This window comes from Phycodurus eques, chromosome 15 (genome assembly GCF_024500275.1).
Source record: "Phycodurus eques isolate BA_2022a chromosome 15, UOR_Pequ_1.1, whole genome shotgun sequence".
NCBI classification, from domain to species: domain Eukaryota; kingdom Metazoa; phylum Chordata; class Actinopteri; order Syngnathiformes; family Syngnathidae; genus Phycodurus; species Phycodurus eques.
Window position 1 is genome coordinate 8,233,405 of NC_084539.1, and position 281,403 is coordinate 8,514,807.

Below are 281,403 nucleotides of genomic sequence, written 5' to 3' on the forward strand. Positions count from 1 at the left end.
GCTCCAGCACGCCCGCGAACCTAGTGAGGAGAAGCGGCTCAGAAAATGGATGGATGGATTTTCCTGGAATACTCTACAACAGACACTCAAACACGACACAATTGTTACCATGTACCATTTCAATTCGATATTTGCATTTGGCAACTATGCAATATGCAATAAAACTGTCGGCTATCATATCATAGTTATATAAATAAATGTAGCGTATTTAACTTATGCAAAGCAAAGCAAAATTATTTATATAGCGCATTTAGTACACAAGGTAACTCAATGTGCTTTACAATTTATGTCCAAAAACACCAGGCATAAAGAAAGCTTTGGCTAAGTTCGGTTTCAAACCGTGTCATCAGTCCTAGCTCGCTTACTAGCATTGCACAGGAGTCCAGCTATCCCGTGTTCCGGGTTGGTCACGGGACATTCAGTGTATAGCAGATTGATTCATCACGTTAAAATATCCAAAGTGCATGTGGACTCTGCACAGCAGGGGCATCCTCCCTAAACCAAGCTTACTCCTGGCCGCATACAGAGCTGTGGAATACTCCAGTTCTTTGTTGTTGTTGTTGTTGAGGAAGGCAAGACTGACTCATCACTGGGGTTGTCAGGTGGGCTCCTACTTTCATCAATGTTTCGCTGACTGGCCCACGACGTCTCCAATAGCAGCAGTGGATTCTGGCATCCCAGGACCACATCCCTCTGCAGAAGTACAACTTAGCTGGGAGACCAACAAGGATCTCTCCTCTTCAGCCATAATCACTGGCTACTCTTTTCTAACAACCTACTGAACCGGCACAGAGACTGTCCACTGATGCCAAGATTCCTCATCAGTTGCAACGAATCCCAGATATCCAGCTTCTACTGAACATACTTTTACTTTCCAGCCTTTCTGTTCAGCCCCTGTTGCAAGCTCTTAGTAACAGAGCTTTTTCCTTTCATGTCACCTGCACACCATCCTGCCAGGAAACTTTGAGCTCAACCACAGGACCAGGTCAGGCCTCAGGTTGGTTGTTGTTATCTCTGGTGGATGGCAATAATCCTGAGCTGACTCCAGTTCACCCAGTCTTGTTCTTGGTTGGAACGTACGATGGCCTTGTTCCCCACCATGAAGGAAAGCAATTGTTACACTGGAGGTTTTTCTGGGCGGTAAAGTACTGATGGTGGTCCTCTTGTCTTCCAGGGTTGCTGCCAGGCATTTCAGCTCTCAAAAACATCTAACCTTGGTCATCCCTCTGATGAGCTCATTTGTGATTTTATCCAACCTGGTCACTCCGAGAGCGAACCTCAACATCTTAATTTCCGCCATTTCCAGCTCTGCTTCCTGTTGTCTCTTCAGTGCCACTGTCTCTGATCCGTACATCATGGCTGGCCTCACCACTGTCTTGTAAACTTTGCCCTTCTTCCTAGCAGAGACTCTTCTGTCACATAACACACCTGACACCTTCCGCCACCCGTTCCAGCCTGCTTGGACTCTTTTCTTCACTTCCTGACCACACTAACCCATTTCTCTGGACTGTTGACCCCAAATATTTAAAGTCCTCCACCCTTGCTATCTCTTCTCCCTGTAGCCTCACTCTTCCCCCTCCACCCCTCTCATTCATGCACATATATTCTGTTTTACTTTGGCTATTCTTCATTCCTCTCCTTTCCAGTGCATGCCTCCATCTTTCTAACTGATCACAATGTCATCTGGGAACATCATGGTCCACGGGGATTCCAGTCTAACCTCCTCTATCAGCCTAGCCGTCACCACTGCAAACAGGAAGGGGCTTAGATCCCTGATGCAGTCCCACCTCCACCTTAAACTCCTCTGTCACACCTACAGCACACCTCACCACTGTTCTGCTGTCCTCATACATGTCCTGTACTATTCTAAAATATGTCTCTGCCACTCCAGACTTCCATATGTAGTACATCCTTCCCATCTCTATCCCTCTGTCTGACCAACCTGCACTAGATCCTTTTCTCCTTCTTTAGTGTCCAATCTGGCATACATGTCATCATACGCCTCGTTTGGCCTTTGCCACCTCTACCTTCGCCCTATGTCGAATCTCCATGTATTCCTTTCCCCTCTCCTCAGTCCTTTCAGTGGCCTACTTCTTCTTAGCTAACCTTTTTCCATGTATGATTTCCTGTACTTTGAGGTTCCACCACCAGGTCTCCTTCTCCATTTTCCAGCCAGAAGATACACCAAGTTCTCTCCCGCCTGCCTCTCTGAACACCTTGGCTGTCGTGATCCAGTCTTCTGGAAGCTCCTCCTGTCCACCGAAAGCCTGTCTCACCTCTTCCCGAAAAGCTGCACAACACTCTTCCTTTATCAGCTTCCACCACATGGTTTGCTGCTCTGCCTTTGTCTTCCTAATATTCCTCCCCACCACCAGAGTCATCTTACACACCACCATCATATGCGGTCTAGCCACACTCTCCCCTACCAATACCTTACAGTCAGTAACCTCCTTCAGATTACATTGTCTACACAAGATGTAATCCACCTGCGTGCTTCTACCACCGCTCATGGAGGTCCCTCAATTTCAAGTTTTAGCCTCATCACTCGATCTGATAACTCTTTTCACCTCCAAGACCTTCTTAGCTAACTGTTCTTTTAAAATAACCCCTACTCCATTTCTCTTCCCATCTACACCATACTAAAATAATTTGAACCCGCCCCTAAACTAGCCTTACTGCCTTTCCACGTGGTCTCCTGGACACACCATATATCAACCTTTATCCTAATCATCATGTCAACCAACTCCCAAGCTTTTCCGGTTATAGTCCCAACATTCAAAGTTCCCACATTCAATTCTCGGCTCTGTGCTTTCCTGTGCAAGAAATTACCTATAGACATTATATTGTACTAAATATACTGAAAATAAGATGAAACAAAAATTTTAATATTTCATGTTTTAAAAAAGACCTTAACGTGTATGACTAACACAGAAATAGTCTGTGTGCTTGAAATGATCAATTATTTTAGATTAAGGTCGAAGATAGATTCTTTACTGTATAAAGAAAATATTCTCTCCAAGGTAATTTTCTGTTGTGCCACAAGGGGGCGTTAAAGCATGATGAGGTGGACTGTATCCCCACTTCAACTGTGGTCTCCAGTTTACAGTTTCATTTGCATGGCTGGAATGGTCTGTGTTGTCCACGTGCTACGCTTCCTGCCCCATTGTCCATTTTAGTGCCGTACGTGATTTATCGCATGGCCTCCTCATCTGTTGTCCACTGCATTTTTTTAGCAGCGGCATTCCACGCATGACTTTTGTTGTGAAAGTCCTTGCAGAGGCCTTTTCTTGTCAAGACTTTCCGACAAGGATGCATCCTGTGTAGCCAACCTGCTTCTTCCTCCTCATCATCCCTCCAGTGTCCTTGGAGGATAATCCGGATACCTGGTGGAAGTGTGTGCTTGTTATGAATTGTTGACTTGATGGCAAAGTTGTGCCAACAAACGCAAACTATGATGTCCGACATCCTAATGTCTCTGATACTTCTGAAGTGTGAAGAGTTGATGTCCGACATCCTGTTGTGTCTCTGATATTTCTGAAGTGTGAGTCACGTGGACTCGTCGAGACAGGTGTACAACACACATGCCAATTTTTAACATCCCACCAATTTTTTTCTTTTAATGTGAGAGACCCCACACACGATACGGAAAAAATCTGGACATGAGTTTTTCATGTTCTGTCAGTGTGTGGTGTACTCCAGCTGACAAACACACCACGTAGCTCCAGGATCAGTGTTGTACCTGAAGGAGTTCAATGAACGAAAGTTCATCAAGTCATTCATATTTTGGGCGAACGTGAACTGAGCTTAGCTCATTTCTCTCTGACGAACGTTATTGTGAACGCGCTGATTCTGGCGTCAAAGAACGTTTTTTGAACGAAAGTTCATTTTCATTCAAAGAGTACCAGGTTTTGTTAGGAACTTCCAGGACAAAACCCACCTGAACACAGTATATACAAGCCTTCATACAGTTTGTCGGGGATTCAACGCAACCGATTTAGTGCGGCCGCCATTCATGTTTACATCACAGCTGGGCGAGTGTTACGAGGTGCATTCAGGGACACTGCATAAACGGGAGCGAATGTGTTCTTTGATACATAATTGTAAAAATGGATTACTCGGAAAATTCTTATTTGTCTCAGATTTCTTTAGCTAAAACACTGTACGATCACACTAACATGGAATTTATTGTTTTTTATTATAAGAGTAGGTAAGATTTAACGTGTTAATAGTCAGCCAGAGCAGCGAGAAATGCAGTCATTAATGGCCTTCCACCATCATTCCTGTCATACTGCTTTTTTTTTTTTTTTTTTTTTGCACATTAAAGACAAAAGTCCTGTTTTTCTTTTAAGCCCTCATTTAAAAAAAACAACTCAAGCAACACATTTTTCCTCATGTATTTGAAATTGTAGTGTGACAGCTGCAGCCGGCTACTAGTGTGGACTGAATGGGTGCCAACAATGGGGATATGAAATGTCAGTATTTTAAAAGGGAAATAACCTGTCAGCAACATACAATATTGAAAAATACTAATAATTTAAAAAAAAAAAGATCCATGAACTAGTTTGTTGTTGGAATGCTGACCTTAGTTCAAAATTTTAAATTATGAACTATGAACTGAACTAGTTCATTTTTGGAACAATGAACTGGACTTTGAAGTAGTTCGCGTAGAAAATGAACTTTCTCAACATTGTCCACAACCATCTTGAGTCTCCTCTGGCATACTACCAAGGCTGGCCTGTGAGAGGCAGCAAAGTACCACAGGGGATCCAGACTGCAGGAATATACAAAGAAGAAATCGAAGATGTTACGGTCGCAACATCATGGTACTCTGGCTCAGCCCAAGAGCCATCGTAAAGATGGCAACCTGCTAGTTTGTATATGTCCATTTGAGAAGTACATTTTTATACAATGGAATGACGAAGCACCCCCCCAAATTTGGAGTTCTTCCAGAAAATTACGCCTTAAAAAAATAAGTCATCATAGCCTTGCCAAACTTTAGCTCAGTGAGCATTTAGAGGATAAACTACCAGTGTGGCAAATGGGTTTGATGATAACCCTAGAAAAGGAAATACAACTCATTGCGGCCAAACAAAAGGTTTGGTACACTGTAGTTTACCAAGCGGTTGCCATCGTGAAAAACACATTGGCTAATGACGAGCATTAAAATGACAAGAGGAGAGCTTCACCTTTTTGTGACTGTCGGGCCTCAAAGGGTGAGTAGTTTGTTTATTTGTAATGACAGTGTTACGACAGAATACAGTTCAGGGTTTTATATGATGTTGACAAATTGTACACAATTAAAATATATTGCTTTCCGTATGAATATACTGTATACAAGTGAATATTCGCTTATTCATGCTGCAATATGCGGATTCATAAGTCTGTGTGAACCTTTTGTTTTCTTACTGTAGGTTTGGAGGCACATGAGTGGGAAATGCGCTATTTCTGTCATTACCTCCGCCAAGGACGTTTTCGTTGTTTGTGAGCAGGACTACTGAAGAGTCTTACGATAAATGGTTTAATTTCGTTTGAATAGCTAGCATCTTTTGATATTTTACTCAGTATCTTCGGGAATAATACAAATGTACAGTAGTAGGTGAAGTTAGAGTAATACGATTCATGTGTTTGCTTTTGTTTAAATAGCTAGCATCTTTTGGCATTTTACTCAATTTCTTCGGGAATAATACAAATATACAGTAGTAGGTGTGTGCATCTGTTGCCCCTTTCAAGCTGCCTGTAGTGTATAAACAGCATAAATGGAATCGGGGCAATTCTCCACCTTTGGAATTAATATCAGAGCTGTAACAGGCAAGACCTTGTATGCGTGTAAAGCCTCTTTCACAGCCTTTGAAAGGCATGCCTCCGCCTTTTCTTCCGTCCCACCGTTCTGGAGGAATGGTGCGACAAAATTGACATTTTCCTGCCTTCGTCGGTAATATCAGAGCCCTACCGTGCAAGAATAGACGATGCATGTGTGTGAAAGTTGGCACGTTTCTACCTTTTTTTTTGTCTACCTTGATGTTGTTCTGTGTAAACCTCACCGACACGGAATGGGAGGAATGAAGTCAGCCCGGCATTGAGTGGCAGGATGATGCTTGTGTGTGAAGTCCCTTGCACTTCCTGTAAAAACTAGCATTTTTACATCTCTTTTCTGTGTTGCTGTTCTTTACAAACTGCACTGACACAGAATGGGTGGGGCCAAGTAGACCTGCCAATTTTCCACATTCGGAGGTAGAAGAACAGGAGGGAGAACTCTTGTGTAAAAACCCCTTTACACTGCATGTACAAGCTGTCTTTTGTCTGCCTTTTTCCAGGGTTGTGTGAGGTATAAAAGGCACTGACTTGGGATGGAGGACCAAGTGGACCGGGCACTTTTACGCCTTTGGAAGTAGTACCAGAGGCGGGGGCGAGGCATGTATGTAAAGCCCCCTTGACACTGCCTGTAAAAGGTGAGGCGCTGTTCTGTACAAATGGCACAGAATTGCGGGGACGAAGAAGAGGAAGCATCAGAGCCTGTGTGAGGTTTACACCATTTTACCGGCCTGTTGTCGCTGTAAAGCAGGTATTTCATTATCACACCAAACGCTGGCGATGACGTCATCGACTCATCTGATTGTGGGATGACCGCGTCTGCGCGTGTGAGAGGCGGCGTACGCCCTGGATTGCTCACCAGCCAATCCCAGGTCCCATATAAACAAGCAAACATTCACACTCTCAGACACACTACGGACAGGGTAGAGCAGCGGTGTCCAAACTACAGCCCGCGGGCCATTTATAGACTGCCGTCTCTTTTTTAGCAGCCCGTGGCATATATTAAAATGAACAATTGACACGGCCTGTGTCGTTTGTCTGAACTGTTCTACTTTCTACACTGGGTGGCAAGGCAGGAGAAGAGGAAACCCAAAACCTAAGCTGGGCCTTGGCGGAGGTCACGGGAAACTCAAAGCAACAAACAAACAAGAGTGTTGTCATTGTGTTTTTTTTTTTTTTTATATATAAACTACAGTGCATCAATAGCTTTGGAGACCTGGCTGAAGACCTCCTCCACAGGAAGTTCAGAGTCCACCTGGGCAGGGTGATATGATGATGTCATCAGATAGATTCACAGTAATATTACAGTGGTACCTTGACTTATGAGTTTAATTCATTGTGTAACCACGCTTGTAACTCAAATTGCTCATATCAACTTTTCCCATTGAAATAAATGCAAAGGCCATCAATCTCCTCCAGACAACAGACGCACCAATGAAATTATTTTTATTAAAGAAAATTAGCACTCTTAGTATTTTACTGTATATAAAAAAAAGTAATATCATAATTAATTAAAATAAAAATAATTTTTTTTGCTGTAATTCAGTGGACATTGTGCTGCTCCTCCACCAGGGAGTAGTATAATATATACATATAGTACATGTAGGGTATAATACACAATATTTGATGATGAAACACGAAGGCCGTCACAAAAAAAACTGCAATAATATTAGTCTACAATATATGCCTGTGAGTATTGTTAAATACTTTGTATCTGTTGCTGTGCTGTTTGTGTTCCAATATCAGTTGTTTCAAGGTTTATAACGATCATCTATGGTGTTTTAACATTAAGCTACCAAACTTTAGTCAGACCAAGTTGTGTGGTTTGGTTAAATAAAAAATGTGTAATTTTCTGTTTTACAAGAAATTTTAAATGGGAGCAGTGTGAAGTACACTTGGCCTTTTTTTTTTTTTTTTTTTTTAGAAGAACTGTTTGCTATCTGCCGGAGGGCACGCTAAGGCAGGGCAGAATAGGGATCATCTCCACTCCTTCCCAGCACGTTCTAAGCAAAAATAAAGTTTATATTTTTATATATATATATATATATATATATATATATATATATATATATATATATATATATATATATTGACAGCTCGTAACTCGAGAAAAGTTGGGGCACTCATAATTCAAGGTACCAGTGCAATAATAATGATGCTCCTCACCTTCCTGACGATGCCACGCTTCTCGTAGAAGGTGATGACGGGCTCGGTGGCCTTGTAGTAGAGGTCCAGACGCTTCTTGATGGTCTCCTCGTTGTCATCCGAGCGACCGCTGGTCTCGCCGCGCTTCAGAAGCCTCTTGACCATGGTCTCGGACTTGGCGTCCACGTACAGCAGCAGGCACGGTTTACCGATCTGGGACCGCAGAGACGTCACAGAGATTGGTTTAAGTGTTGTTTTCGCATCATCAAAAAGTCTTTGAATTAACCTTCTTCTCAAACTCCTCGCCCTGCTTCAGCTCGCGGGGGTAGCCGTCGATGAGGAAGCCCTTAGACACGTCGGCCTTGGCGATCATGGCGTCCTTAATCATGTCCAGCACTGTGTCCTGAACATACAACAGCACACTCAAGTAGACTGGAACATTCAAAAGTTGTACAATTCACATGTTACTTCAGCTCAGTTAATTATACAGCAGACCCCCCAGCGCAGATTTGTTTTTTGTTTTTTTCTTTGTCTTTTCTTTTGGTGGGGTGACCAACCACAAAAATGCTTATTGGTGGATTATCACCGCACTTATTGGAATGTTTCTCATATTTTAAGAACAAACACATTTTGTATTGCGGAAAGTTTGTACATTTTTTAGAATATTTGTGAGAGTATGTTTGAGCATATCTAATAATTTAAGGGTGATAATATAATATTTTAAATATTTAAGACATTTTATATATTTAAGATTTTTTAAAAATTATTATTTTAGAATGTTTTTGTATTTTAAGGCTACAAAAATATTTCTAATATTTAAAAAAATAATTGAATATTTCTATTATTGCCATGATATTTTTGTAATATGTTTAATATTTCTAGAGTTTATAATACAGTACTTCAATTTTTGGGGGGAATGAAATAGAACCGATGTTCTCTATTCGCTAAATTGCCTGTTTGTTTTGAACAACCCTCATCTTAGACATCCATCCATCCATTTTCTGAGCCGCTTCTCCTCACTAGGGTCGCGGGGGTACTGGAGCCTATCCCAGCTATCATCGGGCAGGAGGCGGTGTACACCCTGAACTGGTTGCCAGCCAATCGCAGGGCACATACGAACAAACAACCATTCGCACGCACAGTCACACCTATGGGCAATTTAGAATCTTCAATTAATGCATGTTTTTGGGATGTGGGAGGAAACCGGAGTGCCCGGAGAAAACCCACACAGGCACGGGGAAAACATGCAAACTCCACACAGGCAGGGCCGGGGATTGAACCCAGGTCCTCAGAACTGTGAGGCTGACGCTCTAACCAGTCGGCCACCGTGCCGCTCATCTTGGACAATCAAAAGAAAAAAAAAAAGCAAGAGAGTTGTTTCATGAGTTGATCATGTGCCCGTCTCACCAGGGGCACCAGCTCTCCCTTCTGCATGATGGCGTGAAGCTGCTTGCCCCTCTCAGAGCCCGAGTCCACCTCGGCGCGGAGCAGGTCGCCGGACGACAAGTGGGTGAAGCCGTACTTTTTCACCACCATCGCGCACTGGGTGCCCTTGCCGGACCCGGGCCCGCCTGGAAATGGCAGCGTGTTCAAACATGCATGAGCGTCTTTGCTGGTGTGCCAAAATTCAGACTTGTGCTTATACTCACCGACCACAAAGATGATTTTAGCGTCTTTGATCTTGTCTGCAAACAGGAAAAAGGCTATTTAATAATGATGAGTCATGATCCGTTTAGCTTTCTAAAAAAAATAAACAAAACAAAAAAGTAAAATAAAGAATGTTAAAAAAAATTCTAAAATGTTTCAACAAAATAATAAATTGAAAAAAAGACAGTTTAAGACTGCATTAATGCAGACTTAAACTGTCTTTTTTCATCCTTGCAACCTGTTTAAAAAATCCTTGCAACCTGTTTAAAAAAAAACAGGTTGCAAGGATGAAAAAACATTTAAAAGTACACTTCACAAAATATTAAAATGTAAACAAAAATTGAGTGGTTCCATTAACTTTTAAAATTATTTGCAATATAGAAAAAAAGCAGTTTAAGACTTCATAAATGCAATAAATAAAATAAATGTCTGTTGCAATTCATGTAGAGGATACACTAATAGTAAGAGAATTTTAAAAAATCCCATTTTATATGTAAATTGAAAGAATATTGCTATCAGTAGTGTCTGTATTATATTTCTAAAACAATGACAAATTTAAAAAAAATGAAAATGGCAGTTTAAAAGTTGTATGAATGAAATTAGAACCCCATGGATGTTCTGAACCATGTCAGGAGGTTGATAATAACATATGCAAACAAATACAAAACAAAAATGTTTTAAGTTATGAAACGCTGCCTCATTAAAACAAATCAAAATGTAAAAAAAATCTCAAATATTACAAAACCTAAATAGAAAAATAAAAAAAAAGCTGTTTAAGATTGCCTAAATACAATAAATAAGAAGGACGTTACAGACCAGGTCGAGAGGAATAGTCATGCGAAGTGCATATGTTTCCCATGTCTGCAACAATCTTTTTGACTCTTACTATTGTGTTGGCTTAGTTACCATGTCAACGGCTGGTCGCCAGGTAAAACTATAAACAGCTAATAGATTTTTATTTTATTATAATTTTTTTTTTTTTTTTTTTTTTTACAATCCACAAAAATTGGGGTAGATTTTAGCTTCAGTTTACTGATTATAAATGGAGATAATTATTGATAATGAAAATCTGAGCTTTTTATACGGCGCTCTCTCGCAGTATTCTTCAAAATGTCCACACGATGGCGGTAGTTGTCAAGAATACAACCGCGGCAGCCCGTTCAGCTTCATGTAACAACGCGACCATACGTCATAAACAACATGTTGTCTTCAATTTGTCACGTTTGAGGCGTCGTTTACCTGCCATTGTGTTGCGTTCGTCGTCAGCTCCCTTTCAACTAAAACAAAGAACAAGAACATCTCGGTGACTTTTCCTCTATTGTTGTTGTGGTTTACAAAAAAAAAAAACTATAAAAGAATGAGGAGGGCCAACGTTTTGATTGACAAGTCCAATCCTGCCCAATAAGCATGTTTTAAAGACATGTACAGTATTTAAAACATGAATACAATTTGCCACCAGTAAAAACTCTTTTGTTCTTTTTTTTAAAGTCAAAATAAAAAATTTGCACAAGAAATGATTTTCTCAATAAATTGTACAAATCACCACCAGTAGTGAATATTTTTCTATTATAATGTGACTCGTTTTTTTCTAACAAAATATTTTCAAGTCCGGATACCCTAATTTTCTTTAATTGACACCAGTACCGATTCAAATCATTTTCAATAGTAATAAATAAAATTGGCACACTAGTCAGTCCATTATTTTTCTAAAATAGAATAAAAATCTATTTTCCCACCAGTAGTGACTTCCTTATATTTAATCATTTTTAAATAATAAAACAAATACAAATAAATCCATCTTTAGTGTCTTAATTTTCTAAAATAAATCAAAGAAATAATTTTGTTACCTTAATATGATTTGGTTTTGTCTGATTCAATCCATATTCATATCGTTCATATATATAGATATATATATATATAACAGGATGGCCATTATGCAAATAGGAAGGGTGTCATGTTCTAGTACAATAAAGTCAAAAGCTGAAAATAACCAAATTAGTAATATCACCGCTGCAAATTACAAGTGAAATATTGCAAAGGTTAGCGTGTCGCAAGCTATACTCGTCAGTTGTCCATTTTTTTAGCCTGTGCCCGTTGACCCCATGGTGCTGGTAAAGGTCACTCGGAGGCCCGCATCTGAGTCGGCATCGAGCCTATTTGGAAACGGAACTTTTTATGGCGCGTCACACATGTTCACATTTGATGCAGACTACCAAAAAATCCTGAAGTCATGATCAAAGTGATTGTTTGTCAAAATCTCTTTGCATGTTTAAACACGACAGGCACCTTAATGTCATCCCGTCACCTCGATGATGTCCTAATCCTATTTTTTAACGCGCTAAAAAAAGAGCACATTGCAGCTGTTAAGTGAAGGGATAGTGTGTCAGACGGGCGAGGCGTTCACTGACTCCTAAGGCGTGTAAAAGGCAAGTGGCGCATTCCCTCTCTGGTTGCTGTGGAGAGTATTGAATGAGAACAAGTGCTTGCTGGCCCTTTAAGGAAGGGAGGGTGGCAGGCAGTGGGGATAGAGGATCCTTTGACGTCAGTGCAGTGGGCGATGTTGTTTGCTGGGGGAGAGCATGTCAATGCATGCAGCCTGACTTCCACAAAACACTCGCGTCAATCAATGGGCTGCTGTTGTTAAATGGCCATTACGGACACGTTTGAATTATACAGCAGATTGCACCAAAATGGACGCTAATGGATGCAGATGGGAAACACGTTTCATAATGTTGCATAGCGCAAATAGGAAACCATACTACTCATACTGACGTTTGGCTACTACATTGTTTTTCTACAGACAAACAGTCCAGTCCACTTTGTTACAAAATAACACGTGAGGTAAATTCTGCCTTCACTTTAGTCTTTAGTCTAGGGACCTTGTCTTGAATCTGAAAATCTGAATTTTTCCTGCCTTCCTTTTCAAGTCAATCATGCATTCTTCTTGCCTCCTTAAACCCAATGACAAAGTCAACCCTGCCTTCACTTTTGTTCTTCCTGGACCTGGTCATGAATGACGGAATTCCAGGGACTGACTAGCCTTCTTTATTATGACTACCTGAGAAGGAAGTCCCACTTTCCTTTATGCCTCCACCTCCCATATGACACAAAGTCGAAGTCAACCCTGCCTTCACTTTTGTCCTTCCTGGCCCTCATCTTAAATTATAGAAGTCCATGTCTATACTTCCTGAGCAGAAGTTGACAACCCGCCTGCCTGCTTCTTGTCTGCACCTTCCGTATCACATAAAATTGAAGTCAATGCTGCCTTCACTTTATTCTTCCGGAATGTCGTCTTGATTGACACTTGATAAAGTCTACCCGAAACCTTCTTTCTCCTTCCCACACCTCATTTCTTTCACAATGTTGAAACTGTTGTAAACCCTGCCTTCACGTTTTCCCTTCCTGGACTTAATCAATGACAACAGTTGAGGTACTCTCTAACTTTCTTACTCCAGAGTAGAAATTCAGGTAGAGACTGACTTCTTCATCTTGCTGCGGTGATAAAAATGACCTCCACAATGACCTCCTTGATGACAGGTTTGTTTACCTGGGCCCTGAACCGAAGTTGAAGTCAAACCTTCAACCCTCCTGTTGCAACTGCGCTATGTGAGGTGAAGACATGGTCAACTCTAATTGGTCCTCCTGTCTGTGGGGAAGTTGAAATTAACTGCACTTTGTCACGCCTGCACCTTCTTCTTGCATGCACCACGTCTGTGACCAAATTGAAGTCAAACATCTATCGTCTAAACGTCTATCTTGCATGCATCTCCTCTCTGTCAGGATGTCAACCCTGGCTGCACCTCCTCTGAGTGACATTCAGATGAAATCAATCCTCCCCTGCCCTCTCTGACATAGATGACATCACCCACCCACCCCCCTTTTGCCTTCACTTGCTCTTCTTCATTGTGCATTCTCCGTACTAACCTTTCCTGTGGCTCCTGTCTCGAGATCTCCCGGTGCGAGGGGCTGGCCGCAGACCCTGTGGATCTCCCCACCAGCGAGCGAGTGTGCACGGTTCCTTCTGAACGGCAGCCCTCCTTCCCCCACGCTCTGCCTTTTTATAGCACAGCTGAGCCTGCGCCGTCTGCTTGCGCTGCATTCTGGGTAAGAGGGCAGCAGAGCAGATAAGGAGGGGGGGGGGGGGGGTGGGGGGAGTATGTGGGAATGGTCGGGAGGAGGAAGGGGTGAAATTACACAGTGGAGGGCTGAATGTGTCAGACCCCTTTTTACCGCCTGGAAAAGATTTTACATTACATTGTACAATTTCTCTATCAGTCTTCTGTATAAATGCTACTAATACAAAATGGGAGGACGAACTCACCTGTAACAGAGAAGCAACAACACCTGTGTCGAAAAAAAAAACCTTTACACGACCTGTAAAAGCAGACATAAGCCTGGCAAATGTTAGTAACAGAGCTGTACCACCACCGCCTGTGTGCACAGCCATTTTCACGTTGGCTGTAAAAAATAATTATTCTACCTTTTTCCGTTTCGCTGTTCTGTAATAGTGGGCACCAACACCGTATCATGGGGTTGTCTACCAGTAACAAGATCCGCTATTGGAGGAAGTATCAGAGCTGTAGAACTGGGACAACGCCAATCTGTACCACCCCTTTTTACACTGCCTGTAAAACCTGACATTTTCCGCATTTTTCCATGTCGCTATTCTGTTGTAATGGACACTCATACGGAATGTAGTCTAACTGTGATTTTTTTTTTTTTTTTTTTTAAAGCTGTAAGGCGCACCTGTACACAATACTACACTTTATACTACAGTGATGCCGTGACTTCCAGGTTTATTTCCTGATCACGCGCGTAACTCAAAACGCTCATTTTTCCCCCTATTGAAATTAACGGAAATATCAGTCTGTTCCAGCCTCCATTCAAAAGCAGAAAATATTTGTAGTTTCTTAATATAGCACTCTGTAGTATTGTACCCCATAAAAAACATAATACTAACATAATAAAATGGAAGGTTAAGAATTAAGTTTGTACATCATATTCATTAATTGTGTGGCTCCTTCTGGTGTGGCCACCTTGGCCAGTAGGGCTCAGTATAATACAGACATAGAGAGCCAGTAACAACTCCTCAGTAAGCTGCTGTAATATCAGTTGCTCTTTACAGAGAATAAAGAATGCATGTCTGTATTGGTATATTGTCTGTCTACGTGTGTTGCTGTCCCATCAGTGTTCAAACATCCATTTCACTTGTAAACAGTGCAGCAGCAATGCCATTTCATGGCGTTTTCCATCTTGTGTTAGCATTAAACTAGCTGACTAATGCAAAGTTGTGTGGGCCTAAATATGCGTTGTGGAATATTCTTTTGTTTTATTTGACACTGACAGTAAACCTCAATGGTATTTAACAGCTTAAAAGCCTCTTTCTTGAAGACGTTTTCACTATCTGCCAAACTGCCGCTTGTTTGGAAGGAAGTTTTACAGGATCCAATTTTACAGGATCTCTGTAAAAGTAAATTTTTGTTCTAGTTCGGTTTTGGACTCTACTATTATGACTGTAATCTAGTTAAGCTACAAAAAGTGACTATTAGAGGTGTTCTGTTAAGAGTAGCTGCAACCTAATACACCACAATGATGGGTGTCAAGTTATTTTGGAGGTTTTTGCCTCATGGGAAAAAAACTGAGGGAAAAGTCAGGCCGTCTAAACAAAAACCACGAGGCCGAATTAAAATGCTTGTTTGCGTGAACTGTTCACATTCCAACAGAAGGAAGCAGGTTTTAAGAGGCCTTTTGTGCTTTGTTCCAGTAAACATTGTGAAATGTCCTCGAATAAATGCAATGTCTTGATTTTTATTTTGTGTCAACAGTCGAGTTAAGCAGAAAATCAATACGTGTATTACTGGCACAGATCCACAATAAACCTCAGAAACATTTTTATTAAAAGCGCGGCAAACTTATTGGTATCCCCCAAATGGAACATAAATACAAAATATATTTATATACTGTATATAGACAAATTATGGCAATGACAAATTGAAGCGTACCCAGTAAGTTAAATCACAGAAATTGCAGCTCCCAATGTTTTTTTTTTCTTTACACTCTAGTTTTATTTTGAGGTACAAAAATGAGGTATGTGCCACCGTTGTGTGTGTATATATATATATATATATATATATATATATATATATATATATATATATATATATATATATATATATATATATATATATTAAAAAAAAATAATAATAATAAAAAAAAAGAAAATATTGTATCTGGATCATATTAACCATTTTCGTACCATTAAACTTTATGACAGCATTGAGCGCTTACAAACATCTTTAACCGACTCGTCTCTACGTCATGGCGCTTCCGCTGCAAACTTCTCACAGCCCTTCTTTGTGTAATTCACAAAAATGAATTTTTTTTTTTTCAGCATGGGTCAAGTGCAATATGACTAAAGTATTACTCTTACTGTGGACAGGGGAAGAAAAAGAAGGAATACTCCCAATACATGGAATTGCAGAGGTACAGTGCTTTCACCACATGGGGTCAGTATGTCATACGTGTCAACTGTGGCCTGGAAAACACCTTTCAAAATACCGTACTGCACTATTTGTTCAGTAATCTCACTTGTTTGTTTGCATTATTATGTTAATACTCAGCATCACAAAATTTCAAATTTCACCTCTGCATAGTATTAACTACAGTAATACCGTCAGTGAACATCAGTAACACGTCTTGTATGAATGCATAAAGAAGCAATCATTCAAGCATTTTTTTTTTTTTTTTTTGCTTAAAAATTAATAAAAACAAGATTTGGCATGTATACTTGTTTTTAACAAAACAAAAATGCAATCGCAGGGCTCATATAGACAAACAAGCGTTCACACTCACATTCACACAATTTAGAGTATTCAATGAACCTCACATGCACATGTTTTTTTGGAATCTGGGAGGAAGCCCACACATGCATGGGCAGAACATGCAAACCCCACACAGGAAGTCCAGAGCTGAGATTCATATCTCAAACCTCATAACTGTGAGGCAGACGCACTCATCCACCATGTTGCCCACAATATAAAAACTGAAAAAAATAATACTAATAATGTAATTGATCAAATGTGTTACTAATTTCCATAAAAATCAGCTCTTAGATTTCAGAGCAAAATCATGAAGCGCTGGAATTCAAATGAGTCGTAAAGAGTTGGTGTGCTTCTACAAGTACAATCTTGAGTCTAGGAAAAGAAAATGCTGATTAAGGCATCACTTCTCATGTTATATTATTAAGAGTGATGGCAGTTTAAGATTAAGAAATTCCATGATCGTGCAAAAATGCAACATGTTTCACCATTATATTTACACATATGAGTGAAATGGTACCACCTGTTGCACGTGGACATTTTTGCTAGCAAGCAGCCTGCCTTGACACGCGTTTATTATCGTCTTATGGGATGGGGGACCCTGCTTCACCCGCGTCCCTAGCTGGGGAACCCGCCGGGCGGCTCAAGATCAGGCGACTCCTCTCCCGGGCTATCCTGTTCATCGTTGGACAGGTGGACGCGCTGCTCGTCCATGCGCTTGGCCTGCACCCGTTGAATTAAACTGAAGAAGTCCTCGTCAGGCACCGTGGGGGCGTGGGGGCCTGCTTCGGGCGGGGAACACCGCTGGTCGTCGATCCGAGAGGACTGCAGTCACACACAAAATATTTAGAGCTGCCAACAAACAACAAATTCACTTCCAGAACAATTTACCTGAATTTACATATTTTTAAATTTATGTCAAGATCATTACGGCAGGACAGTTATTGTAGTACATTATATCATAGGATATGGACATAAAATGCTGTGTTCAAAATCACTCCCTATCCACTGTAGCACAAGTCATAGTGAGTTCATCATTTTGTAGTACTGTTCAAAAGTGTAGTGAGCATAAGTTACCCCCTATATGGTGCCCTTGATGTATCCAAAATGCATCTTGAAAAGTAGTAAGCATTGAGGCTCGCTAGAAACTTCAACCATTTTCAGGACATTCCAAATTGTTGTATTGGCTATGCCCAATATTTGTGCAATAGCTCTGATTGATTTTCCCTCTTCTCTCAGCTTTAAAATGGTTTGCTTTTCTCCCATAACCAGCTCTCTGGTCTTCATGTTTGCCTAACAGCAAATGCAGATTTCACAGGTGAAATCCAAAGCCAAAAACAAGCACTATCTAATGTTTAAGCAATCAATCTAAAAGGCAACACCTGAGCAACTAGAAACACCCATCAGTCACAGTTCCAATACTTTTGCTCACTGGCCAAGTCAATCACTGGACCTTAACCCAATAGAGCATGCATTTTACCACTTGAAGAGGAGACTGAAGGGAGAAACTCACAGAAACAAACAAAAACTGAAAGAGGCTGCAGTAAAGGACTGGAAAAGTCTGTTGAAGTCAATGGGTCGCAGGCTTGATGCAGTTATTGCAATTAAGGGTAATGCCATCAAATATTAAATGTTCTTCACTTTAAGTCAATGTAATGTCTGTTCCAATACTTTTGCTCACTTGAAAAGTGGGCGGGTTCAAACAAAAGGTCCTGAGTTGTTTAACACATCTCGCTGTAAAATGGAATTCTGAACTTTTGTCTCATATTCATCTTTTGATCTGAAACCCAAATGTATCCAGTTTACAACAAAAACAAAGGAATTGACCTTGCCGTTCCAATACCTTTGGAGGGAAACGTACATGTTCACTTTCTGTAAGTGTAACAGCCACCTGTCCCAATACCTTTGTTCAAAGTGTGCACACTTTCACTTCTTGTACTTGTAAATCCCAATACTTAAGTGCACAGTGTCTATTACCTGGCATTTGATGAGCATGTTGAAGAAGTCGTCGCCGGGCTCCTGCTCTCCCTCCCCCACCAGGTGTCCCAGGTTGTTCTGTGTGATCCTGAGACCCGGAAGGTTCCCCACATTGACGCGCTGGTCGTCCAGGCGGCGACTCTGAGAGCTGGCGATCAAATCAAACAGCTCCTCCGTCTGGGGGGAGGTGGTCACTGAGGCATCTTAGGAAAGGAGGGGCGGGTGGAGGTGTCAGTTTCACAGTGAATTATTGAAGGCATATCGTGCAACTGACCAATCATGTCACTCAGGGCTCCACCGTCTTGACCGTCACCGTTGTGTGGTTCATCGAGGCGACAGCGCTGGTCATCCATGCGACTGCTTTGGAACTTGCTGAGCAGGTCGAAAAAGCAGTCCTCATCGGAAGGGTCACGGCCAAGTTTCTAACACAAACACAAACACACACCAGCTTGGGTCAGCCATTTTAGGAAGCTCATAAGCTGCCCATGAGATAACTGAACAGGCTGTCCATTATAATTACGCATAATGAGGATTTTTCCATTGAGAAATATGGGGAAGTAATTTGATGGACTCACAAGAGAACTCCATTAGTGCAACACGACTAACGGTGTCCTTTCATGTGTCCATACAGCACATGGAAAATGTGTATACAAAAAAATTATAATTACCAGCATTTGTGGACATTGCCTTTATCAAACCTCAGTATGCTGCAATTCCTAGCAGTAGTCCCAGTTAAAACCAGTGACATTGCCCTGACTAACACAGCATCCCTCAATCCCAGACATCAGCATCTTGTGTACTATTGTAATACTGTTACAGCCCTGAAAAAAAAAAAGTGAAAAATGTACCTCTGCTTAGGATACTATTCTGATAGCACCTCTAAAATCACCATTTTGACTTTTCCTTCAATTTCATGTTGGTGCTGTTCCACAGCCACACATAAAAAAGGCAGCGTAAAATGGGTGTCACACAAGCAGGCACCATTCTGCATCCTAGGTCAGAAGTGGAAAATTACAAAGATCGACTTCGTCCCCCAATTTCATGTAAGTGTCGTTTGTATAGAGGCTTGACGTTGACAATGCTGATTTTTACAGGAAGTAATAGGGGTTTTACTGACAGGCAGCACCCTTCTCTGATACTCCCCCCGAAGATGAAAAATCCAGCCATCGGTTCAGTTTGTATAAAACAGCGACACAGGGAAAGGCGAGAATGTGCCAGATTTTTACAGACAGTGTCAACTGGGGTTTTACACATAGGCGCCATACTGCCACTGATACAACCTCCAAAACAAAAAAACTGGCAGGTCACCTTTGCCCTCCAATTTTGCATCACTGTCATTTGTACAGATGAGGGACAGGAAAAAGTGGGAAAATGCAGACACGGACAAGGGTCAGTTCTTGGACCCCTCCTGTTCAACCTGTATATGCTACCCTTGGGTCAAATTTTAAATTTTGACTATCATAGCTACGCAGATCACACACAGTTATATCTAGCAGTGTCTCCAGATGACAACAGTTCAATTGAGGTGTTGTGTCACTGTCTAAAACAGGATGAACAAACATTTTCTTCAATTAAACCACAACACAAATGAGATCATTGTCTTTTGGCAATAAAGAAAAGAGGATTGCTGTTAGTAAATACCTTGAGTCACTCTCTTTAAAACCAAAAGACCAAGTCCGAAACCTTGGTTTTCTGATACATTCCGACCTGACTTTCAACAGTCATACCAAATCGATTACGAAAACTGCCTTCTACCATCTGAAGAACATATCCAGAGTGAAGGCTTGCACGTGTCAAGCAGACCAGGAGAAGCTCATCCATGCTTTTTTCTCAAGTAGACTTAACTATTCTAATGGTCTTCAGACTGGACTCCCCAAAAAGAGCATTAAACAGCTGCAGCTCATTCAGAATGCTGCAGCTCGGGTTCTGACCTGAACAAAGAGGTCAGAGCATCTTACTCCAATTCTAAAGTCTTTACACTGACTTCCAGTCAGCTTTAGAATAGATTGTAAAGTTCTGCTACTGGTCTATAAATCACTAAACGGTTTACATCCTGAATACATGAAATAAATGCTAATGGGATATAAACCCAGTAGGGCTCTGAGATTGACAGACTCAGGTCAAATAATGGAGCACAGAGTCCAAAGCAAACATGGTGAAGCAGCATTTAGCTATTATGCTGCACACAAATGGAATAAGTTGCCAACAGAAGTGACACCAGCCCCAAGTGTGCATGTTTTTAAGTCCAGGTTAAAAACTCTTTTTTCCTCTTGCTTTTTAGAGCATTTCCACTTTTAAATTAGATTTCTTGCACTGTATGCCCTTTTAATTGTACTTATTTTTTCTCTTTATAATGTTTATAAGCTGTTTTTTTTTTTTTTTTTTTTTTTTAAATATTAGTATATAGTAAAGCGGCGGCACAGTGGGGGACTGGTTAGAGCGTCTGCCTCACAGTTCTGAGGACCGGGGTTCAATCCCCGGCCCCGCCTGTGTGGAGTTTGCATGTTCTCCCTGTGCCTGCGTGTGTTTTCTCCGGGCACTCCGGTTTCCTCCCACATCCCAAAAACATGCATGCTAGGTTAATTGACAACTCTAAATTGCCCGTAGGTGTGAATGTGAGTGTGAATGGTTGTGTCTGTATGTGCCCTGCGATTGGCTGGCAACCAGTTCAGGGTGTACTCCTGCCCGATGATAGCTGGGATAGGCTCCAGCACTCCCGCGACCCTAGTGAGGAGAAGCGGCTCAGAAAATGGAGGGATGGAATCATGTAAAGCACATTGAATTAACTTGTGTATAAAATGCGCTATATATACTTTGCTTACATGCAGTTTAAAAGATGCTTTGCACAAAAGCATCTTGCCACCTCTGTTGTGGCCTCGTCTTTTTGTTGACAGTTTTTAGATGCAGGGACTTTATACACAGCCACCATCCTGCCTCTGTTACACATTTGATACTACCTGTGTAGATGGACAGTTACCGGGTTGAACACTTCCCCCATGTCATCCCCCAATTTTACATGGGTGCTGTTTTTAAAGTACAGTGTCATACTACTAGATACTATCACAAAATGTGGAAAATTGCCAGGTTAACTTTGTCCCCCCAATTCCGTGTCATAGATGGAAAAAAAGATGGAAAGAAATTCTGTTTTTTTTCTTCCAGACAGTGCAAAAGATGTCACATTGCTTTAGAAACACCACCAAGAGGACTGCAGGCACTTGAATTCACTCAAATTGAGATAATTTTAGAGTCTAATCATTCAGCATAAAGGCTAACTGGAACTTCATTCCAACATGAATGAAAATATCAAGTATTGAATGGTAATTTGTTTGTTAGGGTTTACAACTCGGTAAGTGATTTCAACAAAACCTGAGGGCTGGGGCATGAGACTGGACCTAGAACCTACAAGACTTTTCTGGATAAGGTTGTGAATCAGATTTTTTTTCCCACTTCAGTTATGTAAATGGATTTTCCAGGTTGACTCTTATAACAAAAGTCAGGCATATGAAGCAGGCTGAAGATATCTGTGAAAGTGCAGGACTGTTTGGTCTTGGTGGAGGCCAGCGCTCTACTGAGCACCATTCTAGACAATTAGGATTACCGTTAAAACACAAACACGATAGTCAATTTCACCCCTAATGATGACGGGCTGTTGAAAGTTTCAAAATATCTCTGTGGTTCGCTTCTCAGAAAACAATGCAATACTCAGTATTAGTGCTTAAAATGAAAGTTGATGTCTCTACGCCTCACATCATAATGTGAAGTAGGTCAGCAGAAGTCTGCTTCGGCATTCGCAGTGCCTGGCAAAATGACACTTTGCCTATTTAGCATTACAACTTTTAACCAATATAGTGACTCGCGAGGAAGAACAACGCGTAAAGACGTGAGCATGAAGGCTAACTTTGTTCATGAAAAAAAATGACTGAAACAACTCACCGGCTGCTGTGCTTCCTCTTCTCAACTCTCCTGCTGTCATTCCTCTCCCCTTATGTCCCCTCCAACCACCTTACATCCCTCAAAGCCCCTCTACCCAATTGTGTCCTCCTATTGCAGCCAGCTCTGCTTTCATGCACACCCTCTCTCTCTCTCTCTCTCTCTCTCTCTCTCATTCTCTCACTTGCTCTCTTCTGTGCTGTTTTTGTGCCATTCAGCCACTGTGGGAAAACAAGTCATTATGGGAAGGGTTGGCAGTGGGGAGGGGGTGGGAAGCGCTTCTGTGATCAAGGTCACATTATCAGAGTGCTGGTGGGGGAAGGAAGACGGCGGGTGCGAGGGCACAGTTATGAGTAGATTGCATGCCAACTTTGTCAACACTTGGCCGACTAAAGACAACAATGTCAAGCGAGCATTGTTTCCATGCCAACGGTAATAAAATGAATTAGGCGTAATCAATACTGACAGATTTTTAATTTATGTATTTATTTTAAATACTTTTTTTAAACTCACTTACCGCCCTAAAGGGACAGTCCTAGAAGTTCACACAGATGGTCAACAAAAGTTAGTTGTTAACGTTGCAATACTGCCTATTCCACAGACACAGACAGCTGGAAACAAAATTGAATGAGGTTACACAGGCTGATAAAGTTAGCACATCAAAAGCCCCTTTTGCACTGCTTTCAAAGCTGCCATTTTTTGGTTTTTTGACACCTATAAAGAATTGGAGGTCAAAGTTGACCCAGCACTATTCCTTCCGCCTTTGGAGGTACTATCAGAGCTGTAATAGATTCTATCTATGTTTAAAGCCTCTTTTACAAAGATGGCATTTTCTAACCTTTTTCCCCCCCAGAGTTGCTGTTCTATATAAACGGCACTAACATGGAATGGAGGGGGACAAAGTCGACCTGACAAGTTTCCAGCTTCGAAGGTAGTCTCAGAGCCTTAACAGAAGTAGGACACTGCCTGTGTGCGAGGGTACTAGGACAGGTATGAGACCACTCAACTCTTACTTCTTCCACCCTGTTGTGTTGAAAGCAATTGTCACTGTACGAGTATTTTACAAGTCACACTAGATATCATTAGCTGCATGCACAAAGGTGTGTTGCTGTGTGAAAGTACACACAATTGCAGCAATATACTGCTTCTTTTGCTGGGGTACAGGTTTCTCCACCTTTTCCCCACATGCTGGTCTGTGTAAATTGAACACAAACACATGTGATGCTATGGCTAACTACACACAAGTGTGGCTAGGATATGTCTATACTGTTTAGCCACATTGGCTCAAAGGTTTCATGACCAAGTGCCAACCTTGCTTCCTGTTGTGCTGAACATATTCTATACATCATACTAGACGCCTGCACAGCACTCATCTAATTATATGACGGCAGAATCCAGAGTCACCGTGTGAAAGCGCACACAGTTGCAAAATCATGCTTCTTCCATCTGGGTCAGGGTTTTTTCACCTTCTGTCTTCGGAGGTAGTACCAGAGCTGTGATGGAGACAGGACTTGGCAGCAATTAAATCAGACCTAACTAGTTTGCAGCCTAAAAAAGCTGCCATAAAATTAAAACACAAACTAAAAGAATGGTTGCAGTAAATGTAATTTAAAAAAAAAATACAGGTGGAAAGTGAATAGCGGCTCCAAGGCTGGGCAAGTTAGCGCATCAGTAGCCCTTAGCTCTGACACTGTAAAACCAGTACAGATAAATCCCCCCCCCTCCCCCCTTGTATTTTTCCATCATTTCTCCTGTGTCGCTCCTGTACAGTATATGAACAGCACCGGCATGGAATGGGAGAACAAAGTCATCCTGGGACTATTCTGCCTTTGAAGGCAGTTTCAGACACCTGTGTATAAGGGAATGTTACAATGCTGTTTAACACCTGACACTCACTTCTACCACCCTGTTGTGTTGAAAGCAATTGTTGCTGTCCTACAAGTATTTTATACGTTACACCAGATGCTGCTGCCGCCATGTCTGTTGCTTTGTGAAAGTGCACACTGTTGCGGTAATATCCCGGCTTTGTTGGGATCTGTGTTTTAGACAAAGACAGCTATAATTTCAGTCTTGTGTGAATTTAGCTCAAAGGAAAACGAGATAAGGGATGAGGACTTGTCCAATGTGGGCGACCTATGATATCATGTTGAGCAAGCCCATGGGAAATTAAAGGAATCCCCAATTTAACCTGGCTAATTGTCTCGCTCATGTAATGAAAGGAGAGCTGAGGACACGCTGGACAGGGAGAAAAAGCAAATGTATCATTTACAGACAAGTGCAACAGAAATGCAGAGAGATTCTTTCTTGGCAGAGGTACTCCAGACAGATGCTTGCTGATTAGCTTAATGTTAAGCCACCACCTGAGGAAGAAGACTGAGTTGTCTACTAGTAGTCTAGTCGACTACTCACTGGCACCGGAGGCGGGACTTGTAGAGTGATGTCATCAGCGTCCACAGGAGAGTCCAACCAGGGTCTGTCATCAGACGACTGGCTGTCAGGATAGCCTTTTCTTTTTCCGGTCTGTGGCGTATGACTCTTAGACCTCCTGGGTATGCTTTCCGTCTCGTGGCCCTCGCCGTTCTACGGAAAGCACATCATTAATTGACGGTCATACGCCGAGGGGGACAACTTCTGACGTCGTGTAAAAGCTGTTTCACCTTATATGAGGACAATTTCCACAGCTCCACGCTGTCCATGCTGTTCCTCTTTGTGAATTTGGGCCTCGCTCCTAGAGGAAGCGTAAAGACGACATCATGAGACAACAGAGGATGTTGCCAGCAGTCAGATTGTGGTCACAGCTTCTAAGACAGCAATGAATAAGAGTCTGTTTGATTGGATGCTGCGGAAACGGGAACGTCACATCGTAGCACAGCTGTGTGTGCATGTGACCAAATTCTTGTATTTTTCAGTTTGGGTATGCCTCATGAGATTGCAAGTATAGTGGCCACAGGCCTCTTGCTTAACTGCAGACTGGACCAGGTGATAGTAAGGAGAATAACAGAGAAAATCCAAGAAAAGCAGACTGGGTGGAACTATATTTCTTCATATTCTGATTGAGGACCATAATTATCTGACCAACTGTTCAAGCTGTGGTGCGGATTTTGTTATCAACAAAATTAAAATGGGTTCATCAGGTTAACTCAATAAAGTAGACCTATTACATAAACCTGGCTGGGTCTTTCAGCATGACAATGATCCCAAACACACCGCCCGGTCAACGAAAGAGTGGCTTCGTAAGAAGCATTTCAAGTTCCTGGAGTGGCCTAGCCAGTCTCCAGATCTCAACCCCATAGAAAATCTTTGGAGGAAGTTTAAAGTCTGTGTTGCCCATTGACAGCCCCAAAAGATCACTGCTCTAGAGGAGATCTGCATGAAGGAATGGGCCAAAATACCAGCAACAGTGTGTGAAAACCTTGTGAAGACTTACTGAAAACATTTGACCTGTCATTGCCAAAAAAGAAAATGAAAAAAAAAAAATCCAGAAAATCACTCTCTCATAGGGGAGGTATACCTATGATGACAATGACAGGCCTCTCTAATATTTTGAAGTGGGAGAACTTGCACAATTGGTGGCTGCCTAAATACTTGCCCCACTGAAATACCCCCTCCATGAGCCGTCACCTTATCGTGGTGGAGGGGTTTGTGTGTCCCAATGATCGGAAGAGCTAAGTTGTCTGGGGCTTCATGCCCCTTGTAAGATCACCCATGGGAAACAGGTCCTAGTTGAGGGACCAGACAAAGCACGGCTCCAAAAACCCCTATGATGAATACAGTAAATGGACATAGGTTTCCCTTGCCCGGACGCGGCTCACCGGGGCCCCCCCTCTGAAGCCAGGCCTGGAGGTGGGGCTTGAAGGAGAGCGCCTGGTGCCCAGGCCTGCACCCAAGGGCCCTGGCCGGGCACAGCCCAAAAGGGTAACGTGGGTCCCCCTTCCCATGGCCTCACCACCTGTGGGAGGGGCCATAGGGGTCGGATGCAGTGCGAGCTGGGTGGTGGCCGAAGGAGAGGACCTTGGTGAGCCGATCCCCGGCTTCAGAAGCTGGCTCTCGGGACATGGAATATCACCTTTCTGGCAAGGAAGGAGCCCGAGCTGGTGTGTGAGGTAGAGAAGTTCCGACCAGATATAGTCGGACTCGCCTTCACGCACAGCTTGGGCTCTGGTGTCAGTCCTGAGAGGGGTTGGATTCGCTTCCACTCTGAAGTTGCCCATGGTGAGAGGCGCTGGGCAGGTGTAGTTCTACTTATTGCCCCCTGGCTCGGCACCTGCACATTGGGGTTCACCCCGGTGGACGAGACGGTAGCCTCCCTCTGACCTCGGGTGGGGGGACGGGTCCTGACTGTTGTTTGTGCCTATGCACCAAACAGCAGTCCAGCGTACCCACCCTTTTTGGAGTCCTTGGAGGGGGTGCTGGAGAGCGGTTCCGCTGCGGACTCTATTGTTCTGCTGGGGGACATCAATGCTCATGTGGGCAATGACAGTGAAACCCAAAAGGGCATGAATGGGAGGAACGCCCCCCCCCCAATCAGAACCAGAGTGGTGTTCTGTCATTGGACTTCTGTGCTCACCACGGATTGTCCATAACGAACACCATGTTCATGCATAAGGGTGTCCACACATGCACTTGTCAGCAGGACACCCTCGGTCGCAGTTCGATGATCGTGTCATCGGATTTGCGGCCGCATGTCTTGGACATGGTAGAGAGTGGCAGAGCTGTCAACCGATCACCACCTGGTGGTGAGTTGGCTCCCATGGTGGGGGAAGATGCCGGTCTGATTTGGCAGGCCTAAACGTATTGTGAAGGTCTGCTGGGAACATCTGGCAGAATCCCCTGTCAGAAGGAGTTTCAACTCCCACATCAGACAGAACTTTGCTCATGTTCCGGGGGAGGCAGTGTTCCAACTACAGGGGGAAATCACACTCCTCAGCCTCCCTGGTAAAGTCTATTCAGGGGTGCTGGAGAGGAGGGTCCGTCGGGAAGTCGAATCTCAAGATTCAGGAGGAGCAGTGTGGTTTTTGTCCTGGTCATGGAATTTTGGACTTGGAGAAGGCGTTCAACTGTGTCCCTCAGGGAGACCTGTGGGGGTGCTTTGGGAGTATGGGGTACCGAACTCCCTGATACGGGCTGTTCGGTCCCTGTACGACCAGTGTCAGAGTTTGGTCCGCATTGCTGGCAGTAAGTCAGACTAGTTTATGGTGCGGGTTGGACTCCGCCAAGGCTGCCCTTTGTCACCAATTCTGATCATAACTTTTATGGACAGAATTTCTAGGCGCAGCCGAGGCATAGTGGGGGTCCGGTTTGGTGGACTCAGTATTGCATCTCTGCTCTTTGCAGACGATGTGATTCTGTTGGCTTCATTGAGCCGTGATCTCCAACTCTCACTGGATCGGTTCACAGCAGAGTGCGAAGCGGCTGGGATGAGAATTAGCACCTCCAAATCTGAGACCATGGTCCTCAGTCAGAAAAGGGTAGAGTGCCCTCTCCAGGACGGAGATGAGATCCTGCCCCAAATGGAGGAGTTCAAGTATCTTGGGGTCTTGTGCACGAGTGAGGAAAGAATGGAACGGGAGATCGACAGGCGGATTGGTGCAGCGTCTGCAGCGATGCAGACTTTGTATCCGTCCGTTTACCGGTCGATCTACGTTCCTACCCTCACCTATGGTCACGAGCTGTGGATAGTGACCGAAAGAACAAGATCCCGGTTACAAGCGGCCGAAATGAGTTTCTTCCGCAGGGTGTCCGGACTCTCCCTTCGAAATTGGGTGAGAAGCTAAGTCACCCGGGAGAGACTCAGGGTAGAGCCTCTGACATAAAAAGCAAAATATCGGCTGATGTAGTTCATCGGATCAGTGTAAAGTCTAATATTTAATGACTTTTCCAACCCCTCAAGATGACCATTTAAAAAAAAAAAAAAACAAAAAAAAAAAAAGAAAGAAAAAAGCAACGAACGACAAATCTTGCAACATTTTAAGGCTCTGACACTCCCTCCAAAGCAGATGTTCACCCCTCACTGTATAGAATGCAAATGAATGGCACTTGCACAAAGCTACCACTGGCTAATTTAACCATATCCCACTACAGAGACCCAAATATTTGTGTACAAACAGTTAAAAAGTAAATTCCCCATAATGTATACCCTTTAATGTCCACGTGTGAATAATTGCGACTGAACTGAGGTAATTAGATGTACAATTATTTTTCTGATAGAGGTGTCTATTTGAGGGAGGGATGTGAACAATACACCCTGCAACCAATTGCGAAATTGGAACGAATAGGGCCGCTATTTGAGAAAACATACCGAATCGGATAGCTATATATGGAAATCAGGTCGCAAATCACGTGGTTAAAAATCAGATTAGAAGCAAATTAACAAAGCAAAACGAAGGAAGGTTTTTGTGACACCTTGCATCTCAAACTCTGAACTGGAAGGTGAAAGGTCACCGTCACTGACACCAATCGCCTCCATCAGCTGCTCCACATTCATCCTGGCTGTCAGCTCACCATTCCTGTCACCAATCTGTCATATAGAAACAGAGGGAGAGGTAAAAATTGAGTGAAATTAAAATGCCTTGGTTTGATGGAAAAAGTTTCACTTCTTTGGAGATCTCCAGATGTTTCCGGGCGTAGTGGAGCGCTTGTTTGTGATTGGCTAAAGACACGTAGGCGTTTCCCAGACTCCAGCAGGCTCGGCCTTCGCCAACCCTGACAGCACACATCCACACTTCTTACAATAGTCTAACTTCCACAGTCGGCTTTGTGTGAATGCGATATCATAAACGATTACTTTACCTGTCTGTGAGATCCTGAGCAATATACAGGTGCTTAAGGTGATACTCTATAGCTCTGTCGTACTGCTGCAAAAGTGTGTAGGTGTTTCCAAGGCTGTAACAGGCCTGGGCCTCCATCACCTGGTCCCTCAGCTGCCGTGACAGCTGCAGAGTTTTCCTACATAACCAATAAAAAAAAAAAAGAGAGACTGAACAAAAAGTCTAAAAAGGAGTTTTATTTTGAATATCGGATGCATCTGCCTGTGCATCTGTTGACGTATCAAATCACTTGTCTCTGTCACGTAATAAAATACATTTAATAAATAAATAAAATTAATTAATTTTAAAAAAAAAAAAAAGAAAAAAAAAAAAAAAAAAAGAAAATCAGCCCACAAGCTAGCAAAAATATGTAAAAAAACAAAACCAACACGTCTTTGGGGAGCTTCTTCAGAAAAGGCCAAATGATAAGCCAAAAGAACAACTTTCAAGAAAAAGAAAGCTGCAGTTATGAGACGATATTAGCAGTCCTACTTAACGTTTTGTTGCCTGCTTGCGAGCCGTATCGTATTAAACGTTTTATGTAGCCTAGCAAGCTAGTGGTACCACGAACCGTTGGATGTAAACATGCCGCCGTTCTGTCGAATCATGCTCTAAAGTTTTGGTGTGGGTGAAGTAAAAAAGTAATTTAATTACAGTGAGTTAACACCCATTATTTCTGTCATGTAATGTTGGTTTGACCAGAGTGATTAGAATATACGATGGGACTTGAGCAGTGATTTCCAACCTTTATGGAGCCAAGAAACATATTTTACAATTGAACAATCTCACGGAACACCAACAAACAAAAATGTCACAAAAAGTGGATACATTACTATATGTACTTCCTGCCATCTAATAGAAGACCATTCATTTGTTCTGTCTGTCACTATGCCTCACAGGCATAAATAGATGAACAAAGATACATTATTTATTGTAAAGATAATGTTTTGAGCAATTAAGTACACAAGTACATGAACAGGTCATTTAAATAGACATTCGTTCGTCTTGGATATTTCAACTCTCTGATCTGCCCCAAAACTCCTGATCGTGTAAAGCCTACTGTCTATATAAGACCTTACAGCTCACAGTGCATGTCAAAGCAAATGAGAATCATGAGGTCAAAGGAACTGCCACTGTGTACACACACACACACACACACACACGCACACACACACTGAGCTAACTGTGAAAATGTTAGTATAGAGAAGCAAGATTTTCTGCAATAACGACTACTACAACTTAATTACCGAGTAGACTGGCCATCAGAAACACACTGAGTTTCAGTGTCTCCCATTAATGTATCCAAAAATGGGACTGGCTCGTTGAAGAGAAGCCAATGTGAGGCTCCCACTACTTACAACAACTACATAGAATGTAATACTGTAGTTTATTTTTATTTATTTATTTTTATTTGTTTCTTTACCTGTCTGTCAAATTATGCTTTACGTGAAATCGGACCATGGCACAAAAAAAGGTTGTGTCTACTGCTCTATACTATTCAGCTTGTTTCACTTCCTCCGACCACCACTAGATGTCAGGCTGCCTTTTCCCTCACCTGTAGTAGTCCGTGGCTGTGTTGAACTGTCCCAGGAATATCAGAGCGTTCCCCAAATTGCTGTAGGCTCGTCGCTCGGCCGCTTTGTCACCAAACTCCTTGGCAATGGATAATCTCTGTGGATGATGAGACGTAATGTTGTGTAAATAACATGACCTAATAGACAACGTTTACATTGGTCAAAGAGTCTTTTACACATTGATCCCGCATAAATAAGTCATAACCGAGCATTGAGCTGCCTTTGCTTTTTACTGTCTGCTGTGACATAAAATACTTGATGACACTGACACCAAATTTTTACAGAACAGTGACAGAAAATAACGACAGGTTATCCTGGCTTTTCCAGAAAGGGTAAAAGAGGCTTTACATGCAGGCTCTGTTACACCTCTGATGCTACCCCTGAAGGCAGACAATTGATTGGTCGACAAGCTGGAATTCTGAACTTTTGTCTCATATTGATCTTTTGAGCTGAAACCCAAATGTCTTCAGTATACAACAAAAACAAAGGAATTGACCTTGCCGTTCCAATACTTTTGGAGGGGACTGTATAATAGGATTTACAAACAGGCACTGTCCCATCCCTGTTACAGCTCTGATGCTACCTCCGAAGGCATAAAATTGCCAGGTCAGCCTTTTCCCCTTGAGTCCATGTCAGTGCTTTTACACTGAAAAGCAACACAAAAGAAGAGTTGGAAAAATGACGTGGGTGGTATAAAAGGTGCTTTACACGCAAGCATCTTTTAGACTCTGGTCCACCTGTCTGAAAATTGTTGGGTCGACTTTTTTCCGACCACTCCTTGTCTGTATCATTTATGCAGAACAGCGACAGAAAAATTAAGCCTTTTACAGACAGTGTAAAATGGCACACTGCCAATTGTTTTCACCTCAGAGTTTGTGTAAAGCACATACAGTACTCCTGACTGATGTGTACATGACAGCAGTTAAAAGACAGTTGACCAAGACGTAAAACCAGAGAGCAGTGTACACAACCCACCGAAACACTGAACACGCAAATGTTAGTGAAAACAACAAATAAGCATTACCGGTGTATATGTGACAGATGAACATGCTCATATCTCGGGCTGACAAAGTTAAAGTACATCAATGACACCAACTAATCTGCCAAGTTACTGACTTGAGTGCTGAGGTTCTGACTCACCCTCTTCGAGCAGATTTCACTACAAATTATCATTCATACATGCAAGTTAGGAGGTAATGAAATCATTTGGGATGTCTGACCTGTCTGTGGAACTTGATGGCTTCCACAAAGTTTCCCAAAAGGTAGTGCGTGTTGCCCAGGTTTCCATACGCTCTGCCTTGAGCAGCGCGATCACCCAGTTCTTTGACCAAACACAAATTCATCCTGAAGGGATAGCACAGATAATGTTGTGTATTGATGTAGCATCGAAACCCTGGAGCAACATACTGTATGTATACAGTGAGACAATGGTGCGTTTTCTTCAAATACCCAACATTACATGATTATTTAAATCACACTATACAGTTTATTATACTTTATATGCATTTGTTTTCATTTTGCTTTATTCTGCTCTCAGCAGCCAGGTCGGTATCTGTTTTCAGTTGCCTTACCTGGATAAATAAATACATTTCCACCTTTGGCTTAACAGGAATCTCAGGCACAATAGAGTAGCTGTTTTAATTTTGTTCGGATTTTTACTTGTTTTTCTGAAAATACCGTATTTTCACAACCTTTGTTATAAGTTCCATATTAACATTCATTGGGGTCATAGGAGTGTAAAAATAAGTTACCGTATTTTCATGACCATAAAGCGCACTTAAAAGTCTTAAAATTTCTCCAAAATGGATGGGGCGCCTTATAATGCGGCGTGCCTTATGTGTACAGAGTTCCAAAATCTATAAATGTTGTGTGATGAGCGCTCCGCTTGACTGACTGGGAGCATTTCCTGCCGACACGCTGCTTATACAGAGGAAAAGCGGACATGGCTGAGGACAGCATGCGGCTGTTAAGGGTGCGCGTGAAGGAGAACGCGAAAGGCACGCCCCCAGTAGGTATATAGCGCCGGTATGTGCATTGTGCAAAACAACAGTCTCTCGTAAAGTAGCAATCAAGCCAGCCGCCCCTAATTTTGTTCATACTAGGCATTACGATAAGTCGCCAACTCAATGCGAAAGCCACCTTCAAAATAAAAGCTTCCCAATTATACGGACGTCAATGCTCTTCGGTTAAGGAATGCAACCAGCAAGGTTTATTTGATTCTTGAGATGCATCAAAAAAAATGTAGTTTATTAGTTTTCTGAGACTTTTATTTTGAAATACAATATCAGATCTTCACCTAACCTCTTTTACTGGATTTGGTGGTCTGTCACACAAATCTGGACTTGTCTTGCGATACCAATGGGATTATGTTGGGGTGGCTTTGGCTCAATAGGTAGAACAGGTCCGAATCCCTGCTATGACTGTCCGCATGTTGAAGTGTCCTTGGGTAAGACACTGAACCCTAATTTGCTCCCAGTGGGCCTGGCAGCACCTCGCATGGCAGCAGTCGCCCATTGGTTTATGAATGTGAGGCTTTGTAAAGCGCTTTAGGCACTGTGATGATGTAGATAATGATGTAGATAAAGTGCTATATAAGTGCAGTCCATTTACCATTTATTATTCCTAAAATATCAAATCATATCATTTTTTAATGCATCTCAAGATTCAAATTAACTTTGCTGGTTGCATTCCTTAACCGAAGAGCATTCACGTCTGTGTTATTGGGAAGCTTTTATTTTGAAGGTGGCTTTCGCCGCGATTTTGCGACCCATTACCGTAATGCCTAGTATGAACAAAATTAGGGGCGGCTGGCTTGACTGCTACTTTACGAGAGGAGGCTGGCTTGACCGCAGTCGAAAACGGCACCTACGAAGAGACGCGCTTACGAAGCACAGTTTAAACTGCAAGCGATCAGTTACGCGAAAGAGAATGGGAATCGAGCAGCCGCGAGAGAAGATAAACAAATCCATGGTTCGCAAGTGGAGGAAGCAGGAAAACGAGCTTCGCCAAGTCAAGAAGACAAAGCTGAGTTTCCGCGGAAACAAGGCGAGGTGGCCCGTGTTGGAAGACCAATTCGAGCTATGGATTAATGAACTCCAACCGCTGGACATCAGTGTAAACAGGGGGTTCAAAGTGAAGTTGCGATCGGCGTGGGAGCGATGGATGACAGATAGCGAACACAGATGAAGAACAGAACATGAGGACTTTGATGGATTTGTGGATGAGGATTGATAAAAAAAAAAAATAGCGTGAGTACATTGTTAAATACTTCAATAAGGTACAACCGAACTCAGTTTTGCTCCCGCTGCCTTTTAATAAACATTGTTTTAGCGTGCATGCATGCTACCATATGTTTTAAGATAGCATATGTTTTACCATGCCTGCGCCCAATAATCCGGTGCGTCTTATGTATGTGTTATACAGAAATAGACCCCATAACTGAGCCTGCGCCTTTTAATACGGTACGCCTTATGGTTGTGAAAATACGGTATTCAAATATGACATACACAATTATGCTATAGGGCTAGCGATAAGCAGTTGTGCCTCATAAATACAGGTGCATCTCATTAAATTAGTATAGTGAAAAACGTCATTTCAATAGTTCATTTCAAAAAGTGAAACTCAGATTCACCACCTGCAAGTGACATGTTTCATGATTAAAGTTTAAAGCTAATAAAAACTCAAAATGCACCATTTTAAGCAATAACACGTAATCACACAATCTAAATGTCTTTTAACCAAGAAATTAGGTAGTAACTGGCCTTTTGAAAAGTATTTTCCTGTGTTTAATGAATTTGCATGAGTTTCACTTTTAGAACTGAACTAATGGAAAGAAAACAAATTCTATCATATTCTAATGTATTGTCATGCAGTGTGAAAAGAATACATACTTACTCGTAAAAGCTCGTCGCACGTTGTAGTGTGTCTCTGACATCAGTGGGCAGGTCTCCTGGCTCCTGGGTGCAGCCCCACAACTTCTGCTTGCCTTTAGCATGGAACACGTTACCGATGTTGTAAAGCGCCCGGGCCTCACCCACCTGAAGCACAGTAAAGTAAAAAAGGACTCAGTCGGAGTTATGACAGCCAAAGAAGCTTTTCGGACCTTGTCGCCTTGCTCTTGAGAGATATCCAAATGTCTCTGACAGCAGACAGCGGCCTCGTCGAAGCGACACAGCACTTTCAGCGTGTTGCCAAGGTTACCGCTGGCTTTTCCTTCTCCAATTCGGTCTCCAATTGTCCTGGGAGAGCAAAATGTGCACGTTTTAGTGCTTGTGTTAATACAGCAATTCTCTATCAAATTAAATGGCCTTGGTTTAAATAGTGAAGTGCAGCACTAGACGATTTAATTAGAAGAGGCAGTAAAGTGCGTTTTAAAGAGCTGCTTCACCGGGACCAGCTCACCATAGCCCTGCCAGGTCTCATGCAACAACGTAAATCCTACCCCCCGGGGGTCTTTAATCGTTCCGCTCCCACCAAAATACCACCTGCACTCACAGCAGGGCGCCAGACTTCTCGTAGAGATCCTCGATCAGTTGTTGAACTGAAAGTCCACTCACTCCCCCCCCCCCCCCATCATATCATCTGTAGAAACACTACAACAAATCCTTACCTTCATGCATGCAAAAAAATAGCCGAGCAAGCAGTTCTCCAAGGATCATGTGCCCATTTTTATTACATGTGGGTTTTAACATTTAATTTACTAAAAGGAGTGTTATGTTAAACAACACTCAAAAAAAAAAAAGCTGCAGCACTCAATAAAATGTAATTATTTTCTTAAATAATTTTTTTTTTTTTTTTTAAATACAATAATTATGAAATTAAACAACAGCACTATGAATATAATGTATATTTTTTATTTTAATAATGGTATTTAATTTAGAAAATAAAAATAGGGCTGCAAAGCCAAAAATGTTTACCAAAGTAAATTCAATAAAAAATTATGAAACACACACTTTGGGAAAAAAAATAAAAAGTCATAATATTTATTTTAAAAATGAAATTCAATTTAGAAAAAACATGCTGCTTCCTTTAATGCAGATGACGCGTGTTCGTTTCCCTGCCAGTGCCCCAATACAGTGTTCCCTCGCCACTTAGCGTTTCACATTTCGCGGCTTCAGTGCTTCGCGGGTTTTTCCCAAAATATTCATCAAAAAAACAAATTTAATAAAAAAATAAAAATGAAAACATACAGCCATATTATGGAAAGACTCATTGTTTCATGTTGATGGACGAGAGAGAAGGTTTCCCTGCATGCCAAACAAAGAAATGAGTTGACTCAGAGGCTTTGTACATGCCTGTACTGTACATGCCATGGACACTCATACAAGGCGCGTGATTGGTTCCTGGCGCGACATCGACCAATGAGAGCACGAGTGGATTTGATTGCGTATCATCGCAGCCTCACCCAGCACCTTCCCTTGTTGTGTCTCGCCAGTCTCGTCCACGCTCTTGACTGTCTCGCATACATACAAATCCTACTTCTCGGTTTTTCACCGCGAAAAACGAGGGATCACTGTATCGACAATATCTACAGCCGGTCCCTAGCCAGGATAAGACAGTTGTGTGAGGAAGGGCAGCCTGCATAAAAATTGTGCCAAATAAGGGACTCACTGTGGTGACCCCTGATGGGACAAGCCGAAACAACATGGAATGATCAATGTGTTTTTCAAAAAAATTCATAAAGGAACTGCATATCAAAAATCCTGATTGATGTATCATCGCTGTCCAATAAATAGCATGAATTCGCAATGTTTTTTTACCTGAACTACTAATATGTTGGGGAGGAAACCAAAACACTTTGGAAACTATTTTGACGAATTAGACCGTTAATTTCCAAGCATCGCTGAGGGTTCAGCAATTCCATCAATTTTCTCACCTGGCCAGAGTGAGGTCATGCTTGTGGTACTCCAGGGCTTTCCCATACTCCTTCAGGTAGAAGTAGGCGTTGCCCAGCTGGCTGTAGATGGCGCTGAGGGTCTTTAGGTCCTCTGTGCCAACCTGTACGGCCGCCTCAAAGAAGGCCGTCCCACCTTTGAAGTCTCCCGCCTTGCACAGGCGCTCCCCTTCCAAGGCCAGCTCCAAGCAGGAGGCCTCCATCCTGGATGACAGTAATTTGCATATTTGTTACATTTTTTTACTCTTACAGAATTGGCATCATCTCCATGACAACAAGGGCTGTCTTACTGTTGCCTTAGCAATGACACCTTTTCACTGCACAGCTCTTGTACACAAAGACATACATACTTTATAAGATGCCTTTCAACGGGAGGCTTCTCAAACTCAATACGTACTTTGATAACCCGGGCAACCACTGGATCCCTTGCACTGTTTGGGGCAATGTACAAGGCATCTTTGTTTCCATTGACAAGAGCTTTATTGTAAACAGATCATATACCGTAATTCCATGGAAAGTGTGTGAATTGAAGCGTCATCAGCAAAGTGTAAGCACAGATTCATTGCACAATCCCGGATGAACTAAAGTGCATCATATTTGGTGGGAATGCCGAATTCCGGATAGAATGTAGGTAATCAAGGATTATCCCCCAATCTAATGTAATCTACATATGCTGCCAATATAGGAAAGATAGATGCGTGTGCCATATGTGATTCAGTAAGTAGGTTTAGTGGGGGTTAACAATCAAGGGCCATTTCATTGTACTCCTGAATCACTTCGCCTGATGGATATGTCAATTTTACTTCACCGTTTGTTTGGCTGCATGATTGCGCAAAAACTACTTCACTAATTTGCTTTACAATTCGTGGAAAGGGTTCAGAAAAATCTAAAAAAAATTTGTGCAGATATCACAAAGTAGGATTAGGGTCACACTAAAAATAAGAAAGAAAGAAAAATACAGTAAAACTGTGAGATGTTTGACATCACAATAATAAAATTGAGACAAAAAAATACATAATGCCAAGAGAATAGTTGCATATTTCTGAGAAAAACAACGTTAAGAAAATGAAGTCATAACTTTTACGACTTAACGTTAAAATTTCCCCACGTAAGCAAACACTACATTCTGAGACTACTGCTGTCTCTCTTGAGAGCAGTGATTTCCAACCTTTACGGAGCCAAGGCACATATTTTACAATTGAAAAATCTCATGGCACACCAACAAAAAAAAAAAGTCACAAAAAGCGGATACATTAATTACTGTATATACTTCCTGCCATTTAATGGAATAGAATTTATTTTATTTAATTTCTCTGTCACTATGCCTCACTGGCATAAATAGATGAACACAGATACAATATTTATTGTAAATAAATAATTTCTTGAGCAATTACGTAAAATTTGATAATTACCCATGGCACACCTGAAGAACGCTCACGGCACACTAATGTGCCCACTGGTTGAGAATCACTGCTCTAGGGACCTGACATTGTATTCATCGGTTAATATTTACACATCTTAATATCTTAAAACTTTTGTTCAAATGATCGGACAAAAAAAAAAAATCTCTCTCAAGAACACACACAAAGCTTTGCGCAGTAGTTTCAAATTGCCAATAAACTGACAGTTCTCTAGAAATTTAGACCGTCTTGTAAAATTATGACTTTTCTTGGGGTAAAATGTTTACTTTATTTACATAATTCTGTCTTTAATATCATAGTATTATTTTTGTTACAGTTCAGTGTGGCCTTAATACTATTTTGTAGGGTTACGAAAGGTGCAGCTCCGATTTTTTTTTTTCTTTAAATTCTACAATATTGTCAATAAGTTAATGAATCCTGTTGAAAACAATGGAGGTGGTGGATAGCCATGAAGATGTAAGATTCTCTACTGACTTTCAACTAACTCATTAAGGAAAGTATAAGCACAGCATTAGCAGTCTGGTTTCAGCACCTGTGTTTTTGCTTGCCAAGTGTCTTGTCCACAAACACCTGTAATTCCAAGTGCAAGGGTTTGAGCGTTGCCTGAGGTCTAGGTCCGCGGTGCACGAGCCTGCACACCGCCCGCTGTGCCCCTGTGAGAGGGCATGACTCTGATGGCATCAGGATGATGCGTTAAATTAGACACGAGACGCAGTCAGACAATATGAATGACAGAAGAAACTCCAATAGTGTCCATCAGGGTTAGTGCAGTAGAATCCAAAATGTCCAAAAGAAAACAATGACAGAATTCCAAGTGCAAGTTCAAGCCCCAAGAATCACATCTGCTTCTCAGGTTCTAAAAACAGCCAGTCTGGAAGATTCCAAGACAGAGCCACTACAGTTTTGTCTCTTGGCGGAAACAAAAAAACATGACTTAAAAGTCAACAGAAGATATATTTAAGTAATCCAGGCTAGCAGCTCTTGTGCTGCTTCTCTTTTTACTATCTGCACGTTATTCTGTTGATAATCCTCAGCCCGGGACAACCGGTTACAATTCCACACCACACATGGAGGGAAAAACAAAAACAGCTTTGCTACAAAGCAAGAGCACTTTTAAGGGTGAGCGTCCGTTTTACGAAGCCCACCTGAAGCACAGTAAAGTAAAAAAGGACTCAGTCGGAGTTATGACAGCCAAAGAAGCTTTTCGGACCTTGTCGCCTTGCTCTTGAGAGATATCCAAATGTCTCTGACAGCAGACAGCGGCCTCGTCGAAGCGACACAGCACTTTCAGCGTGTTGCCAAGGTTACCGCTGGCTTTTCCTTCTCCAATTCGGTCTCCAATTGTCCTGGGAGAGCAAAATGTGCACGTTTTAGTGCTTGTGTTAATACAGCAATTCTCTATCAAATTAAATGGCCTTGGTTTAAATAGTGAAGTGCAGCACTAGACGATTTAATTAGAAGAGGCAGTAAAGTGCGTTTTAAAGAGCTGCTTCACCGGGACCAGCTCACCATAGCCCTGCCAGGTCTCATGCAACAACGTAAATCCTACCCCCCGGGGGTCTTTAATCGTTCCGCTCCCACCAAAATACCACCTGCACTCACAGCAGGGCGCCAGACTTCTCGTAGAGATCCTCGATCAGTTGTTGAACTGAAAGTCCACTCACTCCCCCCCCCCCCCCATCATATCATCTGTAGAAACACTACAACAAATCCTTACCTTCATGCATGCAAAAAAATAGCCGAGCAAGCAGTTCTCCAAGGATCATGTGCCCATTTTTATTACATGTGGGTTTTAACATTTAATTTACTAAAAGGAGTGTTATGTTAAACAACACTCAAAAAAAAAAAAAGCTGCAGCACTCAATAAAATGTAATTATTTTCTTAAATAATTTTTTTTTTTTTTTTTAAATACAATAATTATGAAATTAAACAACAGCACTATGAATATAATGTATATTTTTTATTTTAATAATGGTATTTAATTTAGAAAATAAAAATAGGGCTGCAAAGCCAAAAATGTTTACCAAAGTAAATTCAATAAAAAATTATGAAACACACACTTTGGGAAAAAAAATAAAAAGTCATAATATTTATTTTAAAAATGAAATTCAATTTAGAAAAAACATGCTGCTTCCTTTAATGCAGATGACGCGTGTTCGTTTCCCTGCCAGTGCCCCAATACAGTGTTCCCTCGCCACTTAGCGTTTCACATTTCGCGGCTTCAGTGCTTCGCGGGTTAAAAACAAAAAAAAAAAGTCACAAAAAAAAAAAAGTCACAAAAAGCGGATACATTAATTACTGTATATACTTCCTGCCATTTAATGGAATAGAATTTATTTTATTTAATTTCTCTGTCACTATGCCTCACTGGCATAAATAGATGAACACAGATACAATATTTATTGTAAATAAATAATTTCTTGAGCAATTACGTAAAATTTGATAATTACCCATGGCACACCTGAAGAACGCTCACGGCACACTAATGTGCCCACTGGTTGAGAATCACTGCTCTAGGGACCTGACATTGTATTCATCGGTTAATATTTACACATCTTAATATCTTAAAACTTTTGTTCAAATGATCGGACAAAAAAAAAAAATCTCTCTCAAGAACACACACAAAGCTTTGCGCAGTAGTTTCAAATTGCCAATAAACTGACAGTTCTCTAGAAATTTAGACCGTCTTGTAAAATTATGACTTTTCTTGGGGTAAAATGTTTACTTTATTTACATAATTCTGTCTTTAATATCATAGTATTATTTTTGTTACAGTTCAGTGTGGCCTTAATACTATTTTGTAGGGTTACGAAAGGTGCAGCTCCGATTTTTTTTTTTCTTTAAATTCTACAATATTGTCAATAAGTTAATGAATCCTGTTGAAAACAATGGAGGTGGTGGATAGCCATGAAGATGTAAGATTCTCTACTGACTTTCAACTAACTCATTAAGGAAAGTATAAGCACAGCATTAGCAGTCTGGTTTCAGCACCTGTGTTTTTGCTTGCCAAGTGTCTTGTCCACAAACACCTGTAATTCCAAGTGCAAGGGTTTGAGCGTTGCCTGAGGTCTAGGTCCGCGGTGCACGAGCCTGCACACCGCCCGCTGTGCCCCTGTGAGAGGGCATGACTCTGATGGCATCAGGATGATGCGTTAAATTAGACACGAGACGCAGTCAGACAATATGAATGACAGAAGAAACTCCAATAGTGTCCATCAGGGTTAGTGCAGTAGAATCCAAAATGTCCAAAAGAAAACAATGACAGAATTCCAAGTGCAAGTTCAAGCCCCAAGAATCACATCTGCTTCTCAGGTTCTAAAAACAGCCAGTCTGGAAGATTCCAAGACAGAGCCACTACAGTTTTGTCTCTTGGCGGAAACAAAAAAACATGACTTAAAAGTCAACAGAAGATATATTTAAGTAATCCAGGCTAGCAGCTCTTGTGCTGCTTCTCTTTTTACTATCTGCACGTTATTCTGTTGATAATCCTCAGCCCGGGACAACCGGTTACAATTCCACACCACACATGGAGGGAAAAACAAAAACAGCTTTGCTACAAAGCAAGAGCACTTTTAAGGGTGAGCGTCCGTTTTACGAAGGCTGAGAGATGGGACGGCTAAGTAAGTGGCCCAGACTAATCCAACTATTTGCTGACTCCGGCAGGAACCTTATTAGGTCATCAGACGTACCAAAGACTTAAGAGCATAGAGATGTCGAAAAAAGACTTTGAACAGTCAATAGAGGGTCTCGTGCCTAAAAACAAGCACACCAATCACAAATCTTAATTTGCAAAGCGTTTAATTCAATGGTCAAACTGATTAAAACTGGGGAAGCAGGAGAGTAAATGACACCCGTGTCAAGGTATGAGCTTTGGCCCCCAGATAGTGTCATGGTGCCTTTGAGCAAGAAATCACCAACCCCCCACCCCGACTGCCTTTTCTAACAGTCACTTTCACTGACTGACTCACATTTTATGCATGAAGCATCATAAGAAAATGCAAGTGAAAGTGGAAGAAAATCTGGTGTTCCCCCCACTCATCAAAAACACCCTGCAAGACGAGAAGGTAAATTTGACGATCTGGTATTAAAATTGACTCTAAATTGCCCGTAGGTGTGACTGTGAGTGCGAAAGGTTGTTTGTTTGTATGTGCCCTGTGATTGGCTGGCAACCAGTTCAGGGTGTACCCCGCCTCCTGCCCGATGACAGCTGGGATAGGCTCCAGCACGCCCGCGACCCTCGTGAGGAAAAGCGGCTCAGAAAATGGATGGATGGAATTAACATTATAGATAACGTCTTCCTGACTTGTCATAATTAATTTTGAACTGGTGGAATTTTCATTCAAGATATCTGTAACGGAATTGTGACTAGTCAAACTGACAGATAGAAATCTGGAATTCTGTTTTGCCAAGTCAGAAACTGAATTACAGATATCTGCAACGTCATTTCTCCCACGACAAATCACGTCACTTTTTCCATTCATGTGTATGGGGCTTCTCATTACAGATCTTGCAGTTACAGACTGAATTGTAGACATAGGTAACTCCAGTTTGAGATATCTAAAAGGCCATTTTAACTCGTCATAGTTCCAGATACAGATATCTACAACTTCATTTTGCCTGGTTAAAAACTTGATTTAAGATATCTGAAGAGGGATATGGCAATCTCTTGAGTTGAGGTGAATTAAAGATATCCTGAAGCAACTTCATGAACATTACAAGGCCTGGTCAGAGACTGTGAATGGGCCAGATATGGCCCGCAGGCTGTACCTTAGCTGCACGGATAACATGGAAGCGCCGCAACGGACGTTGAAAAGGAGCTATCGCTGGAAGGGGCGACTGTGGCAGATTGAATGAGGGAAAGTTGATCTAACACAGCATGGCAGATGACAAGAGTGGCTAGGAAGCCAGCAGGCGAATGGATTTTTATTTTTTTATTTTTTAATACACATCTGTGGATTGACATACACATTTGGTTGTGCTACAATAATGGCCCCATAAGACAAAGGCCAGAAAGTCTTAGCGTGTTTTCCAGGGAGGGGAAAAAATTTAATCCTTAGTTTAACAATTAGACTAAACGTAGCCTAAGGCCTGACAGGAAGCCCTGAGGAAGCGAGAAATCCATCCATCCCATCGACCGATGGACTCCATGATGAGGATGAGCAGCTACATGATAGCTAGTAACTGCGAAGGTAGAACTGTTAAAAAGATGGAAAGAGACATTGAAGTGTGCATAAATTCAACTTCTCACAGCCCTGAAGGAGTTGGAAAATAGTCTCTCAAGTCAAAATATCAGAAATTACCTCGATAAATGACGAATTCTTTAGTCAAACCGATGGAAAGAATGCCAATAAAACGAGAGAAAAAGAAAAACCAACACACAAGAAAAACAGTTTCATTTCCATTTCACACACTGGCTTTCATTCTTAACATCTTTGTGGTTTACTGAAGAATGGCGCTGTGTAATACAGCTCACTATTATAATTCAATTTGGTCACCTTAGGAGAAACTCTCATTCCTCTCTTACCCTGCCTGTGGTCTGACACGGTGGACTGCAGAATTCAAATGTTGCCAAAATACAGTGGAGCCTCTTAAATTGAACACAATGCAATACGGTCATCCAACCATCCAGTTTCTATAGCACTTGGAAATAAGCTGGAGCCTATCCCCAGCTAGACGACTTTGGACATCTTGACAAATTCAAACAGTATTTTCTGGAACAATATGCCACAAAAAGCTGTAGAAAAGCCAAATCAATAAACCAAAACAAACATGCAGTTAATCCGCTGATAATGGCTAAAATTAGGTCAAGTGAGGTGCATTGAACCCTCACATGATATGCTAACGTCACATATGACAATTTCTATAACCAAAAACTGACCAGAAATTGAATTATAAAAAAAAAAAGGTTAAAAACAAAACAACTTTTCTCTTACTGTCTCAAAGGAGTTGTGACAGTCCAGCGCTTTCTGTGCAGCCAGGTCAACAACAATGTGCACGATGAACACACTACACCACAGGTGTTGCGGCAGTGTTGCAAAAGGCATGTTATGGAATGCGCACAATAGCAGTGAGTTGCAATACTGTTGGCACACAGTTGTTGTACTCACATTATTGGACAGCAATGGGGACGAAGATAGAATTTCACTGACTTTGCGCTACTTGTTTCCCTCATTCCTCTCCCTCTCTGGTGAGCAGATCCGACTAGCCGAGGGTAACGATGCACAGCCACCTGCCAAGGTAATCCACAACTGGCATGGCCAGCGCATTTTCCGTACTCCGGAAATGCACACGTACACGGACTGTGTCGCCTTGTTAGCCGGACACTTTGCTGCTCCATAGACACGTGTAGGTAGTGAAAAGTGAAAGTAAACGGTCAGATTTATAGGCAGATTACTTTCAGCCAGTGACGGCAACATGGGCGAACCGGAAGAACTAGTCCCAAGTCAAGCAGTTGGAGGAGGCTTGACGAAGAAATGCATTGTCAATATAGGTTTACGTTTTGTTAAATTAATTTAAGAAAATAATGATAATATTAACTATATTAAGTTTGGAAGCACTGTGAGCTCATGTGGCTCTACGTAGAATGGAGGAACACAGTTGAAAGGGCGTGTCGCGGTGCTGCCATTTCAGAGACGACACAGGTTTGTGTATTTGAAGTCCGCGATTTTCCGTTTCGACTTACTTGATAGTGATCAACTTATTTATACATTAGTTTAACCCTTGAAGGGATTAGAGGGAGTCTTCAGTTTATGGTTTACGTCCCGTAATGCACAAGTATCAAACTCAAGGCCCGGCCACTACATCATTTTAAGTGGCCTGCGAAAGCAAATCATATACATCAACTTCATGTTTCTTTCTATGCAAATTTTTAGCCCAAGTCACTAACCTATGCTAATGAGGCAATAAAGTCACGATCACAGTAAATACTTGTATTAAAAAATAAATAAATAAACACTCCTAGGCTATAAAAATACACTACATTTGTAACCTTGACACGTAAGTATTTACTATTTTCATCCATTTACGAAAAATTCCATACAAATTGGAGGTTAACCACCAACTGAATATTTTTTCTTCTACCAGAGATCTTTTCTTCTACCACTATACCTGTATAGTCCAGTGAATCAATCACATCATTGCTCAAGGCTATAGATAGATAGATAGATAGATATCGATATCTATCTATCTATATATATATATATATATATATATATATAGTAGCAAAGATAAATCACTTCTTCTACTGTCAGATAATTGAACGCAGTTTGTCATTTAGAGATTTTTCCTCCCTCAATCAGCTTTATTCCTTCTGCTCAGTTCAGAACGTTTGTGCTTGGAGTAGTAATGTAGCAATAATTACGGATTGCAGTGGCCGGTTGTCCGGAAAACTATCTAGGAATGTTTTTTCCCCCCTTCCCCTGTTGCAGTATGCACTTAAGGCTTTTTTATTCCTTTGTCTCATGGAAAAGTCATTTTATTTTTTAATAAGTTAGTTTTGTTTGCCACAAGGAACAAAACAAACACAGCCCGTATTGCAGGAAGGCTGCATGTTGTTTGGAAAAAGGAGCAACAACTAACAGAGGGCAGAAGCCAGAGCAGGGAGTCATTCTACATGTGTCAAACAATCATGTAGGCCTTGAAAATGTCACTTGACAGCTTTAAACATTCCTTGTCGCGCCTGTTTATAGTGTGTCACAGTGGGCCCTACTATTACATATATATTAATTGGCAATTGCTTTTTTTTCTAAACCCTGCAATTAGTTTCGTTGGAAGCATTTTCTTTCCATTGCAAATAACTGAAGTAGAAATAGGGTTAATAATAAGTTTGATGTGACGTTGACGTCACCGGCTTGTCAGCCTTTTCGTCTTTGCTATGCAAGAGGACACCTGGGAACTGTTTGAAATTGTGAAAAAGATGCATAATATGTCCCCTTTAAAACTATATTATTGTCTAACAACAGGGGGCATTGGTTGCCCCTCCCTAGTGTAGACAGTTAAGAAGTTCAGAAGCAGGTGTAGTAAATAAAGTGTCGGGTGAGTGCATTTGAGTGGCGATACCTTTCAATGGAATTTTTTATTTGTTCTTATATGGACAAATACTAGACGTCTCCCACGTCCCACAGTGTGTACGTGGGCTCCTCTCAGTCTGTACTCAAGCCGAGCCAGTGCTCTTGAGGCTTGGAACCGGCCCCTGGCTGCCCACCGTACTCGGGAGTCGAGCTGAGTCACCAACCACCGCCTGCCCGGTTTCTACTTAAACGCTCCGAGTGGCCATTTTCTATCATTTAAGAGTGTTTGCCAGCTTATTTCAATGAAACCCGCTTACCGTGAATGTAGCCGCTTGCTAGCCAGCTCCTGCCCCACGCTGTTAGCTAGCGACTGATCCATTTCGCCGCCTCGTACCTGATGCGCCCGCCCGCCTCCCTAAAAAGAGGCTCCTTCAGGGCGAACTGACTTTGGGAGCACTCCTTCCCCTTTAAGCGCTCGCCTTGTAACTCCTCTTTACTCCTCTTTCACCCCCTTGCCCCCACCCGGTCCCTTTTTTTTTTTACCACAGTAATGGCAGCGGCTATGGGCTCCAGCGTCGTTCGCCTTATTAGGATTCCCACATAGGTTTTAGGCAGGACACGCCCCACTGCAACATGATTGGCTCCTGCGTCGGTGAAGGGCAGGCTACGCAGACGTAACGAGATGACAATCCCAAACATGTATCACATTTGTACGAAATAGAAAAAAATAAATTTGTTATGGTTCGGTTTAGGGCTAAAGTTGGGGTTTAAATCGGTTTAAAATGGGTTAAGATTAGGACTGGGGTGGGTTACGGTTAGTGGGAAACGTTAACGTCTGGAAGCAGTAGGGCATGTTCTACAGGGATACAACAGCCAATCATATTGGAGCATCGCGTGTCCTCGAGCCAATAATATTCTAGTAGGGCGTGTCCTGCCTAGAAACTATGCAGGATTATATACCGCGCGTCGCCCACAAGGAGACGTCACGTACCAGGAAGTCGAGCACGTGGAGAGGAAGTGAAAGTTCCAATTATATATTATGACTGTAACTCCTCCCTAGCCATTTTTACTAGTCAAAATGTGTCATTGAACGACTAGATAATATGTAGGTATAGTATAAATAAGAACATGGCGGGAAAACCTAGCTTGATTCATGCAAACGGTAAATTGCTAAAATCGAAACTCGAGTTGAAAAAGCGACACGAAAGCAAGCAAAAGCACAACATATAAGCGTCTCTGTGTCGTTTTTACTTATTAACAGGTCTCCCCGTTACTTTTACCACTACTGTTTACACTTTCAATGATAGCAAAATGATAATAAATATATACCTTTGGGAAATCCAACAGCACCCAAACGCGTCTTAATGTAATCGTCAAACCACACATGCGAAATATAAGTAAAATATTAATAACATTTACATTTTGTTGGGAAAGTTTCACATTCCCAAATCCAAATTTCTGAAATCAACCCCATTATGGAAATTATTTTGAATTTAAATTGAAAATTATGTCAGGTCGCTTATAACAAATCAGAGATTTAGTTTGGTAATTTATATACAGTATAAAGTATTCAGAATTTTTTTTTTTTTTTTTTAAAACGTTCTCACGGATATTTTTTTCTGTGATACAAATTATTTTTGTATTTTGTAAATTATTTTTAACTGTTTTTTGTCTTTCTTTTTATATATTATAATTTAAATTCCATTCATTGTCATTGATGCTTTTATGATATTGTGAACTCTATTACTGATTATGTGTACTAATCTACGCAAATTGGAATGTCTGAAATTTTTATATCTTTAACTGTCAATAGAAAAAGTTAAATTCAGTGTTAATAATTTACATCACCTAGTTATCTCACGGGGGTTGTCTTAATATTACGAAAATAGTCTGAATTTGCCTCGCGTGACGTAAAAAGATAGTGACGCTTTTTTTGCTCAAGTGTGCAATACTTATAAAAAACCCTAGAGGTCAGCATTGCACTGGTGAATTAACTCGTCTCAGCTCAAGCGCGTACAAAAACAAATTTCCGTCTATTATAAAGTAATATAAGTGGATTTGCTACATAATTTAAAATGAATAGTCCTCATCCTGAACAAAATTCCCCTGAAGTAATATTATTGATGTAAAGTAGTAAATTCTGCATAAAGAGCTTCACACACTGACGTTACTCATTTATTTTCCACTGCATTATATTATACATGTTTAGGATTATATATGAGTATTTGTGGGCTAAATCCATCCATTTTCTCTCGTGTTTGTCCTCATTAGGGTGACGGATGAGCTGGAGCGTAGGTGAGTCTGTCTCGGCTGACTTAGGCGAGAGACGCTGTGCACACTGGACTGGTTGCCAGCCAATGCAAACAACCAGTCGCACTCACATTTACACCTATAGACCAGTGGTTCTCTTTAGACACCAAATACCACCCCCCAAAAAATGGTTATCTCTCCAAGTACCATCATCATGACCAACATTAACATACAGTAGCATAGTAGGCTTAAGTGTTCACCCCCCCCCCACCCCCCAAAAAAAAAAGCCTGTCAGAAAATGTGTCATTCCTCAAAAGTACCTTTAATATCATTGTAAGCCACTTTAACATTATGCACAGTTTGAACATTAGCGCTGTGTTTCAACATAGGGGGGAAAAAAACACATACTATATGCTAACCACTGTGCTGTGGAGGCTAAATGTTTTGGGCTTTCTATAACAGTTCCTCTGAGGCTTGATTGGTTGATTGATTGATTGAGTGATTGATTTTTGTTGAACAATCGCATTGCAGCCCAGGTAACGTGTATGGTCCATGTCGCACATGTTGCCCACAGCTGCTTTAAAATGTAGTATTAAGGGGACAAAAGTACCCTGGTAAAGATACAGCAACTAAACAACCCCCACTCACGAACATCCCTTCAAGGTTATATGATGTATTATTTCCACCGAAGCCTCTTAATTTAATGAAATGCCCTCGTGAGTAATACGCTTCTTCAAGTCTCATGCCTTACCATTTCATATTTTTGTCATAATAGCTATAATAATCCTCGTATCAGCAGCACCAGCTCATTACGGAGCGTAGCGAGGAGCAACAAAAGCAAAATGAGATTGGAGGTATAAGCTGATTTCAGATTTAAACTGAGCAACTTAAATTTGCCTCTCGCTGTTTGACAAAAACAAAACCATCTGCCTTCTTGAATGTGTGTGCGTGTGTCTGCGTGTGTGTGTGTCTGTGTGTGTTGCATGTGTGGGCTATAAAAAAAATTACATTTTTCATTCTTAACAAAAATATAAATGTGACATATGCATTGAATTTAAGTCAATAGATGCAGGTTTTCTTGCACCATCTTGAAAATGTACCATTTGTGAGCACTGTATTATTGCATTAGAATTTAATAAGTGAGCCATAGCATGATGCTACATAAAGTAACTTTATCCAATGATCCAATCCAATGTTGTATTGTTTTTTTTTACTCTTGTCAACATATTGAATAAATAAAACAAATTCAAAAAAGATTAGTAGGTACCAAATTGGAATGAAATACCCACTTTTAATAATAACAAATATTAGGTGTTTTACTCAAATTAATGAACAATGGGAGTAAAATAAAATATTTAATGGGTGTTTAATGGCAGATTTATTGCATAGGTTTATGTTCATATTTGGGGATGATTATTTTTTAAATGTTTATCTACAAGCCTTTTTCATTTTGTTTAAGAATCGTTTATAATTCTGAAGATTTAAATGGGGGGATAGAAATATAATGTCAAATGTACTACGATTAACTGAGGACCAGTCCAGGGTGAATCCTGCCTCTCTCCGAAAGTCAGCTGGGATAGTCTCCGACTCCCCCGCGACCTTACATTGCCAAGCATTACCGATATGCAAGAAATGCAACCTGTGTCGCGCGCATCTCCACTCGTCGTTGAGGCGGCGCTCGGGCATCATCAGAGGTCACCGCTTTGCTAGAAAACAAACAAACAAACAAACAAACAAACTAACAAAAAACAAATGAGCTATGCTAAGTCGTTATAAATTGTGCAAGCAGAACTCAAAGACAGTTTATTAGTTTGAAGTGCACGGTCAAAAGCAGAATGTTTGCTTTTGGGCTCTTGTTCTTTAAAGCCTAGCAATAGCTCTCAATAAATCTAATTGATCACAAGGGGCTGATGGGGAGGGACAGGAATGACAAATTAATTTGCATAATGTGAAAGTCTAATGTAATCTTTCGCTCAGCTCTCAAGCCTTTTTGCTGCAATGAAGGCAAGAGGGTGTAGGGAGGGGGGGTGGAGGATGTTAGTGGCCTGGGGCTTTTATATACTCAACTGCAGACAGTACCAGGCCTGCTTCACACAAATAGTTTGAGGAACATGCACTGCATGTTGTTTAGGCTGGCATTTTTTACCTTGATTGAAGCATTTCCATGGGCGCTCTGTATTTCATTAGCCTGTTGTTTTCATAATTTAGTGGGATTATATGTCAAAATCAATGCACATGCAGTGAATTCTTGGGGAATATAAGTGTTTTAAATTAATGCACACAACAAAGTTATGAATGAGTGTTTGGGCCACACTGAAAAGAAAAAAAAAAAAGTGAAATTATGTTTAAAAAAGTGTAGTCGTTAAAAAACATTCTACAAAAAGTTGAATATTTCTATTTTTTTTTTTTCAATAGAATATGCATCTTTTGTTACAAAGTTTATTTTTTAGGCTAACAACGTTTATAACAAATTCAGATAAAACACTCTTATCGTATGTTTTTCAAGATGTTTTCTTTTTTCATTTTTTTAAAAAAATTTAATTGAGACAAAAAAGCCAACATTTTTTACATCCTTTGTATTTCATTAGTAAAATATAATAAATAATAACATAAATGATAATGTACATAAACATTTATTTTCAAGAGCTTTAATTTATCCCCCCCCCCCAAAAAAGAAATCAAGAAACAAAATGTAATGTAACAAGAATACGGTTGCAATTTCAACAGGGAAGTAACATTTGAACAAATTATCAAAGAACTTAACCATTGTAATCATGAAACTCTCTTTAGAAACCTGGATCACAAGTGAGGATGGCTAGTACAAACCCAATTCCAATGAAGTTGGGACGTTAAACATAAATAAAAACAGAATACAATGATTTGCAAATCATCTTCAACCTATATTTAATTGAATACACTACAAAGACAAGATATTTAATGTTCAAACTGATAAACTTAATTTCTTTTTTAGAAAACAATCATGCAGTTAGAATTTTATGGCTGCAACACGTTCCAAAAAAGCTGAGAAAGTTGAGGAATGCTCATCAAACACCTGTTTGGAACATCCCACAGGTGAACAGGCTAAAACATTCCCCTTTTGTCCTCCAAACGTAACGATGCTCATTACGGCAAAACAGGTCCATTTTAGTTTCGATAGACCACAGGACAAATTAAGGTATTTGTCCCTGTGTGCATTGGTAAACTATCGTCTCTTTTTTATGTTTGTTTCGGAGTAATGGCTTCTACCTGGGAGAGTGGCCTTTCAGCCCATGTTGGTACAGTTCTCGTTTCACTGTGGATAATGACACACTCTTATCCGTTTCAGCCAGCATTTTCACAAAGTCTTGAGCTTTTGTTCTTGGGTTGATAATACACATTTTGGACCAAGGCATGCTCATTTCTGGGACACGTTGAAGCCGTCTCTTTTCTGAGCGGTATAATGGCTGGACATTCCCATGGTGTTTATACTTGCGTATATTTGTTTGAACAGAGGAACGTGGCACCTTCAGGCATCTGGAAATTACACCCAAAGATGACCCAGACTCATGCAAGTCCACAATTCTCTTCCTGATATTTTTGCTGATTTCTTTTGACTTTTCCATAATGTTACGCAAGACGCAGTGTGTTCCAGGTATCCCCTCGAATATATCCACAGGTGTGTCTCTAGTTGACTAAAATGTTGTCAATACACCTATCAGGCTTCCAAAGACATGACATCATCATCTGGGATTTCACAAATTGATTAAAGGCATAGCAATGTTACTGTATGTAAACTTCTGACTTTGAAGAAAGTCATGAAAAATTGTCACACACACACAAAAAATCCTTTGTCATTATTCTGCCGTTTACCAAATAGAAATATTTTTTGTATTCCTAATTGACCTAAAACAGGAAATGTTTAGTCTGAAAAAAAAAGCTTATGTGTCTTTTTATAGAGTGTATGTTAACTTCTGGTTTCAACTGTATGCATGGAAGCATGTTTGTCAGCATCTGGCTGTGCCTATAGTTTACTGTATATCAGTTTATACATCATCTGTCCATGCGTGTGTATGTGTTGTGGCTCCTTGTTCTTGGCCTACTTTGGCAGAGGTGAATTGGGGGCAAGTGGAGTCTATGAGTAAGGGGATTAGGTCTCCAAACATGCTCCTCTCCAGTTTGGGATTTTGCCCCAATGCCAGACACTTAAAGTCTGCCAGGGATTAAGACATGCAGAGAAGTAAGAGCGTTGTGTATTGTGACTGATGTGTCTGTGTGTGTGTGTGTGTGTGTGTGTGCGTGTGTAGGTGCGTGCGCACTTGTGAATGGGTGTGTGTGTGTTTGAGATATTTTTGACAAGGAGGGGGTCGGTGGTTAATAAACAAAATAAATAATAATATGATGATGATATGACCTATTTGTAGGCGGCTCGTGCCGTGAAGTCGGTCAGTTTGTTTTCAAGGGATAAGACACAATAATGGAGAAGCTGTTCTTTTGATTTTGTTTGTATTAGTGGCTCATCTCGGCTTAATTCGCTGCTTTAATTAGGAAATGGCTCAGGTCATCACTGTCCTCACAGCTTCCTTATTTAGCAAACAAAGGCAACCTCTTTGCATGAATAACGCTGGCACGTGGAACCAGTAATAATACTGTAGTATCACCATACTGCAATTGCACAATGATAGCTATACAAAAAAAGCTGCAATACCTGTACATGCGATATCTTCGGTACACGATACATGGCGATAGCCACAATACATGATATCTCTGAAAATTGTGGTGTTTTGACAACAATAGCATCGCGACACAGTAGTTCTTTGATTGATAAAGTATAAGCATAAGTACAATATATGACAATGTCTGTGAAAATGTGGGTATTTTTTCCAACAATAGTTTGATAATTAGGGTTCCAAAGGCGTGGGAAAATTCCAGTCAATTTCTGGAGAGTTTCCAGTAAAATTTCAGGGGCAATTTTGGAAAGATTTCAAATTGGAAATTTTCCATGAGAATTAATGGGAATTTTTCTGACTTAATTGGAAACTCCAGGTAATTGAATGGAAAAGTATCACATTCAAGCATAAATGTTAATATTTTGTTTTCCCCGAAGCAGGCATCCATCCAAAAGAGGTACACGGGCTCTGCTTGTCTGTGTGCAAGAGCATTACAGTACCTCACGGCATATCCCAAGCTTGCTCCAACCTCAGACTTTGGCTCACACCTCAAAAAAAAAAAAAAAATTACCAAGTGACAGCTCATAATTCTAAAACCTCATAAGTTGAGGCCCTCATAAGTAAAGGTATCACTGTTCTTTCATTAAATATGGCTGTTCTAGTCAGGATTATGCTCAATTATATTTTCACCAACTATATTTAAGCTCCCTATTAAGGGCCAACCTTCAATTTTGTAGAATTCCCAATTTATTCTCATAAATTTCTGTGATATCTATTTTGCAACCCTCAGGGCAATACAGCAATTGCGTGATTTTTTTTCCATCTTAAAATAAACTATGATACAAGGCGTGTATCTATGATACATGTTTCATGATGATATACATGATACAGAATGATATCTATGTTACATGCCGATATCTATGAAAATCACCAACAATAGTACCATGTTACAATAGTTTCCATGTTATTTTCAATAAAAAAAATCTGAAGCTATACAATCGTTTGTGTGGTACCCTATCAATTTGAGCATACTCTGTTTATTCTTGTAATTTAGACGATCAGATTGCATTTAATAACCAATTTATGCAGAAAGTTAAGCAATTCCAAAGGGTTCATATAATTTTTACTCCCACTGTACGTGTCAGTAGGTGCTTCTGTTTTAGTTAGCAACATACTTCCAATTACTGTACTTAGGCTGAGAAAGAGGGGAAGTCAGGAAATCTTAGGATGGCATTGTTCATTGAAGAGCATCAGCTGGAGGCAGTACGTGCCACCTGACCTCTTATTTGCCTTTAAGTTGTCTTTCCCTTTGTCTTGCTTGAGTAAGAGGGGGGTGCAAGTAGGCGGTGGCGGTGGGCAGGGGTCTTCCTCCGCCCCACCACCCTGCGTCTGGAGGCTCCTCCTGGGTTAGAGGCCGCGGCTCCTCCGTGTCGCTCCTCCAAGAAAAGTGGGTCATGAGTCTGAGACCGAAGGATTAGGAGGGCAGGCGTGTGGCAGGCCACCTCTTACTTAGCCATACTGTTTAGACGCAAAATGGGGGTGTGCGTGACCTCCACACAAACTCCTCATGTCACCATAGTATGTAAGAGGCCCAAAAGTGATGGACGTACATTGAATATGGAGCGCTTCATCTAGCAAGCAGATTCTGCAATGATGACACCTAATAGCGACAACTCAATGAAAAATGTTCATTTTTAAAGTGCTCTTGACAGGTTGGTGTGATTTTCTCTGACACTCAAAATGATTAATCAAATAAATTACTAATAATAGACACATCCATTCATGCATAGGGGTTATTAATGTCATAATAACCACAGCTTGTCAGACATTTTCGCAGTTTTATTTGGACTTCAAATAACATTGTCATGGGAAAATGTAGGAGAGAATGCAAAAGAAAAAATACCTTCACAGTCTGCAACAAAAACATATTTTAGTTGTTTGGTATTTTTTAAAACTATTTTTTGTTTCTTCTACTAATTCTACTGAAGGATGACATAACAAAAAATGTTCACTGAGCCACACAAATGTGATTTTTGAAGCAGCCGCGGTGTGTTACTTTTGTACAAAATCATACTAACTATTCTTGAAAATAATATAACAAAAACAATTGGAAATCAGCACAGTGACCGACTGGTTAGAACGTCTGCCTCACAGTTCTGAGTACCCGGGTTCAAATTCGGCCTCACCTGTGTGCAGTTTGCATGTTCTCTCCATGCCTGCATTGGTTTTCTCCCGGTACTCTGGTTTCCTCCCACTTCCTAAATACATGGCTGAACAGAAGTCTCTCTCACCTGAGAATGACAACTTCTCCTGATTGACTGAAGTACACGGATTCCATTTTGCTCAAATAAATGCTATTTTCCACTAAATGCTGTCTATTTTTGTACAAAATGATACTAAATACTCCTGTGAATGACACTGGTAAATGGACTGCACTTATATAGCACTTTGTCTACACTATCACAGTGCCCAAAGCGCTTTACAAAGTCTTACATTCACCCACCAATGAGCACCTGCTGCCATGCCCACTGGGAGCAAATTTGGATTCAGTGCTTTGCCCAAGGGCACTTTGACATGCAGATAGTCATAGCCAGGATTTGAACCAGTTACCCTTCAACCACTGGTTGACCTGCTCTACGTACTGAGCCAGAGCCATTGAACAAAATGGCAACTGAGCAGCACAAAGTGTATATTTGCTAAATATTTTCCCCCCCCCCTACTAACAGCAGTACATTACTTCTTCTTTTCCATTCGGCCTGTCCTTTTAGGGGTCGCCACAGCGCGTCATCCTTTACCATTTAAGCCTATCTCCTGCATCCTCCTCTCGAACGCCAACTGCCCTCATGTCTTCCCTCATGACATCCATCAACCTTTTCTTTGGTCTTCCTCTAGCTCTCTTGCCTGGCAGCTCCATCCTCATCATCCTTCTACCTATATACTCACTATTTCGCCTCTGTATGTGTCCAAACCATCGAAGTCTGCTCTCTCTAACTTTGTCTCCAAAACATCGAACCTTGGCTGTCCCTCCGATGACCTCATTTGGAATTTTATCCAACCTGGTCACTCCGAGAGCGAACCTCAACATCTTCATTTCCGCCACCTCCAGCTCTGCTTCCTGTTGTCTCTTCAGTGCCACTGTCTCTAATCCGTACATCATGGCTGGCTTCACCGCTGTTTTATAAACTTTGCCCTTCATCCTGGCAGAGACTCTTCTGTCACATAACACACCTGACACCTTCCTCCACCCGTTCCAACCTGCTTGGACCCGTTTCTTCACTTCCTGACCACACTCACCATTGCTCTGGACGGTTGACCCCAAGTATTTAAAGTCCTCCACCCTTGCTATCTCTTCTTCCTGTAGCCTCACTCTTCCCCCACCACCCCTCTCATTCATGCACATATATTCTGTCTTACTTCGGCTAATCTTCGTTCCTCTGCTTTCCAGTGCATGCCTCCATCTTTCTAACTGTTCCTCCACCTGCTCCCTGCTTTCACTGCAGATCACAATGTCATCTGCAAACATCATGGTCCATGGGGATTCCAGTCTAACCTCATCAGTCAGCCTATCCATCACCACTGCAAACAGGAAGGGGCTCAGGGCTGATCCCTGATGTAGTCCCACCTCCACCTTAAATTTGTCTGTCACACCAACAGCACACCTCGCCACTGTTCTGCTGCCTTCGAACATGTCCTGTATTATTCTAACATACTTCTCTGCCACTCCAGACTTCCGCATGCAGTACCACAGATCCTCTCTGGGTACTCTGTCATGGGCTTTCTCTAGATCTACAAAGACACGATGTACCTCCTTCTGACCTTCTCTGTACCTTTGCATCAACATCCTCAAGGCAAATAATTCATCTGTGGTACTCTTTCTCGACATGAAACCATACTGTTGCTCGCAAATACTCCCTTCTGTCCTGAGTCTAGCCTCCACTACTCTTTCCCATAACTTCATTGTGTGGCTCATCAACTTTATTCCTCTATAGTTCCCACAGCTCTGCACGTCACCCTTGTTCTTAAAAATGGGCACCGGCACACTTTTCCTCCATTCCTCAGGCATCTTCTCACGTGCTAGAATTCTATTGAACAAGCTGGTCAAAAACTCCACAGCCACCTCTCCTAGATGCTTCCATACCTCCACAGGAATGTCATCAGGACCCACTGCCTTTCCATTTTTCGTCCTCTTTAATGCCTTTCTAACTTCCCCCTTACTAATCATTGCCACTTCCTGGTCCACCAGAATTGCCTCTTCTACTCTCCCTTCTCTCTCATTTTCCTCATTCATCAACTCCTCAAAATATTCTTTCCATCTATCTAACACACTACTGGCACCAATCCACATATTTCCATCTCTCTCCTTAAACAACCTAACCTGCTGGACATACTTCCCATCTCTATTCCTCTGTCTGGCCAACCTGTATAGATCCTTTTCTCCTTCTTTAGTGTCCAACCTGTCATGATATGCCTCTTGTTTGGCCTTTGCCACCTCTACCTTTGCCCTATGTCGCATCTCAATGTATTCCTTTCTCCTCCTCGGTCCTCTCGGTGTCCCACTTCTTAGCTAACCATTTTCCTTGTATGATTTCCTGTACTGTGAGTTTCCACCACCAAGTCTCCTTCTCTCCTTTCCTGCCAGAAGGTACACAAAGTACTCTCCTGCCTGCCTCTCTGATCACCTTGGCTGCAGTGGTCAAGTCTTCTGGAAGCTCCTCCTGTCCACCAAGAGCCTGTCTCACCTCTTCCCGAAAAGCTGCACAACACTCGTCCTGTCTCAGCTTCCACCACATGGTTCTCTGCTCTGCCTTTGTCTTCCTAATCTTCCTCCCCTCCACCAGAGTCATCTTACACACCACCATCCTATGCTGTCTAGCCACACTCTCCCCTACCACTATCTCAGATTACATCGTCTAAACAAGATGTAATCCACCTGCGTGCTTCTACCTCCGCTCTTGTAGGTCACCCTATGTTCCTGCTTCTTCTGGAAAAAGTGTTCACTACAGCCATTTGCATCCTTTTTGACAAGTCTTCCACCATCTGTCCCTCCAAGTTCCTTTCCTGGATGCCATACTTACCCATGACTTTTTAATCACCCCAATTTCCTTCACCAACATGACAGCAACATTACAATCTGCACCAATCACGACTCTCTGTGTGTCTGGGATGCGCAGAACTACTTCGTCTAGCTCCTTCCAGAATTTCTCTTTCACCTCTAGGTCACATCCTACCTGTGGGGCATAGCCACTAATTACATTATACATAACACCCTCAATTTCAAGTTTCAGCCTCATCACTCGATCTGATACTCTTTTCTCCTCCAAGACATTCTTAGCCAACTCTTCTTTTAAAATAACCTCGACTCAATTTGTCTTCCCATCTACACCATGGTAAAATAATTTAAACCCTGCCCCTAAACATCTAGCTTACTGCCTTTCCACCTGGTCACCTGGACACACAATATATCAACCATTCTCCGAATCATCATGTCAACCAACTCCCGAGATTTTCCTGTCATAATCCCAACATTCAGTTGCTGAATTTCCACCGGCGCCCTACAGGTTGACGGCGCCAGTGGCGGACGTTGTTAACCTGGGCCGCGACCGATCCGGTATGGAATTCTTTGGCCGAACGCTCATATTTGTTTGGCAATGTTTTAAGCCGGATGCCCTTCCTGACGCAACCCTCTGCATTTGTCCGGGCTTGGGACCCGCCTTCAGTTTGCACTGGCTTGTGACCCCAATAGGGTTGAATTCAGCACTACATTACTTGTACAAAATCCTACAAAAATTCTCCTGAGGAGCTCATCAATAAAGTTGATGCTGAGCCACACGTATCATTGTTTGCTTGAATGATTGTTATTTTCTACTCACTGTGATCTATTACTTTTTGCACCAAATCCTACAGAATTCTCTTGACAATGAAATTGTTGATTCTGAGCTACAGCAGTTTAAGTTTATTAATATAAACACGATTTATGACCAAGTTCCGTTTTTTCCCCCAGTCCTACTGAAAATATCTGAGAATGACCTGGCACAAATGACATCAAGCAATATCATCACAATAATCACAGTTCCCTCTTCTTCCTCAAAATTAAAAATAATAATAAATGCTCTCTTGTACAAACCGTGGTCTGACAAAAATCTACTAAATTCTCCTGAGAATGTCAAAATGTTGACTCTGAGCCACATAAACAAACCGTTTGCTAAAATAAACAATATTTTCTACTACATATTGTAAAAGGAAAAAAAATGAACGGCCACATAAATCATAGCTTAAATAAAAGTTATTCCCCCCCTAATTAAGGTCTATCACTTTTTTTATTTTTTTATTTTTTTTATTTTTTTTTTTTTTTTACAAATCCTACTAAATTCTTCTGAGAATGACAAAATGCTGACTCGACACTAATTGCAATTGTTTGCGAATTACCTAAATTTGATTTCGTCCAATTCTATTTTATCTTACTAACTTCACATAAGAATGACCATCGGTGGATATAAAGCCCAGTTTGGACCACCACCAATGTCTCCCTTGTACCCACTGCATGGACCTCACAGCAGGTCAGCAACATCTGTAATGACAAGCGAGGTCGACCCTCAGCGCTGCCTGAAAGCTTTGAACTCTGACCTCAGCCGCTTTATGCAGAGCCTCTGGGGGCGTCTCATCATTGCCGTGTGAAGCTGATATTACCCACTCGCCGACAAAGGCCAGGCAAACACAACACAAGCAGCCGGGGTCCCCAGACGGGAGTGTCGGACCATCCTGGCACTAAATGGGACTGCGCTCTTGTTGGGCCTTTCATTGTGCGAGCGTGAAAGCGGGGACACATGTTGCCTAGTAAAAGTGTCAGGGTCACACTGAAGGGCCTTTGTGTAGCCTTCCAGTGGTCGCCGTGCACCTTTTGTCCCCCGTGTTGTTCGCCATTAGCATCTCAATATTCAAAGGGGGACAACGGCGGACAGAGGTGGCAGCCTTTTTAGCCTCGAGTGCGCCCTCGTGTATGACTCTCTGAGGACCAGCTGTTGACTCAAGATGGTCGACGATAAGACTTGACATAACTGACTCAAAAGTAGCATTAGCAAATAGCCGTGGATGTCATTTTTCTTCCTCTTTCCTTAAAATGTGTTATTTACGTCCATTTTCTACCTACGCACACTCAACAGATCACCTGTCACCCACAGGGCTCCCTCATAAAGATAACTGATCACATTCACGTTGCTTCCCGATGTCACGATAACTTTAACTTTCAACTCTGTGGTTATTGTCACCCTCGGAATGCTTGCAGCTGCCACGATGTTCCATCACCTTGAGATACAAGCAGGAAAAAGGCACGGATGGGTCTGGAACAGAGGGAATACCACCCCAGGGAGCGGCTGGCCTGGCAATTGCCAGGCTGAAGCATCAACAAGTAATCAGCAGAGTCTAGGACGGCCAAGCAGGCCAGGGTCGGTGTGAGGTCCCCATCTTCTGGTCAAAGGCCTCCAAAGGAGAGAGGAAAGGTGTTACCAGTGGTGGCAAGGGCCGAGCAGGAGGGGATGTTTGGACATCATGGGAAAGTCTCGTCTTGGCCCGACATAGGACATGGTTACCTTGTCCCCGAAACATCTACCAATGGTTTTGCTATAGAAGAAAACTGCCCCAGTGTGACACTGTCAACGCTAGCCTCTAACATAACTTGTTGGGCTGCAAGATTGGACTTACGCTATAGATGGCGACATGACACAGTGCTGCAGAAACTGGCGCAGGTCGCAAAATAATGCAGACAAAATGCAAACAGTCTACCGGCAAAAAAAAAAATCAAAAAAATCACACCATCCGGTTTGCACGAGCTGCCGACAACAGCGAGGTTCCTCTTGCCTGGTAATGAGTGGAACATGGCTGTTGACTTCAGGAAGGAGCTCCAGTTGATCTTGGAGATTGTGGGAACACTGGAAAGAAAACATGCCCTGCGGAAGTGGGTTGCAGGGGCTCCATTGGGTCTCACTTGCTCCGTGACATGGTATGTACGGTATTATGCAGCATCTCGAGGTGTCCAGGACATAAGTCCGAAACACTTATCTTTTGCACTGTGAAAGATTTATTGACAATATTTACAAAATTAGTTTATCAACAATCCACAATTTAACAAAAAGACTTCAGGGTGAACCAAGGCCAAAACAACAGACAAAACCTTTCTTTCTGGAAAAGTAAAATATGTAACCAAAGGATTAATGAAACGTTATGAAATGAAATGAAAAGTTAAGTTTATCCTTTCAAAGCTCATGGAACGAAGGTCTGATGATATGCAATGACTCTTTAAGACCCCTTTTCATAGTCATGAAAACACATTTTAAATACATTGTACTGTAATCCCTATACCTGCTCGACTAAGTACGTTTGAATTTACCTTCAACTACAGTATGTCCCAAATGACGACTGAAAAGCCTCATTAAAACAACAAAGCATGTGCACACGACTGTACTTCTGACCTATTTAATCTCCTCTTGTGGAAAACAAAGGGCCCAAGATGCCGACACCACCCGGCCAAGCGCCTTTGCCCGACTCACGCCAGATGACCATCCGGGCCGGGCCGTGCCGGGCCGAGTCGGGCCGGGCCAGGCGGTGTGTGTGTACGTGTGTGTGCGTGTGTGTTGTTGTTGTAGGAGTGTCGGTTGCTGCAAGGGCCAAGCGGAAAAGCAGTTGGGCAGTTTAGCCAGCTGCTAGGGGAGCGCCGCAGCGCCGCCCGGGCCGGTCAGCGAAACCTCGCCAGATGGAGCCGTTTTCCATACAATGAGAGCAGCGAGGAACTTCATTTACAGTAGATGACCATGTGCCATTCGTTGCTTGTTTGTTTGGATCAGAACTCGAAGAATTCCTTGGACTAAACCTGATCGCCATCTTTGAAACAATGGTATCATTTGTATGCCGGTGTTCCCCCTGCTCTGCACACACTGGCTGTCTGCTCTATGTGCAACAGGCCGAGGTGTCTTGGGACCATTTTGCTCGGGAGTAACCAAGCCAGGCTAATGAGGCGTGTGATTGGTCCCCACCCTCACGGACAAGGCCTGTCTTTTTTTTTTGGGGTGGGGGACATGATGGATCATGACAGGAGCACAATGGCGGCCTGGTGTCAGGAGGGTGGCAAGGGTGTGCTCGGGGACCCCCGTGCCCCCCCGGCCCCCACTTGCCTCTGCTCAGCTGCGCTTAAGCCTTTTTTTTTTTTTACACGCTTTCTTGAGCCACTTGTTGACGCACACACGACACATTTGGCATTCACTCGACATATTTATACTGCACATGTCGGTATCTCTATATTTGTCATTATTGTACTTTCATTGTAATTTTTTTTTTCTGTATGTTTTAGTATTATGATAAGTCATACATATTTGCTTATTTTTTTCTGTTACATATAACTTTGCATGCTCGTAAATCTCTTGAAAATTCTTTTTTCTACAATACACTAAACCGCAACAATGACAATAAAGTCCAATTCATTTAATGTAATGTTTTAAAATTTTTCATTCAATAGTCTAGGTCAGGAGTGTCAAACTTATTTGTGTCACGGGCCATATTGTAGTTATGGTTTCTCTCAGAGGGCCGTTAAGATTTTGAAATCATACACATTTTTAATCACCTCCTTATATTTGTTACATAGACAACAAATTGATAGATGAATCGTTTGGAAATCGAAATTCAAGGGTAATACTTTGTAACTATTGTTTAAGTTGCTGTATTGTAAAAAGAGGTTTGGTAACAAAAACATGGTTGGAAATATTTATTCCATATGACAATAAAAAAAAAATTCTACAGATTTTAGCAAGAATCATGGCAGCTCAAGCACATGATTTGCTTTCGCGGGACACATAATATGATGTGGTGGGCCAGATCTGGCCCCCGGGCCTTGAGTTTGACACCTGTGGTCTAGGTAATGATTTTTCATGACCTATAGGCCAAAATGATATTAATGTTCGGTGAATATAATTTGATTGAAGAGCTTTTTTAATCAATGTTTTATTTAATTGCTTTATCTTTATTTTTTCTTTTAAATAATTGTTATCAATTGATGTTTTTAAAAATATTTTCCAAATATGCTAAAGTACTTCATCATTAACTCACAAGTTAAATTCTTATTTTCTCTTTAATAGTTTCCATCCAGGTGGCACGGTGGCACGGTGGTTAGAGCGTCGGCCTCACAGTTCTGAGGACCCGGGTTCAATCCCGGCCCCGCCTGTGTGGAGTTTGCATGTTCTCCCCGTGCCTGCGTGGGTTTTCTCCGGGCACTCCGGTTTCCTCCCACATCCCAAAAACATGCATTAATTGGAGACTCTAAATTGCCCGTCGGCATGACTGTGAGTGCGAATGGTTGTTTGTTTCTATGTGCCCTGCGATTGGCTGGGAACCAGTTCAGGGTGTGCCCCGCCTCCTGCCCGATGACAGCTGGGATAGGCTCCAGCACGCCCGCGACCCTAGTGAGGAGAAGCGGCTCAGAAAATGGATGGATGGATGGATTTAACACTGAAAAATGACAAGCACTGCGAGGAATACACGCTTCGAGCTGACAATAACAACATACCCCACTGGGAATCTTTTTGTTTCTTTTATCATGCATGAATGCCCCCTTACCTTATGCCTTACGTAGTGTAGTGTGCCACCAAGCATGAATGAATACATCTGTGACATTGTTATCTTTTGCAAGACAGAATGTTTCGATAAGAAACTACGGGTGAGGATTTGTGTTGTACCTCAGCGGGGATCCAATTTTTTGTTTGTTCTTTTGAAGCAGTCCTTCACAAAAGAGGCTCGCCAGTCAAAAATCAAGCGGCGAGAGCGTTGCTGAGTGTGCGAGAAGACGAAAGCCTCTCTGGAGGGCCATCTGGGGTGGATTGGGGCCGCTTTCTCGAGTGGGACCTCAGCTGTGTGGAGATCTTCAGCAATTAGGGGCAATGATGCTTTAGGTTAGGGCAGAAGGGGGGAAAAAAGCATCATAATATTCATTAAAAAAGGCTTTTTTATACATGAGGAGGCAGCTGCAGTGTTTGTCGCTTTGCATGATGTCACAGCACAACCATAAATTAAGAAAAATACATAATATACCGTTGTGTATCTTTAGCCACAGTTTTCCATTGTTCCAGTTACCATCAGAATTGATAAAACTGTACAAACGATGCTTTTCCAAAGACACATAATATGCATTTTGTCGAATAATTAAAAACAGTTGGCAAGTGACTTAATAACATGTCTGTGAAATGCTTTTGGCAAAATACAATATGGGTTAAAAATTGCAGCAAACTTTACACACCGAAATTTGCAGTGTTTGTGCAAGTGAGCCAGCCCCTCATTCCCTCCCATATACTGCTGGGCCAATAAGGAGCACGGATTATATTACCATGACAACCAAGGGCTGAGCTTTCCAACAAAAGAGGAAACGCAGGCTGCCTCTCCTCCTATTGTGGGGGGGGGGGGAACATTCCACTGTGTGTATGTGGCGAATGGATACACCAACTGAGAACAATAATATGTCGCCTTTAAGTAGGACTTCAACATCCTTAATAGTCACAAACGATGGGAAGGAACAAAGTACAAATACTTGGTCACTGTACTTAAGTAACGTTTTCAAGTAGCTGTACTTCAAGCATTTATTTACATTTTAAAACGGATGGATGGAGTACAAAGAGTTATAAGCTTGGTTACAACAAACAACAAGTTGAACTCCTAAGGGTAAAAAGAAAATAACAGTATCATACAACTTCAAAAACAAACAGTAAATTGTGTATTTGCTCATTAGCAATGACGGATGACGCCGCATGCTTGGGAGGCGAGTCTCTTCTCACTCAATACAGCTGACTTTGCGTGAGACAGTCAACGCATCCTTTGACGTCCATGTGGTACTGAGCAGCGGCGACGCCGAATTAACTACGTGGAAATAAGTGCCACTTTGAGTTCTACGGTGAACCACATTTATTTTTCTCATGGATAACAACTGTGAACAGGAACCAACATCACAAAAACACGAGCATTCACAGTTCAACGATGAATTTAGCCTAAATCGAAATGAATTTCAAGACTGGCAAGATGTGATGAACTCTCTCAAGAGTTGCAGAAGTTTGGCACAAAGAGTTAGTGTTTCAGAGGTTATGTAAAAAAAAAAAAAAAATGTTTTTAAAAAACACTGACTTAATATATTGTAAAAAAAATTTAAAAAGTTAAAATTAGTAATGCACATACATTACATTTCATGCCTAATTTTTTTCAACATGGACTACACATGTTTTGACCTGCATCGTGGTGCAAGCTTAGAAGATGCCCCCCCATGCTCCCTGTTGTTATGCTGTGTTGTGCCTTCTAAGCTCCTTTGACACTGCGGCAGGCTTAGCCTTCCCGTTACTGTGCGCCTCCTTGCAGATTTACAAACCTTAATCTGTGCAGAGATGCACACTGACTTGTTGACTGGAGATTACCGCCAATACCGCCCAAAAAATAAAAACACCCCCCCCCCCAAAAAAAAATAAATAAAATAAAATACAAACCTGCATTGATTTCAATCCAAGGCTTTATGATAGGAGGAGACAGTTAATTTCTTTTAATGATGGAGGCTAATTGGCCAGAGGGCGATAGGTCTAATTGGAGTCAAATTGAATCAAAGCTGTATGTATAAACCAGTGTGCTGATAATTGGCACATTGTCAATGGGGACGGCGACATGGCACCCGGCCAAAAAGGGAGTGAGCCCGAGCTGCGCATGTGCACGACTCCACCGGCTTTGTGCAGCCACAGGATTACAAACACATGATATCATTGCTAGTAAAAAAAAAAAAAGAGAAATGTAATCTTTAAAACACTTAAATATAATTTGCATAATAATTTGGAGCGCAGTGTAAAGTGTAAAACAAAGGATGTACCCTAAAAACAAAGTGTTCCCTACTTCCCATAGGGAATAATGGTCATTGAATGAGTCTGTTCCACGACGTTAACTGCTTTACAGCCAACCGTTCGTTTTTCAGGTGACTTCAGGGGTACACCCTCGACTGGTCACCATCCAATCTCTGGGCACACGGAGACAAACAACCATTCACACTCACACTTTTATGACTGTTCAATTAAGCGAACGTGCACATTTTTGGAACGTGGGAAGAAGTCAGACTCCTCTGAGTAACCCACGCAATCACGGGGCGAACATGACAACAGCGCACAGGAAGGCCAAAACTCAGATTCAAACCCCCAACTTCAGAATTGTGAAGCGAATTGTGCTAACCACAGATCACTGCTCTGCTCAAATGCCGTAGGAGTGTACGCTACGCTCTACTCAACCATTGACGACACAGACTCAAAATGATGATGTCGGTCAAACTTCATCCTTTATGCTTTTTAACATTATTAAGTGGCATACAAGTGTAAAAAGAAGTTAACTCCTGCACGGTACAACTATGTAAAGCTAAAAACAAAAGTACTCACCCACTGATGTCGACGTGAGCTGGAGGCCCGCCGAAGGCAATTGACTTCATACGTCTGTCTATTTCGAATCGTTAACTGTCATACAAGTGTAAAAAGAAGTGAACTGCTACGGTATATAATACAATTAAAAAACAAAACTCCTCACCCCATTGATGATGCAGGTGCCAGATAAAGGTTTGCTGATGGCAGTCGACTTCTCGTCATCATGCTTTCTGACGTTATTACCTGACAAAAAAAGTTAATTATCCGACAGTACGACCATGTCCTTATTAGGGTCACGGGTGAGCTGGAGCCTATCTCATCTGACCTTGGGCGAGAGGCGAGTACACTCTGGACTGTGCGCTACTCAACTGCAGGGCACAGAGTAACAAACAAGCGTTCAGACCTATGAAGGATTTGTAGCTTTCATTTAACGTAGCATGCTTGTTTTGGAAAATGGATGGATATTAAAACATCAATAACAAGTTGCACTTATTTAGCACGTTAATATTTTGGGGGATTTATTTTTAATTATTTAATAGAGCGGCAACCTATCCAGTTACCTGGCCCTGCGTGAAAATGTAATGGCCTCCTACAGCTAATAACTGGTTGGGCCATCCTCAGCAGCAACAACTGAAATCAAGTGTTTTCTAGAACTGGCAATGATTCTTTTACATCTCAGTCGAGACATTTTGGCCCACTCTTCCTTGCAGAATAGTTAGAATTTTACAAAAAAATGAAGGGGTTTTGAGCATGAACGCCCTTTTTAATGATCATGCCACTGCATTTCAGTCAGATTCAAACCTGGACTTTGACTAGGCCACTCCAAAACCTTCATTCCATTCAGAATTTGTTTTGGATCTTTGTCCTGCTGGTCACAAACTGATGGCCAAACATTCTCCTTTGGGATTTTCCGGCAAAGAGCTGACTACAAGGTTCCATCACAGTAAGTCGTCCGGGTCCTGAAGGAGGGAAGCAGCCCAAGACCATCACACTACAACCATCATGTTGGACTGTTGGTATGATGTTCTTTTTCTGAAATGCTGTGTTACATTTACACCAGCTGTAACGAGAGAGACACCTTCCCAAAAAAAAAAAGTTCAACTTTCGTCTTGTCATTCCATAGAATATTCTCTCAAAAGAATCATTTAGATGTTTTTAGATGAGCTGTCGCTATAGTCTTTGGATAATTTTTGTTGGCCAGCCGGTCCTGCAAAAGTTCACCAGTGTTCCTTGTTTTCTTCATTTGTGGATAATGGCTCTCACTGTGGTTCGCTGGAGTCCTAAAGCTTGAGAAATGGCTTTTTAACTCTTTTCAGAGTGATAGATGTCGATTACTTTATTTCTCATCTCTTCTTGAATTTATTTGGATCATGTTGTTGCAGCATTTTGAGATCCTTTGGTCAAATTCATTTTGTCAACTATTTAAGTGATTTATTGATTGAACAGGTCTGGAGGTAATCAGGCTTGGGTGTGGTCAGTGAAAATGAACTCAGCTTTCCATACAAATGTGATTAACAACAGTTATTTCACAATTTAACAAGGGGGAGGGATAACTTTTTACACAGAACCGGGTAGCGATTTTCTCCCCTTAGTCAATAAAATCACCATTTATAAATGGTATTTTATATTTACTTGGGCTATCTGTCTGATATTTACATTTGTTTGATGATTTTAAACATCAAAGTGGCAAAATTGAGAAAAAATAAAATAAAATTTAAGAATTGTTTTTCATGGCACATTGACGTGACATAAGTGCACGAGTGCATCATATAGAGCGTGGTGCACAGGAAGAGCAAACAAAAGCACCAGCAACAATGTCCTCCTGCTGCATGGACGCCCAATCGGCCTATTGTGGGGCCCGACAAGACAGACACGTGCACCACAGCATCTATTTAAAAAGTGGGGGTGAGGGGAATCAATCTGGTAATACAATGCAATGTCCTCTAAAGTGAGGGGGGGGGGGGGGGGCGTGGGGTATTCAGGACCGTGGACAGTTACCTCCTACCCTGGCGGAGGTCTCCCAGTCGGATCAGCTGACGACCGCGCATGCACGAGTACCGCCCCCCTCCTCATCTATGGCCAAACGCAACTAGCACGTCCACACTTGATGGCTTCTCCCTCTTCTGGGTGACAACACGGGAAGGGACACTTTTGTTTTGGTTTTTTATTTTTTTTTGGGGGGGGGGGGATTTTTTCCTTTTTTATTTCTCCGTTAAACAAGACAAGTGCATCAGATTTTTTGGGGCGAGGAAGATACAGCAACAGAACTGCAAAATGTTGCTCGAACACCCGGGCTCAAGTTGTCAGAATAACGCCAATTTCTCCCGCTACAGCGCAGGCCAAGGTAAGAATAATACAAGGAATTATTCATATTAATACATGAAAATAATATATATTTTGTAATCTGCATTTACAAATATGATAGTGCGCGTTTTTAATGTGTGTTTAATTTTGTGGCTGTAGAACTAATGGAAGCTGCTTCTAAATGCCGCTACGGGGGTCAGTTGAAAATGTTATCTTCTTTGCGAGTGAGGAATTTTTCATGCAAATCCGAATGCATGTTGGGCCTTTTTTTTCCCCTTGAGTTTTGCAGTTCCACCACGGTTCCTTAATGCATCACAAGAAGGGCTAAACTGCTTTTCTTTTGAAACGAAAAGTGCACAAACTACCCTTTCCATGTGTTTTGTGTATTTTATGCTGCACATGCGCACTGTTGTCATATTTCGGGTGCGTTGCATGCGTGCGGGAGACGTTTGAATGCGTAATGAGCTCCCATTGTTGCACAAATGGCCGGAACAGATGTTGTGCGCGTTCTGCCATTTCACACCGCCGACCCCGCCATGTTGTCACGATAACGGATATGGTGCATGGACCGTCCCCCCGTCCCCCCCCCCCCCCACGCCGTCCCACCACTCTGACACCCACCCACAAAAAAAATTTGCACCGGAGCACCCCCTACTAAAAAAAAAAAAATAATAATAATACAATAAAGAAAAAGAAAGGAACAAAACTGCTTGGCTCACCAAGAGGAGACACAAATGAGACTGCAACAAGTGTCACGTTCCTTCTTCAGGTGGAACACCGACGTTTGTCGAAATGGACATGAATTACGCAAAATGCTACCACTAGATGTTACGTAAACACAGCACTTGCCAAAATAACAAAAAAAAAAAAATGAACGTTGACTTTTCCAAACGAAATTATCAAGTAAAAAAAAAAAATCAGTAAAACACACAAAAATAAAGAGTATACACTTTGTATGTGAACATAACAACCCTCTCCACAAAATAAATAAATACAATAAAATCTCGAGTTTTCCAAACAAGTTAAATCAGTAAAACACACACAGAAGTAGAGCATGCACTTGACACGAATTGCGTAATTTTCGATTATGCGTTGGTCAGTGAACACGTCACTCCTCCAAAATCTAGAACTTTCAAAACAAAATTCATCCGATTCATTTCGAATTCGGAAAACATACAGAGATCATAAGTATTACAATTTAACATATTCAAAAATATTGGTAGAATATGATAACTAATAATAATAGCATTATGTAAAAAAAATATTAATAAAGGTTAAAATGATCTGAACAACCACTCCCAAAACAAATACATATTTCTAAAGGACACATTTTATTGATTTTTATGAAACACAAAAACTTTTGTATTAGTCCAAAAAATCTGAAAATATAAAACCTATTTAAACATGCTTGCACAATTGCAGGTCAGGTGGAATCTTTTTTTAATACATTAAAAATATGAATTACAAGTTTAACTTATCTAACACACCAGCCCAAAATTTATTTTAAAACACTGATGATTCGTTGTTGTTGTTTTTTTGTTGTAAAACACAAAAATATAATTACAACACCCACCCCATGTTAATTTAAAAAAAAAAACTAAGGGTTACATGTATTTAAATATAAACACCATTTATGAAATCCTGTTTCTTTTGGGACCATTTTTCAACCAGTCACGCAACATACCACTGTTATTTTGTTAAAAAAAAAAAAAATTAAACATAGAAATGTTAATATTAGAAAGACACACACACACACACAATCTGACAAAACGTGTAATAAAAACAAGTAAAATAAGTTTAACTTATTTATTGTTTCTTAAGGGGTTTTTTTAATCTTCAAAGTCAGGTCGAAGAAACAGATATATTGAAACATTTTGAATTAAATGTTTAAATATATCAAATTACGAGAAAATATTTGCAGTTTATTAACATGCCATATTATTATCGCATATTATTAAACACGGCAATGCGACCCTTTTCCTTGCATTTTACATTTTTTTTTTTTTTTTTAATAAAGGGTTCCTACTAAATTCATGGACAAGTTATGGTTTGGATTTTTCGGGGTTCTTTTCATAACAGTTGCTCTGTGGTTTTATTTGTTTACTTTAAGGCAGCCCCATGGTTGCAAATTTTTTTTAAAAAATATAATAATAATAATAAATGAAGTGAATAAAACCTAAATGATGTCGTAAGTTGCCAAGTAAGAAAAGATGCACATTTCCCCGTCCTTGAAATATACCCACTGCCAAATGGCGCGATTGATTTTCGATTCCTCAGCATGCTTGCACTCCGCCTGATTTCCCCAGGCGCCATTTTGTGCCCCCAAGATCGGCGTCCATCAAATTCATCGGGGCGCCGCACGGCTCGATCGACATTGCGTTTGAACGCCACGCATCATCGGCCCTAAATAAACACACAAAGTCTCCGAGGGCTCCACGACAACCCACAGAAAATAGAAAAAGCATGTTCAAACGGAGACAGAGGAACTTTTTTATGTATTATTTTTTATATATATATGAACCATATTGGTGCGGTTCATATGCAACCCATGTAAGAAATTGAACAAGGCCGTATAAATACATTTTAGCGAACCGAATTTAACTCGTTTTACATTTAATTGACGCTTTACAAATTGATGATATAAATATTAACACCCCCCCCCCCCCCCAGTATTAACGAAATATTAAGTACACATGCTGAGAAGCTCTTACGCATGAGCATATGTGTGAATTATCGTGTTATTACATGGAAAAACGTAATAACAAATAATAAAATATAATACGGTGAGCAAAATATAAAGAAGCTATAAGCAACGTCCTTGCTCATGCGCAAAAAGTAGACATTGAATTATGGATGTGGAAATGGGTGTCGCTGTTCAATCACGAAAAAAATAAAATATAAAATAATAAAAAGTTATCCGAGAAAGCGACTTTGAAGACAAAACGGTTCACTTGCTTTAAATCGGCTTAACAGGTGGCACGTGCGCGCAAATAGGCCCAAAACTCGCCTGGTCGTCGCAAACTTAAAATGTTTCGAGTTTTTCAGTGTGTATGAATTTAGTGTGTGTATGAATGCAAATTGTTGTATTTGTAATATTCGACTTCTTCTACGATTCTACCACATGTACTTTTTGTTCTGCTCTTACATTTTCCTTCTACGTTTTGATATACAGTAGGCCAATATACACACATATGAAGTTAGTAAAAAAAACACTTTTGTTTCCGACTTTAGTTTTCAAACGATTTTCAAAGTAAAGTGACACGAAGATGCAAATAATTGACGTTCACGTTTGTTAACGATTCTCCTCTTGTCGAACTTGTTCCACCATATGCACGATTTGGACTTGGAGGGGTTCGAGTACTGCCTCTTTTGTTGTTTTAATATTCCAAGTGGCTCTCTCCGAAAGCGAGCAAATGACTTGTTGACTTATTGCTTGGATGGCCGAATGGGCACCTGTCCCGTGACGTCACCCGCCTCCGCTCCGAAGGCTTCATGCATGTTGCACGGCCTCGTGCGGCGTCCACGATGCAGGCCATTGGAGCGTTTGTTTTAATAAATAACAAGCCGGTTGGTGAAGTCTTATGTGACCTTTCTGCTGTTCTCTCTGAATGATTTAAAACTGGGCGGATATTGTTTGTATGAGCCTCATGTTAATGTGATTGCGGTGTGTAGGCTTTTATCACAAATTAGGATATTCATGACGTGTTTGTAAGGGTTAAAAACATCTGCTCCATTGTACAATACAGTATGTGTTTGTTAATTAGTTATGTCAAATATCAGTCCAATGTGCGCATTTTAATTCATAATAAAACAAATATGAAAAATACACTCATACAAATGCAGAAAAGAATGACACATGCCATTTGTCACATTTAAATCAAGTGAACAAAAACATAATTTAATTTACTATATGAGTTCTGCTGCGTAAGCACACTTTGTGCAATTATGCGCGGTGTCATATTTGAAGGCACCTTACGCAATATATATAATACGTGGTAGGGAAAACAATTTTAAGGAAGAAACTCTCTTCATATTCTGAATTATTAATTCATAGACACAATGATTGGCATTTCATATACGTCACCTTTCCATAGACTCAGTAACTGATATTTGAGATGTTTTTTAATCTTTTTATTGTAAGTCCCAAACCATTTGATATACTAGACGGCAATGGTTGTGCTTATTTGCATTTATTTTATATTTTATAACCACTAAAATCACTTAATAGAGGGAAAATCAGAAGGCAATAATGAAACTTTGAAAATTATTTTTTTAAATTACATGGTTCCCCAAAATATACAACTGCAACTTCAAAAATAACAAATAATTATTATTGCAGTAAGAATAATTCATTAAATGTGCAATATGAGGCAAGTCGGTCCTCAATTTTTTTACAGATGTATTTCATGAGTTAAATACAGTTGCATTTGTAAAACAAAAATTTAAAAAAATAAACAAATACTGTCATAAAATTAGTTGTGAGATTGTATAGCCGCGACCCTAGCGAGGATAAGCGGGTCGGAAAATGGATGGATTGTATATTAAAAAGAATGATGTATAGGTATGTATGTGTTGTACGTGACCTAAGCGGTGACCCTTTCCCACCCCCCCCCCCTCTCTCTCTCTCTCTCTCTCTCTCTCTGTCTGTCTCTCTGAGCAGACATCCCAGTGTGTGCAGGCTGCAACCAGCACATCGTGGACCGCTTCATCCTGAAAGTGCTGGAGCGCCACTGGCACAGCAAGTGCCTCAAGTGCGCCGACTGCCACACTCAGCTGGCCGACAAGTGCTTCAGCCGGGGGGATAGCGTCTACTGCAAGGATGACTTCTTTAAGTGAGCACACGCACACACACACACACACACACACAGGAAAATGACAAGACATTTGGTACACCTGAACAGTATACTGACATCCAGCTGTATCAAAATGTCTGCCTTCACCAATATAATAATGCTCAGTTTTGACTGACACGTCAAGGACGTGTTCGTTTAACAATATGTCTACGAGTTCCTAATATTTTGAACCGCCCACCAAGTTGAACTTGAAGGTACAAGAGACTGGAAAGGAAAGTGGCTGACATCGAAGAATTTCATATCAGGTCAGGATAGGTTTTTTAACGGAATTTAGTCGGATTTTGTACAGAAAGCAGGACTTACTTGTTTGGCCTCTTCACAAAATAGTTGGCTTTGGTATTATGAAGGAATGCTGCGATATAGCCACTTTAAAATGATAGCGGAATTTCATTACAACGACAGTGATGATGAATAGTATCACGCTGTTGTTGGCAGAAAGCTAAATTACTCATCGAGCTGCTTTTGGTGTAAATGAATGAATACTGGAAAGTAATCGCTTTGAAAACATTACAACATTGCGCTGAAGTAACTGATTACCGGCTGTAACCGGGTGAGAAAATTCGTAAAAGATTCACATATTTTCAATAGCCTGATGCTGAACGTAGAACAGCAAGTCTACTCTCATGACAATTTGGTACAATTTTGTACGAAAAGTAATCAGGATTATTTAGCAGAAAACAAAAGTCTAATTTCTCGCTTTTAGCTTACGTCTGTTTACTTGTTTACAATGTTCAAGCGTAGTGTCGTGGGAACATTTGTTGAATATTGACCTATTTGACTGGACTGAGTTTGTATTGTTGTTGCAGTAGTTTTACATAAGTGAGTATGAAACACACTTGTTTTTTCCTATGAATTCATTTATCGCCGTGAATATTCCCTAACAATGGCCGTGAGAGCATTTGATGCAATTCTAAAAAAAAAATAAAAAAAATGTAAAAACCCTGCTCATAATACATTATTTGTGTATACAGCTGTTGTATTAGATCTGATTCAGTCGCAGCTGTTATGGTGTCAGTATTGTATCTACAAGATGTGAACTGACCATGCACCTTGTCCACACACACCCGTGCCCCGAAAGGAGATTTGGCACCAAATGCGCGGCGTGTCAGCAGGGCATCCCACCCACGCAGGTGGTGAGGCGGGCCCAGGACTTCGTTTACCACCTGCACTGCTTCGCCTGCATCGTGTGCAAGCGGCAGCTGGCCACGGGCGACGAGTACTACCTGATGGAGGACAGCCGGCTGGTGTGCAAAGCCGACTACGAGACCGCCAAACAGAGAGGTGCGTGGGTCGTATTGTTTACTACTTCTTTTAAGAAAATGAAGCTACAAAATGCACTCAGCTACTATAAGAGGCCCAAAAGACCCACATTAAATTGTGGCGCGCTAAATTTAAAGTCCCCTTTTTATCTCCCCATCTGTTTGTTTGAACATACACCCAAGGGCTGAACTCAACTTTTTGCCCCCCCCCCCAAAACATACACGTTTATTTTACTAATGAAAGGGTGCAATTACTTAGAAGAAGGGGGCAGCCATTTGGAGGATGTTTTGCCAACAGATGTGATGCAATTAATAAGAGCCCAGGTTTTACTTAATGGGCATTCTGGGGTCATTTTAGCTGTTAAACATATCATAGTTTGAACCAACTTGTTTTTGTATCACTTAAATCTAATTGGTTGCATTTGTCAGAGCACCGTATTTCAAATAGTTTATGGCGTAAAAAGGATTTACAGCTGGGGTGATACCCTCAAAGGTACAGTGGAACCTCTAGCGACGACCACAATCTGATCCATGACTCCGGTCAACTTCCAAGTCATTCTACTGACAAAATATAGGAAACAATTTATGGTGAATTTCAATTTGCTCGCTGTCATAAAGCCTTCATTAGCTGTCCAGGCAAAGCTTTAAGTAACATTTTAACATGACTAACAGTCACACAAGTTAATTTATAGAATAATGCAAAATGACTCATCTTTTGGAGACATCTGATGTAACAGAGCGAACAAGAAACAGTTGTTGATCTTGGCGAGCTTTTTCGTTCATTTCATGCTCATATCGTACTTAGTACAAGATACAGCACAAATCAGTTTTTTCATACAAAATAAAAAGGTCAATATAGCATTCACGCTTCAATCAGTTTATTTATTTACTCAAATATGGGCCTTTGTGGGGGGGGGAAGACGGACACACCCACTCAGTCAGGATGTTGACTCATGTGCGCAGCTAGAATAGGTTGAGAAAGGCGGGTGTAGATGTCGACCTTGAGGAAAGAAACGGTGTCCTCCTGCCAGGGCTTTCCATTGTACCTACTTTACATCCAAACCATCGGGAAAAGGCACCAGGCTACTACCTGGTTGGTAGATTAGCAACCAGTGCCATATATGGACACGCTTGCACTGGGCCACCGTTGTCCCTGCACAGTTTTGCGCCCTACCCCGAGTTGAACGCCACGAAAACCAAGTGCCTTTTGCAATTACCGTTACAATTCGCCGTTACAAATTAGTGTTAGTGATTAGGGTTCGGGGTATATGATCTTTCATGTCAAGTGCATTGTTACAAAATCCTGCTTTTCTTCAAATATGCCCAAGTCTTTTTTACTTACTGTAGGAATAAGGTTAGGATTAGGTTTTGGATATTTGAGATATGGATTAGGATTTAAGGGGTTAGGGTTACAGTAATGGTTGAGCTTTATGGTTGGCCATTAGTGTTAAGATGATATGGTCTTTGAAGTTAGTTCCGTTGTTACAAAGTCTTTTTTTTTTTTCAAATATTTTCAAACCTTTGTTATATAGAAATAGTGTTAGCGGTCAGGGTCAGGGATGAATAATTTGAGATGGGGATTAGGGTTTAGGGGTTAGGGTTAGGATTATAGGGTTTTTCACATCAATCCCATTGTTAAAAAGTCCTATTTTTATTCAAATATGCCCTTTGTCTGTCCCATTGTCCTGTTCCTTCATTGATTCACATTGCGCGTCACCTACTCCACCCAGAAGCCGACTCGACCGCGAAAAGGCCCCGAACGACTATCACGGCCAAGCAGCTGGAGACCCTAAAGAACGCCTACAATAATTCTCCAAAGCCGGCCCGCCACGTCCGCGAGCAGCTCTCCTCTGAGACGGGCCTGGACATGCGGGTTGTGCAGGTAAGGTTTATTATGATCCATTAGGAAGCCGATCCATTAGTGTCCTGATTTAATTACGGCGGGACAATGGGCGGGGCGAGCTGGCACCGCAGCACTCCGCGGACCCAAACGCCAGGGTGAATTTACGGCGAGATGGAGCAAGATGAAGTCCACATCAAAGTCGGCGCGGTTTAAGTGAGAGCTCGTTAACAATGGTGAGAGCCGGCCCCCCTCAACTATTGTCGCCCGGGCCGAGGAGCCCCCATCTCGGCAGCCGTATATATTGTTTTATTTGCAAGGACAAACGTGGGGGACGGAAGCCACTAAAATTACATTATTCCGTGAAAGGGAAGGCGGCAAGGAGAGTTCACCTGGGGCGGAATATCATTAAGGCACATCTAAAACGCCTTTTTGTGCTATACGTGTGCATGGCAGATTAAACGGCTAAGAAATGGAGATGTTTTACGCTCCTTTTTCACTCTTAAAAGCACTTCAAATTTCGATTGCAATGTACCTTTTTGCTTGTGTAATGAAAAGAGCAGCAAAAGTAACAAGAGGATAAGAAGGTTTGACTGCAATAACAGTATTTAAACATCCCGTATTTTGCCAAAACAACAATATGTACATATGTAATCACAACATGTGATGTAATATTGTTATTATTATATGAATTAAAACCATCCACGCATTTCTTAGTTCCAGATGTTTTTCTGCGGCGAGGCCTGAAATCAGGTCATTCGAATTTCTCGAGCTGATCTACGTCACTAGCGAAGATCTACGTCTACCTCTTCACTCCCGAGCCAACGCTGTCAACATAACAAACACGTGTGCTCTCACAAGTGGGTCTTCTACACCGAGGCAACCAATCAGAGGAAAGGGGGCGGTCTTAGACAACACAAAACTGGGTCGAAGCCATTCGCACTCACATTCACACCTACAGGCAATTTAGAGTCTTCAAGAGGACTTGCATGGTCTTCAGTAAGAGTCCTTGAAAATGGTGGTCAGCGTAGTTCTGAGGTTAGGGGATCAAATCTGGGCTCTGGTCTTCCTGTGTGGACTTTGCATGTTCTCCCCGTGCTTGCGTGAGTTTTAAGTGGGTATTACAGCTTCCTCCCAGATTACGAAAACATGCATTTTAGGTTAAATGAAGATTCTAAACTGTCCTTCGGTGTGAATGAGACCGAGACGGTCCCATTAAACAAGGATTGACGCAATTTTTGGAGATGCTTCCGAAGGCGTCACTTCCATAGACCGTGGCCATGCATCCCATGAATTGAAACCTAATAAATGTATGCCATCTTTTTTCCTTGCAGGTTTGGTTTCAGAACCGGCGGGCCAAAGAAAAGAGGCTGAAGAAGGACGCCGGGCGCCAGAGGTGGGGCCAGTACTTCCGCAACATGAAGAGGTCACGTGGAAGCTCCAAGTCAGACAAAGACAGCATCCAGGAGGAGGGCATGGACAGCGACGCCGAGGTGTCCTTTACAGGTACGGATCATTTGCTCAGTTGTACTCCAGGGAAGACAGTCCAAGAACCAAACCTTTCTTTTCATCTCTGGAAACAGATGAACCTCCCATGTCAGACCTCGGCCACAGCAACGGCATCTACAGCAGCAACTCCCCAGCCATGGGGGGCCGCCCAGGGGGTAACAACCATGCCTCTTTCCCACTGGAGCATGCCGCCCTGCCCTCGCAAGATCAATTCCACGACATGCGCTCCAACAGCCCCTACGGCCTACCCCAGTCGCCGGGGTCTCACCCGGCGCTACCTCGGCACCAGCCGCTCATCACCAGCCTGGTCTACCCCGAGTCGGGCCTGTCCATCATGACCCAAGACGGGGGGATGAACCCCGCCGTGAGGGTTTCCATTGGTGCCGCCAACGGCCCGAGTTCGGACCTGTCCACCGGCAGTAGTGGTGGATACCCGGACTTCCCTGCCAGTCCGGCCTCCTGGTTGGACGAAGTGGACCATGGACAGTTCTGATTGCTTGGTTCTCAGAAACCGGACTTACTTTCATGATTTTGTCTCTTTTTTTCGTTTGTCTTCTGTTTGGTATTATGGACTAAATAAGACCGTGATTGTATGGCAGAGTGACGGAAACTCGAAAATCACTAGTATCCCATCGTTGGTTCCGTTTGGATGGAGGACAAACTTCTTCGTAAAAAGCACTTGGCCGAATGGTCTATGTAAGCATTCATTTCCAGACAATATGAAGACTGAGAATTAAGCATCCCTCGGCTCGTCCTACTGCTTTTTCTGTCGTCTACGGTGTGTTCAGGTGCAGAAGTCTTTAAATGTCTGGTTGTTGCCAAATGTCAATATATATATGTGTGTGTGTGTGTGTGTGTGTGTGTGTATATATATATATATACGTATATATACATATATATATATACACGTATATATATATATACATATATATACATAATGGTTTATCATTGTGGAGACTATTTTTATACGAGGACCATTAATAGGAGAATCCAGTGAGTGCAGAGTTTGTACTTTCTGCAAATGTATGGCGAGATGTCATCGTAACGACGGTTCCTACATCTATGCATTTGTGTGTCTTGTTCTACTCGAAAACAAAAAACCCGAGGAGGTGCTCGCTGTAGCAACCGGGGGCTGTGATGTATATGTTTGTTGATGTGGAAAAATGTTTTATGTCTTATTTATTCCTTTATGGTGGTGACCGCGTTGATTAGGATCATGACGATTCCTGATGAATGATGCAGGACTTTAATAAATTAATAAATTTGTCACTTGTTTGGCTTTCTTTGGTTGGATCAGATTAATATCCCTAATGGGAGACACATCGTTTTACAGAGATGTGTTTTGTCCCAGGCATCACCGTATGTTGTACGTGTAATGTTTTATAAGGTTGTGGTGGACTTTCGCAGAACTTCCTAATTATATAATAAAACACTGTCATTAGTGGTCCAGCAGTATCGACGGTATTGGTGATAATACTAAGATTCTCATCATAACGAAAGTCATCGTAAAGTGCGCGTAATTGGACATTGGAAAGCCACGATTGAAAAAAAATACATTATGCATGTGTGTTGCGCCATAAGTGAATACGACATAATTGATTGTGATATCAGCTAGGTTTTTAAAACCCTACTTTACAAGATCCGCAAAGGTCTTCATCTTAACGCAAGTATACATTTGACTTGTATTACCACTGTTTTTGCCAAATTTGAACTTTTTTACAATTTCAGTCTTCACTCACATAATTTTTTTCGTGTAAATTGTAACTTTATTCTTGTAATAACTTTCAGAAGAACTTTTTTCCAATAATGTATATATATAGAGTATCTTTACTTAATTTCTATGACTACATCCTTGTAAGCGTATGACTTTAATCTCATAGTATTCTTTTTTCCAGTGTCGTATCGATTGCGCTCGCAACATTACAACGTCATATAAACTTAATAACTGCTTTTATTCCTCTCAATATTTTGATATCATTGCCCGTAAGTAACACTTTTTTATTGTAAAATTATTGCTTTCTTCTCATAAAAAAATCACACTGATATTCTTGTAATACTACGGCTTTATTTGATCAAATTCCACATTTTTTCCTCGGAAATTTGTTGATGTAATATCATAAAATTTCTACTTTTTTCTTGGAACCTCTTTATTCTTGTAAAATTGCATGTTTTTTTTCTTTTGTAATATTATGATTTTATTCTCATAAAATTGTTTTTTTTGTCTCAAACAACTATTAATGTAGCCTCATAAAATTCCAACTTTTTTCTTGTAATACTATAACTTTATCCTTTCAAAATTCTAGTTTTTTCCTCAAACAATTATGAATATATTCTCATCAAATTCCAAAACAAAGCAAAGCAAAACTAATTTATTTATATTGCGCATTTCATACACAAGGTAATTCAATCTGCTTGACATGATTCAAATCATTTCAATACAAAGGGGGAAAAACAGCTTATAACCATTTCAAACAAAGAGAAAAATAAAAACACAAACAGCATACAGCGCAAGACAGATCATTTCAACGTGAAATGAATGTTTTTTGGGTTTTTTTTCTCTCTTTTGGGGGAGTTTTTCCAGGGTGGCTTCAGATGTAGCACCATTTGATCATTTTGCTGATTTGTGCTGATATTTAACTTGACGGATTGTATTTTTTTCACGAAAATAACAAGCAAATTCATTGTTTTCATCTGCTGTTAGGATTGCTGGAGCTATCTGATTCGAGTGCGAGTATTGTTGGGCTTCTTTCTGAGGATTTCAGGAAAGTGTTGCTGTCTAGCCCTGACGAACGCTTGGTTAAAATTACAAAGACTTTGTCTGGAGAGGTCCTAGTCAATTTGGAGTTTAGTTTTTCTCCACTTACGTTCTGCTTTCCAACACTTTGATTTAGAGGTCTTTCCCATCGTAGATGCCGCTCCACAGTGTCCAAAAGACTGTCGTGGTTTTAATAGGAGCGACAGCATTCATAACATTTTTAATTTTCCAGGTGAATTTATCCAAAGGTTCATGAACTGTCTCAGCATTCACAGTTTGTGACACAGCTACCGTCTCCATAAACTTAGTGGCGGTACTCTTGTTTATGTACCGTTTCTTAATAGACATCGAGGTTGTTCGAACTTTTGGGAGAATCTGTAATTCAAATAATACACAAAAATGGTCAGAAATAGCCATATCCTTAATGTCAACATCCTTAGAGATGACCAGGTCTAAGAAGTGACCTTGAGTGTGGGTTGGATTCTTTACATGTTGAGAGAGGTCAAATGAGTCCAGTATTGCAGAGAGTTCTTTCGATTTCTTTTTCCACGTTATCGTCAACATGAATGTGAAAGTCTCCCGTTATGACAAAATAGTTGTAGTCAGTACAAGTAACTGACAGCAGTTCTGAAAGATCCTCCATAAATTTTCCATTGTACCATGGAGGTCTATACATTATTTTACAAATAACCTTTGGAGCACCTTTTACTAAAAACAGAGCTATTCAAACGAGCTATCAACCAGTATAATTTCTTTCCACTGAAACACTAATTACCGGCACGGTGGCCCACCGGTTAGAGCGTCAGCCTCACAGTTCTGAGGACCCGGGTTCAATCCCCGGCCCCGCCTGTGTGGAGTTTGCATGTTCTCCCCGTGCCTGTGTGGGTTTTCTCCGGGCACTCCGGTTTCCTCCCACATCCCAAAAACATGCATTCATTGGAGACTCTAAATTGCCCGTAAGGTATGACTGTGAGTGCGAATGGTTGTTTGTTTGTATGTGCCCTGCGATTGGCTGGCAACCAGTTCTGGGTGTACCCCGCCTCCTGCCCGATGACAGCTGGGATAGGCTCCAGCATCAACACCGCTGCCTTTTTCTCTTCTTATTTGACACTTGTTCATAAAATGAACATTTGCTGGTGTTGCCTCAATGAAAATGCTATTACAGCTACTTTCCGCTCTGATGAGCATTCTTGGCCAGGGTCTTGTAAAAGTGGCTCAAATCTATTTGTAAGTCTGATATAAATATTTTGCATTAACTCGCATCCTCTATTTTTGCCCTTGGTTGTAGCAAACGTCCACGGCCACTCTCGCGGTTGAAGAAGCACTCAACGCAGGGTCGCCAGTTTCCTTGGTAATCTGCTGGTGTTCTGTCCTCCCCTTTCGATGCTTTAGGCTTTGCTCCCAGTAAATTCCAGGGAGGACTGGTGGATGATCCATTACCGTTTCCACAGTCCACATCCGTCCTCTTTGTGGCGCTAAGTGGCTGCCTGTTCGCATGCTCCTACTCACCATTTTGAAACGTCGGTAGAATGGTTTCATCCCCCGACTGTACATTGACATCCACATACGCTTCGAGACGGAGGATTTTGGTTTCCAGGACTGCCATCTTATGTACTAGTTTGTGATAGTCTTCAGTGGAAAAGGGAGGCATCTTCTTGTTTGTCTTGTTGCTAATTAGCAGGCCACGCTCACGTAATGGTGAGGGGGCATCTAAAAATATTGGAATATGGCAACAACTGAGTAGCTACAAAAAAGTACAGTCCCACAGGTTTAAAAATATCCAGGAGTCGCTGCTTGTGATTTCTTTGGAAGAAGAAAAACAAGCTTATCAGCAAGAAGAAATGGAAACAGATGCGACGCAAGCAGATCGAGCAAAAAAAGCGTCTGCACTGTGCGAGAGCAAAAGCTAACAAATTCCAACATTGTTCTTGTAAAATATATTTTTTTCTATCATAATATGATACATTGTGATAATAATTTTTTATCCCTCCCTACATTGTGCTAGTCTGCGACCATACATTTCTGGTCATATAGAGAACAATGCTTGAACTCAACTCTTCCGAACTAGCCCCGGTTCTATCAATTGAGTGCCTAACGAACAATCGGCACTGAATTGAGTGCTTTTAAGAGGGAATGTGATGCAGACAGCAAGTCCACTCATCAATTGGGAGATTACTCTGCCTTGTTTGCGCTCAACTGCCCTTATGGGAAAGGAATCTAAAATCCATTAGCCTGGGAGGGATCAGATACCCCCTGTGAATTCCTCCCATTTGTTTAGGTATTCAAAGTCAGGTTCAATTAAGTGGATTAAAACCAAAAGGTAGGTGTGTGTGTGTGTGCGTGTGAGGGTGGCTGTGCTGCTCACATACTGACTTGACGCACCCTCGCATATGGTGACAAATATATATATATATATATATATATATATATATATATATATAAAACACATGGTATGTTACCATAAATAATTAGCAGAGCATTGCCGCAGCAACCTGACCTGTTTAATTGCTAATGAGCCCTTCGAAATATGGAGATCCGATAACCTCCTGTATAGTCACTTGCCAAGCTTTTCAATGATGTTGAACTATAGTACATTTTTAGGGGTGGATCTCACACATTGCTGCAGTCATTAAGTGACCGTAATTTATGGGTTGTTTATTTACTCAACTGGACGGCTTTATTTACACAAACACAGTTTTGGAATCCCACTCAACAATGTTACAGAAAGGTGATGGAAAACATGTGACAAACAGAACACGCTAATGGTCCTTAAACCTCTGTGCTCTATGCTGGTCATTTGTGTTCACCTCGCTACCTTTATTTGAACCTTTTGTCTTTTTCCTTTCCTTTTCTTGTATGAGTATAACTTTATTTTTGTAATAGCCCACCTTTTCTTCTCATTAATCACTGCTTTTCCTTTTAAAATGATGATGGGTAAAAGGTAGCATTTATATGAGGGACGTTTATTGGTCTAGTCTTTTCCCTTTTTAATTGAAAATCAACTGCTATGTTAATTCTAACCTTACGTAATGTTTTGTTTCAGTGCGAAGATAAGAAAGCTGACCAGGTTCCTCTCCCTCTTTGCAGCGAGACAAAGCAAGATGTCTGTGGTTTGGGGGGGCACCAGTTGCATGCGGGAGATAATAACTGCCTGGTCATGTGTGTATACTGTATATCACCTCGCCTAAGGAGAAATGGGCACACTGCGTAGAGCTATCAGGTTGTATTTGAACTGAATTTTTTATTCAATTGGAGCCCTCATTCTCAAAGTGTTTGTCCTGTCACTTGTCTACTAAAGTGTTAATATTTTTCCTGTGACAGTTTTGCTCATATCTAGCATTAAGACACAGAATCCTGTTACTTTTAAATAACGACTATTGTATTTTCTACCTGGGAAAATTTTGAAATGCATGACTAAACAAATGAGTTCTGGGTGGCCAGCTGTCCTCCGTTCGCCGCTAATGGCCGCCTGCTTCCCCTCTCAGGTTGCCGGGACAAGAAAAGGTAGGACACGCAGGATATTGGCTGCGATCCCTCCGACCGAGCAGCAGGTTAGCGCTGTTACGGCTGAAGCGGCGGTTGCGAAATCGGACCCTGACCACGTTTGTGAATGTCGCGTTTATCTTATTCGAGAAGATGATGTCTCCAGTAATGTCACCTACATTTCTTCCATCCGGTGGGACAAACGGTCGCTCTGTTCTTTCGCCACCCTTAACTTCCCAGCAGGTGTGAGATTTTGGTGGCCAAGAGTTGAACCCTTGCTCAAATAACAGGGATTATCCCAATCTACTCTTTGGGATTGAGCTCCAAATCCCCACAGTTTTACCTGAGTAAAGAATTAGATTAACTCCGGGGACGCAATTTGTCGGATGACTTGCGACACAATGGCGGGTGGTCGCGGCAGGTGTTGCGCAGTTACATTTCCAACTCGTGGGAAGTTTAGAAAAGAAGAAAATGCAGGAGAGGGTGAAGTATTAAAATGAAGATTGAAATGCTAACAGATTTCCTCAGGGTGGTCCGTGTCAAACAATTAATTAATACTTAATTGACGTAATTTGACAAGCTGATCAACAGTCCACATTTTAACGCACTTACCCATTTATGTTCATTATATTTAGGCAAAACTACCCCAAATGATGACTTTGGTGCATAAATTATGATTTTACTCATAAAATGACAACTTGTAATCCAACTTGCAATACTGTGTTATCCTGTTTATATTACTCCTTTTTCTTGTAAAAGTAAGACTTGCGCAAAAAAAGAAGTTCTTGTGTAGTACTTGAATTCTTGTTCTTGAATATTGCTACTCATGTTTTCTCACAGAATTGTGCCGATTCGGTGTGATTATATTTTTCTCATAAATTTCTACTTTACTCATAAAATTATTACATTGCTCATAAAATTACAACTAATTTAATACTACCTATTTCTCATAAATTATAACTTAGGTGTGAAATTACTACAGCTGTTCTTGTCTTGTCTTACTACATTATCATTAATGCTCGCAAGATAGATAGATAGATAGAGACAGACAGACAGACAGACAGACAGACACCGATATAATTGTGTTTTGTTTCTTGTAGTATTATGTAAATTAAGGCTTTATAGTTAGAAATTTAAAAATGTTACGTCCGACATCATTTTTGTAAAAATGTGACTTTTTTCTCGTGACGTTTTCACTTTATTCTTTTACTTGCATGACTTGCATGTGACTTGCTTTATTTTTATTTTCGATTTCCAACTGTTTTTATCGACTAGCTTGTTTTTTATATGCAATATTTCTATATTTTAGGTGGCACGGTGTTTTAGCGGTTAGCGTGTCTGCCTCAATTGAGAGATTCCGTGTTCGAAACTTGCTGTGTGGAGTTTGCATGCTTTCCCCCTGATGTGCGGGTTGTCTCCAGGCGCTCAGACTTCCTCCCACACTCCCAAAACATGCATGGTAGGTTCATTGAACCAATTGTGCATAGGTGTGAATCAAAAAATTTTGGGGGTGAATTTTCATTTTAAAGGGTATTGTGAGATTCATTTCGAAGCATATTCTACGACTCTAACGCAGATTTTTGTATTGTGGTATAATTAAGAATCGAGTGACCACAATTGGAGTTATTATGAAGCACAAATTCATCTTCTCTTTATATGAGGCCGCAGTTAAGCATTTAACAACCTTTAATGGTGCTTTCTGTGAAGGACTCTAAGCCTGTTGTCACTCTCTCTCTCACACACACACAGACATACACACACACACACACACACACACACGCACGTGTACACACACACATCATGCTCAAGGCCCCACGACCCGTGTCAGATGGTGGCGAGTAAATCAGTTGTGACAATAACACGTCCCTCGGGTCCCACACATCACGGCTACAATTCAGACCTAATGGAGCAGTGGAGGCGGCACGATGGGCGACTGGTTAGAGCGTCTGCCTCACAGTTCTGAGGACCGGGCTTCAATCCCCGGCCCCGCCTGTGTGGAGTTTGCGTGTTCTCCCCGTGCCTGCGTGGGTTTTCTCCGGGCACTCCGGTTTCCTCCCACATCCCAAAAACATGCTTGGTGGGTTAATTGACGACTCTAAATTGCCCGTAGGTGTGCATGTGAGTGCGAATGGTTGTTTGTTCGTATGTGCTCTGCGATTGGCTGGCAACCAGTTCAGGGTGTACCCCGCCTCCTGGCCGATGTTTGCTGGGATAGGCTCCAGCACGCTCGCGACCCTGGTGAGGAGAAGCGGCTCAGAAGATGGATGGATGGATGGAGCAGTGGACGGAAGGGCCGCACGTGTGTGTGTGTGTGTTTCTGTGAAATGTTCTTTTCAATTTTCGGCTGTGGTATCGAATTAATATGCAGTTATCAAAGTCATTCATTCTTTTCGTTCAATTGTGAATTAAGCTCTGGTTCAGACGTCTCAAACAACTGTGGAGTCCACCTTTACATGCGGGGTCAGGGCTCATACTAAAATAGCCCTGAGCCCAGTGGAGCAAATCCTATGTTCTTTACCGCAGGTCAATATGCACACGGACCGACTCTACACCTAGATAAAAAAAAAATAAGGAGAATATGGTTTATGAATATGTCCAGTTATGGAGGGTATTACTCTAAAAACAGCCTTAATTTGGTGCAGAACGTCGGCTTCTAGAGGCTTTAAAAGCAGATGTTGAGGCACAGAATTGAGGCACCATTGACTGGAATACTTGCACTACAGATGCGACGGCATTTCAACATCCACACAAGCTGCCGACACAACACTGGACAACTTCAGTTTATTGTTTATGTCCAAGATTAATATGGGCGCCATTCACGCACTGCAACTAATCAACACGGTCATTAGCGTGCGTGGTCACTGACAACCTTAATCAAATCCATCACGGCTCCCCCGAGGCCTCGCCATTACACCTCCGTCTGCATAATTATCTCTTCATGCCGCCCTCGAGACGTGAATGCAATATGCGGTAATGTGTCAGCGGCGTCTGATTGAAATGCATTCTGGGACATTCATATTAGAAACAGATGAGCCATGTATCACTCGCGTCTTCCTTGCGTGGCGACGCGGTTGTCGGAGTCATTTTTTATGCAACGCTCACTGCACTTCATATGCAAGTCGGAAGTGTGTTTATGTGTGAGCTACATGCTGATTTTTAACTGGTGTCAACTACTTTCTGATAAATGTCATGCTTTACTTTTGTCAAAAGTGCCACATTTTGACATTATTACAAAATTAATACTTCATTTTTTTATCCCAAAAATTACTTTTTAGTTACTTTGATTTTCATTTTTTACATTATGAAGTTATTCAAGTAAAATACATTTTAAGTAAAATAACGTTTGTCTTAGTATTAGCAAATGTATTTAAACAGTGCATTTTCTACACGAGGTAACTCAATGTGCTTTACATGATTAAAAGCATTTAAAAGGTAAAAATAAAGATAAGAGACAGCTTGAAACATTTAAAAACAAAGATGAATATATATATATATATATATATATATATATATATATATATATATATATATATATATATATATATATATATATATATACACACACACAAACACACACACAGTGCAAGAAATATCATTTATTCCACTTTTGAATACTAGATCAAGACTCAATCAAAGTATGAGAGAAAAGAAACAGTTATTAACCTTGATTTCAAAACATTGACACTTGGTGCTGACTTGACTTCTGTTTGCACCTTATTCCATTTGTGTACAGCGTAACAGCTAAATGCTGCTTCACCATGTTTGCTTTGGTCTCTGTGCTCCACTATTTGGCCTAGGTCTGGAGATGTCAGAGCTCTAATGGGTTTATATTCTATTAGCATTTGTTTTATATTTTCACGACCTAAACCATTGAATGATTTATAGACCAGTAGCAGAACTTTAAAATCTATTCTAAAGCTGACTGAGAGCCAGTGTAGAGGTTTTAGAATTGGAGTACTATGTTCTGATGTCTTTTTTCTGGTCAGAACCTGAGCTGCATCATTCTGAGTGAGTTGCAGCCGTTTAATGCTCTTTTGGGGGAGTCCAGTCAGAAAACCATCACAGTAGTCAAGTCTACTTGAGATAAAAGCATGGATGAGCTTCTCCTGGCCTGTTTGGGACATGCAAGCCTTCACTTTGGATATGTTCTTCAGCTGGTAGAAGGCTCTTTTAGTGATTGACTTGATATGACTACTGAAAGTCAGGTCGGAATCTATCAGCAAGCAAGGTTTCGGACTTGGTCTTTGGTTTTCGATGATAGTAACACCAGGTATTTACTATCAGCAAACCTCTTTTCTTTACTGCCAAGAAAATATTATTCAGGTTTTGCTGCAGTTTAATCGGAGAAAGATTTGGTTCATCCAGTTATTTATTTGATTTAGACAGTGACAAACACCTCAATTGAACTGTAGTCATCTGGAGACAGTGCTTGATATAACTGTGAAAACTATGATAGTCAACATTAAGACTGCGAAAAATGTGACCCAATGGGTAGCATTGAGTAGTTGAACAGGAGGGGTCCAAGAACTGACACTTGAGGGACCTCATAGGTCGTTGCCATTCGATGAGGTTGAACACTTCCAATGGCTACAAAGTAACTCCTCCAGGTAGGAGCTGAACCATCGAAGGACTGTTCCATTTAGTCCTACTCACGTTTCCAACCTGTTTAGCAGTTTGTTTTGATCTACAGTAGCAAAAGCCGCACTGAGATCCAACAAGACCAGAACTGACACCTTCTCGAGAAAGTCTTCAACCTTATATAATTTAGCACTTTGATAAGAGATGATTCTGTACTGTGATGAGTTTGGAAACCTGGTTGAAATTTGTCAAAACGTCCATTTAAATTCAAGTAATGAGTCGATTAAAAACCAATTTCTCGACAATATTGGCCATGAATGGGAGATTTGAGATTATGACTACATTCACGTGAAATTACACCTTTGTTCATTTTTTATTGGAAATTACTTTTTATTCTTAATATTACCACTTCATGCCTATAAAATTGCAACTTTTGCATTACAATGTTTTTCATGTACAGTAACATCATTCTTTTTGTCTTTGACTTCATTCTTATGAAATTCCGTCCGTGTGTTTTAAATCAGAATATTACGACATAAAAACATTGTTCTGACAAAAATGATGCTCTATTTTAGTTTGTCATATGGGTGAACATTGCATATTTTGTGATTGACGGTAACGTCATAATTTGCCGATCCGTCATTGAATGGATCTACGAATGAAGACATTACAGGCAGCGCAATCTTGGTACTCCGGGGATGTTCTGCGCTCTTCATTTATTTATTTATTTATTTAATTTATGTATTTATTTATTCATTCATTGAACCAAAAATGCTTCATTCCAACACTGCAACATTTGTCTCAGAATATTACATCACTTTCATAAAATTCAGTGATTTACTGATTCTTCAAGTTTGTGTTACAGTATTTTGACATTTAAATTGTGCTATTGCATTTTAAACGACCAACAAAAAGATATCAATGTTGATGATAAAATTTTATAATAACAAATTGCTTGTTTCAGGGGAAGCAAGCCTCTGATGAATGACCACAACAAATAATTAGTGAATCACGTTTCAATTAATTCTCTGTGAATAAATTAGTAGTTTTAATGGGTAATAAATCTTCCCCCCAATATTCCGCACTCCTGCAATGTTTAACTCTGCCTCCTTGTTACTGCGTCAGGTTTCATAATGGTACACACGCTTAAACTTACAGCGTGATAATCACCCGTTTTCTCATTAGAGCTCTTGGACCTGCAAAGGGCCATCCCTGCCTGGGTGGGGGTGGGGGGTCCCTGTGTCATCTATGAGGTGTTAACTGCTCCCCACAGGAGGCTGTCTGGCTCTTGCATCACCCGCCGAACCCCCCACCCCTCCACCTCTCCCAAGCCCACCCCCGCCCACGGGGAGCGACACTCAGCAGAGGACTCAGACTCCCAGATGGTGGCAACACAAGCAGCCGGCCTGTCGTGCTTTTCAATTACCAGCGCGAGCCAGAGGGAAGGTCATCGCTCAGCTGTCAGCTGGATGGATGGGGGACGCCGAATTCCTGCATGCGCAACCGATGCTGGAAGAACCCCAGAAATCGGGCTCTAGTGTTGAGCGCCTTTTCACCACCATCCGGGAACATCTTCCTTGTAGCTGTGTTGGTTTTCTTCTGGATTCAGGAGGGCATACATCACTTTAGGGATCATTTTCTCTGGTAGCATTTCGATGCAGTCGACTTAACATTTTCCTTTACCCAATGCACGTTTTCATAGAGTGATCCAAGTGTGGTCCAACTTGTCCAGGATCTGGATCCAGGATTTTTACACCAAAGTTGACTGTTTTGCAGTATTTAACATCAATTTTAAAAAATACAGTAACTCCCTGTGTGACAGCAACTCAAATCCCATGATGCAGTGGAAACAATAGTCAATGACTGTAAAATCACTTTAAAGTATTTTACTGTATGGTATGGTAAATAACTGTAGAATTTACAGACATGTCTAACAGTGAATGCTGTGTAGCTAAATAGCAACATTTCTCAGAATATTGGTCATTCATTCATCTTCTGTACCGCTTATCTTCACTAGGGTCGTGGGCGTGCTGGCGCCTATCTCAGCTGACTGTGGGCAAGAGGTAGGGTACACCCTGAACTGGTCGCCAGCTAATCGCACGGCACACATAGACAAGCAATCATTCGCACTCACATTCATACCTTTGGACAATTTAGAGTCCTCAATCAACCTACCGTGCATGTTTTTGGGATCTGGAAAGAAAACCCACACTGGCACGGGGACAACATGCAAACTCCACACGGGCGAGGCCGGATTTGAACCTGGGTCCTCAGAACTGTGAGACAGATGTGCTAACCAGTCAGTCACCGTGCTGCCCCAGAATATCCATCCATCCATCCATCTCCTCACCAGGGTCGCGGGCATGCTGCAGCCTATCCCAGCTGTCATCGGGCAGGAGGCGGGGTCCACCCTGAAGTGGTCGCCAGCCAATCGCACAGCACATACGAACAAACAACCATTCGCACTCACATTCACACCTACGGGCAATTCGGAGTCTTCAATTAACCTACCATGCATGTTTTTGGGATGTGGGAGGAAACCAGAGTGCCTGGAGAAAACCCACGCAGGGATTGAACCCCGGTCCTCAGAACTGTGAGGCAGACGCTCTAACCAGTCGTCCGCCATGCCGCCCCCCAGAATATGTTATTTTAAAATAAAAATGTGACAATAAGAGAAAATAAATGTGAGACTTTCTCTTTTTTTAACAAAAGACTTTTTCTCAAATTGTGACTTTTTTCATTGAATATTAACAATTTATTCTCATAACAAACACATTTTTGCAATATTACAGATTTATTCTTGGAAAAAAACCAACTGTTTTTCTCATAATATGTCACATTTATTCTTACTTTATTTAACTTTTTTGTCATATTTTCGGTCTTTTATCCATCCATCCATCCATCCATCCATTTTCTCCCGCTTATCCGAGTTCGGGTTGCGGGGGCAGTAGCTTTAGCAGGGACACCTAGACTTCCCTCTCCCCAGCCACTTCATCCAGCTCTTCCGGGGGGATCCCGAGGCGTTTCCAGGCCAGCCGAAAGATGTAGTCTCTCCAGCGTGTCCTGGGTCGTCTCCGGGGTCTCCTCCCGGTGGTACGCGCCCGGAACACCTCACCAGGGAGGCGTCCGGGAGGCATCCGAATCAGAGGCCCCAGCCACCTCATCTGGCTCCTCTCAATGTGGCTTGGGCTCTGGTACCAGTCCTCTCTGTCTTTTATTTTAATTTTTATTTAAATTTGGGATAACACTGCAAAAGTATGACTTTTTACTAGTCATAATGTATTACGACTTTATTGATATAAAGTTGTGACAAAATTTCTGTTTCGTTTACACAACAACGTGTCATGCAAGTTTTCACAAAGTGTTCCAATTATTTTCAGTTTAGTTCAGTTCAGTTCGGCTCAGCAAAACTTGTCCAGTTTTGAATTTAGGCAAAATGGCAAAAATATCGTACCGCAATCTGCATTTTTCATTTCTCTTTCGTTGTGGTTATACTACTTAACTTATTTTCCATGTCTAGCTTCCACCCCGTATAAACGAACTATTACTGAGAAAAAACGGCGAGCTGAAAAGTGATACCCATTACAATGCCTAAAATGTGCATACTTAGTCAAACTGGTTGGTCCAAAGAGGTCTTTAACAACTACATGCAAATGTTATCATGGTCCAAATGTATTTCATCTTCGTACTGTGCAATTATTTTTAGTTTATAATGTATAATGTTTATTGCACCTGCTCAGTGTTTTCCAGCACTTTGGGGATGAGGGTATTGCCTGGGTGATATCGTTACAGGTAATTGATCACACCACAAGCTCGTCCCTCTTGGAGCCTGACAAACCAGGAAGTAATCAATTACACAGGTCACTGTTGACATTACGAAGTTTAAGGTTTGTGTGTTTATTCGGGAAACGAGACATGGCTTTGAACAGTGATTGTAAGACAATCGTTGAAGAAGAATATCTCAGGAGGACAACTCGTGGCATGCTGTTCTATCCTATGCAGAAAAAAATTGATTAGATTTTCTGACAAATGTTTTTTTTTTTTCATTTTGGTCCATGTGGGATAACATTGCAAAAGTATGGATGTTTTCTTTCATTATGACTTTATCCATATGAATTTGCAACTTTTGTTTCTTAATATTAAAAAAAAGGGAAAAATCAAGACTTTCACATGACATTATGGCAAATTGTGTAAAATGTAAGACTTTTTTTTATTACAATATGAGCAATTTATTTCTGTAAAAAATCCCACTTTTTCCACATATTTTCTGCTTTATTTTAGCTCATATGGGATAAAAAGTGTGACTTTTTTATTTTACTGTCAAAATTTCAAGTTGCAACTTTTAGGAATTTAATTCTTATAAAATTATGACTTCCTTGTTTTTCCTCACTATTTTACTGATTGAGTTCTGTAAAAAAAAAAAAAAAAAAAATAATAATAATATTTTTTTTGGAGACATGATATGAATTAATGGCTATTCCATTGATTAGAATGGGTAAAATTTATTTGATATACATGTCCCAATAAAAATAGTTGCGAGCTTAGTCACAGAACAAATTACTCGACTCAAAAGTCTCAAAAGCACCTTATGGTAATATTGACTCACTACTGATTTATTTTCATGAAATTCCAATGTTTTTTTTCCTACATATTAAACAGGGATATAAGACATTTTTTATTGTAAGTTGTCTATGTATTTTAACTGATTTAGGACAATTGTGCATCACTGAATCGGAAAATAACATCTGTTTCTCTTTTTCAGGTCAGGTTTTTATGCCAAGTTGTTAACAGTTTATGAAGCAAATGTTACAAACTTTGCTTGCTGTAAACTGAATAGTTGACATTGATAAAAGCAAGTACCTGCAAATTGAATGTTACGTCATCCTTGTTCAAAATTCAGGGCATGAACCTCTGTTTATTTGAAACTCCAAAGCGAAAATACCTGTTGATGTAAACACCAATATGTGGCCATAGTTCAAAAAGTTGACCTGATTAAGCAAAACCAATGTGGCATCAAAATTGTCCTGAATCAGCTAAAAAATCTTAGACAATACATTTGTTTGTATCTATCAAAAATGATTCTTTATTTTGGTCCAGGTAGGATAACATTGCAAAAACATGACTAATTTCTTTTCTTGCTTTTTTTTTTTTTTTTGAGGGGTCAATACTTGGTACCTTCTGGTCTCTAAGGCTAGACCTTAAAGTTTTTCCTGACTGAAGCACTTCTAACCTACTGAACATACTGTTGTATGGGATATTCTGACAACCTCAGTTGACTTGTTATCTGTCTTTAGCCCCGACAAGAGGAAACAATCCAGCCTCAACCTGGAGAGCAATCCCCACCGGTGCAGCCCTCCCTTACAAGGTCACCACCATCGGTCCCCCAGGCCCAATCCCCTTTGGAACATTTGTTCCAGCCTCTCTTTCTCTCCCAGCAACCCACAGATTGTTGTTTTCTTTCCCGATTTTTTGTCATAATTCATGTCAGAGCATCTCTGCAGAGATGAGTGAGGATGGCGTGTGTGTGTGTGTGTGTGTGTGTGTGTGTGTGTGTGTGTGTGGTTTGGAAGGGAGGGGGGCGTACAAGGGGTGGCGAGGGCACACACTTAATCCCTGGGTCAAGATGTATTTATTGAAGATTAATAACCCGAGCAGCAATCTCATCATGCTCTCGATGATTTTATAATTTGGTTTCTGGGGAGTGGGGAGAGGAGGGGATGGTGAGGTCGGAGGAGGGTTCAGGGACAAAAGACACAAGGCAGAACTATTGTTTACAGGGGTAGAGTCATAATCCAGTGAGTTTACACACAGGAAACACTATGCTCCTGTGGTATTCTCTTTGAAAGTGTCTGTTTCAAACACATTGTTTCTCAATCTTGCCAATGGTTTATATATTTATTTATTAATTCTGGGGATGAATTTCACTGCAGTTTTGGATTTATTTAGCCAAACAAAAGGGACATTTGCTGCACAGTTCAATGAGATCCAATACAAGAACTGCTTGGAACTTTTATGAACATGTCCAAAAAAAAAAAAAAAAAAAAAAAAAAAAAAAGTTCTTGTCCTTAAAGATGGCACTTAATCCTTAAATTTACGGTTCAAAGGTCTTAAAAAGGCCACATTGCTGTCAAATTGAGTTGAAATAAAAACATACGTCAATGTTTCATTTTTACATTTTTTAGTGTGGAGGAGGTAGATTTAGGTATTTTCCATTCATAAACGCCACAACCTGCAAGCTGCAATCACTACAAACTGTTTCATACAAAATATCAAAAATATTAAATATGTCATACATTTTTGTGCTCTAATACTGTGTCCAAATGTCTCACTTAGTGAAAGAGAAGTCTTCAAATTGAATCAAAGTGGCCTTAAATAAGAGTCTTACATTTGGCTTCCTTCGACCTGGAAATACACACAGGCAGCAAAATCAGGAGAGAACAAACCTCCGCCGCGGGACGTCACAGCTTTAGCGGAGCATTGTCCGCTGTACACAACTGGGGAACGTGGATGTGGCTCATTTATGATCTACGGCTGTTTTGCTGCAACTGACACAGTATGTCATGATGCCAGGTTACGTTGTGGGGCTGTTTTGTGGCATTCGACAAAGGCCATCTTGAATCGGTGCAGGGCACAATGAAATTTCAAGACTATCAAGGCATTCTGGAGCGAAATGTGCTGCTTAGTGTCATAAAGACCTGGAAAAAAATCATAACAAAGAACAAAACATGGGACTATGCTGAAGAGCCCTGATTTTTTTGGTGCTGGCATTGGAAACAGGAGTTCAGAACATTCAGATGGTGACTCTACCATCCCATCCATCTGTCCATTTTCCCCTCAGATCACAGGTGAGCTGGAGTTTATCCGAGCTGACTTTGTGTGAGAGGCCATTCGCACTCACAGTCACACAAATGGAAATTTTAGACTTACGTCTTCAATGAGCCTAACAAACATGTTTTTGGACACGGAAGCATGGAGAGAACACACAAACGCAACATGGGAAAACTGGAACTGAGATTTCAACCCAGAACTTCTCGGAATTGCGAGGCAGACATGCTACCATCAGGACTATAAAATATAACAATGTTAAGCATGGATAATAACAGGAGGATCAAAAGCAGAAGAGGAAAAAAAAGAACATTTAGTCAGGAAATTTTAAGAATCAAGGCAAATAATTTAGGAGATTAAATTTCGAATTATTTACAAATAAAACTGTGAAATTACGAGTTCAAAAATGGCATGCAAATTTGGGGAGAAAATGCAAACTCAACCTTATGCAGTTATAACTTGGTTCTCTTCCGACTTCATTCTTATCAAATAAAATCCCCAAATTTTCACATAGCATCATGATATACAATTTGTCACTTTTTTCTCACAATAGTAACGATTTGTTTTTGTTAAAATCCGTACATTTCTCCTTATTTTCTGATTAATCTGATACTTGATCTTATCTGGGGTAAAACGTATTTTTTTTCTTGTAACATTCCAATATTAAGTTGCAACTCAACACGGGAAAGCTGGAGCTGATGTTCAAACCCAAAACCTCAGAACTGTGAGGCAGACATGCTAACCACTAGTCCGCCATGCTGCCATCTCCCATCCCATTGAAAATGACTTCAAAAATTATTGATGATCAAGGCAATTTAGTGAAATGATGATCATGTTTGCATTCTCCGAGAGGTCTTGTTTTGGTTAAGCCATTGTTTTTTTTTTTGTTTTTTTTTGTAAACACTAGATCTCAATGCCCAGTGTAGACCTAAGTGATTTATGTGATCCAAGTCAATATTAGTGCACACACACACATCAGTATAATTTCAATGATTTCTGACGCATATCCGAATATTGCATATGTAGAGTGGCAGGATCCATCTCATTAGCTTAATGGGTGTGTTTGACGCTTGGACCACAACAACTGGCGAGACACTTTTTGGTGGGAGAGGAGGGGGGAAAAATGACAAAAAAAAAAGATGAATTTGCTCAAAGTGTACAGGTTCAAAGTTCAAGGTGCAGTCTGCCAACCGAATGTGTTTATGTCCCTAATAAGAATGAGTGGATTGAATTGATTGTTCGTCCCTGACCTTGGTGATCAGGTGAACCCGACGCCACTATATCACGGCCGAGGGGACGGGAGGACGGCGTCTGCGCCGCTGCTGACGGCTGCCTGCCACCGAAGGACCCAAGATGCAGGATGGGGGTGCGACAAAAGTGATGGGAGGTGAAGGGGCAGCGGCGGCGTGCACACTTTGCATCTTGTTTGGAATGAGGAGCAGAGCTGGAGGGTGCCTGAAGGACATATGCAAATCAGCCGTGTTACCATGACACTTATTTTGGCATGTGAGCATTTGTGTACGTGTGTGTGCATGTCTTTACATACAGTAGTTGTATGATCAGCGTCATATTTGCGCAAATAGTAGCCAGGGTGGTTTATTCACTCAACTGCAGGAGAAGGTGTCTTTTAGAGGAGAGACCTTTATTCGTACAAATGCATGCATATGTTGTCCTGATTTTTTTATTTTTTTTGATGCCTTGAATAAAAAACGGCAAATGTCTGTATGTATAGTGATTGCGACTGCATCTAGTATATTGCACATGTAGGTATACTTTTCCACACACAATTATCCATCCATCCGTGATATACGCCGCTTATTCTCATTAGGGACGCAGGTGTGCTGACTTCAGGCAGCAGGTCCACCCTGGACTTGTCAACAGCCAATTGCATAGATCTCATAAAAGTTAGACATTTTATACATTCTCAAGTCATCTTCACACTGTTCGCAAGTGGATGACCAGTGAAATGTGGTGTTAACTCTAATTATACATAATTTCAACCCCAAATTAAAAAGAATAACTTTTTTTTTTTTTTTTTTTTAAATCAACACTTATGCTAACACTAATGACAAGGGAAGACTTTTAATTAATTTCTTATTTATTCAAAATAGCCATTGATGTACAGTATTCAAATCAAGTCATTGCTTTTTGGATTATGTGTTCTTTTTTCTCCTGACGGAAAAAAAGGGAAGCATCTGCGAGAGGGAGGCCTTTATTTGTCACACCGGGCAACTATTTGGGCATTTTAAACCTTGAAAATGGTTGAAGTGCATTTTAAAGATATGTCAAACTTACATCTGCATTTTATTTTTTTTGTTTCACATCATACCAGTATAATGTATTTGTAATGTATGTATTTTTCTTTCCTTTTTATTTAACCATTATGTAGTATAGAACAGAGGTTCTCACCCTGGGGCGTGCATTTTACAATTGTTGCACAGTAACGACCCACTTAATCTGAAGTTAAGAACAATAAAGAACATGTTTGGTTTAAAAATAGCCCCTGAAAACACATGTACAACATGTTATATCATTAAACACCATTTCAAATGAGTTTGAAGTACGGCCAAAAGCCTATTGCAAGCCATTACGCTCGCTAGCCAAAGGCTGAGCTGCACTGTGTTTGTTTACGGAGTAAACTAGTGACTAGACTAAATCACAAGTGAGTAACATTTCCTGTCACCTACCTAATATGCTCTACGTGGGAACTTAGTACGCCTCTGTGCTGTCCAGAAAAAATAAAATAAAATAAAATCCAAATACATGTAATTTTTACTAGCAGTCGACGACCCACCCATGCGACCCATTTTTGGGTCCCAGCCGAACGGACTGAGAATCATTGGTATAGAAAATGGATGACTGAAACCTTACCATTACGGTCATTGTATGGTCATTATGGTCCAAGAGCAGCGACAATGCACGGCTCGCTCTTCAGCACAGAGATGTCTCATTGCGCCACATTTAAAGGCAATGAGAGGAGCCGCTTTGATTGGCGGCGACTGAAGTCGGCTGTGTTAACGCCCACAACGGCACGGATCTCTGTTTTTTTTTTTCAATAAATCGGGCTGTGCGCGTCTGCCGAATTATGAAAACCCAGTCTTACCCGCTTCCGCGCAGTTAGGCCACGCATCACGTCTGATTAAAGCTGGTCACAAACATAGAGCACCGAGTTTTTATGATTGTGTTTATTTGTTTGGGCAGACGTCACTCTCCCATTGACAGCGTATATCCGACCTGTGTGTTTAAGAAGCAGATAGCCGGTTTATCCACATTAGGAAGAGGCCGGATTCCAATCTGAAGACATCCGATTCCATGCATTTATTTTCCGTTCACACTGCCATGGCACATATTCACATTGCGCCACTTGAAAAAAACAAAAACAAAATCGGCCGTGTGACTTGATCCATGCGGCATAAATCCAGCCTCATTAGATTGTTTTGCTAAGTGAGCGTGGGACAGAATGAGATATGAAAGACTCCAAACCAAGAGGATTAGCCATCAAATGGCCATATTACAAGCCCTTGTCTAATATCTAACAAAGTGCTCCCCTCTTGACTCCATCTCTTCTTTTAAATGACTCAAGAAGCAAAACAAGGACGATTAGGAAGGAGGGTGGCGGGGGAGCGTGGGGGAGCTCAAGGGATTTACGGTGACAAAATGCCGGGGTCAGGCAGGGTGTGCGGCAGCGGTATTGATCAGCGAGGCATGCAGCTCGCACGCCGGCCCGAACCCCTGACCCTTAAATAGCGAATGAATCTCAATCCAATAGACTGGAGTGTCTGCTAAAGCGCTCGCACATAAGGGCCACACAAATATATGTGCTCGGATACACGCCACACACACAGGAGAGCTCCGTGGCGGCCCCCCGCGATCAATAACGCCAGCGCATGATTTCCACATTATAGATTGAAAAGATCAAAGAAAAGGTCCACCTGCGTTGATGTACAGTGAAACCCCTCCTATTCGTGTTTCGCTGTTCAAAAATTCATCTATTTGCATTTTTCTTTCTGTGAAACTGTGGGGTTTTTTTGGGGGGTGGGTGGGTTCTGGAACACGCCAAGATACCAGAAAATGGCAAAGCCCTGGCTAAAAGTTAATGAGTAATTGTTGTCAAGGAAGTATGTTGAAGTGATAAATCTCAACTGAGAGATGAAGTTTAGCTAGTTCACCGCATGTTTTTGCTCTGCAGAGTGGTTATCGGCAGCTCAAGCACTTGTAAGCCATTTACTTTCAAGGGTAATGTTGCTGTTGTTTAAAAACATATGTGTCATAGTTTGTGTTTATATTTGCGACGGGTATGCATGGCAATGCGAGATGCAAAGCTAAAGAGTCTTGTTGTTTTTGTTTTTAAATCTCTTTTAATGTGCTTAACTTCATTTAGCACTTCAATAACTAAATTGGGGTTGGATTTGAGCATTTAATGATCAAAGTCAGCAAAGGCCTGATTATTGTATGTCTCCCCCCCTCTTCCCGATCTGCTGGGAAAATTGGCAGTGAGTTAGCAAAGATATTAGAAACAACTCTCAATGGTTGTTTGTTTATTTGTGCCCCGTGATTGGCTGGCGACCAGTTCAGGGTGTAACCCCGCCTCTCGCCCAAAGATAGCTGGGATAGGCTCCAGCAGCCCGCGACCCTTGTGGGGATAAGCGCTACGGAAAATGAATGAATGAATGAATGTTTGCATGCACCCTGTTATAAAACATCAAATAATTTCAATTTCAATTCAAACTGCAGTCAAAGATTATCAAGCCTATGCAAGGCACCTCTAATTACACTGATTGCACAGAAGGACACAAGAATTATGGCGCTAGCGTGGCTGAAAGATATGACAAACACTAAGGGGATTCCTTTATACAAACATTTGTCATATTTATGTGAGGGTCAGATCTAAGGCATCAGCACGCTGGCAATTTCATTACGACGCAAAAGTTTGAGCCTTGCATTTCTTTTTAAAAGGCACAAAAACAGTGTCTTCATTTGAATAAAAGGGAGATTCAATTAATTGACTTATTAATAAGCTATATTTACATAGAGTAGGCCACAACAAAGAAACACCAGTAACAATGCACTACCATGGAAGATATAATTGCAAATAAAGTCATACAGGAACTGGGCAATAATCCAAACACTTACTGTATGTCATACTGTATGTCCATGAAGAAGTCTTGGAGGGGATGTGTGAGGCCGTAACTGCGTGTTCTGTAACATGGAAACAACATGGCAAGACAATTTTCCGAAACAAATGATTAGAAACAGTTTCTAATATTGAAGAATATTTTTTGAAAACATTAGAAACAGAAGGATGAATTCCATAAATACAAAATAATTAGATTAATATCACTCGGCGAGTGTCGCTGAAGGTAGGTTTCTATTTTTGAAAAACTATTTTCAGAATAAATATGAACAAATATGTTTTGCATTCTTTTCAAATATAAAATGTCTCCTTGTATAGTGCAATGTAGTTGGATATTTTTAGAAAAAAATATTGTAAACAATTTCTATTTTAAATGAATACCCCACTGATCGTGTTATAGAATTTTGCAATAATATACAATATTTTGCAATAAACATCAAAAACAATTTCAAATATTTTCCATGATTTCATTTTCTGCAAGCAGTGTCACGCAGTGCAGTTTTACGCCAATGCAAACTACAAACACAACAATAAACTTTTTGTTAAATGAACACCTCTCTGACACTGTTACAGTGTCTGGGTTTTAGAATGTCATAAATGTATCATCTGTTTATATTGCAAAGTAGGATAGCTACGGCTACACCACTAAAGACTACAAAAATAAACATACTATTAAACTATCACCCTTCTGACATCTTTATAGATTCCAAGTTTCTAATGTTTTAAACTATTTAACAGTTAATATGAAAAAGAATGTCTACCATTTTTGAATAAATATAATAAATAATAGCCAATATTTGAGAGAACATATTTGAATCGATAACTAATCATTTCAAATATTTTAGATTAAATCTTAGAAACAAAGGCTAATATTTTAGGATGTGTATTAAAAACAATGTTGAATATTTTACAATATTTGAGAATGAATATTAGAAACAATTCAGAATACTGTATTTTCCAATATTTTCAAGTATTTCTTTGACCATTATATCCAGTCCCCGTTATGATGCACTGAAACGGCCTCAAACACGCGCATGATAATAAACATATTGTTAAATCAATACCCCCTTGACAGTGTCAATCAAAAGGTAGACATCATGATCAAATGAATAGACACAAACATGTTGACAAAGGTACTTTGCAGCAGAAAAAAAACAAACACTTAAAATAATCAAGCTGCTTTCTATTCTTCATTTTGGGATTTTATCATAAGAGTTGAGCTCAGACTGTGTTTTACATCACTTAGGGCTTTACTGATAATCACATCTACTATCTTCTTAACACACACACACACACGAACACGCACGTCACTGCTGCTCTCCAACAAACACAAAACCCTTTTACATAATGAAATTACACAGAGTCATATGTTACGTCGTCAACTTGAGTTATGGGGTTTTTTACATAAAATTCACATCGGTGGTGGGGGGGGGGGGGGGGGGGATGAAGTGGATGGGGGGGGGATGCATGTGTGCATACGGATTTACATTTTATTAAAGAAATGTACGGTAAAATAGGGTAGTGGATGAGAGGGAGGGGAGGGGGGGGTTGGGAGAAGAAAAAAAGCGACCCAATTTCCTGTTCTATCAGCTCAAATCCTGGCAGCCATAAATAAAACACACATGCGTGCACAGACATGCACACACGCGCACACACATGCTCCCTTGCTAGGCCCTTTTTCTTACACACACTGCAAAAAAAAAATGTGCGCCTCCAAAGTCGAAAACCTTAAAGCGCGTTCATTTTGAGGGGGGGAGGAAAAACTTACTAGACCTCATCAACGGATGAGGAATATGCAACCGTAGTTACCTCTATTTTGCTCCCCCCCCCCCCCCCCCCACCCCCGCAATTTAAATCAGTCTCCAGGTGTCTTAATAACATGCCGCTCACATGCTTTTGTCAAAGTGTGGCGATGATCAAGAACTATAGTATACATTATGCACCATTTCTTGTTTTGCTGAAATCAGCTCCTTTCATGCAGTGAGCCAGCCCTCATTCCGCCCCATAACGACCATGAAAACTCGACGAGAGAGCGGTTTATACACTATACTGTGTGTATGTGGCACACAACAAAAATATCCTGCGCATCATCGCCAACTTCATCAAGCAAGTGTTGCATATCAGAAGGTGATGTTGCTAGCTAACATCCCACAAAGCTCAGTGCAGATCTGCTTACCTTGCGCAAAGCCACCACTGGCCAATTTAACTATATACCAACTATTACATAAGGATTGACTTGATTGTTTAATTTTACACTTGAAGGGTGGGCAGGCACAACAATTTGTACACAAACAATAGAACCATGCTCAATTTCCCAAATGAGGTCGCTTTAACGTAAAAACACTTTGCTGGTGCTTTTGTACAGTGCTCAGGCTACATTTGCACTATGTTCCCAGTGGCCACCGCAGTCCCGTTTGCCCGAAAAGTGCGCCGTGGGATTTTGACCATTTTCTTTCCGACGTATTCAAGTCTGACATGATCGGCAGTAGTGTTGGTTACTGTTTTTATTTTGGTTGGTTTCCACTTCCTGTTTTTGTTTCAATTCCTATGTGGTATTGACCGACTATTCGTGAATTTTGAGTGTCTCGGGAATGTAAATTCTCCTAACCTTGATACCACTTTTCCTTAACCTTTGGGGAAAACGTCACTGGGTCAAGGAGAGATGAAAAGATGCTCGTCCAGAGCCACAGCTGCATCATCCTCCCTTAATCCAGATTCCAACAGGTAAAATCTCATATATACGAATATGTATTTTGACAACACTGGATTACGCTTTTCTTTTATTACTGGAGCTGAAGGAACGTCGCGGCGGGGTTACAGGGGTGAGCCCTGACTGATAGGATTAGCAGAAAAACCCCCAGGACTTACAAATTTAACAAAGGAATAATATATATATTATATATATTTTTTTTTAATACATACATTTCTTCATGTAGATGATGCCAAAACACTGATCAAAAACAGGTAGAAGTAGGTCTGACACACGAGTGGTAATCCCAGGATGAGCCAGAAAGAATTCAGCAACAAGACACACTTGATTACAAGCGTGTAAAATGAGCGACAAAGAAACGGGCATGTAGGTTTAGCACCCCCCTCCCCCCCCTCCCCCCCCTCCCCCACAAAAAAAAAATCCTCAGTTTTGATTGAGGCTTTCAGAGAGCTTTTACCGTATTTCCTCAAATCGTGGTCTCCATTCAAATAGATGCCGTACCATTACTGGGTCCACATTTACCAGTCCAGTACCAAGCTAGTATGGATCATTTCATATTCTCATGCATTTCATCGACATACATCAGCAGATGTCCTATATTAATAATAGAAAATAAGTGATACATTATGATTAATGATGTTATGGGCTGAATTCTGCATTGTGTGTCATATACTGGCCCTGCAGTTCCTTTATTGGAGCCGGGAGGGCGATTTGGGTCCTCTCTCTCCCCCCTCCCCTCTCTGTTTTCACCACCTGTCTCCAATCAGCCTCATCACCGCCGGTATATAAACCTGCCTGTTCCAGGAAATCCTCGCCAAACTATTGCAGTTATTTCCTGCGGTACCACGGCCCATTTACCTCACGTCAGTCGCTCTGTTCATCGTTCCCTTTTTGGATTCCTGTGTCTCCTTGTTCTCAGCGTTTTCCCCCGTGTTCCTGATCCACGTCATTCCTGCCGCCAAGCCAGCCGGCTGTCCTCGCCACCGCCTGCCAACCCACCTCGGACCACCGCCATTACCTCCATCCATCCATTTTCAGAGCCGCTTATCCTCACTCGGGTCGCGGGCGTGCCGGAGCCTATCCCAGCTATCATCGGGCAGGAGGCGGGGTACACCCTGAACCGCTTGCCAGCCAATCGCATGGAACGTATAAACAAACAACCATTCGCACTCACAATCACACCTACGGGCAATTTAGAGTCTCCAATTAATGCATGTTTTTGGGATGTGTATTGAACTATTTTTGGTAAGATATATTATTTTGAATTTGTATCATTATTTGTGCCCGGGACCCTAGTGAGGAGAAGCAGCTCCGAAAATGGATGGATGGATCATTATTTGTGAAATGGTTTGTTCAAAAATATATGTATCCATATATACAGTACATACTATATAATATACAGTTCTTTATGATTTTATATTTATTTTTTTAAATATTTTGAAATGCAAATTGTAGTGTAATATATAATAATGTGAATTAAACTTCAACCTCAGTTATTTTTCGTAGAGCTTATTATTTGAGGATAAAAATGTATAATATATTTAAAAGACAAGAATAAAATAGAAAAATGATTATGCAATACTACATAAAAAGAAAATTCAGCGCAGTAAATGTCATATTTACTTAATTTATCTGTATGCGAAGTTTTATCATTTAGACGTTGAATATTTTTACACATAATACATTACTGTATTTTATACAACATGAAATGCAAAATGTAGCATACAATATTATTGTATTCAAATATTTATTTGTGTAAACAAAAAGAAGTACAAATATTTAAGATATACAGTAAATGTGTAATATTATTGTCATAAAATGAATTGCAGTGCAACTCTGCTAAATGCCTTCCCCGTAATAGATACTTGGCTGGTATTCTCTACACTACAGTGAATAAACGACAAAAACCTCTCAGTATGATTCCCTGTGAACAACAATAACTGTTCAATTAATTGTTAAACACACTAAAATGCAGCCCTCCGCGTGTACGCATAAAAACAACATCATGTGTCAGTGTGCGACGACGGCAAAGTGGGTGACGGCGCGGTGGCAAGCGGCAAGTGCAGGCGGCGAACGAATGACCTTGTCCGGAAATAACAACAGCGAGCCTTAATGTGTTGCATTACACGCTATGTGATAAAACACTTTTATAGGGAGGGCTGTAAATGCCGCCGCAGTGTCACCACACACACCCATGTTCCCAATCAGAGGGCCATTTTCTGGGGGTGTCCAAGAAACAGAGCGCCATGGGTTGATGGGGTTGAAAGGGAGTGGTGGGTGGTCTTAATTGTCTTTGTTGTCACCTTGATCCAGGTTAGTAAATATCACGCAAACATAAGTGTTACAGTTATAGGGATGATGCAATGCTTGTTCTCGTGAAATATAGCTTTTTTTTATCTGTTAAAAATCATAAAAACGTATACAAACTATAGTGCTGTACTACACCTGTAAATTGTATTTATCAATAGACAAATATTATGCTTACAGAATAGAAAACACAATGGGAAGCTTTGATCTGTTTGATCTTACAAAAAAAATAATATTGACCGTATTTGCCCACACAATTAATGGTCATTAAATCCACTTTGAGATAAATTTTATCTTGAAGTTACCAGACAAATGTTATTCTGAAAGTATGTTGTAACCAGTCAAAATAAAAACGCGGAATTAGCGTTAGCATTTAGCGCCAGTAATTGTCAGGTAGGGGTGCTGCTGACCTCGACTCGGACGTTGTGAGTCGGTGGGGAGAATACTTCGAAGACCTCCTCAATTCCACCGACATGCCTTCCCAGGAGGAAGCAGAGTCTGGGTTCTCTGAGGCGAGATCTCCTCTCTCCTATCTCTGGGTTGAGGGAATTTTGGAGGTCTCCTGTTGTGTTACTAAAAGTGTGCGTAGGTGAGTTGTTTGTTTGTTTTGTTTTATTTTTGCAAATAACTGTTAGTTGAGCCCCATAGACAAATATGCAAAACATGAGTTCATGAATGATGAACTGCAAATAACTGTAAGCACAGAGAGGCTATATCAAATTCCCCTGTTGCCCAGCATAACTGTTCCGGCATAAAAAGGCATACTGATCCCCCATACACGTGACCAAGCTGCCAAACCCGCCAAAAAAGACCACATTTGATACGTTATGATCTGTCTCAATTATACTGTGAAATAGATAGCAATGTTTGATATTACATATCATGACCATTTTTGTCCACTCTGAGTTCTCCCAAAGGTAAAAAACATTCCATACACGTGTGTGCGTGTGTGCGTGTGCGTGTGCCTTTTTTCTCCAGCCGTCACACATTAAATTCCCTCTTGCTTACCTTCCCGCCTTGTTTGTGCACCCCGACAGCGGTCCCGGCCCTGACATCCGAGCGGCGTGCATGTTAGGCCAGGACTTATTGATCAGCTTATAAATGACCAATGCATCACCCCTCCTCGCCTTCAGGGACCTTATAGAGACGAGAGGGGCAGTCACGAAGGAGAGAGCAAGAGTCTGCGGCAAATTGTTAATTAAATACGAATCAATCCCCCGCCATTTGTCAGGCCGGGCGTTCAGCTCACCTTTGAGGAAAGGTGGAAGGAAGGGGGAAAGGGGGAAGATGGAGAAATCGATAAGGCAGACTAAGCGGAGGGATAAGTGTTTAATCCACCAATCAAACTACATCACGGCCATTACAGACAGACAAATCAACATTACGGGGTAATGAGGACAAAGTTACATAGGCTCTTATGACATTAAACAGGATTGACTCAGAGGAGAGTGCAAGAAAAATGGACCGTACCATTTTGTTATTGTTGGCCAGGGGGAACTGTTCTATTGTGAAAGAAGAAGAGAAAAGGGGAAATGAATTCCTCCCTGAAAAAGGAAAAAATGACACAGAGTGCCATATTTGTGAGTTGCTTCTCCATGAGAACACACCTGCTCACAGAGCGCAGAGCATCGGACAGTTCCTGGCTTCCTACGACGACCACAGCGAAACTGAGTGGTGGTATTATGTAAAGTAGCCGCACTGTTGCATCACAATCCGGCAAAATTCTGAACAGACACATTTTTAGAAATATGCTGCTCACAAAAGATCTACTTGGTTGTTTAAACTCACACTTTATGTGTGGGCAAGCCCTCCAGAGACACAACAGTTTATATACAAGCAAGATAACAGTCCATCCATCCATCCATTTTCTGTAACGCTTCTCCTCACGCAGGTCGCGGGCGTGCCGGAGCCTCTCCCAGCTATCTTGGGGCGAGAGGTGGGGTTCACCCTGAACTGGTCGCCAGCCAATCGCAGGGCACATAGAAACAAACAACCATTCACACTCACATTCACACCTACGGGCAATTTAGAGTCTTCAATTAATCTACCACGCATGTTTTTTGGATGTGGGAGGAAACCGGAGTACCCGGAGAAAACCCACACAGGCAAGGGGAGAACATGCAAACTCCACACAGGCGGGGCCGGGATTTGATCCCCGGTCCTCAGAACTGTGAGGCAGATGTGCTAGCCAGTCGTTCACCGTGCCACCAATATAAACGCCCGTTTTCATAATATGTCACCCGTAACACATAACACAACGTGAATATGTAACGTTTCTTTTGTTATTTTCCACTCGAAAAGCCTTTGTTGTCTTCTTTTGCTTAGAACCCTGGCAGCTTAACCCCCAGCCAACATCTGTCTGCAGCCCCGGAGAAAGGCAAAGGCGCAGATGCTAGGGAGATTGGTCTTATGGGTAGTCAGCTTCTTGGCCCCTTCACCGGTCAAGTTAGCGGATTAAGAGTTACGACATATCCAGGAGCCAAACACAGCGGCGCTCCCGCTCAGCACCATCTTTGCTATAAAAAGCTATCGACGAGCGCTGAAATCCAGCGAGTGGCGACTTGACGGATCACGGCGATGTCGCGGGCATAAAAGACAAATTAACAAGGTGTCCCAGGTAGAGAAACGTCAGGCGGTGGAATAATGAGGCTGATTTATGAAGTGGGCACAGATAAATATTTATCACTTGCATTTATTTTCGTCCAAATATTGCTTTTGGCGCGTTGCCTCGTCGCGGCAGCCCGTCCCGAGCATACTAACTACTTTTAATGGTCGCGCAGCGCTACACGTCAGCTGCATTGTCCTCTATCAGTGTTTAATTCTGTTTCTCCTAACTTAATCCCCTTCCCCTGGAGCTTTCCTTTTACCTCCTAATCGCAGGCACAATCCCGGCTGCAACTGGCTCGCCTCCTGTAAGCACCGCCAAAGAAGTGAGCTCATCCCCATCTCATCCCTTTCCCGTTATCCCAACGTTATCCGTCAAGTTCCCTGCTTCCTTTTCTCCCCACTTTACTCCCTCATTTCTCATCCGGAGGATGTTTTTTTTCTTCTCTTTTCCTTCGTTTCCCAGAATGGCAACTTTTTGACCCTGTCAGCCTTACAATCTAGCATTCCTTTTAATTAAAAGCATCGATGAAAATGGGCCTCAACTGAAATGCTAATTCATTGTACTCAGTCCCCTAGAAGACATATAGCGTGATTAACAGCAAGACGAGGCAGAGAAGGTCCACAACTAAACTCCAGTCATAGTTGAGCCCACAGAGCAGAGATTATGCATCTGACTATTGTTGTATGCTATTTGTGTGTGTTGCTGATCCGTGTATGTTAAAGTAGCAGTTGATTGAAAGTTTATAATTATCGGAAGATCTATGCTAATTTCCATTAGCTCATCTATGGCATTTCACAATCTATGTTAGCATTAAGACAGTGGACTTTTGTGTCGGCTTAGCTTTACACTTATGCATATAGCATGATCTTGTACAAAAACATGCCTATATTAGTTGAAAAACAAGGTATTTTTGCAGTTAGTTGAAAAACCCCTTTTAAATGCATTTAATAAATGCACTTTTATAAATTGTTATTAAATTCTTTACATGATCAGAAAAGGCTACACATTTGTACTAATTTATATATATATTGTAATTACTTTTTCTAAATTATCTTTCTTAAAATAATGTTTGCCCAATTAGCCCCAACTTCTACCAGGTAGCACAATTGTGGAACCTTTTCTAACTATAACTTAAAAATGTTTATTCCATTGTATACTGTACTGAACCTATTGTATACACATAATATATAGATACAGCTCAAGAAAAAATTGAAAGAAAGATTGAGAAATGATCAACTTCTCTGATTTAGCTATTTATAGGTATACCTTTGAGTAACATCAACATGTTTGTTTTATTATGTGCACTGTTGACAAAATAACTTCCAAATTCCACTTACAAATATTGTCATTTAGAACATTTATTTGCAAAAAAAAAAAAGGAAAAAAAAGATGAAAGATAGTCTACCAAGCAAGGTCTAGTGTTTATTTATTGATTTATTTTTTGGTCTCTTTAACTTTTTTTCATTTCTGAATATGTATTAACTATTAATTATTTTCACACTCTAACCACCAAGTCCTGACAAATCAGGAAGATTCATTGATTCAGAAGTATTGCATTTGTGTGGCATTTTCCTTTTATACTAATCTACTAAATTATCATGCCCACACATAGAATCATGTAATTGTCCTTTAAATAGGATTCTTCTGCTTGTACTTGTACTGAATACTGAATACTGAATACAGCTGAGGTCAAAGGTAGCTTTTCAGGGAACATTGACTAGTATCACAGCAAGAACCCGATCAATTTTGATATTTCCAACAAAATGAAGAGGATGCTTAGTCAAAGTTTGGTCATATTGGTACAGTAAAGCAAAATTGTCCACACCATTAAAAATCAACCCCCCTCCCAAGAGGGAGGTTTACTTATCCAGCCACCCCCCACTTTCTACGGTCAAAAATCAATAGTTTTCACAAGGTAAACACTTAAAAATAAAGAACGAGCAGGGGACTGAAAACAGCCAGGGCAGGTTTCTACGGCAACAAGGACACGCGAGGCGGGGTTACGACGCGAGGCCAGAAAGTGATCGGGGTCTGTCGTGAAGGGGAGGCGGTAGGAAAAAAAGCCAGAAGAGAGATGATGAAGGGAGGTGGGGGTTAGTTGGAGTGGGGAGATGAGAGTTGCGGCACCATTTTTCACAGCAGACAAAAACATTTGCTGGGATATCAATTTGGAACTGCGGTGGCAGTCTCCCTCCTGGGGCCACCATCCATCATCTTTTCGGGCACCCAAATGAGTGGGTGACCCATTGGTACCGTGCGTGGGAAGGAAACGCAGCAGGTGCTCCAGGGCGTCGTGGGTTGCCAGGGTGGCCGCCCACCTCCCCGCCGTCGACCACCCCCCTCACCCCTTCACTCTCCACCCCCAAGTCTTCTCCCATTAGCGCCAGCGGTGGAGACCCCACCCACCGCCTGCCCTCTTATTGGCACCTTTGCCTGCACCCCATCACTCATCTCCCGGCCATCATCCATCACCCATCGCGATCAATAGGAGGCCACGCATTCATCAAGCAGGGGAAGAGGAGGAGGAGGGATTGCATGGTAGCCGGAAAAAAAACAAGGAAAAGCAAGTGAAAAAGGAAGGGACGTCAAACAGGCGACCATGTTTAGGCAGGGAGGGTGAAAATCTATAGAGTGAACCCTCGCCATTCGCTGGGGGGTTAGGGACCACGCCCAAGCTAAAATTTGAGAATACAGTGTGGACCCGTTATATTTTGGTTCATTGTTCACTGCCCGCTATGTGGCAACTTGTAAGTGACCATGGATATGGCTTTTTACAGTACACAGGCAAGTCTGCTTTTATAGTAGCGCACTTTCAGCTTTGTACCACATTGTGCCGCAACATGCATGATTTCTAGCAAAAAGAGATCCTGTGTGATTTAGCGCAAAAACAACAGGCAGAGAAGGTCTCCAACTGAGCTCCACTAATAGTCGTTCCCACAGAGCAGAGAAAATATATGCTTGTGAGTCTTGTTGTATGCTTTGTTTGTACATTATGCGTTACTGCTCCAACTTTGTCAAAGTAGCAGCAGTTTGAAGGTTTATAATTGCTGTAACATTTATGGTAGTTTCCATTAGCCCCTCTATGACTGTGAATATTCTCATGCACTTTCGGTTTGGGCGCTCAGCTTTCCTGCTCAGACGTTTTACTGTTTACCGTCTCGTTAAATTGGAACACGTGAGGCGGGGTCAAACAAAAATAGATGACTGTAGTAATTAAATATGGCACTCCTGATCATCTCTAACAGCAAAATAATGCGCCAATAGCAATGTGGAACTTTCTGTGCATCATCTTGAGATGTTTACCACTCGCCATCAACCCCACAAGACGCCATCCATCACGCTGCTGCTGATACACCCTGAACTGGTCGCCAGCCAATCACAGGGCACATATAAACAAACAACTATTCCCACTCACATTCACACCTACGGGCAATTTAGAGTCTTCAATTAACCTACCATGCATGTTTTTGGGATGTGGGAGGAAACCGGAGTGCCCGGAGAAAACCCACCCAGGCATGGGGAGAACATGCAAACTCCACACAGGCGGGGGCGGGATTTGAACCCCGCTCCCCAGTACTGTGAGGCAGATGTGCTAACCGGTCGTTCACCGTGCCGGCTCACTGTACATTAAAATGTAAAAAGAAGAGGGGGTGAGGCACATTAGGTTGTAATTCGGAGCAGTCGCATGTGGCGTTGACAGCAATGGCGCCATCACGCTGACAAGTGGCCGTGCCATGTGCATCCTTTCAGGGGAAGGGAGAAATATTACTGAGTGCAGCTTTAATCGACACAAACACACAGACACACACACACACACACACACACACACACACACACAAACACACACACAAGTGGAGCGTGTAATGGCGCAATGTCACTGTCAGTCATTCTGTGCTTGTCAGTTTCCGGCAAGGCTGCACACTTTGTGTTGACAGCCCATAAGTTGTGTTTTACGCACACACACAAAAACACACAATGGGTTTCAGCACACACACACACACACATACACACTCTCTCTTCGAAGTGGAGCCAGAGCAGAATAGATGGTGTTTTAAGATGATGGATGCCTCCTCTGGCCAGAAAGATTAAGCCCAACTCCGAGCGATAAGTTAGCTGGCGATGCGTTCGGGGTACACGGTAATTGTGATTGCTCGACAGGCGAGTGTGCAGTCGTGTGATGTGTTTGGGTGGCAAATGTGCAGAAAAGAAATAAAAGGTGCAAGACTGCATGTGTGTGAGCTCATTTATCACACAGCAATGCTGCAAATGCTGCAAACATCACTCGGCCATAGTTCAGCAGGGAATCGGAAGATTATATTACACGTTATGCTTTTTCTTTGTCTTTCCTGAATTTTCACATTTTCTATCCGCACAAAAACTCACGAGAATCATGGCAAATCACAGCAGGGCACATGTTGACCAACAAACATTCTCCCTCACATTCACACCAAAGGACAATTTACAGTTTTCAACGAACTGAAGAAACATATTTTTTATTTTTGTGAAAGGAAGCGATAGTACCTATAGAAAACCCACGAGAACGCGTCAACTCAACACAGGAAGGCCGGAGCCCGGATTTGAACCACCAAACTCAGTACTATGATTGATGGATGGATGGATGGATGGATGGATGGATTCCACACGTTTTGGTGGCGGTATGGCATACAAATCACACGAAAACTCACAAGACCTCACCATACCTCATGCAAACTCAGTTTTGCTTTTTCTTGGGTTTTTGTGTTCTCCCAATATTCGCGGGGACAGGAACTGAGCCTTGCAAAAACCACGAAAATCCGTTATCACTGTAACTCACACTTGGGCCCAACCGATATAAATTTTTTTTAGGCCTACGCCAACTCCGATATTTGGCAGAAAAATATTTGCTAACCGATGAATTGGCCGAATTTAAAAAAATATATATATGACTAAAATAACTACGTTTTTGGTCACTAACGCTTACAACACCGAAAATGAGAATTACAGGTAGAACATTTGACTGTTTTATATAACTTCGTCCTTTAGTATTTGTTTAAGTGCATTATTAACTGATTAATTTATCTCTAGCTATAGGCTATAAATGTATGCTGTATATAAGTAACATAATAAGTGAAGTTGCTTGCAAAACATTATTTATGCATGATGCCCTTTAAGGTTAAATCAAATGTCTTCTACCGCTAACCCTTATTTTCTTCGCCTTGAAGTGATGACTTCAAAATAAAAACCAGACGGCTGCTCGAATGTCAAAACATGCCAACTTTGAGATGGTTGCATTTTGCAGCCGGAGCCAGTCTTTTTCTTATTCATTTTGAAAGTTTCCCAGACACAGTTTCCCGTCAAGTGTGTGTCCACAGTCACGCAAACACTGAAACATACCCGAAATGTTCTCCTGTTATATGTGGTGGATTTAAGAACATGGATTATATGCTGTTCTCCATCTCCACTTGTTGCTGAGTAGCAGAAGATGTTGCTGTAAAAGCACTATCATGTTCAGGGGGAAATGTTTGCGCAAGGCCATGTGATAACTGGGCCAGCCACGTCATTGGTCACTGTCTCAGGAAAGATGCTGACTTGATTGAATGGGGTGAGCGTTCCATTGTGAAAAAACGGTGCAAGGACATTATTCTGAGTGACTCCAACACTGAACAACAATTAATGTTTCATGAGAAAGTAAGAATGTATCGGCGTTCGATCGGCAAAATTCCAGCCAATTCTGATTTTGAAAAGAGCTAATATTGGCCGATAAAATCGATTAATCGGTCAGGCACCTAATTCACACCGCTCCAAAAAGATTTATGATTGCTTATAGAGGCCACATGATTGTGAAAAAGCACTACTCTTATATTAGGGCCATTGCCTGTCTAAATGAAGTTCCTCCCCTAACTTACTGTGGGTCCTTGGCACCAAGATGCCACAAGATGGTACCAAAGCACTCCTTTTATATTTAACCGGGCTTTGGCCTCAAAGCACTACTTTTATGTTTAACAAGGCTTTGGCCTGAGTACTAATACACCAAATAGGTGAGTTTTTGGGTTTCCCTCCAAAAGATCTTTGAATTTCTGACTCTGCAAGTAGCGAATCATATGCAGAGAAAACTTTACAGCTTTCCACAATTTTCGCTGGCATTCAAGTCATACAAAAACTCAGCATACCGAACTAACATTCAGCGAAGCAAGAATCAAAAGATCAGTTCCACACATTTTTTCCTTTTTTTCCTTTTTTTTTTTTCTGGGCGGGTGGCTTTTTATGAAATCCATTCATGAATATCAAAGGAAATATGGCGTACAAGTTGTAATGGCATACTAGCGTTAGCTGTTGGCCATTTTTTTGCTCTTGGATGACAGCTAAGTATACAGTCTTGACAAATGACTTGTACATAACTGTACATTTGTCATGGTTCACTCACACTTTCACTTTCAAATCATTAAAATCGTACTTAAAACATCGCTCATTAGAAGCCAGGAGACCACGTTAAGAAAGAAAGAAAGAACTGATCCAGCAGAGCACTGGCCAAAAGTCACCCGGTTCCTGTCCGCATCCATCGGGTCAGGTGTCGCTCTCGGGTTTTGGACCCCCACGGGTCCCCTCTCTGCTGGGTGCTCTCATTGGATTAGTCACGAATTGCTAAATGCTCTGTGAGGAATGTTTACATGCTGAAAACAAGGACTTCTTGTTACTGAAATAGGACTCTTCCTACGTGTAAAAGAAAGTTTCATACATATCAATTAACGTTTTCTTTGAAAATATCATTTGATTAGAGATACGGTGGCGAAAGAATTGAGCTGTGACATTATTAGGTGAAGCGGCGGTGTCTGTTGTTTGTTTTTGCACGTCTACCTTCATCACAAAGCCAGTTTGCATGTCTTCATTAATATTTCCTTGTGATGAGCCCATGAATTGAGTTTAGTTCACACACATGGACAAAGTGAATGGAGAGGTGAACACCAGCTTGTATATACGTTCACGTTTGTTTAATATTAGAGAAGACCCGAAAAGTTGGCTCTGCACTACTTATTTAGGGCTATCAATTATTATGTAAAGATTATCTTGAAGAAAAAATATGCACACATTTTTAGCTTTTCTAGCTAAATTATATAGGTTTTCTACTAATTTCAGGCAATCTTCATACAAAATCTTATTATCTTATTGTATCAACTATCTTGTAAATATTAGCTTAAAAAAGAAAGAGTATCTCAGTATCTGTATCTGTACATTAATTTAAATAAAGATGGAAAATTAATGAAATTCGACAAAATGAAAAATATATTTACACAATGGCTTTATCTATACATTGGGTAGGTTTTCTACACATTTCATGCATTTTTTTTGTGTAAATCTTGCATGAATATCTTGATTTTGGACAGCAAAGCCTCCTCGTCATTCCAACCAGAAGAACCCCAACAGGACTTTTCGAAATTAACTGACTGTCATGATCACCATGTATGGGCTGGGTCCAGATTGATATCCCATTCAGTCTCAAATAAGTTTTTTTCTTTTATTACTCTGTGAAAAAACAACATGGCATATACTGTAACATTATGACCCACAGTTATCCTACCATCGTGTACTGGAATCCAAAATACAGTAAAATACTGGTAAAATAAATTACCAACAGCAACTGTTAAATTATGGTAACATACTGTAATCTATATCATGTTAATTTACAGTGAAACTACATAACAGTAGACATACTGTTAAATTACGCTGATATACTGCAATCCATCATATGTAGTCTACTGATAAAATACATTTCATCAAAATACATTATTATGCTGTCAAAATCAAATTACAGTAAATGCACTGTAAAATAGCTGTAAATTACTGGCATTCCTGCTGCCAGTAATTTAAAGGTTTTTACGGTGAAATTCTTTAGAGTTTAATGATGTTTTTATCTTATCCAAATCTTTCTTTAATTCAAATTTTATTTTTCTCCCAAATTGGTTAATATCGGAGGAGTAAGACATTGTCAATTTTTATGTAAATGTTTTGTAAATTGGCACTACACCCAAAAAATATCGATAAATAAAATATTGATCAACCAATATTGGACAAGTTTAAGGCCATTTAGGCACAAAATTCTACTAAATGCTTGGGAATAGACCACACAGCTCTGAGGTTCCAGGTTTGAATCTTGGCTCCGGCCTTCTGTGTGGAGTTTGCATGCTCTCCCCGTACTTGCCCAGATTTTCTCTGTACACTCCATCTTCCACCCACATTACAATTACTGTACATGCATGTGAGGTTAATTAAAGATCAAATTGTTTTGATGTGTGAATGTGAGTGTGAATGGTTTTGTCGAAATGTGCGCTGTGATTGACTGGCAAAGAATCCAGGGTGTACCGTACCCTGCCTCTGGCCTAAAGGCAGCTGGAATAGCCTCCAGCTCACCCATAATGACAAAGTGCGCTTTTGAAAATGGGTGAATAAATTCTCAATTTAAACTGTACCACGTAAGCTAGCCGACGTAACACATTTTAGGTCTTTGCAAGTGGAGTTGAGGCTTCTGTCACACATAAACGCCTTTAATCCTTCCATCAGCATGTTCTTAGCAATGATGTTATGGGGTTAACCTGCCTCCTTGACCCCTCATTAGCCCCATCCCCCCCCCGACATCATACACACTGCAAGATTGCCGTGTTATGGAATGTTCTTTGTTTTGAGGATGAGGAAATACTTTTGACAGACCGTCCGACCGACCGGCTGAACGACCGCCAGATAGATAGATAGATAGATAGATAGATAGATAGATAGATAGATAGATAGATAGATAGATAGATAGATAGATAGATAGATAGATAGATAGATAGAGTACATACATACTGTACATACAGGTGCATTTCTGCAAAATAATTTTATGCTATTGTTAGCTCACAATGTTAATGAGTGAGTAACGATCGGTGGCACTAAGCTAACGAGGCTAGCTGCTCGTTGTTTGTGTCGGCGTTTTGCTATTGCATGGTGGTAATTGTCAATAGAGAGCAAGCCAGCTTTACAGGAACAGCGCCACTCCTTAACGTCCTTGTTTTATTTATTATTAATTGACACGAGAGGCGGAAGATACGTTAGAATTTAAAAAGCCGTGCGACACACACATCTCGTGGGCTATTGTTTTTTTACTACCATGAGGTAATTTGCTGCATAAATCACGGCGTGTTAAAAATGTTCCATCAGGGGCCGGTCGAGAGGGTCACAGCGTAAATCAGCATAAGTGATCGGATAGATTTTTTTTTTTTTTGACCCTCTTTCTGTTTATGTATGCTATCGTCGGAACACGCAATAACTCAGGTGTGGGGGAAGGCAAAGGCGCACAGTATGGGCATCCGGTCCCATCTCCGGGTCGCGCATTCGACAAAGTGATTGACCCTTCAATTGACCGCCGCTGACCGCTCAGACCAATATGGCTCCTGGTGGCTAGCGACGCTGCGACTCCTGTCGCAAGGTTTCTAACCTCGGTTTTAACAACTTGTATTGGCAAGTTCCTTCATAGGGCACCTCTCATTAGCATCGACCGCTCTCGCACTATGGTCTTGTGAAAATAAACACATAAAAACAAAGTTGCTCAATGAGACAAGTGATGGAGAAAACCGCCAAAATGTAGTTGTTCGTTTAGGGCATCGTTACACGCTAACAGACAACAACAGAGGAGAACAAGGTTCTCTTGTATTCACTTCGCAGTATAAGGAGAGAAATTTTATCTGAGAGGAGACTGCAGGCAGCCCCCGCTGACTTTGCGGGTGATGCCACCACAGAAAGGGACCAGGAAGTCCTGAGACTTAAAGGTCAGAGTGCAAGGGTTTTTATGGCGGTTGGCTAAAATTCATATTTGTATTATTACTGTTTAGTAATACATACACGTCGTTTACAGCAAGTTGTCAACCACATAAATTGGCTAAAAATCTGGTTTTAATGAGCACTCCCGAACATTCCTGATTTTGACACATCCTGGGCGTGCGAGCCGATTTGGTTTCAACTGTAACTGCAATGGGCTTTAGTACATTTCTAATGCTCAGTGCAGAATCACCACCAATAGTATAGTCGTAGTACATGCAAAAAAAGTCCGTACCAGCAACCTGTAGTGCCACACCCATTACCATGGCAGTCGCGGGGTCTGGGTTGAACATGTGATTGTCAAAGGGAAAATCGGTCGTACTGCAGCTAGATTCAGCCTGACTCAAACTATGCCCATGTACCCAATACTTTCTATTAAATATTCCCAAAAACATTTATTAAAGCATTTAAGTATGTCCTCATCCTCGAAACGAAAGTTACTTATACTTTCTCGGCAGAGGCCACAGATGTGTGCCAACCCTCCTGGGTGTTTATTTCAAGACACCTGTGCTTTAAATGAGTTTCACTTTTGCTACCTGTGCTTACCATTATTGAACACAAGTGCATCACAGTGATAAATCTGTTTTTAGTGGGTGGAAATATGTTCGCAAGTTGTGTCATGCTAGGTGGAAAGTGTTTCAATGTTCTACCAAAGGGGTGACCAATTCAATAAATGGGTTAAGAACTATTTGTGTTTAAAAATGTATTCAGGAACACTTTTCAAAATTTGCCGTGATAATATTAAATGTACTTTTTAGAAATAAAACCGCTCTCCTTTTTGATGAACGATGAACAGGCCTTCTATGCGCCTGTATTTTAATGTTGACATGATATTGGTACATAGTGTAAAAAGTTTGAGAACCACTGGTCTAATGTGTTTCCTGATTATACTCGCAGTGGATTAGTTTATATTGATTAAATTATCTCGGTCTGAAGTTAGTCTGTTAATAAATCAAATGTTTACAGCGAAGAATGAAAACTCTGGTTTTATTTGCATTTTTAATGAGGTCCCTCCAACATATTCTTCACATCAGAAACCTATTTTTCATTTGTGTTGTAAAACTTTCATCATAAAAAAACACCTAAAGGAAAACAAAATAAACAATTAAATTATGTGAAGTAACATCAAGGCACACCGACTCGTCCCTCTGCTTCATAATGCACCACACAGGCGTTTTGATTTAAAAACTTTCCATCATTAAAGACTCCCTCATCTTATTAGCCTGAATAATTGATTTAATTTGTCTCACACCAACTCCAGGAGCTGACCTCCACTTAGTTAATGAATTAATTGATTGAGCGTTCATGTGTGTGTGGGTGTGTGTGTGTGTGTGTGTGTGTGAGAGAGAGAGAGAGAGAGAGAGAGAGAGAGAACTTTGGCTCTAATCTGGCCCACTCGTGAAGCTGTAGCGGCCGTATTAAGTGGTGGCAGAGTAATTAAAGAGCAATTTTGGGCTCCCGAGGGCAAACAAAATGCAGATTTTTAACTACAAACGCAATGATTTGTCAAGTTATACGGTTCAAGTCAAAATCAGGGTTTAGGCAACAAGGTTCCCCGTGACGCTCGTGAGGATAAACGGTGAGGAGAATGGATGGACCTTGTATTTGAGATTATTAGTTTGTGCAGGTGTACCTAATGTTGTAGCCAGTGGCTTACTGCTCTTTTCCTTCTTTAGTCAAACACTTAAGTACTGTTCTCTATTGGATAAACAGCTCTCTCTAGTGGTGAGACAAATTGACACCAGGGAGTCCATTGATGGGATAATTAAATGTGTTTCTATTGCTGAGGGCAAAATGGTGCCCTCTGTACTCTCTGTAAAACAAAAATAATAACAATTCAATGATTTCGTTAAATGTATCAAATTATATTAAATTCATATATGAAATAAAGTACATGGCCCACAAGAAGATACTAATCTGGCCCCTTTTCATAATTTTCAGAATTTGTAATAAATGTAGTACATATGAGTATTAGGGCCATGCGGAAAAGAGAGAAATAAATTACACTAAGTGATTAAAGTCGTAAATTTATGAGAATAAAGGTTGTCAGAAGTATATTCTTTCCCATCCAATTTTATTATTGTAATATTATGACTTTAATCTAACAAATATGTGAATTTTTAGCTCTGAAATATAGAAATAAATGTTCCCTGAAGATTCCTTTTTTAATATACAAGTTCATGCTAGTAAAATTCACTTTAATCTCGAAAATATGATTGTATTCTTATAATACAACCTATAAAATACATATATAACTTATAAATATAAATTAAGAATTTAATCTCAATAAATATAACACTTTTAAAATTGTTATATTACTTTTTTTTCTAGAAAATCCAACTTTTTGTAGAAAATATTCTCTCGTAATATTACTGCTTTCTGAAGTTTTCAAATATACAACTTTTCTTCTAAAAATATTACCTTTATTTTCGTAAAATTATAATTTTAATTTTAAAAATGTAGAAAATGTCCCACTTTATTTTCGTACGATTATAACCTTTTCTCTCATTAATATATGACTTTAATCTCAAAGTGTACTTTTCATTTATTTATTTATTAATTTATTTTATTTTATTTTATTTTATTTTTTCCAGTGTGGCCCTACTCCCGTGGCCCTTTCAGGACTTAACAAAACCTGAAAAGGACTCCTGGTAGGGAAAAGAAAGGTTCCTCACCCTTGTTGTCGGGTAAGAACGCCCTCTATTGGACAGAGAAAGCACACTTCCCACGCTCCTCAGTCTGTTAACTTGGCTGCTATTCAAATTGATCCTGCAGTGAATTCCATTACTAAATCCAATCATCATCCCATAGGAAACGAGGACATATATTCAGTCCACTCGGGACAGCTTTATGTGCGTTTGATTAAACATCACAGTAATGTTTGTTTTTCTAATTTTGCACTGGCCCTTAAATCCTCAGCAGCAAAATGATCCTCTTTATATGTTTAATAAGCTCTTTATTTATGGGAGTCATGTGCACCTGTTGCCACCTGGCTCTCTGACAGATATCTGACACACGCACGTAAATCTGTTATTTGATATAGCACTAGTCTACTGTGCCTTAACACATGAATAGAATGCCTGCTGTTGATTTTTCCACTATTGAGGATACTTTATTCCCAATAAAGTGTTCACGAAGAGTATTTTTTTTACAACTTAAATTATTTGTGTTTGAATCTGCACAGATAGTAAGTGTAACAAAAACTAACAAAAATCTAGCTAAGTGTGTGTGTGTGTTTTCATACCTATTTAAATGTGTTTTTAAAAGAGGAAATTTTAAAACTATGAAACTATAAACATAAAGTAGAAGTATACCTCCTCAGTGAGGGCGTACGCTTCCTTTAAATCCGCAGTGCTGTCAACCCGAACTGTCGTACATTATTTTGCGACGTCGTCCGATGATTTCTGGCAAATTCATCTCTGCTGGCGAAAACATCCACGTCTGCCTTTAATAAAAATAACACAAGTAGCGCGCGTTCAAATGAAAAATAACAGTTAATAACGTGACACAGATAAAGGTTATTTTTACATGTCACAAGCATCTTTTTCAAGGTGGAAAAGGGCGCCGGAGGTTCCCGTGTAAGTATGCTCGATAGCTAGCTCGACAGATGGGAATGCTAAGCACAGCCTACTGTTCGGGCTACGATAGACATTTTTAATATGAACAAGTTATTTCACAAACTTGTGTTTTTCTACCGTTACTATGTTCTATCTGAGGAACCAGCCTCGCCTTTTGCTAACCAAAGTGTTGGACTATGTCAGCCTCTCGACAGTAAATATTCTCTTATTTCTGTAGTCCTCCATTGAAAGCAGACATTTGGAAACATCTACTTGTAGTTTGGAAAACAATTAGCACCATTTTTTCCTTATTATAGTTTACAGTCTAAACGGTAACTGAATCATAATCAACAGATGGAAAAAAATATTAATAGTTGAATCTATTACAAAAACAATTATTTGCACCCATAGTATGAATAACCTATAATTGACGCAGTTGAGCCCGAAACAGCCTCAGAAGTGTATATCACACTAGTATAAATTTTCATTAATCAGAAAAAGTAGCTCTCAGTTTAAAAAATGTTCTTAAAGTATTCGATACTGTCAGCCCTATTTCAAGTCTACTTCCCCCATTGAAATGAATGTAATTCCATTAATCAGCCCCGGGGGGGACAGCAGCAGTTTTTGTTACATGTTCATAATAAAGGAAATTGGCAATTGTATAATATAGATATTAAAACATAATCAAAGAGAATGTTAAGAAATAGACTGGTTTTATGAAGTGTACTTAAGCCAAAAGCCACACACACATACTGTTTGCATTCATACGATTGATAAATTATGGCCCAATTCATTGACTGCACCCGTGCAGCTCGGCAACAGGCTCTCCCCGTTTTGCTATTTAGCCACAGGTACATATTAAATTATAAATAATGTAAGTATTGTTGTAAAAAAAAAAAATGTATATTGTGTTGGTAAACCTTGGCAGTGGCCGGCTGGATCTCGCTGGATACCCGGAACCGTAATTTGTGTTGTGAAAGATCATGTAGTACAACGTGGCATTTTTGATTGGCCATTACATCTGTGAGGAAAACTAGTTGCCGACGTTCGGCCACCACAACATGGTCTCACTGTATGACAGTTCAGTCATGTTGCTCAATGTGCGGACGCCATGAGTCAAATTATTGCTCGTGACACAAAGCAAACAAATCAACCGGACAACAACTCGAGTCTAACTCAGAAAAACTCGGGGCATTCGTTAGTCAAGGCACCACTGTCCCCTTTAAAGATATGATACAAATTTTTTTTAATACATACTACCAAGTTAAATAACAAACTTATGTTTTCAGACTGTGGATTCTGCTAACAACAAGACATAGGTCACCACATGATGCAAACAGCGGCAGCCGCCCTGACAGGCAAGAAGACGTTCTACGACCGGGGGCTCCTGTAGCCCACCCATGCCCGTGATCCCCATCCCTCGGCGGGTGCGCAGCTTTCATGGCCCCCACACCACCTGCATGCACTCTGCGTGTGGCGCAGCGCACGCCACCAAGCTGGTGCGCAGTAAGTACAACAACTTTGAACTTTACGTGCGCTCGCGCTGCATCTACGGTTTCCTGCGCTTCCTGCTCTACTTCGGCTGCAGCCTGCTCACCGCCCTCCTGTGGGTGGCACTGTCGGCACTCTTCTTTGCACAGTACATCGGTGTGCGCGCCCTTCTGCGCCTGCAGTACAAACTGTCCGTCATTCTCTTCCTGCTCGGCCACCGGCGCCTAGACTTTGGCGCCATCAACGACCTGATCATCTACAGCATGCAGATCACCATGTTCATGGTGGGTGGACTCGGCTGGTGCTTCATGGTTTTTGTGGACATGTAGCCAGGATGAAGGCGAGGTGGCGTGAGCTCGCAGCGGACCTTTAATGTGCGTTTCTTTGGGGGTATCTGGGAATTTTCAGCATCACAAAGCTAGGTGTTTTTTTGTGTGTTGTGTGAAGTGTTAAAGGTCCCGTATTTTGGCTATTGAGACCTCGGTAGAGTGACTCTCTAACATGGACTTAGTATAAAAGTGTCAATATCATTTCAAAAAACACCTTGGGTTTCGTCATATGCGTGTCCAGAAAAGGCCCCTCTGACAGCTACTTCTGTTTCACCCAGTTTTGTATCTGCTTTGTCCATATTTGGCTAAGACCGCCCCCTTTCCTCTGATTGGTTGCCACCGTGTAGAAGATCTATTTGTGTGAGCACATATGTTTATGATAACAACACTGGCTCGGAAGCGGAAAGGGAATAAGCTTGAGAAATTCGAATGACCTGACTTCAGGCCTCTCGGCAGATGACGACGTCTGGAACTCAGGAATGCGTGGACGATTTTAATTCGTATTTCACGTTTACTGAGGCACCACAAAGACAATATTACATCCCAAATGCTAGAAAAGGTTGGTTTGGTAAAATATGTCCACTTTTACAAAGTACAAACTGTCTTTCATGTGTTTGTGGGTTAAATGTTTTGGGGATTTTTTATAATTGTTCTCTAGGGAGGAGGGGGGTTATTGCATGGTGGACCGGGTCATTGCTCTCAAGGGCCGGAGTGGCCCACAGGCCTTAGATTGCCCACCCATGCTATCAGCACCCACTGAATGCCAAGAAGAAGAAAAAAAGATTTTATGTGCATTAAAACTCATTCTTTACTGGAATAAAACGTCTTAAGTCTCTGTCATTTGTGTGTTGTTCGACTGTAATAAGAGTAGAACAAAGTGCAAATGTGTGTACAAAGTACAATGCAACAAATGGGGGAATTTTGAGGTGAAACATTCACGATCTCTTGCTAGACTTGTCAGTGAGCATCAAAATATTTTTTTGTAATGCCCACAGAACGGGGGATGGAGTGGAAAGCTTCTGGCTGGCTGTTCAGTACAATGTGCGCAACACATTTGTATTATATTAAATTTAAATTGAAGCATAACATGTCTTGGCATCGAACCGAAACCACACTTCTACCTGTAAAACGCCACTTGTTGACAGTATCGCTCTGTATCAAATGGTGTGTAGGTTTACTTAAGTTTACTTCTTCTATGCAGCGCTTAACTTTTGTTTACACTTGTATGACTTCAAAATACAAATGCCTGATGGTGACCAAATTTTCTCAAAAAACAAACTTACTGCTAATATAAAGTATCAATTTCTAATTTACTTTGTGATCATCCACTTTTATGCATTTTTTGTTAAATATGAATGAAGGCCTACTTAATAGAAATATGCTTCTATATGTGTCTCCGGTCTGTTTAAAGATGTGAGCTTTACATGCTTTATCCTTCTCACATGTCACATGCTTTGAAAGCAAAGGCCATCTTTGAGCGGACGACTGCGTAAAGCTGCATGTGATTGATGTGTGCTGTGTCATCATGTGACCACTTTTATGCATTTTTTGTTAAATATGAATGAAGGCCTACTTAATAGAAATATGCTTCTATATGTGTCTCCGGTCTGTTTAAAGATGTGAGCTGTACATGCTTTATCCTTCTCACATGTCACATGCTTTGAAAGCAAAGGCCATCTTTGAGCGGACGACTGCGTAAAGCTGCATGTGATTGATGTGTGCTGTGTCATCATGTGATGCATGTGAGCAATCAGCCGAAGGTACAGAAAGCACCATGATAAAGACATTTCATGTCTTTAAAATGATGTGTATAACCATGTTAAAGACATTTCATGTCTTTAAAATGATGTGAAAAAGTATACAATGCCAGTTGTTGTTGAATCAATGTTTTAATGACTCCAGAAATTAAATGCACCCAATACATTTCCAAACTAAAGTGTTTGTCTGCTCAAATTGCCTGTGAAAGACAGCATTTGGTGCAAAGCCCCTTTCACGCCGTTACAATGTATTACATTTAGACAAACAGAAACAACAGCTTTCATGTAGTATTTATCTGACACTGTCTGCCCAAATGTGGATATTTCAGCTCACTTATAACTTGAGAAAACACCGTGCAGTAAATTGCAATATTTTTTTTTTTTTTAGTTTGTGCTACTTACTGATTGATGTTCCTGCTGTGGTTAAAAAAAATCACAAGTTACTATTTACTCAGTACATGGAGTAATTATTTCACTGTGTACTTTTTACACTTTTTTGGAGGACTACTATTTCCTTTTACTTTTGTCACATTATTGTCAAGTAACAGTACTCTTACTTGAGTACAATCTTTGACTACTCTACCCACCTCTCGAGCGGACGTCCTCTATTGCTACTCATATGTTTAAGCAACATTACTGCTCATCAGATCAGCCAGTGTCGTATTTGTTGCACTGGTCTTTTGTATTTTGGCATTGAGGTGCTACAGGTCGTGGCCCTGGTTGCGGTCCCAGCGGAACCGCGAAGCACATGTAACATCGCCGACAAGAGTTGATCCACTAGTACATCTTGTATTAATTAGGAAACGCAGCTACAATTATCTAATTAGTTTACAGATGTTAATGTTAAATGGATTAAGCGACAGAGCAATGTTAGGGATTATGTCACAACACAGAATGAACGAACGTCAAATTCAGAAATGGCCAATAAAAACAGAAAAATATTGTACTTAATATTTTCCTGGAGAATGCATTTGGGATTAGTCTTTGAAATTGGTAATAGTGAAACATGAAGTCAAACAGACTATTATTATCAATTATTTTCCAGAATGAGAGCGCTTAAAGAGGAGGAAGCTATTCATGTGGCACAGCTTCAAGCAGGCATCAGGCACAGGTAGAGATGGGCCTGGCTCAAATTGAAGGCCAGTACAAAAAAAAGCACAGAAATTAGGCAAATTTAATTTAAATCCTAAATTTGTACATCAACACGTACTTGAGCAGTGTAAACAAGTTTTTCTGCGTGAATTTGTAATTTTGTATAAAGCCTTATTGTACTTCAGTCTTTCAGATTCCTTAATTTATATTAAAATCGAAACAATTCTCTGCAGGGGCCCAGGGGAACCCCCCCTTCAATGTTTTTGTTTTATTTTTTTGTCACCTTTTTCATGCCTTTGGTATTTGCATGTCTGGGTGTGGTGTCGGAGCTGTAACTGAGGCAGAACAGCCTGCGAAAGCCACATTTGTCCTCAGGGTGACAAAGATGACCTGACAATTTTCTACCTTCTGAGGTAACATCAAAACTTTGGAACAGAGGCACGATGTTCCTATATACAGCGGCTGAAATAAGTATTACATTTTTCTCACTAAATATATTTCCAAAGGTGCTATTGACATGAAGATTTCACCAGATGTTGGAAACAACCCAATTAATCCATAAATATGTACCCGTCCTCGTGCTGGTGCCTCTCTACACAGCTCTGCGTTGTGTTAGATGGTGGGTTGTGATGGGGTTAGTACGGAGAGAAAGGGGCACGGTACACAGGTGTTCGGGATTGTGGTTCAGACTGAGGCAGTTTTATTCCTTCCAAACAAACGGAGAATCCTTTTCAGTTCCAAATAAAAAATAATTAACATAAAATATTAAGTAAAGTGTGACATGTAAAAAAATAGGCATTCAATATTTTGATTACATGTCAATTTCTAGAAGTCAATGATAAACACAAAATACAACATCCACAGGGTTCGGCCTCAAAACCCATTCACGCATATTAATACTTACCTAAATTGAACAATGAAATAAAGACATACTATGGATGGCTTGTAAAATTTTACGGATGGTATTAGCAGCAAAGCTCACCTTCCAAACAAACAGAGGAGAATGCCACAAGATGGCTACCTGCATCTACCTGCTACCCTACGGGAGCTTAAAAGTGTCAAAACAAAACAAATTACTGAAGTTCTCACAAAGAATAATAAATAAACAGTGACACCTTTTGGCAGCTTCTACCTACCACTTTACACATACAAAGAAAGTAGAACAAATAAGAAGAAATTAAGTTGTGTGTAATAATGTGAAATGACACAGGGAAAAAGTATTGAACACGTCAACTGGTATTTATTTAATATTTTTACAAATCCTTTGTTTGCAATGACAGCTTCAAGACCCGACCTGTATGGAGAAACTCGTTGCGTGCATTCCTCTGGTGTGATTTTGGCCCATTCCTCCACACAAGTAGTCTTCAAATCTTGAAGGTTCTGTGGGCTTCTTTTATGGACCTTGAGTTTCAGTTCTTTCCATAGATTTTCGATTGGATTCAAGTCAGGTGATTGGCTGGGGCATTCTAGCAGCTTCATTTATTTTCTTTGGAAGTAATTTCGAGTTTCCTTGGCAGTATGTTTTGCATCATTATCCTGGTGAAATGTCCATCCTCATTTAATTTTTGTCATCCTCGTAGATTTTGTCAAGAATGTCTCGGTACATTTGCCCTTCCTTCAATAATGTGAAGTTTACCAGTACCATTTGCTGGAAATCAGCCCCACACCACACCTCCGAATTTCACTGTTGGTATGGTGTTTTTAGGGTGATGTGCAGTGTCATTTCTCTTCCAAACGTGGTGTGCATTATGGCATTCAAACAGTTCAATTTTGCTCTCATCCGACCAGACTATATTCTCCCAGTATTTAACTGGCTTGTCCAAATGTTGTTCAGCAAACTTTAAGCGCACTTTGACATATTTTTTTATTACTATTTTATTTTATTTTTATTTTTTTTTCCTCCAGCAATGGGGTCTTGCGTGGTGAGCGTGCATACAGGCCACGGCAGTGCAGTGCATTACTCACCATTTTCCTTGTGACAACAGTACCTGCTAATTCCAGGTCTTTTTGAAGCTCTCCACTGTCTTTAGTTAGTGTCAACTGTTTATATCCCCTTTACACTGCCTCTAAACGCAGAAATTTTTCCAACGGAGAACAAAATCAACCCGCGAGATTTTCACCTTCAAGTGTAGTAGGTGGAACGAGACCTGTGATTAAAAGCCTTTTTATGCATTGTGTTAAAACAGTAATTTTCTCACCTTTTTCCAAATGTTGATGTTCTGTATTTAATGCCATGCACCGCCATGGGATGGGGGGCCAAAGTTCATCACTTCTGCAGCCAATGTTGTAGCTGAACGAGTTCAATGAATGAAAGTTCATGAAGTAGTTAATATTTTGGGCGAACGTGAACTGAACTTAGTTAATTTCTGCCTGATGAACGTTACTAAGACCGCGTTCTTTCTGGCGTGTGTGAAAGTTTTTTGAACGAAAGTTAAATTTCATTCATGACCTCCCGGTTTTGTAAGGGACTTCCAGGACAAAATTCGGTTGACACACTATATACGAACCTTGATATGATGGATAAAAACGCCAGATTTGGCAACTCATTCAGTGCGGTAAGCACCGATTGAGCGAGGTACGTTCAGTGACACTACGTAAATGGGAGTGAATGTGTTCTTTGGTACATAATTGTAAAAATTCATTCATTCATCTTCCGCACCGCTTATCCTCACTAGGGTTGCGGGCAATTGTAAATATTGATTAGGAAAAATATTATTTGTATTAGAATGCTTTCGTTGAAACACTGTACGGTCACATGCATATGGATTATAAGAATTGATAAGATAAAAGTATTTTGTTAATTTAGTCAGCCAGAGGCGGCATGGTGGATGACTGGTTAGCACATTTGCCTCACAGTTCTGAGAACCAGGTTTCAAATCCTGGCCTCGCCTGTGTGGAGTTTGCATGTTCCCGTGCCTGTGTGGGTTTTCTCCAGGCAGTCCGGTTTGCTCCCACATCCCTGTTTTTGTTTTACAGTAATTCCTTATTTTAAAAAAGACCATTCAAGCAACAGGTTAATGGGTGGCAACAATGGAAAAATTACATGCCAGTAGGCCTATTTTGTGGGAAATATCCCATCAGCAATATATTTAAAAAAAAAAAGAACTATGAACTTGTTAATTTTTTTAATGTGAACTTAGTTCAAAATTTTGAATTATGAACTATGTTTTGAACTGGTTCATTTTTGGAACAGTGAACTGAACTTTGAACTAGTTTGTATAGAAAATGAACTTTCCCATTGCTGTATCAGGACCTGTCTCCCGATTCTCACTAAATTCAACTTCATTGGTGTCTTCCTATTCATTGTTTACTGTATCGGATTAAACAACAGAGCTAGTGTTGGCCAGTGACATTTACACAGTTGTGTACATATAATGTCTTTTATTTTATATTTAATAAACAGATGGAAAAAGGCCGGCGGGTCTGGTGAATGGATCGACTGTACAGCTGTGTCATAAGAAACGCTCCAAATGCATCTGCACTTGCGGGTGAACCGTTCCGTCCACTGCTCTTCACGTTACCATTAGTGCCTCATGCAAATATTTCCTATGAAGGCGGTGTGAAAGGGGCTTCTGACTGACTTCTCACATACACACACACACACACACACACAGACTTCACAACCACCGGAGTTCCTGCCAAGCATAACAATGACAATGGCTGCATCCCAATCACCTTATATAGCCTCCCAGTCGGTTTACAGCGAGGCCATTTAATTCCTCTGAGGGTCAACCAAAATATTTTTTTTCTTTAATATCCATCCATCCATTTTGCATACTGCTTGTCCTTATATTTACGTGTGAATGTGAGTGCAAATGGTTGTTTGTTTATATGTGCCCTGTGATTGGCTGGCGACCAGTTCTGGGTGTACCCCACCTCTCGCCCGAAGATAGCTGGGATAGAAGATAAGTGGTACGGAAAATAGATGGATGGATGTTTATATACTGTATTTCAATATGTTAACTATTATTTCTGTTGATGGATAAAAACACCTTTACATTAAAGTTTAATTGGATTGATTTGTGATTTGCATTTTTAGATCCCCACAGTCATAGTACAGAAAGTATTCAGACCCCCTTAACATTTTCACTCTTTGTTATATTGCAGCCATTTGGTAAAATCATTTAAGTTATTTTTGTTTCCTCATTAATGTACACACAGCACCCCATATTGACAGAAAAAAATTAAATTGTTCAAATTTTTGCAGATTAAAAAAGAAAAACTGAAATGTCACACAGCCATAAGTATTCAGACACTTTGCTCAGTATTTAATAATATACTAATACAGCCATGAGTCTTGGGGAATGATGCAACAAGTTTTTCACACCTGGATTTGGGGATCCTCTGCCATTCTTGAGCCTCTCCAGTTCTGTTAGGTTGGATGGTGAACGTTGGTGGACAGCCATTTTCAGATCTCTCCAGAGATGCTCAATATGGTTTAAGTCAGGGCTCTGGCTGGGCCATTCAATAACAGTCACGGAGTTGTTCTGAGGCCACTCCTTCGTTATTTTAGCTGTGTGCTTAGGGTCATTGTCTTGTTGGAAGGTGAACCTTTGGCCCAGTCTGAGGTCCTGAGCGCTCTGGGGTAGGTTTTCATCCAGGATATCCCTTTACTTGGCCGCATTCATCTTTCTTTCAATTGCAACCGGTCGTCCTGTCCCTGCAGCTGAAAAACACCCCCACAGCATGATTCTGCCACCACCATGCTTCACTGTTGGGACTGTATTGGACAGGTGATGAGCAGTGCCTGGTTTTCTCCTCACATACCGCTGAGAATTAAGGCCAAAAAGTTCTATCTTGGTCTCATCAGACCAGAGAATCTTTTTCTTGCCATCTTGGAGTCCTTCAGGTGTTATTTTTTTAGCAAACTCCATGCGGGCTTTCATGTCTCTGGCACTGAGGAGAGGCTTCCGTCAGGCCACTCTGCCATAAAGCCCTGACTGGTGGAGGGCTGCAGTGATGGTGGACTTTCTAGAACTTTCGCCCATCTCCCGACTGGATCTTTGGAGCTCAACCACAGTGATCTTTGGGTTCTTTTTTAACTCTCTCACCAAGGCTCTTCTCCCCGATTGCTCAGTTTGGCCAGACGGCCAGCTCTAGGAAGGATTCTGGTCGTCCCAAATGTCTTCCATTTAAGGATTATGGAGGCTACTGTGCTCTTAGGAACTTGAAGTGCACCAGAATTGTTTTTGTAACCTTGGCCAGATCTGTGCCTTGCCACAATTCTATCTCTTCAGGCAGTTCCTTTGACCTCATGATTCTAATTTGCTCAGACATGCACTGTGAACTGTAAGGTCTTATATAGACAGGTGTGTGGTTTTCCTTATCAAGTCCAATCAGTATAATCAAACGCATATGGACTCCAATGAAGGTGTAGAACCATCTCAAGGATGATGAGAAGAAATGGACAGTACCCAAGTTAAATGTGAGTGCCACAGCAAAGGGTCTGAATACTTATGATTGTGTGATATTTCAGTTTTTCTTTTTTAATAAATCTGAAAAAATGTCAATTCAGTTTTTTTCTGTCAATATGGGGTGCTATGTGTACATTAATGAGGAAAAAAATAACTTAAATGAATTTAACAAATGGCTGCAATATAACAAAGAGTGACGCCGCCTTGATTCAAAACATCAGAAAATAGGCAGAAATTTTGATCAGTTTTCCTCAGTCCAACTGATGCCCGTGAAATTCTAGTTTTATTTAAAACAAAAGACAATTTGACTACTTTCATGGAGCACTAAGGACATCAACGTATTTACACGAGAGGCTGAAATCTGAAGATTTTGACTTTCTAAAATAATAATATAAACAAAAGTTGGAAAACTTGTCTTGTCTTTTCCTTTCCTTTTTGTGTTCAATAGACTTGTTGGCAAGAACGATGTCTAACTGAATTTTTGTGGTCAGAGGTGCCAATGGACATTTAATTACAGTATCTGGCGACTTATGCTTTACTGTCTTTGTGTTTCCCTCAACCAGAGTTTTACAGTTTGCTTATTTTGTTCATTGGCCACAATGGAGAGCAGCAAGGTGAATGCAAGAGGATGATCATTTGCTCATAAATGTTAGCTTACTCCTGAACAATTTGTCCCCCTACTTCTGTAATGATGGCTACGCCCCTGTTAGGCAGTCGCTAGCTAATCATGTCGTTTGACATAATAAGCTTTGTGCCGACTGTACATGAACTCAACAACAACAGTATTGGTGATCATGAAGTCATGCCTCATTCATTATCATTTCCTCTTTTTCCTGAAAAACAGAAGTTGACCTCTCAGGATAACTTGTGTTTCGTGCCATGTCATAACTATTTCACTTTTTTTTTTTTTTTTTACCCTGCTAACACGGGAATGCTGCGTAAAGGTTAGTGAATATGGCTCACTGCTTCATGAAAGTTAGAAAATATGATTGTAAAGTAAAAGTGGCAGTACCAAAAGCTTATGTCATATATTTTCATGAATGTATATCATTGTTCCAAGTGAAAAGTTCAAATATTCTTAAATAAAAAATAAAATCTAATTGACTTCAAAAAAAAAATATTGCATTCAATTAAATAAAATACAGTTAAAAGTAAACAATAGAAACTATGTGGAAAGTAAAATGAAATTAAATAGAAGTAAAATATAAGATGAAATTGGGATGTAATTAAATCAAGTATTCTTAGTGTAAAATGAAAAATAAATCAAATTAAGCTGCAATTTAAAATGTCCAATGTCATTAAAAGTTACAAAAAAATCGTTTTGATTGCTGCTCAAAAGGTTGTGCAACAAAATATAAAGTTAAGGGTGCCATCATTTTTGTCAAGGCCTGTCTCATGAGTTTGTTTTTAAAAATAATTATGTTCGACCACAATTCAAATATAATGTCTGATATTCATTTGTTATTTTTCATTAAATTGTATTTATTATTACTTTTGTCATATTCGAGTTATTTCCGTGACCACTGTGGGTTTTTCTTTTATCAGAGGGATACCAACAATTTTTACCACACGCACACACACACACACTGCCAGGACCCCCTTGTGGACCCTCCTCCATACAGTTACTGTGCAATACTGTAGTTAAGACAGCAGCATCAGCAACACTCGCTGCACAATGAAAACGAGCAAGGATTCACGACACAGAGCACAATCTACACTTTTGGTTCGACAACACGATAAAAAGAAAAACCAACAGGTGAGTAAAACACACTGACAACTATTATTATGGGGAACCAAAAACCTTCAAACACTACGATTGACACGCATTTACAGCATGTAAAACCGGGAAGTCTGCGTCCACTTCTCTTGTTGCGACAGTACGTACCGTAAATATTAAAATTGCACCGATGCAAAATGCAGAACTAATGCGTGTCTCGGATCAATATTCTAGTGGAATCATTTAGTGCGTTTTGTTGTAAACCCCAGCGCAGAGTTGCCATCCACCTGGCAAAGAAGCAATCAGAACCGAAAAACAATTACTACGAACTATAAAGGAAATACTTCTGGTCAAAAATTTTTGTTAGCGCACTTCATGAATTATGATAGCAGCCTTTTAGAGCAGTTGTTAATGTCAGTTTGAGTGGATTGCATGCTTCTAGCTAACATGAGTTAACCTTGCCGTAATACAAAAACAAGCAGTAGATGCACGGATGTCTAAAATTTGCAAATTTACAATGTGTGCGTGTGTGTGTACCTCAACAAATTCTAATAATAATTGATGTGTTACATGCACTTTTACCATTTGTCGTGAATTTAGCTTGTCCCCCCCCACCCCCCAATCAATGTGAAAAAATGGAAACATGCCAAATATACCACGACTTTTCTATGGCCATCGTACCCATCAGTATCATTGTAGATAGGAAGAAGTACACGTACGGAATTTTTGTGCTTCAATTTGAAATGCAGTGTTTATAAAAAATCTGCACACCTATGTGCAAAAAGGTAGGATTTTGTGATTTAAAAAAATCACACTAAGTTAAGTAATTTCAAACCTTTTTCCACCATTATTTTTAGTATACACTGAAATAATGTGGTAGGACAAGTGTGCACACCCTCTTAAAGCTAGGGATGTGGTTATGTTCAGAATTAACCAATCCTATTCAAACTCGTGTTAAATGGGATTCAGCACACACCATTGTCACCATTTTAATTCATCCGGTTGATCCCAAATAAAGTTGAGCTGTTCTAGTAGGCTTTTCCTGACATGAGATGTATTTATTTGTTTGCTTTCTAACAGAAACCTGAAGGTTTTGTGCTAACCCCGAGTGCCATTTGGAATTGTTCATTATTGCATCCACCTTGTCTCAGGCCTTTGGTCCAGCTTTTTTCTTTATTTTTAACGCATCCTGCAATCCAATCCTGTGCCCCTGGCTGCAGCGAGCCACGCCACCACCAGTGGACGCTGCCGGTTTTGCCGAGAAAAAAAAGAAAAGAAAAAAAAAAAAAAAAACGGCGACGCATGCGCAGAGGCTCGGCCGCGGCTGTCATCTGAGGACACGTGAGGTAACCACACATGTTCGCGTTGTTGTCGCGCACAAGGAATCCCTGTGCGGTGTCGTTTATTCGCCTTTTCACGAAAGCACCACGACACACTTGGCCCAAGCCCGCTTTTGCCGGTGCTAGTGAATGGGTTGAAAAGTGAAGTGAAGGGGATCGCTCACCGGCTTCGTTTAAAGCCCCGGAGTGCACTGAGTTCGTGTGTCCGTAAAAGGTGGACCGACGAAGACACTTCTCCCGAGTCCCGTCGCGTGAGCTAGCTTCCGTTTAAACTGAGTAGCCCTCTTACTAACTCACCCAAAAGCAAAATGTCTGCGTCGTTAAAGCCAAGCGCCGTTAGTCAAAAGCGCCGTGATGTCAAGCTGCCCCGTCATCTGCTCGCATGAGCCGACTTCCACTTCCTGCGCAGGCGGGCAGGCAGCGGGCACTCGGAGGACGAGCGTGGCCGAGGTAGGTGCGCGACGGGCGCCCACGGAGGAGTCACAAAAGACGATAGAGAGGACGGAAGGAAGGAGGAACCGGCGGGAGCTCCATTTTTCAACTTAACTTCTTTGGTCGTCGTCGCCGGCTGACAGTTCATGGACTAGCCACATATATTCGGGTAAATATATATTTAAATATGTACAGTATACACGGACTGTTGTATGTCTGTGACGCAAAGCTTGTGTCTCGTTTGAATGTGCTGACATATGACACTGCAGTGCTGTGTTCGAGTTTCAAAAGTCATTTCAAAATGGTTGCCCTATAGGTCCAGTATTTATGGTAAACTCTTGTCATACATTTAACCCCACCCGCCCACTAAAGTGGGGAAAGTGCCATTTTAGAAAAAATTAAATATCAAAGTTGCGTCACGGTGAAGTCAAAACAAAACCCAAATCTCCACCCACAATGAAGCTATTGTGGCGTGGTAGTCCTGCAATGCACTGGATAGCTAACCCCCCCACCCACTTTGTCCTACTGCAGTGAACACATCATCTCTTTGAATGTCTGCTTTTTTTTTTGTGCTACTGTAACTGAACACGTGCATTTTGGGTGAGGAGGACTTTAAATGTCATTTTGTGGCAAGGTTCATCTTCCTCGAACCCTGAGGTCATAGAGAGAGCGCGTGTGTGTGCGTGTGTGTTTCACAACCATTGACATCCAACCTCGACTGTGGAGACATTCCCGACAGGGACATTTTTTATTTTTTTTTTACAAGGAAAATGTCAGAATATTAGACTGTACATGTGGCTTCATTTCCTCCCCTGTCCGTCCTTTTAAATCACCTCATTCTTATCAGTCAGACCAATGACAAGTGGTGCGATTGTTTATGTGTCCTGCGATTGGCTGGCGACCAGTTCAGGGTGTACCCCACCTCTCGCCCGAAGATAGCTGGGATAGGCTCCAGCACACCCGTGACCCGAGTGTTTGTGTCTTGTGGTTCCATATAGTATAGTCACATGCCTGCCTTTACATTTCATTGTGTTGTTTCTGACTGGCAGAAACAAAGTCTCAAGCACAGCCAAAAATCACAGTCGAGTGTAACCTTCTTTCAAGGCCAAACAATTTGAATGTGTATCAGGCGCACCTTGTTGGAATGTTGTCTTCAATTGGTTGTGGAATTTTTTAAAATATTGCTAGAAAAATAAAACTATGATACGAGCGACTTAATGCGGCGCTCTGAAAATATCAGTGAAAAAGTATATTCCTGTACGTTGGTCGAAACTGTTGACACCATAAATTTTAATTGCAAAGGCAATGTTTTAAGTAACATTAACTGTCTTGGAAGTGGAAATAGAAGTGAACCACCAATAAATGACGTCTAAACTTTAATGACAAAGGCGTAATACAAAAGTAATTTGTGTCACATATACTCCTTACTCAATAAAATGTTGAAAAAGAAAGCTTGGAGACATGTTGAATCAGATGAATTTTTCCTTCCTTTCAAAGAGGCAGTGCAAAATAGTTAATCTTTTGATACTCGCTTAGGATTGTTACAACAACAAAAAGTGAAATAAAAGCTATAAAAAAGCCAAAGAAAAAGCAAGAATGAATAAATTGACGTTCTCGGACGGTTGGAAGTCAGAATTTTTGTATGAATTTAGCAGCATATTTTTTCCCCCCTCGGAACACCTTGTCACACAAGTCTAAAAACCGTTATAACTGTAAAACATGAACAGAACAAAACGCTATCTTTGACATTGTATTGGGTCATTTCCAATGTATTTTCGTCTTTTAACTTCAAAGCTTCTTCTAGAGTAGGTGTCGTAAAATTTCGATGTTTGCTGATCTGAGGTCTTTTGAAATCTGCTGATACAGAAGTGACAACAAAATTCCCAAAGAGCCAAACAAAAGCAATAATGAATATTTTGAGGTTTGCTTATTTAAATCTCCTGGGATTTGCTGGTTTAGTGTGAAATCACAGATGACAACAAATGTCAATTTGCAAATTAATGAGTTGCGATTCATACAATATTTGTGGGCATTTGACTTGAGAGTTTTAACTGTTGTTTTTGGTTATCAAATCTCATAATTATTTTGTTTGCGTTTAAATGTCTATTACAATCATCCTTATGCTGTACTTGTATTTCACGCACATTTATGACTAGTGGATTCACGTATTTGCAGATTTCTTTTTTTTTTGTGGAACCTATCCTCTGTTATTTGCTGAAAAACTGATTTAGTTGTTTTTGTGGCACCATCTTGTGGCATTTTGGTGCCAAGAAACTAGGTTGAAGTGAGTTAAGGAGCTTCAGTTAGAACAACAACAAAAAAACATCATTGGCAGCGGTAACAAATATGCTAAAATATAATGATCATAACAAAATGAAAACAGGATTTCTCATGCGGATTGCGTAAGGTACTCTGAAAATGGAATATTGCATGTGTAATATTTATGAAGCCCTTTGACACGTTTAAGGTGCCGTAGGAATTCTGACTTGGTGTGGTCCAGAGAAAGTTCGTTTTTTTTTGTTTTTTTTTTTATAAATTCCGTGTGGTGGACGACATGGAACGTTATATAATGAGGACCCACAGTTGTCTTTTATGTTTATGATTAACACACACACACACACACGGGCATAACTTGATTTGCTTTCTAGTCTCCTTTTTTGCTAAACCTTTCATTGGCTTGGCGCTCCTCCAGAGGGTCGTGACGGCTCTCGGCAGCTGTATTTGTGTGTGTGTGCGCGGGCGTGTGCATGCGTGCTAGCCGTGTCCCGGGATGCCCTTCCTCCATAGGCCTCACACTATACAGCATTCCACGAGGGGGCTGGGGAGAGGAGGAGGGTAGAAGGGGGGAGTGTCAAGGAGAGAGAGAACGGCAGCACTTTTCAATCCCATTTGGGGCTTGAAAATGTTGGTGAGAAGCACAGGAAAAAAACAATTTGAAAAAAATTCCAGACGGACTAGTCTCCCTGGTAACACAAAGTAACGTTCCTTTGATTTTTTTTTTTTTAAATTGATTGTTGTTGTTTTTTTTTTTTTTGGTGAGGGGGGGGGCGGGAGGAGTTTTTGACTTATTCAAGCATTCCATGGCATTGTTCCACTGCACCAAACGCCTCATGTACGCATGCCCCCATGCTTTGTTTTTACATCAGTGGGTGCGAAACCTGCAGACAGTGGGCTACATGACACCTGCCATGCATTTGTAATCACGGATGTTGATTTTGTTTTTGTACTGAGCCGCCAGGAGTCAGGACAGAGATGCGCGTACAGTGAACCCTCACTATTCATGGGGATGAGGGACCAATACAAATAGCAGCAATTAATGAACAGGAGACACCCGCCCTAAAAATGTTTAGGATCGCCTATATTAACAGTTTACACTGTAAATGTAGCTGTGTAATCTCCAAAAAGTTGAACATTTAAACACATCTTACATCCATCCATCCATTTTCTGAGCCGCTTCTCCTCACTAGGGTTGCGGGCGTGCTGGAGCCTATCCCATCTATCATCGGGCAGGAGGCGGGGTACACCCTGAACTGGTTGCCAGCCAATCGCAGGGCACATACAAACAAACAACATTCGCACTCACATTCACACCTACGGGCAATTTAGAGTCCCCAATTAATGCATGTTTTTGGGATGTGGGAGGAAACCGGAGTGCCCGGAGAAAACCCACGCAGGCACGGTGAGAACATGCAAACTCCACACAGGCGGGACCGGGGATTGAACCCCGCTCCTCAGAACTGTGAGGCTGACGCTCTAACCAGTCGTCCACCGTGCCGCCCACATCTTACATTACCCTTGAAAATAAAAGACTTATAGAGGATGTAATTAAAAAAACAAAGAGAGAGAGAAATCTGTTACTCCGTAACAACCCAGGCTAAATTTAGCTCCTCCCAGACATACTTGTCTCTCAGTTGAAATGTATCAATTCAACATACTTTGTTGAACCAAGTACTGTACAGTAGGCCTGGGCATTGTCAAAAACCTCACGATTTGATTCAATTTCAATTCTTAGGTTGCATCTCAATTCAATATTGATTCTTTAGGGTTGGAATTCGATTCAATTTGATATTGATTTAAATGTTCCGATATCAATTCAGTAAAGAGTAAAAATACACCCCAAAAAATATTTATATTTAAATATTTATTTTTGATATGTAAAAATGGCAAAAACCTTTTTTATGCAATAAAACATCTGAATAAAAAAATTGCAGTTTTGTATAAACACTGAGAAGGCAAAGTGTGTGTAAACTTAAATTGTTTATTTCCTCTGAGAAATTGTATTTAAAAAATGCACAATAATAACATATTTGTTCATATGGGGTACAAAGGTTTAAACATGATGAAAGCACTATATTGAAAAAATAAAGTGCATGTATACTTAAACAATATTTCTTTACATGTTAGGGTTATTATTATTTGGAGGGGGAATTAAGTAATACCTAATTAAGTAGCATGTTTTCGGCATGGCGAGACAAGCCAGTACAGGTACTTTCTTCGTCAAACCACATGAATTTACTGCGTCTGTCAACAAGTTTGCTGTATTGCTCCCTTCCTGTGTGGCTTCTGTGTAGGGCGCTCGACTCTGCAGAACATTTGACACGAATTCCCGCTCGTTAGAAATAAAATGAGAAGTTATAGTTACATACGTAGGGGTCAGTCGCTCTTTCTGTAGACTTCAGTCACTCCAAAACCGCAGTTTAACTCCGTGTACCGTTCTGGGACAGCGACTTCCGGCGTGTTTTCGTGTTGGAATTTCATATTATGGTTGGAGGTCTTTTGGCCATTTCTGTGTTCCAGATTTACAGGAGATCCCAAAATGTCCCCAAATGTCAAATTTAAATGTAGAAGTTGCTCACTTCACGCTGCTGTAGCAACCGCTGTTTGCTTGAGTAGCCATTGTCTTTGGCTCCCGTCGATACAAGGCGAACCACATACACGGTGCCTTACAGTGGCGAGGAGTTGAATCGATTTAGCAGATTTTCAGAATCTGCATTGAAATGGGATAATAAAAATTGCAATGCATTGATGAATCGATATTTTTACCCACCCCTACTATAGAGTACTAGTTTCCTATTTAAATGAGGCTTTTCAGCCACCTTGTGACATCTTGGTACGTTTCCGAAGGCGCACTAAAAGTGAGAATAGGTGAATTTGCAAGTAGTAAACTGCTGTTTCGCGGGGATTACTGTATACTGCTTTTCAATTATCCATTTTTTTTATTTTTAGTGATACATACTCTCATTTTTCCCAAATACATATATCGCTATTTTTAGTCAGGCACTTACTGTACCTCACACTGAGCAGTTAGTCCTTATCATCTGATCAGTTGTTAACTTCCACCACGGCCAATAGTGATCCAGACTTTTCTCTGCATCGTCTTGAGATGTTCATCACCCTGCTTTCTCCGGCTTCAAAGCCACAAGAAACCTTGCCTGCCTTTCGGACCTCGACTGGAATGTTTCAAGGCGCTGCTGTTCGCTGTCAAGCCGTCCAGCTATCGGCTGGTGGCCAACTCTAGCTACTCCTCTGCTAACATGGCGCCTTAAAAGGAACAGGATGTTTGGGCGGCATCTTTGCGCATTTGAGAGAGAGCACAAAAACATGTTAATAGGTGTTTTTCAGCGAATAGTATTAGTTATGTGCTTCAGAAAAAATTGCAAGTAGGTGAGCCTTTGCTGCACCACTTTCTGACATTGCAATACATTCTCATTGCAGCTCTTTGGCATTGACGGGTACTTTTCAAAAAGCCCAAAAGCGAAACACACATATATCGATTGCAGCAGCACATTTTCTTTATTAACTTAACGCGGGCCTTGTTGATTTATGTGTATGTTTACCCGTCAGTCATTTTTCCTTCCTGAGACGCAGCGCTGACTCACCTTGGATGGCATACCACGCTCTCATACAATGGTCTTGTATTTCCTTGCCATGTGTGTTTGTGTGTGTGTTGTTGCCAGCCTAAGGTGTGCATGCGTGCATGTATGTGTGTGTTCGGGCTTGTCGCTGGTTGTGAGTCAACTGCGAAGTCTTCCTACCCATCTTCGTTTTCAGTCAGCGTCACAGTGTACAGTATAGCTATGAATCCACAGTGTAGGTGTCTGCTGAAATGTGTTTCCACTGCATACATCTATTCTTTTCAGGTGCCCAAGGGGTTCTGTAACAATGGCATCTCATTATATTGTGCAAATGTACCCAATAAAGCCACCCGTGAGTCGGTTTAACTAAAATGTTGTTGGCTCAGTGTGGCAACGAATGATTCTAATGATTTATGAGGGAAATTACCTTAAAGTGTTTAAAATGTATACTTGTTACCTTGGATTTTTTTTCTCACAATTTAAAACAGTTCCCATGTGTCTGTGGCACCATTTTGTCAAACTATTCCATGGATGAATTTTTTCCCTTTTTTAAAAAAAGGGGGCAAACCTGTTTGTATTATGATAGGAAAAGCTAGGGAGTTGGTTGACATGATGATTAAAAGAAAGGTAGATATATTGTTTGTCCACTTGAGCACTTAGTAAGGCTGTAAGCTTAAGGGCAGGGTTCAAATTATTTTACCATGGTATAGATGGGAAAATAAATTTAGTTGTTTTAAAGGAAGAGTCAAGCCCAGTACATACACAATGATAATCGGGCTGTTTTTGTCCCTATTCTGCCTCCTCCCTACCAAGCACGTCCAACGCCAGATAATCGTATGTCATATAAGATTATCCTATAAGATTGTCCTTTGGTCTGAGGGGTTTTAAGAGTGGATTTGTCCAGATTTTAGGGTCCTGACTGTTGTTTGTTTATATGCACCAAACAGCAGTTCAGAGTACCCACCCTTTTTGGAGTCCTTGGAGGGGGATGCTGAAGAGTGCTCCCGCTGGGGACTCCATCGTTCTGCTGGGGGACTTCAATGCTCATGTGACGGTGAGACCTGGAAGGGCGTGATTGGGAGGAACGGCCCCCACGATCAGAACCCGAGTGGTGTTCTGTTATTGGACTTCTTTGCTTATCACGGATTGTCCATAACGAACACCATGTTCAAGCACAAGGGTGTCCATACGTGCACTTGGCACCAGGACACCCTAGTTCGCAGTTAGATGATCCACTTTGTGGTCGTGTCATTTGACTTGCGGACGCATGTCTTGGACACTCGGGTGAAGAGAGGTGCGGAGCTGTCAACTCATCACCAACTGGTGGTGAGTTGGTTACGATGGTGGGGGAAGATGCCGGTCTGACCTGGCAGGCCCAAACGTATCGTGAGGGTCTGCTGGGAACGTCTGGAAGAATCCCCTGTCAGAAGGAGTTTCAACTCCCACGTACCGGGGGAAACTGGGGACGGCCGACCAGCGCTGTGGCCATGAGGTGGTCGGTGCCTGTCGTGGCAGCAATCCCAGAACCCGTTGGTGGACACCAAGGGTGAGGGATGCCGTCAAGCTGAAGAAGACATCCTATCGGGTCTTTTTGGCCTGTGGGACTCCTGAGGCAGCTGACACGCCTTCCCATGAGAGTGTTGTGTGGCTTTTCGAGAAGAGGTGAGACAGGCATCTCCATGGGCAGAAGGAGCTTCCAGAAGACTGGACCACTCCAGCCAAGGTGATCAGAGAGACAGGCAGGAGAGTTCTGGCGTGTGTTTTTGTAGGAAATGGGAGAAAAAGACTTGGTGGTAGAACCTTAAAGTGCAGGAAAGCATACAAGCCAAGAGGTTACCTCAAAAGAAGTTGGACACTGAGGCGACTGAGGTGAGGAGACAGACGGTGTAGGATGAATGTAGAGGTGCCATAGGCCAAACAAAAGGCATATGATGAGATGTATGCTACGTTGGACAGTAAAGGAGGACAGAAAGATCTATACTGGTTGGTCAGACAGAGGATAGAGATGTAAAGGAGTGTGCTGGATCGAAGTAAAGAATACTTTGATGAATGAGGTTAATGAGAGAGACAGAAGAGTAAACGTGTGGTTGACCAGGAAATAACAGTGATTAGTAGGGGGAAGTTAGAAACCCTAAATAAAGTGAAAAATGGAAAGGAAGTTGGTCCTAATGACTTACCTGTGGTGGTATGGAAGCATCTAGGAGAGGTGGCAGTGTAGTTTTTGACCAGGTTGTTCAACAGAATTCGAGAGGAGAAGATGCTTTAGAAATGGAACAAAAGTAACACTGGTGCCCATTTTTAAGAACAAGGGTGATGTGCAGAGTTGTAAGAACTGTGGACGAATAAAGTTGATGAGCCACGCAATGAAGTTATGGGAAAGAGTAGTAGAAGCTAGACTCGGGACAGAAGTGAGTACTTACAAGCAACAGTATGGTTTCATGCCTAGAAAAGAGTACCACAGGTGCATTATTTGCCTTGAGGATGTTGATGGAGAAGTACAAAGAAGGTCAGAAGGAGCTGCATATTGTATCTTTGTAGATCTAGAGAAAGCCCATGACAGGGTACACAAAGAGGAACCGTGGTACTCCATGAAGGGAGAGAAATATGTTAGAATAATACAGGACATGGATGAGGGCAGCAGAAGAGTGGTGCTGTAGGTGTAACAGGGGCGTTTAAGGGACTGCATCAGGGATCAGCTCTGAGCCCCTTCCTGTTTGTAGTGGTGATGGATCAGCTAACAGATGAGGTTAGACCGGAAGCCACATGCACCATGATGTTTGCAGATGACGTGATCTGCAGGAAGCAGGTGGGAGAACATTTCAAAAGGTGGAGGCATGCACTGGAAAAGTAAGGAATAAAAATTTTCGATTGTCTGGCAACCAGTTCAGGGTGTACCCCACCTCCTGCCCGATGACAGCTGGGATTGGCTCCAGTACGCCCGCGACCCTAGTGAGGTGAAGCGGCCAGAAAATGGATGGATGGATGGATTATGGGATATTTTATGTAGATTTTTAAGAAAACTATACTCAAATCAGCTTTAGAGCAAGTCTGTAACATAGCAAAATGTGGAAAACATGAAGGGGTGTGAATACTTTCTGGTGGCACTGTATGTGCATACATAAGAACGGGGGAGAAGGAAAAGTGAGGCTACAGAGAGAAGAGAGAGTGAGTGTGGAGGACTTTAAATACAGTCCAGAGCAGTGGTGAGTGTGGTTAGGAGGTGAAGAAATTGATCCAAGCATGTTGGAACGGGTGGAGGAAAGTGTCAGGTGTGTTATGTAACGGAAGAGTCTCTGCTAGGACGAAGGGCAACGTTTATGAGACAGTGATGAGGCCAGCTATGATGTATGGATTGGAGACAGTGGCGCTGACGAGACAACAGCAGGCAGAGCTGGATGTGGACGAAATTAAGATGTTGAGGTTCTCTCTCGGAGTGACCAGGTTGGATAGCACTAGAAATGAGCTCATCAGGGGGGCGTCCTAGGTTAACTGTTCGAGAGACAAAGTTAGACAGAGCAGACTTTGATGGGTTGGACACGTCCAGAGGAGAGAGAGTGCTTGTATTGGTAGAAGAATGATGAGGATGGAGCTGCAAGCCAAGAGAGCTAGAGGAAGACCAAAGAGGAGGTTGATAGATGTCGTGAGGGAGGACATGAGGGCAGTTGATGTTACAGTGGAGGATGCAAAAGATAAGCTTATATGGAAAAGGATGACGCGCTGTGATGACCAATGGGACAAGCCGAAAGGAAAAGAAGAACCTGTCTCATGCAAATGACCCACTGGCTAACCCTGTCCCCTTTACCGTGTGGCCAATGCCAGTATGGCTTCTGTTGCCATGAGAAACATGCGCAGAGTGAAGGGGCTTGCTACTTATGTAAGTCAAGAGTCTAAAAAAAGTTAGGATTTGAATAGGTTACAAGAGTTGATGGAACAAGCACACCAAAGGATACTATACTGTAACAGGGACTCCTGTTTAAGGGCGATCTCGACATACACAGTGAACAGCATGCAATGAACTAGTTTGTGCAGCGCTGTAAGAATCTGTGGTCAAGAAGACACACTCCTTTACCGCTATACTTATTGATTTTCATTTGATTATTTTATATTGATGGCCTAGAAGTGTTTATCACAAAGTTATTCACTGTAATTATGAATTTACTACTGAATTAGCGTAGGTCAGCGTTAGCCGCCGTAGCAAAGGAACTTGAAACAGTGGACCCCCTGATAAAGCAATATATCATTTAGCATACAACAGAGTTTGGCTGTAAATTCTAGATTCCATAAAACACAGACTTTCTCCAAGGCCAAGCAATAGTAAACGTCTCTGCCTGCATTATTTCATTGGAACTGTACCCTGCCTGCTGGTGGGTTCCGTGGCCAAGATGCAAGAAGACAGTAACTACGAAAAGTGGAAAATATATGTTAGCCCTCAACAAAATGCAGTGGATTCTTGGTGCAAGTTGAGGTACCGCCTCACCTCAAACTTTCCTGGTTGTGTTTGTAGTTGTAGTATTTCTGTATTCTGTGAATACACAGTATAATATACAAAAACAGATTTCCATCTTAAAAGTGTATTAGCTAAAGACGGTAGTAGTGATAACATTAATCCTTTGTCTGAAATTTCAACAGTTTATTGGTATTAAAGGGGAATTGTGACGTAAACTTGATTTTAAAATTGCTTGTAAACAAATAGTGTTTCTGAAGTTCCCCCAAATAACCAACTATGTAAATCTTTGTCCTTTCATTTTCTGTATCATTTGACTCCATCAGGGTCGCAGGTGAGCTAGAGACTATCCCAGCAGACAACCTGGACTGGTCACTAGCCAATCCCAGGGCACATAGACAACAACCATTCACACCTGTGGCCACTTTAGTATTCGATTAACTTCACATGCATGTTTTCCAAATCTGTCAGGAAGCTGCAGTACCTGGAGGAAACCCACACAAGCTGAGCTTTGAACCCCTATCCTCAGAACTATGAGAATTGCTGTCCAGTAGGCCAAAGTGCTGCCCGTAAATCTTTTGTGAGCTGCCTGCTCACAGACAATTCTTTTGTCTGTGAGCAGGCCCTTCTGAATTTTGCCTGATTGTGATGTCACAATTTTGGCTGATTGTGATGTCACAATTGCATAAGACCAACCCATACACTGAGTTTCTTTGCCCATAACTTAGGTGGCAGCTAGACTGGGTGAAGATCAGCCATTTTCAAGCGACAGCGGGGCTACAAGAAAACAATATCATGGCCTGAGTCAAAAGCTCATCAGCGGTCATGGTAACAAAAGCTCATTTGGCGTTGGCCCCCTAGTATAGGGCTCTCTGGTGAGATGTAGCTCACTTGTATTAGTCAGGACCAAACCCTGAGATCAAGCTAGAAAAGGAGGGGGAAAACTGTGTACTATAATTCTTCATCCTTGGTGTATTTTGACAACATCATGTAACAGACATGCTAGAAAGACACCTGGGAACTGTTTTAAACTTTTGGGGGGGGAAAAAAAAAAAAAAAAAAAAAAAAAAAAAGTTGTGACCACAAGACACATTTCCCATGATAGCACTGCCTTGACCCTACTATAATCCAAGCATGGTGTGCTCAGAGGGTGAAGTGATCATTGCCAAAACCACAGCAGTTCCTTTCAACTTTGAATCTTTACTCCAGGTGGCACAATTTGTAATGTCGGAAATGTATTACATGTTCTACCGTTTTATTTATTATTTTTTTTTAATTGAAGAAAGATCCACAATTGGCGGAATTTCTGCGTCTTTCTGTGTATTTTTCAAAATACTCAAGCAGTTCTATGCATACGCCAAGAATTTGGCATTGATTGCGGTTCTGAAAGCAGGAGTGCTCATTTTGAATCTCCTTCAATTCGCTGCATTTTTTGTTGTTGCTTTTTTTTTTTTTGTTAAGTTTGGAAAAACTGGCTAAGCAAAAAGCTATTAGGCCTCTTGAACTGTTGCTGTGGGCTCTTTTCAGGAAGCATTCCAAGATGGCAGACAATGAACAGTAAACACAGGGCATTTAAATACAAACAAAACTTTTGTGTGTGTGTGAAAATGTTAGATAATCCTCATAGCTAAATGTCACGTGGCAAGAAACCCGACAAATGAATTCACTCAGTGTGTGTGCGTGTGTGCGTGTGTGTGTGTGTGTGTGTGTGTGTGTGTGTGTATTTGTCAGCTCTCTGCTAAGTGACATGTTTGGCCATTGGCGTGATGCCAAGCTAGCCCGATCACATGGCATGAAATGTCGTGCCTGCGTTTGTGTTGTGCGTTCGTGTGATGCCGCATGTCCGTGTGTTTGCGGCTGGCTGGGGTAATGAAAGGATGGAGAGAGGAGGAGGGGGGGGGGAGTATGTGGTGTGTAGTGCGGGTTTGCGCGCGTGGGGTTGATTGTTACGTGTATTTTCAGCATGAATCTGCAGCATGTAGCATGCGTTTAGTTCAAAACAAGTCATGGGATTGTGTCCTCAGACAGGATGGAAAATTGGATTTTGCCACTTAATGACACTTGAAAGTACAAAAAAATGTGCCTTTCAATTTGAAGCGCATTAAAAAAAATCATTAATCTTAAATAGTAATTATTATTAATAATTTTGTTGTCTTGTGACCCCTCTTAAATCTTGATGAATTTGTTATGCCAAGCATGTTGTATGTAAAAATATCAATCTGTTTATTGATACAGCCCTACTACAATTCGAGGCAGTCAGTGAGTAATTGAAGCCCCCCCACCCCCCAAAAAAGGTTTATAATGGCCATTTACGCGACAAGTTAGCAACAAAGCGATACTTTTCTATTTAAGAGGTTATGCCTTGACTAAATGAATCTCCTCACCTCACTTCAACATTGTTCTTTGCCACCAAGATTTCAGAAAATGTCGCAAAAGCTCATCTTTTACATTAAACACAGCTATCATATCAGTACAAAAACAGCAAACAGGAGCAAATACGTAACTGAGCAGCTTCCAAAAAAAAAATCCATGACTTAGGCGAATTTGCGAATCGCAAATGAGAAGGGCGCTATACATTTGGGATCGGGGAATCACAGATCAACTCCTGATACGATATCAAGGTATTTTGTCAACAATATCGATCTTGTCGTAATACAGCCTAAGAAAACGCAAATATGTGTATGTCAATGTTTTGTTTGTTACATATTTAACGTCATCATTATAATATACATAAAATCAAGAATATACACGCAAAAATGCTTTTTCAACTCACAAATGAGATCACAATGATTTTACCCACAATATTGATCATATTGTTACACTGGAAAGAGGATGTGAAATGTAATATTTAAAAAAATAAAACGTGTTACTATATAAATACACACGTAGACAAAATTGTTGGTAACCCTCTGTTAATGAAAGAAAAACCCAAAGTGGTCACAAAAATAACAAACAAAAGCAATAATAAATTACAATTTACTGAATATTAACCAGTGGAAATCAGACATCGCTTTTGAATTGTGGTTCAACAGTATTATTTTAAAAATACAAACTCATGAAACAGGCCTAGACAAAAATGATGGTATTCCTAGTAAACATTGAAAATAATTTGACCAAAGGGACATGTTCAAACAAGGTGTGTCCTCTGAAGCTATGTTCACACTGGAGGTCAATACAGATGTTTTTTGTTTTTTTACCCCAATGTGACATCTCATTTTCATCAGAATCAGAATCATCTTTATTTGCCAAGTATGTCCAAAACACAATGTCAATGTGAACAATACAATTCCGATTTTTCTCTCTCTCATATCCGCCCCAGATAACACAACAAAACGGCAGACAAAGGACAGAAAAAAGTCAGTGGCGAAAAGAAGATGCTTTAGAACTGATAAATATAAGAAAATGTTTGCTCCGGTAGCACAAAATCCTAAAATTACCACTAGTGTGTCATGACCAGATCTACGTGAGGGGCCGTATTTACTTTCATCAACACGCGCCTACCTGAGGGAAGGAGCTGGAAGAGCCGGTGACCGGGGTGCGGAGGGTCCGAGAGGATTTTGCACGCTCTTGTCTTAGTTCTGGCAGCGTGCAAGTCCTCAATGGTGGGTAGGGGGGTACCGACAATCCTTTCAGCAGTTTTGATTGTCCGTTGCAGTCGGAGTTTGTCCTTTTTTGTAGCAGCACCAAACCAGACTGTGATGGAAGAACAAAGGAGTGATTTGATGACCGCTGTGTAGAACTGTCTCAGCAGCTCCGGTGGCAGGCAGTGCTTTCTCAGAAGCCGCAGGAAGTACATCCTCTGCTGTGTCCTTTTTGAGGACAGAGTTGATGTTGGTAGCCCACTTCAGGTCCTGAGAGACTGTAATTCCCAGGAACTTGAAGGTTTCGACGGTTGACACAAGGCAGCTGGACAACGTCAGGGGCAGCTGTGGCGAAGGATGCCTCCTGAGGTCCACGATCATCTCTACAGCTTGAGCGTGTTCAGCTCCAGGCCGATGACAGTGGTGTCATCTGCAAACTTCAGGAGTTTGACAGTCTGGTGCGCTGAGGTGCAGTCGTTCGTGTAGAGAGAGAAGAGCAGCGGAGCGAGGACACAACCTTGGGGCGCCCCAGTGCTGATGCTGCGTGTGGATGAGGTGGCCTCCCCCAGCCTCACCTGCTGTGTCTTGCCCGTCAGAAAGCTGTAAATCCACAGGCAGGTGGCAGGTGAGACACTGAGCTGGAGAAACTGTCCTTTTCAAATCTGCAGTAGAAGGTATTCAAGTCGTTGGCTAGTGTGCTGTTGTTCTCAGCTTGGGGGGATCGCCGCTTGTAATTAGTCAGCGATTGGAATGCATGCCAGACTGATTTAGAGTCGTTAGCGCTAAACTGTTTGTCCAACTTTGCTGCATAGTTTCTCTTTGCAATGTTAATTTCTTTAGTCAGCTGGTTTCTAGCTCGATTATACAGGGCCCTGTCCCCGCTCTGATATGCATCCTCCTTAGCTTGGCGAAGCTGCTTAAGTTTAGTTTAGTTAAGTTTCAAACTCATAATCAGTCAGTCGGCCTATTTAAAGGGTGACAAGTAATCACTGTGTTGTTAGGTGACATGGTGTGTACCACACTTAACATGGATCGGAGGAAGTGAAGGGGAGAGTTGTCTCAGGAGATTAGAAAGAAAATTATCGACAAACATGTTAAAGGTAAAGGCTATAAGACTATCTCCAAGCAGCTTGATGTTCCTGTGACTACAGTTACACATATTATTAATAAATAATCCACGGGACTGTAGCCAACCTCCCTGGATGTTGCCGCAGGAAGCAAATTGATGACAAATTGAAGAGATGGATAACACATATGGTAACAAAAGAGCCCAGAACAACCTCCAAAAAAATTAAATGTGAACTCCAAGGTCAAGGTACATCAGTGTCAGATCGCGCCATCCATCATTGTTTGAGCTAAAGTAGAGTTCATGGGAGACGACTAAGGATGACACCACTGTTGAAAATAAATTAAAAAGCGAGACTGGAATTTGCCAAACTGCAAACCCTATTGAACATCTGAGGATGGAGCTGAAACATGCTGTCTGTAGAAAGCACCCTTCAAACCTGAGACAATTGGAGAGCTTCGCTCATGAAGACTGGGCCAAAATGCCTGTTTACAGGTGCAAAAGTCTCATTGAAACTTATAAAACTCGTTTGATCGTGATGATTGCCTCAAAAGGTTCAGCACCAAAATATTAAGTTAAGAGTGCCATCATTCTCCTTCTCATCATTTCTCCAGGCCTGTTTCATGAGTTTTTTTTAAATACTTCTGTTGAATCGCAGTTCAAAAGCAATGACTGATTTTCATTGATTAATTAAAAAAAAAGTTTAATTATCGTTACTTTTGTGAGATTAGTTATTTCTGTGACCACTTTTTTTTTTCTTTCATTAAATGAGGGGTACCAACAGTTTTGTCCTTCCTAAACTCCAGTAGCAATATTATCATGAACATTTAGCCCACAATATTGATCAAATCGCACTACAGAGTGAGAAAATGTTGAATGTAGATAAAAAAATATTTTAAAAAAATACAAATATGTTACTATATAAAAAAAATAACTATCAAATATAGATATTTAAATGCATCTGCAGTAACTTTGCTCACTGTAGCATATCAACCTAACGGGTGGGATTACTGAAGTAATTTGTGATTAAATATGATAGTATCGCAACATTTTGCGACGAGAACGATAGTATCCCGATACAACTGCGCAGTACCTTATAGATGAGTTTCTATTCCTTCACTTTGTTTACCCTATTTAGTTGAACGAGCATCCATGAAGTATTGAAACATGAAGAAATACTGATATTTAACGCACATGTATCAATATTGTATCACAGGGAATAATGATGATACGATTTGTATTGATATATATCGTCTATTTGGGTTTGGAATCATGTAGCAACTCCCGATACGATACCAAATACATGTTGTCCACGATATCAAGGGAATCCCTATACAGCAAAGATACATGTGTTCTATATATATCTATCTATCTATCTATCTATCTGTCTTGTCTATGTATTGTCTTGCGAGTACTAGCAGCAGACACTGAGACGTCTGACTCTGCACATTTCTTAGCATCTTTTCAGCTGCAGTGAGGCGACTCGCAGTGCAAGTAAAACCTATAATTTAGAGTGAGATGCCTGCAGACGTCCACAAAGGCAAGAAATTAGAAACCCTGGCCTTAGTCATCAAGTCATCAAGTAGGCAGCAAGTATTAGCTTGTGTGAATGACATTTTCCTTGCAGCCCACCTCAATTTTCTAGGCTCTTGTGCTGCACGCCGTGCATAATTAAATTGCTGCAAACTTCAAGCCTCTCTCAAGGCTCGTGCTGGTAAACAGAGCCTGCAAATTAGCGCATAAAGTAATAAGGGAGGGAGGCTAATTGACAAAGATACAGTGGTTACAGAAAGTATTCAGACCCCCTTAAACTTTTCAGTCTTTGTTATATTGCAGCCATTTGCTGAAATCATTTAATTTTTTTTCCTCATTAATGTACACACAGCACCCCATATTGACAGAAAAAACAGAATTGTTGAAATTTTTGCTGATTTATTAAAAAAGAAAAACTAAAATATCACAGAGCCATAAGTATTCAGACCCTTTGCTGTGACACTCATATTTAACTTGGGTGGTATCCATTTCTTTTGATCATCCTTAAAATGGTTCTACACCTTCATTGGCGTCCAGCTGTGTTTGATTATACTGATTGGACTTGATTAGGAAAGCCACACACCTGTCTATATAAGACCTTACAGCTCACATTGCATGTCAGAGCAAATGAGAATCATGAGGTCAAAGGAACTGCCTGAAGAGCTCAGAGACAGAATTGTGGCAAGGCACAGATCTGGCCATGGTTATAAAAAAACTTCTGCTGCACTTAAGGTTCCTAAGAGCACAGTGGCCTCCATAATTTTTAAATGGAAGGGGTTTGGGACGACCAGAACCCTTCCTAGAGCTGGCCGTCCGGCCAAACTGAGCAATCAGGGGAGAAGAACCTTGGTGAGAGAGGTAAAGAAGAACCCAAAGATCACTGTGGTTGTGCTCCAGAGATGCAGTCGGGAGATGGGAGAAAGTTCTAGAAAGTCAACCATCACTGCAGCCCTTCTCCAGTCGGGGCTTTATGACAAAGTGGCCCGACGGAAGCCTCTCTTCAGTGCAAGACATGAAAGGCCGCATGGAGTTTGCTAAAAAAAAAAAGAACCACCTGAAGGACACCAAGATGGTGAGAAATAAGATTCTCTGGTCTGATGAGACCAAGAGAGAACTTTTTTTGCCTTAATTCTAAGCGGTATGTGTAGAGAAAATCAAGCACTGCTCATCACCTGTCATGTAGTACTCGACATTGACATTGACGGTCTGTAATTGTGACCGTCATATTTACAGCATTGAAGACCGTATTACGGCAAGCGAGGTGCAAATCTTCTGCCAATTATATTTTTATCGGCACAATCTTTCTACACATTTAAATTCATTGTATGCGATCAAGTTTTTACATTAATAATTTTGCCGTATGTTGGTGCCACGACATTGTAAAGAAGCTTGATAAGGATAACACGATGAAGAATCCGTGCAACTGGCGCTGGCTGGAGTTAAAACTCGGAAATGAATACCTTCACGAAAATATTAGCAAGATTAAAAAACCTGGGAAGCCATGCTGCATCTTGTGTCATCAGGATGTGGAGTATGGATCTGGAGGGAGAACCCGCTTGGTCAGTCACGTCAACGGAAAGAAGCACGCACAGTTGGTTAAAATGAAGCAGTCAAATTATAGTTTACCAGGAATTTTGTTCCTTGGATTTAACTTTTTCCATGTCACAGCCCTGATTTTGTCTTTTAAAAGAACGCATTAACGCAAGAGTGTGTTAAAGTGGGTTTGTTACTAATATAAATTGAGATTTTCTTAATTCCAAAGTATTTTGAACAAATTTTCTATTGATTTTAGGTCTTGGTGTGATTTTTGCCGCATTCACGTTGTTTGGTCCTCACTTGCTGTTTTTTTATTGTATGTAACTCAAGGGACTCTTTTCAAACACTCAAAACCCGTGATTTCATATTTAGGCTAAAGTTCCAAAGGGTACATTCACAATTCACAGCAGTTATTCGAGTTAATGGAAGCCTCAGGACATTTGAGCACAGAATGTGGGTTGATTTTCTTTCTTTTTTTTTCTCTGAAAATAATATTTTGTATTGTATAAACGTGGACACTCAACAGGCCATGTCTGAAGATCCTAACCTCATCCCAAGCATCCAGATGTAGAGATATCCCTTTCCCAACCTCCTCCTGTGATGCTAATCTCATTTCCATGTGTCTTTTCGAACCATGAAGACAGACTATGGCTGTTTTTTCAGTCTTTTTGCTAAAAATTTGTTTCCAGGCAGTTTGTTACATTCCTATGATTCATAAACAATCCTGTAAGGACATTACAAATGTACATAAAAAGTACTGAAGTTGCATTTAACAGATTTGATCCAAAGTCCATGAGTATGAAAGAAAATCGGCCAAGCGTTATTTGCTAAAGCCCCCAGTCACGTTCACAGGATTTTAGTTGGAAGATGTTCAGAATAGAAAGCACTCTGTCGTTTACGTGTACAATGGTGGTGTTTGTAACAACACTGGTAGGTTGGGTTTGAGTGTGTTATTAAAATAATGTTTATGTTGAATGGTATTCATTCATAACAAAGCTTCGCAAAGGTTGAACTGTTAAAATAACCCTGAATATGAAATAAAATCGTCCATCGTGACAGAAAACGACAAAAGGAAAAATAAATTCCTCCAACGAATGTGCAGGAATTGTTTTATTTGTTTGTCCGTTGTAAGATTAATTAGCTTAGCTACTTTCTGGTGCAAGTAGAATGTATCTTAGATATTTGGAATAGAAAGGCAGGATTGTACCATTTCTATTCTGTAGCATGGCGGAATGGTGCCATTGTGACTCAAAACGATGAAAGAGGAAAATACATTTCTTCAAACGAAAGTCCCACCAAAAAACATTACCCAAGCAGGCCACTTTCTGGCTCATCGATAAGTTCTAAATTAACAGATGGGACTGTAACATTTTAATTCTGGGCAATTGCTGCAAAAGTTAAAAAAATAAATAAATAATTTCTTACAACAAAAATTTGGAACACCGCCTCCCCAAAAAACATCATGTTTGTTTTTCTCGTTTTTTTCGATAGCAGGCTACTCCCTCGTTCAAGGAGCACGTACTTAAGACATTCCAAATGGAAAGAGACAATAGTACGATTTCCATTCTGGAGCGCAAGGGAATGGTTTGACAAGTGTGACAAAAATCCTGATGTGCTGTATTTGTTTGTTGGTTGGTTTATTAGTTGAAGGGTAGTTCATGTGGAACAAACAAAATTTTTTATTTTTTGTTGTTTGTTGCTCAAATGCCAAAAGAGGAAAATTGCATCATATTTATGTATGTCTGTCTGTCTTTCTGTTTGTTTGTTGGCAGGCTACTTCTCAGTTCATAGAGAGGCAAAACTCCCATGACTCAAAGTTTAAATCCCGAGACTCAAAAAACTGCCACTTTATTCTAGATCCTCACCAAGTATTTAACAGTTTCAGCCAATCGCAGGGCACATAGAAAACAAAAACCATTCACACTCAGTCACACCTACAAGCAATTTAGAGTCTTCAATTAAGCTACCATACATGTTTTTGGGATGTGTTAGGAAACCGGAGTACCTGGAGAAAACCCAGACAGACACGGGGAGAACATGCAAACTCCTCAAAGGATTTGAACCAGGGTCCTCAGAACTGTGAGGCAGATGTGCTAACCAGTCGAACACCGTGTCGCCTCATCTAAATTTGAAATACTTTTTTTGTACAACATACTACTAAATCACTCAAAAGAACTCTAGCCAGAATTAGATGCAGTACTGTGTTGCTTTGTACTGGGGTGTCAACTCTACAGCAAGACGGAGAACTGCATGGTAGGCATATTTGTTAGGTTTATGTGAGTTTTACGCTACAAAACTTCCTCATAACTTGGCTAAATGTACGTTTGTGGCGAACAATAATGCGCAGGGTGGCGACGGTAGGGAGTGGTATTAGCCCTGCTGAGAAAGTGGTCTATTTTGAATGCTTGATTAAGCCTGACCGGGACAAACAAGCAGTGTTTACCCAGCTCATTTGGGGCTCTTTGCCGTGCAGTGAGGTTATCCAAGGTGACATGTCATTTGAGCACATGTGCACCGAGCTTAGATCACAGTAATGTGTGTGTAAGTGCAAGTGTGTTGACACTAAGGGAGGGTGTGCTCTGAAAAGTGTGTATGTATGGTCTCTAACAGCGGCGGCCTGTTATTTTCTTAACACTCGAGCCCATTGTGTGTTTTTAGCGTCATGAGACGTTTTTTTGTTTTTTTTTTATATATATCTTCACCTTCAGAGATGCACCATGATTTATTTATTGTTTTTCTCCCCCACCACCAAAACTGAGCACTTTACTTGTCTGATTGTATGTGTGGGTGTTTGGCCCGACACACTAGACAGTAGGGCACTGATGCTGAAAGAGGTGTGCTCATTTGGTGCGCTCCTCTGGTGGCCATGCTGAGCCGCTGACATCTCACGCATATGTGTCAGCTCTGAAACGGCACCATGATGTCAGTATGAACTCTGGCAAGTGAGAGGATACTATTTATTTATTTATTTATTTATGGCGGTCGAGTGGAATTTACATCACATTCATATCCCTTATACAGTTAAGTTACATTGAGGCCCTGGCTGGAAATGACCAAATTTTCTAGATTAACCATAATGAAAATTAACAATCAGCAAAATCGATTAGTTATTTTTATTTTAAATGAGATGGAGTTTCTCAGAATGTTCTGAACTCCTGTTGCCATTCCAATTTCACACTAAGTAGAACAGGGATGTCCAAAACATGACCATTTGCACCCCACTGTCCATTCTTTAGCAGCCCATGGCATATAATGAAAATACAATTTGACACAGTTGAGCTACATCCACGCTATACCAGCATTATCCTACCTAATGGGACACTGCCATCAAAATAGGACTGCAGAGCATTTACCATCCCATTAAAAATATATATTTTTTAAAAAATAATAATAATAATTAATGGACCATTTATTTTCTCTCGATCAAGGACGTCAAACGACCATCTCTAAATAAGACACAAAGCACAGAAAAAAGCCAATCGCTGTATGAAAAGTAGCACAAAGCTATAAACCCTTTAGTTTTGTGTGGTGACTCAAATATAGAGCAAATAATGCTATTTACAAACGTTTGCAAGGCACATGATTTTACATTCCAGATTTCAGCTTGAATTGTACAAATAACCGTGATCTGAGAAGCAAGCCTTGCGGGACTGTTCTACTTTTAGGGAGTGTTCTGATCCACAGCTTTTTGATATTTTGACATACAATGAGGAAAGCTAGCAAAGCGAGCATAGTGGGGGGGGAGGGAAAAAAAAAAAAAAGACGTGTCCATATGAAATGCATAATGTACAGCATGTGATAGCACAACAGCAGTCACGCAATAAATCTGTTACACTGGCATACACACACAGACGCCATGTGACATAGCCTGTGTCCAAAATACAACACAGGGCTGTACATTTTTTCCACCTGCCTAAGGGTCTTAATTTCATGCTGACATGAGCCAGCAGATCATCGATTTGATAGGCTGAACTAATAAAAAAACTGGATTTTTTGACATTTTCCTGCATGTGAAAAGACGAAGAAAAAGAAACGGTCGATTGAGGACAAGCGATGCTGCCACGTTAGCTTCAGTAGAGAGGAAGCATCGGCTAGCGGAATTACCAACCTGTTACACTTTAGTGTTGTCATTGTGCAAATGCTGTTACATGTAATATCTTGTATTTTAATGGCATTCTTTAGCTTATTTAAGGCACACAAAAATGTTTTGCTCATTAAATGTAGCAATACTGAGTTACGAGTGTTTTCGAAAAATTGTTGTGAGAAGTCTTTTTTTTTTTTTTTTTTTTTTTTTTTTTTTATCTGAATATTGTTTTTTTAAAGGTAAAAATTAGAAAAAAAACACCGTTGTGACAATAGTTGTATATTTCCAGAGTCATAATGTAACTTTGCTTAAAAGTTACATTAAAAGAAATATAGAAAAATCCACAACATTAAGAATACTTTTTTTTAAAGAAAAGAATAAAACAGAAAATGCCCTGTATTCGCAGAAAATATTCGTAATGTTGCATTGTTTTAGAAATGTTTTTTTCCAAGAGAAAATATATGAAAAAAATACAATAATGAGAATAGTCTCCAGAAAACATTTACATTGAAAAAATATTTTTGCGCCGAAAATTTGTATTCTGTTCAGAAAAAGTAGTGTGGAAAAAGTTGCAGTTAGAATTAAGTCAGAATTCTATTTTCTAAGAATATTTGCGAGAAAAATGCCAGTGTAATAATTTTTTTTAAATAACCCCCTTGAAAAACATTTCAAGACTTTTATTTTTTATTTTTTTGAAAGTCAAGACGTTTGAAGGTTAGTTTAGTTGTTTTAAGAAGAAAATAGAACGACTAATACAATACAGGTTAATGCAATGTTATAAGAATTAAGTTTTACATTTATATAAAAAAAATAAAAATAAATTGACAAAAATTAGAAAACATTTACACAACCAATGAGAGATTCCCTCTTGATTCCATCTTAAAAGTTTGCTGTCTAAAGAAGCACAGCATAATATAATCTATGGGAAGTTAAGCTACATCTATGGAGACCTCTGGTATGATTATGTTCTGCCTAATTCATTGCATCAAAACAGAAGTGCACAACATTCCAAGAAATATTCTCCCATCCCTTCAAAAATAAGGTGCAAAAAAATAATGACAGTGGTGTTAAAAGTTCTGATGTCCGCGTTAAACATGGTGAGACGTGAACTCCCCTCGAAGCAGGTATCATTGTCTTGGTGGGCATCAATAAGTGTTTTGCTGCCGCGTGACTCCACTTATGACAAGGGCATAACTTTTCTCTCTCGGGAAGACGCTTTTGATTGTTATCTCAAATGTGCTGCGGCAGAGATTGAACCGATTGTTTGGTTTTTTTTGGTGTCTTTTTTAAGGAAGGTAATTGCCTGTGCTTGTTTGCTTCGATAATTCATTCTTGCAAGTTATTACAATGACAAAGTTGTGCAAGTTGGCAAGCAATCGTGGCTCATCCACTGTGTGGCGTGACCTTGAATTTTGTTATTTTATTTATTTATTTATTTATTTAGGACAGCAGCAGCCTGCGGAGTGTCACTGGCTGTCACACGCCTCGCGACAATTCAATTAGATTTCACTGGATGTCTCCATCTTTGACACGCGCCATGTATTTGTTCCAAACATGATTCGATTTTCGAAGCGCATGAGATGCTGAGAGAAAATTCTGCGAATCTGCGTGAAATTGGAAGCTGACCAGAACGTATGTGATTTATAGAAGAGACAAAGCATGGAATGGAGTTTGGCTCATATTTTGTGTAATGCAAGGAGTTTTCAACCATACCGACACACGACATTTCGAGGTTACGAACGGCATGCAGTTAACTGGTTTGCAAAAATACGTTGTCACGTAACACAAAGAAGGCACACTCAGTCATGCAAAAATACGTTGTCACACGACACAAAGAAGGCACACTCAGTCACTGCCGTACTTGCTGTTTTGTTTTATATTTATGGCCTAAAAGTGTTTTTCATACAAATATTTACTGGAGGCAACACTGTGCAAAGACATGTATCTTAGGCCTGGTGTACACAAGGATTTTTGAAGGATTTTGTTTTATCTGTTACACACCCTACTAATAAAGATAAGAAATCAGTCATTTAACAGTTTTGTTCGTACTGTGTGTGGTGTGTGGTGTGTTCCGATATCTCAACATAGAACACCAAACACCTAAATATTATGTTCCACCATTGATCTCGAAGCTAGTCCGCCAAGAACGACATCTTGCGTGATTAAACGTGCTCTAAAAAAAATGAAGAAAGAAGTGTAGCAACGAAACATTGAAGAACACACACAAGGAGGAAATGGTTGTGGCCTTGGAACTATTTTTTACAGAAAAATCCTGAATTAAAAAAAAAAAAGATGAAAAACTTGGCGGAGGCATTAAATGAGCATTATTGGGCTTCACACACCTCTAACAGTGTTATTTTACCCGTATGCTTTAATTTTGAAGACCTGATTTTACAGGCTACCGGATATGTTGTGCCGTTAATGGGGTGTCCCGATCTGATCTTTGAGATCGGAAATCGGTCCAATGTCATCAAAAAAAAAAACAACAACAACAAAAAAAAGAGAATCGGATCGGACTGGTTCTAAAATCTCAGATTTTACCCCTCTTATACAAGCAGTCCATTCCATGCGCCGCTCCAGCACTTTTATCCAGCAATGCCCAGATGGCATGCAGGTTGCTAAGGTGTTAACATTGTAGCAAGGAGTAAGAGTGAATGTTGCTTGCTTAGTCGTTTATTGACACTCCAGTTGAAGTTCATTGTAAACTCTCATAACAAAAGAATTACACCAATTGAATGTTCAAATACATCATAGCTTTTGTTTCTTTCTTCGTTTTTTTTTTTCTTTTTCACAAAAATCACTAGCTCAAAGCTACGACACAATGAATGAAAAACACCATTGATGAGCTAACTAAAACAAAGAACACAATGAGGAAAAATGTGTGGTGGTCATCACCGGTGCTCGGGAGAGGACGTTCATTCAAGTATTGCTTGAGGTATATTCACATACTTATAATACAATACGGCTCACAAGCAGGCAACAAAACGTTATGTAGCCTAGCAAGATAGTGCTAGCACGAACGGTTGTACGAAAACATGCCAGCGTTCTGTCAAATCATACTGTAAAGGTTCGGTAAATATTGGTTTGTGCATGTGAATAAATGTTGACAACTGCGACCAAGTATGTTGACAGCAAGCATGGGAGACAGTATGCCCGTCACAATACGTAATCCTATTGGTCGACGTCAAGTTGCGCTGTGGGAGAGTTGTCGTTAATGTCACACTACGCAGAAGCTATCCAAAAAAATCTAACATGCTAGATTTAGAATTTTGGCGTCATAGGGCTATCGTAGGGCCAAATCATTGGTCGTGGATTATGTCACACTATCAGAAGTTTTCTCGTTCCTGACAAAATATGGCAGGCACGAGCTGGGAAATCGCCCACGGTAGCTCATCGGGCCAATATCAGCGGGGCTAAAATCCTGTAGTCTGATCTAGGCATAAACCGCAGTTGCATCAACAGGTTCAAAAGTGTATTGCCACACATGCGGAAAAAGCAAATTGTTCCCACCATATACTGACAGTTTAAAAAAAAAAAAAAAAAAAAAAAAAAGTAATTGAGCTTTTTATTTTGCATCTTAAAAGTATCATTTGTATTTATTCATTGAGATTATTTTTATATGGTTTTCTAATTTATTTTTTATTAATCTAGTCAAATGTAGAATATGCTTATGTTTGAGTTAAGCAGTGGTTATATATTTTTATTAATTATAATTATTTTTTGTAGCATTTCCTAATATGATTTTCATGTATTTTTTTAAATTGTAGTACATTTTTAAAGTTACTATATGTAACTCATTGGTTGATAATAAATGGGTTAGTTTTTCTCATACCTGCTGGTGCTGATTATTATTCTCTGTTTGAGTAATATCACTTCATCAAGCCTTTTTAACACTAAAGTATGTATGATTATTGCAGATATCAGATCGGACCAGTATCGTTATCGGCCAAACTTCAAGGCTGCAATATCAGTATCTGATAGGAAGTGAAGACGTTTGATCGGGGCATCACTAGTTGTCAATATAGATTTCCTATGGAAAATACTTCTTGGTGTCTGGTGAACCCACTTAATACAAAATACGACATCGGTTTGTTTTTATTTACAGCTGCTTCCGTGTTGCTCAGTCAAGTCTCTTCTTGATTGGCTACATTCCATTTCACGTCCTCATTCACTGCGTCATCACTTGGGAGTAGATGGTTTTCCCCACAAATATGAAGGTTTTTGGTCGTAACTATTGAACGTTAAATATTTAACATTGTCAGCCCCACCCGTTTTGGACTATTATTGGGACAAATTCACCATTACAACACCTCCGATCAAAGGATAATTTTAGTAGACTTTACACCCATCTGATCGGCCTGATCGGTATCGGACGATAATTAGCATTTTATGCTGATCGGCTTTAATGTCGTCATTCGACGTCATTGATCAGCTCCGCAGAAGACATTTACTCCGCGTCACCATAATGTACAGTATATTTGAATTCAAAAGCTAGTTTATTTTTAGCTTTGTCACGTGTCTTTTGATGTAGTACTGTAAATATCTGACAACCAACAAAGTAATTTAGAAAAAAAAAAAAAAAAAAAAAGCATGTGTGGGACAGACAACATGTAATGCGTGGATCAGACGACAAAACAAATTTGGTCTTTCATGATTGCACTATGTCAGACTACTGCAATCAAATCTTGTTTTCCGATACCACCGCATCCCGTCGTTTACGGTCACTGGGCTTTATCTTGTCAACTCAAATGCGACCGGCTACACTCGTTACCACGGCCACAACAACAACAATCAATCGCGTCGTGTGTATTATAAGAACACAATGGGGGAAAATGTGTGCTGGTGGTCACCGATGCTCGGGAGACTACGTTCATTTAAGGTTTGCTTGAGGTATGTTTTCGTACTTTTTCATACGATACCGCTCGCAACCAGGCAACAAAATGTTATGTAGCCTAGCAAGCTAGTGCTAGCACTATTGGTAGTGCGTAAATATCCCGGCATGATGTCGAATCGTGCTCTAAAGTTTCGGTGTGTGTGAAGTAATTTAATTACAATAAAGTAATTCAACTACAGTAAGTTGGCTCACATTATTTCTGTCATGTTTTAATGTTGGTTTGACCTGACTGATTAGAATACATAACCTGACTAGACCAGTGATTTCCAACCTTTATGGAGCAAAGGCACATATTTTACAATTGGAAAATCTCACGGCACACCAACAAACAAAAATGTCACAAAAAGTAGATACACAGTAATTACTGTATGTACTTCCTGCCGTCTAATAGAAGAGCATTTATTTGTTCTGTCTGTCACTGTGCTTCACTGCCATAAATGAGGAACGAAGATACATTATTTCTTGTAAATTAATATTTTTTTGAGCAGTTAAGTAAGATTTTATAATTTCCCACGGCACCCCTGAATGAAGATTGCTCATGGCAGAATAATGTGCCATGGCACACTGGTTGGGAATCACTGGACTAGAGAATGAATGCTTTAGGATACTCAGTATACAGTACACAAATATATACAGTAAATGAACACTTCATTTAAATAGACACTTTGCTCCATCTTGTGATGTGATCGGTTATCGTTTTTTTAAACTCTCTGATCGGTGATCGGCCCCAAAAATCCTGATTATAGAAAGCCTAAATTTTAGAAGACATACGATAGTCTTGACATTTGTTGTCCTTGGTTGGGAAGGGACAAAATCAGGATAAAAACAGCCCGATTATTTTTTTCTTGGTATGCCGGGCCTTAGGTTCATGGAGAACTCTAAATTGTCCTTAGGTGTCAATGTGATTGTGAATGGCTTAGGTTAATTCACAACTCTAAATTGTCCTTAGGCGTCAATGTGATTGTGAATGGCTGTTTGTCTATATGTGGCCTGCAATTGGCTGACGACCGGTTCATAGGTTCCAGCACACCCGTGACCTTAGGGAAGATAAGCAGAAAAGAAAATGGATGGATGTATATTTACTGTTATGACTTTACTGCAGCGTTAGCATAGCTTAGTTTTTGAGGCTACCTATTTTACGTTTTATATAAAAAAAACATCATGTTACGTCAAGGTGTAGCAACAGAACACCCCTGTATTATACTTTTCAGAAATCCCCTGAAAATGGCTGCTTCAAGCCAAAATGTTCAACTTCCTGCTCTTTTTCAGGCATGTGTATCTTCTGTCAGGGAAGGAGACTTGGTGGTGGAACCTCACAGTACAGGAAATCATACAAGGAAAAATGTTAGCTAAGAAAAAGTGGGTCACTGAGAGGACCAAGGAGAGGCGAAAGGAATACATTGAGATGCGACACAGGGCAAAGGTAACGGTGGCAAAGGCCAAACAATAGGCATATGATGACATGTATGGCAGGTTGGATACTAAAGAAGGAGAAAATTATCTATACAGGCTGGCCAGACAGAGGGATAGGGATGGGAAGGATGTGCAGCAGGTTGGGGTGATTAAGGATAGAGATGGAAATATGTTGACTGGTGCCAGCAGTGTGCTAGCTAGATGGAAACAATACTTAGAGGAGTTGATGAATGAGGAAAATGAGAGTAGAAGAGGCAAGTGTGGTGGACCAGGAAGTGGCAATGATTAGTAAGGGGGAAGTTAGAAAGGCATTAAAGAGGATGAAAAATGGAAAGGCAGTTGGTCCTGATGACATTCCTGTGGAGGTATGGAAGCATCTAGGAGAGGTGGCTGTGGAGGTTTTGACCAGCTTGTTCAATAGAATTCTAGCGCGTGAGAAGATGCCTGAGGAATGGAGGAAAAATTAGCTAGTGCCCATTTTTAAGAACAAGGGTGATGTGCAGAGCTGTGGGAACTATAGAGGAATGCAGTTGATGAGCCACACAATGAAGTTATGGGAAAGAGTAGTGAAGGCTAGACTCAGGACAGAAGTGAGTATTTGCGAGCAAAAGTATGGTTTCATGCCTAGAAAGAGTACCACAGATGCATTATTTGCCTTGAGGATGTACAGAGAAGGTCAGAAGGAGTTACATTGTGTCTTTGTAGATCTAGAGAAAGCCTATGACAGAGTACCCAGAGAGGAACTGTGGTACTGCATGCGGAAGTCTGGAGTGGCAGAGAAGTATGTTAGAATAATACGGGACATGTACGAGGGCAGCAGAACAGCGGTGAGGTGTGCTGTAGGTGTGACATGAATTTAAAGTGGAGGTGGGACTGCATCAGGGATCAGCCCTGAGCCCCTTCCTGTTTGCAGTGGTGATGGATAGGCTGACAGATGAGGTTAGACTGGAATCCCCATGGACCATGATGTTTGCAGATGACATTGTGATCTGCAGTGATAGCAGGGAGCAGGTGGACGAACAGTTAGAAAGATGGAGGCATGCACTGGAAAGCAGAGGAATGAAGATTAGCCGAAGTAAAACAGAATATATGTGCATGAATGAGAGGGGTGGTGGGGGAAGAGTGAGGCTACAGGGAGAAGAGATAGCAAGGGTGGAGGACTTGGGGTCAACCGTCCAGAGCAATGGTGAGTGTGGTCAGGAAGTGAAGAAACCGGTCCAAGCAGGTTGGAACAGGTGGAGGAAGTTGTCAGGTGTGTTATGTGACAGAAGAGTCTCTGCTAGGATGAAGGGCAAAGTTTATAAAACAGTGGTGAGGCCAGCCATGATGTACGGATAAGAGACAGCAGGAAGCAGAGCTGGAGGTGGTGGAAATGAAGATGTTGAGGTTCGCTTTCGGAGTGACCAGGTTGGATAAAATTAGAAATGAGCTCATCAGAGGGACAGCCAAGGTTTGATGTTTTGGAGACAAAGTTAGAGAGAGCAGACTTTGATGGTTTGGACACATCCAGAGGAGAAATAGTGAGTATATTGGTAGAAGGATGATGAGGATGGAGCTGCCAGGCAAGAGAGCTAGAGGAAGACCAAAGTGAAGGTTGATGGATGTCGTGAGGGAAGACATGAGGGCAGTTGGTGTTCGAGAGGAGGATGCAGGAGATAGGCTTACATGGAAAAGCATGACACGCTGTGGCGACCGCTAAAGGGACAAGCCGAAAGGAAAAGAAGAAGGATCATAAGCAGATCCTTTCTTTCTCCATAATTTGGCCTTTCCATCACTTTGGTAGAGGTTAATCTTGGTCTCATCAGTCCATAAAACTTTGTTCCAAAACCTTTGTGACTCATCTCTGTACTACTTTGCAAAATCCAATCTGGCCTTGCGATTTGTTTTCCTAATGAGTGGTTTGCATCTTGTGGTATGGCCTGTATATTCCTTCTCTCAGTCTTCTTCAAACAGTGGATTGTGATACCTTCACCCCTGCCCTGTGGAGGATGGCAGTGATGTGACTGTTGTCTTTGGTTGTTTCTTCACAGCTCTCAAAATGTTTCTGTTATCAACTGCTGTTGATACCATTGGTTGACCTGTTTTATGTCTGTTGCTCAGGGCATTCCAAATTGTTATTTTTGCTATGCCTAATGTTTGTGCAATAGCTCTGATAGATTTTCCCTCTTCTTTCATCTTCAAAAGAGTTTGCTTTTCTCCCATAGCTCTCTGGTATTAATTTTTGCTTTACAGCAAATGCAGTTTTCACAGGGGAAACCCAAAGCCAAAAACAAGCACTATCTAATGTTTAAGCAATCAATCTAAAAGGCAACACCTGAGCAACTAGAAAACACCCATCAGTCACATGTTCCAATACTTTTGCTCACTTGAAAAAGTGGGTGGGTTCCAACAAAAGGAGCTCTGTCCTGAGTTGTTTTAAACATATAGATGGAAAATACCATGAAATAAAAGCTGTAATTTTGAACTTTTGTCTCATATTCATCTTTTGATCTGAAACCCAAATATCTTCAGTATACAACAAAAACAAAGGAATTGACCTTGCCATTCCAATACTTTTGGAGGGGACCGTATATCTTGAATATACGGGGCCAATACAGGTTCAGACACAGCCACCACAACTTGGCTAGGGCCGCCACTGAAAAAGGCTTAACGTTGAACCCTGTGCGTCCTGTTTTGCTCAATCATGTCTGAAGAGTTTAGTGTTGATTGGTGAAACCCGTGCGGGGGGGGGGGGGGGGGGGGGGTTGCCTGAGGGATCCACTTCCTGTCGATATGCCGACTCGTCACCGTCCCTGATGAGGCCAGACAGTGGTGTCATCTGCAAAACTTCAGGAGTTTGACAGCCGGGTGCGTTGTAGTGCAGTCGTTTGTATAGAGGGAGAGAAGAGCAGCAGAGAGAGGACACAACCTTGGGGCGCCCCAGTGCTGATGCTGCGTGTGGATTAGGTGATCTCCCCCAGCCTCAGATGCTGCGTCCTGCCCGTCAGGAAGCTGTAAATCCACTGGCAGATGGCAGGCGAGATGCTGAGCTGGAGAAACTTGGAGGAAAGGAGTTCAGGGATGATGGTTTTGAACGCTGAGCTGAAGTCCACGAACAGGATCCTCGCATAGGTCGCTGCACTGTCGAGGTGTTCTAGGATGAAGTGCAGTCCCGTGCAGTCCCAAAATATTAACAAAGCCTCCCGCTTTGTTAATATTTTGTTGTTTGAAGATGCGTCTCACATCCTGTTCGTGGATGGTCAACGCAAAAGTCAGAGGTGTGATTGTGGTCGGTGGTGCGACTGGGTGGGTGTGGGGTGTGAAAGTGTCCTTTTCAAATCTGGAGTAGAAGGTATTCAAGTCGTTGGCTAGTATGCTATTGTTCGCAGCTTGGGGGGATTGTTGCTTGTAATTGGTCAGCGATTGGAATACATGCAAGACTGATTTAGAGTCGTTAGCGCTAAATTGTTTTTCCAACTTTGCTACATAGTTTCTCTTTGCAATGTGAATTTCTTTAGTCAGCTGGTTTCTAGTGCGATTATACAGGGCCCTGTCCCCACTTTGATATGCGTCCTACTTAGCTTGGCGAAGTTGCTTAACCAACCACGGCTTGTTGTTATTGAATGTGCGAAATGACTTTGTTGGTACACACACACCTCTTCACAGAAACTGATATAGGATGTGACAGTGTCCGTATATTCATCCAGGCTGCCAGCTGAATTTTCAGACACTCCAGTCTGCAGTCTAAACAGCTTTTGAAGTTCTAAGTTGGTCCACCTTTTCACTGTTTTCACTGCAGGCTTCGCATTTAAGTTCTTGCCTGTATGTCGGTATTAAGTGAATTAAGCAGTGATCAGACGAACCCAGTGCTGCACGGTATGCGTTATTTAGCGTAGTATAGCAGTGGTCTAAAATGTTATTTTCCCTGGTAGGACAGTCAATGTGCTGCTTGTATTTAGGGAGTTCGTGGTAGCGTTGAGCTTTGTTAAAGTCCGCGAGAATAATGAGGGGTGAGTCCGGGTGTTTTTTTTCAATTTCGTTTACTTGTTCGGCGAGCATTAGCAGTGCGGTGTTCTAGTTAGCTTGAGGCGGAATGGAGACACCAGCGAGAATGAATGATGCGAACTCACGAGGAGAGTAGAATGGCTTACAGTTCAAAAACAGCAACTCTAAATGCGGGCTGCAGTGCGTGCTGAGCTCTGTCCGTGACGTCCGTACACCATTTTTCGTTGATATAGAAGCATATCCTGCCGCCTTTTGTTTTCCCCTATGATTCCATGTCGCGGTTTGCCATGTGAAGATGGAAGGCGGGAAGCATGACGGCGCCATCGGCCTCACAAAGCCAAGTCTCCGTAAAGCACATGGCGGCAGAACGTCCGAAGTCTTTACTGGTCTTTATCAGAAGATGAAGGTCGTTCATTTTGTTGGGTAGGGAGCGTAGATTCGCGAGGTGGATCGACGGAAACGCCAATCTGTATCCTCTCTTGCGGAGCTTCACCTGGATGCCGGCTTGCTTCCCTCTGTTGCACCGCCTCTGCCTCCATGCGCCAAAGACTGCGGTCGCTGCTCCGGTGAGTAACTCAGTCAGGGAAAAAACTGAGCAGATCTTCGAAAGTTGGTGAAAGAAAATCCGGAGTAGCCTTCTTGATGGTTAGAAAGTCTCCCCTTGTGTAAGTGAGTCGTGTAATGTCTCCAAAGACGAATGAAAAACACAAAAACAATATTAGAGCGCGTAACAGAGGCGTCCACACGGGTAGGCGATGGTTTCCCATTTTCTACTCCCACTCATGGTTACAAGCATGCTAAGCCAAAACCATATGGGTGATAAGTCGTCATCACATCTGAGGATAAGCGATGAGAAATGGCAAGAATAAACACACATGCTAACGTTAGCCTACTTTGCAAGCTGCAGTTTTATGCTCCACAGTATTTGCTTTGCTGCAGCACTCTGTTTTCTTAAGACAGCAAACGAATTAAGAGGGAACCAACAACGCCCGTGCTTTTTCTGTCCTGTTATGTTTGTTTTATTAAGTTCACTAAAAATGACAATAGAATCCACTCCATGATGAAAATATATGCTGTAATCGAAGTTTTTTCCATATTTATTCGGATTTTTAAACTTCACTACTTTTCAGCAGTGTTGTAAGAGTTGGTGAAGATTTTTTCTAAAAAAAAAAAAAAACTTGTGAATTTAGGATTTTGTCTTGTAATTTTAGTACTTTTCCCCCCAAACAAATTGCAACTTTTTCTTCCCCGTAATTTTACAATCCATTGTTCTTTATTCCTCATACTAGTTGCGAGTAAATCAACAGCACCACTATTGGTTTCATCCAAGTATTGCTATCTATTTTGCCTCCATTGCTTCAAGACATGATTAATTGACAATCAGTTCCACACAGTCACCAGAATTATTCAACGATCAATAATCTATTATGACCATCTCTCGTTAAGATCTTTTGTAACTTTTCATTCGGTTTTAATTTATTTATTTGTTGTTGATGTTTTATTCATTGGTTTATCATACTTATCGCTGTTCTTTTAAGCAAGTAATTCTGATCTGGCCTTCTGTAACTGCAATAGAAAAGAAATAAAAAATTAATATACTTTTCTTTGTTGTGCCTCAGGTTGTAGCCAGTGTTGATTTGTTTCTTCATCTGTTAGCCGGCTGATTTTTGTCACTTTGCGTCCGTGTGTGTGTTGAGTGAGTGTGCGCCCGCATGTACGTGTGTGAGAGCTGGATGTGACCCGACGAAAACTGTCTGCCGTTTAGGTGATGGTAATCCATATTGTCGCGCAGAAACTTATGTTGGGCTGCCTGTAAGTTGCGGCAACAAATGTTTTTTGCTGATTCAGTGGCGTCAGCACATTTCATGTTACCCCAAAGAACAACACCACTTTAAAAATGTCATAAGGCCCCTAAATGTCATAACCAACGGCAAAAGCATTAACGCTACACGATTTTTTTGTTAGTCGTAATGCCTCTATAAACCATGAAACAGAAGATGGGAACACATCTAGTATATTGAGCAATTTGCAGGTGTTGGCTAATGCTGATAGAAATAGGATATAGCCGAAAACTGAGTGGGTGATGGCTTACCTAAAAATTACTTTATTGTTCAAAAAAAAAAAAAAAAACTTTACTGTAGTTTTATTAAAAGTATCTGATCACTCAATACAAAAAGTGTCTGATCGCGCAATACAATTCACTAAATATCAGTTAGAATTTAAATACCATGTAGCTAAAAGTATAGTGGCGAATGAGTTGCATCAAAGTGACCTTAATGTAGGGCTGAACGATTTTAGGAAAACATGTAAATTGCATTTTTCTGGGAAATATTGCGTTTTTGGTCCGATTCACTCTTCAAAACGAGCTTCAGTACCACTCATCACACACTCATTCGCGTAATATTTACACAGTACAGTAAGTTGTACAGTAATATTTACATACACATACCATCAAAACATTAAAGTATATTACTCTCATAATGCAAGAACACTAAAAAGGCTGTGTGAGGCAGTCCAATTTCAAGGTTTTTAAATTGATTCAATAAAGCAATAACTACAACATAAATTTGAGCGCTTGCAGTCATAGATATGTTAGTAATGTTATATTAGGTGTAATACTGAATGTAAAATATATTTTTTCACACAGTTTTTAAACTCTCACTAATGTTCATGTTCATTGTGCATAAATGTAATAATGTAAATACATTTTAATATTTTTTACACAAACTGCTTCAAATGGAGACTGAGGGCTAGGCGATATGGTCCTGAAATTCATATCATGGTATAAATGGAATCCTTTCACGGTAACTCTAGAAATCGCAAAACTTCAGTGACAGTTTGAGGCTGGAATAAATTAATGGACTCTATGCACGCAACACTTCACGTTTGGGGTACGGCGGCACGCTAACTTCCGGTCGCCAGGAAAATGCACAGTGACAACATGGGAAATGTGTTGAAGCTCATAACCGAGTTGATGCTGAACATAACGGCATACCGCAGTGTAGGCTGGAGGAGCTCACCCTTCGTATTTAGAAAAATTACAACTAGATTAAATTCAACTCGAACACTTTGGATGTCAACCAGCGTCACGAAATCTATGGTAAATGGACTGCACTTATGTAGCGCTTTATCTACGCCATTCACAGTGCCCAAAGCGCTTTACAAAGCCTCACATTCACCCACTCACACACACATTCATACACCAATGGGAGACTGCTGTCAGGCAAGGCGCTGCCAGGACCACTGGGAGCAAATTATGGTTCAGTATCTTGCCCAAGGACACTGTGACATGCGGACAGTCGTAGCCGAGATTTGAACCAGTGACCGTTCGATCACTGGACTACCTACTGGGTCGCAGCCGCCATCTATTGCATTTCCTTAGCATTGAATTGCGATAGCGACAGGGCTTCCCTAGCTAATATGCTTTCCTGTGTTGGGAATAATGCTTTTCATGTGAATAGAGAGTGTTTCCAAAGCATATCTATGTATCGTCCCTGCAGGCTCCTCTTTGGCAGCTTCACCTTTCTTTGTCACCCTCCCTCCTCCCCATCCTCCTCTTCCTCTTGTGTCTAATTGTCTTCTGCTTGAGACTGTGATTTTGCAACTTCATACTTGTTCTCTGTTTTTCACACGCGCGCATGGACACTCGCTCCTCGCTCCTTTTGTTCAAGTATTTCTTCTCACGGCTGTTCAGTTAATGTTTGATCTCTCAAGCTTGTGATCTTGGGACTATCTATATAAGTCGTACGTACATGTATAATGGAGGTTGCTGCAGGTGTTTGTGTGCATCTTGAGGCATAAGCTGCCACCACTGTTTGTTTGTTTACCTCCTTCAGCCACTTGGAGTCCATTTGCCTTTGCCTCGAGGGAACACAAACACACACACTCACAGGCACAAATATGCATGGGCAAAGACAACATGGATCAGTCCTTCTCAGGTTTCATTATGGCAGCTACACTGTGTGGCTCAGGATCAGTGCTGGGAGATCGAAGCCCATTGTAGTTTTTATAGATTTTGCAAGTACTCAGAGGGCCATGTGAAATTTGTGAAAAAGTATGATTTAAAGAGGCAGCCGGGTGGGCCGAGTGATTAGCACATCCGCCTCATAGTTAAGGTCCTTGGTTCAGTCTCTTCTTCGGCCTTCCTGTTTGGAGTTTTTATTTCCTCCTCGGGCTTGAATGGATATTCTCCAGGTATTCTGGCTTCCTCCCACATTCAAAAAACATGCATGTTAGGTTCATTGAAGACTGTGTTTGTCCATAGGTGTGAATATGAATTTGACTAGTCGTTTGTCTCTATGTGCCATGTGATTGGCTGGTAACCAGTTCATGGTTTCCAGGTGTACCACGCCTCCCGCCCAAAGTCAGCTGGAATAGGCTCCAGCTCGCCCACGAGCCTAATGAGGAGAAGGGCTACAGAAAATGGAGGCATGGATTATTGAACAAATGACACATCATGAGCATTTGTGGGTTCTGAACAAATTTCTCTGAGGGGTTATTTGATTTTGCTCCTGTAGGTTCCTACAGACTAAGATATTGGGACATGAGGCCATGAAAATGAAAGTTTCCATTTTGCAGTTATAACGGTTTCCACTTTCTCTTCTGGAATGACACTAGAGTGTGTTTGGGAATGTCTGAGTTTTTAGTGCTTTACAACAAAATGGCCTCCATATTAGCTCGTGCCAACATGAATAAGTCATTTGTTGACATGTTTCTGACTTAGTCTTGTATGAACATGGGCGTCAAAGTTAACATTCTTGAAAAGTATTTGAAAGTAGAAAATGAAACAAACATGCATTTGTTAGTATCCGATCATACGGACACTCATACGGTTCTGTCCCGTGGGCCGTACATGTGGCACCTCTCCATTATATGGTAACTGCATTGTAGTTCCAAAATGACTTGTGAGACACATTGTACAAACACTCAACACTACCAGTTGCTCCTATTTGGTCGGCAACAGTGCAAGCTTTGTAATTGGTTATTGTTCCGTTTCACATCACAATAATGGACAATCACCTCAGGATAATCTTTCATTGCAAGAGAGTGAAAATGTTCAAATTAGACCCAATTGTTGGTTTGTGTGAACCCCAGTAGAGTTTCTACCAACTAGCTTGAAAGTGACCAAAAGGCAGCATCTTGTTTCCAGATGGTCCTCAACTTTTTTTTTTTTTCTTTTTTTTCTTTTCTTCCTCTTTCTCTCTGTGGTTCTGTGTGGCTCCAACAGCCAAAGCCCGATTACTGCATTAGTGCCGAAAAGAGACCAAAACCCTAACTCTTTTTTGGACACCCACTTTAATATTTACGATTGCATTTAACGGACGATAAAAGTTTAAGGTTACGCATCATGTAACGCAGTGCTATATAAACTTTACACTCCATTTTTTTAACCTGGAATTCAGCTCCCCCTTTTCCTTCTTACATTAGTGGTGCATTTTGAGTGGAAAGATACCAAACAGAAATGGGTCCACTACAGATCGTTTCATTGCTGTCTGTTTGTTACATAACTGCGTGAATCATGGAGGGATTTTTTATTTATTTATTATTTTTGTATGAAGAAAAGGATTATTTTGATCCTTGGCATGCACAGACAACTTCACCCAGCGAGGTCTATAACTCATGTAAGTGATGTTGCATGATAAGCAATAATAAGCAACCCCTCTCTCTCTCTCTCTCTCTCTCTCTCTCTCTCTCTCTCTCTCTCTCTCTCTCTCTCTCTCTCTCTCTCTCACTCTCTCTCACTCTCTCTACTCTCTCTCTCTCTCTCTCTCTCTCTCTCTCTCTCTCTCTCTCTCTCTCTCTCTCTCTCTCTCTCAACATCCCATAATGATACTCAGACAGGCAGACAGTCACTCGGTCCCCATTGGTAGAACTGTTGCCAGGGAGCGTTGCTGTCTCAACGTGGATAGAATCTGTTGTCTGGTACACTTTAGACATGAGAACAACTGCAGGATCTGAATATTTATAACGCGTCCATTGTTCACATTGACATTGTATAGATGGGGAGATAAACAGCAGCCATTTTGACTTTTAAACTGTGTTTAACAATGAAAATTTCAAGTTTGCCCGTGTCAGCACTTGTATACAACTGCACTGCATCATCCCGAAAGCTGTTTCTAATGGTTTGGTTGTTATTTAGCTGCAAACTGCAACCGTAATAGGACACAGAGCGTTACATTAATAATAATTGTCAATCAAAACTGGGCATTTTTATGTGAATCGTCTTTTTTTTTTTTTTCTTTTTTTTTTAGGAAATTAAAATGAAATAAAAATTCACAATAGGGTTGCAGTATTATGTGGAAAAAAAGTATTTTTTTAGTGGCAAAGTTCCAATATTACATAGTCATATTTTTGTTGGGAAAAAGTTGGCGCTGTTAGATGAAAATGTCATAATAATATTTTTGGATAAATAATTTGCAGTTATTTTTATTTATTTTTTGTATAAAGTTACATTTATATCATTTCTGACAGGGATTGACAGGAATGACTGATATTGCTGAATGACTATAAGTTGATTCTGTGCCTTGACGCAGAAGTGCTTTGAAGGCAGACATTTAAACATTGAGTTTCCGCAATGCTGCAACAATGCCAATTGGTGAGCCATGGGCAAGGGAGCTATATGGCCCCATTTAGAAAGGACGTTACTTTCATCACCCACTTTTTCAATATGCTGAATGAACTCTCTTCCACACAACAGGCAGATTGAACAGGAAGTTTGTGATGACGATGATGATTTTGTTACATGAATAAAGTTGGGGTTTTTTTTGTAAAAGAAAAAAAAAAGCAATGATCCATGAGTAATAGGGTATCTTTTACTGGGAAAAATATCAATGTTACTTGAATAAAGATTCATTAAGCCGTTAAGCCTTACGTCACGTTGGCAGAAGTAATCGATTCTTTAAGCAAATGGAGTTCACTACTTGGTGGAAACCAGCAGTTTCTGTTGATTCACTCGTGTCTGCTGTGTGAAGACAAACAAATATATTTAAAAAAGCCACAGTGTTACATTAATAATCTTATTTGGAAAGTAAATTAATTGATAAATCAAGAATTGATTGTCGATTAATCCCGTCTTAAAGCAATTGGGACAAATGGATTGCACTTTTTGGAGGAGACACTGTTGATTCATTCGTAGTTAGTTTGCTGTCTTAAGAAAAAAGACAAAAGTAACATTTTGAAAAAAGCAAGTCGGATTTTATTCAGAATAGGTAGTAATATAACAAGAAAAAATTAATAACATGAGAACAGTTTTTCTGTGAAACAGTCTCAATGTTCCACGAATAGTTTTATTGAAGGGGGGGGGATGATTGATTGATTTGTTAAAAAATGAGTGGAATTGACTTGACTGCATTACAAATGTATTTTTTTTCCGACTCAACTCAAAGGACAATTTTTTTTTATACTTTTTTGGGGGGAATGTCAGATTTTATTCAGGAAAAAAAGTCAAAAATAAATGTATTTATATATTTTTTTTGTCCTGTTCGGCTGTTAGGTCAAGCAGAATGAAGGATCTGTATCCCTTTTATGCTGGAACAGTTTGACTGTGTCAAAGTGGATTTTTTAAGCTGCCGCTGTGGTTTCTTTGTATTATAATGGATATTTATTGAGAATCAGTGTCGATCAGTCGAACAGAACAAAGTGAGAGGGGAGGTGAGTGAGAAAAGAAGACAAAAGACAAAGCACTAATTGTAAACAAGATGCAAAAAGTAAATCATGATATATCTAGAACAATGAAACATTATATATGAGTGTTGTATGGAGCAGTAATGCTACACCCTGTGAGGGAAGGACAGGGCAAGATAGGACAGGACAAGAAGAGGAGAAGAAGCATCCAGGACAAAGGTCGTGAACCCGGCTGTGGTGGGAGTGACTATGTAAATTACAAGTCTTTAGGATGAGAGTGTGAGTGAGGGGATACCCAAGCATTTCGCATATTCATGAGTTATTTGTTGCAATAAGTGAGTGGCCCCACACCCAGCAAAAAAGTCCCAGAGGTGTGTGCCTGCGGACACATACAAGTGAATTGACATCGTTTTGCATGCACAATGACTGACAGAGGTGTCCTGTAAATTAAAAAAATATATATTTTTATTAAAAAATACAATTATGACGGTATAAAAGTTGCAATGTATTGTGAGTAAAGTCACATATAAAAAAATTAAGTTGATTAAATGATCACTAACACCTTGTAGAATGTGTGAAATTGACAGTCAGGCCTCAGTTTATTTAGATCCAGACGTGACTTTCCAATGTAACCTTGGTGCGCAATGAACTAGGTTGTGCAGCAGCATAAGAATATATGGTCACAGGGCATAAAGTAAGCTCACTTACCACTATGCTTTCTGTTTTTCCATTTGATTAATGTTGAAATTAATTGCCCGTAATTTTGACTATACAACTTCATTAGCGTAGGTTAGTGATTGACTGGCGTGTTCCCACAAATTCGGGTTGTCGCTGGCGTACAAAGTGTCATGAATAGAAACAGTCATGAATAGAGTACCCCATGTATTTGTTGATTTGAAATTGGAGAATTTACTGCTATCAATCAATTTTTAAGCTTGTTTAATTTGTTTTCTAACTCTAATTCTCAGGACAGGTTGTTCTCTATTTGCGACGGTATCGTCATGACATTTTGAGGTTGCGAACGGCGCACAGTGAACAGCACAGTTTCCCTCCAATCCAAGGTGTGATGAAGACAGCTTTCTCACCTTTCCCAATTAATTTTGATCGGTGAGGTGAGAGGAGAGAACTGATCACCCTCTCTGAGGGCACACTAATGGCTGGGGTGCACAGAATTTTTCTTGCTACATTGCCAAGGAGAGGCAGCTCTTCAACATGAACCTTTCATCATGCCAGTGAATTAGCATCAGAGGATATGGGAGGGTTCCACAAATTTTGGCAGAGGGTATCTGCTCCTTCGACCCTTTGTTGTTTTGCGGATATATTTTTTTCAGCAAGTGATACAGTTTTGTCTGTTTTCTTTGTAGCAGCAAAAGGTTCAGTGGTGGTGGAAGCTGCTTCCTACTTTTTGGTCAGCAACGCGAGCAGGTAATTCTTGAGGAAGTTGAGCTGGCAACGTTGTTGTTTCTGCCAGGTTCGCAGCCTCCTCTACGGTATACCTGATGGGCTCATCCGTGTTTCGAGAAAAGCTGCCCTTGAAACAGGGATCATGAAGCAAACAATGTCATTCACCTTAATTTAATTTTAGCACGACTGTAAAAGTACTCATAGTGGCTCTGTGAAGTAACACCACAGCTAATGTTAATTAACCATTCCAGTTAGCCATGTTATCTGCCCAGGTAGGAAGCTTTTATTATTTATTTCATCAATGATAGATATGTTAACTTTCATAGCTGGTTCCAAACATTCATCTCAAGACTGTTTTATTTAATACAGTATATTAACTTTACCTTGAATTTGGCAAAGAGTGGCTGGTGCTCTCCCAAATGTGATATCAGAATTCTAACCTCCTTACCACTCTTCATAAGCGTGTTTAGTAAGTTGGATATCCTTCCTCCTCCAAGCTGTGATCGTCTGCTGTTTTTCAGTTGGCCTACCCGATAAATTCCCATACAACAGACTTCGTCTAGTTTGACGGAAAGTTCAGGGGATTCACCTCGTTTAGCCATCATTCACAAAGTTCACTGACTGCCCGCACCACCAAAAGGACGGGAAGGGGTTGTGGCACTACGCTGTACAGTGTCCAACGGAGCTGCACTTTCTGTCTTTGATGATTCATTAAAAACAGCTTATACCGCAGGAACGGTATGATGGATCCTCCTCCCGAACACCAACTGCCCTCATGTCTTCCCTCACGACATCCATCAACCTTCTCTTTGGTCTTCCTCTAGCTCTCTTGCCTGGCAGCTCCATCGTCATCATCCTTCTACCAATATACTCACTATTTCTCCTCTGTACTTGTCCAAACCATCGAAGTCTGCTCTCTCAAACTTTGTGTCCAAAACATTGAACCTTGGCTGTCCCTCTGAAGAGCTCCATTTCTAATTTTATCCAACCTGGTCACTCCAAGAGCGAACCTCAACATCTTCATTTCCGCCACCTCCAATTCTGCTTCCTGTGCCACTGTCTCTAATCCGTACATCATGGCTGGCCTCACCACTGTTTTATAAATGTTGCCCTTCATCCTAGCAGAGACTCTTCTGTCACATAACACACCTGACACCTTCCTCCACCTGTTCCAACCTGCTTGGACCAGTTTCTTCACTTCCTGACCACACTCACCATTGCTCTTGACGGTTGACCCCAAGTATTTAAAGTCCTCCACCCTTGCTATCTCTTCTTCCTGTAGCCTCACTCTTCCCCCACCACCCCTCTCATTCATGCACATATATTCTGTCTTACTTCGGCTAATCTTCATTCCTCTGCTTTCCAGTGCATGCCTCCATCTTTCTAACTTCCTCCAGCTGCACCCTGCTTTCACTGCAGGTCACAATGTCATCTGCAAACATCATGATCCACGGGGATTCCAGTCTAACCTCATCTGTCACCCTATCCATCACCACTGCAAACAAGAAGTGGCTCATGGCTTATCCCCGATGCAGTCCCACCTCCACCTTAAATTCGTCTGTCACACCTACGGCACACCTCACCACTGTTCTGCTGCCCTCGTACATGTCCTGTATTATTCTAACATACTTCTCTGCCACTCCAGACCTCCGTATGCAGTACCGCAGTTCCTCTCTGGGTACTCTGTCATAGGCTTTCTCTAGATCTACAAAGATGCAATGTATCTCCTTCTGACCTTCTCTGTACTTTTCCAGCAACATCCTCAAGGCAAATAATGCATCTGTGGTACTCCTAGGCATGAAACCATACTGTTGCTCGCAAATACTCACTTCTGTCCTGAGTCTAGCTTCCACTACTCTTTCCCATAACTTCATTGTCTCTGAGATGCTTCCATACCTCCACAGGAATGTCATCAGGACCAACTGCCTTTCCATTTTTCATCTCTTTAATGCCTTTCTAACTTCCCCGTTACTAATCATTGCCACTTCCTGGTCCACCACACTTGCCTGTTCTACTCTCCCTTCTCTCTCATTTTCCTCATTCATCAACTCCTCGAAGTATTCTTTCCATCGATATAGCACACTACTGGCACCAGTCAACATATTTCCATCTCTATCCTTAATCACCCTAACCTGCTGCACATCCTTCCCATCTCTATCCCTCTGTCTGGCCAACCTGTATAGTTCCTTTTCTCCTTCTTTTTCACTGTATGATTTCCTATACTGTGAGGTTCCACCACCAAGTCTCCTCTCCTTTCCTGCCAAAAGATACACCAAGTACTCTCCTGCCTGCCTCTATGATCACCTTGGCTGCAGTGGTCCAATCTTCTGGAAGCTCCTCCTGTCCACAGAGAGCCTGTCTCACCTCTTCCCGAAAAGCTGCACAACACTCTTCCTTTATCAGCTTCCACCACATGGTTTGCTGCTCTGCCTTCGTCTTCCTAATATTCCTCCCCACCACCGGAGTCATCTTACACACCACCATCATATGCTGACAAGCCACACTCTCCCCTACCACTAATTTACAGTCGGTAACCTCCTTCAGATTACATCGTCTGCACAAGATGTAATCCACCTGCGTGCTTGTACCGCCGCTCTTGTAGGTCACCCTATGTCCCTGCCTATTCTGGAAAAAAGTGTTCACTGCAGCCATTTGCATCCTTTTTGCAAAGTCTACCACCATCTGTCCCTCCAACTTCCTTTCCTGGATGCCGTACTTACCCATCACTTCTTCATCACCCTATTTCCTTCACCAACATGTCCATTGCAATCTGCACCAATCACGACTCTCTCTGTCTGGGATGCTCAGAACTACTTCGTCTAGCTCCTTCCAGAATTTATCTTTCACCTCTAGGTCACAGCCTACCTGTGGGGCTTAGCCACTAATCACATTATACATAACACCCTCAATTTCAAGTTTCAGCCTCATCACTCGATCTGATACTCTTTTCACCTCCAAGACATTCTTAGCCAACTCTTCTTTTAAAATAACCCCAACTCCATTTCTCTTCCCATCTACACCATAGTAAACTAATTTAAACCCTGCCCCTAAACTTCTAGCCTTACTGCCTTTCCACCTGGTCTCCTGGACACACAATATATCAACCTTTCTCCTAATCATCATGTCAACCAACTCCAGAAATTTTCCTATCATAGTCCCAACATTCAAAGTCCCCACATTCAGTTCTAGGCTATGTGCTTTCCTCTTCTCTTTCTGCCGAAGAACCAGCTTTCCACCTCTTCTTCGACTTAGACCCACAGTAGCTGAATTTCCACCGGTGCCCTGCAGGTTGACAGCGCCAGTGGCAGACATTGTTAACCCGGGCCATGACCGATCCGGTATGGAATTCTATAATACAGCCATGAGTCTTTTTGGGAATGATGTAACAAGTTTTTCATACCTGGATTAGGGATCTCTGCCATTCTTCCTTGCAGATCCTCACTAATTCTGTCAGGTTGGATGGTGAACGTTGGTGGACAGCCATTTTCAGGTCTCTCCAGAGATGCTCAATTGGGTTTAGGTCGGGGCTCTGGCTGGGCCATTCAAGAACAGTCACAGAGTTGCTCTGAAGCCACTCCTTCGTTATTTTAGCTGTGTGCTTAGGGTCATTGTCTTGTTGAAAGGTGAACCTTCAGCCCAGTCTGAGGTCCTGAGCACTCTGGAGACAGGTTTTCGTCCAGAATATCCCCGTAATTTGCCGCATTCATCTTTCCTTCGATTGCAACCAGTCGTCCTGTCCCTGCAGCTGAAAAACACCCCCACAGTATGATTCTGCCACCACCATGCTTCACTGTGGGGACAGGTGATGAGCAATGCCTGGTTTTCTCCACACATACTACTTAGAATAAAGGCCAAAAAGTTCTATCTTGGTCTCATCAGACCAACGAATCTTATTTCTCACCATCTTGGAGTCCTTCAGGTGTTTTTAGCAAACTTCCGTCGGGCCACTCCGCCATAAATCCCCGACTGGTGGAGGAATGCATTGATGGTTGACTCTCTAGAACTTTCTCCCATCTCCCGACTGCATCTCTGGAGCTCAGCCACAGTGATCTTTGGGTTCTTCTTTACCTCTCTCACCAAGGCTCTTCTCCCCAGATTACTCAGTTTGGCCGGACGGCCAGCTCTAGGAAGGGTTCTGGTCGTCACAAACATCTTCCATTTAAGGATTATGGGGGCCACTGTGCTTTGAGGAACCTTAAGTGCAGCAGAATCTTTTTTTGGTAACCTTGGCCAGATTTGTGCCTTGCCACAATTCTGCCTCTGAGTTCTTCAGGTAGTTCCTTTGACCTCATGATTCTCATTTACTCTGACATGCACTGTGAGCTGCAAGGTCTTATAGATGCAGGGGTGTGGCTTTCCTAATCAAGTCCAATCAGTATAATCAAACACAGCTGGACTCCAATGAAGTGTAGAACCATTTCAAGGGTGATCAGAAGAAATGGACAGCACAGTGAAATGAGTGTCACAGCAAAAGGTCTGAATACTTATTGCTGTGTGATATTTCAGTTTTTCTTTTTTAATAAATCTGCAAAAATTTCAACAATTGAAGTCAATTGAATATGGGGTGCTTTGTTTCCATTAATGAGGGCAAAAATGAACTTAAAATATTTTAACAAATAGCTGCAATATAACAAAGTGAAAAATTTAAGGGGGCCCTGAATACTTTTTGTACCCGCTGTATGTGTGTATAGTTTATGCTCTCAAAGGAGACAGCAACACTGGCGCCTAGCCGATGGAAGGAGGACCTTCCCACACGTGTTTTTTTTTTTTTCAACTTGAAACTGCATAACGTGTGTCTCAAAAATGAGTGTGCGTGCCCGCTGATCTACACAAGCAAAATTGAATCTTTACAAATGATAAGTCATGATAAATGCACACACATTAGAAAACGTGTAAATCGCAGATATATTTGTGGAGTTGAAAAACTTGTAAATCGGATATACAGTGTTTGTGGATTTGAAAAACAGGTGTGAATCACAGATGTATGTGTGGATTTGAAAAACGTGTGAATAATTTGTGGATTTGAAAAACACGTGTAAATCGGATATATTTGTGGATTTGAAAAGCGTGCAAATAATTTTGAGACGTATCTCTCCCCATACTGTCGCTGCCATAGGAACAGAACTCCTTCATAAACAGAGGACCGCCTCTATCTAGATGAGCTATAACTGCCGTTTTATGCTCCAATGCTGTCTTTTTGTTAGTTATTAAAAAATCAGCATGTAATGGGAATGTCTGTGTGTGTGTGTGTGTGTGAGTGTGTGAGTGAGAGTGTGAGAATGCCATCTGGCCGATTGTCTCCCCGTCTTGATTTTATTCAAATATGCCTGAACCTGCTGCTAGAGCGAGCGAGCGACGTGTGTAGGTATGAAATCCTTGATTAAAATCCAACAAAAGAAGGCAGGACATTGCCGCGACTCGAGATGGCCAGTCGACCGGACAAAAAAAACTGGGAAAAGTTAGAGGTGCAAATACAGGGAGGGGGAAATGATGACACTAAAGAAGACTGCGTGGGGGGGGGGGGGTACTTTTTTTTAATTTTGTATCAGGCATGTGCGGAATTCATATTTAATGCAGACGGGAGGGGAGAGTTTATGTTGGCGCATGCATACGTGCCCCGCTAGTCACTCCCTGCATATATTACAGTGAGTATGCGGCTATGTGTGTGTATGTGTGCACGCTCTCGGCCCGTCCTGTCTCCCTGACTCAACATATTCTCCATCCCTCGCCTCCATTAGCCCCCCCTTTCCTTTCTCCTCTCTCTCGCTTGGCTGGCACGAACATACATGTCTGTAGACTCAGTACCCCGCGCCAACTTCACTGCAATGCAGCCCTCTGTGCATTAATTGGCAGCGAGACAGTGGATACGTGCTATGCAGGCAAGGAGGGAGAGTGAAGAGAGGGAGGGGAGGGGTGGCATTCGGGGGAAGGGGGGTAACGTGAGGACAATCGTCACGGTAACTGATGGATGGACGAGTAGGTTCACGGCGACACGCACGCCAACAAACAAGAGTGTGCATTCCTGAGTGTGTACTAGGAGATGACATGACTGTCTATAAAAGAACACGGCGAGGGAGGAGGGGAGGGCGTGTGTGCGTGCGTGCGTGTGTGTGTGTTGTACGTCTGATTATATTAGCGGATTTGCGTCTCCTGCCTTTTGTGCCTGCTCGCTCATGTGAGCCTATATGTGCAGTGCAGATATCCCAGTGCCGAGCCCAAGCTCTTTAAAGCTGCAGTCGCTGCTGCTTTTGTGTGGAAGAGAACCTTTTTATTTATGTATTTTAATTTATGCCTACCACAACTGAGTCAGTAAAGTTGAGCACAACTTTCTCTTCCTTTTCAGGTAAACACAATGCAGTCTATCCCAATGACAACGTCAAAAGCAGGTTGTTACATCGACACTGTTTCTCCCACAGGAAATAACGGAAATAAAATTAATCTGTTACAGGGTCAAACTGTGGCCACCATCAACCCTTTATCCAATATTTTAAGTAAAGTTTTAACATTTTTATCAGGTGCACAGCTAAGGTTAAAAAAAATAAATTAATAAAAAAAAAAAAAGTTGTAGAATTAGAATGATTCTTTCCAGGGTCAAACTGGCCACCATCAATTTCATAAGTTAACCATTATTAATATCAGTGTAAAAACAATGAACCACGGCAGTCATTTGAATTCTCTGACTCATGGTCATCCGCAACCATTTTAAGGCTTAACATTATCTGGCAAACAAGTCTAAAATCTAAGTTAAGCACTGCTAATATTAAAGTGTAAAAACAATCAAACACCAAGCCATTAGAAGCCATTGAATTAAAATGATTCTCTTCAGGAGTCAAACTGTGGCTACTATCAACCCTTTATCAGCTCTTTTACGTAACTGTCTAGCATTTTTTTCTGTCACACACAAAGGTGAAAAAAATTGCAAACTGTTGTTAAAAACAAAAATGTAAAAACAAAATGCCTGAGTCAAAGTTCCAGGGTTAAACTGATGTACAGCTGTCACTATCGAGTATTTTTAAAATTGATTATTCTATCGATTATTCCATCCAAAAAAAAAAGAAATCGGCAAAAATTTATTTTGCAGTAAATTCTATTGCAAAATATTTTTTTTTCTGACTGTTTATTAACCGATTATTATTTGGTAATGTTTAATGATTAAGCAAAACTAAATAAGCAATTAAGCAATAACACTCTAGAGGGAGTGATTTGAATTTTTGAAACTGAGAGTGACTTCTGGGGTACTGATTAATGCAAAGGGCTACTAGATTGATATACACTTCTGAGGCTGCTTCAGTTTCAACTACGTCAATCAAGTTATTCATACTACAAATCTACAAATAATGACTATTTTCGTAATGGATTAAAATGACTTGTTTTTCCCCATAAATTGATTGATTCAGTTACTGGTTTGGTTGGTCTGTGATAGGTCAGAATATAGGGAAACATTTTGATTGTTCTTTTCCAAAGGAAAAGCAGTTGTTTGAAAATGTCTCATTTTGATTAAACACACACATTTAAAAAAAGATGGTTAACTCGTGTTAATACCGAAATGTAAAAGCAATAAAACACTTAGTCATCGAAAGGCTTTGATTCAGAAGTATTCTCTTTCAGAGTCAAACTCTGGTCATCTTCAAACCTTTAGTCCCTGTTCTAACATTCTTATCTGGCACAAAAGTGTAAAAAAGAAGTTAACCACTCTTAAAATCCAAACTTAAAAATCAATGGAACATTGAGTGCTTGGAATTAAGTTTCCAAGTTTAAACTGTGGCCATCATCAACCCTGTGACTATTTTAAGCAACATTTTAATATTCTTATTTGATGCACAAGTGTAAAACAACACAAAACCGTAACAACACGGTAATCACTGTTGATATGAAATTTTAAAAACAAAACACCTGAGTCATAGGAAATTAATGAATTAGAAATACTCTGTTCAAGGTCAAACTCTGGCCATCATCAACCCTTTAGTGACTATTTTAACTGATCTAGCACTGGTGTGTTAAAAATCAAAACATAAAATCAAAACATTTAAAATCAAAACATAAAACCAGTAGAACACTGAGTCTTTGGAGTTAAGTTAATCTGTTGCTGGGTCAAACTATGGCCATCATCAACCCTTTATTGCCAGTTTTAAGTCACATTTTAACATTCTTATCTGACACACTAAAAAAAAAAAAATGTGATCCATTCCAGGATCAAATTGGCCACCCTCAAAATTCTTTGTTAATGGTTATAAAAGTGTACAAATAAATTGTTCATATTACGATGTAAACAGTAAAGCACTGTCTTAACTTTGTGTGAGATGCTGTAAAAAAGAAAATGGGTTTAGCATTTGATTACATTTCCATGATTGTTATATTTCAGTAGATTGTTTTGAAAGGGATGGACGAAACGCTCTCTAAATGTTTTAAACTTCTGTTTCCGAGCCAGTGTTGAATTCTGCTCTGAGGAGTTTTGCCACAGCGTGGATGGAGCTCAGCTTAACAATGAAGGCAAAACCATACAATCAATCTAGTACTTACCGATCACTTGAAATAATTTTGTTTTTATGTGTTTCTTCTCATAAATTAGCAGCTTTCTCCCCTGAAAATGGGGCTTCATTATTGGAACTTTGACTTTGTTTTAATATTTTTTTGTTTTTGTTATACTTAGGATACTACCTCCAAAGGGGACATTTTCCAGGTACACTTGAGCCCTGGGTGGTACGGTGAAGGGGTGGTTAGTGCCCCTGCCTCACAGTCCAGAGCTCTCGGGTTCGCATCTTAGCTCCTGCCCTCCCGTATGGAGTGTGGGTTTTCTCAGCGTACTCCCTCTTTCTCCCACATTCCAAAAACCTGCATGTTTGGAGGTTCATTGAAGACTCTAAATTGACTGTAGGTGTGAATGTGAGTGCGAATACTTGTTTGTCTATATGTGACCTGCGATCGACTGGCAGCCAGTCGGTGTCTATTTCGTTTATACAGAACGTCAGTGGAAAACACGGCTTTAAAAATGCAATGTAAAAGGGGCTAGTGACAGCTGTTTGAAATATTTTTCCCTCGACCTTTGTAACAAACCTTTGGGGAAACCTGACGACTCAAGCAACAACCAACGAGGCATAAACTCAATCATGTCGGAGTTTGCATAAATCCGAGCTACATCTGGCTTGTTGACAGTGTTTTTGTTTTTTCTCTGCTCATGCGAGTAGGTGTTCGCGAGAGGTCTTTGCATGATTCACTGTAAAACACACAACACTTACTCAAGCCAACTTAAAATAAAAAAAAAAAATCTGTCCTCCAAAGACGCTCCGAACAACTTTGCCATGACGCATTCTGGGAATGAAAATGAAAACATAATTGATATTTTCACAAAGGAAGACGAAGTGGTGCGTTTTCCCCTGACGTGCGTGTGTCAAACAGGGATTTCAGGAATTACATCATTAGATGTCCAGATGATTAGGCTTGACTCAGTCATTTCTCTTTTTATCTTAGTCATCCTTCCTCTGGCTCTCTGTCTGTGGTAAGCCATATACTGTATTTCCTTCATATTTCAATTCAGATAACAAAATGGTTAGTAAGTGTAATTACAGTAATAGCGAACGAGGCACAGTGGTTGGGACTCCCTGACTTCGACAGTTGAACCTCAATTTACAAACTTAATTGGTTCTTGAATAGCCATCCATCGATCCATCCATCTATCTTCTGCTTATCTGGGGTCTGTCTGTCTGCAGGGGCAGCAGCTTGAGCAGGGAAGCCCAGACTTCTCTCTCCCAAGCCACTTTGTTCAGCACTTCCAGGGGGTCCTTGAATGTGGTTTGTACATTGAAAAGTGAAGTTTGTATCTTGAACATAATTTTCCAATAAAAAATAACATAAAAACATGAATAATTGGCTCCAGCCTCAGTAAAAGTCCCTATTTTAGCAAGTTTGTTCACTTTGAACACAATATAAAGCTATACAGTACTGTATGTCGAACATGACAAGGGGTGATCGATCAAAAATCGCTTTCCAATGCGTGCACCATTATTATACTCCTCACAAGTAGTCTTTTTTAGGTCCACAGTGAGTCCCTCCCACTTTCCACACTTGTCCGGTGCGTCTCTTGGACCCATATTGAAATAGCAAAATTCAAAAATAAAGGCGAAAACACTGAAAAGCACACGATGCACTCAGCATCCACCATCCCACAATGGCTGCACTGCCCGTCACAAAATACATGAATGAAACGTTTGCACAATGCGACAAGGTTCGAACATTAGACAATATTGTTGTTTGGTCTGTGGTTCCAAAATGGACTAGTTTAACATTGAGGCGTTCGTAAATCGGTGTTCCACTGTAGCGTGATAGCTATGACACGGTAGCTTATGCCATTATACTTTACTAAAACCGTAATAGTATCAACAGTAGTTTATAACATGAAACAGCGCTATGTTTGTCAGTTTACAGTAAATATTCAAAACAGTTAATAGTATCTTTTTACTGCTGTACCACTCTAAAACCTCTCAATATTTAAAGGAAATAATCATAGCAGCATCGACATTAACTAAGACCACTGTAGTATCATACGAATATTGATACTAACTTATTCTGCTATAGCTACTATGATAGGGATTAATAATAATAATAGATACTGTATGCTGTGGTAGTATACTGTATACCATGATGTAGGGCTAAAACGTTCCTCATTGTAAACAGAATTTTTTTATCTGTATCAACAGCAGCTTATACAATGACACAGCGATAAAACTATTATTTGTCAACAGAAAATGATAATAGTATCGACAGTAGCTTATACCATGAGACAGACCACTCTAAAACTTCACATTGTAGAAAGAAAACAATAACTGTATTGGCTGTGCTAAGGTAGTGGAGGTAAAACGTAAGTGCATTCCATGTTTGTGGACAGCACAAAAAACAAAATAACAAGGATGCCTGCATATTGTGCTACATATGGTTGCACACAATGCCATACAATCACAACAAGGGACCTGTGAATAACCTTTCATGTGTAAGAATGTTTTTGGTTTGTTATTCAAGTGTTCGGTATTAATAGCAAATGAGTTGATGTTGACAAAACAGTAAGCCTCATGAACATCGGTTGAGAAATTAGCAAGTTATGGTATAAATTCAATGTATAGTTGAAACCAGAGGTTTACGTACACGACATAAAAAGACACTTTTTTCCCTCACTGTCTGACATGAAATCAGACTTAACCTTTCCTGTTTTACCAAAATTATTGATTACCAAAATGTATATTTGTTAAATGTTTTTGTGTGACTATTTTCCTTACTATTTCAAAGTCACAAGTTTACATACATTTCATTAGTATTTGGTACCATTGCCTTTAAACTGTATGACTTGTGTCAAACATTTTGGATATTCTTCCACAAGCTTTTGACAATAATCGGAAGGAATTTTGGCCCATTCCTCCTGACAGAGCTGGTGTAACTGAGCCAAGTTTGTAAGCCACCTTGATCGCACATACCTCTTCAGGTCTGCCCATAAATTGTCAATAGGACTGAGACCAGGGCTTTGCGATAGCCACTCCAAAACATTGTCTTCGTATTCTTCAGCCACTTTGTAACCTGTTAGGCAGTATGCTTTGCGTCATTGTCCTTTTGGAAGACCCATTTGTGGCCAAGCTTTAGCTTCCTGGCAGAAGTTTTGAGATGTTGCGTCAGTATCCTCACATAATGTATACCTACTAGAGTGGCTACAACTACCGGAGAAAAAATCCTTGTGTGTCTTGTAACATACTCGGCCAATAAAACTAGTTCTGATTCTGTTCTTTCCTTATGGTGGCATCTATTTTGTGAAGCCCACCAGTCCCTCCTATGACAAAGAAAAACCCATCAACATGATGTTGCGACCCCCGTATTTCAAAGTTGGGATGGTGTTCTCAGGTTTGCAAGCTTCTTTTTCCTACAAACGTAATGATGCTCATCATGGCCAAACAGTTACATTTTAGTTTCATCAGACCACAGGACATGTCGTCCCTGTGTGCATTTTAAACTGTGTTCTGACTTTTTTTAATGTTTCTTTTGGAGTAATTGCTTCTTCCTGGCAGAGTGGCCTTTCAACCCATGTTGCTACAGTACTCTTTTCTCTACTCGTTTCACTGTGGATAATGACACACAGTTACCACCTTCAGCCAGCATCTTCACAAGGTCCTTTGCTTTTGTTTTGGGGTTGATATACACTTTTCAGATCAAAGCACGTTCATCTCTGGGACATGGAAACCAATTTTCTTCCTGAGCGGTATGATGGCTAGACATGGTGTTTATACTTGCATATAACATGGCACCTTCAGGCTTCTGGAAATTGCACCTAAGGATGAGCAAGATTTGTGAAAAAAGCAAGATTTGTGGGGTAAAAAAATTATCTTCTTGATATCTTGTTACACTAAGAAGCAGCACGTTTCAGGTGTGCCTAGTGAAAATACAACCACAGGTGTGTGTCTCTTACTCAAATGTTGTCAACAAAACTCACCATCATCAGAAGCTTTACAAAGAAATTACATCATCATCTGGGGTTTCCCAAAATTGTTTAAAGGCATACTAATCTTACTGCTTGTAAACTTTTGACTTTGAGGGAAGAAAGATTGTAAAGTAAAATTGCCTTTAAAAAATCCTTCTCTCATTATTCTTGCATTACTCAAATAGAAATAATTGTGTTTATCCTATTTGACCTAAAACAGTGCCTGACCTATGATTTTTTTTTTTTGGGAGATGCAAGCTGTCGCTGGGCCGACTATTTGTCTTGAGGTGTGGGCAAAATTGTGCGTTACTCGCGCTAGCTATAGTGGCAGCAAACTTCACAACAAGCAGCAGTTTGACAAATAGTGAACAATTATGCTTGCTTCAAGCCACTCCCAGTTTAAGTTTATGTAAACACGAAAAATAAAACAAAGAGAATTGCCTGTTGTGTATTTAACCAAAGCACATTAACTTTGTCTTACGAAGGTCCTCTAGGTCAATGATAACACATAAGCATACAGCATACAATTATATTCTTTATCCACGGTGAAAAATAACTAATACTCTATTCTCTGTTTCATCATCAAATGTGTGTGTAGTATATTCGTGTATTACACTCCGTGTTGGATAATGCACACACACAGGAAAGAGCAGCACAATGCCCATTGAATTAGCATGAAAGTGTTTTCTTTACATTTTATTTTGTTATTAACGTGTTTTTAAAAAGTAATGTAGAATGCTAGTTTTCTATTTTTTTTTCACCAAACACAAACCTTTAAGTCAAGGCACCGCTGTACTGCGATTGCTATGTCACAATAACAGTGCTCAGTTTTCTTGCTGTTGAGAGGAAATAAGTGTAGTTGTAGCTATGCTTTGGATACTTATACCCCAGTAGCGTGAGCGGTCATGTGAATAGACACCTCCTCGTCCATGGGCAAGCAACGCGACTTGCCTCAACCTAATTGTCTTTCTCTGCTCGTACTGTCCTCAAATGACTTTCTCCGTCTGTCTCAGCAACCTCCCCACCCTCAAACCCCTCCCTCCCCTCCTCTCGACTCTCTCCAGCTCTGCCCACTTTCTGACTCTGTCTGTAACTGTAGCCTGTTTTTTTTTTCCTCTCCCTCCCACTCCCTGCGACGTATAGATACTGCATTGATCCGACACACACACACACGTGAGCCTCCCACTCCTTTCATCATTGATTCACACTGCTCTCTCTCGCTCTATCTATCACGCATTCTCTCTGTCGCTCCCTCTGCACTGGCACTTGTTGAATCTACGCTTCGTGAGGAGGACGGAGAGATGGGAAAGCGGCGTAGCGCTTATGACAGGCAGACAGGGGGAGTCTTTACAGCACGGAATGGAATACCGACATAGAAGACCGATTGGAAACGGAAAAGTCAGTCATGCCGCAGAGCAAAAGAGAAGCCTGTCTTTGTCAGGGGGATTTAGTAGGGATGACACTTTAAGAGCGCACGTCAAACTCCGATTTTGGGACTTCACCACTGCCAACCAGTCAGCCAGCCGCCGCTTTGTCTGCATGTCGACTGCGAAGACTGTCTGAGCACGTTTCACTGCATTAGTGCATGACACTGTTATGTGCTGCTTTCTCCAGGTGAGTAAGTGCATACGTGCCAGAATACACACTCATTTCCCAATACAGCCCGCACTGTGTGTGTTTCTGTGTGTGTGTTTAGGCGTGCATACTTTTAAGTCAGCCAGAGTGCGTGTTTGTGTGTGTGTGTGTGTGTATGCATGAAGTGGGAAAGAGAGGGAGTACGTGAGAGGCGGTGAAATGTTTTTTTCAGTTTGTATTCCTGGAAACTGCTCTGCAGCATTGCTCAATAATGAATCTGGTACAGATATATATGTCTATGTGCGTGCGTGTGGGGTGGTGTGGGGGATACAAAGTTCATGTGAGGAAAGACTGGGGAGAGCGTCCGCCTCAATTTTCGGAAATTAAAGTTTGTGTGAAACCCCCAGGTTAAAACTGGGCGAAGACGACGAAGCCCTTAGCATATCTTGCAAGACGAAATACATGAATCCAGTGGAAATCTGGCAATTTACGGAAATAAAACGTGCGTCATGTTGGCCAAACATTTGCCTGAAGTCGCACAATACCTCAGAGTTCAAACCGTGGTTTTATGTCATAATGAAGACCATCGCATATCTCACAAGATGGACTAAATGACTACAGTGGAAAGTGGTCAATTTCCAGAAAATATGCTTTAACTTGTGCTAAACTTCTGAAATCAAACTGAGGTGAGGCATGATGACAAAGCCCCGATCAGGCATATCTTGCAAGACATAATTAATAAATATACTAGAAATGTGGTCACTTCATGGACAAATTTGCCTCACGCAAAATTACAGAGTTCAAACTCTAGCCATATGTGTCAACAAAGTTCTGAGCAAGATGTAAAAAATACATATTGTGAAAATGTGGTTAGGTTTTTAAAATATAAGCCTCAAGTCACGCAGGTCTCAGTTCAAACATAGGTCCTGCATGACGACGAAGACCTTAGCATATGTCACAAGACATACCGGTAATATGTTTTCTAAAAAAGTGGTCAATTTTGGGAAAAGTTGCATAAAACTACAGAGTTGAAAATGTGGTCATGTGTGACAACCGCAGCCTTACAGTACAGTAGAACGACCGTCACTATCAGAAAAAAATAATTCAAGTCTGGTAAAACACAGAAGCTCAAACTGTGGTCATGCTTGATGAAAAAGACCTTGGCAAATTTCAAATTTGGAGGTTCCACTGTATTTTTTGTATACTAGTTTTGAAATTACTAGTTTTTAGCCGGCATGGTGGCCGACTGGTTAGAGCGTCTGCCTCACAGTTCTGAGGACCGGGGTTCAATCCCCGGCCCCGCCTGTGTGGAGTTTGCATGTTCTCCCCGTGCCTGAGTGGGTTTTCTCCGGTTTCCTCCCACATCCCCAAAACATGCATGGTAGGTTAATTGACAACTCTAAATTGCCCGTAGGTGTGAATATGAGTGCGAATGGTTGTTTGTTTGTATGGGCCCTGCGATTGGCTGGCAACCAGTTCAGGGTGGACCCCGCCTCCTGCCCGATGATAGCTGGGATAGGCTGCAGCATGCCCGCGACCCTGGTGAGGAGAAGCGGCTCAGAATATGGATGGATAGTTTTGAACCAAATATTTCATTAAAAATAATGTGCTTTGAATTTTGCACCCAAAAGATTATACAACTGGGAAACGGACAAATAAGTTTGCAGAAAAGTCCTGCTTGATGTCACATATAACATTTCACAAGATTTAATAAGTAAACACTGTGGAACCTCCAAAATTGTGCATCACAATTTGGAAGCAGTCTAAAAAGTTTGAGAAAATGTTAGTAAAGCACAAAATACTCATTTAAATGCTCCAAAGCTAGTACCACTTGGAAGTAGACTAAATATTTAAGGAATACTATAAAGTCGCTTTTTGGCTACGTGGTCATGTGACTGCCTTGTGTCGTGTGATTGGTGAATTGGAGTCAAATGACACGAGTGTTTACGTTTGATTGGCGCAACGGGCGTCCTATGCGGAAGTCGACGATGGAATCTAAAAAAACGCGCACAGGCATGAATGGATAAATAAAAGTAGCGAATGGCATGTCGATCATTGTGACGTAGTAAAAGTATCGATCCTTCTTCGCATAAATACTCAAGTAAAAATAAAAAGTACAGTACATTTAAAGTACTCTGACAACTACAGTGATGGAAAATGTTACTTGAGTAAATGTAACGGAGTAAATGTGGCGTGTTACGGCCCACTACTGTATGTGTGTGTGTGTGTATGTGTGTGCGTGTGTGTGTGTGTGTGTGCAGTATAAAGCGGCAGCTGGCTAGCGGCAGAATGGCACATGACTGGAGAGAGCCAATCACAAGTGTCGGCTTTAGAAGGAGGAAGTGAAAGCTTCTGCGGCTATTTTTCAAATTTAACTAAAATTGTGATCATGGAGGCGCACGGTGACTGACTGGTTAGCACATCCACCACACAGTTCTGATGACCCGGGTTCAAATAAAGCCTGTGTGGAGTTTGCATGGGCTCCCCCATACCTGTGTGGGTTTTCTCCGGGTACTCCGGTTTCCTCCCAGATCCCAAAAACATGAATGGTAGGTTAATTGAAGACTCTAAATTACCCATATGTGTGAATGTGGTTGTGAATGATTGTTTACAGTGGGTACGGAAAGTATTCAGACCCCCTTAAATTTTTCACTCTTTGTTATATTGCAGCCGTTTGCTAAAATATTTTTTTCTCTCATTAATGTACACACAGCACCCCATATTGACAAAATAAATTGAAAAAACGGAATTGTTTTAAAATTTTTGCAGATTTATGAAATATCACACAGCCATAAGTATTCAGGCCCTTTGCTCAGTATTTAGTAGAAGCACCCTTTTGAACTAATACAGCCATGAGTCTTTTTGAGAATGATGCAACAAGTTTTTCACACCTGGATTTGGGGATCCTCTGCCATTCCTCCTTGCAGATCCTCTCCAGTTCTGTCAGGTTGGATGATGAACGTTGGTGGACAGCCATTTTCAGGTCTCTCCAGAGATGCTTAATTGGGTTTAAGTCAGGGCTCTGGCTGGGTTCATTCAAAACGTCACAGAGTTGTTCTGAAGCCACTCCTTTGTTATTTTAGCTGTGTGCTTACGGTCATTGTCTTGTTGGAAGATGACCCTTCGGCCCAATCTGATGCCCTGAGCACTCTGGAGAAGGTTTTCATCCAGGATATCCCTGTCCTTGGCTGCATTCATCTTTCCTTCGATTGCAACCAGTCGTCCTGTCCCTGCAGCTGAAAAAACACATCACGATGTGATGTGTTTCACTGTTGAGACTGTATTGGACAGGTGATGAGCAGTGCCTGGTTTTCTCTACATATACTGCATAGAAGTAAGTTCTATCTTGGTCTCATCAGACCAGAGAATCTTATTTCTCACCATCTTCGAGTCCTTCAGGTGTTTTTTTTAGGAAACTCCATGCGGGCTTTCATGTGTCTTGGAGTGAGTCGAGGCTTCCGTCGGGCCACTCTGCCATAAAGCCGGTGGAGGACTGTAGTGATGGTTGACTTTCTAGAAGTTTCTCCCATCTCCCGACTGCATCTCTGGAGCTCAGCCACAGTGAGCTTTGTGTTCTTCTTTACCTCTCTCACCAAGGCTCTTCTCTACCGATTGCTCATTTTGTCCGGACGGCCAGCTCTAGCAAGTAGTCTGGTCATCCCAAACGTCTTCCATTTAAGGAATATGGAGGCAACTGTGCTCTTAGGAACCTCAAGTGCGGCATAATTTTTTTCTGTGCCTTGCCACAATTCTGTCTCTGCGCTCTTCAGGCAGCTCCTTTGACCTCATGATTCTCAATTGCTCTGACATGCACTATGAACTGTAAGGCCTCATATAGAGAGGTGTGTGGCTTTCCTAATCAAGTCCAATCAGTATAATCAAACACAGCTGGACTCCAATGAAGTGTAGAACCATCTCAAGGATGATCAGAAGAAATGGACAGCACCTGAGTTAAATATGGTGTCACAGCAAAGGGTCTGAATACTTAAGGCTGTGTGATGTTTTTCTTTTTTAATAAATCTGCAAAGATTTCAACAATTCCATTTTTTTTCTGTCAAAATGGGGTGCTGTATGTACATTGAGGAAAAAAATGGTTGTAATATAAAAAAGAGTGAACATTTTAAGGATGTCTGAATACTTTCTGTACCCACTGTATATGTGTCCTGCGATTGGCTGGCAACCAGTTCAGGGTGTACCCAGCCTCTTGCTCACGGTTAGCTGAGCTACGCTCCAGCGTATCTGCTAGCCTAGTGAGGATAAGCAGTGTAGAAAATGGATGGATAGATGAATAGTTACATGTATCGTGATTAGTTAGTCCCTAGCACTGGTGGAGCATATCCCAGCTGACTTTGGCCAAGAGTCAGAGTACACACTAGACTGATCCCCAGTCAGTGGCAGTGCTCCTTATGTTTATTTTGTTTTTTTACAGATTCCATTGCTCACTGGCGCATTCTGCTGTCCATAGCAGAATTCTCCTGGTCCAAATATGTCGCAGCTGCTCCACGTGGAAATCCCAAACTTCGGTGCCACGGTACTGGGCTCTCTGAACGAGCAGCGTTTGTTAGGACACTACTGCGATGTCTCCATCCTGGTCAAAGGTGGGTTCAGTGAGAAAATGTTTAGGATTGTAAATTGTAACCCCTTTCTTTAGACAGCAAACTACAACCCCAATTCCAATGAAGTTGGGAAGTTGTATGAAACATAAATAAAAACAGAATACAATGATTTGCAAATCATGTTCAACCTATATTTAATTGAATACACTACAAAGACCAGATATTTAATGTTCAAACTGATAATGTATTGTTTTTAGCAAATAATCATTAACTTATAATTTTATGGCTGCAACATGTTCCACAAAAGCTGGGACAGGTGGCAAAAAAGACTGAGAAAGTTGAGGAATGCTCATCACAACACCAGTGCAACTTGAATCTCTACTATGCAAAGCAAAAGCCATTTATCAACAACACCCAGAAACACTGCCGGCTTCTCTGGGCCCGAGCTTATCTAAGATGGACTGATGCAAAGTGAAAAAGTGTTCTGTGGTCCGGGCTAAAGAGGAAAAGAACCATCCCGACTGTTATGGACGCAAAGTTCAAAAGCCAGCATCTGTGATATGCGGCTGTGTTTGTGCCAATGGCATGGGTAATTTAAACATCTGTGAAGGCACCATTAATGCTGAAAGGCACATACAGGTTTTGGAGAAACATATGCTGCCATCCAAGCAATGTCTTTTCATGGACGCCCCTACTTATTTCAGCAAGGCAATGCCAAACCACATTCTGCACATGTTGCAACAGTGTGGTTTCGTAGTAAAAGAGTGTGGGTACTAGACTGGCCTGCCTGCAGTCCAGACCTGTCTCCCATTGAAAATGTGTGGCGCATTATGAAGCGTAAAATACAACAACGGAGACCCCACACTGTTGAACAGCTGAAGCTGTAAAGCAAGAATGGGAAAGAATTCTACCTACAAAGCTTCAACAATTAGTATCCTCATTTCCCAAATGTGTATTGAATTTTGTCAGAAGTAAAGGTGATGTAACACAGTGGTAAACATGACCCTGTCCCAGTTTTTTTGGAACGTGTTGCAGCCATAAAATAAAAGAAAGTTAATGATTATTTGCTAAACACAATCAAGTTCATCAGTTTGAACATTAAATATATTGTCTTTGTCGTGTATTCAATTAAATATAGGTTGAACATGATTTGCAAATCATTGTATTCTGTTTTTATTTGTTTAACACAACGTCCCAACTTCATTGGAATTGGAGTTGTAGTTGTAAGTCAACAGCATATCTGCTAGTTAAAGCACAATATTGTGCTTGTTTTTGCCTCAATCAGTTCCACCCAATCAACGAAATTCTTCTTTATTCTTATAACTTTGCGACTTTTTTCTTAATATTACTACTTTTCTCTGAACATAATGTAATTTTATTCTGATAACTTTACAAATGTTTGTTCCTCACATGGCATTGTAGTATTTTTGGGGGGGGTAATATTTCTTCTTCGTACAAAGAGGGTTTTTTTTAAAAAATAGTTTCCCAATTTTTATTGTTCTTTGTGGGTTAAGCGCAACAAGTCTTCCTGATGAATTATTCAGCTGTTGTGTTTTCAAAAACAAATTTCTTCACATACTGTTCTAGCGTTATTTCTTTTTTTTTGTTTACTTTATTCTCATGACGTACTGATTTTCTTTTCTTACATTACTACTTTTCTAAACAAATTATACATTTGCAGCTTCTTTTTCATAATTCATTTTTCGTACTACATTAGAATGCAACGTAGTTCTGTGAGTCAACAGCGCCTCTGCTCGTTGCAGCCAAATAGTGCACTCCATTTTGACACACTCAATTTTTAAAATGGCTTCACATGATTACTCAATTATCAAATTCCATACAATTGAGAGAATTCTTAGCTATTATTCAACTTTTTTTAATCGAAAAAGTTACAACCTTACACGCATTAGGATTTTTTTATTTTTATTTTTTATTTATATTATTAATAAACCGCCCACCCTTTATATTATGGCTTGAATTTTATTTTATTTTGAGGGGGGCGTCTCGATTAGTACCTTTTGGACGATCTTATAATTACTTAATTAATCACAATCAGTTACTGTATGCACAATCGACAGAATCTGTCACAATCAATAATACGAGGATATTCTTGTAACATTGACATTTTTTCCCCGAAATATATAAATGTTGTTCTTGTATTGTTTTTTTTTTTGCTCACATGTAATGTAGCATTTTTAAAGATATTTTTACCATTACAAGAGGTTTTTTTTCTTCCATAATTAACTTTTTTTTGTGGGCGGCACGGTTGTTTGTTTCTGTGTGCCCTGCGATTGGCTGGCGACCAGTTCAGGGTGTACCCGCTTCTTGCCCAGAGTTAGCTGAGATAGCCGCCAGCATGCCCACGACCCTAGTGAGGATAAGCGGTACAGAAAATGGATGGATGGACTAACTTTTTTTGTTCTTCGGACAGCAAATACATTTAGTAAATCAACAGCCCCTCTGCTTGTTGAAGCCAAATAGTGCACTCCATTTTGACTCAATAGCTCCAAGACATGATTGACTATTAATTCCACCCGCCTGATAGAATTGTTCAACTTTTTACACAAGTAGTAAACACAAAAATCAATACAAGATGAAAGTGGTAATAACCAAACTATTGTACATATATATGTACAAAGTATTTTTGTAATACAGCTTTTTTATTTAAAAAAAAAAAATCTTTTTTTTGTTTAACTTTCCTGTAATTTTGACTTTTTTTAATCATGATATTAATACTTTTTACAAACAAAATGTATCTTACCTGGCTTATATTCCATTAGCTTTAATGTGTTCAGGACCTAAACTATTTTGTGATTTATAGCCCAGTAGTAGAACTTGAGTCTATTCTAAAGCTGTCTGGCAGCCAATGAAAAGTCTTGAGAATTTGAGTAATATGTTCTGATCTCTTTGTTCTGGTCAGAACCCGAGCTGAAGGGTTCTGAATGAGCTGCAACTGTGTAATGCTCTTTTGGGGGCGTCCATTTAGAAGACCATTACAATTGTCAAGTCTACTTGAGCTAAAAGCATGGATGAGCTTCTCCTGGTCTGCTTGCCACAGGCAAGCCTTCACTCTGGATATGTTTTTCAACTGGTAGAAGGCTGTTTTAGTGATTGATTTGATATGACTGTTGAAAGTCAGTTCGGAGTCTATCAACACACCAAGGTTGCGGACTTGGTCTTTGGTCTTTAGAGAGAGGGACTCCAGGTATTTACTAACAGTAAACCTCTTTTCTTTACTGTCAAAAACAATTATCTCAGTTTTGTTGTGATTTCATTGAAGAAAGTTTTGGGTCATCCAGTTTTGTTTTAGGCAGTGACACAACACCTCAATTGAACTGTAGTCATCTGAAGACACTGCTAAATATAACTGTGTCACCTGCATCGCTATGATAGTCAATATTGAGGATCTGAAGAATTTGATCCAAGGGTAACATATACAGGCTGAACAGAAGGGGTCCAAGAACTGACCCTTGAGGGACCCCATATGTCATTCCCATTTGATTGAACACTTCCACTGGTTACAAAATAACTCCTTTCCTCCAGGTAGGACCTGAGCAATTTAAGGACTGTTCCATTTAGTCCTACCCACGTGTTCAGCAATATGTTTTGATCTACTGAATCAAAAGCCGTATGAGATCCAAAAATACCAGAACTGACAGCTTTCCTGAATCTGTGTTCAGCCGTATATAATTTAGCACTTTGATAAGAGCTGATTCTGTCCTGTGACGAGTTCGTAAACCTCCATTTAAGATCAAGTAATTGCTGAGTTGATTAAAAAACACTTTTCTCGACAATCTTTGCTATGAAGGGGAGGTTTGAAATGGGTCTATAATTTGATAACATGAAAGCATCCAACATTCTCTTTTTTAGAAGAGGCTTAACGGCAGCTACTTTAAGAGCTTTAGGAGACTCGCCTGACTGAAGTGAGTGATTACTTGCTGCAAATCAGCCAGTCATGATTTTACAATAGTTTCGATAAAGTCAGATGGTAATGAGTCAAGACATATAGTTGACGGTTTCAGGTGCCAACTAGCTGTCTTGACTCAGTTACGACATTACAGCTGTTATCTCAAAGATTATGACTTAATTCTGAAAATAATTTGATTCCCCCCCAAACAGATCATAACGTATTGGCTGACCTTCGAGTAAGTCAGCCAGCTTGATGGTCTCGTCTTCTGTATTCTTTCTAAATTACAGGCCAGGCATTCAAAGCTCACCGGGCAGTGCTGGCTGCCAGCAGCCTGTACTTCCGCGACCTCTTCAGCACGTCCACAAAGACCCAGTTCGAGTTGCCCTCTTCGGTCACACCGGCATGCTTCGAGCAGATTCTCTCCTTCTGCTACACGGGCAAGCTGACCATGGCAGCGAGCGAGCAGCTGGTCGTCATGTACACAGCGGGCTACCTGCAGATCCAGCACATCGTGGAGCGCGGCATGGACCTGATGTTTAAGGCCAACTCGCCTCACTGCGACTCACAAACGGCCGGCACCTTAGAGGAGACTGGTTCGGAGCCGCAGAGTCCATGCAACAATGGCAACGGCCTGGCAGTGGCAGCCCTCCTGGCGAACCCCGGATGGTCCCCATCTCTCCTCATGCCGCCGCGCAAGATTAAACTAGAGGGTGGCGATCCCACACCCCTCACCATTGCAACCACGCAAGGCAAAATCTCCTCCTCGGAGTTGGGCAATCGGCTGGCAAGGGCGAGTTCGCTCTTCTACACCACAACCGGAGGGACCACTATCCCCGGCGTTCCCCCTTACCACCTTCTGGGTGCCATGGGAGGTGGGACAGGGGGCGGAGCGGTGGGTGAGCGTTCAAGTCCTGGTGAATCCAGTCTGCCCACCACTGACAGTCCCACGTCATACCAGAATGAGGATGAAGAGTTTGAGGAAGAGCCCTATGATGGAATGGCGGAGGACGGCTTTGGTCACCTCTATGCACGTTCAGGCAACCCCTATGGCAGTGAGTATAGTTAACTCTTCCAAGGAGGGAGCTTTTTATTTTTTTATTTTTTATTTTTTATTTATTTATTTATTTTTTACACTGGTGAGCCACCAATTGTCTAGGGATAGGGACCGAGCTGTGCTGCGATTAATTGACATCACCACACCCTAATTTTTTAAATAATTGCCTATGTTAATAGTTCAAACTGAAAATAAACCACACAACAATGATCCCAAAACAGTTCATTTTTTAAACTCCTTTTACAACATTCCCCCGAAAAACAAATTGCTTACAGATTTTATTTCTATTTCGTAAATGCACATAAAACAAAAACGCTCTGTAACTGATTCTAACAACCCAAACTATATTCTTCCCTGACATATAAAATGTGTCTCTCAGTAGAGCTGTATCACGTCAACATACTTGCCTACCTGGACTATGCTACAAACCCTAATTCCAATCAAGTTTGGACAAAGTTTGTGTAAAACGTAAATAATGACAATACATTGATTTACAAATACTTTTCAACCTATATTAATCAAATACACAAAAAAGACAAAATATTTTATCCTCAAATTGATTAAAACATTTTTTTTTAAATATTATCTCGTTTTGAATTTGAAGCCTCCAACATGTTCCATAACAGCTGGGACAGGGGCAACAAAAGACTGGGAAAGTTGAGGAATGCTCAAAAAAACGTTTGGAACATTTCACACATGAACAGGTTAATTGGAATCAGGTGAATGTCATGATTGGGTATAAAAAGAGCATCTCCAAATGTCGCAGTTGTTCACAAGCAAAGATGGGGCAAGGTTCACCACTCTTGTGAACGACTGCATTGAGCAAAATATCCATTCATATTCATGAGAGAATCTGGAGAAATATTTGCACGTAAGCAGCAAGTAAACCGACATTGAATCCCCATGACCTTCGATCCCTCAGTCAGCACTGCATTAAAAACCGGCATCATTGTGTGAAGGATATTGTCACGTGGGCTCAGGAACACAGAAAACCACTGTCAGTTAACACAGTTCGTCACTACATCTACAAATACAAGTTAAAACTCTACCATGCAAAGCGAAAGCTGGACTGACGCAAAATGGAAGTGTGCTTTGTTCTTTGAAATTTTTTGTCGTGTCCTCCGGGAAAAAAGGAAAATTGTTATCAGCGCAAAATTCAAAAGTCAGCATCTGTGTTGGTATGGCAGTGTGTTAGTGTGCATGGCATGGGTAATGGGTACATCTGTGAAGGCACCATTAACACTGAAAGGTATATACAGGTTTTGGAGCAACATATGCTGCCATCCAAGCAACGTCTTTTTCAGGGACGTCCCCGCTTATTTCAGCAAGAGAATCCCTGGCCACCTGCTACATGTGTTACAACAGCGTGGCCTCGTTGAAAAACTCTTTGAGTACTAGACTTGGCTGCTAGCGTTCCAGGCCTGTCTCCCATTGAAAATGTGTGGTGCTTTAAGAATTGCAAAATATGAGAAAAGAGATCCCAGACTGTTGAGCAACTGAAGTTGTACATCAAGCAAGAATGTGGACGAATTCCGCTTACAAAGCTTCAACAATTAGTCTCCACTGTCTTCAGTTCTCAAACGCTTGAGTGTTGTTAAAAGGAGAGGTGATGTAACAGTGCTAAACATTCCCATGTCCCAGCTTTTTTGGAACGTGTTGCTGGCATCAAATTCAAAATGAGTGAATATTTGCACCCCTCCCTGAGTTGTCACCTTATCATGGTGGAGGGGTTTGTGTGTCCCAGTGATCCTAGGAGCTAAGTTGTCTGGGGCTTTATGCCTCTGGGAGGGTCATCCATGGCAAAGGTGGAGGGACCAAACAAAGCACGGCTAAAAGATACCCTAGGACGAATAAAATAAATTGATTTAGATTTCCCTTGCCGGAAGTGGGTCACCGGGGCCCCCCTCTGGAGCCAGGCCTGGAGGTGGGGCTCAAGCACCTGGTGGCGGGGCCTGCACCCATGGAGCCCGGCCGGGCACAGCCCGAAAGGGTAACGTGGGTGCCTTTTCCCATGGGCTCACCACCTGTGGGAGGGGCCATAGGAGTTCGGTGCAGTGTGAGCTGGGCGGTGGATGAAGGCAGGTACCTTGGCGATCTGATCCCCGGCTACAGAAGCTGGGTCTAGGGACGTGGAACATCACCTCTCTGACAGGGAAGGAGCCCAATTTGGTGTGTGAGGTCGAGAAGTTCCAACTCGACATAGTCGGGCTCGCCTCCACACACAGCTTGGGTTCTGGTACCAGTCCTCTCGAGAGGGGTTGTACTTTCTTCCACTTTGTAGTTGCACATGGTGAGAGGCGCCGAGCAGGGGTGGGTATACTCTTTGCTCCCCGGCTCTGTGCCTGTACATTAGGGTTCACCCTGGTGGATGAATGGGTAGCCTCCCTCCGCCTACGGGTGGGGGATGGGTCCTGACTGTTGTTTGTGCCTATGCACCAAACCGGCAGTTCAGAGTACCCACCCTTTTTTGGAGTCCTTGGAAGGGGTGCTGGAGAGCGCTCCCGCTGGGAACTCCATCATTATGCTGGGGGACTTCAATGCTCACGTGGGCAATGACAGTGAGACCTGGAAGGGCGTGATTGGGAGGAACCGATGGTGGGGGGGAGATACCGGTCCAACCTGGTAGGCCCAAATGTATTGTGAGGGTCTGCTGGGAACGTCTGGCAGAATCCCCATCTCCCCGGGGGATGCAGGGGACATTGAGTCCGAGTGGACCATGTTCCGTGCCTCCAGGCGGCCGACCGGAGCTGTGGCCGTAAGGTGGTCTGTACCTGTCGTGGTGGCAACCCCCAAACCCATTGGTGGACACCAGCGGTGAGGGATGCCGTCATGCTGACGAATGAGTCTTATCGGGCATTTTTGGCCTGTGGGACTCCTGAGGCAGCTGATGGGTATAGACTGCCCAAGCGGAACACAGCTTTGGTGGTCGCTGAGGCAAAAACCCAGGCGTTGTGGGAGTTCAGTGAGGCCATGGAGAAATACTTCCAGATGGCTTCGAGGAAATTCTGGTCCACCATTCGGTGTCTCAGGAGGGGGAAGCAGTGCACCATCAACACTGTGTATAGTGGGGATGGGGAACTGCTGACCTCGACTCAGGACGTTGTGAGTTGGTGGGGTGAATACTTCGAAGACCTCCTCAATTCCACCGACACGCCTTCCCACAAGGAAGCAGAGTCTCGGATATCTCTGAGGTGGGCTCTCCTATCTCTGGGGTTGAGGTCACCGGCGTGGTAAAAAAGCTCCTCGTTGGATGAGATTCGTCCGGATTTCCTTAAGGCTCTGGATGTTGTGGGGCTGTACTGGTTGACATGCGACATCGCGTGAACATCGGGGACAGTGCCTCTGGCTTGCCAGACTTGGGCGGCGGTCATCCTTTATAAGAACGGGGACCGGACGGTGTGTTCCCACGACAGGGGGATCACACTCCTCAGCCTCCCTGGTAAGGTCTATTCAGGGGTGCTGGAGAGGTTGCATTTCAGATTCAGGATGAGCAGTGGGGATTTTGTCCTGGCCGTGGACCAGCGACCCGTGGACAGTGGACAAGCACTACACCCTCGGCAGGGTCCTTGAGGGTGCATGGGAGTTTGCCCACCCAGTCTACATGTGTTTTGTGGACGTGGAGAAGACGTTCGACTCTGTCCCTCTGGGAGTCCTGTGAGGGGTACTTCGGGAGTATGGGGTACCGAACCCCCTGATACGGGCTGTTCGGTCCCTGTACAACCAGTGTCATAGAGTTTGGTCCGCATTGCCGGCAGTAAGTCGGATTAATTTCCGGTGAGGGTTGGACTCCGCCAAGGCTGCCCTTTGTCAAAGATTTTGTTCACTTGAGCGGTTCGCAGCCGAGTGTGAAGCGGTTGGGATGAAAATCGGCACCTCCAAATCTGAGACCATGGTCCTCAGTTGGAAAAGGGTGGAGTGCCCTCTCCAGGTCGGGAATGAGATCCTGAACCAAGTGGAGGAGTTCAAGTGTCTCAGGGTCTTGTTCACGATTGAGGGAAGAATGGAACTGGAGATAGAGAGGCGGATCGGTGCAGCGTCTGCAGTGATGCAAACTTTGTATTGGCACATTTTGGTGAAGAAGCAGCTAAGCCGAAAGGCAAATCTCTCAATTTACCGGTAGATCAACGTTCCTACCCTCACCTATGGTCACGAACTGTGCGTCGTGACCGAAAATGAGCGACCAAAATGAGTTTCCTCCGCAGGGTGTCCAGGCTCTCCTTAGAGAGATGGTCAGAAGCTCAGTCATCTGGGAGGGGCTCGTGCCGCTGCTCCTTCGCATTGAGAGGAGCCAGATGAGATGGCTCGGGCATCTGATTAGGATGCCTCCTGGACGCCTCCCTGTTGAGGTGTTCCAGGCACGTCCCACCGGGAGGAGACCCCAGGGACGACCCAGGACGCTGGCCTGGGAACGCCTCGTGATGGGGTTTGTACTTTCCTGTTTTGCCCCCATCTTTTGGCGTCCTAGTAGTATATTCTTGGAAGAGCACAAAAACTGGGAATAGGTGTTTTTTCAGTGAAAAGCTTGGGATAGGTTCCACAGAGAGAAAAAACGTGAATATCAGGGGATTACTGTATGTAGTGTTTCCGTTATATCGCGGTTCATCGTTCGCACCCCCACTGAATACATTTTTTTTGTGATGTTTTTTTTATGGATTTATAGAGTGTACTTACTGTAATTCCTTTGCATATGGGAAAGGAGAGCCACAATCACCAATGCACTTTGTGTAACTTGAAAGTTGGGATAACACGAAAACTCACAGAATGAGCACACTCAAGCAAGAGCTGCTGTCAGCCACAGGTCACGCACAGACATTCGCACTCGCCATAGCTTTAGCCTAATTGCCAACTTCCTTCTAGCTCGCCAATGTCATACCCCACCAGGCCCTGCCTCGAAAAGCCATATATATATCCAACACACAGATATTTGTTTGCAATGCGTTTAACAAGTATGTTTGAGGTCAAGTGTCTCTAAAAGCATGTGGGAGTGGTAAAACTAAATATAAAAAAGATTTCATATGGTCTATCGCAGATTTTCACCTATGGCAGGTAGGTCTGGAACGTGTCTCTTGCGATGAATGGGTTTCAGTCTAAACATCAAATCCAGCAGGATTAGCTATTGTGAAGAATATTTTCAATAGCATTGCTAGCCACCTTTGGCCTAAATATATAAATATCAATCAAAGACGTGCCTCCTCTCACGGCTCCTGCTAAGTGAGGAGAAAAGAGTTTGTAGTGATGCACATTGCACACGCTCTTAGTGGCCGCAGAAAGACATTCTGGAGCAGCCACCCCTTTGTCTCCATTGAAATACAGCCAGCCATTAATCGATGGCGTTGGGGTCGTCAGCTGCGAGGAGGAGGAGGGGGAAAATTTTCACGGGGACTGTGGTGCGTTCACTGTTGTGGCCGCCAAGGTGCACCCTTCAGGGGCCACAGCAGGATGATATATTTTTTCCCCCCCCTCCTCGCTCCGCGACGCACATTGCTGGCTCCAGCTGCTTCTTTCTCTAACCACTGGTAAACTGCCAACGGGCGGCGAGGTGGCCGTTCGCCCCTGCCTCACAATGCGACACGTGGGGGCAGATGGCATAGACAATGTTGCCCAAATTCCACAAAACACAATACACTTCAGGGAAGATGTTTTTTCAAGTTGTGGGCATAGTTTGATGGCCAGTTGCACGCTATACTGGTAGTAATGGGTCCAGGTGAATGAATGAGGAAGTGACAATTCCGCCAAATGGCGACTGCATGGATAAGGGCACTTGCTGTTTCTAGTTTATGCTCGAAAGTATACGACCCAGCCCGGTGTCATCACAGACCTAATTTTTAGCGCCACCCAAAAAATCTGGTCAAAAGAAATAAAGAAAAAGTCTTAACAATTTAGTACTACTGTATGTATATTGTTGTCAGTCTTTGCACATATTTTCAGCACCTATCTTCAAACATATTTAATGTATTTAGAAAAAAAACAAGGATATGATTTTGGGCGCAGTTTAACTGTTTGATAGCCATTATTAGCTATTTTTAAGTCATTTTTATGTTAAAGCCCCTGTTAGATGTCTGATAGCCACTACATTTAGGGTTCATTTAGCTATCTGGTAGCTTTTTTTAAACTGTTGAATCTTGAGACTGTGAACATTTAATCCACTGTTAGCTTTCGTAACGCCACTTTTAGCTCTGATTAACCACCATTAGCAAGGTTTAAGATTCTCTTAGCGAGCTGGTAACCATTGTTAACTGTGTTGAAGCTTAAGAATGACATGTTACCATTATAATACCTCTTAGAAATGTTCCTTGTAGCTATTTTTTGCTGTCTAAAAGTATCTTAGGTGTTTAGTAGCAACTGTTAGCTATTGTTAAGCCCCAATTAGCCTCATGGTATGTCCCGGAAACTCAGCTAGTGCGTCATCCATCAGTTTCTAATAAGACAAATTCATTAGTATACAGTCTGTGTGGGCTTTGGCTAAGTGCAGTATTTTTTCTCACACTGACTTTGGCTCGTGCCCGACGGCAGAAATTAATTTGACGTCTGGCCAAATTTCAAAGTAAAACTCAGCATGACTTGCATAAAGACTGGAGGTCGACGTAACCGCAAATGTCAGGGATTTTTTGGGGACTGTATTTGCTGCTCGTCCAGACAGGTTTTTATTGTATTATTTAACATTTAATAAATCATGTGTCCTGCTTGTCTTGGTAAAGTAGCAGCGTTGTCTAACTTTTAACTCCCCTGTCACTCTTCTTCAGTGCCAGACAAGCCCGAGATTGCAGGCGTGCCGCTGGCCTTGGAGAACCGCAACTGTGTGCTGATCCGTCGGGACCTGGTGGCACTACCCGCCAGCCTCATCAGCCAGATCGGCTACCGATGTCACTCCAAGCTCTACACCGAGGGAGACCCCGGGGAGAAGCTGGAACTGGTCGCCGGTAGGCATTGTAGCACACAAGTGCATGCTAACACAAACAAGATTGATCGCAATTGACGAGCCTATGGCAGCTAGGCAGTCGACAGCTAGTGCAAAAAGCTTAAGTTAGAAGTGCACATCTTTAGTCAGTGATCCTTCTTGTCAAAGGGGATTCAAATACACAGCACCCAATCAATACCGGTTCCGATTAAGAGTTGGAGTCGTCAAGCTTAGTTTTTTTAGTGGCTAGAGGAGGGCTGGCTCTCCCATTAGGCAACACAGACCGATGCTAAGGACGACGTGGCTTCATGGGGTGTCACAAAATGTTGGGGTTGTGGGGGGGGGAACACCTTTAATATGCTGTGGTTGTATTCAACTATTTATAACTATTAACTCTTACAAATGGAAATACTAGTTCCCAACTAATATCACCAAAAATGAAAATAGATAAGCAATATTCAAGAGTGTGAGCTTTGTTTTTGGTTTAAAAAAAAAAAAGAAAGATTGTGGTGTGTTTCCAGGTGTGCAGCACTCGTGGCAACCCACCACTATGTTAGAAGCAGAGTGCAGAGGCAATGTCATCAAGCACGCATCATAGAGCGAGATCATAAAATGATGGCATTTGAATTCAACATTTTAAGCATTTTGTTTTGGATAAAATAAGGAAAGAGCAAATGTCAAAATGCAGCTAAAAGATAAAATACAGAAACTTCATCTGTAGTTATGAAACTACAGGCGGAGGTAAGCTACGCTAACTTTACAATTTAGCTCACCCACAGCTGGTCAGTACCAATACAGAGACTGTAAATGGAAACTGTACCATTTATAGAAAAAAAAATAAAAAAATAAAATAAAATAAATTAGACGCCTATCTCACTGGCGGAGAAGTCGCTGAGACTGGGCAATCGTTTTGATGATTTCAGAGGTTGAAGTGGGCATAGGTGCATATCTCCATAGAAATGATGGTGATGATTGCTCACAGTTTTGTCACACTAAGCAACGTTCTGAGTTTTTTTCAATATAGTGAGCATATGAAAAACACCCATAAAATCCCAAATATTGGAGCGATTGTTGTGATATTCTCAGAGGTTGAAGTGGACATAAGAAGAGATGTCCATATAGATTTTGGAGACGATTCCTCACAGTTAAGTGACCTTAAGCGATGTAAAGCGTTTTCTCTCTAGTGAGCATTTAGAGTTACTACCAAAAGGTCTCCAATGGTCTTCTACAGAACAACAGGCCTCCCTTGCCTCAGTTAAGGTCAGTGTTCATGAAACAAAAGGTTAAGGTCAGTGTTCATGAAACAAAAATAAGAAAGAGACTGGACAAAAATGACATCCATGGCAGAGTTCCAAGGCGAAAACCACTGGTGACCTACAAGAACAAAGGCTGGTCTTACTTTTGCCAACAAAAAAAAAGACTTTTGAGAGAATATTATATGGACTGACAAGACAAAATTTGAGCTTTTTGGGAGTTGTGTATGTTTCTACATCTCGCGTAAATGTAGCACAGCATTTCAGAAAAAACATCCTACCAACAGTCACATGGTGGTGGTAGTGTGAGGGTCGTGGGCTGTTTTGCTCCTTTAGCACCTGGACAACTTGCTGTGATTGATGGAACCATGAATTCTCCTCTTTAACAGAAAATCCTGAAGGAGAATGTTCAGCCATCAGTTTGTGATCTCAAGCTAAAGCACACTTGGGTTCTGCAACAGGATAAGGATCCAAAACACGCCACAAAATCAACTTCTGAATGGCTTAAAAAAAACTAAATGGTTTTGGAGTGGCGTAGTCATAGTCCAGACTTGAATCTGACTGAAATGCAGTGGCATGACCTTAAAAATGCAGTTCCTGTTCGAAAACCCACCATTTTTGCTGAATTCAAAGAATTCTGCAAGGAACAGTAGGGCAAAATATCTCCACAGAGATTTGAAAGACTTAGTGCCAGTTATAGAAAACACTTGATTTCAGTTGTTGCTGCTGAGGATGACCTAACCAGTTATTAGGTTTAGGGGGCCATTACTTTTTCACACAGGGCCAGGTAACTTTGAATTGTTTTTTTCCCCTTCATCAATGAAATCACCATTTAAAAACAGCATTTTAAGTTCAATTAGGTTATATTTGTCTGATATTTACATTTGTTTGATGATCTTAAACATTAAAGTGGGGAAACTGTGCAAAAATATAAGAATTTGAGAAGGAGGCCAATACATTTTCATGACACTATATAATTTTGAAATCTGATTTCTACGTTTACTCCAATATACAGTATATTTCAATATTTATCACAGTACCAGTGTTAGATACATTGGTAGCTGTAAACATTCATGCAAATGTTGGAAAAAATGGATTATCTGAATAAATATGTATGGCCTACATTTTTTTTCATACGCCAAGGTGTCCATTTAGCTTTTGTTAGTGTAAATGCACTTAATTGTGTTGTTTAGTGAAAATACTTTTTATCGTCACTCCATTTTTCAAACTTTTATGTGACCTCACTTACAGGTACATCTAAAAAATTAAAAAATGGAGTATCACGCAAATGTTAATTTTTTTCACCAGTCATTTCAGACAGTGCTTTCAGACTCTGTGCTCTTCACATCAAACAAAGATGGCTAGCACAATAAGCTAATATTAGCAGTCTACATCTTCACTCATTGATAAAAGATGTATAACAACAGTCACAGGTGATCCAAATCAGTCTTTTTCCACAAATCATTGCTCAACTGCTCTGCATGAGAATCCTATCACGCCAGATAGTGCGAGAAGCTCACATGAGCAGTCTACATCTTTATTCAGTGTTTCTTCTTGTCAGACATTACAAACAGATGGACTCAAATGTACAGTGTAACTCACAGAACCCAACCAAAGTCCAATATCACAAAAAGTTAGCCAATACTGAGAGTCCTATCAAGCTAGGTAGCATGAGAAGCTAATTCAAATCACAGAGGATCCTAACCAGTCGTTTGTTCTCAAAATGTTGCTCCATACTGGCCCCGGCTGTGAGTTTATAGCCTATAGCTGGCTAACACAAGAAGCTAATGTTAGCAGTCTACATATTTAAACAGGCACCTAAGTAAATGTCAGAGATGGACTCAAATGCATGATACGAGTCATAGATCCACATCCGTCCTTTATTCACAAAAAGTTTGTTGATACAAGCTACCACAGAAAACTATCAAAAAATCACAGAACCAAATTAAAGTCCTTTGTTCAGTAAAATATGGCTCCAGCTAACATTAACATTTACATCTTCACTTGCATCACAGGCAGATGGACTCAAATGCACATAATCAATCACAGGTCCATTCAAGTTAGCTAGCTATAGACGTTAAAGTCGATGGTACAATTTGGAACCCGACTAACTTTTTCGTAATAACTATGCCCCGACAGAGATGGAAAAACTTGGGAAGTTGAACACAGGATTTCAGCTAAGTGAGCATTTAAGTCCACCATGGGTTGTTTTTTGTGGCTTTGGTATTTATTTTATTTTTTTTATCATTATTATTATTATTTTGAGTGAGATTACCACAAAAGCTATATCAAGGGTTGCTTTTTTTTTTTGCGTAAACCAGTGGGCACAAAAAGGAACAGTATTACAGTACCTAGTAGGGCTGGGTGATATGGGCTTGATTTCCCCCCCCACCCCAAAAACAAAAGAATTAAAATAAAATATAATAGATTTTTTTGTCTGACATTTTTTTTGTTTTTTCCCCCCAGTCTGGGATTTACTTTATTTCATCTGATACCAGACATGCTTTGAAAGCTGTTGTTTTTCCATCCATCCATCCATTTTTTACCGCTTATCCGGGTCGGGTCGCGGGGGCAGTAGCTTTAGCAAGGACGCCCAGACTTCCCTCACCCCAGCCACTTCATCCAGCTCTTGCAGCCGAAGGACGTAGTCTCTCCAGGGTGTCCTGGGTCGTCCCCAGGGTCTCCTCCCGGTGGGACGTGCCTGGAACACCTCACCAGGGAGGCGTCCGGGAGGCATCCGAATCAGATGCCCCAGCCACCTCATCCGGCTCCTCTCAATGCGGAGGAGCAGCAGCTCTTCTCTGAGATCCTCCCGGATGACCGAGCTTCTCACCCTATCTCTAAGGGAGAGCCCGGACACCCTGCGGAGGAAACTCATTTCGGCCGCTTGTATCCGGGATCTTGTTCTTTCGGTCACGACCCACAGCTCATGACCATAGGTGAGGGTAGGAACGAAGATCGACCGGTAAATTGAGAGCTTCGCCTTTCGGCTTAGCTCCTTCTTTACCACAACGGACCGATACAAAGTCCGCATCACTGCAGACGCTGCACCGATCCGCCTGTCGGATCTCCCGTTCCATTCTTCCCTCACTCGTGAACAAGACCCCAAGATACTTGAACTCCTCCACTTGGGGCAGGATCTCATCCCCGACCTGGAGAGGGCATGCCACCCTTTTCCGACTGAGGACCATGGTCTCAGATTTAGAGGCTGTTGTTTTTTCCCCCCAAAATATTAACTTGCATCAACTTCCACAGAAATATTAGAAACACTTATTTGTTTCTTTACAGACACTAAGAAAATAGAATACACCATCACACTGCATGGTTTGGCTAGTACTTATAGTTGCAATTTTCACCCTGGTCTTTTCTCAGGTAGAGGCTTGATATTGCCACCCCTGTTCTCAATCAAGAAATCACTTAAATATGGCCTGGCTGACAGTCAAGTAGACCAAAAGATCCTCAAAAGCTAGACATCATGCAGAGATCTAAAGAAATTCAGGAACAAATGAGAAAGAAAGTAAGTGAGATCTGTCAGTATGGAAAAGTTTATAAAGCCATTTCTAAAGATTTGGGACTCCAGAAAATCGCAGTGAGAGCCCTTATCTATACCTGACAAAAACATACAACAGTGGTGAACCTTCTCAGGAGTGGCTGGCCGACCAAAATTACCCTACAAGAGCAGCGACGACTCAACCAAGCGGTAAAATACCCCAAAACAACATCCAAAGAACTGCAGGCCTCACTTGCGTCAGTTGAGGTCAGTGTTCATAACTGCACCATAAGAGAGAGAATGGGGGGAAATGGGCTGCATGGCAGAGTTCCAAGATGAAAACCACCGCTGAGCAAAAAGAACACAAGGCTCTTCTCAATTTTGCCAGAAGGAATCTTTATCATCCCCAAGACTTTTGGGGAAATACTCTGTGGTCTGACAAGACACAAATTCAACTTTTTGGAAGTTGTGTGTACCATTGCATCTGGTGTAAAAGTAACACTGCATTTCAGAAAAAAAACATACCAAGAGTCAAATATAGTCGTGGTAGTGCAATGGTCTGGGGCTGTGTTGCTGCTTCAGGACCTGGAAGACTTGCTGTGATAAATGGAACTTATGAATTCTGCTGTCGTGTAGGAAAATGTCCCGCCATCTGTTCATGACCACCAGCTGAAACAAACTTAGGTTCTGCAGCAGGACAATGATCCAAAACACACGAGTAAGTCTACCTCTGGATGGCTGAAGAAAAACAAACTGAAGACTCTGGACATGCTCGAAAACCCTCCAATGTGGGTGAATTACAACAATTCTGCAAAGATGTGTGCGCCAAAATTTCTCCACAGCGCTGTCAGAGACTTATTGCAAGTTATCACAAACACTTGACTGCAGTTGTTGCTGCTAAGGGTGGTGCAACCAGTTATTAGGTTTATGAGGCAATCACTCTCTCATACAGGGCCATATGGGTTTGGATTTTTTTTCTCCCTTATTAATAAAAAACATCTAAAAACGGCATTTTGTGTTTACTATATTTGATTTTTTTGGATGATGGGAAGCATTTAAGTGTGACAAACATGCAAAAAAATAATAAATCAGGAAGGGGGCAAACTGGCTTGGAAGCACATACCTAGCACCATAAGGTTTCCAGCATGTCAAGAAATCATTGCTTTTGCAATGTAAAAATGGGCACCGTATTTTTGACAAACTTCAGGGCGATTGACTCCGATTGCCTTCCACAAAGCAAATTTATTAATGTAGCGCATTTCATTCACAAAGTAACTCAATGTGCTTTACATGATTAATAGCATTTTAAAACAAATTTTAAAAAACAGCGTATAAACATTTAAAACAAAGCGGAAAAATCATAAAAGTACAATTAAAACGGCATACAGTGCAAGAAATATCATTTAAAAGTAGAAATGCTCTAAAAAGCATGAGGAAAAAAAGAAGAGTTTTAACCTGGTCTTAAAAACATTCACACTTGGGGCTGATGTCACTTCTGTTGGCAACTTACTCCATTTGTGTGCAGGATAATAGCTAAATGCTGCTTCACCATGTTTGCTTTGGACTCTGTACTCTATTTGAGTCTGTCGATCTCAGAGCCCTACTGGGTTTATATTCCATTAGCATTTATTTCATGTTTTCAGGACCTAAACCATTGAGTGATTTATAGACCAGTAGACGAACTTTAAAATATATTCTAAAGCTGACTGGAAGCCAGTGTAAAGACTTAATATGCCTGGTCAGAACCCGAGCTGCAGCATTCTGAATGAGGTGCGGCTGTTTAATACTCTTTTTGGGGAGTCCAGTCAGAAGACCATTACAATAGTCAAGTCTCCTTGAGATAAAAGCATGGATGAGCTTCTCCTGGTCTGCTTGACACATGCAAGCCTTCTCTTTGGATATATTTTTTCAGATGGTGGAAGGCAGTTTTAGTAATTGATTTGATATGACTGTTGAAAGTCAGGTCAGAATCTATCAGAACACCAAGGTTTCGGACTTGGTCTTTGGCTTTTAAAGATAGTGACTCCAGGTATTTACTAACAGCAATCCTCTTTTCTTTATTGCCAAAAACAATTATATCAGGTTTGTTGTGGTTTAATTGAAGAAAATTTGGGCTCATCCAGTTATCTGTTTTAGACAGCGACACAACACTTCAATTGAACTGTAGTCATCTGGAGACACTGCTAGATATAACTGTGTCATCTGCATAGCTATGATAGTCAAAATTGAAGTTCTGAAGAATTTGACCCAAGGGTAGCATATACAGGCTGAACAGGAGGGTTCTAAGAACTGACCCTGAGGGACCCCATAGGTCATTGCCATTCGATGATACTGCACACTTCCAGTGGTTACAAACTAACTCCTTTCTTCCAGGTAGGACCTGAACCATTTAAGGACTGTTCCATTTAGTCCTACCCACGTTTCCAACCTGTTCAGCAGTATGTTATGATCTACTGTATCAAAAGCTGCACTGAGGTCCAACAAGGCCAGAATTAACACCTTTCCCAGAGTCAGTATTCAACCTTATATCATTCAGCACGTTGATAAAAGCAGATTCTGTATTGTGATGAGTTCGGAAACCTGATTGAAATTTGTCAAAAAGGGCATTTAAGTTCAAGAAATTGCTGAGTTGATTAAAAATAACTTACTCAACAAACTTGGCTATGAAAAGGATGGGTCTATAGCTTGCTAACATGGAAGCGTCCAGTGTTCGATTTTTTAGGAGAGGCTTAATGGCAGCTATATTAAGAGTTTTAGGAAACTCGCCTGACTGAAGACTGAAGGCTCCTTTCTTTTTGTCCTGAAAAAAATTTAATATGATTGCGCTCATCTTGTATGTGTTTCTTTGTGGTAACCAAACTCACAAGTCGCTTTTTTGATAAATAGTCGCGAGAGGGGTTGGAAAAATCGCTAACTTAACATTGACTTAGCTTTTGTTGCGCCTCTGTTTGCAGCCATGCTGTTAGTTTAAGCATTTCACGTCAGCGGGGGTGCCCTTTTAACTACAGAAGAATTGTCTTTTTTGAGAGTCTCTGCAATCACACGCATTTTCTAAAGAGATTTGTTTCGCATTGCATCTAACGGCAGATACAGTGAATTGCACCTCAGACAGAAGAAGCGCTCAATGCAATAACAACAAGAGAAAAGACAAAGCTTGATATGTGAAATGACGTGTATTGATGTTTTTCTTCCTCACCACTACGCAGGTACACAGGTGTTCATGACACGAGGTCAGTTGATGAACTGTCATCTTTGCGCCGGAATCAAACACAAGGTCTTGCTGCGTCGTCTGTTGGCGACGTTCTTTGATCGGTAAGACTGCTTTGTGATCATTTCTTTTGTCTTGTAAAAGTCACACAGAAAAAAAGACACTTTTTCACACACCATCTGTGTCCACATTATGCAATGCAGTTTGAACTGTCACTTTGTGTTTAACTCCGCCTCATTGTGGCGACTGTGGTGTATTGCAGAAACACTCTAGCCAACAGCTGTGGGACTGGTATCCGCTCCTCCACCAGTGACCCCAGTCGAAAACCCCTGGACAGCAGGGTCCTCAATGCTGTCAAACGTAAGTCTTAGCAACAAAAATACACCACATACACTCACTTCAGTTGGTTAAGTTTGAATTTTGCATTTTTTTGCAACACTCCTTCTAAAACACTAAAGGGCTTGGATAATTAATAACAATGAAATGTTACCGTACTTGACAGCCGGTGCACCCTCATCAGACGTCGATGGAATTAAAATTATGTCAATCATGAACTGATTACAATGCTTATTAATGCATTATTACATTTACCATTTGGTAATTTAATTTTAATGTGAAATGAAATCATTTAACTTGTATTTATTTTAAGATGACTAAAATATGAAGTTGACTAAAATATGAAATACTTTTCTATTCTTATCAAATGGATCAATAGCAATAGATATAAAATATTCATAGAGGAATCATTTACTTATATTCACTTATTTATACTGCATTTTTATTTATTAATTGTTAGTTATTTTCAATCAAATAATTACATTAATAAAGTAAATACTGTAATTTAAAATTCCAAACTTAAATAACATTTAATAATAGCACATAATTAAATCATGAATAAGTTTTTAATTAATGAATAAATGTGAAGTATTTTTACTCTTTTTATTTACTCCTTTATTTTTTTTTTACAAGTTAAATATATACAAAAAATAAATGAAATAATTAGAAATATTCATTCCAATAGACATTTATTGGTAGCACTGTGTAAAAGCATTTATACGTACTGTAGGTAAGAGATTATTAAATTGTCCATTGGTTCAAACGTAATCAAAATTAAATATTAGTAGTTACTTACTGATATTTATTTAGTACTTTAATCTTGGATTACATAAATGAATGTAAGAATTATTCATTATTCAAAAAATCCTCATAAAAAGAAAAAATGAATGAAAATAATTCTGAATAGGTAATTAATTTATGAACTGTGCTTCCAACAAATGATTAAATAATTGTTAACATTGTTGATTGCTGCCCGACTGCGAAAAAAAAATCTTAGATTTATGTTATTCACGGCCTGGGTTTGGTCACTATCACCCATGAATTGAGGGGTTTCTCGCAGCGAACGCTTGTGAAATGCTGGACGGCGCTTTGGTCTGTGCTGCTGTTTTGGTTAGCAAGGGCATTGCCATATTAAAGTGGTGCAGCTATGAGCTTGTTGTTGCTCCTATGTGTTTTGCAGTCTACTGTCAAAACTTCAACCCTAACTTCAAGGAGAGCGAAATGAATGTGATTGCTGCTGACATGTGCACCAACGCGCGGCGCGTCCGTAAGCGCTGGCTGCCCAAAATCAAGTCCATGCTACCCGACGGTATGGAGGTGTACCGTACCGGCATGGCCATGGGCGCAGCCGTGCCAATGGGCCTGAACCTTGGCCTGGGCGCCAACCCGCAACAGGTGGCGCTTCCATTCGAGGCTGACTTCAAGAGCTTCGAGCAGAGGCTGTACCCTGAGCGCAAGGACCCCCTGAGGACTCATCCGTCGCTGGCCAACGGCAGCCCGGGCTCAGCAGCGGCGGCTTCCGAGGCGGAAGGCGGAGGAGTCCAGGAGGAGCAGGAGGAGGACGAGGAGGACGCCGGCTTGGAGACTGTCGACGCCTCGACAAATTTGAGCTCCAACGGCGGCGAGGCGTCTGCTTGTGGCGACGCGCCGACCGAGCAAGAAGCTTTTGGACAAGGGCTGAGGGTGAACGGACAGTGAATGTCCCCTCGCAACATGTTTGTGAAGTTATGCTTAACCTTTTGCTTGTTCTCCTCCGCCATCTTTCCTCTTCTTCTTCTTGTGCTTCCTCCGCGGTGCAAAAAGCTTGTGATCGTACGCCAGGGGAATTTGCTGCACGTGTACGTGCACAGAGGCGCTTTTGTGCAGCTACCCCATTGTTGACTTACAAAAAGCGCTCCAAGCAGACACAGGCATCAAGATGGTGACTATCCTATACTTCACCTTTCACGTATTCCTCAGAATTTCACCTTGACAAATAACAATGTGACTGGCATACAAAAGCGCCTCTTTTGCCGGAGCTCTAGAACCTTTTTACAAAGTAGCAAGGAATTATCTAATAGCGAAAAGTGAAATACACGCAACATCAAATGTTCTTTTTTCACACAGTACCTGAAATGAAGGAAAGAACATATTTTACTACCTATTGTATCCCTTGGTGATTGTATACATAGTACAGATATTTGTTTTGTGTCCATATCGCATTCAAATTTTCATCACTGGCCAGAAATTTGTGAATGTTTTGTGCGGAGAACACGCTTTTATTCGGCTCAAGTTAATATTTTGTGTACTTTTCACAAAATCTGAAATCTGAAAATTGTAACTTTTTCCATATTCAACCATTTCTGATATTTTTTGCCCAGAGATCACAGTTCTCATTTAAACATGTTCAAATTTCACGTGAGGGTAAACAGGACTTGATCTCAACATTCGTCAAAAATTTTAACTTTATTCATAGTTAGCCGTTTCTGATATTTTTGTGTGTGGAAAGATCACATACAAAATTGGTGTGTTGGTAACAGTGCTTGAGAGATCTCGTTTCCTAAGAATGTTAACTTTCATCACAGTTAGCCGTTTCACGATATTTTTTGTGTGCAGAACACTTGTCACATTTTTATTTGTATAGTGTTAAAATTTGCTATGTTTGTAACAGTACTTGAGATCTCAACATCGGCCAACAATTGTAAATTTCTTCTTAGTTAGCCATGTCGGATTTTTGTCATAGTTTTTAGAACAGGTCAGTTTTGTTTGGATCACGTTTGTGCGTGGAGCACATATCACAAGTTTCCTTGGACCATTATCAAATTCTGTACAGTACCTGAGATCTCAACATTCTGTGTCATAGTTTGACGTTTCCGCTATTTTTTGTGCGCATAACACAAGTCACGTTTTTTGGGGGGTCGGATTAAAGTTTTGAGTGTTTGTAACAACACCTGAGCTCTCAACGTGGGCCAAAGAATTGCAATTGGAATTTTTTTGTGTGTGTGTGTGTGTGTGTGTGTGTGTGTGCGTGCGCGCGCGCACCGAACCAAGTTTCACGGTTCTATTTGGATCATGTTCAAATTTTGCAAGTTGGTAAGAGCACTTGAGATTTCAACCTGGGCCAAAAATTATCTCTTTCTTCAATTCATGAAGTTATAACACTTGATTGCATAGATTCAATGTTATTTCAATGTTGAAACAGTTATATGGTACATATACAATATCACAATTAGAGGATGCCCTATGGGATACAACCATGCATTTCTTGTTTGTTTATGCTTATAGTGCTGTATCAGTGTGACGATGCCTATGTCTGCTTTTGGAACGCGTTCGCTGACCCCACAGACACACACACACACAGTATAAATGCTAGGCAACGCATTGAAAAAAGAAAATAACCACGCACTGCAACAATGCTTTTTGTACAACAGTAATCTTGTCTTGGGGTAAAAGAACATGCACTAAATGTTACATTGCATGCATGAGTACCAAGGGTGGCTGATTACCATCCAGTCTATAGAAAACTGCAAGTATACAAGAAAATGACTGTGTTGGGGTTATTTTTAATTGTATTTTCTAACTGAGATCTTACCTCTGCGTGCTATGTGTTGTCACCTGGGTGTGACCCAGAAGTGACTTGTGTTTGACATGATCAACGGTGCGCGCTGCCAGCCCGCCTCGATGGGGTGTGGGAGGTTTTTCTGATCGAAGCCTTGTTTTACCTTTACATCCACATGATCCTCCTTCCATCCTATTGTATGTTCTTTCCCCCCCAGAGGGGTAGGGCAGGTAAATTATTATCGACACACAGCTGGCTTCTTACATTTGCACTCTAAAATACTTTTTAAATCATTTTGCGAAAGATGTGACTGAATCTGAGACTGAAAGTGGTCTCCTGTTGGAATGAAAATATATATATATATATTTTTTTTTTTTTTTTTTTAAAGGAGGGCGATATCAAATATGGATTTAAGAGCTATTTATTTGTCTTGCACAGATGCTTTTCTATTTCCATGCTATCTAATCCCAGCCCGTTTTACTTATTCATGTCCCCAATTCATGTTAAATTCGAATTTAATCCCACACAATAAGATTAGTTAACAATAACATTTTCCCACGATGCAAAAATAATTTGTGTTTATTTCTGAAAGACGTGCCATTTGCAAGCATATTTGGAGGCGAGCTTTAAGATGGTCCTGCACAGGGAGTACAGGGTTGTAATTGCACTATAGGTAATGATGAAAATTATGTTTACAGTGTCTTTTTTTGTTTTTGTTCAAATGTCACTTAGAACAGAGCTAGCAAGACTAGAATGGCTTGAGAGGCTGAATGTAAACTTTTAGCTCTGCTTTAGCAAATGTTCCTGAACGGTCTTCCAATATAGGTAGTCGTCAGCCTTTTTCCCCAACTGATCAAATTTGAGCGAGGTGCATCTGCTGCTTTTAGCACTCCAAAAATGACTTGTACACATGCTTTTAGTGAATTTAAATATTGTAGAAAATGTTTATTTCACTACTGTAGTTCAATTCAAAAAGAGAACCCATAACTATTATTTTGTTTTGTATTGATGATTATAGCTAATGAAAACTCCATATTCACCATTTCTTTAAATTACATTATTACATAATAAAAATTATTTATAATATGGAAATTAGGAATTGGCCTTCTGAAAGGTGTTACTACAGTCCTCTTCAAAAGCATTTGAACGGCAAGGACAAGTCCTTTGTTTTTGTTGTATACTGAAGACATTTGGGTTTCAGATCAAAAGATGAATGAGACGAAAGTTCAGAATTCCAGCTTTTATTTCATGGTATTTACATCTATATGTGATAAACAACTCAGGACAGAGCACCTTTTGTTTGAAGCCACCCACTTTTCAAGTGAGCAAAGGTATTGGAACAGACATTATTAAATTAATTTAAAGTGAATAACATTTAATATTTGGTGGTTTGGTGGCATAACCCTTATTTGCAATAACTGCATCAAGCCTGCGACCCATTGACTTCACCGGATTGTTGCATTCTTCATTTGAAATGCTTTTCCAAGACTTTACTGCAGCCTCTTTCAGTTCTTGTTTGTTTCTGGGGGTTTCTCCCTTCAGTCTCCTCTTCAGGAGGTAAAATGCATGCTCTATTGGGTTAAGGTCTGGTGATTGACTTGGCCTGTCTAAGACCTTCAAACTTTTCCCCCCGATGAAGTCCTTGTTGTGTTGGCAGTGTGTTTTGGGTCATTGTCTTGTTGCATGATGAAGCTTCTCCCGATTAGTTTAGATGCATTTTTCTGTAAATTGCCGGACAAAATGGTTTTGCAGTATGCCGTGGCACCTATTACGATTGGGAATCTGTGCCATGAGGCCGATTCGAAACGTACAGTCCCCTCCAAAAGTATTGGAACGGCAAGGTCAATTCCTTAGTTTTTGTTGTATACTGAAGACATTTGGGTTTCAGATCAAAAGAGGAATGTCAGAAAAAAGTTCAGAATTCCAGCTTTCATTTCATGGTATTTATATCGGGACGTGTTAAACAGCTCAGGACACAGAGCACCTATTGTTTGAAGCCACCCACTTTTCAAGTGAGCAAATGTATTGGAACAGACATAATTAAACTAACTTAAAGTGAATAACGTTTAATATTTGGTGGCATAACCCTTGCTTGCAACAGCATCAAGCCTGCGACCCGTTGACTTCACCAGACTGTTGCGTTCTTCATTTGAAATGCTTTTCCAGGCCTTTACTGCAGCCTCTTTCAGTTCTTGTTTTGTTTCTGGGGGGTTCTTCCTTCAGTCTCCCCTTCAGGAGGTAAAATGCATGCTCTATGGGGTTAAGGTCCGGTGATCTACTTGGCCAGTCTAAGACCTTCCACTTTTTCCCCCTGATGAAGTTCTTTGTTGTGTTTTGGGTCATTGTCTTGTTGCGTGATGAAGCTTCCCCGTTGGATGCATTTTTTCTGTAAATTGTCAGACAAAATGGTTTTGTAGACCAGAATTCATTCTGCTGCTACTATCAGGCATTACATCATCAATAAAGACTACTGAGCCTGTTCCAGAAGACATTACCTCCACCAGGCTTGAGAGGAGGTTGTGTGTTTTGGATCATAAGCAGATGCTTTCTTTCTCCATGGCCTTTCCATCACTTTGGTAGAGGTTAATCTTGGTCTCATCAGTCCATAAAGGTTTGTTCCAAACCTTTTGTGGCTCATCTCTGTATTTTATTGCAAAATCCAATCTGGCCTTATAATTATTTTTAGTGATGAGTGGTTTGCATCTTGTGGTATGGCGTGTATTTTTCTTCTCTCAAAGTCTTCTTTGAACAGTGGATTGTGATACCTTCACCCTTGCCCTGTGGGGGTTGGCAGTGATGTCACTGTCTGTCTTTGGTTGTTTCATTACAGTTCTCACAATGTTTCTGTCATCAACTGCTGTTGATACCCTTGGCCGACCTGTCCGTTGTTTGTTGCTCAGTACACCAGTCGTTTTTCTTTTTCAGGACATTCCAAATTGTTGTACTGACTATGCCCAATGTTTGCGCAAAAGCTTTGATTGATTTTTCCCTCTTCTCTGTTTCAAAATGGTTTAGATTTCTCCCATAGGCAGCTCTCTGGTCTTCATGTTTGCGTAACAGCAAATGCAGGTTTCAGAGGTAAAACCCAAATCCAAAAAGAAGAACTATTTAATGTTTAAGCATCAATCTAGAAGTTAACACCTGAGCAACTAGAAACACCCATCGGTTACATGTTCCAATATTTTTGCTCACTTGAAAAGTGGGTGGGTTCAAACAAAGGGTGCTCTGTCCTGAGTTGTTTAACACATCTAAATGTAAATACCATGAAATAAAAGATGGAATACTGAACTTTTTTGTCTCAATCATCTTTTGATCGGAAACCCAAATGTCTTCAGTGTACAACAAAAACTAAATAATTGACCTTGCTGCTCCAATACTTTTGGAGGGCACTTTGTGTTAAGTTAATCTATGAGTGTCATTTTTTGTAGCGAGCAATTGAAATAAATGATCTTTTCTACCACTTTCTAATTTGAGATGCACCTGTATATTTCCTCAAATAATGGCCTCCCATCTAATAGACGCCGTGTCTCAGTTTGTCACCAGGTGCATAGGTCCCTTAAAAAACTCTCCCAAAGAAAAGGTCTTACAGCTGTGCACCATGACTGCAAGCTTCAAGAATGACTTCACCACTGTTCAAGCAGGTGTCAATAGCCTCGTTCACACAGAGGGAACACAAAATGGCCACACAACAGAAGACCCAGAATGTATCCACCTTTTTACGTAGAACCCAGGAAAGTCGGGAAATTTCCACAATTGTGTGCTTTTGCAGAGCAACTCACAAACTTGATTTGATGACATCAGCGCCAGCATCTGATGTGATGTACAAATACCCAGCAGGACAGCGACAATTGCTTTCAGTGTCAGATGTTAAACTCCAGACTGCAGAATTCTCTTATCCACAGGTGACTTCCTGGCTCTTGTATGGCTTTGACACTACCAACTTTGGCTTTATACACAGGTGCTGCCTCAGAAGGTAGAATATTGTTGAGCCAACATTGTCCCACCTCCCATTCCACATTGCCAGGTCGACATTACAAATGACAGTGTGTTTTCAATTGCTTTATCTGGATAAATAAAAGGTAAATCAATTGGTGCCCATGTATGCAGAACAGTGACACTGACAAAGGTAGACAAATTATTGCTTTTAACAAAGATTATGACTCTGATACTACCTCTGAAGGCGAGAGATTGCTAGGTTGACTTCATCCCCCTTATTTTGCGTTGATTCCATTCAACCAGGCTCCATTCATCTAGGCAATGTTGGTTGCCATAATGCCTCTGATACTACCTCTGAAGGTACCAAAACACGAAAAAAGACATAGAGATACCAGACTTTTGAAGGCAGTTTGAAAGGGGCTTTTAACACGGGTGCAATCCCGCCCTGCCATGGCTCGACTACCTCCAAAAGCGGAAAATTGCCAGGTTGACTTTAGCCTCATTCCGTGTTGGGTTCCCTTCATACTGAACAAAGGAACAAACAAAAAGCTGGCAAAAATAAATCTTTTACACCCAATATAAGTAGGGCTTTACACATAGGTGGCAACCCGCCTCTGTTACTACCTCTGAAGGCGGAAAATTGCCTGGTCAACTTTAGCGCCCCTATTTCATGTTGGTTTCAGTCTAGAGAACAAAGAAATTGATGAAAGGCGGTGTAAAGTGGCTTTTAACAAATGTTCCATCCCACTGCTGATACTACCTCCAAAAGTGGAAAATTGCCAGGTTGACTTTGGCCCCCTGGTTGATTCCGTTTATACAACATGAAAAATAAAGAGAAAAACTGCTGTTTGACTTTCAGGGAGTGTAAAAGGGGCCATATGCGTAAGCGCTGTCTGGCCTTTTTACAGCTCTGTTACTACCTCTTAATGTGGAAAATTGCTGGGTCTTCTTCACCCCCCCCCCCCCAATTATATGACTTTTTATGTGGTGCTCTTCTGTATGAACTACACCAACATGGGGGGAAAAAGGCAGAAACGTGTTTGACGTTTCAGCCAGTGTAAAAGGGGCTGCCTCTGTTGAGGTTCTGATACTACAGTAGGCTACCTCCGAAGGCGGAAATTTGCTTGGTCGACTTCGCGCCCCCTCACATCCATCTGGTGGAGCCTATCCCAGCTATCGCCGGGCGGGAGGCGGGGTACACCCTAAACCAGTCAGTCGCAGGGCACATGGAAACAAACAAACAACCAACCATTTGCACTCACATTCACACCTACGGGCAATTTAGAGTCTTCAATCAACCTAGCATGCACGTTTTGGGGATGTGGGAGGAAACCGGAGTGCCCGGAGAAAACCCAACCAGGCATGGGTAGAACATCCAAACTCCACACAGGCGGCGCCGGGATTTGAACCCAAGTCCCCAGAACTGTGAGGCAGATGTGCTAACCAGTCGTCCACTGTGCCGCACATTCTGGGGAAAAAAATAAATGCCCGAAGTACTGGAACAATACTCCACTGATCTATCCCTATTAAATCCCTGAATAACCCTTGAATAAAAGACTTAAAAGTCTTGGCCACTGTTTGAGGAAATACTGAAGTTCACTGGGAATTCCCAATGAATAATTGACCTGATTTTTTTTTTTTTTTTTTTATACCTATATATTACTACATTTTGAGTTCCTTAAGTTGAAAATTGGAGCCAATTATGAAGTGCATTTTTGTACACCATGCACCCATTATTTTAGTGGATGATCAAACCAAGTAAGATTAAATTATATATGAAAAAACAATGTATGGAAATGCTACACTGTGGTAAAGGGGTGTGAAGCTGTGCCTTAGACTGTGACTGTGCGTGCGTCAGTGATGCACACCAAGACTGACTGAATTAAATGCAACTTTATTTTATTTAATTGTTTTTACTAAAGCTGTAATTTTACTGAACCTGACCTCCAAAATGGCTTTTTTTTTTTACCCAATGTAATATTGATAATGGCGGATCATGTTTTTTAAAAGGAGAAAAGAGTGGGCATCAATACAAAAAAAAAAAATCTGTGGTACCACTTCACAATATTGTATTTTTTGTTTTTGTTTTGATGAAATCGCTAGAACACACTTGTAAATGGCTTGTCTTAAAAAAAAAACAACTGGAAAAGTTTCCATGGGACTAGATATCGGAAAAATTATAATTATTATGTTACAACTGCAAATAATAAACAGTATTGCATATGAATATACATTTTGTTAAGAAAATAAGCCAAGAAATACATTTTAAACAATATTTTGCAGATGTTTCCACTTATGGCAAATCTAAATATTCCTGATGGTTTCATTTATTAATTTAAAGAAATATATTAATACAATTCTAATTCTCATTTGACATGACAAAATATTAACTATTTCCCAAAATGTCTAAATTTCCAAATGTGTTTTTATAAATATTAATCAACCATATTTGATAGTACCTGTTAAATAAGAACAGCAATATGTAAAAAATACATTTTATTATAACAAACTAAAATATTGCATTATAATAGAATCTTCATGAATTGAAACAGTGTTCATTCAATAATAACCCACGTATAAACTTTTCCGGTGTATTGTAAAGTGGTATCAGCTGAAAACACCCTTTAAAAAAAAAAATATATATATACTTTTACATACTTTTTAAAAACATGTTTCCTCATGTTTATTGTCATGATAACCTGCGAATGTCATGACGGACTTTGTACTGACTGAAAGAGAAAGAAAGCCCTGAAAGATTTTTCTGATCTATTTAAATGCTCATTTTCCTCACTTTGCCCTTCAGATAACTTCACACCCACTCGTTCATTGATGTTCGTAAATAAAGGGTGGTATAAGGCTTCAAAAAACAAAGTTGATATGCAAAAAGAGGGAGCGCTTGTACCATCAAGATGCATGCCATTCAAAGCTAACCCGATGAAACCTCTGACCTTTTATGCACCGTGTATTAATGCTACTTTAAACACAAGACTGAAGTGTCGCAGCAGGCTGGCTTTTCTTCTTTTCTTGTCACAACAACACTTTGTTGGGCCTTTTTAGTGAATGTTTTTTGTGTACAGCGAGAAGAGAGCGCAGGGAATATACGTCAGATAACTCCCTGGTGGTGCATTTGAATCTTCAGCAGACTTTTGAGAAAGAAAAGAAAATGCACGCAAATGTTTGAATGTGTATGTATTTGTCCTTGAACCAGCACTTTAGAGGGATTTCAGGCAGGATTTCCCAAACACTCAGCTCAAAGCGAAAATTACCAATCTATGTCCTCCCAGGGACCGCAAATTACCATAGCGTTGACATACAGTGGGTACGGAAAGTATTCAGACCCCCTTAAATTTTTCACTCTTTTTTTTATATTTGCTAAACTCATTTAAGTTCATTTTTTTTCCACATTAATGTACACACAATGCCCCATATTGACAGAAAAAAACTGAATTGTTTACATTTTTGCAGATTTATTAAAAAAAGAAAAACTGAAATGTCACACAGCCATAAGTATTCAGACCCTTTACTCAGTATTTAGTAGAAGCACCATTTTGAGCTAATACAGCCATGAGTCTTTTTGAGAATGATGCAACAAGTTTCTTACACCTGGATTTGGGGATCCTCTGCCATTTCTCCTTGCAGATCCTCTCCAGTTCTGTCAGGTTGGATGGTGAATGTTGGTGGACAGCCATTTTCAGGTCTTTCCAGGGAAGCTCAAATGGGTTTAAGTCAGGGCTCTGGCTGGGACATTCAAGAACAGTCATTGTTGGGACTGCATTGGACAGGTGATGAGCAGTACCTGGTTTTCTCCACACATGCCACTTAGAATTAAGGCCAACAATTTCTATCTTGGTCTCATCAGACCAGAGAATCTTATTTCTCACTATCTTGGACACCTTCAGGTGTTCTTGAGCAAACTCCATGCGGGCTTTCATGTGTCTTGCACTGAGGAGAGGCTTCCGTCGGGCACTCTGCCATAAAGCCCCGGCTGGTGGAGGGCTGCAGTGATGGTTGACTTTCTAGAACCTTCTCCCATCTCCCGACTGCATCTCTGGAGCTCAGCCACAGTGATCTTTGGGTTCTTCTTTACCTCTCTCACCAAGGCTCTTCTCCCCCGATTGCTCAGTTTGGCCGGACGGCCAGCTCTAGGAAGGGTTCCGATCGTCCCAAACGTCTTCCATTTCATGATTATGGAGGCCACTGTGCTCTTAGGAACCTTTAAGTGCGGCAGAAATTTTTTTGTCACCTTGGCCAGATCTGTGCCTTGCCACAATTCTGTCTCTGAGCTCTTCAGGCAGTTCCTTTGACCTCATGATTCTCATTTGCTCTGACATGCACTGTGTGCTGTATGGTCTTATATAGACAGGGGTGTGGCTTTCCTAATCAAGTCCAATCAGTATAATCAAACACAGCTGGACTCCGATGAAGGTGTAGAACCATCTGAATACTTATGGGTGTGTGATATTTCAGTTTTTCTTTTTTAATAAATCAGCAAAGATTTCAACCATTCCATTTTTTTCTGTCAATATGGGGTGCTGTGTGTACATTTAATGAGGAAAAAATGAACTTAAATGATTTTAACAAATGGCTGCAATATAACAGAGTGAGAAATTTAACCCACTCACTTTAGACCTTACATAAACTGAACATTAATTGGCACCACATAAAGGATACTGTTTATCGAGGCTTACTTTATACCCTTTGGGCCCCTGATCCTCACGTTGGGCAACTGTAATTTAGGGTCCCCTTCTGAAGAAATGGTTTATAAATAGGTTACATACATATTAAACATGACTTTGATAACATCATTAAAACTCAAACTAGGGTAAAAAAAAAAAAAGAATTGGGAATTGTCAAAGTAGGAGGCTTTTTATTTTTTGAATAAATTGGATTTTACAAGACTAAATTACCCCTAAATACCACAGTTTGGCATTCTTGATTTATAGAAAGCCTAAAACTTGAAATTTATGGTCCTTTGTTAAAAAGAAAAAAAAAGTGGGCTGGGGGGATTTTAATGTGATACAAATATGCAACCGAATTTTGGCTTTGATCATAGCTGATTTCCCCCCCCCCCCCAAAAAGGCCCCTTGACCCATTTTTGGTCCCCAACCCTCAGTTTAGGCCATTCTGATTTAGGGTCCCCATGTCAAGAAATAATATTTGTGTGATAAACTAAATTTCATCCATATTCCATACCGCTTATACTCACTCGGCTCACAGGCGTGCTGGGGACTATCTCAGCTGACTCTGAGCGAGAGGCGGGGTACCCTGAACTGGTCGCCAGCCAATCGCATGTGTTATAAAATATGCAAAGAAAATGCCCTTTGACCCATATCAGTTTATCGTTTATTGAAATATGCAACAGTATTTTTTCTTCAAGAATTGCTAATCCTATCGTATAAAGCAATGATATTTAATGTGTTAGCAAATATGCAATGGTATTTCACTCTTGAGAGTTGATGCTCCCCTCCCTTAAAAAGAAAATGCCCCTTGACCCATTAAGTGTCTGTGAGCCTCAGTTTTGGAAATCCTGCTTTAATTTAAAAGAAAAAACAGTGTCATGGAAAAACGAGAAAGTCGCACCTTTTTTAAGCCATGTATTCTGAGCGCTGACAATCAGGATGTACTCTGGGAGGACGCGACGTAAACTGCTGTGCTCTCGCTTTTTTGCCGAGTCATCCTCCTCTTTTGCCAATCTAATATTTGGGAGGGATGCAAAGATGATACAGAAAGACTCATTCTTTGGACTGATTTCTTGGTGCTTTGGACCAGGACTCTTAAAAGCTCCACTAGGCTGACCTCAACATGGAGAAAAGACTTTTGTCATGCAACTCCACATTTTAATCATGGAAGTTCTTCATTCGCCAGCTTGGACCCATCTTGAATGGGACGATTTCAGTGTTGCTTTTACATTTTAAAAATGATGAAAAATGTTTATGCGCCTTCTGACAGCATTAATAATAATTATAATATATATACACAAGATAAAAATGCAAGTTGCCGTTTTTGATGTTGCATAAAAAAAAATGGATGGTTCATTCCCATCATGGTGTGTCCCATCATCACTTGTGTAATCAAAGATTCCTGATTTCTTTCAATGCAATACAGAAAAATCTGCTTTCTAATAAAAAGTCCTTACTTCACAAACATCCATCCGTCCATCCATTTTCTGAGCCGCTTCTCCTCACTGGGGTCGCTCATTTTTATTTATTTTTGTCAACTTGTAGTTATGAATCATGTTTTATTACTGGTTTATGTCGCAGTAAGTAGATTTGGTCGTCATCAATTTCAAATTATTCTGGTTCACATATTTTAATATGATCATTACCATGTTGTCATGCTATAAAAAAATGATGCAGCTGGAATTTAGGCAGGAGAAAAAAGTTTTAAGATATATTTTCATCACCTATGTGCAGAATTAAAACGTACAGAAAAATCACATTTTATTCCAGCCTGCATCTTGTTTACATGTATGGCCAGTCGAGGGCAATAAGCATCTCTGGGATTGATTGGTCGTCCTATGTCTAGCCAAATTGAAGAGGAAACACTACTTGGATTTGAATTTTTTACGTGTTCTTTTTCAACAGTGTTTAAATTTGAATTCAAATGTAATAATGACACGTAATGGGAAAAAAAACGTTTGTTTTATCAATGCCACAGTTTTGTTTACAAGCGTGTCTTGGCCCACTCGACAGTAAAAAGCAGCGCTCCCATCGATTGGTCATCCTGTATTCGTGGCTGTACTTATTTTAAAAAATATATTTTTATGAGCAAGAACATATTTAAATGAAATTATAATAATCCCCGGTAATTTGTCGAAACGATTTCCATTCATTTATTTCCAAACACGTCTCGAGCCACCCGATAGCAAAAAGTATCTCTGGTATCGATCGGTTGTCCTGCGTTCGTTTCCGTACTTCCATTTTTTTAAATACATTTATACATATTTTTTTATGATAGAGAATAGATATTGTATACATGATTACTTAAACAATAATAATCACCATAAATTGGATGAAAATATTTTCATATATTTATTTAAAAGCTAAAAACATCTCTGGCATCGATTTGGTCGTCCTGCGTTCCTTGTGACGTCGCAACAAATGCGACAGTCCCGTAATAATACTTGACCCTGATATATAAAGTTTGCACTCGAAAAGCTTTTTCGAGTTGGAGTTTTACATCTGCGTGCTTCAAAATGAGCGACGACACGGACTCCCCTCCCGAGAGGGAGATGAAGGTAAAGCTCTTGTTATCTCCAGGTGCTGTCTGGACTAGTCAGCATGAGCTAGCTGCTGTTCGCTAGCATTCAAGCGCTCGCTTAAATGTACTCAAATGACTGACTACTTCGTTTTAATGAACCGTAACTCAGCCGCTTTTACGGAGTCTTGTTAGTGTTGCAGACTAACCCAACAAGTAGCGTTAAAAGTTACTTTCAAGTCGTAGCTCGCTAGCTCATAATGCTAGAACACTAGGACTTTGTCATCTATCAATCCTTAACATACTGTTTTGGATGGGCTTTAGACAATAGTGGCAATGCCCCAAATGTCATTTATTCGCTCTGAAATTTGATGACTTTCCCTGAAGTGACCCAAAATACATAAAATGGACACTATTTAAACATGTCTTTCTTTTGCACATGTGCTACAAAATGTATTTACACTGTATCTGTTTCTTGTCAAAATTGTTTACTAAAATAGATTTTAGAATTGCCAGTGTGTATTGCTTTTGTAATTTATTTAACTTTTAATTTATCCATGTGAGGCTCTCTCTCAGGCTTGGAAAGGTGGCGGCGCACGCCCGTTGGCCGTACATAATAATGACAATAACCGCGCTCTCTCCTCAGAACAGCAGAGCAGGTGGAGGACATTGACTAAAGCAGTGAAAAAGACGGTGACTTGAACCACCATGTTTAAAATGGTGAGGCTGTGAGAGGGAGTATGAAAACAGGCACTCCCGTCAGTGAGACCAGATGACATTTTTACTCCCACGCCCTGAAAAAAGGGTCACACATGCGATTATTTTGGTCGCAGTCTCGAGCCCTGCTAGTCGTAAGCATCTCTCCCTCACAGTTCTGAGGTTCTGTGTTCAAATCTCTGTTCCAGTCTTACAGTGTATAGTTTGTGTGTTCTCCCCATCCTTCAGTCTTACAGTATATACTTTGTATGTTCTCCCCATCCTTGCGCAGGATTTTTTTTTCCAGGTCCTTGGGCTTCCTCCCACATTCCAAAAACATGCATATTTGGTTAATTGAAGACTTGTGTGGTGTGAATGATTGTTTATGAATATGTGCCTTGCGATTGACTGGTGATGAGTCCAGGTTGTACCCCACCCTTTCGCCCAAAGTTGGCTGGGATAGGCTTCAGCTCCCCCACAACCCTACTGAGGACAAGCGCTTATTGGTAATGGATGTGTGTTTTCTATGAAAGTCTGCTTCTTGCTTCCAGGACTTTCAGTTCCGACAGATGAAAAAAGCCAAAGTTTTCGAGCCTTCGGGCGAAATGCCAAGAGAGCGTTCCAGCTTGCTCGCCATCTCCAACAAGTTCGGCCTGACGTTCGCCGGCTCTGGCGGAATGTTCAAGGTCTACCGGACGCAAGACATCCTCGCCGCCGACAAACAGGACGGCACCTCTAACACAATCGGTATGAATGGTCTCAAGTTCAATAACAGTGGTACCTTGACCTACAAGTTTAATTTAACCACTCTCAAATCACTAATACTGTATCTCAAATAAACATTTCCCATTCAAATAAATGGAAATGGCGTTAATCCGTTCCAGCCACCAAGCATCATCATTTAAAAAAAAATATTTTTAATCAGAAAAAATAGAAATCTATAATGTAGTACTCTAGAAAAACATACAGTAATAACATAATTAAATATATCCATCCATTTTCTGAGCCGCTTCTCCTCACAAGGGTCGCGGGTTAATTACATATAATTCCAAAAAAAACATTTTGCAACAGTTTTTGCTTAAATTCAATACACGTGCTGCTCCTGGTGTGTGCAGCTTGGCCAACAGGGGGCAGACATACATACATGCATACATACATACATACATACATACATACATACATACACTATAATGCCAAAAGTATTCGCTCACCTGTCTTGACTCACATACAGTCCTGCTCACCATTATTGGCACCCATTCATTTTTTTGCATAAAGGCAACATATTTTGCCAAGCCAACTTTTTCTAGTATTTGGGATGTAATATTAACGCTATGGTGCCTCAGTAAATGTGAAATATGATTTTAAATCGTCCATGCATTCCTGAGTTCGATGTTTTTCTGCCGAGAGGCCTGAAAGTAGATAGATCATTTGAATTTCTCGGGCTTATCTACGTCACTAGCGAAGATCTCCGCCTACCTTTCCGCTCCCGAGCCAGCGCTGTCAACATAACAAACACGTGTGCTCTCACAAGTGGGTTTTCTACACCGAGGCATTGAATCAGAGGAAAGGACAAATATGGACAAAACTGGGTGAAACGGAAGTAGCAGTCAAAGGGGCCTTTTCTGGACTCTCGTATGACAAAACCAAGGTGTTTTTTTTTTGTTTTTGTTTTTTTTAAATGAAATTGACACTTATATACTAAGTCCGGAGTCACTGATTGTGTAGTGGTACACTCGCCTGACTTTTGGTGCAGTCCGCTTTAGAATAGATTTTAAAGTTCTGCTACTGGTCTATAAATCACTAAACGGTTTAGGTCCTGAATACATGAATGAAATGCTAATGGGATATAAACTCAGTAGGACTCTGAGATCGACAGACTCAGGTCAAATAGTGGAGCACAGAGTCCAAAGTAAACATGGTGAAGCAGAATTTAGCTATTATGCTGCACACAAATGGAATACGTTGCCAACAGAATTGACTTCAGTCCCTAAGTGTGCATGTTTTTAAGTCCAGATTAAAAACTCTTATTTTTCCCCATGCTTTTTAGAGCATTACCACTTTGAAATTATATTTCTTGCACTGTACGCTGTTTTAATTGTATTTTATTTTATTATTTCCCCTCTTTGTTTTAAATGTATATAAGCTGTTTTTTCTTTGTTTTTAAATGCTTTTAATCATGTAAAGCGCATTGAGTTACCTTGTGTATGAAATGCGCTATATAAATAAATTTGCTTTGCTTTGCTATCTGCAAACTCAGAGAGGGCAGAATTCACATCTACTTCTCAGCATTCACTTTGTTTGGGCACATTGTTAGAAAAAAAAAGGTCACTCGTAAGTAAAATTTTTGCCCTCCACACAAAGGAAAAAATGGACCGAGCGACGGCTCACAACTTGAAAAACTTTTAAGATGGGGAGCTCGTAATTCATGGGACCACTGCATATTTCTTTTCATTTGAACCTTATTCTCGGGTAATCTTTGTTGTTCTGTTCTAGTTGATGGAATCGCAGCACTGGTGGAGGTGAAGGTGGAATCAGCGCTGCATAACATAGCTCTCAGCAGTGACGAGCTTACGTTGTCTGTATGCGCCGCCTCGGAGGAAGCCACGCTGTCCGTCAGCTTCTTCGACGTCCGTACCTTCGTTAACGAGGTAGCCACGTGCATCACGAAACTGACAGACTGAGAGAGGAGATAGAATTAAAAACTCACAAAATTTGGAGATGTGTGTTTTTCAGGAGAGCGACCATTGAAAGACCTCTCTAATGCTGTGAACATTGGCACTTATTTTATAGTTCTGGACTTAAAAACTGCAGAAAAAAATACCCCCAAAAAGACTCGTTACTGTAGGCTTATTTTCTGATGGTTTTCAGCAGATTTTAGCTCACCCACATTTAGGTCGAAACCATGAGCCTGTGATGTCAGCTCCACAAGCCTGACACATTTCCTCATACTAGTAAGCGTTCTTGGTTGCCTCACAGGCAAGCCTGCGGGGTAATTGTTGCCTGTATTGAAAGTCTGGATTTTATTTATTTATTTATTTTTTTAAATACAATGAGTGAAAATAGTAAGGTTACATAAATTTGTGTTGGCCTGTTTTGTTAAAATCGATCGCAGACGCATAAGGTTAGTGATTAATTTCCGCCTATATACAACGGTTTCGTTGAATCTATTGCATCGCCCACCTTTGGCAAACAGTTTTGGAAGATGACATAACACAAACGTTTGATTTTATGAAATGTTCGTATGGTGTCATGTGACTGCAGACTTTGATGGACACCAGTGGCTGTCAACACCGAGAACACCAGCCTGCACAGCGATGTGTTCGTGCCATTTTATCAGGCTCTGCACACTTCAAAAACTGTTTGTGATGAATACATTACACAGGCGTTTGCTTTTGTGACATACTAAGGCTTTTTGGTTGGTATGGTCAAGGGGGCTCGGCTTGAACTTGTTGTGCACGGTTGGTAACTCACTCACTGTTCATACCATTTTAAGCCATGACCGCATAATAAAGTTGTGATTTATTGATTTGTATTTATTTAGATTTTTTTAATTTACTTTTTTAGCATATTAAATTGGCGATTGAACAAAATGTTGGCGTGCTGTGTTGGCGTGAGTGTGCAATGGTACAGTATATGATTGCAATGCAGTGAGTTTGGTCTCCACTTCTGCTTCTGACGTTAAACCAAGACATGGGGGTGTATTGATTTTGGTGATGAAAAAGGGATATTCCAAAGGCAATTAGTGACTTACCAATTGCTCCAAAACACTGATATTATTGAAAATGACTGTCATTTTCTTGAGCAAAAAATGTGTAAGAAGATTGTGTTAATGAAATATAGGCCATCTGGATGCTATAGTGGTCTTTTAATGAATCACTTTGTCTGACTTCTTACACAACTCATTGATACCGATCGACCAAACTCTGCAGGGTGGGGGGTGGGGGGGGGGATCTATCCTCCACTATTCACTGAAAAACACATTTGAGTCACAGTTTTTAAAAAAAAAAAAAATTAAATTTTTGTTCAGGCCAAAGCATAAGAAGACTAACCTGGGCACCATCTTAGGGAATCTCAATGACCGAGTGCACAGTAATAGAAAAGCTTGTTTTAGAATTTTCCTTCACACAATTGTGTGAAAATGCCAAAGATGAGTTTAATGACATCTACCGCTTGGGTAAAAGTCCTAGGGGGTGCATATTTGGTTGGCCGTGCGTGATGTCATGTCAGTTTGTGCTAGGTGTTACTTAGGCTACTATGCTAGCTAATACTATTGGTGAGCCTCATATGAAGGTCGTTTGTGTTGAATATTTTAACAACTGAAGACAGTTGTTTATGCAAAATGAGTTTATGATTGTGTACATGCTCGATGCAGTGTTGATGCTTTAGATCCTCTGCTTCAAGTGCTTTGCTGCCACCTTGTGACATTTACATGCAATTGAAAACGCCTATTATTATTTGCAAATGTTTTTATATTCCTGGCAGAGTTTGGGCCATACATTGTCACTGTATGTATAGTGGTGGTTTGAACACCATTTTGTGCTATTTCCAGGCCCGAACGCAGAAGTTACCTTTCGCCTCGTGGCAGCCAACCGTGCCCCCGGAGACTCTGGTGCTGGACCTTAAGTGGAATCCCACTCAGGCGTCTATGTTGGCCGCTTGCCTGTCTGATAGGCACCATGTCCATCATGGAGGTTGCTGACGACGTTAGAGTGCAGGCCGCTCTCCCCGCCTCCAGCGGCGTCACGTGTCGTAAGTGAGGCACAACTCATCGTGTTTAAACACGACATTGCTGCTGCTAAATTTTGTTTTAATGGGCTTCTTTGTGATGTCATTCCCCAGTTTGCTGGAGCCCCAAAGGAAAACAGGTCGCTGTGGGGAAAATGAATGGCACCGTCAGCCAGTATACTCCAGTAAGTCAAATAGTGATATAAAAAAATAACACCTTTATAGCTAACTGACTTTCTGAATGGTTGAAAAAAAAGGCACTAGAGGAAAAGAAAGTGATCGCCTGTCCGCACTTTTACACCTCTGATAACCCTGTCAAAGGTATCTTATTTTATATAAACACGTGTCTTCCATGTATGTCATTTCAAAGAGTCTCATCACCTCTTTGTTTTTGTCACAGTTCTTGATGTGTTGTGGTTGAGGACGTATTCATTTGCTGTGGTCTACGCTGCTGCCGATGGCTCCCCAGAAACTCCACCCGAGCTTGTGTTGATCACTATCCCCGTGAGTATGGGAATTATTATATACAGTAATGTATAAAGATTGTGTGTGGGCGTGGGTGGGCTCGGACTCATTCTCTAAATCCTGATCCTGATACTCTTTCCGGCTTTATTGAACCGGAAACCGAGGGCGCTGGCATGTTTTGTCTGCTGCTTCTCCCTCCGGAAAAGTTATTATTTTTAGTTTTAAGGGTGTATTCACAACAGGCAAATACTTTGGTCCGCTTGTTTGGTCTGGACCAAAAGCGGACTTTATTTTTTTCGTTTGGTGCATTCACATTTGTACATTCTGCAAGCGAACAATAATTTATAAACAAAGCCACGCTTGTGCCGATCGTTGCTCCCATTTGGGCAGAAATGACGAGGGCGGGACAAAGCACAGACCTGGAAATGAGCGCTTCATTTGTTCAGCAAATTTGCATTGTTATTAAAGTTGCCAAAATAAAGGATGGAGTAACCTGATGTAGCGTCTGTCGTTCCTATGTTAAGCCTCCAGTTAATATAATACAGGCACCCTCAATAACAAAACAAAGAGCAGATAATTCAACAAAAGATTTGCGACTTCTGCTACAATGATTACCATGGCGACAACAACACCAAAGATTGTGCTGATGTATTATGTTGCGTGGGAAAGAACGTGTGGGATCATCACCGGGTGCTCGGGAGAGGATGTTTTGGGATGTCCATTCAAGGAGAGCTTGAGGTATGTTCACGTACTAATAATGTCTCGCAAGAAGCCGGAAACATAACAATATGTAGATAGCCATCTAGTACAAACACTAATGTACATAAACATGCCACGTTCTGTCGAATTATGCTCTGAAGATTTGGTAAACATTCGTTTGTACGCGTGAATAATGTTGACAACGGCAAACAAGGGAGATTTCTAGATGCGCTGTTGGTGGAATGTCATTCATATTGAACTAGACTGCAGATTAGGTATGACGTACAACATTCACTGGTATTGTAAGCTGTGGGATATTGTTGGGTCGGATACATTATTAAATTAAAGTGAATACAATTTGGTGGCATAACCCTAACTTGCAATAACTGCATCAAGCCTGCGACCCATTGACTTCACCAGGCTGTTACGTTCTTCATTTGAAATGCTTTTCCAGGTCTTCACTGCGGTCTCTTTCAGTTCTTGTTTGTTTCTGGGGTTTCTCCCTTCAGTCTCCTCTTCAGGAGGTACAATGCATGCTCTATTGGGTTAAGGTCTGGTGATTGACTTGGCCGGTCTAAGACCTACAAACTTTTTCCCCTGATGAAGTCCTTGTTGTGTTGGCAGTGTGTTTTGGGTCATTGTCTTGTTGCATGATGAAGCTTCTCCCGATTAGTTTCGATGCATTTTTCTGTAAATTGCCGGACAAAATGGTTTTGTAGACTTCAGAATTCTTTCTGCTGCTACCTTCATGAGTTCCATCCTCAAGAAAGACTAGTGAGCCCGTTCCAAGACATTACGTCCACCATGCTTCACAGATGAGCTTTTGTGTTTTGGATCATAAGCAGATCCTTTTTCTCCGTACTTTGGCCTTTCTATCATTTTGGTCGAGGTTAATCTTGGTCTCATCAGTCCATAAAACTTTGTTCCGAAGATTTGTGGCTCATCTCTGTACATCTTTGCAAAATCCAATTTGGCCTTCCGATTCTTTTTGGTGATGAGTGGTTTTCGTCTTGTGGTATTGCCTGTATGTTTCTTCTCTCGAAGTAGTCTTCAAACAGTGGCTTGTGATACCTTCACCCCTGCCCTGTGGAGGTTGGCAGTGATGTCACTGACTGTTGTCTTTGGGTGTTTCTTCACAGCTCTCACAATGTTTCGTCATCAACTACTGTTGATAGCCTTGGCCGACCTGTTCGATGTCTCTTATTTAGTACACCAGAAGTTTCTTTCGTTTTCAGGACATTACAAATTGTTGCATTGGATATTGCACAAATATTGGGCGTTTGTGCAATAGCTCTGATCGATTTTCCCCCTTCTCTCAGCTTCAAAATGGTTTGTTTTTCTCTCAGACACCTCTCTGGTCTTCATGTTAGCTTGAAAGCAAATGTAGTTTTCACAGGTGAAGCCAAAAACAAGCTCTGTCTAATGTTTTAGCAAGCAATCTACAAGGCAACACCTGAGCAACTAAACACACCCATGTTGCAATACTTTTGCTCACTTGAAAAGTTGGTGGAGTCAAACAAAAGGTGCTCTTTCCTGAGTTGTTTAGATGTAAATACCACGAAATAAAAGATGGAAGTCTGAACCTTTGTCTCATATTCATATTTTGATCTGAAACCCAAATGACTTCAGTATACAACAAAAACAAAGGAATTGACCTTGCCTACCTTTTGGAGGGGGACTGTATATTTTTCAGGGCAAGGACTTGATTAAAAATGAATCTTAATTAATTACAGGCTTTGTAATTAATTGATTGCAATTAATTGCATTTAATCGTATAACATATTTGTCCTAAAAAGCTGCAGCAAATTGATTTTAGTGGATGACTGACTCAAATTGTTGACACAGACAAGAGTTTTTGTTAACTCTGGAAAAATGCATTTACTTGCATTTATTTTCAAGACAAAACTAATATAAAATATGCCTTGCCAAAGTTAAACAGCCCTAAAGTTAAAGTACCATTTTAGGACAGTACAATATTGTCTTTAAATGGTTTCTGCATGGCAGTTGAAATGTTGGGATCACAGCGAGTTGAAGTGCTTCGACATTATGAAAACTCCTTTTTGCACAAATTGCACAAAACCACGCTAATCGAGGCTTTCATCGAGTAGTTTTTTTTTATTTTTATGAAATGTGCCTCCCATCAGTTCAAGCAACGCTGTTTTCATCCAATTCCTTCATTTTAGTAGCCGAGCTCAGACGTGCATCGGTGTCATCGGTGTACCAGGAAATCGTGCAATGACAAAGGTGCCACGTTGTTTGGAACACAAAATGCTCTTTTTTTAACAAATTAATTAGTTTTTTAATTAATTAATCACAATGAATGCAATAAAGTCCCAACTCTAATATTTTTACATTTCTACAATTTAATAGTTTTGTAAATAGAAGTTTTCATAAAACTAATTTGGCCTTGTATAATTTTATAATGGTTCAATATAAAATATATTTGTTGAAATACATTATAATTTATTTGTGTTTTTGTGTTGCTGTTTTTTTTATTGTATGCTAGCAGAATGATGAAAACTTAATGATGTGGCCATAAAAGCATCGCTAAGCAGACTTTTGCACAGTATTGTATGTATTCGTTTCATCAATTGGTACCAATTAGTTGAATATGTGTAAGAATATGTGCTGCTAAGAGACGACAACTTTTGGTGACGTAATAAAAAATAAAAAAATGGCTGTGTCTGACTGGCACAAAAGTTGTTTTATTTTTCCAGCAGAAAAAGGATGAAAAAGTGGAAACAAAGTACCTGAACTTCAGTGACACTGTGTACGGCTGCTGCACGGTGCGACAGCACCACTACTTCCTCAGTCACATCGAAGACTGGTAAGCATGACCTGAACATATTAATATGGAGAACAAGTAGAATTCGGCCATTTTAAAATGTTATGTTACTCAGGAACGTTGTTTTGGCCGCTTCTGCAGCCTCCATCGAAGTCAGCGTCATAGCCAGACAAGATGACAAGGTGCCTCATAAAATTTTGTATTCATCGTATGCCAGGAAATGCATGATACTCTTGTACAGCTGTGATGACTTTGGAGCAATGTTTTTCTTTCTTTCTTTCTTTCTTTTTTTTTTTTTAGATCTGGGAGCTCTGGGTGCTGGAGGATGCTAGCAGGGCTGAGCTGCCCGTCTCTGAGACCAGCGAAGACACGCTGCCCCTCGGCTTAGCCATCGACTACACCAGCCAGCAGGAGATCTGCATCAGTAAGTGCTACCTGTCTTAGTTAATGGTCTCGGGTTATTAGTGCTCCACTCCCCCTTTTTGGTCTTCGGTTGAAATCCCATTGGTTGGTTCTTTAAAGCAGAAGTAGGTAGAGTCTTGTTAAAGTACAAGTATCTTAACAGAAAATAACTTGGATAAAAGTCAGATTCACTCTACACCAACATGCAAACTCCACACAGGCGGGGCCGGGATTTGAACCCCGGTCCTCAGAACTGTGAGGTAGATGTGCTAACCAGTCGCCTACCGTGCCGCCCATTTCCCTTTATTTCAAGTATAATAAGTAAACCACTGTTTTTTAGTAAAATGATAATGCTCAGTCCTAGTTTTGAGAACAAAATACATGCACTACTACATGGGCTTCACTGGGAGAGAAGCAAAAACATACTTTCTTTTGTCTTCAAGGACAGCCAACAAAACAGGAAATCTCAAATTCGGACAAAGCAAAAATCAATTAAACCTAACACCATCACTATTCCACCAGATGGCGCCAAAGTAAAGCAGCGAGAGTTTCAGCAAATACGTGAACATGCGAATTCGTGATTGCCAAACCTCAAATAGGTGGGGATTCACAGTAATAAGTCACATCACAGCTGTGGCTAGTACATTTATTTCACTTGATAACATTTGTATTCGTTGTATAAGTATATATAAGTACTTATCATGAAGATGGGCAAACGTAATGGTCAAATTGGCTTTGCTTTCTTTTCTTTCCCTTTTTGTCTTTTTCATTTGATCTTTTTTCTCTTTTGTCATTTTTCTTAAAATTTTTGTCTTCTCCTTTTTTTTTTTTTTTTTTTTTTTCTTGTTTTAGATTCAAAATAGTCTCCTTTCATTTACCTTTTTTCTTATTTTTTTCCTTTTCTTTTTCCCGTCTTTGACTTCACTCTTGCATGGTGTATTCTCGACACCCCTTGTTGTGGCCACACCTTCTTTTGTGGGTTAAAAAAGATGCAAAAAAGCAAAGCGACTGATGCTGGCTGAACTGAATTCTCAAGAGAGCAGGCGCTTGGTGGGCTTTAATATTGTGCCCGGGAAGCGCCTCAATAGCACCTCATGCTCAACACACCCTCAGTAACGAGTGTGGGCCAAAATCCATCAGGTTTCTTTGTCACTGCAGTGCTCGACCGAGTTCACGGAGAGAATAATAATCGGCGTCAGTCTCGACAGACATTCACGCACGCCATCTCGTCGCATCCCCCCCCCTCCCATCATAAAGAAATGAACTCGCAATTTGTTGCAGCACTCTTGACACGATAAAAATCCAATGTGCGGCAGGAGAGAGAGACGTCACATTGAGAGACGGGGGGAGGTAAAGGAAGCACTTATTAAAAATGTCTCAGGTGAGCTTGAGGACCACAACAAACAACAAAGCGGCCCCGACACTCCTGCTGCAGAATGCAGATGAGCGCCTCTCTTGGTCATGCTCGCCATCTAGCTCTCAAATTATATGAAGGCTTTCTGTGCATTTTTAACGCAATTTAAAACAGTTCGCAGGTATCTTAACATGTTTTTGTCAAAATACCTCAAGGATCAAGAATTATATTACTATTTGCACACCCTATTTCTTGTCTTGCTGAAATCAGCTTGTTATAAGGGGCCGGTTCTGTCTCATACAAGTGAGCAACTCTACACTCCGCCCCATATACTGCTCAATGGCGAGCCTAGCTTTCATTACCTGACTACAATATAGCCCGGTGTGTGGGAAAAAAACAAAGCGAGTGATTAAAGACTAAAACCATTTTTCCTTGTGAAGGCAGCACTTTATACACTTCACTGTTGTTTATGTGCCACATGGAGACATTGACAAACACAAATACCCCGCTGCGTAGGCAACTTAACTGACCAATCCAGTTATGTGCTGCTTTTCAGAAGCTAGTAAGCTCATGCTAAAGAAAACCACACAATCATCACAAGAACATTGTGCCAGAAGCATTAAGGCTTGTCAGTATACACTTCATCCATATATTGATTCAGCAAATTCCAGTCTCTCAGGTTATTTCAGTCAGATGATAGTGGGGTTTTCTTTCGTTAACAAAAGGGTACTAACAATTTTCCTAATATAAAGGAACACGGCACCTACTGTGAAACAAACAGGCTCAGTTTTGTTCTTGGGCTGCTTTGTTTAAATCCGGCACTGGATGTTTTGAACCTGTGCTGGGTAAAAAAAAGTCTCAAGACTGTCAAGGCATTCTGGATCACTGTGCTGTCCAGTGTGAGAAAGCTTAGTCGCAATTACAGTTTCCAATGAGAGAGACACAAATACACGGCTAAAAAATAAGAATGGCTAAGAACAAAACATTGGACTATTCTGTAGAGTCCTGATATAAATACTATTGGAGAGCTGTGAAAGGAACTGAAACATACAGCCTGAAGATGGCACCCTTCAAACTCTCAGAATAGTGGGTACAAACATGGTTGAGACATGTTAAAAGACTCAGTGAAAGTTACAGAAATCGTTTGTTTCCAGTGATTTCCTCAAAACGTTGTGCAATAAAATAAGTTCAGGGTACCAAGGTGTTATAAGATAACTGATGGACCACAAAAATAAAACAGTGCCCGATTTTCATTGTTTAATTTTCACTACATTTTTATTCACTTCTAGAAGGATGTTTGGTTTTGTATTGTTTTGAATTGTCTTCCTTTCGTCAAGGCGATGAAAAGACTTTGCCCCCGGCTCCCACTCTGCTCATGCTATCCACCGAGGGATTGCTTTGCCCATTTGCACTGCTGAACCTCAACCCCGGAATCAAGCAGCTAATCACACCCTGCGCCGCCCTGACAACGGAGGGCGAGAGATCCCCCAAGCCAGGTAGAAAAAGTCAGAATTATACTCCACAGATGTTAAAGAAAAAAATGTTAGTTAAACTGCATGTTATAAATATGACTTTGTCTTCAACAGGTTCTTTGGCAGTGCAGCCCCCCAAATCTGCTGCACCCCCCGCGTCTGCCTTCCCAAACCTCGCTGTTACTTCAGTGGCTGCCTCATCATCTGCTGCACCCCTCTTTGGCCTTGTTCTTACACCTCCCACATCATCATCATCAGGCTTCACTTTCTCCATCCCGCCCATCAGCGGCAACTTGGCCCCTCCCACCTTTTCCCTGGGCTCGTCCATGCCTATCGGCTCAGGTGTCCCTGGCTTCTCGTTCGCCGCTGCCAAGCCTCCCACTGAAACCCCCTCAGCGTTCTCTTTCAGCACGCTCTCGAATAAAGTCGCTGTCCCGACACCCCAGAACCTCGCCACTCCCTCCGTTCCCGCAGTCAAACTCAATTTAAATGACAGGTAAAACATCCTTTGCTGGCCGTCAGTCACCTTTTGTATGGGGATATCCCACAAAATGGCTGCATCAGAGACATAACTGAAGTACTTATTATTAGTAGTAGTATTTATAAGACACCTGTGCCTTTCACACAGAATCCAGGGAACTGTGTGTGGTTTCAGACAACGGCATGGCATCCCACAGTTTGATAATTAGATGACGCCAGCATCTGGTGTGACGTATTAAATGGACAGTGGATTTAAACAGACTACACACCTCTGTTCAAATGCCAAATTAAACCAAAGTAAATAATTTCAATAGGCAGGGTTAAAGGGGCTGTGTATACTGCTACAGTCCCGGATTGGACATTGTGTAGAAAATTGCTGTGGTTTTTATAATCATGTACCAGTTGACTTAGTGCCACCATTCTGTGGAGCAGCAACTCCTAAAAAAAGACAGGAACATGCCTGCTTTATTTACAGTTCACATCCCACTTCTGTCACAGATCTACGCTTTTACTTTTGGAAAATTGCTTTTCGACTTCTTCTCCATTCCATGTCAAAGTGACACTGGAAAATTACAGCTTTTAAAATCAAGTGTCACCCCGCTTCGGTTACGGCTCTTATACTACCTCAGAAAGCGAAAATTTTAAGGCCGACTTCCTACCCTTCATTCCACGCCAGTGCTGTTCTTACAGAACAGTGACACTTAAAAAAGACAAGAAAATGCTGGCTTTGACAGACAGTGGAAAAGGGGCTTTACATAAAAGATGCCATCCCTCTGTTATGGCCCTGTCCTACTGCCAAAGGCGGACTATTGAGCGACTTTGCTATTCCGGTGGGAAAATGGCTACTTTTACAGGCAGTGTGAAAGAGGCTTTAAATTCTCTATTTTGAGTGAATATGTGTTGTTCTAGAGATGGTAGCAGTTAAGAGTTAATAGTTGTCAGTTGCACTCTTCTTATAAACCGTGCCCATTTTTTCCAAGGTTTTCAGCAGTTGAAGCTCCAGCAGCCCTTCCGCCCTCTTTCTCGTTCGTGACATCTATGCCCAAAAGTGTTGTCTCTCACGGCAGTGTGCCTGCCCTTGCTGCTATCACCACCAAGCCAGCGACCGTGTCAAGTAAGCGCAAATGTGAACTTTCAGTATCTCTTGTTCTTAATAGTTCATCTCAACCCTGGGTTGTTACTTTCATTTCCTACCTCCAGTTCAAACCAGTACATCACCTGTAGGACTCCAAAAACCATCCCCAGCTCCACAGGGCCGCATCCAAACCACACAGGTATTTTCTCTTTAAATTATATTATTAATCATTGTTGTTTCTTCTGACAACATGTATTAATTTATTTGTGGACAACTACATCGACAATGGAAGGATATATGCATGCTGTACATAAGCATAATGTGGAATTTCCAAAATACAGTGGGGCAAAAAAGTATTTAGTCAGCCACCAATTGTGCAAGTTCTCCCACTTAAAAAGATGAGAGAGGCCTGTAATTTTCATCATAGGTATACCTCAACTCTGAGAGACAAAATGAGGGGAAAAAAATCCAGAAAATCACATTGTCCGATTTTTTTTTTTAAGGATTTATAGTAAATTATGGTGGAAAATAAGTATTTGGTCAACAACAAAAGTTCATCAAATACTTTGTTATGTACCCTTTGTTGGCGTTGACAGGGGTCAAACGTTTTCTGTAAGTCTTCACAAGGTTTTCACACACTGTTGCTGGTATTTTGGCCAATTCCTCCATGGAGGTCGCCGAGGTCTCCTCTCGAGAAGTGATGTTTTGGGGCTGTCGCTGGGCAACACAGACTTTCAACTCCCTCCTAAGATTTTCTATGGGGTTGAGATCTGGAGACTGTCTAGACCACTCTAGGACCTTGAAATGCTACTTACGAAGCCGTTGCCTGAGCGGGATCATTGTCATGCTGAAAGACCCAGCCACATTTCATCTTCAATGCCCTTGCTGATGGAAGGAGGTTGTGTTTTTTTGGAAAAACTAAATATTTAATTGTAGTCACTTGTTGAATTATATTTTAGTTGTATTTAATTCAGAAAATATATGAAGTGATCATTTAATTAAACACTACACACAGAAAGTTTGTGACATTTGGTTTCAGGTGAAATCTCATGATGACCATAAAATGCCCTATAACCTTTACAGGTAAACTTAATTTGAGCTTCTTTTCAATGCTGTTCTCTAAGAAGGAGCTGAATTTAAAATTCACAACAGGTGTTTTATCCATAAATGGACCAATACATTTCCTGCTTTAGTTAGAATGGGTATTCAACAGTCCTCTTTATGCTGCTCATATTTTGACATCATGAGACCAAGATGACATCAACAGTATCTCATAATTGTGAGGCTTCAAACTGCAAGCTGTCAGAGAGCAGTGACCACTGACTTTAACGTCACCAACGTCATTAGCAGGTTGCAACCGAGGGACTGGAAGAGTCACAGAAAGGCAAAGAGGTAGGCGTCCATGTTTTTTTTTTTTTTTGTAATTATTATTGTTCAAACAACTGTTGTGATCAGCTCCTTGTTAAAGAACAGCAAGTTGTGCAAAAAGCACAGAAACATTGAACAGTTGGACATGCACATTCAACTGTTTCGAGAAGGTCAAGTTCATCTGTCAAGGTTAGTGCCTTTTAGATTCATCCAAAAATGTCACACGAAAGCCAAACAGCTTTGTGAGTAGTGTATGTAATCCTAGTTGTCTGCTTATCAACTAACATTAGTATTATAAGTATGTTATAACACGTTTGTCCATTTTGCTCTATTTTGACGACATCACAAGACACATTTTCGGAAATAGGCAGATAATGATGATTCACTTTGTTGTTAAATTCCAGACTTGACGCTCGGGCAGGCACTCCAGGAACCTAACTGTTATATACAAGCTATTAAAAAGTAAATTTTTCATATGTCCCCTTTGACATACACTGGACCCCTTAATGAAACTGCACGAAACACATGACAGAACGTTTTGCTGCTTTTTTCTTCAAATGTAATTGTATTGCTTATTAGTGGCTTTAAATTGTAGCAAATAGGGACTTTTTGGCCTCCAGTTACAGGCAGCTGGAGTCGGAGTAAAGCCGGTGGAGAAGCAGCAGCCTCCGCCAAAGAAAGAATTTGATCCCATCATGACTGGAATACTCGAGGAGGTGAGACTGACTCTTACAACAGAACTTGTTAAGGTTTTTAATTGGACGTCGTTTGACGCTCTCGTCAGATTTCACACTTCCAAAAGGAACTGGAGGATTTTAAGGCAAGGAGCTCGATGGCCGACTTTAAGGTTGGAACCAACGAGGAGATGAAGGAACTGAGAAAAGAGTCTGAGGATCTGAACATTTTCACCCTGGAGATTAAGGAAACCACAGAGGTAAGGTTTTTAGAAATGTGATGCACACATTTTAGTGAATGGTTAAATCTATAAAAAACTATCCTCTCCAGTCTCTGCACAGCGACATTGGTACACTGAAGACCACGCTACTGGAGGGTTTCGCCGGGGGAGAAGAAGCAAAGTCCCAGAGTGAGCTCAGCAGGGACCGAAATTACAGACAACTGCTGTACAAAAGACCCCTGGACCCGCGCAGTGAAGAACAGCTCAGGGTGAAAACACATGACCAAATTTGGAATCATTCCTTCCAGAGTCCGCAAGTGTCAAGTATAGGTCAGCTAACTAGTCTTAGCATGACACGCTAACATAGCAATTTACATATTTACTTGCCGTCTTGTCAAACACCACAAACAAATGGGCTCAAGCGGTTAAATCAGTCATAAAAGAAGTATTTTTGGTCTTTGGCTTGAGTCCAATCTAGCCAGCTAAACATAACAGGCCAATTAATGTGTTGAGACATATAAATATAAAACACAGTAGGTCAACTTTGGGGGTGCGTATTATACATGGGTGCGCATTATACACGAGAAATTGCGGTACATCTTGTACGCGTACAAGAAGTACATTGCACAAAATAGAAACCGAAACGATTGTCCATACATAAACTGTAATTCAGTCTATCAGCAATGTTATTTGTTTGTAAAATAGAATGCTGAGTTTTAAATTTGACGTTGGAGGTCTGATTAATCTGCTTCAATAGACTTAAGGGTTTTTTTGTTTGTCGTTCCCAGTGTTGAAAACAGAATTGGCAAAGGTGAATAATAATCTATAGACACAGCTATTTTTTATGATGGAACGTTGAAATCAGATATACTGGTGCGTTGATTCAGGCTGCAACTGTGTCCATCATTACAAGGTTGATTATTAAAATGACAAATATTGAAGCCATAATTTATTCACGATTATGACTGTCACATGGAAATGTTCTTGACAAAATTTTAAAAATGTGGAAATTCGGACAAATTTGGACAAATTGCTCTGGAATTGAATTTTTGTTATGTTGGAGCTCTGCTACTCGTTATTCTGGCATTTAGCAAATAGAAATAATTTTGGTAATCATAATTGACCTAAAAGAGGAAAAGGTTAGTCTGATTTTATGTCAGACAGTGAGGGAAGAAATAAGCCTGTGTGTCTTTTTATATCGTATATATGTAAACATCTGGTTTCAGCTCTCGAAATCCAAATGAAAGTTGGTCAATATTGGCTCCCGCTAAGTCTTTCCAAATGGGCTTGCGAGCTAGGATGAGAAGCTAAAATTAGCTGTCTACATCCTTACTCAGTGCCCCTTCTTGTCAAACAGCGCAAAAGATGGACCAAATGCACGACAACATCATAGACCATCCAAATGAGTCCTTCGTTCACCAAAAAGTCAGCCAATATCGTTTCCAACTGAAAACCAGAAAGCTACCTCGTTATCTATAGGGAGAAACTAACTTAATAGCTCCTTCTAGTCAAACAGCACAAACATATGGATGCAGTTGTTGGCCATTAGTCACAGAAGATCCTAATCAAAGTCCTTTGTCCACAAAAGGTTGGTCGGGACGATACTGGCTCCGGCTGAGAGTCCTCTCAAACCCGAATAGATCAAGTAACAGTCTACTAGATGGACTTAAAATAGTGGTCAAAGAAGATCCAAATCAGTCCTTTGCCCATTTGCTTCCCATGTAGGAGATTCGCCGGCTCTACCAGTACGTCATGTTCGCCGTGGAGGACGTCAACGGTGTTCTGGATGTGGAATGGGAGAAACACTTGGAGAAGAAGAAGAAAAGGTATGCACAAACCTCCCCTCATCATTTTGCAACTTGGCATTCGCATTAACCGTTGTTGATCACGTGGTGTGTTGGCAGGCACATCGTGGTGCCTGGGCGTGAAGGTCTGTTCACCACGCTGGCCAACAACCTGTACATCATCAACCAGCAGAAGAACAGATTGGACCAGCTGGTCAACAAGCTCACCTCACTGCATCTCTACAATAAGACAGAAGCTCCCATGGCCAACAGCAACATCGTTAAGTCCGGAAGGTAGGTCAATCACAGCAAAAATAGTTACCACTGTCGTTTTTTTTTGTTTAATTTATTTTCTTTCTTATGGTTGTAGTACAACAACTTTGTTCTCATAAAATTACTACAGTTTCTTCATATAATGATATTTTTTGCTGCGGAGAGCTCGTACTGAGAGTGATTTAGGTGGATACGCAGGAACACCTCATCCGCGCACACTCTGATCAGAGTGCGTGGCCAGTCACAGGAGGAGAGTCAATATGTCTTTAATGTTGACACACAATTCCAATTCACTGAGCTTGGATAACTCACTCAGTCCGCCTTGTACTGTCTGGTATATTCCTGTGTTATATATTCCTCAAAAACTTTCGACAGGCTTCAATTTAAAAAAGAACTCTGTAATAACTAATAATAATAATCCCGCAAACGCCGGCCAATGGACTGAATCTCTTTTTTTTTAGGACCCCTTAGCTGCCCAACAAAAGATAACTGATGTAAAATAGTGCCCAATGGTGCCCTTTAGGTGCCCAACAAGGTGCCTGACGCAAAATATCCGAATTTTGCATCAAACAGTGCCTGTACAAAAAGGCATTCATTTAATGTACAACAGATTTTCTTCTAATATTCTGACATTATTCTTGTTGGGGGGAAGAAAATCCTCTTAAAATTGCTACCCTTTTCCTCTTAGTATAACTATTTCTGTGCAAAATAAAACAAAAAATTCTCTTGACTATTACACTTTTTGTTGTAATATAGCGTCTTGGTTCTTGTCAAATTGAACTTTTTCTTAAAAGTGTGAAATCAAAATAAAAATTTAATGGAATTGGGACTTGACTCACACATTGTATTTTATCTAAATATTACAGCTCGGAATATTGGACCTTTTTATTATTGTAATGTGACAACTGCTTTTTTAAGTCAGGTTTCCACGTAAAGTTATGGATTTTTGTAAGCATAAAATTAGGATTTTCTTTTTTATATTGAAGTTATTACTTTATTCCTGTGATAATTTGACTTTGGTCTCAGAAATTATGTATGTATTCTCATAAAATGACACCTCTTTTCTTTTAAAATGACGACTTGATTCATGCAAAATTAGATTATATTTTCTCTGAATGTGACAGCTCATGTTCCTAATTTTATAATTGTAATATAACCATTTTGTTAAAATAAGTCGTTTCTGCGTGAAAGGATTTTTTATTTTTTTTAATCATAGTTTTTATTTCTTCATCCTAAAAAAACTTTAGTCTCGTACATATACATCTCGTATTTATTACATATTTTATCCCTCTTAAACTTACAGCCTATTTCTTTTAAAATTAACTCTTTTTCACAAAAGAAACCTAGGAATTTTATAACTTTTACAATTGTGCAACTACGTTACAACTTTTACATTACACCTGAATTTTTATTGTAATTTTATGACTTAATTAGATTTTTACATACATACAAATCAGTCGCCTTTCGGCGAAATTCGGAGCGGTACGGAAAGTATTCAGACCCCCTTAAATGTTTAATTCTTTGTTGTATTGCAGCCATTTGCTAAAATAAATTTTCTTTTGTTTCTCATTAATGTACACACAGCACCCCATATTGACAGAAAAAAATGGAATTGTTAAAATTTTTGCAGATTTATTAAAGAGGAAAAACTGAAATATCACACAGCCATAAGTATTCAGACCCTTTGCTCAGTATTTAGTAGAAAGCACCCTTTTGAGCTAATACTGCCATGAGTCTTTTTGGGAATGTTGCAAGTTTTTCATACCTGGATTTGGGGGTCCTCTGCCGTTCCTCCTTACAGATCCTCTCCAGTTCTGTCAGGTTGGATGGTGAATGTTGGTGGATAGCCATTTTCAGGTCTCTGCTGAGATGCTCCATTGGGTTTAAGTCAGGGCTCTGGCTTGGTCATTCAAGAACAGTCACAGAGTTCGGAAGCCACTCCTTCGTTATTTTAGCTGTGTGCTTCAGGTCATTGTCTTGTTGGAAGGTGAACCTTCAGCCCAGTCTGAGGTCCTGGGCGCTCTGGAGAAGGTTTTCGTCCAGCATATCCCTGTACTTGGTCGCATTCATCTTTCCTTCGATTGCAACCACCTACAGCTGGGAAAACACCCCCACAGCATGATGCTGCCACAACCATGCTTCACTGTTAGTACTGTATTAGACAGGTGATGAGCAGTACCTGGTTTTCTCCACACATACCGCTGAGAATTAAGGCCAAAAAGTTCTATCTTGGTCTCATCAGACCAGAGAATCTTATTTCTCACCAGCTTGGAGTCATTCGGGTGTTTTTTTTTTTTTTTTTTTTTTTTTTTTTTTTTTAAGCAAACTCCATGCGGGCTTTCATGTGTCTTGCACTGAGGAGAGGCTTCCGTCGGGCCACTCTGCCATAACGGCCCGACTGGTGGAGGGCTGCAGTGATGGTTGACTTTCTAGAACTTTCTCCCATCTCCCGACTGCATCTCTGGAGCTCAGCCGCAGTGATCTTTGGGTTCTATTTTTTACCTCTCTCATCAAGGCTCTTCTCCCCCAATTGCTCAGTTTGGCCAGACGGCCAGCTCTAGGAAGGGTTCTGGTCGTCCCAAACGTCTTCCATTTGAGGTTTATGGCGGCCACTGTGCTCTTAGGAACCTTAAGTGCAGCAGAATTTTGTTTGTAACCTTGAACAGATCTGTTTGTAACCTTGAACAGATCTGTGCCTTGCCACAATTCTGTCTTTGTCTGAGCTCTTCAGGCAGTTCCTTTGACCTCATGATTCTCATTTGCTCTGACATGCACTGTGAGCTGTTATCTTATATAGACAGGTTTGTGGCTTTCCTAATCAAGTCCAATCAATATAGTCAAACACAGCTGGACTCCAATGAAGGGGTAGAACCATCACAGCAAAGGGTCTGAATACTTATGTGATATTGCAGTTTTTCTTTTTGAATAAATCTATAAAAATTAAAACAATTATGTTTTTTTTCTGTCAATATGGGGTGCTGTATGTACATTAATGAGGAAAAATTGAACTTAAATGATTTTAGCAAATGGCTGCAATATAACAATGAAAAACCTAAGGGGGTCTGAATACTTTCCGTACCCACTGTGTATGTATATATGTGTATGTGTATGTATATATGTGTATATGTATGTGTATGTATATATATATGAATACATGTATACGTATATATATATATATGTATATATCTAATGAGGAAGACTCTTTAACGTTCCTTAAAATCCAAAATAATGGGGCTATCATTCTGATATTTTCAGAGGTTGAAGTGGGCATAGGAAGATACATCCATATACATTTTGGTAATGATCGCTTGCAGATTTGTGACATTAAAGCAACGTTGAGCGTTTTTTATATAAGGGTAACATTCTGTAAAATCCAAAATAATGGGGCAGTCATTCTGATATTTTTTAGAGGTTGAAATTAGCATAGGTAGAGATGTCCATATACATTTTAGTAACATTTACTCGCAGTTTTGTGACATTAAAGCGACGAACTTGTAGGAAGACATTTAAATGTTCAGTAAAATCCAAAATAATTGCGCAATCTTTCTGATATTTTCAGAGATTAAAGTGAGCCTAGGTAGAAACGTCCATATACATTTTGGAAATGATTGCTTGGAGTTTGGTGATATTGATGCACTTCATGAGCCTTTTCTCTCTATTTTGTATTGAGGAGTCTCCAAAACGTCTCCGGAAATCGAATATGACTGAATTAGTGTTCTATTTCAGCGCTACTACTTGGCGATATTGCTAGTTTCCATCACGAAGATGTCTCCGCAACCCGTGGAGACTCAAGTGCCAGTGGGCCTGGCAGCGCGTTGCGTGGCAGCAGTCGCACATTGGTGTATGAATGTGTGGCTGAATGGGTGAATGTGAGGCTTTGTAAAGCGCTTTAGGCACTGTGATAGTGTAGATAAAGCGCTATGTAAGTGCAGTCCATTTAGGTCGCCAACTAGTCTCGAGGCCAGCGAGAGAGGTCCTTTAGACATCACGGATGGTGTAGTGGTACATTCGCATTACTTCGGTGCAGGCAGCGTACGTTCGGTTTCCACTCAGTGACGGTGTGAATTTGAAAGTGAATGGTGGTCTGTCCCTGTATGTGCCCTGCAACTGACTGGTGACCAGTCCAGGCTGTTGTCTGCATTTCGCCCAAAGTTAGCCGAGATAGGCACCAGCTCCCCATGGCCCTCAACAGGATTAGTGCTATAGAAAATGGGTGGATATTTGTTAGTGTGTCTCCTTCAGCCTGTTGCCATAAATGCATATTTTATTATCTTTTGATGACAGTATGGAAAGCAAGCTTGATAGTTTGAGGGATGCGCTGCTGAAGGCCCGACTAGACACCGCCTCTCCTAAAGCCAAAAGCCCATCACCAGGTAAAAATGACTCGATATTTGTGTATATTACGGACAATGGAAGACCACAAAATGTTTTTCCCATCCAGTGAAGATATCGCCAGTTAAACAGTCCCAACTGCGTAACTTCCTCTCCAAGGGGCACATGCCTCCTGTTCGCTCAACTGCACCAGGTACTCATTCAGGCTATAAAAATATGGACTAAGCAACTTTATTGCTAAATCACACTTTGTCATCTAAATATTCCTTTCTCTCGCCAAGCCAACCTGTCCCGCTCGGTCTTCCTGTCGCCCAAATACTACGAAGACCTGGATGACGTGAGCTCCACCTCGTCCCTTTCGCAGTCCATGGAGCCTCACCTGCCTCACTTGGAGGTTGAGGAGGAGGAAGAGGAGGAACTGCAGCCCGAGTGCCTACCTATTGCCACCGCCGCCGCCCCTCCTGCGTACCCCCGACACCCCACTGTGGTGAGGACCCCCTCCATCCAGCCCGGCTTCGGAGCCATCCAGTCCACGCCCTTGAGCAAAATGCAGTCAGTGCCAGGCATGGGCTTTGGGCTGAGCCCTATTGCCAGCCCTAGTAAGTCAAATATTATGATATTACAACTATATTCTTGTAAAAATAAAACCTTTTATTTTCCTATTTCCTAGTTTTACTTCTAAAATTTCAACTTTTTTGTGATATTACAAAATAATTCTCACAACTTTTCTCTTTTCCAACTATTTTTTGTAACACTGCACCTTACTCACAACCCAAATACAACTTTATCCCCTTAAAATTGCAGCCTTTTTACAGTAATTCAGATTATTCTTGTGATGTTACAATGTAATTCTTGTAAAATATTATTTTTATTGGAATATTACTATATTTTGTAATATTTGTTTTCAACTCATAAATTATGCCTTTTTCTAGTAGTATGATTTCGTTGTAAAAAACTTTTTTTCCCCATGTAATCAATCAGTACAACTTAATTTGCATAATATTACACCTGTCTTCCTAAATTTTTTCATTTGTAATGTTCTGACTTCAGTCTTGTGAAATTATGACTCGTAAAATAATTTTCTGGCAATAAGACATTTTATTGTATATTTCAACTTAATTGACTTAAATTTCACTTTTCATGTAATTACTGCTTTACTCTTGTAAAATTATCAAAACTACTGTACTCGTTTTCTCAGTATCTTTCACCTACTTTGTAATTAAAAACAAAGTTCTCTCATCTCGATTATCATATTACAGCTTTATTCTTGCAATATGGCTTGTGAAAATACGGGTTTTAAATAACAATTTTCTTGTACTATCCATTTTTTTCCCGTTTTCTCATATTACGATTTTGCTCTTGTAAAACTGCTACCCTTTTCAAAAATATTTTTTTTTCTCATAATTCTGACTTTGTATTAGTATTTACCTTACCCCATTCTCATAACTACAGTTTTCTTCTTCTCTTGGTGTTACTATAGTTCTTTTCTTCACGTTTATGATTTCAAACATGCTAATTATGTGACTGTCATTTCAGTTCCCACCAATAAGATCAACCTGAGTGGCGCTGAGAGCACAGCCCTTGCCACCAAAACAGTCAAGCATGGTGCACCGCCTGCCGAGAGGACCGTGCCCGTTACCATCCCAGCCCAGCAGGCCGCTGCCACGGCTGCGCTCCGTAGGCTGATGGCAAATCAGAAGACGGGTAAGGCTAGCATGCAAAATGCTCCTAAAAAGGCGCTTAATGTGCTTTTTGTTTACAGTTCAAACCTGTTCCAAGGTGTCTAACTAGCAAAAATAGGTCAAGGATCAAGAATTATATTTTATATATTTACACGCCCTATTTCTTGTCTTCCGGAGACTAGCCTGTTTTGTGGGGGTGATCTCGTCTTGTTCAAGTGAACGACTGTATGCCCAGCTTTCATTAGTGTTGCAACTTGCACAGAGCTCAAAGTGTGAGAGGTGGGGAAAAAAAGCAAGCACCCATAAAGGCAAAAGCATTTTTACCCATGGAGTCAAAACTTCATACACTGTACTGTTTGCATGTGGCATAGGGATACCAAACACAACCCTAGGGTTGGGACTGAGTCTTAGCCGAGAAGCCTTAACGACGTGGGCCCAATTAAAACTACTAGTCATCAACCAGGACTAGGGCCGAACTGTTTGGGAAAATACTCTTACGCGTGATTGCAACTTAGCATGCAATATTTCGGGAGGAAGTTTATCTTCAGCATTATTCACTAAACACAAGAAATAAATTATTCTATAGTATGACCAACCCAGCATTGGATACAGCCAACAATTAAACAACTCTTTCCTGTAGGCCACGCCTAAATGTTATGATGAATTATGAAGAACAAATCTTTATTTTACTATTGTTAAAAAATATATATTTTTTTTACTTTTCATCACAGTAGATTATTGACTTAATTCAACTTCATGCCTTGTAAAAATGTATTGCTATATAATGATGCTCTTGTCAGACGCACTGCTGTCAGTTTCAGCCGAGGATAGAGATAAAGTCGAGTGACAGTTTTCATCACTAAGATGTGCGTACAAAAGAGGTTTAAATGAACTATATTAAATGTTAATTAATGTTCTTATCAATTAAAGTACAAGTGTTGAGATGATTCACTTGTTATTCGATAATCATCAAAAATGATTTTAAAGACTTTATATAGAATTTTATCAAATTCAAACTTTTTAGTTGAAGATAAATATCCATCCATCCATTTTCTGTAGCACTTCTCCTCACTAGGGTCGCGGGCGTGCTGGAGCCTGCCCCAGCTATCTTCGGGCGAGAGGCGGAGTACACCCTGAACTGGTCGCCAGCCAATCGCAGGGCACATATAAACAAACAACCATTTGCACTCACATTCACACCTACAGGCAATTTAGAGTCTTCAATCAACCTGCACCGCATGTTTTTGGGATGTGGGAGGAAAGCGGTGTACCCGGAGAAACCCACGCAGGCATGAGGAAAACATGCAAACTCCACACAGGCAAGGCTGGGATTTGAACCTCGGCCCTCAGAACAGTGAGGCAGATGTGCTAACTAGTCGTCCACCATGCCACCAAGATAAATATTGACATTCTAAATCTTTCGTGGTAAATATTAGTAGGATAACTTTAGATGTTAGATAATTGTATCAGATTACAAAAGCAGGACAAAGTCGTCTAAATTACATAAGGGAGAGTGGGTGTGACTATGTATGTCGTGGGCCCCCAAATGACTTGCTACGTACAGTCCTGCTTCGAGCCAGCGCCGCTGCCGCCGCTCGGCATGTCAACCGAAGTGGGATTAGCGGCTCGTGGATTGAAGAAGAAAGCAGCTAGCTAGCTGTGAGAACTGAAGTGAATTGCAGGACACATTGACCATTGACACTTCAATCGTACGTTGTGATGATAAATATGCGTGCTTCAATTGGGCGCCAAGCGGCATCAGGTCTTGTCTTCCCCGATGTGCCACTCCCCGCAGCTGGGAAAGAGCCTGATTGAGCCTGACTGCTTCGTCAGGAGCGGATGGATGGCGGATTGAAGCATTTTGTGAAGCGGGGGGAAAACTAGAATGTGAATGAATCAGCACGCTCAGGCAATTTTTATTTACCAGGATGTCAAAAGTGGGCAATATTGGCTTTGGGACATTCTGTTTCAGTTAGCCATTGGCGAGGAGGAGAACGGGCAGCGCGAACCCTGCAACTCCCACAATGTCGCCGAGCAGTCAAGTTTGTGCTGCTCATCAGAAGCTAATGCTGTTGGCAAATGTAAATCTTTGCATCCAACAAACCTTGACCCATCTCTGCTTAACATTTTGCTTTGATGCGATGTTTTACCCCTTAGCGTCCAGACTGCAAATGAATGGTACTTATTTGAAGCCATCACTGGCCAATTTACAATATTCCCATGATAGTGCTTATGTATAGAATGGCGGCTAAACTCCGGCCATGTCTCAAAAGTGGCTCTGGATCTTCGGGCATTCTTAGCTGCCAAGTCATGAGCGGAGACTTGTGTGGGAGTGATTATTGTGTAAATTAGCCCCTTTGTTGCAGAATAGTGGGGCAGAAGTGCCTGCTCTCACACTTTTTTCCCCCTAAATTTCACATTTTACGGGTTGGTAGGCCCTCCAGACACCCAACTCTTTGTATTTAAACAATTTAAAAATTCAGTTTTCCATAATTATCCGATAAATCTCCTTTAAATCCACTAACGTGGCAATGCTTGTTCCAGTCACCGGGTGGCGACAGAGCATTCCATGCAAAACAAGACTTTGCTCATGGCAGCCTCACTTTCTCAATGTTTGTTTTTGAGCTCTTTTTAAAAAAACAAAACTAAAACATTTGTTTTTCTTGCAGGCGTTAGCACCTCCTTGACAGAGTCCACCTTAAAAACCGTGCCCCAAGTGGTCAACGTCCAGGAGCTGAAGGACAAAGGGGCTCCTGTGTCAACCCTCGCCACTATCAGGTATTCTCCTTTTACACTCAACGTGATCTGCACACAAACAGTTTGAATTTAAAGCAAATGTTCTCCTCACCACACTAAGACACTGCTCAGTTAACTTTAAGCACATGATGTAGTCATTGCGCTGCATCATGCCTTGTATCCATTTGGATGCATGCCTGTTGGTGAATGGACACTCAGCCTTGACCTTGGTAATGATAGCCTTCCCATATTTATATTATTATTAATTTTTTAATTTGAATTATTATTATTTTTTTAAATTATTATTATTTTGCACAGTGAAAGGAGGCAAAAGAGGTACTACAGGACGACATTCACCAAAGACTCGTCTACGTATGGACATTGGGTTAAGGATGGATGGGCATTGGATTAAATTTCCCAAAAAATAGAAAAAAAACAACTTCTTTTGATGTTTTAAGTATGTTTCAATAACCTTTTAAGTATTTATTTGCGCTTATGCATTATTCACATGTATACATTCTTAATTTTATTTAATGAATTACATGTTTAAATATAAAAACTAATCAATTCAATTATTGTAAAATTACAACCTTATTCTTGCAATACAAAAACATTGACAAACCCTAAAATATTTATAAACCGTTATTTTATACCTACTGTAAATGTACCACAAAGTATAATCCCAAAACAGTTTATCATTTCAAATTCATTTTACAGCATCACCCTTAAAAAGAAATGGCATACAGATGAGGTGATTTAAATTTTCTCATTTCTTCCGCTAACAACCCAGGCTAGGCTTGGCTCCTCCCTGACAGACAAAGCTCTTTTGTCAGTCTAGATGCATCACTTCAACATGCTTCCCTGTCACCATTTTACAACTTTCCGATTAGATAGCGCTTTGGCAGCCAAAGGTTTCCACCAAGAGTTTTTCAGCAAATAGCTTGGGATAGGTTCCGCAAAACCGCAAGTCGGTGAATTTGTGAATATTGAACATGCTAATATGCGAGGGATTACTGCAGTACCACTTTTTTCAATGTTTTTTTCTTTCATATTTCAACTATCATTTGGTGATATTGCAACTTCTCATAAAATTACATCTTTTTCTCGTAGCATTGCGATAACCTTTTATATACGTTTTTATACCTTTTACCTCAACTATTGTAAAACACAACTTTGTTCTCCTAAAATGACTGCCTTTTTCTTGTCCTAAAACCATTTTATTCTGATAAAATGGAAACTTCTCATGAAGAAAAAAAGTTACGACTGTCATAATAATATTTTTGCAAAATTACAACTTTTTTCTCGTAATATGAAAAAATAAAGCGAGTGCCCGTAAAGGCAATAAAACCATTTTCACTTGTGGAAGCAGAACTTCATACAGTGTGTGTGTGTACGGCGCGCACACACACACACACACACACACACACTAGACATCTTTGTTTTCAAATTCTAACAAAAAGTGCCCAAAAGATGAGCATTGCATCAATATCCCAATATTTATAGACCTGAATGTATAGTGGAGAAGCAAAAGCACTTATTGACCTTGGCTTTTTGTCCGTTTTACCGCAACCAAGTCTTTTAACCCAAAACCTCCATTGACAGTCGTTTAAAGATAGCTTTTGGTAGACCAGACAGATCAGGAGTGTAATTGTTCACATAGAAAAACTCTTACATGTGCCTTTTCTGTTCTCTTTTGCAGTTCATCAACAACAGACCCAGCAGCTGTGCCCCTGCAGGTTCCTGCTCCAACTGCATCCATCCTGCCCAAACGAGTGAGAAAAAACAATTAGAATAGTGTCCCAGGGTGTTTATTTACTCAACTGCAGATGGGGGAGGCCTTTATGTACAACATTTATTGATTAATATTAAACAATATCATCAGTGTATTACAATTTGTCAAGTGGAACTAAAGTCTTGCAGCCCCCTCAGCCACAGTGATCTTTGGGTTCTTCTTTACCTCTCTCACCAAACCTCTTCTCCCGAGATTGCTCAGTTTGGCCGGACGGCCAGCTCTGGGAAGGGTTCTGGTCGTCCCAAACTATCTTCCAATTAAGGATTATGGAGGCTACTGTGCTCTTAGGTCCCTTAAGTGCAGCAGAAAGTTTTTTGTAACCTTGGCCAGATCTGTGCTTTGCCACAATTCTGTGTTCTGAGCTCTTCAGGCAGTTCCTTTGACCTCATGATTCTCATTTGCTATGACATGCACTGTGAGCTCTAAGCTCTAATATAGACAGGTGTGTGGCTTTCCTAATCAAGTCCAATCAGTATTATCAAACACAGCTGGACTCCAATGAAGGTGTAGAACCATCTCAAGGATGATCAGAAGAAATGGACAACAGAGTTAAATATGAGTGTCACAGCAAAGGGTCTGAATACTTATGGCTGTGTGATATTTCAGTTTTTCTTTTTTAATAAATCTGGAAAAATTTCAACAATTCTGTTTTTTTCCATCAATATGGGGTGCTGTGTGTTCATTAATGAGGGAAAAAAATAACTTAAATTATTTTAGCAAATGGCTGCAATACAACAACAAAGAGTTAAATATTTAAGGGGGTCTGAATACTTTGCGTACCCACTGTAAGTGGAGACGCCAGGCAACTTATGCCGTCTATTCCATTTATTTTTTGAGGAAACACACAACATAATTATTCTTAACTATCACCATTAAACTTTGATGTGCTTCAATACATTTATTTAGGCCCTTTAGTGGTGACAGAGCAATGTTATAAAAATCAAATCTCTTATCATTTATTGGGGGATACCTTTTAAGGCTCTGGCCACATGTTTAAAGAAAAGTATATGTAACCAAAGCAATCCACCATATTCTTCAATGTCGTTGGTAAAACCTTGTTCTGCAGAATCCAGTCCTTGGTGTGCAAAAGCCAACCATGGAAAGCACAAGCGCTCCACAAGCGAACTTCATGTTTGGTGAGTCCAGACTGCACTTAAATGTGCAATTTTTCATAGTTTGTATTTCCTGTTTTTGTTGCAAATGGACAGGACGACAATTCTCGATAAGTACTGTCCTTATATTGTAATGCCACATTGGGATGATAATTTTTTTTTTTTTTTTTTTTTTTTCAGGTCAGTCTGCCAAAGCTGACACAGCCGTTGCTCCTGCTAGCTCAGCTGAGTTGAATATCAGCAAAGGTTTCTCCTTCACTTCAACGTAAGTCCTCTCGGGAATAAAAATATTACAATCTAATATTTCTATTTAAAATATATCCAATATAAAAAAATTAGGGCTGGCTTATGTAGTGTTCGTACCTATGCCAGGGAAGCCCACTAGAAGATGATGTGTGCGGTCATGTGACTTCATTGTGTAGTTTGATTGGTGAACTAGACTCAAACATCACTCGCGCTCAAATTGGATTGCAGCCAACAGCGCCCAGTGCGGAAGTCAAAGTAGTCTAAACAGATAGGTCGCGCACGAAATATTTGGTAAATACGCAATAATTGGTAAATGGAAGTAGCGAGCGGAATTTAGATTATTGTAACAGATTAAAAGTAGCGTTTCTTTTTAACATAAATACTCGAGTAAAAGTGTGCCGTATTAAAACTACTTTGACAAGTACAATTCATCCAAAATCCTACTTAAGTAAATGAGCGCGTGACTACCCACCTCTGTATAAATTCACACACACACACACGCATATATATCATACATGGTCATGCTGTACCTCCCCAAAAATGGGTGCGACCAAATCATGTACTGGTCTGACCAACTGGAAAAAGTGCGACCAGTGCAAAAGTTAGTGTGGAGCCCTGTTTATACATATGATTTGAGACTTTTTTTTGTGTGTCCGTCTTCCGAAATAAGTATTCTGGGTATTAAAGTAAAACAGTAAAATATACATATAATTGTTTCTTCTTTTCCAGCCCATCAAGCTTCAGTTTTTCATCAGTCACTCCAGCATCTGGAATACCACCAGGTAAAGAGCTTCATGTGTTATAGAAGACATGTGCTTTTCCCCCCCCCACAATTTCAAACATTTCCAAGGTGTCTTAATAACATGTCTCATCAAAATACCTCAAGGATCAAGAATTATAGCACAATTAATATCCACTTTTAACAGCTTGACTGAAATAAGCTTGTTTTGAGGGAGCGGGCCTTTCACATGCAATTCGCCCCCTCTACTGCAGGATCACTGCAGTAGAGATTCTGCAGAGTATGGATTCTGTTGTCATGCCAATGAGGGATGGATCGAAGAGGTGGCTACTTGTTGAGCCCCAAGCATGTTGTAGTTTTATGTGTGGAGGCAGCACTTAATTACCAAGGCGCCAAATGACACTTCAACTTGTGTGCGGATCCGTGCATGTGGATCACGCAGAAGACATTGGCCATCCACAAATACCCCGTCCCCCATGTCGACAACTTCGCCGAACAGCGGCTTTTGCTGTTTCATCTGTGCAGCCAACAAAACTCAATGCATCTCTGCTTACTTTTTCAATGGCAAATCTTTACGAAGTCTAGCTGCATGAGTGTCGAACCTCACTGTAGGGGCGGGTTTTTTGTGAATTTGATGGTTTCTGATGTCGCAATTAGTCAAAATTCAGAAATGCTCACTTTTTCAGAGAAAGGCAGCGAACAAAAATGTACTTGTTTTTTTAATGTCACTCTCGATGGGTGGGCAGGCACCCCATGGTAGGGTTTGCACAGTGTGCTGGTATTAAAATTAGGGTTGGGAACAATAAACCGATGCGACGGGATATCTGTTCGTACAGTGACCAAGTCAGAGTTTTGGCATCATGACAACATGACTTTCAGAGGACCAAATGTTTGTATACAAACAAGTAAAAAGCAAATTTTCCATAACGTCCTCTTTTATATTCCTTGTTTCTTTAGTGAAGGATGTGAGTGAGTTCTCCTTTGTTGGAAATGGCAAGATGATATTTGGTCAGACCGTAGAGGAGCCATCAAAGTCCTCCTCGGCTGCCCTAACTGCTGCTGCGTCGGCCACACAGCCTCCATCAGCGGAAACCCCCATACCCGTTTCTACAATAGCTTCTGCCAGGATACAACCTCAACCCCCTAAAACGACCGGAGGAGAAACTTTAGGCAGTTTCTCCGGGCTACGTGTTGGTCAAGGAGAAGAAGCTAAAGATTCCCCTGCCAAATCGACCCCTGCAAACAGCGCTTTCACCTTTGGAGGGGCTGGAATTGGCAAAGGAACGGTGCAGTTCAGCTTTGGCGGTGATCGAAACTCCGCTGGAGACTCTCTTGAAACCGACTTGTCCAAGTCTAGTAGTTTGTTCAAACCTCCAGAGACCACCCCCAAGCTGACCTTCTGCGTGACCGCGTCCAACACCCCTGCCTCGGGGATGCAGACATCTTTCAGCAGCCTCCTTGCGGCCGCCGAACCAACGGAAGACCTCAAACCAGTCCTGCAACCTTCAGATCTCCCATCGCCGCCTGAAAAAAGCCCTTCTCCAGAGCCTTCTGTCATGGGTGTCACACCGTTAGAAACACCCAAGCCTTCACCAGATGCGCCCGCCATTAAAGACCCTGATGCTGTTCCGGATGCTCCCGCTTCAGTCTCAGCAGCGGAAGCAACCCCACCGGCTCCAGCAGTCATCGTGGCAGATGCTAACCTGAGTGTCACATCGGTTGCCCCTGTGGTTCCCGTCTCCCAAGTAGCCCCAGCGGCATTCCAGGTGTCCACTCCTGAGAAGCCCGGGTCCATTTTCACTCAGCCCACGACGACTGATAGGAGCTCTCCCGCTGTGACTGCAGCCGTAAACGCGACTGCTGCCCCTGCGGCTGCTGTCCCTACGGCGGCTGACACCGCAAGTGCTGCCCCCTCTGCCGGCACCGTCACGGATGGCAACCCCGCTTTTTCAGTCGCTTCCACCACCAGTGTTGCCACTGTGTTCGGACAACCTGCCGCAACCCCTGCTGTCTCCACAGCCCCCACAGCGTTTGGCTCGTCCACCTTCGGCACATCAACTGCAGGCGGATTCGGCAAGTCAGTTTTCGGTCAACCGAGCGCCTTTGGCCAGCCCACAAGCAACACAGCAACGCCCGGTGGCTTCTCCTTTGGACAGTCCGCATTCGGCGCAAGCACCAGTGCTGCCACCACCGGAGGAGGCAGTCTTTTCGGAGCATCCACGCCGAGCAACGCCAGTTCCTTTTCTTTCGGCGCGAGCACAATTGCCAACACATCCAGCAGCACTGGCACCGGACTGTTTGGACAGAGCACCACCTCTGCGTTCGGACAGAGCTCCACGTTTGGACAAGGGTCTCTATTTGGGAGCAACACCACCACATCCTCCTCTACAGGATTCAGTTTTGGTCAGCCATCAGGTAGGTTTAGTCTCTCTCTCTGATTTTGTTAGGGCCTCTTAAAATTGCTGTATTAATATTCCATTAAATTTACTGCCTTTTTGAGGGCATCAGCATACCCCGAAACAAACAAACCAATTTTTGCACTTGCCTACTACATTCCATGGAAAATGTATTTGGGGTTTCTCCAACACAACCACCGCAAACTCAAAAAAAAAGTTTCACTGATCAACATGTAATTGGTTGGACATGTCTTATCAAAACAGCAGGCCCAAAAAAGTCTGAAGGACCCATGCCCAAAATTGTACAGTAAGTCTGACATTTTGAGCAAATTTTAAGGTTTGTGCTTTAAACTACTACTAGGAAATTTGGGCAAATGAGCCTCAATCAAAGGTTTCCTTGACATTTGGGTAATGATACATTTGAAAGCTTATTTGCATACGCTGTCTAATGTGGAACGAGCATGGCATTAAAGTTTGACTAATTTGGAGGATTCGCCAAGAAAAAGGGAGTTCGAGGTCTAGTTCCTCGCTCCTCGCAGTTTAAGTTGGGGCCTGAGCACCAGGCGCTGTAAAGGTCCTCTTGGAATTACTGTTTTATTGTTATGTCAATGAATTAATTGCCTTTTTGTGGGCCATTTTGTTTTTAAGCTTGCTTACTTCAAGCATATTTTGACAAATTCCTACTAGGGAAGAGGCCCCAATCAGAAGCAGGTATTGTTGACAGGTGGGGGACACAAAACATATTTGCCTACGGGATCGCACGTGGGTAGAGCACTGCGTCAAAATTTGATGATCATTTTGAGGATTCTCGAAAAGTTAAAAAAAATAAAATAAAATACATTCTCCAACACCAGTTTCACTGATGTCTACTGACAAATTTAAAGAAACCATACCTGAAATTAAACAGCAAGTCAGCATTTTGGGTGAATTCCAGCGCACGAAATCCTATGAGGTAATTTGACCCAAAGGAGCCAAATCAGAAGCAGGTAGAGTAGACAGATTGGCGTGAAGCTTTTTTGCATATGTCAGCTGAACTGGGTGGACTGGTGTAAAAGTCTGATCATTTGGCGGCTTCACCATGAAAATGAGGGTTCAAAGGCCCGTTCATTTCTGCTGTAATTATCTTGTTGCTGTGTTGGGCATAAATAAAGGTGTTCTTTGATCAACTAAAAAAAAGTTTCTGACCTACAGGTTTTGGATCATCTCCTTCATCTGGGTTTGGCCAGCAAGCCAACACGGGGAGTGTATTTGGAAGGGTATAATTTTTTTCTGTCTTTCAAGAACCATATTTTTTTAACTGCACAGTGAGTATGACTTCTCTCTCAGCTGCAGCAGCCGTCGAGCGGAGGTCTGTTCGGTTCCAACGCCACCAGTGCAGCAGGCTCACCAGGCAGCAGCCTCTTCAGCGGCCTGGGAGGCAAGCCGAGTGAAGACGCCGCCAACAAGAATCCATTTGGTCTGACTGCTTCCCCTGGAGGGTTTGGGCAACCTACTCAGACTGGTATGACCAGTGCTGTCAAATGTTACACGGAACGGAATTTACGGCTGTAAAACTGATTGTGCCGGATATTGGGGCAAAATAAAATCCAGCGCCTGACATGACCGGCGCGACCACATTGAACAGCTGCTTGGTGCACACTATTTTATTAAAGGTATATTATTAGTAATAATAATAAATATTTGTAATATAAGATGACCTTTATTCGTCCCACAATGGGGGAAATTGCATTGTTTCAGCAGCAATTGGGGATATAGGAAATATAAATATGTAATATAAATAGCATGCAAGAGAAGACGTACAAGAAGTACATTGCACAAAATGGAAACCAACACTATTGTCCATATATAAATTATCCAATTCAATCAGCAATGGTATTGGTTTACAAAATTGTGCAGTTGTAGTCGGAATAGTTTTAATTTTGACATTTGAGATCTTATTAATGTGATGTAATGGACTTTTTTTTTTTTTTTTTTTGTTAGCGTTGTTGAAAACAGAATTAGCAAAAGCGATTTAATCCATAAATATATTTTTTATGATGGCACGTCGAAATCTCATAGACTGGTACTTTGATTCAGGCTGCAAGTGTGTCCACCATGAGAAGGTTGATGTAATACAAACATTAAAATGACAAATATTGAAGCCATAATTTATTAACGATTATGACTGTCCCACCGTAATATTCTTGACAAAATTTTGAAAATATGGAAAGTCAGACAAATTTGGACAAATTGTTCTAAAGGTGAATTTTTGTGGGTTGGTAGCTCTGTGAGGCACTGTCCAATTAGTAGGACACCTTGAAAGTTAAATTGTTTTCCGCAGGTACCCCCAGTCTCTTTGGTAGTACTGTAGCCAAACCAATGGGATTTGGACAGGCCTCCTTTGGGGAACAGAAACCCAGCGGGACCTTCAGTTCTGGTGCGGGGACTGTTGCTTCCCAGGGCTTTGGATCCTTCGCCAGCCCAACAAAACCAGGTACTGGAAGAATTATTTAGTGTGTGTGTGGGTGGGTGGGTGTGGCTGGGTGGGTCGGTCACGCTCTTCTTCACGTTTCCAACTACTACGGCAGTTTGCAATTTGTTGCCAGTGTATTCCACTGTGTTTAATAATTTCTTCTATCCATCTACAACCCCAATTCCAATGAAGTTGGGACGTTGTGGTAAACATAAATAAAAACAGAATACAATGATTTGCAACTCATGTTCAACCTATATTAAATTGAATTCACTAAAAACATTACAAATTTAATGTTCAAACGGAGAAACTATTGTTTTTAGCAAATAATCATTAACTTATCATTTTATGGCTGCAACACGTTCCAAAAAAGCTGGGACAGGTGGCAAAAAAGACTGAGAAAGTTGAGGAATGCTCATCAAACACAAAGAGGAAAAGAACCATCCGGACTGTTATGGACGCAAAGTTCAAAAGCCATCATCTGTGATGGTATGGGGCTGTGTTAGTGCCAATGGTATGGGTAACTTACACATCTGTGAAGGTAGCATTAATGCTGAAAGGTACATACAGGTTTTGGAGAAACATATGCTGCCATCCAAGCGACAGCTTTTTCACAGACGCCCCTGCTTATTTCAGCAAGACGATGCCAATCCACATTCTGCACCAGTTACCACAGCGTGGTACTAGACTGGCCTGCCTGCAGTCCAGACCTGTCTCCCATTGAAAATGTGTGGCGCATTATGAAGCGTAAAATACGACAACGGAGACCCCGGACTGTTGAACAGCTGAAGCTGTACATCAACCAAGAATGGAAACAAATTCCACGTCCAAAGCTTCAACAATTAGTGTCCTCAGTTCCCAAACGTTTATTGAATGTCGTTAAAAGAAAAGGTGATGTAACACAGTGGTAAACATGACCCTGTCCCAGCTTTTTTGGAACGTGTTGCAGCCATAAAATTCTAAGTTAATGATTATTTTCTAAAAACAATAAAGTTTATCAGTTTGAACATTAAATATCTTTGTAGTGTATTCAATTAAATATAGGTTGAACATGATTTGCAAATCATCGTATTCTGTTTTTATTTATATTTAACACAACATCCCAACTTCATTGGAATTGGGGTTGTACTTTTAGGTCTTCGCCTTTTTTTTAATGACCTCAGTAACTCGTGTCTGCTGTCTTATCCAACTGCATCTTGTCACGAATGCTTATTTTCACCATTTGGCGTTCCATGTTCCTTTGGGTTACACGGGACGGGGCCTTGGCATAAACTTGGCATTCGTAGTTAGGTTTCACTACTGTAAGTGAGGACTGGTAAATACATTGATGGAAAACTTTTCTTTTCAAGCAAATGGGACGATCGTTCTTGAATATACCAAGAATCCTTCCATAAGCCTGCCTGGCAAGGTTTATGCGGCGTTCAACTTCAGTGCTTCTATTTCCATCCATTGTTACAAGTTGGCCTAAATAGATGTAGTTGTCGACAGGGTCTAGGACATAGTTGTCCATTTTGACATCTTTTTGTGGACAGTAACGATTGAATATGACCGTTTTTTATTTGTTCATTTTGAGACCTGAGGAACTGCTTTCTAAGTCTAATTCCTGAATGCGACGCTGTAGTTGTTCAGCATCGTAGTAGCATAAAATGTCGTCCGCAAAACAAAGATGGCTCAAATAAACGCCGTTAATTTTGAGTCCTTTTTTCCCCAATTGAGCTTTTAAAATATTTATTTAAGGCAAGCTGTAAATAGCTTCGGAGATAATATATATATATAAAATGTGTGTGTGTATCATTTTACACTTACATTATGTGAGTCCCGGGATATGTGTGTCATGGAAACAATGACCCGGCAACAATGAGTTCCTGCAATTTATAAGCGTGGATTACAGCTGTAGTAACTCTCCGCTATATCACGGTTCTTGCTTCGCAGTCCTTCTATATTCGCATATTTTTATTACAGTTGTTACTCTATTTTTTATATGTATAAACGCACACACACGGTGGTGTGAATAAGTGTTTGCCCCCTTCCTGATTTCTTATTTTTTTACGTTTGTCATATGGATGATTTTAGGGGCATTTGAAGTGCTCATTCCATGTTTTTTTTTTTTTTTAAATCGCACACTTGTGATGTGGCAATTTTGCAGTATCTCTCTGTAAATAGGCTATATTCTGACAATACCACACGACTGTGGCATCCTTGCGTCGCTTTTTATGGAGTTGCTTTTGATAGTGTTACAGAAAAATTCCAATATTCCTGAACCAAAAACTTCTTGCCTAGAATAAATAAACCCTGAATTCTGTTGTTAGGATTAATTCAATTGAGCAGATACTCTGTTTTTAAGAACAATTAAAAACAAGTTACATTCTGGTGATGCTTCATGATCATTGAACCGTCATGGTGTTGCCTTTGATCATCTTGCGTGAAATTCAGTATTTACCAACCTATAAGTTTGGTTGAGAAAGCATACATTTTCTTCTTGAGTTTAATTCACTTGAGCAAATATTGATTAAATCAAAACACAAAAGCGAAAGCATGGTTTCTTTGCTCCTAGCATTTGTACAATGTGTTTTTGACACAATATCATTTGTATGAATTGCAAATTATTATTATTTTTAATTAATAAAAAATAAAAAAAATCCACATGAATAAGAGAACACATTTTGTACAAAAGAACGATTTCACAGTTTCAGCAAAATGCTGTTTTGCTGGGTTCCGTGTAAAGGCTGATAAATGCCAGATCTTCTGTTACGGCTCCTGTGTGGCTATTTTGCGGGATCGTGTGAAGTATATATTTATATCCACCTGATAGCTTCAAGTAAACAAACATGCTTAGACTGGGAAGCCGCCTAATAACCTCATTTAAACAACCCCCCCACATCCTAATGTCTGATCGCTCTGCTACATGTGGCCAATGTATTCTTGTTACATTAGTGCAATCAATTATTTACTTGGGCGTGCTGGTAGGCGCGCTGTAATTTGAGCACACCCGCCATTAAGCCCATTGCAACTCGCACATTGCACACCATGAGAAGCTCGACAAGTCTGCATCTTGGCTTACAACCACAAAACAAATAGTTTTAGTGTGATGTCTTTTGAACTTTTTCTCACATTACCACCAGAATTCCTTGAGAATTAAGTTAGTCTTTTTACAAGAATACATTTGTAAGGTTACGATGAAAGACATTATGAGGAACAAAAGGCATAACTGTACGTAAACAAAGTTGTAATATTGCAACCATACAGTATTATGAGAAAATTTATAGTTTTAAAAGAATAAATTGGTAATCTGGCAGCACGATTGACTTGTAGGATAGCACTTCTGCTTCTCAGTCCAGAGGTCTCTGGTGCGATAATTATATGACAATTAAGTTAGAATAATACAATAATTTGAATAATAATGATTTTGCTAGATTTAAGTTGTCATTTTTTAATGAGAATTTTTCTTATGAGGATAAAATTTTAATTTTACAATGAAGGTTATAATTTCACACACACATAGTTGAACTATATCAACAATATTCTTGGCTTTACACAAATGAATTGGTAATGTGGCAGTGGGTTTGTGGTTATTTAGCACATAACCAAAAAAATAGATTAATGCAAATTATAAAATTTGTAGATAGTTGTCATTTTAAAAGAATATATATGTATTGTGAGAAAATACATACAAGAATGAATTGATATTATGGCATCAGAGTGGACTGGTGGTTAGCATGTCTCCCTCTCAGTCGAGAGTTTGCTGGGTTCGAATCTCAGCCCAGGCCCTCCTGTGTGGAATTTGCATGCATGTTCTCTTGTGAGGGGTTTCTCTCGGTACCCCTGCTTCCTCCAACATTCCAAAAACATGCATGTTAGGTTCAGTGAAGACTGTATCACACTTGTCAAACTTAAAGCCCCGGCTTTATGTCCAGCCTGCCACATCAGTCTGTGGCCCGGGTCGTAACCCGCCTCTCGTCCAAAGTCTGCTGAGATCTGCTCCAGGTCGCGCATGACCTGACTATTGTAATGGTCTTCTGACTGGAATCCCCCAAAAGAGCATTAACAGCTGCAGCTCGGGTTTTGACCAAAACAAAGCATTCAGAGCACATTACGCCAATTCTTAGTCTCTCCACTGGCTCCCAGTCAGCTACAGAATACTTTAAAGTTCTGCTACTTGTCTATAAATCACTAAATGGTTTAGGTCCTGAATGTTTTTTTTTCTCTGAGGAGCAGTTTTGCTCATCATTTCTTCATTTGCGGAGCAACTTTAAATTTTTCGAGGAGCAATTATTTTTCAGGTTAATCACACACGGACCCCAAGCAACGGTCTTATTAAACAATAAAAATAAGACAGTATAACGGGGGCGTTGAATGTAGCGCTGCAGCTAACGGATATTTTAGTACTTGAATATACGACTGAAAATTCTATGGAACAATCGAGTATTTGGATAAACTATATTTTTACTTGGTTAAAGAGCAGTTATGAATACAAAGAAAAAGAGAAAATAAGAGCTTTCACTTCATAACATACGCCTAATTGGTTTCCTTTTTTATATAATCAACAATTTTTATTTCTTAAATTTACATGAGCATAAAAGATAAGGCATTCATTAAAAATAAGCATTAACTCCCTTTGAGCATCTTTATACTTAAGCAGCTAGCATTTTGTGACATGAATACATTAGGTTCATGGCTATGCATTAATGAGCTTAGACCAGCTGACTAGGAATAAGACAAATATTCTTTGCTTTGGAAGTGTTCAATTTGTTCAAACTAAAATGAAGAAATCTTGAGAGAAAACAAATATTTCCTTCATCTGACCACCAAAACCCTCCTCTGTTTGGGTACATGATTCACTTTACTCTTCTTCCTCTTTGGCCAAATTTGCTACGTTTTTCACCTTCTTGACTCCAAAGGTTTACCACTTACAGATCATCAGATGGTGGTATAGGCAACTATACTGGCCATATGTCACACAAGGACAACACTGAGCAAAAGCACCTGTAAGTAATGTTATAGTTGCGAAGCGGTTGCGCACTTCACATGGCAGCTTCGTAATAAACAAAGCCACATATTCAACGGGACTCTTAATTAACAGAGACGCTCTGCAGGGCTAACGTTAAGTAAGTAAGACTAACGTTAATCTCACTGGTTTGCACTGTTAATTGTTAATTGCACTGTTAATTTCACCTTCATCGCTCCGGTCCCGCAACGAAACATTTAAACTCTGCCGACAGAGAGGAGCATCTTCCGACAAACGGGTGCTGCCCTTCCATTTCACTCTGATATGCTTCTACACTTCCACGATTTTCTTTTTTTTTTTCTTTCCATTCGGCATTGTGTTCCCGCTCCTAAGCGAATAACTCAGTTCCACATTCTACTTCCCACACATCGGTGGCGTAAGTGCATTGTCACATACGCCTGTGATTCAAAACTGTGATTCGCAGTTTTGCTTTTCAATGTTTTATTGAGGCGCAAAATGCGAATTTTAGATTGCAAACTGCGATGCGAGACTGCTTAATTCGAGCCTTGGAATATAAACCCAGTCGGGCTCTGAGTTCTAGACCAGTGATTTCCAACCTTTATGGAGCGAAAGCCCATATTTTACAATTGGAAAATCTCACGGCACACCAAAAAACAAAAATGTCACAAAAAGTACATACATGGTAATTACTGTATGTACTTCCTGCCATCCAAGAGAAGAACATTTATTTTTTTCTGTCTGTCACTATGCCTCACTGGCATAAATAGAGCAACAAAGATAGATTATTTCTTGTAAATTAATATTTTTTAAGCAGTTAAGTACAATTTGATAATTTTCCACAACACACCTGAAGATCGCTCATGACACACTAATGTGCCACGGCCCACTGTTTGGGAATCATTGCGCGAGACCAGTGCTTCTTAACCTGGGTTTGATCGAACACAAGGGGTTTGGCGAGGTAATCGCTGGGGTTCAACAGACGACTCGACACACACCGTGTGCGCTTGCGTGCATTTACGGTATCTGTAAAAGCCTTTTTACACTGCATTTTGAATGCCGTGTTCATGCCGTTCAAAACGCAACGCTGCATCAAGGTGGGCGTTTACCATTCCAGCTCTGCGCCTCAACTTGAAATGCCTGTTTTTTTTTTGGTTTTTTTTTTTTAAATTTATTTAACAACATTTCAACGATACACTTGAGTTTATAGCATTGCTGTGTCGTCAGACAGCCTATCCAAAAATAAAAAAAGAGCCCAAAAAAATCTACTCTTACCTATGAACCCTTTTCGAGGATTGTAGAAATAACAAAGAAGAGGAACAAATTTTGTTGTGAATTTTCACAACAAAGTCCATTCCTCTGATATGAGAGTGGCACTTAACCAAGGGGAATGGCAACAGCAACATTTCCATTCACTTACAGTAAATTTACATTGAATTGAATTTTTTCTTTTTTTTTTGTAAAAATCATATGTTGTTGGTTTTGTTCTTTTAACATGATGGTTTTGTGTGCAACTGATACATGGTTCATTTTGTGCATGACCTGGACGACTGAGAATCTACAAAGACAATAAAATTTGAAATAAACCATTTTTTTTTTTTTTTCAAAATCTGGAAGGGTTCCGTGAACTCCTGAAGAAACTTGCGGGGTTCCCTACCTCCAACTAGGTTAAGAAGCACTCCTCTAAACTCAGGTCAGATAGTGAAGCACAGAGTCCAAAGCAAACATGATGACGCAGCATTTAGCTGTTATGCTGCACACAAATGGAATAAGATGCCAACAGAGGTCAAGTCAATCCCAAGTGTCCATTTTTATGAATCCAGGTTAAACACTTTTGAATGTGAGTGGGAATGGTTGTTTGTTTATATGTGCCCTGCGATTGGCTGGCAACCAGTTCAGGGTGTACCGCGCCTCCTGCCCGATGGTAGCTGGGATAGGCTGCAGCACGCTACCGCGATTCTTGTGAGGATAAGCGGCTCAGATGATGGATGGATGGATAGAGCATTTGCGTTTTTAAATGATCTTTCTTGTACTGTACATTTTTAATAATTTTAGTAAGCTGTCTTTAGTTTTCTGTACTTTGTTTTTAAATGCTTTACATCATGTAAAGCACATTGCGTTACCTTGTATATGAAATGTGTTATATAAATAAATTTACTTTGCCTAATGAGGACATGTGCTACTTCCCAATTCAGGTGGATTCGGCAGTGCACCGGTGTTCGGGAGTCCCCACACCTTTGGCACTTCACCGTCATTTGGCGCTAGTGCGGCATTCAGTGCCAGTCCTTCCTTCAGTAACACCATGGACTCCTCCGCCGGGAAGGTGTTTGGAGAGGGAACGGCCGCTTCCAATATGGGCGGATTTGGGTAAGAATAAGTTGCGATGTTTTTTTCTTTCAGGGTTTACGAAGGAGTTCGGTCAACATAGGTCAAAGCGCGCCGTAGTCTAACACTGGCCGACACTAGCACAGCAGTCAAGTCATAATACACTAAATATTATTATGAAAAACACTTCTTGGCTATAATTATGAAACTATCAAACAACAATGGTAAGTTTGGAGTAAATCATTTCGCCGATTTTTCTAACCTCAAAACCTTGCATGGCGGTACAGTCTTAAATAGAGGACCCTCGTTGTGACCTTTTCTCTGACACGTGCGGACTCTATGAATCAAGGATAATCCTATTGAACAAATAAATGGCTCACCTCAAATAAATGTCTTCTTTTTTCACATCGGGCGGGAAAAAACAAATACTAGAAGGTGTCTATTAGGCCTTTATTTGTATGGTTTTTTTTTAATGCAACGATATATGAATATTCAAATTTTTTTCCAACAAATGGAATAAACAATACTTGACCTTTTTTGCAAAATAAAGCGTCCTGTACTATTTGAAGTTGAGTAAATAAACGCCGTTGACCACTATTTGAGGAAATCTTGAACTGCACTGAAAATCCAGATGACGGCAGGTTGAATTTGTGGTCCTATGAGCCAACAGTAAACCAACAATCCCATCTTCGTCAACAGGGTGCCTGCAAATACTCTCCATTATCAGTTTTCATGACCACCAGCTCAAATTTGTGCGAGACTAGATTATTTCCCGATGGTAATCTCACTCGGGGAACACTCTGCCTACGGATTAAGTCGTCTCGCTTCCTGTCCTGCTTCTGGGTTTTGTATACCCGCGGATCCGTTTGCTGATGAGTCGCTGGGCGCGATTCCTGTGGAGGGGATTATGTTTTTAAACCTTCATTTCCCCTGATCCTCTCCCCCATCATCGTACTCTCACACGCACCATCTGACACCCTCTGCCTTTGCTAGTATTGTTTGTGAAAAGGATCTCAATATATGTTGTATATGTTCATCCAATAAATGGTGGGTTTAATCCGGTTCGGACTGGCTTATGTCTCATCACCCCCTCTTAAACCTTACCAAGCTGTACACTTTTTTACAAAATTACCAAACATAGACAATTGGCAGCTAGCTAGAGCAATAAGCAAACATTAGCAGTCCACATCGACACTTAGTCAAATGCACGAAGCCATGATCCAAATTAGTCCTTTTTGTTCATAAAATGTTGGTCCGTAACAGCTCCTTCTGCTAGTTAGTAGCTAGTGCAAGAAGCTAACCAAAGCAGTCTACATCTCCACTTAGTGGTCCGTCTTATTAAACAGCATAAACAGGTGTCCTTGTTTCACAGGTTGTTTCAGAATGGCTCCGGCTGAGAGTCCGATCAAGGCGGTGAGCTAGTTGTGGCTAATGCGAGAAGCATAGCAGTCTACATCTTCATGCTACCGTTTTTCAGATAGAATGAACAAATGCCCAAGCAGAAGATCCATCCAAATCAAAATCCTTTGTTCACAAAAAGTCAACATGAGTGGTCTACATCTTCACTCGGTGCTTCTTTTTTTGAATAGCAGAAACAGTTGGACTCAAATGCCCAACAAAGATGATCAAAATCAGAAAAGTCCTTTATTCACAAAAAAAGTTTCTTGATACTGGCTCCGACCGAGAGTTGTATAAAATAAATCTTGGTCTGAAATAAATGTTGTTCTGACACAAAATTATATCCTTCTTAACTTTTCTTCCTCTCTCCAACACCTCAGTTTCGCCTCGCCATCCGGCACATCGTCCTTCGGAGCGCTAGCCAATCAGAGCGCCCAGCCGTCGTTTGGGAGTCTGGCCCAGCAGGGACCTGGCTTTGGTGCTCAGCCTGGCGGCTTCGCGGGCTTCGGACAGCAGCCACAACCTGGAGGTGACAACAATTTCTTTGTCTTTGCATCATCTTGCAAGCAGCATTTAGTTTACTGTTATACTTGTATATAATAAAGTTATTTATACTGTCTAACAATGTAGTTGTGTTTCTAGGCTTCTCTGGAAATACCTTTGGCTCCACAAACCAGTAAGTCTTTATGAACACTCACTAGCCAGATTCATATTTAGGATAACCCATTAGGGTATGACCGGTCAGGTTATGTTTCAACTTTTAAGGAATAATTTTACATTTCTTTCATTTTTCTGTTATTTTATAATAATTTAAATTATTTTAAAATAACTTTCATTATTTTTACATTTAACAAAAAATATTTGCATTTGCAGTTTATGCAGAAATATTCATTTAAAAAAGTCAGTATTCAACTATCTCATGCAATTGGTCTTACCTTGGCATTTCAATAATGTCCTTCTCATGTCTTCTTGCTTCTTCCAGATCAGGCTCCCAAACGTTTGCCGGTTGGAGAAGCTAGTTTTACTGATGCTACACAAGCTCACAATTCGACTTGACTTTTCTGCTTTCTCGCTCTTTTTTTTTTTTTTTTTTTATGTCGCCTGAAGGGAAAGTTGTAGAATTTTACAACAAACGTTTTACATGCTTTTCATTGATTAAAACAATGTCACAATATCAATAAAAAATTTTGTGTTTATTAATTACAGGTAGATGTTTTCAGTTTTTTATTTTCACGTTGAGTACATTGCTGTGATTTTCTATGAAGCATCCATGAAAGGTAAGCGCCCTGCTCTTGATTTATAATTGTATATATAGACCCTTTCCAAAAAAAAATTATATCATGGAAACCTTTATTTATTTCCATAATTCCATTCAAAAAGAAACTTTCATAAATTATAGATTCAGGGCCCACAATTTAAACAATTTCGAATATTTATTTGTTTATTTTTACATAATTTGGGCTTCCAGCTGATAAAACCCACAAAATCAGGAATTAAAAAAAAAAAAAATTCATTTTAATTATAGAAACTGGGAAGGTATAGAAACTGTATAGTTCCAATAATTGGCAGTTCTATATTTAGACCCGACATAAAAAAAAATGGATACATAGAAATTTTGAGGGAACAAAATGGAAAACCTATTTTCACTGTTAACAACCACTGTGCTGGAAATATGTTCAAACGTAGTATTCTAATCAAATTACAATGATGACTTCTGTATAATTGTTAAGTCTCTCTGTTATCTCAGAGAACTACCTCATAAGGTGAAAAATTGCTTGGTCCACTTTGTCCCCCCTATTCTGTGCATGTACAGCGATGCAGAAAACGATGGAGAAAATGTCAGATTTTACAGGCAACATAAAAGGGGTTTTACACACAATCGCCGTCCTGCCTCCGGTACTACCGGAAGGTGGAAAATATCCTGGTCGTCCCTATTCCTCTTAGTTCTGTTTGTACAGAACTGCGACATGAGGGGGGGAAAAAGGTTGAGAAATACTGATGGCCAAAGGGCATTTAAAAATGGGCTTGATTCTCCCTTCAAAGCCAGAAAATTCCCAGTTTGACGTACTCCCAATTCCGTGTCACTGCCGCTTATACAGAACAGCAGTGTGGAAAAATGTCGTGTTTTCAGCTTTACATGCAGGTGCCATTTCGCCTTTGTGACTGCTGTGATAGTATTTGAAATCGCAGACTGGGGCAACTTTCTATCCCCCTCCCGTGTTGATACCCTATGTACAGAACAGCGATACCGAAAAATGCAGGCTTTTCCCAGCAGTGTAAAGGCGGCTTTACTCACAAATGCCGTGCCACCTCTGATATACTAAGAAGGTAGAAAATTGACAGATCAGCTTAATTCTCCCCTTCTCTCTTGGTTGTGTTTATAAAAAGAACTGAAAAAAAATTGCTAAAATGTTTTTCCAGGCACTGCTAAGAAGCCTTAACACAGACGCCTTCCCAGTTCAGATACCCACTCCACAGGTGAATTATTGGGGGTTCAATTTCATTCCCCCATTCCATGTCTGTGCTGTTCATACAGAGCAGCAACAGAGAGAAAAAAAAAAAGTGAAAAAAATGCAAATTGTTATAGGCAGTCAAAACAAAGCTTTATGGACAGGCACCTTTGTGCTTCGAATACTACCTCTAAAGGTGTAATATTTGTGGGTCGTCTTTGTCCCCCTACCTCATTCCATGTCAATGCTGTTTATGAATGGCAAAAAAAAATTCCAGGCAGCGTCAAAGGGGCTTTACACACAGGCGACGTCTTGCCTCGATGCTATTTCCAAAGGTCAAATATTACAGTTTTAACTTCATTTTGTCTTTGCTGTTTTTTTTACGGAACAGGAAAACATGAAGGAAATAAAAGTCTTCTTTTCCTGTCAGTGTAGAAGGGGCATGTCACTGTCCGTGCTTCCGACTGCACCTTCCCTCCCGCCCCACCTAAAATGCAAAGCAGAGGTCAGGACTGGCGTTTGGGGAATGTCGGGGTCATTATCACCACCTGCCAATATGTCGACATCCACATTCTCCGCCGGTATAAAATGGATGTAAATAGACCGGAGCCAAGAAAATATGCAGTTTACACTACATACCCTGGGAGACATTGTGAAATATTGGTGATATTTGGGGAAAATATGGCTGCTGACCGAATGGGGACCATTTCCTGTTTTGTTTAATGATCATGCTATTCTGAAATTTGAATCACTTTAAAGATTTTTTTTTGCCTACTCATGTGTTCTCTAAAGAATGGTACGCATCTTGAATATTTACCAGGGTATGTAAACTTCTGAGCACAACTTGAATACATTAGCATCCAGATACATTGTCTGTGTTTAGAACTTCAGCTAAAGTCTATCATCTGAGAAGCTATTCCACACCCACTGCGAATAAAGTTGTTTTTTCAATTTGCATAAGACATCAAAGGTAAACGAAATAATCCGTGGCCACAATACTCCTTTAATCCTCCCCTTTCCCGTGTCAACGTGCAGGAAATGCAGGAAAGTCTCAAACATTTGCGAGGATGACAGCTGTCATTATGGAATTCCGATAAAAATAGCTCCCGTCCATGCGCCAGACAAAAGCACCTATGAGCCCCCACATAACACGTGAACATGATTGCCCCCCTCACACACACACGAACACACTCCACTCCTGGGTTTCCTCACCTTCTGCCAGTTACCCATGATGAACTAGTCTTCATCATTTCATCATCAGCCCCATCATCAGGAGCTAGTGTTTCCCTTCGTTTTGCAGGACAATGTGAACACAGATTGGTGTTTACAATGTTGTCGTTTTGTCCGTGAAATTTTCTAAAAAGGCAAAGAAAGAAACTTCACTGCCCGGTTGTCTTTGTGCACACATGCCATGACAGTTGCGCACAGCTAAACATTTTCCAAAACACAAATAGCAAAGCTAGTCAAGATCCCTAGTCCTTGGGTGACAAATCGTCCCATTAGAAAGCTGCAGTGACACTGGCACCGTTGTGGTATTAATAGTAGTGTCTGGTGCCAAAGATAGTGGAGCCATGATTATTTTGCATTAATGTCAGTGACAGGTGGCCAAGTGTGAGCTGTGCTAATAAAAGTGAGAATGTGACACTCTGGAATGTCACCAGGACGGACGGCATTGAGTCCAGGCTGCACAAACCCAACAGGAAAGCATCCATCCATTTTCTGAGCCGCTTCTCCTCACTAGGGTCGCGGGTGTGCTGGAGCCTATCCCAGCTGTCATCGGGCGGGAGGCGGGGTACACCCTGAACTGGTTGCCAGCCAATCGCAGGGCACATAGAAACAAACAACCATTCGCACTCACAGTCATGCCTACGGGCAATTTAGAGTCTCCAATTAATGCATGTTTTTGGGATGTGGGAGGAAACCGGAGTGCCCGGAGAAAACCCACGCAGGCACGGGGAGAACATGCAAACTCCACACAGGAGGGGCCGAGGATTGAACCCGGGTCCTCAGAACTGTGAGGCTGACGCTCTAACCAGTCGCCCACCGTGCCGCCAACAGGAAAGCAGACAGTCATAAACGATCCAAAGTGGATGTTTTGTCATTTTGAACACACATCTACAGTAGTACGTTTTGTCAGTATGTGGGTATATTACTATTGCAGTATTGCCAAGGATGTACCATCTGCAGATTTCCCATGAGCAGTATACAAACCCCAATTCCAATGAAGCTGGGATGTTGTGTAAAATGTAAATAAAAAAACAATGCAATGATTTGCAAATACTGTTCAACCTATATTCAACGGAATCCACTACAAACAGAAGATATTTAATGTTCGAATTGATAAACTTTGTTTTTTGACAAATGTTCACTAATTTTGCATTTGATGCCCACAACATGTTGCGAAAAAGCTGCAACAGGCATGTTCACCACTGTCTTACATCACCTTTCCTTTTAACGACACTCAAAAAGCATTTGAGAACTGAGGCAATGTTCAAATTGCAGGTAAATTCCTTTTTTTTTTTTTTTTTTTTCTCCAATGTGACGTATCTAATTTTTTTCATGTCAATGTGCACAGGACAATTACGATTTTTTTTTTTTCATATTCGACCCAGGCCTCTTTCATATGTGGCTATAAATCGGATGTGTATCTGATCCGAGTGCCATATGGACGCTCAAGGCACACTCATTCGAACTATACAGTCCTCTCCAAAAGTATTGGAACGGCAAGGTCAATTCCTTTCTGTTTGTTGGATACTGAAGACATTTGGGTTTCAGATCAAAAGATGAATATAAGACAAAAGTTCAGAATTCCACCTTATACGTCATGGTATTTACATGTAGATGTGTTAAACAACTCAGGACAAGACCTTTTGTTTGAAGCCACCCTCTTTTCAAGTGAGCAAAAGTATTGGAAAACACATTATTAGATTAACTTAAAGTGAATAACATTTACTATTTGGTGGCATAACACTTATTTGCAATCACTGCATCAAGCCTGTGACCCATTCACTTCACCAGACTGTTGCATTCTTCATTTGAAATGCTTTTCTAGGCCTTTACTGCAGCCTCTTTCATTTCTTGTTTGTTTCTGGGGGTTTCTCCCTTCAGTCTCCTCTTCAGGAGGTAAAATGCATGCTCTATTGGGTTAAGGTCCGGTGATTGACTTGGCCAGTCTAAGACCTTCCACTTTTTCCCCCGATGAAGTCCTTTGTTGTGTTGGCAGTGGGTTTTGGGTCATTGTCGTATTGTATGATGAAGCTTCTCTCGATTAGTTTGGATGCATTTTTTGTTAGTTGCCAGACAAAATGGTTTTGTAGACTTCGCAATTCATTCTGCTGCTACCATCATGACTAACATCATCATGAAGACAAGCGAGCCCGTTCCAGAAGCAGCCATGCAAGCCCAAGCCATGATATTACCTCCACCATGCTTCACAGATGAGCTTGTGTGTTTTGGATCGCAAGCCGATCCTTTCTTTCGCCATACTTTGGCCTTTCCATCACTTTGGTCTAGGTTAATCTTGGTCACATCAGTCCATAAAACTTTGTTCCAAAACTTTTGTGCCTCATCTCTGTGCTTATTTGCAAAATCCATTCTGGCCTTGTGATTCTTCTTGCTGATGAGGGGTTTGTATCTTGTGGTATTTGGTGGTGGTGGTATGTGGTGTGGTATGGCCTCCTTGAGCTGTCACCTTATTGTGGTGGAGGGTTTTGTGTGTCCCAATGATCCTAGGAGCTAAATTGACTGGGGCTTTATGCCCCTGGCAGGATCACCCATGGCAAACAGGTCCTCTGTGAGGGACCAGGCAAACCACAGCTCCAAAAACCCCTATGATGTCACAGACTCTTTCCGTCCACAGTAGAAGCCACATTTGTTTTGTAACACGAACGACAGTCCTGGGTCTCTGTAGTCGTATTTTGTGCTTCATAATAAGCCACACAATTTCAATGGGAGACAGGTCTGGACTGCTGGCAGACCCGTCTCGTACTCGCACTCTTTTTACTACCAAGTTACATTGTTATAACACGT

At 40.9% G+C, this 281,403-nt stretch overlaps 6 protein-coding genes and 1 long non-coding RNA gene across 14 annotated transcripts; 4 read left to right on the forward strand and 3 right to left on the reverse strand.

Moving 5' to 3' along the window:
- Positions 1-6,971: 6,971 nt before the first annotated feature.
- Positions 6,972-15,707, reverse strand: ak1 (adenylate kinase 1). 2 transcript variants are annotated; one of them, XM_061699248.1, is made up of 7 exons: positions 13,528-13,738; positions 10,843-10,880; positions 9,606-9,641; positions 9,364-9,527; positions 8,243-8,359; positions 7,978-8,169; positions 6,972-7,066 (listed from the first exon to the last, which is right to left on the reverse strand). In XM_061699248.1, the coding sequence occupies exons 2-7, from the start codon at positions 10,847-10,849 to the stop codon at positions 7,001-7,003; spliced, it is 582 nt and encodes a 193-aa protein (XP_061555232.1). In that variant the 5' UTR covers positions 10,850-10,880; positions 13,528-13,738; the 3' UTR covers positions 6,972-7,000. The 2 variants fall into 2 exon arrangements, with proteins under 2 accessions (XP_061555232.1, XP_061555233.1); XM_061699249.1 differs by lacking the exon at positions 10,843-10,880 and having other exon boundaries at positions 13,528-15,707.
- Positions 15,708-15,756: 49 nt separating this feature from the next.
- Positions 15,757-46,548, reverse strand: gpsm1b (G protein signaling modulator 1b). 4 transcript variants are annotated; one of them, XM_061698904.1, is made up of 15 exons: positions 46,350-46,440; positions 39,233-39,368; positions 36,584-36,805; positions 34,811-34,946; positions 34,603-34,745; positions 31,929-32,052; positions 30,690-30,805; positions 29,118-29,273; positions 28,922-29,030; positions 28,731-28,845; positions 24,986-25,056; positions 24,738-24,908; positions 18,673-18,820; positions 18,399-18,601; positions 15,757-17,246 (listed from the first exon to the last, which is right to left on the reverse strand). In XM_061698904.1, exons 3-15 carry the CDS (start codon positions 36,802-36,804, stop codon positions 17,040-17,042), a joined length of 1,920 nt encoding a protein of 639 aa, XP_061554888.1. In that variant the 5' UTR covers position 36,805; positions 39,233-39,368; positions 46,350-46,440; the 3' UTR covers positions 15,757-17,039. The 4 variants fall into 4 exon arrangements, with proteins under 4 accessions (XP_061554888.1, XP_061554889.1, XP_061554887.1 ...); XM_061698905.1 differs by lacking the exon at positions 46,350-46,440 and adding an exon at positions 41,015-41,607; XM_061698903.1 differs by lacking the exon at positions 39,233-39,368 and having other exon boundaries at positions 46,350-46,548.
- Positions 46,549-68,352: 21,804 nt separating this feature from the next.
- On the forward strand, positions 68,353-79,369 carry lhx3 (LIM homeobox 3). The gene is made up of 6 exons (XM_061698517.1): positions 68,353-68,681; positions 73,302-73,473; positions 74,573-74,775; positions 76,484-76,635; positions 77,928-78,099; positions 78,177-79,369. Exons 1-6 carry the CDS (start codon positions 68,384-68,386, stop codon positions 78,593-78,595), a joined length of 1,416 nt encoding a protein of 471 aa, XP_061554501.1. The 5' UTR covers positions 68,353-68,383; the 3' UTR covers positions 78,596-79,369.
- Positions 79,370-96,938: 17,569 nt separating this feature from the next.
- LOC133413407 (uncharacterized) lies at positions 96,939-103,867 on the reverse strand. The gene is made up of 3 exons (XR_009769871.1): positions 103,800-103,867; positions 100,877-100,942; positions 96,939-97,198 (listed from the first exon to the last, which is right to left on the reverse strand). It is a non-coding gene; the product is annotated as an uncharacterized LOC133413407 (long non-coding RNA).
- Positions 103,868-121,724: 17,857 nt separating this feature from the next.
- LOC133413915 (transmembrane protein 250) lies at positions 121,725-124,526 on the forward strand. The gene is made up of 2 exons (XM_061698845.1): positions 121,725-121,905; positions 123,174-124,526. The coding sequence occupies exon 2, from the start codon at positions 123,285-123,287 to the stop codon at positions 123,702-123,704; it is 420 nt and encodes a 139-aa protein (XP_061554829.1). The 5' UTR covers positions 121,725-121,905; positions 123,174-123,284; the 3' UTR covers positions 123,705-124,526.
- Positions 124,527-132,891: 8,365 nt separating this feature from the next.
- LOC133413577 (nucleus accumbens-associated protein 2) lies at positions 132,892-227,929 on the forward strand. 4 transcript variants are annotated; one of them, XM_061698131.1, is made up of 8 exons: positions 135,014-135,030; positions 135,434-135,625; positions 195,332-195,500; positions 199,656-200,420; positions 207,166-207,342; positions 215,270-215,375; positions 215,534-215,631; positions 216,788-227,929. In XM_061698131.1, the coding sequence occupies exons 3-8, from the start codon at positions 195,389-195,391 to the stop codon at positions 217,303-217,305; spliced, it is 1,776 nt and encodes a 591-aa protein (XP_061554115.1). In that variant the 5' UTR covers positions 135,014-135,030; positions 135,434-135,625; positions 195,332-195,388; the 3' UTR covers positions 217,306-227,929. The 4 variants fall into 4 exon arrangements, with proteins under 4 accessions (XP_061554119.1, XP_061554115.1, XP_061554118.1 ...); XM_061698135.1 differs by lacking the exons at positions 135,014-135,030; positions 135,434-135,625 and adding an exon at positions 132,892-132,911; XM_061698134.1 differs by lacking the exons at positions 135,014-135,030; positions 135,434-135,625 and adding an exon at positions 190,482-190,500.
- A 2,243-nt stretch (positions 227,930-230,172) lies between these two features.
- Positions 230,173-276,088, forward strand: nup214 (nucleoporin 214). The gene is given in 37 exon segments (XM_061698950.1): positions 230,173-230,318; positions 231,526-231,721; positions 233,468-233,622; positions 235,524-235,643; positions 235,645-235,723; positions 235,814-235,884; positions 235,957-236,020; positions 236,100-236,203; positions 239,584-239,690; positions 239,764-239,830; positions 239,949-240,072; positions 242,742-242,900; positions 242,991-243,372; positions 244,337-244,470; positions 244,557-244,630; positions 246,420-246,515; positions 246,584-246,733; positions 246,805-246,963; positions 248,420-248,520; positions 248,599-248,772; positions 253,036-253,124; positions 253,193-253,276; positions 253,365-253,682; positions 254,620-254,787; positions 257,435-257,543; positions 259,201-259,273; positions 260,360-260,429; positions 260,586-260,670; positions 261,381-261,433; positions 262,348-263,805; positions 264,978-265,042; positions 265,113-265,287; positions 266,107-266,259; positions 273,397-273,568; positions 275,305-275,453; positions 275,567-275,600; positions 275,907-276,088. Coding segments are annotated over 37 exon segments (5,850 nt in total). The 5' UTR covers positions 230,173-230,276; the 3' UTR covers positions 275,944-276,088.
- The last annotated feature ends 5,315 nt before the right edge of the window (positions 276,089-281,403 follow it).

Bases quoted from the DNA above. Each gene is read 5' to 3' on its own strand.
- ak1 (XM_061699249.1), bottom strand. From the start codon at position 14,050: ATGGCTGTGCACACAGGCGGTGGTGGTACAGCTCTGTTACTAACATTT. The intron at 9,642-13,527 runs GTTAGTACGGAG...TCCTGTTTGCAG, and splicing joins AGACAGGAGCCACAGGAAAG to ACAAGATCAAAGACGCTAAA. The intron at 9,528-9,605 runs GTGAGTATAAGC...TGCCATTTCCAG, and splicing joins TAAAATCATCTTTGTGGTCG to GCGGGCCCGGGTCCGGCAAG.
- gpsm1b (XM_061698902.1), bottom strand. From the start codon at position 38,703: ATGCCATCAGAGTCATGCCCTCTCACAGGGGCACAGCGGGCGGTGTGC. The intron at 29,274-30,689 runs GTGAGGGAAAAG...TTGGTTATGTAG, and splicing joins ACAGCCACGGACTACTACAG to GAAAACTCTGCAGCTGTCAC. The intron at 24,909-24,985 runs GTGAAACAGCTT...TGCTTTCCGTAG, and splicing joins GGAAATTGTCCTCATATAAG to AACGGCGAGGGCCACGAGAC.
- lhx3 (XM_061698517.1), top strand. From the start codon at position 68,384: ATGCACGAGTACCGCCCCCCTCCTCATCTATGGCCAAACGCAACTAGC. The intron at 68,682-73,301 runs GTAAGAATAATA...CTCTCTGAGCAG, and splicing joins CCGCTACAGCGCAGGCCAAG to ACATCCCAGTGTGTGCAGGC. The intron at 76,636-77,927 runs GTAAGGTTTATT...TTTTCCTTGCAG, and splicing joins TGGACATGCGGGTTGTGCAG to GTTTGGTTTCAGAACCGGCG.
- LOC133413915 (XM_061698845.1), top strand. From the start codon at position 123,285: ATGCCCGTGATCCCCATCCCTCGGCGGGTGCGCAGCTTTCATGGCCCC.
- LOC133413577 (XM_061698135.1), top strand. From the start codon at position 195,389: ATGTCGCAGCTGCTCCACGTGGAAATCCCAAACTTCGGTGCCACGGTA. The intron at 200,421-207,165 runs GTGAGTATAGTT...ACTCTTCTTCAG, and splicing joins TTCAGGCAACCCCTATGGCA to TGCCAGACAAGCCCGAGATT. The intron at 215,632-216,787 runs GTAAGTCTTAGC...TGTGTTTTGCAG, and splicing joins GGTCCTCAATGCTGTCAAAC to TCTACTGTCAAAACTTCAAC.